At 43.5% G+C, this 288,358-nt stretch overlaps 2 protein-coding genes across 3 annotated transcripts; one reads left to right on the top strand and one right to left on the bottom strand.

Moving 5' to 3' along the window:
• Window positions 1–45,176: 45,176 nt before the first annotated feature.
• Bcar3 (BCAR3 adaptor protein, NSP family member) lies at window positions 45,177–150,834 on the top strand. The gene is made up of 12 exons (XM_038310748.1): window positions 45,177–45,492; window positions 51,346–51,673; window positions 77,496–77,535; window positions 127,463–127,591; window positions 131,103–131,545; window positions 134,150–134,253; window positions 135,283–135,923; window positions 140,922–141,037; window positions 144,211–144,382; window positions 145,630–145,741; window positions 145,926–146,138; window positions 150,203–150,834. The coding sequence occupies exons 2-12, from the start codon at window positions 51,357–51,359 to the stop codon at window positions 150,379–150,381; spliced, it is 2,466 nt and encodes an 821-aa protein (XP_038166676.1). The 5' UTR covers window positions 45,177–45,492; window positions 51,346–51,356; the 3' UTR covers window positions 150,382–150,834.
• Window positions 150,835–158,729: 7,895 nt separating this feature from the next.
• Window positions 158,730–234,310, bottom strand: Fnbp1l (formin binding protein 1 like). Of its 2 annotated transcripts, XM_038311828.1 has the most exons (15): window positions 234,105–234,310; window positions 205,130–205,245; window positions 190,266–190,319; window positions 188,846–188,993; window positions 188,060–188,122; window positions 183,303–183,407; window positions 180,229–180,357; window positions 177,182–177,328; window positions 176,121–176,324; window positions 167,572–167,681; window positions 165,157–165,289; window positions 164,725–164,819; window positions 162,973–163,121; window positions 161,363–161,521; window positions 158,730–160,120 (listed from the first exon to the last, which is right to left on the bottom strand). In XM_038311828.1, the coding sequence occupies exons 1-15, from the start codon at window positions 234,126–234,128 to the stop codon at window positions 160,113–160,115; spliced, it is 1,644 nt and encodes a 547-aa protein (XP_038167756.1). In that variant the 5' UTR covers window positions 234,129–234,310; the 3' UTR covers window positions 158,730–160,112. The 2 variants fall into 2 exon arrangements, with proteins under 2 accessions (XP_038167756.1, XP_038167755.1); XM_038311827.1 differs by having other exon boundaries at window positions 158,730–161,521.
• Window positions 234,311–288,358: the final 54,048 nt, after the last annotated feature.

Consider the following 288,358-nt stretch of genomic DNA (forward strand, 5'->3'; position numbering starts at 1 on the left):
CGGGTTGGTGTTGAAGGATATTCATGTTTTTTTTTTTTTTTTTTTTTCTCAACACACCTCTGGGATTACCCCTGGAACGAGGCTCTGTTGCTTCATTTTTCCTCCTCCAGGCATTTCGAAGTCTTGCAGGGAAGCTCAGAGATCTGCCGGAGCCTCTGTTCAAAACCACTGTTTTATTCTTCAGGCAGTGACCTCGACTGACATCATCCTGACCCCTCCATCTATTTGAATCTCCCATTCTTTTGTCTGGGTAAAAGCTCTCACTCTCAGAGGTCTGACTCCTCTCACTCCCCTCCCACAGTGCCTAGCAAAGAAGGAGGAGCCTATTTGCTAGATTCTGGGGTCGGCAGCATCATTGGCAATCAAAGTTCAGATATACCCCTCTAGTGAATTCCTGCCCTGTACTTCAGCCCCGAACACAAGCTCTTCTGTTCTTCTGCTGCCCTCCGGCCACTGGGACCAGGACTGTGGAGAGGGGACTTATGATATAGAAAGGAATAAGTCACCCTTCCAACAGACCAGCATTTGGTACAGAAGTAAGTTAGTTCTACTATTGTTCTGGCAATATTACTCCCCAGAGACAAAATAACCCCTCACAGAGTGTTATGGTTCTATAGTGGCTGCCCGTGGCTAAAGGTCTGTGAAGGTGACAGAGTCCGAGACTCAGGCCTTATTATCCTCAAGGCTGCCCTGGGACCCCGGTGGGTCAGTGTCAGCTGCCTGATTTCTGAACTTAAAAAGCACATAATTATGGTATTGTTCGACTGCCAAGAATTCTGGGTTAATCTCGGTTTTATTTTGACTGCTACCTAAAATAGCATGTCCCTAAGGACAACAGCAAAAAGCCGGGAAACCTAAACCAGCAGGGCAGGCCTGCCTGAGAGTCAGGCAACCTCCCGCTTGGGGGGCATGGAGCCAGCTCATCCACCTCCCCCACAAGCCTCTTCTTAGCTAGCCACTGGCCCACAGGAGCCCCCACCCTACCACCACCCCAGGACCAGGCTCACCCCAGAGCTTTGGATCTGGCCTGAGCCCACGTAGAGCTGCAAAGATCTAACCCCCAACATACTCTTATCCCCAGCTCCACTCAGGATAGTTCCTGAGATGCTTTGGTGCAAACACGGTAACTAACATCCCCAGTCGAAGTGACTAAGTGAGTACCTGTCCCTGCGTGAGCAAGTAGCAGTCTGTTAGTCCTTGGGGGCCTAGGGCAGGTTCCTTGACTAGTGTCTGACTTGTTCGGAGCTTTACCACTAGTAAGAGGCAGAAATAGAATTCATTTTGAAGGAACCCTTGTACCAGAGGTCGTCTCCTATCCAGGTAGCACATGGTCTCCTGGAGGTGAATAGCAATTGTAAGCAGAAGGTTTCCATTTGTAAGTGCAGCCATCAGAAGAGCGGGCTTCTGAATGGTGCCTTTCATTCCTGCATCACGGGAAGAGACGTGGTGTGAGCATTCTCCTCCATCCTCAGTTCAGGGCATGCATTCAGAAGGTCCACTGTCCCCTCTGGGCCTCTGGGCGCTGTATCTATAAGCTACAAAGAAATGTGACATGGGGTGCCCTTCTGTATGCTGTGAATTGGTTAATAAAGAAGCTGCTTTGGCCTATGGCAGGACAGAATATAACTAGACAGAAAATGCAAACAAAGATACGGGGGGGGGGGGAGGGAGAAAATGGAGTCTGGGAGATGCCAGCAGCTGCCAGAGAAGCAAGATGTGAGGTGACAAGCCACGATGAGCCTTGTGGTAAAATAAAGAATAATAGAAATGGATTCATTTAAGTTGTAAGAGCTAGTTAGTAATAAGTCTGAGCTAATAGGTCAAAGAGTTTGTAATTAATATTAAGCCTCTGAGTGGTTATTCAGGAACTGGCAGGTGGAAGAGAAACCTCCAGTTACAGCCAAGAGCACTGTCAGTGAGAGGCCAATAGCAAATGGTGTGTGTACTCTTCCACAGAGACTCCTTCCACATGTTGTCATGAAGGGGTTTCCAGGTGTGTTAGTGTTCTCTAGAACCACAATCAACAGCACGGACATGGATTACATAAGGAAGAAAGTTAGTAGAATTGCCTTACTGTTGTGCAGACTGAGAAGCCTTAAGACAAGTCATCTGCACATTGGAGACCCGGGGACACTGGAGCTTGGCTCAGGCCAATTCTGAACACTTCAGCATCTGGAAACCCACAGGGTACCTCCTAGCCTAACGCAAAAGGCCTAGGAACCTGGGCTGGGGTGAGGGGCACTGGTGTTAGGTCCTAGAGTTAAAAGGCCAGGGGGCCTGGAGTTGTGAAGTCCAGGGGCCGAAGAAGGGTGTACATCCCTTGTCCCAGAGACAGATGGAGACACAAGCATTTTTGCTTTGTTGTCTCCAGTCCCTGGCTTGGATGGTTCCTGCCCACAAAACACCTTTTCCACCGAACCCATTCAAACTCATTGCCAATCTCCTCTGTGAACACCTTCACACTCAAAAACAGTGTTTTAGCAGATTTCTAGATATTCCTTAAGCCAGTAGAACTGTAATATATTAGCCATACATGGAAGGAAGAGATACTTGTACTAAACCTTAAGGGCGTTGGATGCCTCTGTGTAGACAAGTGGAGACAACCTTCTAGATTAGAATGGAAGACATGAGGAGGCCACAGCTGTGTTCCACCAGGATGTCACTTTTTTTTTTTTTTTAATTGAGATAGGGTCTCTTAATGTAGTCCTAGCTGTCCTGGAACTCACTCTGTAGACCAGACTAGCCTTGAACTCACAGACATTCTCCTGCCTCTGATTCCCAAGTGCTGGGATTAAAGGCATGTGCCACCATGCCAGGCAACGTCATCCTTGAACCTTCTTTTCCTGACCCTCTGAGCAACTGGGCACAGGACTCCAGCCTGCAGGGCATGGCAGGAACTGAGTGACATCCTCTCCCATCACTGCTGATCTCCGCCAGGCTGACCTCACAGCCTTCCCTGCTTCCTTCCGGCTCCACCTAATATCAAGTCAATGTCTCCAGTAGGAGACACCTCTGGAGTCCCGAGGTGCCCAGAGCTACCCCTCCAGTTCCTGCCCGTGGAAGCTGTATAGCAATGCGACCAAGGATCAGCATTATCTCAGCTGCGGTACCCACGGAACTGGCTCAGCTTTGTTCCAGCTGCTCAGAATCTCCAGCTACCCCAGCAGAACAATGTCAGGGCAGGTGGACAGCCTGAGAACACAGGGAAGGTACGGGGCCCAGCTGCTCCAGATTGCTCCTTCTTTCCTCTACAGCTTATTAAGGACAGGGAGAAAGAAGCCAGAGAGTCAGGCTCCTGGCAGCAGAGCAGAGTAGCTTGTCCTACTGGCCTCTTCTTTGGGGAGCAGCTTCTTCGCTCTATAGCCCAGGCTGTCAGGAACTCATCGTGTAACCTAGACTGACTTTGGACTAGTAACAACCATCCTGCCCCAGACTTCTGAGTGTTGGGATTACAGGCACAATCCTTGCCCAGTTTAGCCCCACCTCTTAAGGGGTCTGCCACCTTCCAGGGGACTCAAACCTTTAGCACAGGAACCTTCAAAGTGAAGGTTCTACAGAGGCAGGTGAACTGGAAACACTGTTGCTGTCTTTCTGACTGCTCTGGATCTCTGTGGAAAGCGAAAGGGTACTTTAACCTAATAACCACAGAGTCCATCTTGTGAGCATTTCCGCTGTGGTTAGACCAATAGCCTGTGACAGACATCATATCACTTAAACTTTCTGAGGAACTTGGATGCGGCTATCTTTTCTTTCCTTTTATACTTAAGTAATGTGATGCTCAGAGGTGTAAAGTAGCTTGCCTAAGGTCATGGCTGGGATGTGAAAGAGCAAGGATTCACGTGTCTCCCTTAATCCATGTTTTTCTCCATTTAGTATGGTGTATTTCTCCCTAGCACCATTCCTTATGATGTAGCCTGTGTCTACACAGTATGCTGGCACTCTTTCACCTTGGCACATAAAGACCCTCAGCGTGGGTACCTGGTGTCCTTTTGGGGAGCGTCTGGTCACAGTAACTAAGTAAAAGCCTGCTTCTATCCTCCTTCCTTTGCCACTGGTCCCAGTACAGTTTATTCTCACCGAACACAACTGCCGCAAAATGTCTCTGCATCCTCCAGTTGGACTTTAGCACCTGCCTTAGTAAACAGTCAAGCTGACTGGAGTCTGATTGATCTAGGGACTCCTGCACCTGTATCTGCCTGTCAGAGTCCATTCTGCGTCTATGGTGTGTCCAGCCTCTATGTAAATAAAGCTGACCAGATTATGCCCCGTTACAGGTTTGAATGCGAAATGTCCTCCATGTGTTCATGTGTTTGAACACTTGAATCCCACCTGCTGGTCCTGTTTTGGGGATGTCATGCAACCTTAGGGAGGCAGAGCATAGCAGACACAGTGAATCCTGCGAGAGGCTGGCCTTAAAGTGTATAGCCCCACCCCTACTTTCTTACCTGCCTGTTCCACCCAGCTGTGAGGAAGTACGGAGACTCAGCTACGAGCTCCTACTGCGGGGGGTGGGGGGGTGGGGGGGTGATGCCTGCGGGTCACAGCCATGCCTTCCCCACCATGATGGCTGTACCCTCACACAATCAGTCAAGATAGTCCTTCCTTGAGCTTTTTCTCGTCAGGCGTTTGGTCTCAGCAAGGACAGAAGAAAAGTAACATTGGATGCGCTGTTGGGGGAGAAAAAACAGTGAAGAAGGAAGCCGATGGACAAACTGCAGCCTCCTACCCTTAGGCAGATGATCCCAGGGTGTGCGCTACACACTCTCTCAGAGGGACCACGGACAGTTGAAGCCAGTGTCCCATGGTGGCCACTAGCCCCTACGCCACCTTTATTGTTCCTCCTCTTCCTTGTTTCTCACACGTTGCCTGTCACCGCCTCATTCTCCGGAATCATCCTCCTTAAGAAATCCTGCACTATTTATTTGTGACCAAATCTCCTGAAATCTGCTCTGGGGGATGATTATGTGAACACACGCCGGCAGCAGTGTGCTTGTCGGTCTCACAGGCCAAGCGAATACCTTTTTGAATGTATTCTCTCGAGGGCCTTGAGCAAAAGAAAACTTATGTTTTCAACACAAAATGAGTAGCAGAGCTGGGCCTCATTCCCAGGTCCGCTGGCTTTGGGCCAGCGCTGTTAAATCCTGCTGCTATTTCAACTTTCAGATGTGAGATCTGTGGATTTTTTTTTTTTTTTTAAAAAAACTTCATTTTTTTTTCAAGGGGCAAGGAATACACATCTTGTAAAAGTAGAGAAGCACAAAAGACCTATTTTTGTAATCATTCCCACTACCAAAGGAGCACTTACAAGCCATTGTTTTAAAGGTGTTTTGTTTTTTATACAAAAGCAGAGGGCTGGAGATATGGTCAGCGGTAGAGTGCTTGTCTACCATATCGGCAGCCCTGGGTTCCATTTCCAGCACACACACACACACACACACACGCACACACACACACACACACACACAGAAGTATTGTTTAAGTGACTTAAAAGGCGGGAGAGCTCGCGTCGACCTCATGAAAAGGCCCCAGGCTGCACCTTGCTCTTTAAATCCCTATACTTCTGTTAGCCTACATAGGGCTTTCTCAGGTCCCGCAGGCTGACTTCTCCCGTCCTTCCACTGGAGAAGGATGCTGACATTTTTGGTTCAGAGACAACTCAGTGGGGTTGACAGATGCCACCTATTGCTGCATGTCATCACAAATAGCTACAAGTTGGCTGAATGCTACCCTAGTACATTAACGTCTGTGGCTTGTTCTGACAGAAAGCTACACAGTGTATACGCAAGGCCAAGCTTGCAGCTTTTATCTTGATGAGTTGGAGAGCGGAGGTAATGATTCATCACGCGCGGGTCTGTAGGCTTCTCCCGAAGAGCCGCCATCTGTCCAGGACATGAGGGAAGAAGGGCTGTCGGGTTGATTGCCTTGGACCAGTCAAAACATCTGCGTCCATTTCCATCAAAGCCCTCAACACTTCAGAGGGTCTGATGGAGGCCAGCTCTGAGCTCAGCTCTCTGGCAGTTCATGGAAGTCTGAACTACGAGCTCTGGCAGGAACAAAAACAGGCTGAAGAAGTGGCAGCTAGACAACTTCAGAGTCAGACATCTCCAGTGAGGATTGCAGTCTCATCCCTGACATGCTGAGAGATGGCTAGTTGAATCTTCTCTGAACTCATCTTACCTTTCAAGGGCCCTGCCTGTGACACAGGAGTACATGAAAGTTCTAAAGGTAGGTCTCCACTGCCCTCCCCCCCCCCCCCCAGATACTCGACAGCTAGCAGGGAAAGAGGATCCTTGTACTTTGCAAAACAAAAACATCTCTAAGACATTCACACTTTGAAATTTAAAAGGAAGCAAGGATGGAAGCAGACTCACCATATACCAGTGTCTCACACAGTAGGCTATTGGGGCTTCTTTTAATGTTTTGTTATTCAATAAAGCTCAGGAGTCAAATATTAGGGAATAAACCCCACTGTTCCACAGAACGGCAAAGCAAAGATCACATAACATAATCTTCTCTACTTCTCTGCTCCAAAAGCATCCTTTTTAAATTGATTTTTATTGAGCTCTACATTTTTCTCTGCTCCCTTCCCTGCCTCTCCGCTCCCCTTCAACCCTCTCCCAAGGTCCCCATGCTCCCAATTTACTCAGGAGATCTTGTCTTTTTCTACTTCCCATATAGATTAGATCCATGTATCTCTCTCTTAGGGTCCTCATTGTTGTCTAGGTTCTCTGGGATTGTGATTTGTAGGCTAGTTTTCTTTGCTTTATGTTTAAAAGCCACTTATGAGTGATTACATATGTAATAGCCAAAACCTGGAAACAACCTAAATGCTCCTTAACTGAAGAATGGATAAGGAAAATGTGGTATATTTACACAATGGAGTGCTACACAGCAGAAAAAACTTATGACATCTTGAAATTTGCAGGCAATTAGATGGAGCTAGAAAACATCATTTTAAGTGAGGTAATCCAGACTCAGAAAGACAAAACTCTGCCCCAACCCTAGCTCTGGGGAGTTTCCCTTTTTGGTAGGTTATAACTGATTGAATGGAAAGCATTTGTTAGTTTTACAAGTTAGCTTGGATTAAATGGTCAAACTGATCAATGAACTACCATCTCTTTTAATCAAGAGGTTTCTCCTGTTCAAATCTAATCTTTATCAATCTGGATTGTATCCATAATTTTTCTTCTCTTGTGACAACCAAAGCAAATACTCTTTCCCAAAATAACATATATCCTGGTTTCCATTCTGAGGTCAACACATCCTTGAAGTACACAGGCCAATTTAATTCAGCAGTTTTTTCTATTATCCAATGTCTCTCCACAGCTGTCATTCCTTATTTCATTAGCATTCAAAAGCTTTAAAGTTAATAGAGAGCTATGTAATCTATCTCTTGGGGTCTTTATTACCCCCTCCTGTTTATTAAGCATATCTTTTAAAGTGCAGTTAGATCTTTTTATAATTGCTTGACCTATAGGATTGAGTGGTAAACCTGTAATATGTTTTATGTTGTAATATACAAAAAATTGTTTAATTTTATTAGATACATATACTGGAGCGTTGTCCGTCTTAATTTGTACAGGTATTCCCACGATGGCCATAACTTCTAAAAAAATGTATAATTACAGAATCAGCCTTTTCAGAACTCAAAGCAGTTGCTCATGGAAATCCTGAATATATATGTATGGTATTATACACATACTTTAATTTTACAAATTCTACAAAATGAAACACATCCATTTGCCAAATTGCATTTCTTTGAGTAACTTTTGGGTTACTTCCTGCAGGTAGTAGAGTTTGGTTATACAAAGAACAAATAGGACTTGTTGCCAAGTGATAGAAAAATATTTCTTTAAACCCTTGCTATTAACATGGTGTTTCTAGTGAAATTTTGAGGCTTCTAGCACATTTATTAACAATAGTTGATTGATTTCATTGTATTCTTGTGCAAGGGGACCTGTTAGACATGTATGGGATCTGATATGTGTCATATACAAGAGATGATTGCTATTTTTGATTATTTCTTGTAATTGAATAAGAAACAAAGTTAATTCTGAATCATCTGTAATAAGTTCAGTGGTTTCAATATATAAAACAACTCTGTATATTTACAGACAATAATAACTGTTTTAAGAGGTTCAGGAAAATATAATATCATGAGAATAGCATATAAGTCCAACTTTTGAACAGAAATCGTTAGGGCTTTGAGCCACTTTTCTTAAATTTCCTGACTGATAACCTGCCTTTCCTAATTTATTTGCATCAGTATAGGATACGGGGCCTCCATAAACTGATGTTCCTTGTACCATGTGAGGAACGATTCAATTAGTTCTTTTGTTAAACTGAAGTCTCTTTTTTGGGGATATTTGTTGCAAAAAATTACTGAAAGCTCTTTGCTAATGTTCATTTTCTGCCCATAATGAGGAAATTTTAACATTAGTAAAAGGCATCACAATTTCTGCCAGGTCTATTCCTATTATTGACAAAGTCTCAATTTTCCTTTCATGATTAATCCTAAAACCTTTCTATGTTGGCAGAGGCTGCTCATTCATTCCCAGCCACCCAGACCCAAAATAATCACACAGAAACTATATTAATTGCAATACTGTTTGGCCAATAGCGTAAGTGTATTTCTAGCTCGCTCTTACATCTTAAATTAACCCATTTCTATTAATCTGTGTATCACTATGTGGTTGTGGCCTACCAGTAAGGTTCTGTCTGGCATCTGGCATCTGTCTCCTGTGGCAGCTACATGACTTCTCTTGGACTCTGCCCTATCTATCTATCTATCTATCTATCTATCTATCTATCTATCTATCTATCTCTTCCAGCCTGGCTATATTCTGTTAAGCCATTGGCCAAAAGCAATTTCCTTATTAAGCAATGACAATGAAACACATTCATAGCATACAGAGGGGAATCCCATATCACCCACCACATTTCTACATAGATATTTCATTTTTTACTTTGTTTGTATGGCAAAATACCCATTCTAAAATATTATCTTCTCTCTCTATAAGAATTCTTGTAGTAGAATACATAGAGGGTAAAATAACCAGAATACAATCAAACTCTGGATCCAAATACTCCACATGTGAATCCTGCGATTTCTTTTCTACCAAAGTCAATTCTGTCTTAGCCTCAGCTGATAATTTTCTTGGACTATGTAGGTCTGCTTCACCTTGTAAGGTTTGAAATAAAGTACTTAGTTCTTGAGTTGTTGATCCAGTGTGGGATGCAGCCAGTTAATATCTCCCAGCAAATTTTGAAAATCATTAAGAGTTCATAATTGCAGAGAAACCCTGTCTCGAAAAACCAAAAAAAAAAGAGTTCATAATTGATCTCTCCTGATTTGAAATTTTTGTGGTTCAACGTTTTTGTAAATCTACATTATATTCTAGGTAATTATAGAATATACCCTTTGTACTTTTTCCCCAACAAGGAAAATACTTTCTTTACTTCAAATATTTCTCTAAGGTAACTGCATCAGAAATCAGTTAGTAAGGTATCATCCATATAATGTTAAATTATAGACAGAGGAAACTGTTTAGGGATTATTTCCAATGGCTGTTGTAGAAAATATTGATGTAATGTGTGGCTATTTAACATCCATTATGGAAGAACTTTCCACTGATATCTTTTTAACAGTTGGGGAATTATAAGTAGGCACTGTGAAGGCAAAATTTTCTTTACCCTGTTCTTGTAAAGGAAGAGTAAAAAAGTAGTCTTTTAAATCAATTACAATAATAGACCATCCTTTAGGTAACAGAGAAGGCAAGGGAACTCCAGGGTGTAGAGAGTCCATTGACTGAATCACCTTATTTATGGCCCTTAAATCTGTTAACAGTCTCTATTTTCCAGATTTCTTCTTAATGACAAATATAGGAGAATTCTAAGGACTGGTAAATTCTTCAATATGTTCAGCATTTAGCTGCTCCTGTACCAGCTGTTCTAGTGCCTGTAATTTTTCTGATGTCAAAGACAATATTTTACCCACAGAGGTTTGTCGGTTAACCATTTTAAAAGTAGCTATTGGCACCTTTGAAAGAACAGATATTGTGCCTTGCTTAAGTACAGCCTGAATAGTCATGACTGTTCTTAATACCTTTTAATATTTTTCTCAGAAGCATACTTTAGTTGATGGTTTGTTTCTGAGATTGGAGGAATGGTAACTTGTGATTTTACTGCTATAACAAAATCACATCCCCATAAATTCATTGCTATGTTAGCCACATACAGTTTTAATTTCCCTACCTGTCCTTCTGGCCCTATAAACTTGACCCACCTTGTACTTTGTTTTTACTTGAGATTAATTTCCAATCCCTAGAAGCTGAATATTTACCTCTTAAAGAGGCTAATCTGGATAACAAAATTTTGGTGAAAATTTTGTTACATTCACTCATGTGTCTAGTAAATCTTCAATCACATGCCATTTATTTGTATTTATCTGGAAAACAAAATTTTGGTGAAAATTTTGTTACATCCACTCATGTGTCTAGTAAATCTTCAATCACATGCCATTTATTTGTATTTTTAGCTTTGGTCATTGATAAGTTATAGAAGCTTGCTAAAATCCTTATTTCATGGTCTCTCCTGAAAATTTTCTAGTGAAGCTTTTATGTCATCTAGAGCAGTATGGCTTTTAACAGCAGGCATAAAGTCTTTTAATTGTGGAAGGGTTTCCTCAATTAAAAGGGAACAATTGAAATAAATATGACATTGGGACCTGTGAGAGGCCCCCTAAGACATTTACTGATAACCAAGTGTTCCCTTGTTTGTTCCCTGTTAATCTGTACTCATTAGTCCAGTGCTCGCCTTTGCCACAGCTTCTGCATATTCCAGAACACTGTGGCCTTCTGTTTGGATTATATCTATACAAACTATTGTTTCCAGAAACCCCTTGCTTATAATCCCCTTATGGATGACCTTGTTGACCACAATTAAAACATCTGACATTCTTAAAATTTTTAAAAATCACTTATCCTACCCAAGTATCATCATAAGTGTGATATCCAATATCATTTGTATTTTGGATATATTTATCTATGGGTGATAATCTTGTCTTTAAAAGTCTAATCATATTTTTGCATTCTGAATTAGCATTTTTTTTTTTTTTTTGGTTTTTCGAGACAGTGTTTCTCTGTAGCTTTGGAGCCTGTCCTGGAACTAGCTCTTGTAGACCAGGCTAGTCTCGAACTCACAGAGATCCGCCTGCCTCTGCCTCCCGAGTGCTGGGATTAAAGGCGTGTGCCACCGCCGCCCGGCTCTGAATTAGCATTTTTAAAGCCAAAGATTTCATTAATATTTGCCTAGATACTGCATCTGTTATTATTCTATTTACAACTCAAGTCAATCTTTGTAAAACAAAATCAGTAAAGGCTTCTTTGGGGCTTTGTATAACTTTTTGTAAATGACTCAGTCCTCTTTCCTGACTCTTCAACTCTGTCCCAAGCCTTCAAAGCTGCTATATGGCACAGGGACAAGCTGTGATCATCAAATCTAAACTGTATTTGCCGGTCAGTATACTGGCCCTTTCTAAGTAGCTAGTCTTGGGAAATTTCCATACCTCTGTCTCTACTTCATTGTTCTATGACCCTAGCTTCCTCTCTCCACCTTGTTTTCTGTTGTAACTGAGGACCAGCTTCCAATGTTGCTGTAGCTGTATCTTTCCAATCCTGTGGAATAATTCTGTTCTGAGCTGCCCATGAGTTTAACAACCTGCCTCACAAAAGGGGAATGCATATCATATTAAACAACTGCTTCCTTGCTTCTCTTCAAATCTAATATTTCTGCAGGATCCCAGTTAACTTCTGCATAGCCTTGGGAGTATTGGTCATCTGCTGGTCATTTTTATATGGTAACTGGAAAAATTAAGGTTGGTTTTCTAATAACCTTGGGCTGCTGCTCTGTAATTTCATAATGCAGTGGTGCAGTAGGTCCTGCTTTAGTGAATATTTTTCTTAGTTTCATAGGTCTTTCTAAGGATTGTATCTTATCTGTCAATTTTTCATATTTGACATCAATAGCAAACCAGTTTTTTTAACCAAACTGATAATAATTTTAATCAACATTATGTCAATCCTAGCTAAGTTGATTATACCTTAATTTAATTTTTCCATTTTCAAACCAGTAATTGTGGAACCATACAGAGACCTAACACCCTACATCATAATATTCACCATTCTTAACATGAGAAAGATGTATTGTGTATGTGTGTGTGTATAGTTTTTTGTTTTATTTTGTTTGTTTTTTAAACTTAATTTCCCCTTTAATAATTCCCAAGTGTCTTATCAGATCTGTCAACTAGAGCAGAAGGTGAAGGCAAAGCTGTGGGGAGGGTAGCTGGTTCTGGCACAGGCGGTCAAGTGTCTGTGGGTGCTGACCAGGGAGCTGGATTAGCTCTGATTGGCCCTGATGCGCCAGGCCACATAGGACCAGGACCAGCCTGAGAGGGGAGCAGCCGGAGTTCCAGGAAGGTAGCCTAAGTATTTGTGCCAGGTTGTACTGGGGGGGGGGCGATCTTAGAAGTAGACTCACAGGCAGGAGAAGCCCACCTGTCTAGGACTGAGCTAGCACGCAGCGTGGAAGTGTACTGGCCGCCTGAATGACAGGATTGGAGATGAGGGCTGATTCAAACAACTGTAGAGCCCTCAGGTGGCTGTGACTACACTTTTGAAGACCTAGGATGCACAGTTAGGAGGGATCACAATGAGAAGAAGGCCCTGGTGGGACAAGCCCGCGACCTGTGGTGGCGGGATGGTACAGCTTTAAAAGCAGCAGCGTGATTTCACCCCACCGGGTATTGGGACTTCTTTTTTTTTTTTTTTGGTTTTTCGAGACAGGGTTTCTCTGTGGCTTTAAAGCCTGTCCTGGAACTAGCTCTTGTAGACCAGGCTGGTCTCGAACTCACAGAGATCCGCCTGCCTCTGCCTCCCGAGTGCTGGGATTAAAGGCGTGCGCCACCACCACCCGGCTGGGACTTCTTTTAATGTTTTATTATTCAATAAAGTCTGGAAGTCAAACATTAAAGAGTAAACCTGATTGATACACGGAGTGATGGAGCAAAGATCACTTCACCCTCTTCTCCACCTCTCCACTCAAAAAGCTTGTGCCTCTTTTAAGCCCCTTTTTATTCTCTGTCTCTTCTGAGTTTGCTAGAAACTCTGTGTTTCACTTCTATAATGGCAATTAAGGTAATCAGCAATCTGATTACAGGAAAGACCAGTCAGGCACCCTCTCCACTATTGCTTAGAGTCTTATCTGGGGTCATCCTTGTGGATTCCTGGGAATTTCCCTAGTGCCAGGTTTCTTGCTGGCCCCATAATGGCTCCCTCTATCAAGATATTTTTTTCCTTGTTCTCAGTCTCTGTCCTTCCCCCAACTGGACCATCCCATTCCCTCATGGTCTCCTTCTTCCTCCCCTTCCTCCCCTCCCCCCCTCCTCTCCCACATTCCCAATTTCCTCAGGAGATTTTTGTCTATTTCCCCTTCCTAAGGGGATCTATGTTTGTCCCTCTCAGGGTCCTCCTTGTAACCTAGCTTCTCTGGGGTTGTGGAATATAGGCTGGCCAGAGCTAGTGGGAACCCACAGAAACAGTTGGGAGGGAATCACATTGGTAAAAGTTGTATTTCTAATTTTCAGCCCCTCTTTATCTCCTGTATCTGAAAACTCCCCATGTGCTCAGAAAATATAGATGGGCAAGTGGGTGGGCAGGAGGGTAGATATGTGGAAGGATGGTTGGCTGAGTTTAAAAATAAGCAAAAGAATGATTACATATTTGCACAACAAGACAAAATTTTTCAGTAAACATTTTTGAGGAATAGAAATGAAATAGAAATGTTCGAAGGCTCACTAGAATTTAATTTATGAGGTAGTCATTTCTGCTTTCTCTTTGTAGAAAAGTCCTCAATGCTCTTTTGAGAAAAATAAAAGTATAGCTTAAGGTTATATTTAAGTTTCTGGAATTCTTGCTGTGAACTTTTAAAATCTGCATGTCCAGAAAACTTGAAGTACAAAGCTCTATGGAATTCTAAGCTGCAGGTCAAAGGTCATATTGACTACATACTGATTTTCTCAGCATACACTGATAAAGACCGTCTTGCTGGCGTGCTCTCTTTTTATCTTTATGCTGGAATGAAAGTATTTCATCCTACACATTGCTAAGGAGAGCTGGCTGTCTCTGGAGAGTCTCAATATCCTTGATAGGGCCTGGCATTCTTGGTACCAGTGTTATGATTTGGTGATTGGAAAGCAGAGATCCTGGAAGAATCTTAGACCAGGAATCTGAGCATTATTTGATATGTTTTCCTTATGAAGTTTAATCTTGGGTCAATCAGTGTTCAGGAGAAATAGTTCTATAGCTTTTTCCTGTCGCTGCCCTCCCATGTACTCATTCCTAACCCCATCTCCCATCTTCCTCCTAGTCACAACTGTACTAACAGACCCGGAGCTGTACTTCACAGTGCAGAAGATCAACTCCAAGTACAGCTGTTTGAGCTGGAAATATAGCTCAGTTTGTAGAGTGCTTGCCTGGTATATGCAGAACTCTGGGTTTGACCCCCTTTGCTGCATAAGCTGGGCATGGTGGCACATTCCTGTAATCTCCAAACTTTGGAGGGAGAGGCAGGAAATCAGGAGTTCATTATCAATGTCACCCTAAGCCACATAATGAACTCAAGGCCAGCTTGTCTAGGCTACATTAGCCCAGTCTCATATGACTGTATTCTCTTATGAGACCTTAAACTGAAACCACCCAGTTAAGCTGTTCCCAGATTCTTAACCCAAAGGAACTGTGAGAGAACAGAATTTTTGTTTTAAGTGGTTCTGTTGGGTGATGATTTACTACACAGGAACAGATTACTAACAAAAGGCCATGTACAGATAAACAGGTAGAGGGTATGGAAATGGGGTGGAGTGTTCCATCCAGAAGGAATAGCTAGAGCAAAGATAATCAGAAGGAGGGGGTAGTAGCATGAGAGAACCATGTGCCTGGAGTCCAGAGGACAAACAGTACAACATGAGGCAGAAAGGTCAATGAGGACCAGGTCTGATGGGTGTGGCCTCGTACCTGTTACTAAGAAGTTTGTGTTCAGGAACAAGAACTACAGATAATTAAGGGTTCCACACTGAAAGGAGAAGCTGAGGATGCTCAGCATCTGTCCTGTGAGAAGAGGAGAAGCTGAGGATGCTCAGCATCTGTTCAGTGAGAAGGGGGGAGAGGAGGGCAGAGTCCAGTTCTAGACAGAATCATTCCCTTTTGGCCTTAATCCTAAATTGTAATAGGATAGGGAAACCTCGTAGAAACCAGCTTGGCTGTTCTCACTGAGGCCTGTTCTCCTCCCCTTGGGCACACATCCGGGTGTCTGGGAGTAGCAATGGGTGGAATCAAAAGAGAGAAAGAGTAAGGAAAGCATGAGTAAGAGAAAAAGGTTGAGAGCTGGGGGCTCCTTCAGGAAAGAGGAGCCAGCAGAGAAATAAGATGATGGCTGAAAGAAAGAATGATCCCAGGGGAGGCAGGGGAATGAACCAGGAGCAGGTGTGCCCAGAAGCCTAGAGAGATTGCGACGTGGTCACCTGAAGAACACCGGAGACAGAGAGACAAGGATCTTGGGGACACTAAAGATCTGAAAGCCTGAGAATAAGAATCACAGAACAGCATGTGTGTCTTAGTTGGGGTTTCTATTGCTACAATGAAAGGCCATGACCAAAAACCAAGTTGGAGGGGAAAGCGTTTATTTGGCTTACACTTCAGTATTGCTGCTCATCACTGAAGGAAGTCAGGACAGGAACTCAGACAGGGCAGGAACCTGGAGGCAGAAGCTGATGCAGAGGCCATGGAGGGGAACTGCGTACTGGCCTGCTTCCCACAGCTTGTTCACTCTGCTCTTTTGTTAATCCAGGACCACCGGCCCAAGGATGGCACCCCCCTTGATGACTAATTGAGAAAATGCCTTACAGCTGGTTCTCATGGGGGCATTTCCACAACTAAGCCTTCTTCCTCTGATGACTCTAGCTTGTGTCAAGTTGGTACACAAACCAGCCAGTACGATGTGTTAAGAGTTCAAGGGCACACAGGCCAGAGAGGCAGCCACTAACTGCAACAGAAACACCCTGGGAACCTGCCGAGCCTGCCAGAGAAGCAAGTAGGCCAGTGAAGTAGATCAGCGCCTTGCTCAGCCATCATGGGAGAAGCTTCCTCCTGTAGCAGATAGATACAAACACAGAGATCTTCAGTCAGACAATGTGCACTGGGAGACCTTGGGACACTCAGCCCTAAAGAGGATGTCTCCATTAAATCCCTCCTCTTAGGGTTCAGGAAGAGTGTAAGAGCCAGAAGGGATGAGGCAGGGGACACCAAGGAACAAGGCCCTCTAAACTGCAGGGCCAATGCACACATGAACTCACTGAGACTGAGCAGTATGCCCAGGACTACACGGGTCTGCGCCAGATGAGTCCTAGAGCTGAAAGAAGTGAACGCACCCCACATCCCTAAGCATCCCTAACCCAGAAGCTAGCTCCAGTTGATAGCTCTTGCAAATGAAAATTTCTTCTCCAAAGGAGTCTCACTGGGGAAACTACTCTTAAGGGTAGCCCGCATGTCCAGCAATAGATGGCCAACAGAAAGCAAACCTGACAGACATCATCTTTAGAAGTTCTTTATCCCATATTGTCGCCTCAGGGTTGTTTTCTAATTTTAATTTACATTTATCTATCTATCTTACAGGTTTTCTATATACATTACGGCTTTTGGTTTTTGTATTTTTATGGGATTCCTGAGTGTGAGAACAAGAGTCTCTGCATCTGTATCTGTTTCTTTTGTCTTTCCTTGGCTCTTTTCCTTTTGTTTGTTTTGTCCTACTTTAATTAATTTGGTTTTGTTTTGATCATATTGTATTGTATTAGGGTCCTCTAGAGGAAAAGAACTTATAGAATGAATATACATGGGATTTATTACAATGGCTTACAAGCTTATAGTCCTGTTAGTCCAACAATGGCTGTCTATCAATGGAAGGTCCAAGAATCTAATACTTGTTCAGTCCATGAAACTGGATGTCTTAGTCTTTGGTAGACACCAGAATTCCAAGAGTGTGTTCTAGTGCCAGTGAAGTGTTTTGCCAGAGAGGCCCAGAGTGTGCAGGCAAAAGGTACAGGTTTCTTTCTCCCATGTCCTTTATATAGGCTGCCACCAGAAGGTGTGAACCAGATTAAAGGTGGATTTCCCACCTCAAAAGACCTGGATTAAAAGAGGGTCTTACCGCTTCAAATGATTTAATCAAAAAACAAAACAAAACAAAAAACCCTGGCAGGTGAATTCGGTCACTGGGTTTTAGGTAGTTCCAGATGTAGTCAAGTTAACAGCCAAACAGCCTTCACACTCACTGTGTCTTATTTTGTAATTATCCCTTAGATGTCTGTTTGCTTTCTAAAGAGAGGCAGAAAGTGGGTGGATGTGGATGGGAGGGGAGGTGGGAAGAAACCGAGAGGAGTGAAGGGAGGGGAAACCGTAATCAAAATATATTGTGTGAAAAAAGCCACCCTATTTTCAATACAAGAAAAAAACAGTTCACAGGATGGGTTAGTCATTGCTGTATTTTGGATAAGTATTCCTTGGAGTTCTATATGTTGAGTTTGGTCCTCAGTCAAGGTATGTTGTATGGAGTTCTCAAAGAATTAATGAAAGTATTATAATTTCTATAAAAAGTTGGGTCCCCAGCCGAACACTACTGGAGAGGGTGGCACAGCAGTCAGGACCCTCTGGGGGTTCTTGGGCTCATGGGGATACATTGTTAGGTGAACCGTGACACTCTGGGGCTCTAGCATTTCCTTCTCTTTCCTTTTGCTTCCTGTCCACGGAGAGAGTGACCCTGTTCAGCCTTCTATTTTTATTACAGTGTGCTGCCGCAAGGCTAAAACAATAATGCCAACCAATCCATGGGCCAACATCTTTGATGCCAATATCCAGAATTTATCTCATCTCAGGCATTTGTTGTAGAAGTAGAGAACAATTATTACAGTTATTTTGTTGGAAAATAGAAAGGTTGAAAACAAGAAATAAATTGGGTAAGAATAGTATTGAATACAGAACTGACCAGCAGTCACAGCTCATGGGATTGGATGGACTCAGTGAGCCAGGTCTAAAGCTCCCAAGCCATCACTGAGGCTGCTCTGAGCTCGCAGCCTTAGTGAATTCTCAGTCATGGACAGTGAGCCCTGTGGAGGAATGGAGATATTGGTGGGTAGGATGCTGGGGATGTGTTGGACTTGGAAGAATGTTCAGCAGGGTCTCTGAAGCTCTACAGTGAGTTTTCTAATTACTGTGGGCTAAGACAAAGCCCGCCCTGCCAGCGTTCCAGACGAGAAACTACTGGCTCTAGTGTTCCCTTCTCAGGGGCATCCTTCAAGGTCTCCAAGGGGAGAAGCAAAGAGAGGTGGTAGCAATGCAGCAGGAGGAAGGCTTCTCCAGCTCTAGCTGTGCCAGTATAACTGTGCTTGCCAGAGTTTCCAGGTCCAGGGCCTCCAACAGGTGCAAAGACAGAAGGAAAAGGCCTCTTGTTTAGGGAAAGAGCCTGCTCTGAGTCTACCTTTCTCAACCTTTCTCGGTTCCTATCTTCCCATCTCCCTATCCCAGTAGGAACACATGCATATTGCTTCCTGAATCCGGAGACTCTTAGACTCCTATTAATTATGTTGCTCTAACTTTCTTTTTCTGTTTAAAAAGTATCTAAAGCTAAGCATGTGCCCCCCAAAACATATGCAAAGCAAAAGAAGCACAGCATCACTCATTTGGGGGTTTCATTATAGGAAGATAGTTAATATATGACTCCTTTTCTTAAAACTGCATTGCTTATTTAAAGTAGACGTGTGAGTTAATTACACAACGAACCATCAAGGAAAAAGATCCTACTATCATGTCATAGAAGTGAAGTCCTGGTGACAACAGAGGAGAATCAAGCTGATCTGGTAGATTATCTCTCATCTACAGTCCCATAAATATTACACAATAGGATTTGCATGAGACAACCTTCCCTTTCTCTAGCACAGAGAATAACCCTTTCTTCCTTCTTTCTTTCCTGAAAAGGAACAGAGAGGAGGGTTGACTATTGAACCATTAGTCCTAACTTGATGCCACTAGTTCAAGACATCCACACATGGGATATTTTCTTCCATTTTCTGTGCTATCTCTGACTCTAAGACTAAGCAATTTACAAAGAATAAAGGCTCATCTGTCTCAGAGCTCTGAAGGAGGGAGGTATAAGCCTGATGCCATAATTTCTTGCTGTGTCCTGATAGGGCAGGAGGCATCACGTGATGAGACAGCAAGCGTGGCCAGCACTGGTCTCGCTTCTTCTTAAGAAGTCATCGATGCTATCATAGAAGCCCTGTCCCTCATGAACGTATCTAACACTAATTACTCACATAGATCCCTTATCCAAATACCTTTAGCAAATGAATGTGAGGTTTAACTTCCCAACCCAGTGTCTGGGTGGACACAGTCAAATCATAGCGTGGTGAGCTACCATGAGAGAGATGGCTCCATGTGTGGGAAGCCGCTGGCAAACACCTGTATAGACCACAGTTCCACGCCACTGAAGCTTGAGAGAGCAACTTTAAGAAAGGGTTTAGAACTTAGCATTTGCTCAAAACCACTTCCCGGGCGGGCAGACTCCTTGGTACCACTTCCCTGCTGGGTATGCTTTGAACAGACCACAGACTGGGAGGGACCGGAGGAAAAGAAAGGCAATGTGACAGAAAGCAGAGTGGCCTCTTGAACGCTGGAGGTCACATGGAGGGAACATATGCCCCACTTCACAGTCCTGGGATTACCGCTAGTGCATGCGTGTTACCAAGTGTTCTGTTCTGGCATCTGTACACCCCTTGTTCTTTTCTCTGTGGCATGAACCACACATTCATGAAGAGCAATAACTCTCTCATCTGAGCCCCCCCCCCCTACTTTTCAAACAAAGACTATCAGTTTTTTTTTTTTTTAAAGATAAAAGATGCAATCCATCCTCCTACTAGAAAATTCGTGATCTTTGCTTTTGCAAGCCTGGCTGGAGCTTTAGAAGCAGGTCCTGATAGACATCAACAGAAATGTCTGGATGTTGTCACCCCTGTCATCTCTCAAGGAGAAACAGAGCAGCCACCTACCTCCTGCCTGAGCCTGGGCTGTCCCCTGTAGAGCAAAGGCCACCCCAAACACCGCGATTCTTTGGGACGAAAGAAGCAGCTCCAGTCAATTTGTGTGTTTTAGAGAATGTCATGGTGATCTTTTTTAAAAAAAATACAGTTACCAATGCAGCTTGCGTAGGGCAAATTGCATGGGGGTAGAGCCCTATGGCCCTGACATTTGAGAAGATTGAAGAGGGAAATGAAACCAGTTTCTGTCAGTCCAAAGTTTCCTGAAACCGCCCAGCATCAGAATTTGCTAGAAACATTTAATTTTCTTCCAAAGCTCCTCACATCTACGGGGTGTGATGGGATGCCAGGGAAAGAATTTATGAGCTAACCATGCAGAGAGGGAAAAGATTATGACATCTTTCAAAGGACCCAGCGTGGCTTGGATTACAGGAAAGGCGGACATAAAACAGCAAGTGTTAGAAGAAGCAAAGCAGGCGAAGTCAAAGGAGAGACGTTGGCAACGCCCTGACGTTTTTTCCGGATTCATCCTAATGCCAGTTCTCTGGTACACGCAGGCTCCATCTAACACTGGCCGCATCCATCTGAAATCCAGATGCAGGGTCTGTGGGGTCTTATTTATCTGCAGGTTGGCTCCAGATGCGCTGTGCTAGCTAGCATCTCAGGTGTCCCGTCGTTGCGATTTGGTGCTCTTTCCAGGTTCGGGCTACTTGGAACCTGCAATTGTTTTGCAGAGTTCAGAAGTGATTTGCGAAGCTCTCGGTTCAGGGGTAGCTCTTGCCTCCCTAATCTCTACTCACGCTTTCCGTAAATGAGCATCGAGATGGGAGGCTGATCTCCTTCCTTTATTTCTCTAGCCCCCGGGGTTCCTTTTCCTCCTTGAAGCCTCTGACTCAGTGGCTAGAAGAATGTCACCCCACCCTGCCCTGTCCTGTCTCTGCTGGGAGCTCTGATGACTCCCCCCCTCACTCACCACCTTGCCCAGTCCGTGGCTTCCACATGCTGGGTGGGCTGCTCTGGAGATGGGACATATGTGGGTCAGCTGTTGTTTAGGTAAGGTTCCAGGCTGACTCTGTAGGTGCAGTTGGCTTTTGATTATTCCCAGAGAGCACATAGTGGAACGCATTCACAGGAACATTTAATACTATGAGATTTTTTTTTATGGTAGTGTTTGACTTCGCTATAGCATGTGATGCTGGTCATGGCTTAGCCTCACCAGATTGTGGACCATGGGGGGTCGGGTTGTTATGCTGTTATGACTTTAAAGCGTGATTATTGCATCTGAATTCTACACATCCACTGCCTTTCTGAATAACTTTTTAATTACTTAAATAATATACGCAGACTACAGGGAATTTGGAAAACAGAAACATCCTTTTGGTATATAATAAAAGTTTCCATTTCTATAGATTTCTTTATTTAAAGATTTACTGTGACTCTGTGCATGAATGCACACATGTGTGTGCAAGGGCCCCTGAAGGCCAGGGGGGTTCTGAGTCCTTTGGAGCTGGAGTTAGAGGTGTTTGTGAGTCACCTGCTGTAGGTGCTGACATTTGAACTCCAGCATTCTTAACTGCTGAGCCCCCTCTCCTGTCCCTGGGTGTATTGTCTTTCTTAAATTATATATACTGTACAATTTTAAAAATCACTTTCACTTATAGTAGATCATGAATGTATTTCCATGTTCCTATGAAGATTTTAATGACCAAGTGGAGTTTATATAACCAATTCCCCCGTTATCAGAATTTATTTATCAAACACTGATATATGTCCTTTCTATGCTGCAGACACATATAGATAGCAATTCATTCAGCCCTCACCATAACCTGCCATATAAGTCTTACTACTGTCAGCAGTAATGAGGACACCACGTCACAAAGAGTGTAATAGCTTGTCCCCAGTCATACCCAGCATGGAAAGTGGTAGCTTAGATTCTACCTGTGTGTAGCTCAGATTCTGTGGCTCTACCTCTGTGCCCATACTCCAAGTCCCTGCCCCCTGTTGCGAAGCTGAGGCTTCCCTTACCTGGGGATCGCTTACTGTACACAAGACTTGCCTGGAAAATAAGACGGCGATGACTCACTGGCAGTAAACACATCACATCGTGAGACAACAGGCAATGAAGCAGCTGGGCAGGATGGGTGTCAGGAAGGTGAGTCCAAGAAAGGGCACAGTTTGGAGCCCGAGCTGCTTGATCCCCAGGTTATTCACCCCCCCACCAAGCAGAACAAGAGAGAACCCGGCTTCCCCTGGCAGATGGTGACTTCCTGACACAGAGGTTTTTCTTTTACATTTTACACAGGAGCTGCTGCCTCTGACCCAGCCAGCTGGCGGGACGCCAGGGAGACAGATGATAGGAAGTGGGCTGGCTGGCTGCTCCTTTGCTGAGCCAGCAGGAACTGTAGTGGGGCCTGTGGCGCTGCTCACACAGCCTGTGAGTGACCTTCTGGCACAGAGTCCGGGACTTATGGGAAACCCCCTGACTAATCTGGGGGGACCTGGGAGATACGTGGATCCTTACTCACCTTGGCCTTGAAACTGGGCTGGGGACATGGCCACCTCCCTTCCTATATCCTCTTCCTTTCAGTACTGATGATATGACATCATTGTTGACAGTGATAATGGTTTCCTGACCTCATTAATTCTACCTTAACCACTTTAATTCCCATAACAGTGCCAAGAAATTGAATAGCATTTATTAGCAATTATCCTAAATAGTAAATAAAGGCCACCCCAGAGAGGCTAAATATTCTGACATAAATAGGGAAGGGGGGCCAGGTGTAGTGATACACACTTTAATATAAACACTTGGGAGGCCAATGGAGAAAAATTACAGAAGGTTAAGATCAACTTGGGTCTACATGGTGATATCCTGTCTCAGAAAAAACTAACCAACGAATCAAACAATAGGAAAAAGGGTATTCTGTATGGACACTATTGTGGAGTTCTAACCTGATGTAAGCCTGTACCCAGAGGCAGGCCACCACAGAAGGCAGCTGTGGCCAGAAGGGAAATGATGGTTGACTCTATTTCTACTAGAAGAGATTGAAAGAACCTCCTGGACTTGGTAAGGGAAAACGTTATGGGCTGGAGGGGTTAGAGGTTGAATTGTTGAGACAGGGTTTCATGCAACTCAAACTAGTTTTGGATTTTATGTGCCTAAGGCTGTTTTCAAACTCTTCATCATCCGTCTACCTTCTAAGTGCTGGGATCCCAGGCTTGTGCCACCAAGCCCACCTAGAAGTTATCTTTTATTTAAACAACCAAGTCAGTCGTGTGTAGAGACCGGGAGTAGAGTAGTGTGCAATAACATTCCACTTTTCCTCCCGGGAGCTCTGTCAATTCCATGACCTCATTTCTTCTTTTACAAGAGAACCTGGAACACTCAGACCCTGAATGCAAAGTGAGTGTTGGAGGTGAGCTGGTCGGAGGAGATGTGATCACCCCTACAGTCTTGGTACCTTCCCCGCTAAATACTCAAGAACAAGAGGTGTATGTTCTGAGCAACTCAGGAGGCCCCTTCCATACAGAAACCCTCTCCTCGGGCAGAAACAGCCTTGAGCAGAGCCAGAACCAACTAAAGTCAGACTCCTGAGCAGGGAGACACTTGGCATGACATATAGACATTTAAAGACTGTAAGCCCGGTGCTTTAAATCCTGACAAGGTAAAACCGGATTGAAGTGTTCTCCTGCCATGATCAGAAAGTTGGAGTGCATGCATTCAGTTCTGGGATAACCAACTCTTAGGGGTGTGTGCGGGTGCTTCCATAGAAGACATAAATTGTAGGTAGGTATTGCCTCTGTTAGACAGGTAGTCCCTGGCTGGCACGATTCTCTGTTATCTGTTATTCCCTGGTCAATAGGTGCTTTCAAACACACAGTTACTCCCTGAGCCACACCCAAGACCACACCCCCAGCTGGAGTCCAGTCTGTTTGCTCACTGGCTGTGTAACTTTGGTAAGTCTGTCCTCTGGCTCCGACTGTTCTCATTTACTTGAGAACAGCACCCACCTTGACGATCTTGCTGTCACATGGTAATTATAGCTGTCACCTCCACCTATTACTTTTGACCTCACAGCTGCTGTTGACCCTCTAACCTCAAGGTCACACCGCGACCACCCCAGTGTTTCTGTTCCTCAGCTTTGCCAGACTTTTTCTTACACTTCTCTGGGTAGAGTCCCGATGAGTCTGCCTGCCATCACTCCCACCTGTCTCAGTGAGAGTTCTGTCGCTGTGAAGAGACACCATGACCACGGCAACTCTTATAAAGAGAAGCATTTAGCTCCAGGATAGGTTCTAAAGCTGCAGAGAAACCCTGTCTCGGAAAAAAAAAAAAAAAAACCAAATAAATAAATAAATAAATAAAAGAGAAGCGTTAAACTGGGGCTGGCTCACAGCTTCAGAGGTTTAGTTCACTGTCGTCCTGGCAGGGAGCATGGCGGCATGCAGGCAGTCACGGTGCTGGAGAAGTAGCTGGAAGTTCTCCATCTGGACCCACAGGCAGCAGAAAGAGAGGGAGAGGAGACGCTGGGCCTAGTTTGGGCTTTTGAAAGCTCAAAGCCCACCTCCACTGTTATACTTACTCCCACAAGGCCACACCTCTTACTCCCTCTCATGAAGCACCACACCCTGATAACCAGGCGTGCAAATATTTGAATCTAGGAAGACCGTTCTTATCCAAACCACCACACCCCTTCACCTGGACTCTAGACTCTGCCCATCAGCCACTGATTTCTTCTCATTTTCACACTCCTCCTCAAGGACCCTCCTCAGATAGGCCTGCTGGCCACCCAGTGTGAAGTGGCCCAGTCTCTTTTAATTCTTTGCCATTAGATCTTCAAGGGTTGAAGTATTCTGTGCCCATGCCACCAGCCACTAACCTTGTGGGACTAGTTAGCACTTGGCATGCAGTTGGGGTGAACTTAAGAGCTGCATTCTTGTCTCATTTTAGTAATTTTATTTTAATAACTCAGACTTAAATTTAAGTGAGCTCCCATGGCTGTCATGGCAGACAGCATGGCCACCCCTCTGGTCACGGCCTGACTTTCTGATTCTCATAACACTTAGCATTCTCTGAACTTGCCATGTGTTGAGTACAGTATGTCCACCCTAGCCGAGGAGGAGCTAACAGAAGTGTGTGTACGCATGTATCTGTGTGTGTGTGCGCGCGCGTACGTGGTACATGTGTATATGTGTGTACACGTGTGTGTGCACACGTGCGCATGTGTATGTATGTGTGTTTGTGCATGTGTATGTGTATGTGTGTGGGTCAGGGGTCATCATACCTGGGTTGCTCACAGCTGTGGTCTCCTGGGGCTGGAATAGTGCCTGGGTCTTTGTCAATAAACAAATGAATGCACCCGTAGAAGCACTTAAGAAAATCAAAGTGCACTCCTGCACTGTGTGTTTTCATCTTCCATATGTATAATTAGAAAGCTCACAGAGCAGCTTTGCTTTTTATAATAATAAATCACGCACACACACACACACACACACTTATGCTTGGGTTGTTAAAAGCCAATCATTTCTGAGCATTAGCAATTCTTGGACGGGTGAGATGTCTTTGCAGGTAGCAGCGCTTGCTGCCAAGACTGACTGACAACTAAAGTTTGATTTCCTGGGAACCGCATGGTGGATGCAAAAAGAAAAAAAAAAATCAGCTAGAGCAGTGTTTCTCAGTCTGTGGGTCATGACCCCTTTTGCGAGGTTGGTCGAACAATTCACAGAGAGTCACATATCAGATATTTTCATTACAATTCAAAACAGAAGCAAAATTACAGTTGCAAAGCAGCAATGAAAATAATTGTATGGTTGGAGGTAAGCACAGCGTGAGGGACAGATTTAAGGGTTGCAGCATTAGGATGGTTGAGAACCCCTGGACGAGAGCAAGCTGCCCTCTGAGCTCCCCTTGTGCTGTGCCATGTGAGCATCTCCTTTCTCTACAGGAGTTATCAATTAATTATAAAGGAAATGCCTGCAACTTTTCCTGTTTATGAATGCATTTTCATTTCTTCCCAATAAAATTCCACATTTACAGACTTTACATACAACCCACCTCCCGCCAGAATCTTAAAGGGCTCTGGGCCTAGGCTGGCTGCAGTTCCGTTTCCGGGTAATTTCTACACAGCCCTCCTTCTTACTGAGGCAGCACACCTGAGAGACCAGACCACAGAGAGCAGCCGCCTTTGCTGGTCTCAGCCCGTTTTATCTGCTGCCTAGAGATTACAGCCATGGGCATGGCCAGGGTCAGGTCCTAAGCCTCTGAAGTGTGTGGGTGGCTGCCTTTCAGACTCCCATAATGACATGAGCATTTCTAAAGCAGTATTGTGGAAATTAAGAAGTCTGGTGGCTCTCTGTCCTGTGGGGGTGAAGCAGAGTGTCCTGAATCACAAGTTTTTAGAGGGGGCTTAGTTGTGATCTGCTCTCCTGTCTTAATGATTTGTGCTGGATTCAGGTCTTCTCTGAGAGAGGTCAGTGACCGGAGCAACAGACTCAAGTCAGGACATTCATGGAGCAAGTCATCTCTCTGTGCAGAATCTAAACCTGAGCACAGCGACACCAGGAGCGAGACCTTGCGGCCAGTCGAGCTGCTTGCACTGATCAAATGTAGATGTTGTGTCTGAGAACCTGGATCGGGTTGTTGTGCCCAGCTGTCCTGAAGCTAAGCTGTTAAGTCATTGGTACATCACTGGTGCAGGCCGGTTAAGATTGTTTTTAAGAATCCTTTGTGGAGCCGGACGGTGGTGGCGCACGCCTTTAATCCCAGCACTCGGGAGGCAGAGGCAGGCGGATCTCTGTGAGTTCGAGGCCAGCCTGGTCTACAAGAGCTAGTTCCAGGACAGGCTCTAAAAAAGCTGCAGAGAAACCCTGTCTCGAAAAAAAAAAAAAAAAAAAAAAAAAAAAAGAATCCTTTGTGGTCAGTGTGCTTGAATGTCCTGTCAACACTCCCCTTCCTGTGCACCTACCCCAGCTCCACCTCTAGACCTAGGCTTTTGCCCATTAGATCAAACCAGAGACTGGAATCCTGGAGAGGCTGAAGTAGTTTCGGGGTGTGGCAGCGGCACGGGGGCGGGGACAGGGACGGGGCGGGGGCTTGGCTTTAGGAATTGCCAAGTGTGTAAGGATGGTATGTTAGCTCCTCTAGGTGTGCTATACCTGCAGTTCAAGAGCTACATGCCGCTAAAGATAGCTATGAATATGGCCCAATACAAAATCTAATATAAAACATGAACTCTTTTTATAGCTTGGTTACGGTGTTTTGAGCGTAAACCTTGTAGGCAATGCCATGCTGTGAGTGGATATCCTTGCTAGGATTTCTTCCTTTGGGTGCCAGTGGCATGGTCCCTTCCTAGTTTAGACTGCTTTCCTGGATAAAGTGCCAGACCATTGTGCCAACTCTGATTCTGTCTGTAGACTCACGTGTGGCACATCCATCAACGGCTGGCACCCAGGCCACTGTCTACAGATTTAGTCCAGGTTCAACCCTCTTCCTCGGGTACTTTTGATAAAAAAAAAAAAAAATAAAGGTGGGGTTCTCTAGGATGCCTGGCTGCTCAGAGACACAGGAAATGGCTCCTAAGTGGTGGGCACCTGCTGCCCCACTGGGGAGTCACTTAGAAAATGCTGGCCCCAGGGCAAGCCTGTCTAACAGGGACTCTAGGTGCCATGGCCAAAGACAAAATCATGTTTGCCCATCAGCCCTGGGGCCGGGGCCTGGAAGTCCATGAAGTGGGGAAAGAGAAACCCTGAGTGGCCTTGTGACCCAACACTCTGCCACATTTTCTCACCTGTACCCCCATTCAGTGGCTTTGTGTTGTTTCTACTTTTTGCAAATGCTTTCTTCTTTGTCTACGTCTTTTTCAAAAACAATAATCTGTCTTTGCGAACTTATGTCTTGAGGAAGGAATCTCTGGGGAGGCTTCCATCACTGCCCAGTAGACAGACAAGTGTAGGGTATCCTCAGCATTCTTATCTGGTAGAATAAACCCCAATACCAGGCAGCCATGTAGGCCTCTCCTGCCCTTCCTGAAGGGGTTTGGGGGCTGGAGAGGACCCTGGGTCCCCTGAAGGGAAGCTGAATAAGGGAACTGGGATGGCAGACCCACTAGGCTTCTTCAAAGGCAAGCGGACCATTGCAGGATGCCTGTGCATGCCTGGCATCATTATGTCTTATCTTCAAGGGCTGATTGATATAAGAACTAAGTCCTCATAGGGTCCTCACCTCACAGTTGGGAAACTGAGAAGCAGAGAAAACCAAAGGAAGTGGCTAAGATCAGGCTGTTTGAAGCAGCAGAAGCAGCCCTCGCAGCTCTGGTGGAGCTGCCCCCAGGCTGTGTGATCTTAGTGACCATGCTGTCCACCTTCCCCCGGATACTGTCCTCTGAAGGCTCCCCACCTCTCCGTCCTGCATCAGGGGCAAAGAGACACAGGCACCTCTGGGCAAGCCTCTGCTCTTGCTTGTGTACTTGAGAGTAGTTTCTTCTCCCCAGTCAAGGGACTCAGACCCCTCCCCTGACGTAATGTTTCTTCCTGTGGAATTCTGAGAGATGGTTCCCGACTGTGTCCATTTGTTCAGCACAGGAGAGTCCTGTTGGGGGAAAGATTATCAAAATATTTGCCCTCCTCACGGGGAGTATTGCCGTTGTGGCTGGAGCTCTGTTGGATGTGTGCGGCGCCGCTGTTCCTCCTGGCTTCTGTCTGCATCCGCCCGCTGTGGAAGCGAGGGGCGAAGACTATATTTAACCCATAGGTGGAAGCTATATTTAGCCTCTGAGCCCATTAGGGATGCTCAAGTGCAGCGCAGATGTCTGACACTGTCACATCCAGATAAATACGCATTTAGGAATTGTCTACTTTGAAGTGTTAGATGGGATCAAACTCCAAGTGTGTTCATTAGCATATTCCTGGAGTCTCGGGCACTCTGAGACCCCAAGTACAGGAAAGAGCCCCGAGTCTTGACATTTCTATTGGCTCTGACCTTGACCTAAGCTTGTATCCTAGCCTATGAAATGGGGAGGGGGTGGCAGGAGGGATGAGGTTTGAGTGACAGGGAAGCTTCTAGGAGCCAGGTTGTTTAAGTTCCCTTCGTAAGAGGTGAAAGACCCATAATGGGCTTTACTTTCCATCTTTGCCTATGTGTATATGTACACACATGCACACTGTGGGGGTGTGTGTCCACGTGTGCGCAATGTCTCTAAACTGGTGCTTGGCGATGATACAGCAAGCATTCAGTGAAGATAAGCTGTTATTATGACCCTTCCCACTCCTACATTTTATGGACAGCGGTGCGGATCTTGGCAGTCATTCTCATAGGGATGATGCTTTGTTTGAACAATGGGTTGAGAAATCGGCTGGAGGAAAAAAGGTTCTTCCTGGGATTTAAAAATGGAGAGGAGAAGGCAAGGGTCATATGTATGTCATCTATTCATGGGCATCTTTTGCCCACCCTTCTTGTCCTCCCCTGGTACATCATTAGTGCCGTAACTTCACCTGTGTGGAGGTCCTCTGGGGCAGGGGCAGAGGCAGCTTCCCTGAGATTGGCCTGAAACGATGATCAGAAAGAGGGAAAGATAGCAGGAAGATTGGCTCTCATTACTCAACTCCACAGGTGTTTTCTGATCTTTTTAGCTATTTTGAGTCTCTTTCTCCCCCAAGAAAATATTTTACATATGGCACAGTATGGATAAAAAACAAACAAACCAGAAACCACGTCAGAGCCAGCCAACCGGGGGTTTCAGATGGCGACTCCCTAAGACTCACAAAGTGGACAAGGGCATTTCGTTGCAGCAAAGTGTAGTATCTTCGTCTGCAGAACGGGGATAATGAGACTCCCCAGGGTTGGTGTGGGCTGGAGATCCCACACACAGAGCACAGGACAGGCCTCCCCTCTGTGCTCGTGCCTGCTTTCCTGATGGCCTCTGGACCAAGCCACAAGGCAGGGAGCAAGGATCGATCCTATAGGAGGCTGTTCTCTTTCAGACAAGGCTGTAATCTTCCAAGAGGTTCCAGGCAGGTTAGAACCCATGGGCTGCCATCAGCAGTGGACGCTGCTGAAGAGAAGCTTTAAATTGGAAAGAAACCAATGGAGAAAACGCAACAGACCCTTCTTGCCTGTCGGCAGCCACCAAGTGACTTGGCTAAGGCCTTGGCTAGGGAATGAATGACAGGAGTGGTCACAGGCAGGCTGAGGACGACTTTTCTCCACACAGGTATCTTCACCCTGTTCAGAAATGGGTCGTGAGATTTGGGATGGCTAGGGCCAGTGTTATGAAGTTGCCTTCTTTCCTCTGGTCACAGAAGCCTCAGGGCTGGGGGCAGGTACCAGGAGGGCGTGAAGAGGATAATTTGAGGTGGATAAAATAGTCTATTCAGTATCTCAACAGGCTAATATTATGAGGCACATCTATCTGGTAGAGTCCCCAAGGATCCCAAAGCTCTTGCCACCTGCTGCCAGCTCCTGGTTTCCTCTGGCATTCTCCTCGTTGTTGCCGCCGATATTTTTCTCCATTAAAGTCATGATCATCCCAAATGGCGCCTTTTACAGACTAGAAACGGGGACCCTCTTTTCCTAGCAACTGCCTCTCGCCCTAGCTTGCCAGCTGGGTGCACAGGTTTGGTTTCAGTCCTGGTCAACTCCCTTGGATAGGCACTCATATCCAGGCAACAGTGCTCAGCACTGTTTGGCAACTCGGCTCCCCACTCTGTGCTTTTCTGCACGCTGCTCTTGCACTGCCTCCCCAGAATTCCCTGCTCCTGACTCCAGTGATGCCCTTCCTATCTGCAGGGCCTGTTGTATGGGTTGCAAAGTTAGCTCAACACGGTCAGTTTCCAAGCCCACTCTTGAAGTGGCTGGTCAAAGGGCCTCGGAAGGACCCCACAGAATGTAGTCCAGCGTATTCTTTCTGACCTCAGTCAACTCTCCAAGCCAGGTAAAGATCCACTTGATCTTCTATAGGAAGATTCCAAAGAGAGTCTTCTGCTGACCGAGGGCAGCGTGCCGCTATTGCGGGCAGAGAGTGCATCCTAGACTCACGGAGATGCTGCCGCCCAGCCTAGGCTGTTTGCCTTCCCTTAGAGGAGCTTTTGAGGTGGCTTGTTACCTGCCCCCCACCCCAGAAGCCCCACTCTGACGCCTCAGGATTCCAAACGTAGGTGGCTAAGTAAATTAGTACTCTTTCTCCCACCGCACGGCTCCCTCACTGGTGACCTGGATCCTGGGGTACAGGGTGGTCTGAAAACACGATATTTGTGTGATTCCATCTCTTCCCCTTTGAAATCCACAGTTCCTGTCAGAGTATCTGGACCACCTGTTTAGACGTGAGCGGTTTGAAGCCAAGTTTCTGGTAGCTTTGCCAATAACCAGGAGGGCCACTCCCCCAAGGAGCAAAACTAGAGCTGCCCTGGTTCCTGGGTGGTCCTAATGCTGGGAGAGGCCCGGGAAAGGGAGGTTTGGTGTCAGACACCATCTCCATAGGAGCAAGGAGGAGGCAGCTCTAGACACCCATAGCAACCAGGACTGGGGAGGATGTAATAGCAAAAAAATCCCAGACTCCAGTTCATGCTGAATTTGCCATTAGAAGCTGTCCATGGAAGGTAGTTACAAAACATCTCTGAGGATATACAGAGCCAGGAAAGGAACTGGGGGGTGTGACACCAGCTGAGGGAGGAGGATTGGGAGAAATGGTGGCATCCGTGACACGGACGGGGAGTTTAAGGAGTGATCCAGAGAGGTTTGACTTTCAACCTGTGGGCGGCAAGAAGCACTTGAAGGGCGTTCCATAGCAGAGAGCTGGAAACTGGGCTTGCATTTTAGGAACATTTCTTAGGTGACTAAATGAGAGAGATTGAAAAAGGACAGTGCAGGCAAGAAAGAGACTAGCTGGGAAGCCACGGACGGCGAGGTCAGAGAAGATGAACAGTTGGCCTGGAAGAGAAATAGGAACAAGGAAAGAGGCCCTGATTTTGAGGACAATTGAGGATAAACTCCCAAACTTTAGATGAACAGTGTGTGTGTGTGTGTGTGTGTGTGTGTGTGTCTGTGTGTGTGTGTCTGTGTGTGTCTGTGTGTGTGTTTGTGTGCACGTGTGTGTGAGTGCGTGCATGTGTGTGGGGGCAGTGGAGGCGTGTGCGGAGTGTGTGTGTGGTATGTGTATGTGTGTGTGTGTGTTCTTGCACACAGAGATGGAGAGAAAGCAGGATGTAGGACCATTCCTGGGGTTCCAGCTTGGAACCAGCTTGATGGAGGAACCATCCTAACACGGGGAAATACAGCTAGTTTTGGGTGAGTTGGGCATAAGAAATTTGCTAATTTTGAAGTGTCCAGGACATAGTCAACATCTCAAAAACCGTTTGAACCTAAAGCTCAAATTTTCATTAACACTGCAGACATGTATGCAGTGACCAGAGACAGTGGGCAGAGCTCAGGAACAGATGTGCTCATTTGCAAAATGGTCCCGGAAGGAAGGCCCACAAGGGAAAGCCAGACTGGAAACTCCTGAGCGTCCTGAGGAAACAGTGTCTCAGAGGTCACAAGATCAGGAAGATTCACAGGGAGGAAGTGAGTAGCAGTGTTCAGTGAAGCTGCAAGACCAGGTAGCATGGGTTTGCCCAAATCAACTCGCCAAGAGAAATTCTGCAGAGCCAAGAGCTCTAGCCAGAGGGTTCACAGCGAGTAAAGCAAGGCACTTAGGGTACAGGGAGCCTGGGCAGATGCCTGACTGAGGAGAAGCCATAGACACAGAGAGGAGAGAGAAGAGTTTGATAGGACAAGACATAATTTGGATGCACTAATGTGCAACAGGAATAAGGCCTAGTCCTTTGTGGAGGAGAAGCTTGTGGTGAGGATAACTGAGCTCTTGGGTCTCTTGTAGGTAAAAAGAGGATGAAGAGTTGAAGACTTGCTGGACTCTACAGATAAAGTAGAGTTCAGTCTAGACTGGATATCATGGGCTTGTGGTGGGCTAAGCCTGTAGAATTATGAAGCATCTCCGAAGATTTTAAAGTTCAGGAGAAGATCAAGGATACTGAGGCCATTGGAGAAATATAGTGGAAGGCTCTGGATGGACTCAGACCATGAAAGACTAGTTCATGTCATCAACCCTGAGTTCCAAATGGCCTGAAAAGGAATAAGGAAGCTCAGGGGACTGATAGACTACGGAGATGTCCATGCATACAGGGATAACATGTAGAGGGGAATGGGGTTGTCATGTAGGCAGGAGGAGGCCATTGGAATGTCACGTTGGAGCCAGGTGATAGCAAGGTCCCTGTGGGGCCTGGTGAAGGAGACCAGGTGTAGGTCACTGCAGTTGGGAGTGAGTTCATTCTAAGGCTGGAGCTTTGGCGGCATTGTTACAGGCAGGGAGGCAATGCCTTTGGAGACTATAGGCAGCTCCAAGTGGCTGAGTAGTAGCAGTTGCTACTGGGTAACAATGGGAGATCCATCCAGTGGTCCCCAGTGGCGGGATCTCGTCAAGCGCAGGCTCTCCAGTCGGATCTCTCAGTTTAGATCTCTAGGAGAGGAGCCTGGGAACCTGCATATTTACGTTCTTCCTCATTGGCTTTCACGTTCAGGCAAGTTTGAGAATATTGCTCTGAGGAAGAGGAAAGCCTCTAAGAAAGGAAGATTGGGCCGTGCAGAAGGATGGATGGGGAAGACTGAAAGTGGGGGATGAAGAGAGAACAGAAGAGCCAGGGCTATAGAGGGCGTCCACGCCCAGAAGACTAGCTTTTAGGTTGAGAGCAAGGATGGCAGAAGTTTAAGCACTCTGGGATCACCACTGGGCTCTATCGTGCAGCCCAGGCTCCGATAATGACAGAGCCACCATCCGTCCCTACAGAGCTCTGCTGTGGAAAACCTGCCACCAATTCAGTTGGATGGCATCCTTGTGGGGCAGCTGACTGTGGGCCCCTGAGCAAGTAAGGGTTGAGCTATTTGTGGCTTTGGGCCCTTTGTTCTCTGATGCACTGTCTCGTGTGGAAGCAGGGGAGTTAACGCTTGGTCAAACTCCGTTGCCATTGTTTCTTTGGGAGCCTTGTTTTTCTGTGCCTTCCTGCTCACGGTTCCCATGAACAAACGGCCAGCACCCACTGTCTTCCGTGATTCACGGGGTGTTTCAGGGACCTAGGGCTGGCGGTAGAGTGACAGCTACGTGGAGTGGACAGTCTCCAGTGTGGTGTGAAACCAGCACACCAAGGAAACCCCAGCCGTTCCTTTACTCCCCTATGTACCTTAAATCCTGGAGCTGGAACAACCCGCGTGTGGAGGGGCAGACCTGAGCTGTAGCATCCTTGTCCGATCTGCATCTCACATTGCTGGGACACACAGCTTCTCAGAGCTCCAGCCTTCGTCTAGAAAGCGGAGGTGATAATAGCCAGCTCAAGAGCTGTCTCACGGAGTAGGCAGGCAAAGCACATGGGTTGCCTGTAACCTGTGCTGAAGCAATGACGTGATCATGGAGTTATCATTGCCTAAACTCTGCCCTGGAAGCACAGAATAGATAAGGAGGGGGCCAGACAGGGAGGAAGAGAGGCGAGGGGCCCTGGAGCTGCTGCTGAATTCTAGCCCCGGCGGTAGCACACTTATACAGCATGCCAGTGTCCACAGAGCCCCCTTGCCTGTCCTGTGTTTTGATTCCGTTAGCAGTGCTGTGGCATATTTTTGGATGAAGTAATTCAAGGCCAGAGACCATCCTTCATTCAGGGAGACGCATATAAAAGTGCTTGTGACCTGGATCCTCAGAATAAAGAAACAGAAACTAGAAATTTAATCATCCGGCTCGCAGCCCTCTGTGACTCACGCAGAATGTGTGGGGATTGATTCACTGGCTTCCTCCACTTGTCGCTGAGGAAGTAGGGCGCTCACTCCCTCCGTGTTCATGAACCCGAGACCTACAAGGTCACATGCAGGTCACACAAAGATCAGCCTTCCTGGAAATGCTGACAACTGAGAAGTCTGCCTCCCACACTCACAGGGACAGGCTCTATGACGGGGCCGAGACCAGGGTGGTGGTACCTTGGGACTTAGTCCCCAAGGGCAGAACGAAGGACTTTCCCTCCTGCTGCCTGGGTGATGACGGGGACATTCCTTTGCTGAACAGAACATTGCCGAGCCCTGGCAGTGCCCTTAATACAACTCACCTGGGAGGCTTGCTAACCCGTAGGCTCTCGGGCAGTGCTGCTGGGTTGGGCTGAGGCTTGGCATTTCTGATAGGTTTCTGGGTAGTGGAGGATGAAAGCAAAGGCAGCTGCTCCATTGCTCTTGGGGGAAGAGAAAGGCCAGAGAAGCTCCTCTGTGAGCCACCTATGAACACTGTCTGCGGTGTCTGCCACGGAGCAGGCTCGAGTGGGGTTCTGACCAATAGATGCAGCTTTTCCCCTCAGCCACCGCCACTGCCGGGTCTAAAACTCCTTTGAAAAGTTCCGTTCACAGATATTACCAAGTCTTTCCCAAGCATTGTTCACTTTGTTAACGATCTCTTACTCACTTTTTACATTTATTTATTTATTTATTTATTTAGAGACAGGGTTTCTCTGTGGCTTTGGAGCCTGTCCTAGAACTAGCTGTTGTAGAACAGGCTGGCCTCGAACTCATAGAGATCCTCCTGCCTCTGCCTTCTGAGTGCTGGGATTAAAGGCATGTGCCACCACCATCCGGCCTTTACTTTTATTTTTTTAGTGCTGGAATTAGACCTTGGTAACTGTGTGTAAGAGGCACACATTGAACTGCCGAGCTGTGTCTCCATTCTGCTAGACTCTTTCAAGATTCCCTTTGCCATTCTACATGCTACTCGGGCAGTTTAACCAGACCGTTTAGAGCAAGGGTTTGCACAGAGGGATGGTTCAGGCCACGGAGTAAGGCCGTTGCAGTTTGGAGACCTCTAATCCCAGTTATGTTGTGGCTGGGTACTCAGCCTTTCTGTGCCTGCATTTTCTCAACTTTGAACTGGCTTCATAACTCCTCCTTTGCACCTTTCTGGGTATCTGGAAAGATTCATGAGGTGATACACGATAAGGTTGGAGCTCACTGAGGGTAAACATAGCTGGTGTTCCAGATCTGCTGTCTCCTCCCACAGGGCATCTGATGCTCTGCCCATTAGTGCACACATGCAGAGCAGTGCCTTCCAAGGGGCTCACTCCTTGAATTGGACTGTGTAGTCCAAATGGCCACCACGCAAGAGGAGTGGCCCACACTGACTTGCACACTCATACACACTTGTGATGAGAAGGGAGGCGTTCCTATGAGGAAGAAACCAGATAGGGAAAGATCAAACCGCTAACCTCACCCAGTTGCCAACTTTCTGTCCCAGCTGTATCTGCCCTGGAGTATTGGCACTTACACATGGTGCCACAGGTTAAAACCCATTAATCTTTGAGAATTTCATATATGTAATTCTCAATGTATGCAATTTTCAATGTACACAATGAAAACATATTTAAAGAATGAATTAGGAGACACAGATTGTTCTAATACCCCTTTTATTCACTTGTATTCCGAATGGCTTTTTAAACATTTGTACTAACTTTTCACTGTGGTGTTTTTAAAGCATATTCAGAAAAAAGTGCAACAAACATTTTGCTCAGGAGGACTTTATTTTATTTATGTTTGCGGGTATTTTTTCTGCATGTATGTCTGTGAATTACTTGCACGCCTGGTGCCTGCAGGGACCAGAGGAGAGTATTATTATCCCCTGGAACTAAAGTTACAGGTGGTTGTGAGCCGCTGCATGGGTACTGGGCACTGACCTCGGGTCTGCTGAAAGCGTAGCAAATGCTCTTAAGTGTGAAGCCATCTTTCCAGGTCCTCAGAATGGCTTTAAAACTCATGAAGTATTCGCATTGCTGTCTTAACTAGACTGGCTTTAGATCAAACTCTGAGATGGGATCATTTGACATCTCTGCTTTCTTGGTCATATTCCTTTTACCCAAAGCAGATTTGCAAATGCATCTTTTTAACAATTTCAGACACTGAGTTTGTTGGGGGGAGTGCTTAGTGGCCTGTAACCCCAGGTCTCTGCACACACTTGAATTTCCGCCATGGCAGGATATCAGAGGGAGGGTCACAGGTGTAGACTTTAGTCCACATGTCAGCCACCACAGGGCATGAGGGTGAGTGACAAAGGTGTGGGATGATAGCCGTGTCCTGGGACTGCATCCTGTGTCAGTTACCTCAGAGCCAGATGTACAGCTTCCACACTTTGGTGGGGAAAAAGGGCTGAAAGCTCTGGGACTCCAAGCCCCCAGCATGGTGCTCGTTCCCAGTCATGAAGCCGCCTTCCCAGCTCCTCTTTCCATTTATCCTCGAAGCACCAGGTGCTGTCAGGCTATCCATCAAGAAAATAGTCAACAAAATTAATGTGTCAAACAGGTGATAATTCAACGTAAGCAGAGAAAACGGACATCAAATGCTCACTCGCTAGCATGGGAGATGTCAGCTGTAGTTATCACCAGAGTGTCACAAGGGATGTGACGATTATCACCACTCTGTAGGTGGGGAAACTGAGGAAAAGTGAGGCAGTTGCTAAGAAGGATACAGTTAAGTGTCAGAAACTAGGATTCAAAACCGTGTGTCCGGTTCTGAAAGCAGCGTCATTTGTTTATTTGATCAACTTGAGGCCTTCCAACCTTGCCGCCGTTAAAAGAGCTCAAAGTCCGAGCCAGATGTTCTCAGTTCAAAGTTAAGCTGCTTTGCCTTTGGCTCTGATATCTGGACAGAAACCGTCCTCAGCCCAGAGAAGAGGACAAGGTTAGTTCTGCCTCACCAGAACCGGTGGTGCAGGCTTATAATTCCAGATACTTGGGAGGCTGAGGCAGAAGGATCACAAGTTCAAGGTCTGTTCCAGTTACAGAAAAGAGTTCATGGTCAGGAAGAAAAAAAGAAAAGAGGGCTTGTTCTGTGTTTAAGTCAGAGGTAAAGCACTTGGATAGTTATATGTAAGGCCCTTGGAACAGTAGATAGTAAGTACTATGTACATTATTTTTAATTATAAAGGCAACTGGTGTCCACTGTGGGGAGGAATCAAACGGTTTAGAAAAACATGAAGGAAACAGGAAAGTCCCTTTTGGTCACTCATCAACTTCGCTTTCTCAGACTATCTGATGGAAAGACCTTTCAAACTGTGAATATCTAGATGTATTCTACATGCTCCAACACAAATGCATGCTGACACAGAAATTTGTTTTTAGATTTTAAAAAAGGCATTAAGAAAAGTAAGACAGAATCTTGCTATACTCCCGAGGAGCACTTTGAAGTGCTGGTTCAAGCTAGCATCCTTGCTCTGCCTGCCAGGTAGCTGGAACTACAGGCCTAGAGCCTCAGGTCTAAAAGGGTAATGGGCTTCTGTTTTGTTTCCTTTTTACTCGATACTCCACAGCTGTCTCTCCTCACCGTCCTCTTGACAGCTGCATTCCATGCCATGATATGGATGAGCTGTAATTTAGTCATCGCTGACACCCTGCAAATGAAGTAGCCATAAATTTCTTTACATTTAAACCTTAGCATGTTCAGGTGAGGGGAAAACCTCGGAAGTCTGCTTTGCTCTTGAGAATGGATTCGTACCTCTGCACGAGCCAGCGGTGTTGCTGTCCGTCTGGCTCTCCTGTATTAGGGGAGCTGGTGGCTGCATTTTCTCTAGTTCCCCTCCCTCCCTTCTGTCCTAGTACAAAGCCTCTCATCTCACCACCAACCATCCTGTCTCTCCAGGAGGGGGGGGGGGGCGGGGGATGGGGTGTGTGTCAATACAGGGCTTAACCAGAGCCCCCCCCCATCAAAGTGGCCACCACTAGATACTACGCGCTTTTGTTTCCTCTGATTTTCTGTAGTTAGATGGACATCCACATTTATATTACATGTGTATTTGAAATTCCACCCTCGCCTTCATTTTCATGAGTATCCCCAGTCTCCTCACTGTAGACTCTGAGCCCCACAGTGCAGGGGCCCTCTGCTATAGCACCCCCTCCCACCCTTTTTTTCTCCCTTTGGATCTGCGCTATTTCCAGATAGGAAGTCCTGGTACTGTTGTCGCCTTCCTATCTCCCAGATTAGAAATGCTTCCTGGTGGAATATGAACAATGAATTTGCTTCTCAAGTGCTGTTTCAAATACAAATGCTTACTAGGAGAGAAAAAACAGGAGGGAGGGCTACACCGAGGAGAACGTTGACAGCATTTGGAATTCCATAATTACCCAGAGACACTTTATTTTATTTCCCTTCTAAATGTTAAATTAGTTAAGAAGCAAATTAATGAAAGTAAATGATAGCCTGGTGTGGGGGTGCATGCTTGTAATGCCAACACTCAAGAGGCTGAGGCAGGAAGACCACGTGTTCAGAGCAGCCTGAGCTACATAACTAAACTGTACTGCAAAACAAACAAACAGCAATGTGTGTGTGTGTGTGTGTGTGTGTGTGGAGAGAGAGAGAGAGAGAGAGAGAGAGAGAGAGAGAGAGAGAGAGAGAGAGAGAGAGAGAGAGAGAGAACAGGACACAGACTTTGGCCATGAGGACAAGTCCTGGGGACGCAGGGTCAAACACGGACAAGCAGGTTTAAATGGACCTTGAATAGAAAATGAGCTGCGTTGCTGGGCACATTTCTTTCACCCTCTCGCTATTCAGTCAGGGCCGAGTGAGGCCCATTAAAGCCATAGCCCTCATGCCATGAATTCTCTAGCCAATGTGGCAATGAGCAAACAGCTGTGCTGCCAGCCTCTTGGAAGCAGTCTGACTGCCAGCTTAGTAGACTGGGGATTGCCATGGCATCAAATCCGTGGCAGGAAGTTAGAGGGGAATGTTCTGGAAAATACTGCGGACCTTGCTGCCACTGTCTGTACCAGAGCTGACAGTTCCCTGGGTCACTGTTTTTTTTTTTTTTTTAACTTCTCAGTCACTCTGCAGTTGTTTAAGTTTTCGGTTTGAGCCTCATCGCAGCTGCCTGCATCTCTTGTTCCTTATTTTTTTGGGGGGGGGTGGAGTGGGGTTGGAACTCTGCAAAGCTAGAAACATCAGGGACCATTCTAGCTTAACATGCAGTTTGCCCAGCGCCTCCTGCAGCTGCCAGTCAACACATGATGTCATGGGACGGGACTCAACAAAGTCCTCTGAGGAGCCACAAAATGGAGGATCAGCTCCAGGCTGAGTCCTCCCTGACCAGGCATCCTGCTCAGCCCTGAAGCCATTCCAACGCTGTCCCTTCAGACGTTTGCTGGACCGAGGCAGCTAGGGGCTCCCCTGTCTAAAACCGCAAGTGCAGGCTAGCCCACAGGCTGAAGAAATATGAATCCCACGACTGTTTATGGCGCAACCAATGCAGCGTCCCATTTATTTAGTCTGCAGGGAGCTTTAGGATAGGGCATAAGGATAAACAGCCAAAGGATCTGGATGTCTGGAGTTCATTTATTCATTCAACAGGTGTTGGGTAAGAATTCTAGGCCAGGCCCCTGACTAAGAACAAAACAGAGAGTAACCCAAACATAGACCACACATTCTATAGAGCAATAACTATTAAACAGCAATAACAAAAACAAATGCATGAATAGCAACAGCAACAAATACGGGGACGAGAAGGAAGCTCTGTGCATGGGTGACTGGGGGACCCATGGGAAGAGCAAAGGACGGCTTTCTGCTGAGCAGGTCATCTGAGCCAAATTTGCTACTTAATCTGCTCTTGCATCAGCAACAAGGGAGCGACGCCGCTCCTCCTGACCCACAGAGATGTAGGAGAGCGATCATGGAACAGACTTTGAAAAAACACCCAGCGTTCCTAACACTAAGCCCGTGTCTCCAGGGCCAGAGGCAGCTGTTCCCAGGCTTCTGCATCTGTCATCAAGCTAGGCATTACTCACGTGGACTGAAGACTTTGATCATTTTCCTTCAGCCTGCCAGGCAGCTGGGGTTGGGCAGACCAGGGGTTAGCCTTACTGTCCACCACGCACCTCCCATGTAAGTTGGAGCCACTCATTTCACTCTCATAAAATTCACCTTTTCCGCCATCCCGAGTGGGTCGGGAACAGCGCGAAGCTCCCGGGCTCTCGGGACGGCACCCACGTGTCCTCTCTCCTACACCGGCTGCAGCTGCTATCGCTACAGATCACTGACTCCTGCCAGTTCATTTCTTGGTAATAACTTTGGTCCTTCGCTCCTGTTTCCACAGACTCCAGCCAAGTGAAAGCACTTGTCCTATGATAAGACTCTTGCCACAGCCTTCTTACCAGGGTCCGCCCCTTCCTTGGCTCACTATTCCAAGAGCTTTCAATGTGGGCCCCTAAAAGAGCAGAGCTTTGCCTACATCCCCTCTTTAATAAGTTACGATAGAAAAGAACATTAACAGCTTGCACCATGAAAAGCTAAGCTTCCTAATATGTAAAGATGCCCTAAAAATTGATAGGAAAAGAACCCACAGTTGGATTTTTTAAATGGAAGTGTAGAGCCCTAGAGAGTTCTTTTTAGCAGCTAAGAGCCCTTGTTGCTTTTGCAGAGGACCCGGGTTTGATTCCCAGTACCCACATGGTGGCTTCAATTCTAGTTCCAGGGGATCTAACACCCTCTTCTGACGTCCTGGGGCACCAGGCATGCACATACATAGTGTGCAGATATATATGCAGACAAAACACTCAATACACATCAAGTAAAATAACTATACAAAAGGAAAGATAAACGCAAAGACAGAAAAGCAAAAGACCAGTAAACACTAACTATGTGCAGCCTCATTTCTTATGAGAGAAATGTGAATTAGAATTCATATTTGACTTGATAAGTAGATGAAAACCCCAGAATTATAACATCTCAGGTTGGGCGAAATCAGCCTGACTTTTATAAACTGACATAATTCCTATGGAAAGCAAGTTACCATTATTTATCACAATTTTAAAAAGCATATACTCTTTGAACCAGTGGTTTTTAATTGTGGACATTGTTGTATGGGTACACTTGCCGACTGTATTCATTGTAGTAGTCTTCGTAGCAGATAAGGCTTGGAAACGGGAAAAATGTCCAGGAACTCCAGTGCCGTCTTCTGACCTATCAGGGAACCAGACATGACCACGATACACATACAAACATGCAGACAAAGACCTATCTCCATAAAAGAAATAAATCTTTAAAATGTAACAAACCCACATCTGAGAAAGTTAGGGATTTGCTCAGTGGGTGGAGTTCTCGTCTAGCATGTGCAAGGGCTGCACTCGATTCCTAGCCTTGTACACACCAGGCATGGGGTTGCACGTCTGAAATCCCAGCACTGATTGGAAGACAGGAGCATCATAAAGTGAATTCCAAGACAGCCTGCACTACATGAGACCCTGTCTTGAGAAAAAAGAGTCTGTAGTTGGGAAGTAGGAGGGACTAGTGGGAAGTAGAGGGTTAAAGGAGGAAGGCAACCGTGATTTTTTTTTATATTCATATATGAAAATGTCACAGTGTCATTATTTTGTATAATTAATATGTGGTAATAAGATAAATGAGAATGTGTCCTATTCTCTGAACAATACAACTTACCAAGTATATACATAACATTTGCATTCTATAAACTATGGAGAATTTGGAGCATGCAGGTATTTGTAAATATTATACCATTTTCTATAAGGAACTTGGGCATCTGGGGACTTGGGTATCTGTGGACGTTTTTTCTGGCCTCACATGGGTAATAAGCAACAAGGTGTGCGTGTGTGTGTGTGTGTTACATAGCTTTATTTTATGTGAATATTACCTAACCAAAAGTTAAATTTAAATATTCTCCTTTACTCCATCAAAATGCACTCAAATTCCTATTAGTGTGTAGTAATCTGCACGTCTTCACACCAGATGAAAATGGGAAGCATGTCTTCAATAATAGGTTTCCACAGTGTGAAGAGAAAATTAAACTTGACAAAGAAAGATAAGAGGGCTATGTACAGTCTTACACCATGGTAGCCTATCTTTGGGGACAGCCACTGACACCTGCAGTCAGTTGCCCAGATGAGTGGACAGCTGGCTCTGTTTGTTTGTTTGTTTGTTTTTGGTCAGTTTGCATTAAGCAGTAAACAGTAATCAGAAAACAAAACCAAGGTTCTCTGCTCCAGTGGAGCAGAGACCTGCCCAGACGTGACTGTCACAGTCCAGGCTTGGGAGACTGAAGTGTGACGCCTGGGCTCTTACAAGTGGTTGTTTACGGTCTTGCAGACAAGCCGGAGCTTTTGAATACCGTGTTATACAGCCTTCAGCTGACTTGGCCTCAAAATCGACTGGAACAAACTTAATGTTCTGGAACCAGGTCACCTTTTAAAGGCTACTTCAAAGCAAAAGGAAACCAGCGGCTCTTTCAACAGTGGCGTGGGGACCGGGGGGGAGGGGGGGGGGAGGCATGGTTTGAAAAGGACTTAGTGTGTAGGTAATACATATACCCACACACCTCAAGGCTCTGCTTGCAAAGTTTGACTGCAAGGTAACTTATGTTTGTACTTAATTGGTTAGCATTCCCTGGGCTCCATGGATCCCGATGTTCCTTTCTCAGTCCACATTCAGGGCGTTCTCTTCCACTGTCTCCTCCTCCACTCCTGCCAGAATTCCCACAATGCAATACATTGGTTCACTTGTTGGTGCCGCAGCAGCCGATAGGCTCTTTCCTTTCTTTTTTTCAAAAAGCACAAAGTTCCTCAAGTTTACTAAATTTTTTTAAAAAAATTCTTGAGTCTGTTATTAAAACTGTCTGTGGAACCTTCACTTCAGCCTTTCTTTAGCTGCAGAATCATTTGGCTCATTTTAAAGATTTGTCCTTGGCGAACTCCTGGCTGTGACCACTTATTGCTTTCCTGGTTTCGTCCAGTTGCCCTTCTATGATAGTTTTTGTCAATTTGAACAATCTAGAGTCACCTGGCACGAGGGGGCATCAGCTGAAGAATTACCTCCCTCAGACACGCCTGTGGGCACGCCTGTGGAGTGTTTTCCTGATTAGTGATTGGTGTGGGAGGCCTCAAACCACTGAGGGTGGTGTCACGCCTGGACCAGGGGGGGGGGGTGTCATGGACTGCATAAGAAAACTGAGCACGCCATGGAGAGCAAGCCAGTGAGCTCCGTCCTCCATGGTCTCCTCTTGAATTCCTGCCTTGGCTTCCCTTGAGGATGGACCTGCAACTTGTAAGCCAAATAAACGCTTTTTCTCTCCCAAGTTCCTCTTGGTCGTGGCATTCATCACAGCAACTGAATCGAGCTAGGACGTTGCCTAAATAAAACTACCCTATCTGTTTTGGGTTGAACGTTCTGGTTTTATTCATGTGATCTAAAGGTGTTCTTTATATATTCTGTATACATTTCCTTTATTTGGATGTATGTAATGCTTTTGTTTTGCCTTGATTTGCGTTTTCATTCATGGTATGGGAGCTCGCAATGTTAATTATGTCAACGAGCAGTTTTCCTTTATAGTTAATATTTCATGTATTTAAGGAATCTTTTGGCAAAGTATTTTCTGATAATTTCTCCCTTTTACCTTTTATATTTAGATCTAAAATCTATCAGGATTTGATTTGGGGGTGTGATATGGGGTGGGCATCGTGGCTCCATGACCGATCATTGTTTATTGGACTGTACTGTCCCCCGGTGTACCATATCAATTACTTTTACGTAAGTCAAGCCACCAGATAGTGCAGATGCGTTTCTGGACTCTGGTCCATTGGTCCTTTAGTCGTCTGTGTGTTTCTGTGGCTTTATAAATAGGTTTGAAAACTGCTAGTATGTGTAGCCCCACGAAGCCATATATGTACTGCGGGCACCCTCACCCACTGAACTTTCCATGCTCGCGTGTGGGAGTGATTGATTTGCCTGTTTCCAGGCTTATTCACTGTGGTTACCTCCGTCTTTGTCCCTTCAAAGCTCTTTAAATTGAAAGCCAGCCAGGTGTCTGCAGAGCCGCAGATCTGTTGGGTAATTAAATAACGCCGGCAAGGGGGAGGGCTGGATTAGGCGAGGCTTGCCGGTTGAGTGGGGTTCTCTATAGGAAGAGTTTGATCTACACTTAAAGTCTTGCTTCCCGGGGTAGACAACGGAGAGTCAAAACTTTCAAAGCCGGGGCCGAGGAGAGCCAGACGAGGTCACCGAATGTAAATGTCGCGGGGGTTCGGCCCAGCCCGGCGAATCGGCTGGGCGGGGTGGGGCCGCCAAGCCGCAAATCACCAGTTGAGGGCCAGAGAGCGCGGAGCGAGCTCAGAGCCGCGCTTGCCGCCGCCGGGCCGGGTGGGAGCCGGGCTGGAACCGCCCAGTGCAGCCAGCAGTCGCGCCGGTCTCTCGGCGGACGCCAGCGGACCATGAGCCGCCCGCGCTCCCGGAGCAGCTGCGGGGCGGTACGGGCAGAGCGGCGCTGAGCCGCCCTCCGGGACCCCGAGCGCTGTGCGGGGAGGTGAGTGTGCCCGATGCGGTCGTGCTCAGTATCCCGGGCTCCCTCGGTCGTCCTGGGTCTGCACTGGGAAGTTCTTTAGAGCGAAGTTAGGCTCGGGGAAGGGCGCAGCCCGCGTATTTTCCCCGAGTCCCCTTAGACTTGGCGTAGGAGTGGGGGTGGTCAAAGTGTGTGTATGGGGTGGGTGGTGAGACTTGTGCCCTCGGGGACGTCGAGTCCCGGAGCTCCCGGGAGTGGAGCGCCTGCCTGTGATGTGCTCCCAGCATCTCCACACTTTGGCTCCCGAATGTATCGTCCCGGGCGCTGGCCTCCTGACCCCTCCGGACCCCTTTACAGTCCTGTCCGGTTCTGCCCGAGGCCGGTCTAAGTTGGGGAGCTGAGGTGGCCCAGAGGACTCTGCTGGAAGCCGGAGTCTTTCTCCACTAATCTCTTGGGAAGTTTGCTAAGAAAGTGAAGGAGTCTGCCCTGTAACCGTTGACAACATCTCCCTCCCCTCGCCTTCCCTTTGTTGAGAAAGAATGAATAGTTGGTTGTGTGGCTCCCCTTGAGTCCCGGAGGGGAAGGCAAAGGAGGGAGGGACGGGTCGCAGCCCATCTTCCTTTGCCCGCCAAGTCTACTGCCACTTAAAAAGTTTGATCAGGTGTAGACACTCATTGAGGGCAACTGGCAGCGGCAGCCGGTGCTGTGGGACAGCGAGTCCCAGGACTAAGGTTTAAGAGTTGCTTGAGGCAAGGTGAAAAGGGTTTTGCCTACAGCAGTTAGGCAGGAAAAATAGAGCCTCGAGTTCAGAGATTCTTTTAAACCTTGAGTCTTATCTCCCAAGGTTCCACAGACCTCTCCAAGGCTAGTACATGGGCCCAGGGACGGTCAGTTTGGAAGTATATTGTCTCACTCCGTGTCCCCCCTGGTGGAGAGGAGATCCTGGAGGAGGCTCTACAGGGCCTAATGGGAAGGGTCCCCGGGAAGCCCACCCGCGAGGGTTCCAGGAAGCCGCCTGAGTATAAAGGATCGGTTTACCATGCCAAACGCGCCCTCAGTGCCCAACACCAACTCCCTCACAAGTGCTGTTAAAAACCCTGACTTTTCCAAGATGAGTAACCAAGACTTCAGTTCCTATTGATATAGAAAGAACTGCTTTGTCAGATGGGTGCTAATCTTAAGAACCTTGCCCTGTAAATCCTTCATTGTATTGCTTGAAATACAATCCGTGGAAGAATTATTCATACTTCAGTCATTTGGCTAGACTTCATAAGTTTGCCCTCGATTTGTAAAGCCAAGTGAAAGTTCTAAGTGGAGAAGCCAATCTAATCCGTGGGGTCGCCCCATCTGCCCTTGCTGTCTGGCTTTGCCGAGAAGATAGGGCCACTGATTTGAAGGGCAAACTGTCATGGTAAGGGCAGCTGAGGCAGGGGCATTCCCAGTTTGAAATATAAAAGTTCTTGAGGCCCTTTCCTGGGACTGCCACGTGTGAGTTCAACCTGAAAATATCCCATTTCAGAACCAGAGAAAAATCTAAACAAGCGGGCTGTGTGCCTTTGCCTCCACTTGCAAGATCATCAGGTTTTGCTGTGAGTGGGACCAAGCTCATTAGCTTTTCAAAGCTCGGTGGCTGGCCAGAGTCCGGCAGGCAGGCAGAGAGGCTGTTTGATGTGAGGGTCACTCATGGTCTCTCTATCAAGATGGGGCATCTGACCTTTGTGTGTGTTTCAGAATCTGGCAGTCGAAGGCAGATGGTCAAAGTCTTTGCTGGTGTTTGTTTGAAAGCATGCAGATGGTTCACTTGGTGTCCGTGCCCTTTTGGGTCTCTGTCCTCTTGACTCGGTGTGTTTACGTCTGTTCTAGGCTGAGACATCTCGCTCCTCGCCCTCCCCAGCTGCGGTGGGGACACAGTGACTGAGCTGTGCAGATACAGCCCCGGCCCTGTTTAGAGGAGATGTGTTTTGTTTGTTGTGCACCAAGGACTCCGTTAATACATGGTCGCATTTAATCTTCACAACAATCCATGAAGACAGGGTTGTTGGCACATTGAAGGAATGGCGACTGACTGTTAGTGGTGTAACGTGTCCCAGGCCTCATGGCTACTAAGGCAGAGGCAGGGCAGAGGTTTGATGTAGTAAATTCTGGCTCGGAGACTCAGGTTCTGAATCGTACCATTTTGATTTTCAAAGGCCAAATGGTACTTAAGAGTGTTTAGTGACTAGTGGCATCAACATAGAAATATCTGCAAGTAAAGAATATATGGAAGTCAGATTTAGAACTCTGTGGATCTGCTCTAGCTGCTTAGTCCTTGGCTTTTGCATTGGTTGGCCTGGAATCCTCCCGCTGCCTGGAACTTCCTTCAGATCTTTCCTTGCCTGGTCCCTTATCTTTTTGTCTTGGAGCTCCTGTCTTCAGCTCTTCAGAAAGGCCCTGCCAGACCGTCATATAAAGTTATCTTTCCCTCCAGCCAGCATCTTTTATCATTTCACTCTTGTTTTGTTTTGAATTCTTTGGAGTACTTAACACCTTGGGTATTGCCTGGCTCATTTTCTTGTTTATGTGGTTTGGTTGGACTCCCCACATCTCAATTGAGGCGTCTTGAGAGCAGAGGCTTATTATAGCTCATTCCTGGTGCACTGTAAGCCCTCACAAAAAAAAGAAATGAATGAATGAATGAACATGATTCTTCTGAACTTGGAAAATGAACGTGAACTACCAATGTTTGCTGTTGTTGTTAGCTTCCTCTATAAATTTTAACCTGGCAAGGTCAGGGATCATTTCTATATTGTTTTGTTTTGTCTTGAAGACGGAGCACAGTGTCAGCCATGTTTGAGGCCTTCCACCATTCGATTCTGTCACCCAGGAGGCAGTTTGAGTGAAAGGTACTGCCTGCCAAGGAGGACCCACAATGCCTTGCTTCTCAATCCTGGCTTCAGATTGGGCAATGCTGTGGAACTTTTAAAAAGTGCTGATGTTGGTGTCCTGCCCACAGAGATTCTCATTTTAGAATCTGGTCTGTGGTTGAGCCACACTGCGGATATTCCCTGTAGGATTCTTAGCATGCAGGCAGACTGAGCCCTGGTGTTTGCATCTTTGAACTCATTCTCTGCCTTAGTCCTGATAGGCTTAAGACAGCCATGGTGAGAAGTAGGATGCAATTCATGTTTTGTTGATTAGTCTTGGTAGTGTGGGAGATACTTTTGCATCCGTTGTCGTAGGGTAGGTGACACTATTAAGTGCTCTGGTCTATTCCCTTTGTGTTGATGGTTCCATCCGTTTCCATGTCTAGCGCGTACAGACTCTAACCTCCTTCCATGCTGAACTGTACCCTGGTGCCTCACACACAGCTCCAGTCGGTGCCCTCTGGCCTGGATCCCTTCTGAACCCACTTATGCTGTCGTATCATGCCATCCCCCTGCATGGCCATGGCTTTGCCTTTCTTCCTTCCAACTAGAGACCTTGAGCTTCTAATAATTCTTCCCTCTGTCCTGTCCTTTCTCTTGGCCACTTCCTGAGGTCAGACTCCTGCATTGTTCTTCCTGGTCCTCTGCCATCTGCCCCAGTGACAGCTTGGCTTCCTTTTCCCTTACCAGAATTAACCAGAGTCACCTACCGAGGTGCAGTCTGGATCCCTCCTGTTCAGGCCTTCCCTGGTGCTCACCAGTCAAGTCTAGACACTTTGGCAGAGCCCTTAAGATTCCACTCAAGCACAAGGCCTGCAGGGTACCCAGCGTATGGGGATGATTCATACCTGAATGGGTCTGGCAATACGGTGTCCTCTCAGAAGGCTTTTCCTGATAAGAGTGCTTCTGTCAAAGTTAACTGTTGTTCCTTCCAGCATGAGGGTCGCTGTTTGTGAGTTCTAGGTTGGGGTTCTCTGCCTCTTATAGAGAGTCCTACTTAAATGTTCATTGAATTAAAAATAGGAAAGGAAGATGTTGACAGACTTTGCTATCGGAGGATAAGTTGAGGTGGCGGATCTACTCAAGGGCATCATAGAACCTTCTAGTGCAATCTCAAACTGCAAACCCAACTTGGCTATGCAGAGAAGCCACCTGCCAAGGTCACCGGGGCTAAAATCACTTTTGCTCTTCTTGGCTCACGGGAATAGACATGATCAACAGTGCAGCCTTACACACGAAGACGGTTTGTGTGGTGCTAAGGGTGTGTGCTGTGTCTCGCTCCCCACCCCACCCCACCCCACCAGTTTCTTTAACACGATGCAGGCCTGTCAATGAAGAAGGAAGGTGCTGCTAGTTTGAACAGAGGGAGTTCACAACTGTGGGGTTGGAAATGGGGGTGGGGTGGGGGACTGTTGGTTGGTTTGCGTCACTAGCGGTCAGGTAGAGGGCTAGGGAATTTTGATTTCTTTTTTTAATAACAATGATTAACATTGAGTAAGTGTTGGCACTGTGCCAGGAACTGGCCAGGACTCCCCGCCCTGTTTATCTACATCCCCGTGAGCCAAGCCTTCTCTATGCGGTCTCACACGCAGCAGACAAGCTTCTGAATTATCAAGACTGGCAAAGAGCAGTGGACAGGGTTAGGGATATATCCTTGAGTATATTCTACGCAGCCCCCAGCACTCGTGAACTTTTCCCTGTGGCGTGTAGCGGTGGATTTGTGTGTCTTCGCATACAAAGTGTTTCCTCCGCAAACTCCTTTTGTCCCACTGCCACCTCCATGGGCTCACATAGCGGTTGATGGTGAAGTCAACAGTTCTGTAAGAGCCAGCCCGCAGGGGTACGATAGGGCAATTTTCACTCAAGGCTCTTCCTCTCCCTGACAATGGTGCTGCAAGCTTGGGAATGGGCTATGGAGGTCAGCTGTGCCGCGGTGATGAGCAGACCCTATGATGTCATAGGCATGGAGGATAGCTTACCCAGGGAATGGTTACAGTTTCTTGTAGGGCACCTGTTTGATTTGTATGTTGGCCTTGACAGATCTTGTGTTGGCCTTGACGGGTCTTGTGTTGGCCTTGACAGGTCTTGTATAATTTGACTTAGGTCAAAACCATAGTTTAGTTTGGCGCTCTAGTACCGTCCAAGGCAAGTGACTGCCAGGCATACCTGGGAGCGGTTGTTGGAGCTGGTGCTGTCCTCTCGCTGGTCAGTTTCCTCTGTGTCTGTGCCCTCCCTCCTTTCTCTTCTCTCTCCGCCTTCCCTTTCTCTTCTTCCCCGACTTTACATGCACCTGTTGGCATGGCTTGATCCTGCTAGTGGCTGGCAGGTTCCTGACTCCTCTTGGAAAGAATCCACAGGGTGTTACCACCTGCTGGCTTTCCGGTACAACCGATCATGCTGATGTATGGAAGAAAGAGCCACCCCTGACCCCTGACCCTGCCTTGGTTAACTGGAGTACACTGATTTATTTATAAGCATCGAGTCTTTGCCAGAAAAGCTGCCCTGTCATTGTGGGTAGCACAGTTTGGGTCTGGCACTGTAGATCCCAGCAGCTAAGGAATTCCAGCTAGCTCTGCCTGCCTTACCATTAGCAAGGTGGTGGAAATCAGGGTAGCCATTGTCTAAGAATTTGTCATATTTTTTCCTGGTATTTATTACCGAACCTACCAGTCCTTCCATAACAATCTTTTTTTCTTAATTGCATCCCCACATTTCAGTAATAGAAAGATAGTCCATATGACTCTAATAACTCATCTGTTTGGATTGGTTGCCCATCCAGCTGAATTTCCTACAGAATCCTGAAAGAGCGAGACAATGAACAAACTACCCATGCTTATGATGTTCCCCTAGTAATACCACCAGACATTATTTACCTTTTGATGTTTCTTAATTTTTCTCTAGTTTCTTCAATAAGCTTGAAGTTGATTCTTGTGGATATCTTAGCTTTATCCTCTCCTCTTTTTTCCCTCCTCAGCGTTGAGAATCATGGCTGCGGGAAAATTTGCCAGCCTTCCGAGAAACATGGTTGTGAATCACCAGTTCCCCTTGGCCTCGTCCATGGACCTTCTGAGCAGCAAGTCCCCTCTCGCTGAGCCTCGCACCGATGCGTATCAAGACGTGTCTATACATGGCACTCTTCCGCGGAAGAAGAAAGGCCCTCCTCCCATACGCTCCTGTGACGGTGCCAGTCACATGGGTACCCTTCCCCACTCCAAATCCCCATGGCAGAGTTCACCTCTGACCCGGGACGTCATCCAGGAAAACCCACCGCAAGACTGGAAAGGGGACACCTTCACCTTCAGGTAACTCCTGTCATTTTATGAGTGGAAATTATTTATCTAAAGGGCTTTCTGTTAAATCTATGCAGTGTATGAATCTCTCCTCCCTTTTCTTGCTTCCTTCTTCCTTCCGGTGTTAGAGCATCCGGGGCCTTGTGTACGTGAGGCCAGTGCTCTACTACTGAACTGCATCCCTAACTCAATGAACAATTTAACTTCTCTAAAGCTCTCCCTGCCCCTTAGCTGTTACCAACTGATACAGCCAGTCGTGTTTTGCCTTTCTCCCTGTCTCCCCTCCTCTGCTATCACTGAAGCAAATCTCATTTTCTAATAAACTTCTTTTATCTAAACATGTTTTTGTATGTGCCTGTTAAGGATAAGGATTCAGGTGTAAAGTGTAAACTTAAATATAACAACTTTAAAGGAATCATTTCTTCATATCACCTAATACTTGAGTTTTTTAAAAAAAAATCAAACTTGCTACATTAAGACTCTTGAAAGAAAACACATTAAAAAAATCATAGTATTGGATTAAATGACATCCATTTAATTCTGTAGCAATGCCAAGGCATATGTAAGCTAGGATCCGCACTTCCTTTAGCCGCCAATCTGACAAAATTAAATTCTGTGTGGCTGCATTGCCAGATCAGATCCACGGTATTGTTGGGGAAAGATTGATTTCTCTCTGCTGAGGCCAGGGTTCTGGGTAAGTAAGCATCACAGCTGTGAATGCTGCTTCTCTGGCTGGGTTCCTAGTGCCTAGGCTGTGATTGGCCCCTGCTGGTTAGAGCCAGTTTGGGAACTGTGCTCCTTTTCCTGTAGATCAGCAGCGTGGGATGTTATCAGGTAAAGAACAGGGCGGTGTCTTCCCTCTTCATTCTTGTCCAACCCTGTAGCAAAAAAAAAAAAATACCTCTGATCCAGACTTGTTTTATGGTTCCATCTATAGATTGAATACCTGTGTTCTTTGGAGTATATTGACTTTATACTCCCCAGGGTTTCCATGGGAAAATTCTCCCCAGTCCCACTGAGCACTTAAAGGGTTGGTCCAGCATTGAAGGTAGTCTAGCAGCCAAAGCATTGCAGTAATCAGCGTTTGTCCTCTTGCGTCTGAAGCCACGCCTTCTCTGAATTGCGATCAGATACGAGCAATCAAATAAGACAACTCAAGAGTATACCAAATGCTGTAGAAGAAATAGGTTGACATTCTGGCCTCCAGTGGACATAGGTAGTTATTGCTTTGTATTTGTAAAGGTCATTAAGGAGATGATTTTAGATCTAAGATGACTACTTAATGAAAAAGCTGACCTTGACATATGTAGGCTCTTCCAAAGGCAAGGAGTTGGAGCTCAGAGCAAGTTGGATGTATTCGCAACACCCCAAAATCTGGTGTGGCCTGTCACTGGAGTGGGAAAAGCTGAGAGGTGAGCAGTAGAGATTTTGGGTGGCTGGGGAGCGACAGACAAGACTGAAGCTTCAATTTTAATTTCATAATGTTTATAAGAGGAAAATAGGTGAAGGCCAGGTATTCTCCGTGGGCAGTGTCAGAAGGCCTTGAAGTGTTTTTAATCAGATCAGATGGTAATCCTGGGGAATGGAAAGCCCTGTGGTTTCCTAGCAGAGAGCCTGCAGACAGCCCACTGCTGAGATGAGCAAACACCCCAGGGCATTATTGTTATATATCCCCCCACCATCCAGTAGGCAGGATGAAGAAGATGACTGACAGAAGCAAGCACCAATCAATGTGAGGCTGCAAGATGCAGCTGCAGAACTGGCTGCTATGGTTAGCTAACTGGGAAGCACTTTTTTTTTTTTTTTTTTTTTTTTTTGCCTTATCTCTTCTTGAGCTCGCTATCTGCCATGTACCAGACACAGACGGTTCACAGAGCCACACCTCAAACCCGTGAGGTCCTCCCTGAGCAGATGCCAGCTCACACAGGGGAAAGCTAGAGCCCGGCTGCTGGGGAGGAGGGTAGGGGAGTCACTGCCTGTCTCCAGGAAGTCCTTCATAAACACCCAGGGTCCAAACTGCCAACCTGCCTGGCGTTCAAAGCTTTTTTATTTAAAAACCGACTTGGGCAGACGTCAGAGCACTGTAAAAGATCTTATCAGAGGGTGGACACAAGTCCCGAGTTTGAAGTCCCGGCTGCAGAGGAATTAACAGGTCTTGCCAACTTGGGGTTTGTGTATCGTTTACAGCCCCATTCATTTACGTTCATACCTTCTTTTCCTCACTCACAAAGTCTTATTATTTAACATAAAGACAAGAAGAACCAACTGTACATCCCACACAAATCACGGAGAGTGGGAAGGCCTCGTGGGTTGTGTGCCAAAGGCTCGTAAAGTCTGACCCGTTGAGACTCATTACCAAAGATCATTTTTCAACATTTTTTTTTTACATCTCCCCTTGATTTTTAAGAAGAGTTCAGAATACATATTTTTTTTTCTTCTTTTAAAAGTATTCCAGTCAGATTACGAGTGACCTCTAATCCTTGAAATAAACCGTGCTATGAGGGAAGATTCCATACAAGGGCGGTTAGAGGTGAGGAGCATGAATGAGAACCCGGAGTTCTGGAGAGGGAGGTTCTTATTCAAGTGGCCATGCCTGACTTCATCATGGCCCCAAATCACAAGTCTAGCGATGCTGGCAATTCAGACATGCCAAAGAGCTCTAAAGAGTTTTTTTTTTTTAGGTTTTTTTTTTTTTTTTTTTAACTGAGAATTGAAAGTTTTTAACTAAGAAGGGAGTATGTTGGAGTTGCCAAGGTGCCCAGTTATTATTGTGCTTGTTGCAGCTCCTTTTTGCTGTCATCCTCCGCCTGAGCTATACTTTATCACAGCCGTGTGTCTACGCCGAAACCTAGCACCAACAGGGTCCAGTGCTGTCTCACCTCCAAGTACCGTTGGGAGATAAGGGGACAACTTGTGGCAGATTTGCTGTTTGTACAGCAGACATGCTTAGCTTATTAATCATTGAACTGTAACCGTTATTGTAACTGAAAACGAATTGTACGTCCATCCCGTGGGAGGCCTTGAACAAAGTAGACAACCCCCCCCCTCCGTGACCCAAATGTTTAGTTATTAAACTGACATATCCACATATATCATATCCTCCCTTCTATAAATAAGCCATGGACAAAGAAAGCTATATAATATAAAAGGGCACTATTAATGTTCTTACATGTTATAGCTTTAAAATATCTTAAAGGGCCCGGTGGTGGTGGTGGTAAACACCTTTAATCCCAGCACTCGGAAAGGAGAGGCAGGTGGATCTCTGAGTTTGAAGCCAGCGTGGTCTACAGAGTCAGTTCCAGGACAGCTAGGGATACAGAGAAAAAAAAAAAAAAACCTGTCTCAAAGCCAAAACCAAAAAAACAATGAACTTAAAGGGTCTATCCGTATTCTTATGGGACAACCAAACTTGAATAAGGCATGACAGAAACCCCTCTCCTGCTCTTCCTCCCCATCTTGCTCTTCTTTCTCACCCTCTTCATCCTTTCCTTCCTCCTCCTCCTCCTCCTCTTGACACCACCACCATCATCATTGGGGAAGTGGGGCGGGAGCTTTTGAGGCACCTAAGCCTATATACCCTAGTGGATAACTGAATTTGGTGGAAAGGGTTGATGCTTGTTGGCCATTCCCCACACACTGGCTCCACTGCCTCCAAGAACAATGGCCACAGCTGTTGGCACCCCTAAACAGCTTGAATGGGAGATAGGAGTCTCCCATCTAACACTATAACACCTCAGACATGGGCTCTGGGGAGAATAGAGCCAAAGCGGCCAAGAATCAGAGGGCCATCCTGGAGAAGGGAGTTGGTCTTCTCTTTCGGAGACCATATCTCTTAGCTTTCCCGTTGTCTTGGCCAACCTTGGATATACATGTGCTTTTAAAAAGTGGCCAGAGCCAGAAGCCAGAGAGTTCTTAAGCCTGCGGTTTGATGTCACGGGGAGCCTTTGTTTCATAGGGACAGCCAGGCTTCACTAAGAGGCCGACAGACAGGATTTCCTCTTGACGTTAGCGTCATTTGCCTGGTGTCCCTTTGACTCATTTATCTTCAGGGTTAGATTTGTGTTTGAATCTAGAACCCTCCTCGAGTTGAGAGCAGACCAGTTCCTGCTGGGATGTCTGTGTAGCCAGGATAACTGAGAGATCGGTGCTTGGGCCCTTTTCCTGCCTGTGGGTATGTGGAGGAACACATTCCCGGGAACAGCTGTGAGGGGCTAATTCCTTCCACAACTTGTGCTGTGGGCACATGTGGCAGGACAATGTGGGGTTTCATTAGCTCACAGGAAGTGCTCTGACTGACTCGGCACAAGTGTTGTAACTGTCGTTGGACCGCAGAATCTGTGTAATTACTCCTGGTGAAAAGCCGGCAAGCTTTCCCAGGCAGTAAGAAACCCACCGCATCACCACATCGGATCTTTCGAGAGGGGGAGCTGGAGGATGAAGCCCATGATCCATGCCTACGTTCCTTTGAAAATCATCTCAAAGTCCTGACTCTGGGCTGTTGGTGCTGTTGCCTGGAACAATCTCAAGCAATGGCTTTCTCCTTGATGACACAAGATGTTGTCCCAGCCAGATACGCCAGCAAATCAGCCAGAAGGTCTGCAGGACAAGGAGCCACGTGCAGGTAGTCTATAGTTTATGCCTGTCACATCTGCTGCCACCTGCAAGTTGCAGACCTTCCATCTGCAGAGGAAACCTGGCTTTTGAGTTTTAAAAATGTATTGAGTAGCTGGATAGATGGCATTTAAAAGGCCCCCTTGTTGGGTGGTTAGGGTAACATTGGCTTTTCAATAGCTCTGAGCATAAGATTGCCTCTAGAAAAGGCAAGACACCAGTGGGCTGAGTTTTCCTGCCATTTGGAAGATCCTCCTTGATGTCCCAATGCAGCTGTTGTGGCTGGGCTGCTGGTTTCCCAGAAATTTTCTATGGCCTGGCCCTGGTAGTCCCTGGTGTGCTGAGGCTAGGAGCAGCCGGGTCAGAGGCGAACCTGTTCCCTATCTTACACTGCTTCTGTCTTGAAGGAGACCAGAGGAGCTGCCTGGAGGGCTACCAGCTGCCCCATGGTAGCCCTAAATCTTATCCTGACAAGGAACTGAGGGGCTGGGATCTGTGCATTCCCAGCTGCTTTGGGAGAAAGGAAAGGTTTTCTTTTTTCATTTTTTTCTACCGATTGTAAACCACAACCAAGAAAATGACCAGCAAGTGATACAATGCAGTCCTTGTCTAGCTGAACTTCTTAAGTCCCATCCCCTCCCCCCCCCCCCCCCCCAGGGCAGACCTGCTCTAACTCAGGCATTTTGCAGACTCCCCCATGCTATTTGGAAAGGGCCTTGCTTTAATCTTAGTAGTTTACCTCCCACAGAATCTGCTAAGGCTCACTGTAAATAGACCCGCAGCTATGCCAGCGAATCCGCCAGCCGTCCCAGTCTGGCCAGGATGCACCCTCTGGAGAAGTCATAGTCGCTTTTGTTCATTGGGAAAAAAAGATTGTCTTCCAGGGACCTGGGCTTGATGGCCCTCAGGTCACAGCCATTCTGTTTGTCATCACCCAGTCCTGGAAGCAGACTACCAAGGTCTCTCTTCTTAGGTGCCCCAAGACAAGCGCATGTTGTCCTGTTGAAGCATTGTGCAAGCTGTGGAGGCCTGAGGAACTGTCTAGCCTGTATAATCTACAGTTCCAGACTCATCTGCAAATAGAGATCAGGTTGGGGTGACTCTTACAGTCAAAATAACCCCTAACACAGAGGAGCTAGAGGCCTCAGTTCGGATCCAGGCTCTGCCTCTTAGGCAGAAAATTCTAAATTATAAAATTGGCTTGAAAATAGCCCACCCTAACGAGTGCTGTGATGTTTAACTGGTCCCCAAATAGGAAGGTGTCCCTAACTTTCACTAAGCTAAATCTGGGCCACCTGCTGAGAGTCTGCTTCCAGCAGGTAACCTCTTAGTTCTCACCTGGTCCCCAGTAGTCAATTCCTCAGCTGCTCAACTCTTCTGGGACACGTGACCTTGAGGATCCCGGGAAATTCATGTTGCTGGGACCTTCAAAGCTGCCAGGGATCTTGACACTGATACCAGGCCAGACCTGGTAGCTTCGGGACATTAGCACACTATTTTACTCTTTTCTGGATTACCACATTCTTATGGGGTAGCTCAAAGCAGGTATGGGGGAGGGGCTCAGGCCGGTCGGTTTCCTTCCTTCCTCCCGGAAGGCAGAGCAGGGAGGCTCCTAATCCCCCTGTGTAACCCGAGATCACGTTCTATGCTTGCAGCTACTGCAGGAGAAAGTTTCCCACGTGCTGATGGAGCCTGGCTAGGATTCTATTCTCTAGGTCTGCCCCATGGCAGTGTGCCTCAGCCAGCACGCTCATCCAGGGTGGTATCCACACACCATTGCCTTCATACACTAACCAGAGTCTTGCTGACCCCTAGAGACTGAAGCAGCCCCTGCCCAATTGTTCTGTAATTAATGTTAGTCTGTTGTTTGGTCTTCCATACATTTATTAAGTTGGTTTTATTTGAGGAATTGTGTTAGGTACCAGAGACCAGTGAAGAACTAAATAGAAGTGGCCCCTGTTCTTAGGGAGCACCCAGTTTAGGGGCCCTGGAACAAATGCATTGATAAATACAAAAGGAAGTATCAGGAAGATACCCTCAGAGGACCCTGACTTAGATTGGTGGTGACAGCTTCTCTGGGGGAGGGAACACTTGGAGATTAAAAACTTAAACACAACGTAAAACACGTCACTAGTAGTTTTTATGTTACTATGTATTGAAAGGGTGATATCTTCGAAATGGGTCAATAAAACATATTAAAATGAGCTCTTCCTATTGGTCTGTTCTTGATTATCAGGAGACTTGATCACCTGTGTGATTCTTGGTGCATTTCCATTGGACAGCAAGATGTGCCTGCGTTGGCAGCCACGCTTTGGCACAAAGAGTAATGGCTGTTTTCCCAACTATTAGACCGGCAGCCCCCTTGAGAATGGCTGTCAGCCCCAGAAGGCAGCTCTTCTGTCTTCATATCTGGTTAGGTGGAACTCTTTTTCTGAGTGGTCTCGACAGTCACTAAAATCTTAGCACTTTAATTCTGCCTTTGGTACTTGAGAAGAAGCCTTAGCAAATATGCTTTTAGAAGGGTGTGGGGAAGAGGGAAGGATGGGGGCAGGGTGAATGGGACAGGGCAGGACAGAGGGAGGACAGCTAGATACCAGCTAGACAATGCCTCTGCTGTCATCAAAGGTGCTGTGTTTGGGCTTCCACAGCCTGACGGGTCCCCGATGCCAGGACCGTGTGTGCCTGCCAAGAGACATGCTGGCCTTGATACGGCTTTTCTTGTTCTTACTCTGTTCAGTCTGGATCCCGCCAAGTTAAAATTTCAGCAGTGACCTTTAGCTAAATGCTGCCACTGGGGTTCCACTGGGCACGAGCTAACCCTGGGCCAGGTGGTTTACCAACCAGTACCTGCTTGCTATCAGTCTTGGATTCCCGGGTCAATTCACTGTAGTGGAGGAGACAAGAAACACAGATGGTGCTGTTGGAGTGCGGTGCCTCTTGCTGTTTTCTTTCTTTTGCTTTTTTACTCAGGCATTGCTACATTTTCATAGGAGCTAGACTGACTCAAGGAGGAATCTGCTCTTTGAGAGAGAAAGAAGCAGTTTTAGAAATACGCGCCCCCCCCACTTCACCTCCCTCCCCCCAGGAGGGACGTGTGTCCTCATCTCCAGCCTACGCAGATTCTCAAAGTGGAGAATGATGGTGACCCCGTGGACTCAGGCTCCATATGGGAAACTGTTAGCAAAACTAAAATAAAGCCCTTTGACCCAGAGAGAGGGAAAATAGCCAGGTGGTTCTTCCATTGAAGGATCTGTATAAAAGGTCACTTCCAGCCAGCATAAATCACGCTCCCCTACACACACATGCATGCACACACACACACACACACACACACACGCACGCACACACACGCACACACACGCATACACACACGCACTTCCAGAGCCCCTTCACGTTTTCATTCACAGTATGTTGACCCACCATCAGATGCGAGGCTTTTGTGCCAGGTCCTGGGGATTCGTAGAGAGGCCAGACCTTGTCCTCAGGAGTTCATAGGTCATGGAGAAAGATGCTGCTTTTGAACCATCTGATCTTCCCAGCACGATTATCTCTATCTTTGCATGCCCCTGACTTCCCACCCACCAGATAGCCCTGTGTACCACTCAGTTAATCCCTGACCTCTGACCTTACCACCTGTCCAGGTAACACACGAAAACACGGTGTAGAGGTATTACGTAGGTAATCTTTCCCTCGGGGCCTGCCCCTTCTGTGTTCCCATGGCCGCTATGGCGTCCCAGCCTTGAACCTCGACCACAGGAAAGGTCATGCAGCTAAGGATCCTAGTGGAGGGTGTCACTGGTCTGTGAGAGAGGCAGAGGGCAGAGCAAGCAGGACTGTGCAAAATGCCACGGGTAACAAAAGGGCTTTCACGAGGTATGGCGGAACAGTGAGATCACAGAGAGGAGGACCGTAGAGAAACCAAATTGTTGGACTTCTGCTCGGCTCACTGGAAATAACTGCTCTGATTGGGAAGGGGGTGAATGGGAAATGTGCAGGCAGAATTGTTGGCCTGGAGTGGGTAAGGCCAGGAGAAGAGGCCCAGAGATCACAGAGACTGAGAGAACAGGAGCTGAAGGCATGATAAGCCCTGCCACCATGGGGAATATTGGGCTGACAAACACCACCGGAAAGAATCTACATATAGTTTTTTTTCGTTTTTTTATACAGAAGGCAGGGAGTTAAAACTCATCTACAAAATGTGCTAAGGTTTAGAAACGGTGGGGTGTGTCTCTGGCAGCTGGGGTGAGCCAATGAGTAAGGTGGGAACAGTGGGAAGGGAGAGAGAGGTCGCGTTTTTTGTCGGGTGATTTTCCTCAGGGAGATGGTGGTGTCTGGTCTATGGAATGAAGACTTAGTGTTTGGGGTGACAAGTTGGAGATGTTCACATGTCTCAGGGGACTTCCTTTTCGTAAAGCCAGCAGGGCATTAATGAAAGCAAGCCCTATCTGGTTTCCAATGCTTTCTGTGTATAGTAATGTTAGGAAGGCACCATGCAAACATAGCTATTGGTACCATCTTTAGGGTGAGAGAGTCAGGCTCCATGGTGGCATATGAAGCCTGCAGAAGGCTGTGTCCTCAAGCCCATTTTTATCCATTTAAAAAGTCCAATTAGACGATAATATTGGCATAGCAATCTCCTGGGTGCCCGATGTGAATCTTGGAGACTTAAGAAGGATGTCCCCTGACAAATAAGAGCCATAGAAAAGGATGTCGGATTCTGAAACAACACACCAAATTTAATTAAATCAAGTGTTATAGGGAGAGACAAAGACTTACACTGGATGTCCAAAAACACTAATTACAAAGTAAAAATATGGGATCCAGATTAACTGCTCTCCATGAGAAATATCCTAGGGGTTGGATCGCTGTGGCCTCAGAATGAGTCAGTGCTATGCTATGGTTGTCAGAGAAAATTACTGTGATTTTAGGGGCATCAATTGAAGCTCAATATTCAGACCAAGGGAGGTCGTCACACTTGACTGCGCTGATCACATATGGTGGACGGTTTGAACTCTGACCTAAGAAATGCAGGATGATTCCTTCTCCCCAGAGCTTCATGGCTTTCTGCCGGGAAGGCCTGTTGATTTAGTCTTCATGGAATCCTGGTGTCACGAGATAATTCTGGCATCACGTGTTAACCCTGTGAGCATTAGAAAGTCCTCATGTTGGTCCGGTCCACAGCTGGTGATACGCACGGTGTCATCATCAGCAAACATGTCGAGATACAGAAGAATGTCTCTCTTCTCACTTGTTTTTACAAGCTGATGTGGCAAAGATATCTTCCTAAGTCTGTGTCCAAAGTGTTCTGGTCCTTGTGCCAACAGCTACATACCCTTTAAAGTTAGCAAAGGCGAAGTCAGACCGTATTTCCCAGTACCATTAATATTTCCCAGTATAACTGATCTCAGTATCAGAAAAAAGAAACCTTGTCCATCTGGGCACGGCTAATATTTCCCCTAAGATGTCATTACTTTGCTCACTGGCTCAGTCCTGGGTTTTGTTTCTCTTGTTGAGAGAGTTGCTATCTAGTCCAAGCTGGCCTTGAACTCATGACCCTCCTTCCTCGGCCTCCCAAGTGCTGGGATTACAGGTGCATACCATGCGCAGCACCTGCCTTTCGCAAAACATCTGTTTCTCCTTATTTTCCCTGCCAACAGATGGAAATTGTCCCATGGTGAACCCTATCCTCTGGGTTACCGTCCCGGTTAACTTCCTCCCTGGCATTTCAAGCATGTCCAGAGATTTTCGTGTTCAGCAGGGGCGCCCAGCCTGTCGACATCCCTTCAGAAGCATCTGGTCTGTGGTGTGGGAAGTGAGGCAGCTCTCTGGCCTTGGGGATGGATATTCTATGGCTGACGGAGCTATCTGAGGCTGTCACTGTTCAGTCCCAGATCTGTGGCCCAACAATCTTAATGGTTAGACTCCTCAACCTATGAACGCTCTTCATCTGATATTATCTTCCCCTTGGTGAACCCACTGAGTGCGAGGAAAGAGAAGGTTTCGGGTCCAGGTCTTCTGCACAGCGCAGGCCACACATCTACACACTCATACACACAAACCAACATTTATCGAGCAGCCCTGCCCTAAAGCTGCAAAGATGGCGAGGATATGGAGCCTGTGCTCAGTGTTTCCACAGTCCAGGGAGAGAAACAGGGCACACGGTGTATATTCCAGTTAGTCTTACCCTAAAACTTTAGGATTTGGGGCCGCAGAGACGGCTCACTGGCTTAGAGCACTTGTTGCTCTTCGAGAGGACACAGGTTTGCTTCCCAACATCCACATGGGGGCCCACAGCCGTCTGTGACCCCAATACCAGGGGATCCGATGTTCGCTTCTGACCTCTGTGGGCTCCAGGCTTGCATGTGGCGCACAAACATACATGACGCAAACACTCATACACATGAAATAAATACATCTAAAAGATTAAAAACTTCCTGACTCATAAGAAAGGTGAGCTGAGACGCTACTGATTCTTTGAGCTGTGGCTGTGATGGAGCACAGAAAAGAGTGGTCACATTATGTTTTCTGGGGACAAATGTTAATAAGTTGGAGAATCGAGGCTTGCTGATTCAGAGAATTTGGATTTGTTGGAGTTATAAAGAGATAAGGCTGGCAGCATAGACAGAGACCCTGAACTGCAGATAACTTATTTTTTTTTATTTTTATTTTTTTGTTTTTACGAGACAGGGTTTCCCTGTAGTTTCTAGAGCCTGTCCTCTTGTAGACCAGGCTGGCCTCGAACTCAGAGATCCGCCTGCCTCTGCCTCCCGAGTGCTGGGATTAAAGGCATGCGCCACCACCGCCCGGTTCCGCAGATAACTTCTAATGGAATAGAAAAGAAGATGTCGAACTTTTCTGTACATTAACCTTCTCTAATTAAACATTAGAATTAAATATATAGTGACATGTAATATATGATTCTAATAGAGTGGAGGGAAGATTAGTAGGTTAGAGTCTGCCGCTGTCTCTCCATTCCTCTCTTCCCAGCCAAGATCTGGAGAGGTCAGTAGAGTTTCAGGTGGAGAACAGAGATTCTAAGGTGCTGAAGCCACCAAGTTACCAGTGGGAAGCAAGCTTTGTCTTGGTTGTTGGGTCCCTCTTCCTGGTTTTTGAAGCATGCCCTGGTGCAAGGGTTGGTTAAGAAAATAATTGGTAGATTCCAGGTTTGCAAGGTCAGTCCTTTTGGGAGCCCAGTACTTTAGGTACACAGACTCAGCTACTGGCCACACTTGGTAAATCTTCGTGTACTACGGTTCCACCCGGTGTTCTAGGAATGAGTGAATTTTGGGAACAATGAGCCACCCACAAAGCAAGGATTCTACCTCAGATACCACCTGCTGGCTCCTGCCCTCAGGAAGCTTTAATTCTAAGATTTCATGTAGTACTTGAATATCTAGATCCTTGCCCTACTTCCAAGATCTTTGTAGATTTTCTTTGGCTTCTGTGCAGACAGTAATGTAGTACTTTCCTCATAACCCTGACAAAGGATTTGGCAGAAACACCTAAAGGGGGGAAGGTTATTGGCTCATGGCTGGGGACAGAGGGTTCTGTCTACCAGGATGGGGAAAGCATAACCCAGCATTTGCAGCAGTGGGAACTTGTGGCCCTGGGTTTTCTGCAAAGGCTTGCTGTAACATGGGGGCCTGCTTGTTGGGGTTTATGTCCTGCCCAGTTCCCACAGCTGTTTGGCCCCAAAGAAACTACCCAGAGATCTATATTAATTATAAACTGATTGGCCCATTATCTCAGGCTTCTTATTAACTCTTGTAACTTATATTAACCTATTATCCTTATCTATGCTAGCCACATGGCTCAGTACCTTTTTCAGCAGGGCAGATCACATCCTGCTTCTTCAGTGTCTGAGATAGGACTGCAGAAAGAGTTTCCTTCTTCCCAGAATTCTCCTGTTTTCATTGCCCCGCCTCTACTTCCTGTCTGGTTGTCCCGCCTCTACTTCCTGCCTGGCTATTGGCCAATCAGTGTTTATTTAAAACATGATTGACAGAATACAGACAATTCTCCCACACCAGCTTGCCTCCAGAAGCCTACTTCTGCCAGTCAGGTCCTAGCACCTAAAGGTTCCACAGCTGTTCAGTATGCAAACCATGAGCCTGTGGGGGAACATTTCCCATTCATATCCTGACATCGTCTATGAATTGTGACAGTTTGAGTCTCCCTTTGCCAGCTTCTGCACCTTTATTTTTCTTTGCTTATTTAGCTATATAGTCTAAGGCCTGCAAGACTAGGGTAGACAGAAGCAGTAACTGGGATGTCTTTCCCTTGTTTCCGATTGGTTGATGCCATGATTGACTGATCCTACTAATACTTCTAATGCTTTATAAGTGAGACTGATGCTTGCTGATGGAAACCTTTCATCAAATCTCCGATGCCATGAAATGATGATTTTAAAAAGTATATTCCCAATCAACTGGGTGTCCCGAATTATTTTTCTCTTTCAATACGTGAATGTGGCAAGTTGTATGACTAGAACTTCTCATATTAAATTGACAAAATCCCTGGAGCAAATCTAACTTGATTGTATTTTTCGTGCGCTCTTAGCTTTGGTTTGTCAGTATTTTGTTTAGACCTTTTTGTTTTTTCTTACAATTTGTGAAATTTAGCATATACATTTTCTTTTTCTTTTTCTTTTTCCCTTTCACTGACTTTGCATTGTCTATCAACATCTCAGCATCTTCTTTGTCAAGTCTTCCCGGGGAGTTTTTATACTTTCCAAAGACTAGATCATTTCAGTCTGGCAGAACTGACTATGTACTAAAAGCCATCACATGCAGAGATTTTCTTACTGGGAGGTTGTGAACCACTAATTCTGTGTTTCAGATGGCTGTGGGAGTAAGTGTTCCCTTTCTTCTTGGAGTCTGTTTTAGTACTCTTTTTCTGTTTTGATTTTGTTTGCCCCTACACATCTGTTTGGTTTTCCTAACCACGTGTATAATTATGCTCCATTTCATTCCTGCGGTGTCTTGTGCCCCCTTCACTCTGTCGGGTTCATTCCAGCAGGCTCTGTGAAGAGTCAAGTTTGTCTGTTGTTCTTCATGCTATCATTGTTTACCATTTAATTTCTGCCCAATCTTTATCTCTATTTTGTATTTATTCTGTTGTGTTAATGAAAGCCAAACCCTTAATGGATTCCCAGTCTTTCTTTCCAAAAACAAGCACTTGAGGGCACATACTTCCTTCCAAACATCAGAGTAACTGGGCCCTTCTTGTACCATATTCTGTATTCTGAAATCTGCCTTCTAATTGAGAGTTTAGCTTTGTTCCAGTCTTGTGTTTTATAATATAATGGGTTTATACCCGCCACTTATTCTACAGTTCTATAATAGTTGTGAACTAAAAACAGGTGGATTTTTGCTACTGCTTTTGAATTTTTGAAAGAAATTGTCTAAGGCTGAGCAAGGTAACATCAACCTTTAATCCCAGCATTTGGGAGGAAGAGGCAGGTGGATCTCTGGGAGTTCTAGAGCAGCCAGAGCTACATAGTGAGACCCCGCATCAAAACAAAATAAAACAAACAAGCAAAACTAAATCCCACTCCTGTTCATTTAGGGGGTACTTTCAGACCCCTTTGGATTACACCGTGGAACAACAACAAACAATGCCTGCACTCACTCGTCTTGAGCCTTCAAATACTAACACTGGTCACTTTCCTTTCGACTTTTCTCTCATATTGTCCCATATTTTAGGAGTTCTTATCTGTAAAAAACTTTATTGTATATATATGTGAAAATATATACAATACAAACCCTAGCATATTCACCATTTTAATATTGCATTTGTTTGAGTGCACACATTAAAAACTTAAGAGTTGTCCCTATCGACTGGATAATGTGATGTTTTGATACCTGTAAACAGTGTGGAATAGCTGGATCTGATTAAACGCTAAGGCTGAGGGGATGGCTCAGCGGGTAAGATCCTTGCTGTGCAAGCACTCAGACCTAACACAAATCCTAGCACCTGGGTAAGAAAAGCCAGGTATGGCCGAGTGTTCCTGGACTGCAGCCTTGGGAGGGCAGAGACAGGTGGATTATGGGAGTCCAGGGGCCAGCCTGCCAAGTGCAAACAGAGTTTCAAGTTCAGTGAGAGATCGTGCTAGGAGAATACAGCATAGCACAGTGGAGAAAGATACCAACAGCTTCCACAAGCACTCACACACGCATGTCACGGGCATGCGCATGCACACACACACACACACACACGCACACACACACACACACACACACACACACACACACACACACCATGTTCAGTGTTGCTAACTTTACATTCATCATTGCCTTGCAGTGAAGTTTTAATCCTTTCAGCTTTCTAAAGTACAAAGCAGGCTGCTGTTATCTGCAGTTTCCTCACTGGGCCACCCTGCTCGTCTGAGTGAGTCATTTACTATCTGTTCATCAACCTGGCCCCATCCCTTGCTCCAGCCTCCTCTCCCCAGGCTCAGTGACACGTGAAGGGGTTGTCATATGGAGGGGGAGGAGTACACACAAATGGGTACATACAGGTATGGATGAGCACACAATGACACTGCAGAATGGGGGTGCTGGCTCTGCAGAGTTTGGGGGCATGTGGCGTTATCTCAGTCCGGAATCGTTTGTCTGATTTCTCACATTCTTCTCTGATTTAAAATCATGATCCCAATAGAGATGACTCATTTTGTTGTTGCTGTTACATCCCAAGCAATGTCTGGTGACACTGGTAGCCACTAATTGTGCATTATGAACAACAACTAAAAAAGCAATCCTTGAGATATTTTGTAGACAGGCAGACCTCTGTGAGTTCAAGGCTAGCCTGGTCTACATAGCAAGTTCCAGAGCAACCAAGATCCAAGTGAGACCCTAGCTTAAAGGAAGGAAAGGAAGGAGGGAGAAAGGGAGGGAAGGAGGGAGGGAGGGAGGGAGGGAGGGAGGGAGGGAGGGAGGGAGGGAGAGGAAAAGAGACATTTTGTGATTTAGGACAGAGAGCTTCTCAGTTTGGATTCTAACTACTCGAGAAAAGCAGGGAGGCCTCTCTCAGTGAAATACTGCTTAAGAGGTGTGACTCAAAACCACCACCACTCAGATCAAGTGTCCTTTTGAGAGGAAGGAAAGAATCAATCTGGTTACTAATGAGAGAGTAAATTGTGAGTATATCATTTCCGTGACTTTGACATTCCTGAAGTTGAAACTGGAAAAAGTGGATGCTTTCTAAATGACTTAACTTAAGCAGAGAGTGATGTTATCTACCATTTAATACACTTAAAACTAAAATAACAAGAGTCTAGTTTCACCCTGCTGTCATCTCTATTGACCTTGGGACACCAGCCTGCCCACCCTCCAGGAGGGGCACCAGCCCGCCCACCCACCAGGAGGGCTGTGGTGCCAGCCAGAACTCCCATTTGTAACCAGAGATGCCACATCACGGATCATAGCCTGGGGAGTCATAATTAGCATGAGCCAAAAATATTATTTTTACCCCTGCCCCCTTCACTTAGATTGCCAAGACCCTCTGTTTGTTTTCTAGTGATCTCTCTTGGAGAATATAAATCTGTGATTGGAGACTTCTGGCTGCAGTCTTATGTGAATAATTGGATATTCTATTTCAACTTAGAGGCAGGTCTCTCAGGCCAACTGCTATGGTATCTGATCCATTGGGAAGGGTATTTGCGTAGGAGAACGCTCGCTCCTTTCTGTGAGCTGAGTTCAAGTAGTTGCCTGAGAAGGAGTAGACACAGTCTTCTGTGTCTAAATAGGTATCTCATAAAAGATTGTTTTAATTTCCTTTGAAGTGCTGTTTTTTTTAAAGTATTTGGACAGGGGATTGAACCCAGGGTCTTGTACATATTGTCCCAGGCCCAACCAGCCTGGATTTCTGTCTCTATCCTTCCCCTTCCCGCACCAATCTCTGGCTAGCTAGGAGACTAGTTTAGAGTCTTGATGCTGGATTGACTGCATGAGCTGCTGCACTCCTGTCCCCGTATGGAATGCAGGTGTCTCTGGGTTTATTCGAGGATGTGACCAAGGGGGACTTGGATTGTAGTCCCACTCTGCTCTCAAGATCTTTCAGATGAGGAAAACAGAATAATCAGAGGGCGTGCCAAATCCCCGCCTTGGAAAGTCCTCCAAGCAGCTTGCCAGGATTTCCTTTCCATCCTGCACACAGTGCCTTCCGGTCCATCCATGCGGAGAAGCGTGAGCTGACATGCTCTGTGCTGATGTCTTCCACATGCCAACTCAGAGCCGTGTTGACAAGGGCTCGGGAGACGTGTGCTGATGTCCTGAACACCGAGTGTCTTCTCTCGACTTCACCTGCAGTAGGAGAACCAGGAAAGCGGGAGAGGCAGACAGTTCTGACGTGCTCGTCTTTTGGCCTGTGTCGGCCAGGCATCTGCACAATTGACTCAGCCGCTGCTCTTGAGAGTGGGGGTTGTACACTCTCTGATCCAGGTGCTCTGATCGGTTAGAGGGTCAAACGACTCCTCCTCCTATCTCTCTATTAATCTGGGCATTGCAGGGAGCACCGCTTGCCTTATAGGAGTCTAATTAAATATTATGGTGTCTTTCTTTCTTTCTTTCTTTCTTTCTTTCTTTCTTTCTTTCTTTCTTTCTTTCTTTCTTTCAAGCAGAGTTTCACTGTTGCCTTGGCTAGCCCCAGAACTCCCTATGTAGACGAGGCTGACCTCAAATTCTTAAGAGATCTTGCCTGCCTCTGCCTCCCAGAGTGCTGAAATTCAGGTGTGAATCATCATGCCTGACTCCCTTGAAACAGGGTAGCACAAGCTAAATGAGCACCACCGCCACCCGGCTCCCTACCTCTTGTCTTAACAGAATATTTGCTCTTTCTCGCACAGAGACATTGAGCTGTGAGGTGACAGTCTTGCCAACTCTCTCTTCAAGCCTCTTCTTGATAGGCTAAATATCTTCTGTGTCAATACTTTCTCCCCCTCTGCTCACTCCTGGTTTTGCTGGCTGGCCTTCATAAGCCAGCATTTCATTTATTACTGTTTTATCACTTCTAGCGTATTAGTGAGTATTCCAGACATGTCTGACAAGCGGCTCCTACCGCCCTTTCGTCTGGGGTTGAATCAATCAACGTAGCCTAGGATCCCTCTGGATCCTTGATAATCTCTCTATTTCATGACCTGAATATGGTCATCTAAATCTGATGATCATAAAGTTTCCATCTTCCCCACCATCTCTTGATGTAAGCATGGTTTTTAAAGCTACAGGTTCAAATTTTATCCGTTCACTGTATTGGTTACACTTTATCCTTTACTTACACTATTTGGGGAGAAGACCTAACTAATGTTATCTGATGCATTGCTCAGACTTACACCAGATATGACTTTTGTGTGTCAGGCACTGTTTTAAAAATATTTTGGAAAATTAATTCCATCATTATTTGGTGTTCACATCTCCTATGATCTAGGAGCTATTATTATTCCCACATTATAGGAGACAAAACCAAGACACGGAAAAGATTTTGTTCACGTGGCACATTGGGCCCAGGTTCTCACAGTTCAGAGTTCACGCACAGAACCCCTTAGCATGGGTGCCTGTCCCATGAGCTAGCCCTCCTGGGTCCCCTTCATGCATCCATTGATGACGGTGTAGAAGGAGCGGCGGGGCTGTGTCCCGCCACCCGGCTAGCTTTGCCCAAAATAATTACACGGAAACTGTATTCATTTAAACACTGCCTGGCCCCTGGCCCGTAGCTTCTTATTGGTTGATTCTCATATCTTGCTTTAACCCATATTTAGTAATTTATATAGCACCACGAGGGGTGGCTTACCAGGAGAGATCTTAACCTGCGTCCATCTCAAAGAGGAGAAGCATGGCGACTGCATATGGTGACTGCCTGAAGCGTCTCCCCAATTCTGCTTCCTTTTTCCCACAATTCTGTTCTGTCTACTCCGCCTACCTAATTTTCTGTCTCTTAAAGGGCCAAGGCAGTATCTTTATTAAAAATGAAAGTAACACATAGACACTCCTCCATCATGACGGTGCCGTCAAACCATCATAACAGTGTGACTAGCGTGGCGGCCAGGCAGGGGTGCTTCATCAGGGCCTTTCTAGGTAATCAGGGCTTGCTTTGGTATCGCCCGGATGATGTTGGTTCAGTTTGAAACTAAACTACTTGCTGACTTCCTGTAAGTCATCTTGTCCTAGCAATATCTTGTACTCTCAGTTCCCTTACTGAAGTCCAGATATAATTTAGCTACTGCGTTCCTCAGACCAGCTCAACTGGTGAGCATATCAGAAAGGGAAATACAGTCATGCGCTGTGAATGGAGTTCTGATTATAGATGGAATTTCTGTAATCTAGCATCTGCCCTTCCCACCCTATCTGGGTATAAAATTCCATTCTTTTCCCCCCTTGGAACATTCTTTTCTCCTGTCTCCCGCAATGTGTGTTGGTACTCACTGCGATCCAAACCTAAAACTTCTTTGGAAAAGGGGGTGCTTAACCTGTACTTCCCCTACCAGGTGCTGTGCCTCTGTGGCTCCGGAGCCAGTGCCAGTGTCCCCCGAGAAATGGGATCACCCTGACACTGGGTAGTCTATGCTTTCCCTCAGCCAGGCCTCTTTAATGGAGCAGGGGGAAGGTTGACTGGCCACCTAGAACAGCATGCAGCAGTGGAGTGGACTCGCATGACCGAAGTCAGGCTGGCTAGGGCCAACTTCCTGGAGGAAGGACTCAGAAGGAGGGTTCTCAGGTGAAGCCTGCCTGGGAGGAGCAGCCTTGGCCAGAATAACGCCTGCCTTTCCCAGGAAGGAGACGAAGATGGGTTCCTTAAGTAATTTGGGGTTTCCAAATAGTTGATCCTTAGCTCTGATGCTGAGACACTGGAGACTATTAGGTATAGGCATTATAGCTGCTGGTGGGAAGGAAATTGAAGCAAGCGCTCACTGGTTATGTCAGAGATGAGAGGAAATCACACCTCTAATGTATCTAGCCAACTCATGGGGAATACTTGTCTTTTCCTTTTCTTCTTCTCCCCCACTTGAAGCCGTAGTTGTTAAAGAGTAGCCTTGGGAGTCTCTACATGGAGACTCATGGAAGAACGTCCCTCTTGACTCTTTAGTATGCATCCTCCGCTTGTCACGAGCAGCTTTTAGCAACACATTCAAAGTTATGCTTGAGCACCTTGTCCCCCTTGTAACTCTCAGTAAATCACACTGGACCCTGGATCTCAAAGCCTTAACTTCACTGATGACATTCATAGAGAGTGGCTCTGCATGGCTTCTGCATAGTCTCTACCGAGTCAGAACTGTTCACGCCCTGCTATAGAATGTTCGGGTGACTTGTGCTAGTTTTCACATCTAAAATAGTCTAGGGACATGAAAATACTTCAGGGTCTTGAGTGGATAATTTAAAAAATGACTTCCAAAAATGAATACACTTATTGCACCGGTGGCCTGTGAAGCCAGTGTCTCGGGAGACCTCACCGGTAGCTGAACCTGAAATTTCCTTTGCCCATTTAGTCAGTAAACCACGGCCAAGGATAACAAAGGGCAATCCCTTTGGAAGGTGGATGTCCTTCTGTTTGGAAGTGTGTTGTGGAGTATCCCTCACTGCAGTAGAACTTGGGACTCTGGTGGTAGAGCTGATTTGTGATGGGGATACGTAGGACTAGAGGTACTGACCACATGTGGCCATTGAGCATTTTACTTAACTTGAAATGTCACTGGGACTAGTGACAACCACACTGGACAGCAAGGCTTTCAAAGGAAGTCACTGGAATGTGATGTGGGCCACATCACATTGCACTGGTGTGAGCTCTTGTCTAGTAAACCCAAGATTCTGAGTCCAGTCCCCAGGACCGTAAAAATAGAAATGGCAGAAAGAAAGGGAGGAAAGAGAGGAAAAAGGAAGAGAGAGAAATAATTTACACTGAATTTTAGGGGGCTAAAGAGATGGCTCTCGTAAAGAGCGCTTGCTCCTCTTTCAGAGGACCCGGGTTCAATTCCCAGCATCCACAAGGTAGCTGACAACCACCTGCAACTTCAGTTCCAGTGGATCCAGCACCCTCTTCTGACCTCCGTGGTGCACCTATATACATGCAGGCAAACATTCATACACATAAAATAAAATCTTGAATAAATGAATTTCATCTCCTAAAAGAACACTACATGGTGCTAGCCAAGCAACGGCTGTATTCTTTAAAGACATTTGAGGTTCTTCTAATGCCTGGTTGAAGTGCCAGCTTGTTAGCACAGCATGGGATGCACAGAAGACCTCTCACCTCGCAGCTCCCCGCTTGTGATGCTCTGCTAAGCCTGAGAAGCTGTACTTTGCTCCCTCCATGACTGGCTGATGGCTTGGGTCTTGAGCATCGCGATCCTCCATGATGTTTGCCTTTAGAGACATCGACAGGCTCCATTGCGTGTTGCAGCTGATTGTGTGATGTGTGTCATAGATGATGAATGTCTGTTAAGGTAAAGGAAAGCAGAGCAAGAACAAGTTGGAGGCGGCGAGGGAATGCCGCCACTGGAGCTGTGTTGGATCGGTTAGTAGCAGCAAGGGTTCGAAGGGCAGGGGCTGACGTGTCTGCACCGCTGCGCCAGCCGCTGCCCAGTGAGAGCTGAGGGAGACTGACAGGCACCGTGCAAGTGGAGTCTCCAGAGTCCTGATTGTAGTTTTTAAAAAGTCAGTGTTATTGTATTTATCTAAAGTATGCAGTATGTTATTATGGGATACATACAGATAGTTAAAAGGTTACTATAATAAGGCAAGTTAGCACATCATCATCTCATATAGTTACCTTAAGAGCAGAAAAAAAAAAAACCTCTTCATTCACTGTGAATTCCAAATGCAGTCCAGTTTTGTTATCTGTACACCTGGTGTTACAGCAGAAAAATCTAATTTTTGAGCGCTAAGCTGATGTGTGCACATTTGTGTCTATAGGCATGCACACACACATACACACAAACACATACACCTTTTGGAATGAAAGTTCTTGAAGTGTGATCTTGATCAGGGAGAGCTTCTATAACAGCTAGTCCATTTCACAGTGGTACCAGGATGCGACTGGCCCTTCCTCTCTGTGATGACATTTAAGTGGCAATGGTAGAGGAAATGACTGACACCTCAGGACAGGGACCCTGTAGTCCTCCTCTCTGTGCTGTAACTGTGCTGTAACCATTACATGAGACTGCTTTTTATTTTAAAATGTCTGATGAAAAGGTTAAAAACTTTATTAATAGTATTACTAGGTCTCATTCTTTTAAAAAATATTTACTAGCCGGGCGGTGGTGGTGCACGCCTTTAATCCCAGCACTTGGGAGGCAGAGGCAGGCGGATCTCTGTGAGTTCGAGACCAGCCTGGTCTACAAGAGCTAGTTCCAGGACAGGCTCCAAAGCCACAGAGAAACCCTGTCTCGAAAAACTAAAAACTAAAACTAAAAATATTTACTAGCGCAGGTGCTCGTGTGTGTGTGTGTGTGTGTGTGCGCGCGCGCGCGCGTGCATGTTAGATTATGTGTAGTGTCTTTGGGGGCCAGCAAGGCTGTCAAATACCCTGAAGTCGGGGTTACAGGTGGCTTGTGAGCTGCCCTGTGTGGGTGTTGGAAAACTGTGTCCTCTGGAAAAGAAGCAGCATGGCCACCGTCCCAGCCCCCAGACCTCAGTTCTTAAATAGCTTTTTTCACTCTTACTGTTAGACAGGAAGCAGGTGGCATGTGAGGGACTCTGTCTCTCGCTGAAGATGCTACCTGCAGCCAGCAGAGCCTCAGGGGTGACTGAGGCCCGGCACACCGCCCAGCCATGCTGGTTACACAGCCTCTAATGGTAGAGTTTGAGGTTTAGCCAGAGACCTGGCTGGAATAGTGAAGTGAGTTTTCACGTACATTTCTAGAAAGAGGGAGAAATGCCCTGGCTTTCAAGGGGTAAGAGTATGTTGTGGCCAAGGAAGGAAGAAGGGCACAGATTCTAGACATAGTTCTAAGGAAAATGATGCAATAAAGCCTTGTAGCCTAAAACATTTTATTGTCATAGCACTGCTTAAAAAAAAAAGGTTGAAATCCCAAATCATGACATTATGGTCTTGGTATTTGACAGATATTTTCCTGAAAATTAATGGCACCCAAGCGAAATATTTGATACTGTTAGTTGCCAGTGATTGCGGTGGGGGGAGACAGGAAAAACAAAACCAAAAATTTAATCTTTCAAGTGAAAATTAGGAGTTTTGAAAACGTATATCTTTCACCATGAATTTGACAGTTCCTGGTACTTAATGACCTCCCCAGTGAGGTCAGTGGTAATGTTAACAGACAAATGTAGTGTGTGTGTGTGATGTGTGCGTGTGTGTGTGTGTGCGTGTGTGATGTGTGTGTGTGTGTGTGTGTGTGTGTGTGTGATGTGGTGTGAGTGATGTGTATATGAATGTATGTGTGGGGGTTATGCTGAAATTAGCCAGCGCTTTCCAGTTACTGGTCACATAATCACACACAACAGATAAAGGACAGGCAGTATAAGAGTCAGACACTTGAGTTTTGGCTCCATTCTTGCACCACCAGCTAGCCTGTTGTGAGTTCAAGGCCTGCCTGGGACACAAAGTGAGACTGTTGAAAACACAAAGAGGAGGAGGGAAAGCTGCAGTGATAACTACCATTCGCCGCCATGTTTGATTCTGTTGTCTTTTCTAAAAACAACGGGGTCTCGCTAAGGTGCCCAGGCGCGCTATGATCCTGGGGTCACCTTCCTGACTTTTGGCATCAGAACATATATCTGTAACTATAATACCTGTAATTATAATGATGTAGTTGTAATATTTGTAATTTCTTTTTTAAAGTAGCCTTCTCTTTGCCACTTAACTTATGTGTGCTTCTGGCATTTCGCTCTTGACTTAAAGCAGTGCGTATGACACCGTCCATGGAAGGCAGTAGACTCGAATTCAGCTGAGTCCTACCAAGTCCATGCTAAGATCCATGAAACTAGTCATCCTCACTAAATCTTTACTGTGTCAATGTGCCTATTTAAAATGTCTTATGTAAATATAAATTTGTATTTATTTTATTGTGATGTATGTGTGCGCACGCACGCGCACACACACCACAGTGCACATTCAGAGGCCAGAGGACAGCTCTGTGGTGTTGGTCCTTCCACCTTTTTATGGATTCCTGGCCTTTGACCCAAGGCTTAGGTCTTCAGGCCTGGGCCGCAAGCACCTTTACCCTTTAAGCCATCTTCCCAGTCCTGTAATGGATTTTTCCTTTTCTCTCTGCTTTCCCTTGTTGAAGACAGAGTCTCTCTCCATAGCCCTGGATATCCTGGATGAGCTCTCTCGCTTTGATAAATATTTCAAAGTGTCTCAGTTTTATTTTCTAATATCAATAATTAATAGGTAAACAATATACTAAGACCAAAAGCTTTGGAAGCCGTCAATTTCAACAGTACATACCAGTGTTTTGTTTTGTTTCTGTTTTCTAATCTGTTCTTTAGGGCATGTGTGTGTATGAAGTAAATTTTAAAATGTCCATGGAATAGAAAGACAGAGAAGATGAAAGTCAGCATTATGGTTAGTGAGACCCAGGGTTGGGCCACGGGGCCTGTAAGCTCCAAACATCAAGTGAGTGAGCCCCAAGTTTTAAGAACTTAAATGGGGAAGTGCAAGCAAAATGTTGCTGACCATTTTGGTCACTGGTGGGACAGATATTTCATGGAACCGAGGCTTGGTGACATGACCACATTCCAGAGTATGACACTTTCCAGAGTGAACCCAGCATTGACTTCACAGGGACCTGCAGAAGGAGGTAGTGATGTCACAGCAGGTAGACTTAAGATGCCTGGCAAGGGAACACCCTCCACCCCCTGCCCCCCCACCCTTGCTGCCCCCGCAGACTGTGTTCCTCTGCTGAAAGCGTGGAAGGGTTTTGGTTCATACCCCCCTTCAAAGGGAACATACCCTGTTACTGCAAACTTAGGCGCTGCTCAGATCCTTTGACCCACAAAAGACTCATGTCTGAACCTATCTGCCTGCCCAGCAGTGCCTTGCATACCAGTCTGCCCCTCGCCTGCATGCTCTGAACAGCTCTAAGTCATGAACAGTCGCGGTGGTGTGAGGTGTGCTTATGAGTAGGATCCCACGTCACAACAGGGTCACTGTGCCCTTGACCTGTAGGATGGAACACTCTGGTCCCAAACAGTGACCTTGCCATAGTCATTCATGTCCTCAGCCTCGGCCTCGGCCTCGGCCTCAGCGCTGGGCTCACCCTTCAATGAGTTTCCCTGCCTTCCTACGGTGGCCTTTCTGTCTCTGTGCTAAGAAGCCTGCGTGCTCTTCAGAGACGGGCTACGCAGGCTTTACAGCCTTTCCGTTCTTCATCAGTGATCTTGTATCTGTGCAAACGTGTCGCCCTTTTGAGGTTTAAGTCTATGAAGCCGTTGTCCTTTTCACAATGTCTGCCTCTCTAAAACCACGCGAGCTCAGAAAGCGCTAGATCTGGTGTCTCCCCACTCCTCTCCTGTCTCTCCACATCTGTAGCAAGCCATCCTCCCCAGGACCACCCCTGCTGTCTACTGCTGAGCATCTGGTCAGCCCTGATGGAGGATTCTAGCTGACGCAGAGTGTACACTGGATGGAGTGACTAGAAGATATTTGTCTGAGTCACTGGGGTTTACACAGCGGGTGGGGAGCGTTACTGATAAGAGATGTTCTTGAGGAGCAGGGCTGTGCGCAAGGACCCAGGGGCTGGCCAGCTGCCCGCCTGCCAGGACCTCCATTTCCTTACTGTCCAACGAGCATAGCACAGTAGCCTGCTGTGGTTGGCTGGACCTTAATCTAGATGACATCAATGCTAGAGAGGGCGACATGTTTGAGCATTCGAGGCCGCCCCCCTCACCTTTGCTCCCTTGGTGCTCTGCTTTCAAACTTGAGGCTAGTTTTCAAGGCTTGTGTGTGTTTAGAATCATCACGTATAAAATGCTATCACTTCCTGAGACCTTAATTTGGCTGCAAAGAATGGCACATCTGGACTGAGCTCCTGGTTGTGCTTTCTCTCTCTCTCTCTCTCTCTCTCTCTCACACACACACACACACACACACACACACACACGAGAAGACTCTAGTTTCACCCTTGTATGTTGGGCATACCCTCTGGGATTGGAGGCAGCTCACTAACGTAAATGACGAGAGGGAAATAATGTTGGATACATTTCAGTAAGAATTAGTGTGCATTGCCCTAACTTGTTCTAACTGTCTCGTATCTGTCCCTCTGTTCTCTTTTCAGGGATCCACATCTTCTGGACCCGACTCAGGAATATGTGAAGGTAAGAAAGCGGGGCGTAACTTGTAGTTACGGCTCTGGGTAACATACTCCCCATTCTATCAGTGCTGCCAGATGCTGCCTGCAGTCTAACTTACGTAGAGAGCCGACCATATCACCTGAAACAGCCAGAAGAAATCTGGCTCTCCTGGGCCTTTGGTAATCTTGGTAAGGGTCTCTGTCACCCTGTTAAAGCCTATGATCTTTCCCCCACGTACCTCAGATGTATTTTAAGGTTTGGAGTCATGGGTTTGTTTTTGTTTTGTAAGTTCTGGCTTACACTCAGTAATACCTCCAAAGCGGTCTGGCGTCGGCACCGTATAATCAAACTCATTATTGTGTCCCTGACATATAATATTCACACTGAATAAACAGCTAACAGAGGGTTTTGTGGGTCCAAATCACATTTTGCCACCAAGTGAGGTCATACTGTTCTGTTGTTGAGTGAATTCTTTCTTTGATCTCTTAGTTTTCAGATTTGGGGGATTTGGGCAGGGCGTAGAAGAGGCGTTGTGGCCAAAGCTTTATCTTGAGTAGGGAGGATGAAGGCCCTGGAATCCTAAGAGCTGTCTTTTCCTTTACAACAAGCCCCCCTGCTTTCCTCAGTCACTAAGCAGTTGTAATGGAGTGTGTGGTGATGGAGGTGGGGATTATTTCTTCCCCTTTCAATTTTTCTCTTTTGGGGCGTGTGTGGGGTTTCTTCTCTGTGTAGCCTTGGCCTCCTGGAACTTGCTCTGTAGACCAGGCTGGCCTCCAACTCACAGAGATCCTCTTTCTTCTGCCTTCTGAGTGCTGGGATTAAAGGTGTGTGCCACCACCATCGGCTTCTTCCCTTTCCTTAGTTCTGAGTACTGTGTGAAGGACTGGGACTGTGGCCAGTGTGTGAGCCACAGCCAGCAGGGTCCCCACACCACATTTAGACAGAGGTTTGTGAACCGTGTGTCGGAGCCCCTCCTGTGCACAGCACATCTGTTTGCACGAGGTCGTGCACCGCTGAGCAGCGGTGGTATCCACAGAGCGTGTTTGACTTGGCTGTAGCAGAAGACAGCGTGTGTTAGGGCGATGCGGTTGACACTTTAATGTCACTCCGTTCCACGGTTCAGAGGTTGACTGTCCCCCACCAGAGGCTCAAACCCTCTGTGCTCACCAAGCGTAACCCTGATCCTTGCTCCAGGAACTTGCTCCCCCCTTTTACAAACCTCTAAGCCTCTTTTCCAAGAATCCTGTGACGACTCTGCTACAGATCGGCCAATTTAGGATTGTTCATTTTAGTGCAGAAGCTCTGGCTGCTTTGTGGTTTCACCTACCTACCACCAGCTAGGATTCAAAATTGCTAAATTGAAAATTCCAGAAGTAAGCAGTTCATACGTTTTAAATGTCTGAGTAGCATCTTGATCTTGCTTGTCCTGCTCGTCCTTTTTGTGTGTCCAAACTGTACACTGCCATGTGTCCCTCACACAGTAGCAGACTGGCCGGCCCAGCATTGCGGGGCTTGTGTTCAAGTAACCCTCATTTTACTGATGGGTTCCGAAGCACAGGTGAGCGATGTGACCGCCGCGCTGCGGTGTTAAACGTGAAAGTGTGGACTGACTGTTTCCATGTGGCAGCCCTGCAGGCCACAGAGGCAAAAACATAGGACGGTATCTATAGACTGTGATATCATCTGTGGTTTCAGTCCTGCTGAGGATAAGGGGAAGACTGTTGTATTATCTGAGTTTACTGCAACTCGATCCTGAATGTCTGTCATGCGGAGTTAAACCAAGAAAAGTAGACCAAGAAAAGGTGTAGTGAATGTTGGCGTCTTCCATTTATCCTGGCTTTCCCGGCCTTCTTCTGGCACTGGCAAAGCTGCTAGAGCTGCCCTTGGGAGTCTGGAGGCTGCATTTTCTCCCTTCTCTGATCTGAATCTGGTCAGAGCTTTAAACTGTGTCCGCTGTGGCTGCATCCTTCTCTCTCTCTTTCTTCCTTTGTCCCTCCTCCTCTTCTTCTTCCTCCTCCCTCCCTCCCTCTCTCTCTCTTTCTTTCTCCCTTTGTCCCTCTCCCTCCTCCTCCTCCTCTTCCTCCTCTTCCTCCTTCTCCTCCTCCTCTTCTTCCTCCTCCTCCTCCTCCTTCTTCCCCCCCCCCCTTCTCTGTCTTGAGGAGGCCAGAAGAAAGCATCAGATCCCCTGGGACAGGAAGCACAGATGATTTGAGCCACCATGTGGGTGGGGTGAACCAAACATGAGTCCCCCTAGAAGAGCGGCGAGTGCTCCTAACCCCTGAGCCATCTCTCCAGCCCCCAGCTGTTATTTTCTTTCTCTGCCCTTGGCCTAGAGCAGGGGCTCTCAACCTTCCAAATGCTGCCACCCTTTAATACCGTTCCTCATGTTGTGGTGACCTCCAACCATAAAATTATTTTCGTTGCTACTTCATAACTGTAATTTTGCCATGGTTATGAATTAGAATGTAAATATCTGTGTTTTCTGATGGTCTTAGGCAACCCTTGTGGAAGGGTCATCTGACTCCCAAAGAGGTCGTGACCCGAGGTTGAGAATCACTGGCCTAGAGCAATGGCTGGGGAGAGGGTGGGGCCAGTGTGGACTATTTCATTGCCTCAATGGTCCACAATAACATCAAGAGGGGTCTCTGAGCACAAGGTCCCAAGGGTCCTACCTGTCAGTCTTGGGCCAGTTCTACCATCACAGCACCTCCCTGATGGAAGTGTCCCTCAGAGCTAGGCGGATGGTGTAAAGAGCAGAATCAGGGTCACTGGTGCCTGTGGTGGCTGAAGAGAGACCATGGCAGTTGAGGTGAGGCAAAAGGGAGGTGCAACTTAGCCCCTTGACTTTGAGCTCTTTCTTCTCTATGATCTCCTTGTGCGTTCAATGTCTTCGGGGCATCAAGAAGTAAGAAATTCTACATTGAGTCTGTTGTGCCATGAGGGGTTCTTTCTGATAGATTCACCATTGACCTAATGAACATCAGTCAAGGGGTCAGGTGTTTAAGGATTTAAGGTTCCCCTAGAATAGGAGCGGTCAGCTCAGCTCGGTGGCCAAGCCCCATCTGAACAGAAGTACCTAACTGTGGCAAGACCAAGCATCTCCCCGCTTCCCGGTCATGTAGCTGACCTATGCCTCCCAGGCCTGAGGCTGAAGCTGTCCTCTTAGCTGGCGGCCTGACTGCAGTGTCAGGACAAGACAGTGCTGGAGGAGAGAGAACCCAGACTTCAGCTCTGCCCAGCTTGAGTTCTGTATCCTCACACCTGGGGGTTTGTGTTTGCTGCACATTAATATAGCATGGAAAGGGACCGTTGCTTGGTTACCTAAGTTCTTTGCATATGGAATGGAAGGAAATCACCAGGCTGAGAAGCTTCCAGGGTGGTTGATGGGGTTTCACACTGTCCATGGGGCTGGCCTCCTGCTGCGCCTCCTGCCTAGACCCTAAAGGTTGCATCTGATGTGTGGATAGGACGGGACAATAAATAGCAGATTCCAGATAGCCCCCCCCCGCCACACCCCACAGCGGGGAGGAGGATGGCGTTGGCTTTGCCTTCTTTGCTGATTTTGTCTTTCACCTGTCCTTGGACCATTTTGGGTCTGTTTTCTCCTGTTTCTACTCTTCCTCATTTCATGAATTCGCCCCTCACAGTTTTTTTTTTCCCCTCCTACAATAGCTCAGAAGGCTGTCATCTTGAAGGTCGGGCTTGAGCTGTTTTATATAATCACAGAACCTTTTCTGTAGTCAAATATAACTGCTTCTCACTACATCTCAATGAGACCGGAATGCAGACAGCTCAGTGGCCGCCCCTTCTGCTGCTGCCGACTATGTTGTCACTGACTTGGTTAGGATGGAACAGCTCTGGAATTTTCCTCTGCGTATCTGGCATACCTGACGCTAGATAAAACCAACTTTTCTTTCTTCTTTTTTTTTTTAAATAGAAGTAAGTAACATTCAGAGGTAGTTACCCCGAGCATAGCTGGAGTAGAGTTTTGCACCCACCTCCTTCGTGCCTAATCTTGTCATAAGCACAGTTCCATCCAGACATGTTTACTCTGTGTCCAGTTTCTCAGACATGTCACGGGTGATTGCTTAGAAAATGTGATGCTGAAACCGTTGCTAATAGTTCGGTGTGTTGTCCTTCTAACCGGAACTGAGTCACATGTCCCTTGGCCGCACCGAGGGGTGTTTGTTCCACACCAGAATTTTAACAGTGTGACCTTGCTGGACCCCAGCATCCACTGAATCTATGAAGTGTTGGAGCATGCGAAGGGGACGAACCTACAGATCCAAAATGGCAGGATCTCCATGACACAGGACATGAGGACAACCAAGAAGAACCCAATGCGAACCCATTATCAGTGGTGTAGGAGGCCAGGCCTGGAGGCAGACCAGTGACTCCAGGAAATAAATGCTTGCGAGTAAATAGGAGTGGACTGAAGGGTAACCTTCCACAAGATTCTCCGACTTTTGTTTTGTTTGTTTGTTTTTATTTTGTTGTTTGTTTGGTTTGGTTTTGGGTTTTCTTTTAAGTTTGGTTTTGATTTGGGGCAAGATTGCAAGCGTGGAAGGTGGACTCAGGACAGGGAGATAAATGGGATCGGAATGCACGATGTGAAATCCACAAAGAATCAATAAAAGTTTAAAAAAAAAAAAGAGAGAAACCAGTGTGACCTTGAACTTTCACTTTCTCTATAGGTTCAGTCTTGACTGGGAAGGGCATCTATTCTTCTAATTTTAACATTTTAGTGATCTCTATGTCTATGAGAGACCAGAGAGAGAGACTTTTTTTCTTCTTTTTCTTTTTATATATATATATTTTTTAGCAAGTGGTGGAAGTTCTTACATTGTCACTGTGCCTTGTTTTCGTCATTGTTTGAGATAGACTTTGTAGCTGAGGCTAGCCACAAACTCACTTTGTAGCCCGGGATGGTTAGCTTGAACTTTGTAGTTCCCTTGTCTCAGCCTCCTGAGAGCCTGTGTCATAAACATGTGCCCCCTCCTGCCAGCTACGCTAGCGCTCTTGATTATAAAAGCGCCATGTTGTTTGGGACCACGAGAAACACTTCACGTCGTATTTCAGAGACGGTGATGGATGATGATCACTTACTGGTTCTGTCCCCTATGAAGACAAGAGATTGACACTTATATTTGCGTTATGATCCATTGTGTTGCACTTTTTAAAAAGCCCTAGAGGAGTTATTTCACGTGTGCACATACGTGTGTGAAAATCAGGATAACTTGAAGGAGTCGATTTTCTCCTTCCACTTTTACATGGGTCCCGGGGATGGAACTCGGGCTGTAGGGCTCGGCAGCTGTCGCCTTAGCTGACAGAGCCATCTCGATGGCTCACGTCTGTAACCCTTTGTAAACGTCTGCTTCCACGTTCTTGTCGTTCTTTGAACTGTTTTTCTGGGCCTGCTTTGTTCAGATTCAACAGTTAGGCATCTGCTTTTACTGAGTTCCACAGGCATGTATATTTCCCGTCTATTTTCTTTAGTTCATCTCTTTTTTATAATTAGAATTTTAATTAATAGGTAATCACATCACTTCCTTTCCTGTTCTCTTTCTCACCCTTCCCCCAACTCTCTCTCAAACTGATGGCCTCTTTTTGGTTATTACTGCTAAACACATACGCATAAATCTATAAATATAGCCTTCTGGGTTTGTTTAGCACGGCTTGTTTGTGTATGGTTTCAGGACTGACCACTTGGTATTGGGTAACCAATTAAGGGGCCTCATCCCTGGGAAAGGCTGATTCTCTCTCTCTGAGCAGTTATTGCTATAGCTCTGTGTCTAGTAGGCCTGGGACCGCTGAGATGTCCCCTTCCTCACTGGCGTGTCTATGATATCATGATTGCTTGGATCATGGTTGGGCAGCTATGTTTCTGAGTTATCCTGGACGAGTGTTCCTGTGATTTCTAGGAAACAATCTCCCAGCAAACTTCCTGGTCCTCTGGCTCATCTTCCATCCCCTCTTCCGAGATGTTCCCTGAGCTTTAGCAGCAAGCTCATCTTCCGTATGCTGAAGACTCCCGGGAGCTTCTTCACACGGGTGGTCCACCCTTACTTTAGTGAAATCTATCTTCTGGGCATGTTTTAAAGGTAAGGAGGGATGTGACCGGCAAGGACATGGCTAGGTGATTCTCTTCCAGGAAAAAAAAAAAAGTTTATTATAGATTTTCCATCTTGAAATAAATTGCTTTTAAGAAAGATAAATTAGAAAGCCTGGTGGAGCCGGAAGCATAGGCTGCCTGCATTTTCAAGTTAGGAGCGAAGAGGCAAGTGTCCTCCCGTGAGCGATGTGCACTACACTGTGTGGCCAGCAGACTGAAGGCCTGCTCTCCAGGGAGCACATAAGGAAGTGTTAGGAGAGGGCAGAGCCTTTGTTCCTGGCTCCATTCCTATCGTGAGCCTTGGTGGATTCTGTTGCCCACTTGTGAGCGTTAATAAAGCTTGCAGTTTCCAAGCCTGCATTGCAGGTTAGACGGAAGGTCACAACTTTGGAGCTATTGTGCTGAACAGGGCCCAGGGCCCTTCTACTTCTTCCTCTGGACCCTAGGGGAGTCCTAAGGGGGCTTAGAAAACCATCCTTTGTGGGGTTAATGCTCGTTCCCAGAGGGTCTTCTAAGTCTATAGAAATTAGTCTGCCGGGGGCTCAGATCTCTGTGAGTCCATTTCCCCGCAGTCGGCTTGGGATACCTTAGGTCACCCAGCAGATGAAAAGAGAAATAATTATGCGAATTCCAGCATCAAGAATAAGCAGTGTGGCCATGGGAGGCCTTGGTAGAAGAGGGGGCAGCAGGGCCTCAGCTCCCCTTTTGTGCTCAATATGGCTGCAGCCATGGTCACGGCTAAATAGCTGTCTTTGAGGGGAGTCTTTTCTTCCGGCAGGAAAGCAGGCGAGTCTGGTCTGAATTAGCCAGCTCACAAAGTCATGAAAGGGACTTAGAGAAACAATGGCACGCTGTACATTCCGTGAGATTTTTAACAAGTTATACGAACCAGAGAATGGCCCAACTGGCTGGCTCTGCAGGTTTTTTGCCTGGGTGTGCACATCCACAGAGCCCGTGCTGTCCCCCTGTGGGACCAGATCAAACGGGTGCCCGCGGCCAGTTTGAAACAGTCCAGGCTCCCTCTGGGCCCGCGTTCATCTTCGCCCACTCTGCCCCCAATGCGCGCTTCGTCGCTATTCTTAGGGAGATTAGTGTTACTACAGTTTAGAAAATTGTAGCCGCTGGGTAGGAAGGCAGACGAACAGGGTAGAAAACAGTCCCTCCTCCGGCAGAATCCTATCCTTCAGGCTTACAGAAATATGGCCACCTTAAAAAAAAATCTTATAGCAAGAATTTATGTCCATAGGAAAGTCTCCGTGTATGTGCTTATGTGTGACATTGTTCTCCGGCGACAGAAGCTGGAGACAGCCTGAATATCTGCGTCAGTTGATGGAGACCCATGCAAGGACATACTCTGTGACTAGAGAAAGAGTGGACATAACCCCTAGTGCGCCAAAAGGGCTGTATGCCTCATGGAAAATGTCTCAAAGGCTACCAGCAGGGCTGGAGAGATGGCTCAGTGATTGAGGGCATATGCAGCTTCTTAGAGGGGTCATCTAGTCCCCAGCATCCACGTGGGGGGTGGGGTAAACAACCACCTGTAACTCCCGTTTCAGAGGACCTGACACATGTAGTCTTCCATGGGCTCTGCACTCCCACACAGCCACGTACATACACATAATTAAAAAAAAAAAAAACACGTTTTTAATCTTTAAAAGTCCGTCGGTTAGAACCCTATCTGTAGAGACAGAAAACGAGTTCGTGATTGGCAAGGGAGGAGAGAGGGTATCTTTAAAAGGGGACCTTGGGGGAATGATGGGGGAATGAACAAGTCTTTGATGCTAGAAATAATTACCCAACTGGTCACTTGTCAACGCTCACAGAATTGTACTAAAAAGGCTAACACTTACTGAATGCAAATAAGACTTACTAAGCCTGGCTTTTGAACATGGAAGTGAAAATCTCCTCTTTTAATCTTTGGGGACTGCCCCCTTTCCCCTTGGGGGGGGCAAGTTTCCAGTTTGAGACAGGCTGATTCTGTGGGGACAAACCCCCCATCCCTCCATGCCCCCAGCCATCCCCCACCCCCCACAGGTGGAGAGAGCCCTTACAGATTGGGTTTCACCATAGGGGCTCATTCAGCAGATGCCTTGCCTCTACCATGTATCCACAAGTCAGTCAAGAGGGACCAGGTGAGGGGGAGGTGACATGAAGCCTGCTTACTTAAGAGGGTGACAGTGGGCACGGCCAGGCCAGGTGTTGCTGGAGGCCTTTTAGAGGGGGAATTCGGAGCCATTTTATGCAGCGAGCCAACAGATCCTGGCAAGGCTTGAATGGAACAGGTGAGAAAGAGGAAGCTGGGGGCAGCTCAAGTTCACTTGAGGTCTGGGATCTGGCCAGAGGCCAGGCAGCTTCTTGAGCAGGAAGGGAGTCCCACACAGAGACCTTGCTACCGCCATGGTAAATCAACCCACGAGCATTTGGGGACTGTTTAAAGCCAGGGGTGGGGAAGCTCCTATTCAGGGCCAAATCTGGCCCATCCCCTGTTTTTCATGGGCAAAACATGAACGTTAGCCTGTAAATGTCTTTATTTCCTAATTTAAAAAGAGTGGCAAAATGATACAAAATTTACACACCAGTATATATTTATAAAATTTCATTGGGGGCAGAGCCTGCTCTGTATTACGAATTACCTGCCTTTGTGCAGTCACCGTGTGTGTGTGTGTGTGTGTGTGTGTGTGTGTGTGTGTGGCTGCGGAGCCAGCAGGACTCTTCACAGGAAGGTTTGCTGACCACCCCCACACTCTACCCGCTCCACCCCACCCCCACCTCCCGCCTTAGACAGCTTACCACCTCTCCCTCCCTCCCTCCTTCGCCCTGCCAATGATGTGTTGCAGGCTCCCAGCAGAAAGTTCTGTCGCCTCATGCTGACATGACCATTGTGCAACTTCCTGTCACTGACATCACCCTTATCTGGTGCCTCCTGACCCAGCTGAGTCCTTGTGCAAGGCCTGTGATCTCACACCATCACAAATGCAGTGGTGCTGAGACACCATGCAGCCTTCGGAGGGATGCAGCTCGTGGGGCCGGCAGACACACTGGCTCCCAGCAGCGTACCTCTGCTGCTCGGCTCCATTCCGTCTGCATGCAGCGGTGTGTGGGGACATCCCGGTGCTCGAAGCCTGGTGGCTCTGACTGGGGCTTGTCCAGATGGCCCCTGCAGGTCAGGTGCCACTCTGCTAGGCGAGCCCGAGAGTCCGGTTTGACTGGTGAGTGGAATAAATCAAGTGTGGATTTCCTGGGAATTATATTTCATGTTACAAACTTCAGCCTCAAAGCCGAGACACGGCCCTTCCTGGAGGCTTTCCTAAGTCCACTTAGACCAATGGTCATCAACCTTCCTAATGCTGCGACCCTTTAGTACAGTTCCTCATGTTGTGGTGACCCCCCCCCACCTTAAAATTATTTTTGTTGCTACGTCATAGTTGTGATTTTCCTACTGTTATCAATCATCATGTAAATATCTGTGTTGTCAGATGGTCTTTCGGTGACCCTGTGAAAGAACCATTCCATCTACGGGGTCGCGACCCACAGGTTGAGAACTGCTGACTTAGACCCTGAGAAAGAGAAGTCACTGAAAAACTGATGAGCAGACATGAACCAGAAATGTGGCTTCTTTTAGATTCAGCTCCGTGACTGGACCTAAAATCCTAGGGAGCCTGTCTGCTTCTCACCTCGTGTCCTGCCATGTCCCTGAGTCCCTAAGCCCCATCCTCCTGTCCTTCCTGCTTCCTTGGCCTGTAAGGTTCTGAGGCAGAACAGCTGAGTGGCTTGAAGCCGATACTATGATTTTATTGTGGGTCACACTGTGTCCACAGGTAATATATATTGGAAATGTAACTTCTAGTATCTGGACATGTGACCTTATTTACAGACAGTTTTGCAGCTATAAGCAAGTCAGGAGAAGATCCTCCATAAAGAGACAGATTGGAATTCTAACCTCGGTATTTGTGAGTGACACCTTATTTGGAAATAGTCTCTTTTTGTGGATCAAATGACCAAATTAAGATGACATGGTACAGGCTGGAGAGATGGTTCAGTCGGTAAAGCGCTCACTACATAAGCGTGAAGGCCCAAGTTTGGATTCTCAGCAGGCACTCGAAGAGGTGGAAGCAGGCTAATCCCTGGAGCTCACTGGCCAGCTGGCTTAACCAAATAGTAAGCTCCAGGTTCAGTGAGAATCCCTGCCTCAAAAACACCGCGGAGTGCTGCCTGGTAGGGGCGGATGGTGATCAAGGAGATGGTGTCCCGGGGAAGTTCCTCCGTTGTATTTGGGATTCGCTTGCCCCTGTGACCTCCTCAGATGCAGAACAGCACACTTTGTGGTAGTGAGGGCCCGAATGCCTCGTGCTGTTCCCTGGGGGTGCAAAGAATGTGGGGGGCTGGCTTCAGTTAGGAGCCGACAGTGCTCTTTGAGCAAGCACCATTCTTGTGTTCCCCTGGAATGTGTGTGGCCTTGCTGATCTCTGGAAACCTCAAAAGAATACTGTGTACCCAAAGCTGGCTTTGACTTCAGCATGTAGCTGAGGCTAGCCTCAGACTCAGCTCCGGAGTGCTTGCATCCCCACACCCAGCTTTATTTTAAAGCCGCCGAGTCTGTGCGCGGGTTGGTCATGGCGATGCTGGTAAACATGCGTGCCAAACTGGTTCTCGGCATTCACAGAACTTCTCAGGAGCCAGGTTTCCTCGACCATGAATGAAGGAATCCGAGGGTTGAGTGAGTTCATACATGGAAAGTTCTTGCACAGAACCTGGGGTGTGCTTGGTACCCATAGCACACGGTAGCAGCTGCTGTTCCAGTTCCCTGGGCACAGGGCTCATCCCTGACTCAGGCCTTCCCCCACCCCTGACAGTAACCTCGAGGGTCACCCTTGGATCTCCCTCTGAGCGCTTCTTTAATGTTGCATGCTTTCAACAACAGCCCAGCTGGGAAGCTAGGGGACTCTGCTTGTTCTCTTAATACCTAGCTGGTGCCCGAGTGACACCCAACTGAATACAAGGAGTGTCTGAATGGAGATTGAAACAGGGTCTCACCATGTAGCCCAGGCTACCCAAATCCGTCATCCTTCTGCCTGGGTTTTCTCATGTGCTGGGATTTCAATGTGTGCCCCCAATCCCGGCGTTCCAAAGATCTTTGTTTCCCAAATGCAACTACAACTTATGTCTGTAAGAATTCTCAGAATTTCTTCCATGTCTCTATTTCAGGATCTTTGGGAGGTTCCTAAATGTAACCTGGTCTGACTTCTCTGGCTAACCTGTCACACAGGGTGGAAACAGGAGTCCCTTCTTTTTTTAGGAAGAGGTGTCCTAAGTTTTTAGAGATGTAGTTCTGGCATCCTCTGTGGCTTAGATCTGTCTACTTAGCAGATCTTGTTCTCACAATACCATAGAGTAGTTGATACTTTAGAGGATTTTAGCCCTGGAGTTGTTTGCTGTTAAACTCTGCCCTCTAGTGGCCACGACGTGTTACAGCAATGCAGCGTTTGGCTATAGCTCTGTTTCTAAACATTATGGGAGTTTTAATATGAAATATAACAACATAGCACGTTATAGCTCAACTTCAAAAAGAAGAACTGTATTTAGACTACATAAAGAAGCAAGGTGTTTATGTTGGCTTCATGTACGGCAAGGTGAAGTTCTAAAGGCCTTTTGTTATTAGAGTGTTGTCGGGCCTTGTGTGGGTGGAGACGATTGGGTTTGGCCTGAAGTTTTACCCACATCAGAGTTCCCTTGGAAGGACTTGCATTGATATTGTAAGTAACACTGACACTTTGTCAGGAAGGATGCTTGTCTTAGTAAGGCAGCAAACAGCTGTCAGGACTTTAAGGACTGTTGGGGAAGTCTGAGCCCTTGGGGACAGTGTGTGTTCAGGCTGAAGGAGCAGGAGAGGGTAGCAGGGACTTAGGGAAGCCATGGTTACCCCTATAGTCCCTGGAAGGGAAAACTGAGGGAGCAGTGTTCTTGGGAGATTCTGAAAAGACTACATGTTGAGAGAACAAGACTGGGTTTTCAAGAGTTTTCTTTATTTATCATCAGAATAAAATATCATCAAATAATTCTTTGCGACTTGCTTTGTTGGTTATACATTATTCTGTGTTAAACACATGAGCCCATCTCCTCCTTTCCCTCCTCCCGAGGGACAGGAAAGTGTCCCGAATCTATCTGAAGCCCAACGTGCGCCATATCCTGTAACTTTTTGAGGTCACAACTAGGAGTTTCCAACCATGCAGCTTGTTTCATGAACAAAATCATTGCATAAATTTTCTTCATCCCATGAATATAGAGTATATTTGGAGCATAAGTTATCTTCGTGTTTAGATCTGGATTGCACTCCCAAGATCTCTCTCTCTCTCTCTCTCTCTCTCTCTCTCTCTCTCTCTCTCTCTCTCTCTGTCTCTCTCTCCCTCTCCATATGTATTTTTGTCTCTCTGTGTGTGTATATACAGATTTCTTTTTAAATCTGAAATCTGAGCCAGGCTGTGGTAGCTCAGGCCTTTAATCCCAGCACTCGGGAGGCAGAGGCAGGCAGATCTCTGTGAGTTTGAGGCCAGCCTGGTTTAACAAGAGTTAGTTCCAGGACAGGCACCAAAGCTACAGAGAAACCCTGTCTCAGGGGGGAAATATCTGAAGTCTGAAACATTCAAGTATTTCAAATAACAGATACCCAACCTGAATTTCTTTATAAGAAAATGTCCTAGTGACATTTGGTTTTTTCCAATCAGCTCTGGTTTAAAACAGCTTTGGAGTTAGAACATAGTCATTTCATGGTTTGTGTTATTTACTGTGCCACTACTGCGAGCCACAGTCTAAGGGCTAAGGATACAGCACCCTGGGCCTTCTGTTCTGGAGGTGGGAGAAGGGGGCGATAAAAAGAAAGACAACCAGGTCAATTCTGCTAGACTGAGGTTGTGCTAAGGGGGAAAAGGCTCACCAGGGATGGGGCTCAGAGATGTTAGGGTAAAGGAGTTTGGGCCAAGAATTTGCCTTTAGAGTGGGTGGGCCAATCAGCGGTGTTGTCTAAGGGTGAAATGAAGTAGCTAGGATTTCTGTGAAGGCGGCTGCCTCTTCTGTAGAGGATAACAGGGAGGCCATCGGAGCTGCCCAGGGCAGTGAGGTAAGCTGCTTTGGGGGTTGAAGCGAGGGTGGTAGCGGCTGGGCAGGCTGTACAGGATCTGCACGTCAGAATGAGACTGGAAGTCATCTGCGGTTCACTTTGGATTCCTCATGGCTCGTAGACAGATAGGGAAGGAGGAGGAGGAGGAGCGCAGTTGGGGAGCCGTGCAAGTATTTGGGTAACGGGTGGGAGTTTGGAGCCGCTCCATAGCAGGAGGGGAGGTGGGGAAGAAGGGGATTGGATGAAATACGAAGGTGGAGCTGGATTTCCTGGCGGACCGGATATGAGGTGGGAGGAGGGAGGGGTCAGGAGCAACGCTGGAAGAGTCGACAACTGAGAAGAATTGCGGTATATTCCCCCAAGAATTCTGATAAGATAAAAACCCAGAGGCCGGAGAGATGGACCAGTGGCTAAGAGCACTCGCTCTCCCAGAAGCCCTGGGCTCTGTTCCCAGAATCCACACCTGACTGTAACTGTGGAGAAAAATTCCTAAGCTCTGGTTTCAAGACTTTTTCCCAATGTTAAAAATGGTTGAGAATCCTTTTAAAAATCCTTCCGTTATAACTAGGGAAATTAAAACGGAGAAATTATTTACATATGTGTGTGTGACATGCATGCATATGATATGCATATCCTTGTGCTTGGGGTACACATCTCTGCTGGGGTGTGTGTGTGTGTGTGTGTGTGTGCGTGCATTTGTGGGTACTTGGGATTAATGATGATTGTTTTCCTAGATTTCTCTACACCTTATATGTTGAGGTAAGGTCTCTTGGTGAACCATTTTGGCTAGCCTAGATAGCCAGCTTGCTCCAGGGAATACAGGCGGGCTGCCAGGTATACGCAGCTGTTGCATGAGTTCTGGGATTAACCTCGGAGGCATCTCCCCAGCCAAGAGTGGGGGATATTTTAAATGTTTATTTTATTGTATTTAATGCCACTTTGTGTTCATTTAGTGTATTCATTTAAAACGAACAATAAGCCTATTATGCATAAAGATAGAATGCATATGTTGGGAAAGATAGTCTTTTCTCAAAACACGTTTAGTGGTAAGAACGGCCTTGTTTCATATTTTTGCAGGTCTCTTTTGTGTCTGGCCTAATAGAGCACAGCTCTCTGTGTGCCTGCTTCGGCCTTCAGTTTATTAGGCCCTGGTTGGATGCTGAAGCAGCCAGCCTCACAAAGCTGTGTGGTTCAGAAGGGCAGGAACCCTTTAGTGAGTAACCGTTTAAGATAATTACAGCTCTCCTCTGGTTCTAATCTAGACCTTGGCGGTTGCCTCACCTGGGAAGTTAGCTGCTGTGTAGACTCTGAAGTGAAGCCTCTTTGAGCTCTTCAGCTCTGTTCCTTTCCGGTCCCTCTGTCTGTCTTGCTGTTTGAGTGAGTGGCGCTGTCATGCACTGGCTGTTTGAAGAACACTGGTTCATGGAGTCAGGTAGATCTTTTGAGCGTTTCCATATCTCATTTTATCCTGTCAGAACGCGCTAGTTGATGTCACCACCAATCTTCCCAGACAAGCTGTGACATTGTGGACAAGGTATGAGCTTCTTGGTGGTGACTGTCAGTTCTTCAAAACCCCAGTTTTTGCTTGATGGCTGAGATCTTTGTTTGGGTAACAAATGCTATTGGTTGTTTTCCTTGAAGGAACAGCCCACTTTGTTCATCCCCACCCCACCCCCAGAAAATGTCTGCCAATTAAATACTCAAGCAAGGGGCTGGAGAGATGGCTCAGAGATTAAGAGCACTGGCTGCTCTTCCAGAGGTCCTGAGTTCAATTCCCAGCAACCACATGGTGGCTCACAACCATCTATAATGAGAGCTGGTGCCCTCTTCTGGCCTGCAGACATATGTGCAGACAGAACACTGTGTACATAAACAAACATAAATATTTTTATAAGTATCTTTAAAATGTAACAATAGTAAATACTCAAGTGAGAACAATCGTGGTTTCTACGTTGTCTTTGTTAGCTGGAGAATGGTGCCCCATGATGGAGCAGCTCTTCAGTGAGTGAGGTGGGCCAAGGTGTGCGTGCAGCCACTGTGCCTGGATAGGTAACCCAAGCGAGGCCATACGCTGCCCATAAGCCCTGCGCTGGCCCTCAGTAAGCCAAGTGGTTCTCATAGTGTCATCTACCCCAGCTTAGGTCAGAACTGCCTCAGTTTCCTTACATGCTGTGGGCCTGGGGTGGTCAGGAGTGGAGCCTGCGGTACAGCTGGTGGCTCTGCCTTGCATCTTCTCAAGGAAGGTGCATGTCACTCAGTGTCCCATTTGGCCCGGTGTAAGAGGAGAAGAAGGGCTCAGTATTATTACGAAAAGAAGTTTTAAGCTCTTGGACCCCTTGGAAGGTCCCCCAGTACTAGGGGGTATCCTAGCATCGAAGAGCTGTAGAAATACTAAGAACGCGAATAGCCCTTTGCTGTTTGTCCAGACCCACTTCTACCACCCAACTCAGCCTTCCCTAACAGTCACACTTATATTTAAGGACTGATTATTAATATAGAAAAGACATTAGATCTGTATTTAAAAATAAGAAAAATGAGAATATATACCAGAAATAAGGGCTCTAGGCTATTGGTGAGTTCCTTACAATGGGTTAAGCTATATGAGTCCTCTATAGCTTCTAACTGTTGAACATAACTGAATCATTAATCACTATATACTGTAGAGAGCTGGGCCAGAAACAGTTGCTGTTCTGTAATTACTTTATAGTAAAGCTACGAAAACCCAAATTTAGTCGAGGCCAAGGCCTGATCACAACAAAGATGCCGTTCTTGGAGTAAAAGTGCGGGCAAGGGATAAGTTCGTTTAGGGGGCCGGATTTACTTGGGAAAACTGGAAGCACACACACTCCTCATCCTTCAGTTTTTATCAGTTGCCCAAGCACTTGCTCACTCTGTGCCCGCAGTGTGGATAAGCTGGCCGGCCTCCATCCCCTCCTCTCTGTGAATGAGATAAGGATGTGTCAGACCCTGGGAATGAGAACGTAACTGCTTGGCCCTCTGAGGCAATTTCCCAGCTCTCTCCAGATGGCATCTAATTGTTTCTTGAATGACCTCAGTGTCCGGGCTGCAGGAACCTGGTCCGAGAGGCCACTCCACATATTTATTAGCTTGTGGATGAGAACTCGCTACATAAAGCCTCCATTCACCCTCTCCAAAGAGCTTTCTGTGCAGAAGCAGCGCCGAAGCTGATGGACGGCTTCCTGTGCCCCAGGCTCCATCTGGACTCTGGTTTTTCCCAGGCCCAGGTGGCTGTGTGAGGAGAGGGGTCTTGTGTGCTCAGCTGAGTCCACCCTGCGAGGACTCTCCGCCATGCTGTGTTCTCGTGGTCTTTATAAAGAAGCCTAGACCTGAGTCAAGCCAAGCTGGTGAGAGCTGGGAATTAATGCATTCTGCCTCACCTCTGCCCAGTTTGGGATCCCAGCTTGTTTGCAGACTAAGGAACCAAGATGATTATTTGAGTTAAAGTGAGAATCAGCTCCGCCATAGTTCATTCCTGTTGAGATAAAATACCCTGACAAAAAGCAGCTTAGGAGAGGAAGGTTTGATTTGGCTTATAATTTCCACTATTTCCAGGAAATTGAGGCAGCTGGTCACAACACATCCAAGAGCAGAGAGAGAATAAATGCACACGTGTTTGCGTGGCGCGTGCTCTCTCTCTCTCCTCTTTATACAACCCAGAACCTACACCCAAGGAGTTGGACTGTCCACAGTTGGCTGAGCCTCCCTCTTAATTAGGATAATCCCTACAAGGATAGAGGGATGGCTCAGCTGTAAACAAGGCTTGCTGCTCATAGCGGAGGACCTGGGTTCAGTTCCCAGCACTCACATGGCAGGCTCATAACAGTGTTACTCCAGTTCCAGGGGATCCTTCACCATCTTTGGACTGCCAAGAGCACTACATGCATGTGGTACACATACATACATGCAGGCAGAACACTCATACACATAAAATAAAAATAGATAGAAATTTTAAAAAAGGATGAAAGAATCCCCCACAGACAAGCCCTCAGAACAACCCAGGGTAGCCCAAACCTCATCAGGACTTTCTTCCCAGGTGAATTTAGATAGTGTCAAGTTGGCAGTTAGCAATAACTGTCACGAGTCCTAATCCAGAGGATGGCAAGGCTGGCTCATCAGTGTGTGTGTGGTGGGGGCGGGGCATTTGACTGCAGTATAGCACGTCATTCCTCATGCCTGTACAGGTAACTATTTGGGGAGCAGAGGATGGGGTCCCCACATTTTTTACATCTAAGATGAGAAAGACCATGTCCCTAGAAGTCCATGTGCACAACACTTGGGCGCTCTTCTCCCAAGGGGACTGCAGACTGAGACTCTAACAGTGCTTGTGTGTCCTCGGCCACTATTATATTTAGACATTGTGCTGGGCATCGTGGTGATGAGCGTCACCTATGAGTAAGAGATGGTGTCTAACTAGGCATGTCAGTCATTTTAATAGCTGAACCTGGAGCACAGGATGGAACCTGGAGCACTGCACTGGGAGGAAGAAGCGCCACAGCAAGGGAGAAGGAATTCCTAAAAAGGCCACCTAGACTGACAACCAGGGTTCCAAGTCCTCTAAGTCCGTCCACCTACAGACTGACTACAGAACGAATCTGAGGATTGTTTGGGTGAGTGTGGAGATGGCGTAAATTCCACATCTTTACGTTTTTGTCTGGGGTATGACCACCAGAGGGGTGCCTGGCTTCCGGAAGGAAATGACTCTCCAACACCTCTGAGGTTTTGCAAATAACCAAGCATCCTTTAAGAACTGTCCTCTAGGAGTTTAAGATAGTAGATCGTGCCAGTGTCTGCATGGAAGCAACAAGACATTGATTCATGGCTTCTCTAGCCCAGGAGGGTCCTGGGTATGGAGAAGAGGTCACGCCCATACTCACTGACACAGAACATCCCAGCTCCAGGAATCTCCTTCCCTACAGGCAAATCATGTCTTCTCTATCCCAGAAAAGCCAGGACAACTCAGCTCTTCTGTGTAAGTCCCTGGAACAGACTGAGGAGCTCATTTCCACCTGCTGCTGACGCATGGGTGAAGAGCCCTGTTATTAACGAGAGAAAATCATACACATGGCTTCATGCAACGTCAGTTGATGTCGGCTTCTCTCTTAGCATGTCTCCAATGTGGAGCTGGCTGCACATCATTGCGGTGGAGCCCAGTATGCTGCATTAACATCCACTTTGAACCTAAGCTAGGCTTCGCCGTTATTGTTGATGTGTTAAGGGAACATTTTAGGAGAACAAGTTTGAAGGACACAGATGAAGGTCGCACCATACCTTCAGCCCTACTCCCAAGCCTGCTGAAGGGTCCTGTTAATCAAGTCTGATTCTCACTCTGATAAGTGATCCTGTAAAGCTAGCTGATGTCATAAAGTAGTAAACTTCCTACTGGAAAGGGTTTGGGTTTGGAACAGCCTGGGTCACTGCTTCTTCTGGAAAGGAGAACGCCCCAGGGATGCTTCCTCCTGCGTTTGCTTCTCTGCTGTGGAAGTGTTTTCTTAGATCAGCTTCATGCACGACCGCCCAGTGGAAGCTTCTGGTGCCAAAGATTCTTCTTCGAAGGAAAGGGATCTTCTTCCTCAATGCCAGTTTGGAAAAATCCCAGGGCAGCCCTCTGACTGGGTCTCAGGTTGGTCATATGTTCACTTTTGGACAACTTAGTGTCCAATATTCTGAGTGGTTTACACATCCATCGCACAGGTAAAATACACGTGCTATCCAGTAAAGCTTTGGGCTATGGGAAGCAGTTTCAAAATTAGATTGTTAGGTCCACTTTTAGTATGAGGTGTGCTTCGAGTCCATCCGTCACGGACAAGCAGGAAACCCACCCCTCTGGCACTGCCACCTGCTTGACCCCGAACGCTGAATGTTTGAAGGTTACAGGAAGCCTGCTAAGTGATTAGGTCCACATCAGAAAAAGGGGCAGACTCAGCTCCAAGTTATTTAGTCCCAGCCAATGGGAGAAAAGGACAGGAAGTTCTCATAGCCAGGGAACTTTTTTAAATGTGCTGTCTTATGCCATGCCGGCACACCAGCCAGCCCCGCCACCTCTCCGCCGTATCTCCCTTCCTGAAGAATTACGTATTAAAGTCTGCTTCCTTTCGACTAGCTTCTGGAATTTGTTATGATCTTATTTCCAATGCTACCATCTGCTATTTACACATTTCTCCATAATTGTTGAGGATCATAGTAGGCTATTTTTCTAATTCTCTATGTCTAGTTAGGCTACACATATAATGTGTTGACACGCGCTGCTAAACTTTGCAGAAATACCTCTCCCGACCCTTTTCCGTTTTATCCTTTTAAGCCCTGCATGATGCTTTCTGTAGTTTCATTCTCTCCAGGTTTATTTATGGGCTGTGACCCCTTGCCTCCGTTTCATGGCAGCCGCTGTTACAGAGGGCGGAGAGGTGGGACCTTGTGAGAGCTTGTTATCTGGTATGTGGCTTTGGAAAGGTTCCCACGTCTATTATCACAAATGACCCAGCCCTAAGACACAGTGTTCCAGAGACTTACCCAGGTCAGCTCCTGCGGCTCACTCCTGAACCTCTCCCTTCCTCCACCTAGCTCTCCCACCTGTTTGTGAAGAAACACTTAAGGCCTGCAGGGACCGAGTGGGGGTTGGGGGTATTGTGTTAGCCTTTGAACACTGGCAGAAACAATCCATTGTCCCCACCCTAGGCATCAGGTAAAGAAAATATTGACCTTCTAGATGTCACTTCTGAAGACGTCATTGTGCTTGGCGGCAATCAAGGAAGTGAAGACATTGGCTGCAGATCAATTCAGTGGCCCGCAGAGAACCCTGGGATTTGGCCTTTCCCCGCCAAGGGCACTGGTGGTATCTCTGCACACAGAGGCACTCCTGGTCTTGACTCAGTACCTGAGGTTCTGCTGCCTCCTGGTCCTGAGAGTCTGATCTCAGCATCCTTAATCCATGCCCTGCTCTGTCCTGTCAGTTGTATGTTGTCTAACCTCCCTGATGTGATGACGAACCCTCAGCCCATGTGGCAGGACTGCCCGGCATTGGATGAAGGGAGGTCTGCTCTCTGGATGGGCTTTAGATAAGGCAGTGTGGGCACCAGGCACGATAGGATTCTATTAGCGCATCAGCTAGAGAGGGTTCTGGCTTGCTTTCCTTCTTCATTCTGAGAGCTGCTGGTTGGTGCCCACAGAATGCTGATAATGATGTTGATCTCCTAGTGTGTTCAGTGAGACACTGGTAGAATTTTCTGTGGAAACACTGTTGGGGACCTCACTTGGAAATAAGGTAGAAAGATGTCGGGGGCTGCTGTGGCCTTGCTAGATGAGCCCTGTAGGGGTGTAACTGCTGCAGGGTTGCTGGCGTCCTACTTGTGTATATCCTACGTTTACTGGAATACACGGCAAGGGCCTCCTCCAAAGGAGGGCAAGGGAAAGCTACTTCTCAGTCATGCTGCTTGCTGCTTGCCTGGTTCCTGCTCTTACCGATCACAGCCCTACCAAGCCAAACTGTGTCCATGGTAACCAGATAGGTGTCTCTAGATCCTCAGTCGTGTTCTTGACCATGAGGGTATTTAATTCACTTCCTTCCTACTAACTATTGAAAGTCATTCTGAATCTCAGGCTGGTGAGACTCAGCAGGTAAAGGCACCTGTCATCAGGCCTGATGTCTGAGCCCTGAGACTCACAGGATGAAGGAGAGAAGGGATTCCTACACGCATGCGTGCACATGCACGTATAAACACACACACACTAAATAATGGATTTATTTATCCACAAAATAAATGGATAACTAAACAAATAAAAAATAGAATTACTTTTTCTAGTGAGAAAACAATCAGCGAGGACTTCTAGGTCACCTAAGCGTTTTGAGTGTTGAGTATAAGAGTAACCCATTTCTCCAGTGAGAGAATTATCACCACACAGCAGTGTGTATGGCTCACAGAAGTCATACTTCACCCCGAAGTTAAGAACTCCTAATCTGGACTGATTCTAAGAACTATTTTGGCGGAATGCAGGACTGACTATTACAACATTCAGATGATAATACCCAGAATGTTTCTGACGTGACATGACCAAAGGCCATTTTCCTACTGAAACTCACCGAGAAGGGATTCCTTAGACTGTTTTCTGTCATGGTTGGAATGGGTGGGGCTAACCCTGATGACTCCTCTCACCTGGTGCCTGCTTGCCCTGGACTCTGGCAATCCTGCCTTTTTCTCATTCCTTGGTAGACGGTTGGTCCACTCAGCACTTGGGAGCCTTCCTAGGTGGGGGTGGAGTGGGATGGCTTGGGAAGAATGAACTATATTCTGACAGTGAATGGCTTAAAGGGAAGAGGGGGTCAGAGGATAGCTTCCTGGGGATACAGACAGGCAGTATTAGGGACAAGGAGGTGAGAGCCTTCATGGGGCTAGATCTGGCATGACCCTAGAAAGAGCTGGCATCAGTGTTATAAACCAGGGAAGTATGAAGAAATCAGACACTGTGGAGATGGTGCTCAGGGGACTCTAAGCCAAAGTCAAAGATCTGTTGTCATGGCAACAGCCACCCAGCATGGGAGCGTCGGGGGAGTGAGATTGGCAGGACAGCAGGTCAGAACATAGACCAAAGTCCAATTCTGCAGCCAGAGTGCTATACAAGCAATGAAGTGGGGTGAGGGCGGCCACCCATAGCCCATGGGAATTGCCCACAGGTGCTCAGTCAGATTGGCTGGGAACAGGGATGGGCATGGAGTCAGACAGCGTGGATATGTTTCCTGCCTGTTTACATAAACAGCTCCTCAGATGCCGAAGACACAGGAGACACTTGCCCGAGCAAGTGAGAGAAAAACCTTTGTGTAATTTTGATTTCCAGGTTTTAAAATAGAGGACTAAAACAGACTTTTAAGGCTAAGCATGCTTGCCCATCTTCTCATTAATCTCAGTTTTCAAAGGGTCCTAAGCACCAACTGCAGTTGGTCAGTGGCTTGAATCATCGTCCACCTTCTCTGAGGACACGGGTCTAGCATATATTGCCTAGCATATAAGAGTGGGTGGTAGGGGGGTTTCTTGTGCCCTCCTTCAAGGCTGACCCTGCCTTCCATGTGTTGGGGGACAGGCTAAAGCCTGTTATTTGAAGCCTTTGGATATTTGGTAAGTTGGGAAGCAGCCTGAAGTTTTGAGAGGTTAAGTACTTTCCCAAGGTCACTCAACTGGCTGTTGGTGCAGCGTTCTCCCACCCCCGCCCTTCCTCTAGTCTGGAGTGTGCTCAGAGCCACTTTAGAGCCCTGTGGATGTCTGTCTAGCAGCTCAGTTTTGGAAGGTGCCAGTCTGCAGAAGGGCTTGTAAGATGGGAAAAAGCTCATCTGCTCCTGGTGAGGGTGGGGCGCTTCCTGGAGGCTCTCCTGCACAGAGGGGCCCCTGTGCCATTTCTGTAGTCATTACCTGCTGGCTGCTTAATGTTGTTCACACTTACTAAAAGTAGGAGGCAAGGAAAAGGCAATGTGTACAGCAGAGAAAACCCAGAAGTCGAGATGACAGAAACAAACTTTGCTCGGGTGTGATGTCTGCATAGTTAGTGTGGAATGGGAGGCAGCCTGGCCAAGTCGGTGGTGAACCACCTTAGATGGGTTAGATTCCCAGGAGTTTACAGGGGATATATAGGAGCCCTCTGAAATGTTCTGGCAAGCATCATGAATCTGTGCCTCTTGCCCTGGGAAGATGGTCCATGACTTTCTTCTAAAAGTTACCCAAGACCACTGGGTAGCCTGAGTCTGCTGTTTGAGTTGAAATTACTATATTCTATACCACTGCTTCTTCTTCCTCCTCCTCTTCCTTCTTATCCTCTTCCTCTTCCTCCTCCTCCTCCCTTCTTGACAGGATCTTACGTATCCCAGACTGACCACCAGCTCATTGTATCATTAAAGATGACCTTGGACTTCTTATCCTCTTGCTTCATCTCTTACGTTGAGAATATAGGAGTGCACCCCCACATCCATGTACACAGTGCCGGAGTGTGGAATCCAGTCTTCATTTGTGCTAAGCAAGTGCTTTGCCAGCTGAATTACAGCCTCAGCCTGTGCGTGTATCGTCCTCATTTTCCCTTAATGCCACAGTATAGAGAAGCATTTCTGAGACGATACCAGGAGATAATAGGTAGTTGTGATGCACAGATCTATGAAGTAGAATTATACAAGATACAGCAAGAAAGAAAACCCAAGACTGCCTATTGCTTCACGTTATTCAGTTATGCAATTTTAATAGCTATTTAGAGAATCATAAAGTTGTTGGGGGAGGGGCGGGGACTTGGAGTCCAACAGAAAGAAATCTATTTGTGGAGACTGTACTTAGTCTCCTTGTGTCGGGGCAGATCGATACTGTTTCCTGAAAGAGGCCATTTAACAGCCATCTCCCTTCATCCCCCTTGAGGAATCGGGGGAAACTGTTAACCTGAGATCAGAAGCCCATCAGAGAGTGTCTGTCATACTGGAGAGCCTGCTTCTGGGGGCTCTGTGTCCACCGGGGCACAGCAGGTGCTTATGGACCCTGAGCAGCAGAAATCTCGACAGCATTGCCTGCCCTCTGCCCACCGAGTCCAGCTTGCATTCTTGTTTGGAGCAAGAACTGGTTCTCATTCATAGAGGGGCATGTGCTGGACTGTCAACAGCTTTACTGCTCTGTCTGACCTGAAGAAAAGTTGGCCTCTCCTCCAGTCTCATCATTCCACGATGGTCTCTGAGACGAATTCTGTCCCATCAGGCCCTGCAGCTAATCGCACCGGACTCCTTCTGCCTTACAGACGCTCATCAACTTAGGACAGGGTGGCATCCTAAGGAGCCAACCAGAAGCTGAAACTATTCTAACATGAAGGTGAACTTAATATACCTGACCTACCAGGCATCCCAGCTTTGCCCAGCCTGCCCTGGATATTCAGAGCAGTTAGCCTCCAGCATAGCGAAGTACTCGAATACGAAGACTCTATAAGAACATGTCCAGTGTCTCATGTCACTGGCTGACTATGACTTTGGAAGGGAAATGGAGAGTGGATGCTGCCTTTGTTTACTTTGGGATAGTCGACCAAAGACCAGCAGAGCCAAGTTCAAATCCTGTAACTCCACTTTCAATGGCAAAGAACTTAGCTGTCTCTTCCATTCATGCCCTGTGGAGTGCAATTCCCTTCTCTCTCGGGCTAGTGAACCCCCTTTCTATAACTCTTCTTGGCAGTTCTAGCAGTATCTTGGGGTCTCCAAGGCATTCCAGTCATCACCTGCACACAATGACCTCTCCTGTCCTGCATGCAGTGACTCCTTAGCCACGCGCCTGGCTTCAGTGGGTTTTCTTGACTGCCACGGAAGATGCTATGACCCCTGTCCTGCACCTTTCTTGATTCGAAATCCAGAGTCAGGTGGCCAAAGCTCCAGGGGAAGCGGGAGACCACTGTGTTTTTTTCAGAACTGGGCAGCCGCAGAGCAGGCATCGTGGGAAGCCGAGCACGGATAAACTCCCCTCTCCTCCTGCTGCTGCTGCTTTGCTGGCTTTTGCCATGCAGCTCTTCGGGGAGGTGAGACTGTGGAGTGTCACCTTGCAAGGCCCAGCTACCTTTCCCGCTTTTCAGGGACACCAGAGGTTGAGAACACCAGGGGTTCTTTGGCCTTATCCCATGGCTCATTTAAGATGCCTTTGTTCACCAAAAGTTAGTCACTAGGACTCGGTGGGAAGAAAGCAAACCCAACCACAATAAGGCAGAAAGGATCAGTGCCACGTGTGGGAGGGAGGCAGGGGAGAACGGCAGTGTTTTGTGGCAGGAGGGGAGATCACGGTCACCTTGAGAAACTCAGCTATTTTGAACACCATGACTGATGTTCATCCCAATAGCTAATCTGAAACTGCTCACTCTGGGCAGGGGTACGCTGGGTCTTGCAGCCCTGGGCAGTGCCTTCCAGGGCATGGATGGCCAGCAGTGAACCACAGGACGGCTTGGAAGAGACCCAGAGTTGCTCCAGGGAAGCTGGATGTCTTGATTCTGAGGTGGGGAAGGCATGGAGGCTGTAGATGGTATATTTCCCCTGGTGTCCTGACTAGGGAAAGATGGAGAGATAGCGGCCTCCATGTCCTCTCAGAGAAGAGTTCCTGTCATTCTGGGGAGCCTGCGTCTACTTGGGGTGGTACTGAAAAGGTACTTTGAAAAGGGACTCCATTACACTCGCTCATTCCTTGGAGCCAATGGCTGCTGCCAACAGGAAGCATGTGTCTGCCGAGTGTGGCTGGGAGGGCCACTCCAGTTCCATGGTTACCGAGTAGGGCAGGTCGGTTAGGAGGGCTACTCAAGGGGAGCATGCCATTGAGGGCAGTTCTTTTGTGTGTTTTCTGGGTATTGGGGGTGCCCCTTTGCCAGCTGAACCCTCCGTTTTGCATGGGGTAGAGGCAGTATTTGAGCTGAGTCCACATGACTGCCTGGCCTGACCTCTCACCTACCAGGCGTTTTCCTTGGTCCAGAGAAAGAAGCCTCTTGGGTGGCCTGAAGAGGGTGGTACCCAGGACCTGTCCCAGAGTTCTGCCCGCTGGTCCCTTTCTTCCCCTGGGGTTTTATTAGAGGCTCCCTTTCCATCCACAGAAAGGCATGGTGTTTAGAAAATCCTAAACCTGAGTTGGTTTTAAGTCTCATTTACCACAATATCAGTGAGAACCACTTTCCCCAGATCTCACCGTTTCCGTGTGGCTACACGAATGACAGCTTTAAATTACACAGCATTCTACAATCTTTTATTTTGGGTTCCATGCGATCAGTTAACTAGGTCCTACAGCCCCAAACTGGAGCCTCTGGTCCTTTGTTCTCTGCAAACGGTACAATCATTCCAGTCCTCTGTTTCTCTGCAGCCAGAATAGAAGAATCACTGTGAGGGGAATGTGGGGGAGCTGATCAGCGTGGATTGTCTGGGCAGTGACGGGCACTTTGAGAGCTCATGCAATTATTACCTTTAGTTGCAAGAACCCAATATTTTAGTGTCTCTTTGGCCATCTGAGAAGAAAATTAAGACTTGAGAGTTGCTTCAGAAATTTGTGTGTGTGTGTGTATATGTATATGACCATGTGTGTGTGTATGTGTGTGTGAGTGTGTGTGCGTGAACATACGTGTGCGTGCATATGTGTGTGTGTGTGTGTGTAAAACAAAGGCAAAATGTGTTCAGGAAACAGTTACCTAATAAGATTAGCCTGTTCTTGCTGGAGCAGTTGTTGGCCATTTCTTAAATAGGGAAATCCTCTGGTGACAGAGCAGTGACTCTGTAGTGACCTGAAGCCACTGTTCTGTTTTTACCTGACCCTGGAGCACCAGATTTCATAATTCTATGTACTTTATGCCCACATTGTTTGCATATTTGCTTCCAAGAATGTATTTCCAGGGCTGGCAAGATGGTTGAGTAAAGGTACGTGCCATGCAAGCCTAGTGTCATAGGTTCCAGCCCCAGGATCCACTTAAAGCTGGGAAAAGAGAGAAACCTTCACAGAGTTGTCCTCTGAGCTGTTTATATACACCCCCCCCCCACCCACAACACCAGAGAAACACAGTAATAGATGTCTTTGAAGAACACATTCTCTCTTGCTGGAGATGCGGGCCGGAATTCCAAGGCTCTTGCTGACTGATCTTAGCAAGTTTTGCGCAGGAGAGAAGATGCTCCTTTTCCTGAGCCCAGCCCCTTGTGAAGACGTTTGTAGCCTGAAAGAGCTTCTTGTTTCCTGCCAAGGGACTAACAGCGGTAGCAGCTGGGCCCCTACTGTGGTGGCTCTTACCCTGGCAGTGAAGCTGCTCCTAGTGCGCCCATCTGACAGAAATGATAGCAAATAGAAAATGCTGCCTTCCAGATGCAAGATATGGACCCTGAAGGACCATGTTGACTCACCACCTGGACAAACTCTGGGCTCAGCCATCTCAGAAGCCGGCTCGGTTCCCCCAAACATGTGATGTTTTAGGTAGGCTTCCCAGGATAGCCAAGCCAATCTCTAGCAGAGCAACCGTGAGAGCGGGACCTTGTGCAAGAGAAGTAGAACCAGCTTCCCTGACGCTTCCTGAGTCTAGAGAGCCTTCAGATCCCTGAGCCCATGTCGGACAGAGCCTCAGCCTCTTCTAGAGGGTATGGGGCCTGTGGCTCTCCATTCTCCCTGATCAAATATAGAAGTTGCTCACTGGGCCCTGGACAAACAATTCCCTATTTTTATAGGCAGTCCTGACCTAGGCCAAAGGCCAAAACCTCCGAGGATTTGCCGCTAATCCCGCCGGATAGTTCTCATACCTCTCTCATGCCTCATCCGGTGTTGTTCCTTGCTGGAATGAATAGGTTCTGTCTCTCCCGTGTTACATGTTTCAGCCCGGGTGAGGTTTTAGGAAGCTTCAGGACACACTCCGCTTTCAAAAGGGGCTGGAACCACTGAAAGCTAATATGTGGAAAGATGGGAACGAAGAGCTAGGGAACCAAAACCTGGGTTTGATTTCGAAACAAAACAAACAAGCGGACAGAAAACATGGCATAGCAGAAGCACGGGGTGTCCACTCTAACTGGGAAGAAGGAGGGAATCTATTGCTGCCCCTCAAGGTGGCTGGGGCTCTCGCTAGCTCTTTTCGTAGAGTCTTCTAGGAAGACCTTCCCTGGCAGTGCTGAATGCATCGCTTGTGTGCAGGAGGAAGGTTAGGCAGGGTAGGCAATTAAGTAAAGATGGGTAATTAAGGCAAAGGACTTAAAGGGAATGAGGGGAGGAGAGCAAACAGCTGGGTCAGAAGGGAGTACCTCAGCCCCTATCCTCGGCCTGCTGCACAACCAGGTGGGAAGGGCACGGGCCCTTCAGGGTGTTTGCTGACAGACTTGCTAATTAAACACCAAAAGGCAATTGTGTTTTGCTAATAATGATGACTGTGCCAGTGTTATCAGCTGCAAACGGCCTGCCAGGAGCATCCTAATGAAAAACAAACAGCCCTGGAGGTGGGCATGGAGACCCGGAACCTGCCTGGCTTCTCAGAGCTTCTAAGATTCCTCTCAGGGAAAGGCACGAGCTGATCACTTGTGGGCCACCTTTCCTCAAAGGAACCTCTGTCTCATCCCAGGATGGTGTGATCTGTACAACTTGCCCTGCTTCTGAAAAAGCCCTAAGTGCTGGGGTGAGAAACAAACAAAGCCACTAGGAGCAGATTGCTGTGGTGTGTTCCAGCCCTGGGACGGAAGGGAAGGCTGCCCCGAGGGGGGGGCGGGTATAACGATTTCTGCCTGGCCTCTGAATTAGGGGACAGCTAAAAGCTCAGGCACAGGCCCTCTTCTAAGAGGGGTTAGAATTTCATCAAGTCTGGTCACATGAGAATTTCTGGCACCGTGTGCATGGCAGGCTGGACACAAGCCGGCCAGAATTGAGCGAGTGGATCGTATTGGCTTCGCCGGAGGGGGGAGAAGTCACAGACTGGCCTGGGAGAAGGAGCCGACTCACTCCCTTGGCTTCTGGCTGTGGGCAGGAGCCGCAGAGCCGGACTGGGGAGCCACCATCCAAGGCCCCCTTCCTTTTGACTTGAATGAAGGCGTGTGGTGTCTGGACTGAAGATGCCTAAAGAATGCAGCGCTCTCCACGCCTTCTCGGCAGCCCTGTGCTGCTTCTATCACCGCAAATCATTCTTTGGAGTCAAGGTAGGTGTGGCTTGGAGTTGTGCGCATCTCTAAATCTTTTTGGGGCCCCAAGACACTGGGTTTCTAGAGGGCACTAGGGGGAGTTTGCAGTTTGCAAAAGCCATTTGGTCCAGTGGATCTTCCTGAGGCCCTAGCTGTTTTCCTCTCCAAGAAAGTCAAATCAGGCTGTAGAGAAAGGGGGGGGGGGGGGGCTCCTTGTCCGTGTTTGGGACAAAACTCTGTTGTTTGCAACACTTTCAGGCTCCCTGGGTTGAAATTGTATGCCAGCGTAACCAAATATGACAAAGCTGTTTTTTGTTCCCTTCTTTCTCTTTGGCTGTCTCTTTCCCGATGTTCAGAACGAGCGCGAGGTGGGTGAGTCCCTTGGTCTGTTTAACCTCATGGCTCATTATACGCCCACAATGTATATAATGGACAGAAACCACAAATTATTTTCTTTCGAGTTGCAGCCAGCTCCCAGAACATCTCAGGGTTCAGAAATGTGTTTCTCTTTATCGTCTGCATTTTAACCTTGGTGACGAGACCCCAGTGCCGGTGGCTTTTGCATGGCATGTCAATTAGACTGTGTGGGGGACTTGGCTAATTGAAACCAAGGTCTGTGCTCCGTGTCGCCCGCCCATGTTGGACTCAGGACTAACGCGAACACAGGCTTTCTCTAGTCTTGAGATTTGTCAGCCTCAAACAGACTCCCACCAGCACCAGAATAACTGCAGACCTCAAGTGTCCCTGGGAAATAGGAGGCTGAGCGCTCTCAAGGAATCCTTCCCACCCCAAAGCAGAGCTGCCTCTCAAGGGACCGAGAAGCCACTGTGGGGCTATAACACTCTTGTTTCTTTCTTGCTACACAAAAGCTAAACCTTGGGAAAGTGACCTGTTGCAGGGAGAAAGACCCAGCTATAGAAAAGTACACAGTGGATGGGAAGAGAGGAGGCGCCCTCTGCTTCTCCTGTCTGGTCAGGGTTTCCCCGCAGCTACAATGCACGTTCATTTCTGTGCCTCTCTGTCAAGAACTTGTGAGGAGAGCGCTGAGGTGAGGGTTGAAAGTGTTCCCCCTTGACTTACAACAGAGCTCCTATGTTATCCCAGAGCCCAGCAGGGCGCTATGGTTTTCAAACCTAAATATGGATTGTTCTGGAATGGGGTAGATGATGTCATGCCATCAACAGTATTTTTGAGTTGTCAAAGATAGACTGGGCGGTCCCAAAGGGACTCATGCATGTCAAGGATTGGCAGTTAGCTCTCCCTCGAATAGAAGCCCATCCACGAGCCAATTGCTGTTAGTTCAGATGAGCTCAGCATCCTCAGTATATGAGGAATCAGCTCACAAATGCCTGGGTCTCAGTGGTGAGCTGTTTGGATGTCCCAAGGCCCGCCCAGAAGCAGCGACATACTGGGTTAACTTGGGCCATCTGTCCTTCTGTTTATTCTTTCTTGGCCTCCCGTCATGGGATCCTGGTGGATGCCTCTTGGTAGAACTGATTTCCTTTCTGCCCAGGTTTCCCATCCCACCCAGCTATGTTGAAGATTTTGTGCCATGAAGAAAGGCTCTGAGGCACTCACTCACACATCACTGTTGCTCCCTGCCTGGACCCTCCAGATGAGCTTCCCTGTTTGGTTTTGCTTAACTGGTTACCTGGGCAGGAAAACTGCTCATACTTACTTCTTTGTGGTGCCAGTGTTGCCTCAACGATAACAGAGAATCATTTTATTGACTCCCACTTTAATTAGGGGTTCAGGTCGTGCTGCCCGTAATTAGCTTCCGTTGCAATTAGAATTTCGAAATTAAATTGGGATTGATTGCCTGATAACAAGGCAGAAACGCTGCTCCAGTTTGGCCACACTCGCTGCTTCCCTTGGCGTGAATGTCTCCTACCCCAAAATAACACTGTGGTAGCCATGGTAACTTTCCGTTTGGTCTAATCCATATCATCTCAGGAGAAAGCAGGGTGTTATTAATAGCGTTGGTTGTATGGGAAGAAAACTAAAAATATGAGAGTTCCTTGGTTGCCCAATCGCACCATTGCACTCTGGGAATAAGATCTTATTTGCACAGGCCTTGCAGGATTTAAGATGCAGTTAGCAGCCTCGTGGACTTGTACACAAAGACCCTGGGAAGGAGTGATGTGGGAGGCAGAAGCAGAGAGAACGATCAGCGCTGAACGTACACTGCTGGCCCTCCCCAAGGGAAGGAGAAAGAGATGGTCCAGCAAGGCCGAGCATCTCAACTCAGATATCCCAAAGCGGCTCACAGGGGGCACCCATTTTGGGGAAGGGAATCTCCAGTCTGAATGAAAAAGGAAGTCTTTTGCGTAAGCCCATCCAATGGGCGGAAGCTGGTAACAAAGAAATACCAGCCCCACAATACCAACGATGCAACACATGCATGCATGCACACACACAGTATCCTCCTTGAAATCTTTTCTAAAAACAAAGGCTCAAACTGCTCTTCCTCAACTGCAATGCAACATTGGATGTAACCCTGTCCATGTCCATGTGCAAAACACTTTTTAGGTGGCTGGGCCTGGGAATGGGGGTAAAGTGATAAATGGCAGTTGAGGTGTAATTCCTGACTTCAAAGGACTCGCCCCAAGAATGCTTAGAGCGTGGTGTCACTCATTACTTTCAGCAGGCTTCCCAAGGTCTTAATTTTTCATGGGTTGTTTCCCCAGAATAAGTTCTGTGAACTGGGCAGGGTGATAGTTTGCCTTTCCAATAGAGGAGAGGCCACACCTCAGAAATAGCCTGTCCACCATCAGTCTGTGGGGCACCAGGAATGGGAGCCAGATGTCCCAGCCTTGAACCTAATAGTCCTTCTACAATGCCATATTAGGATACTTGACATCTGAACCAAGATGCTGTCATGTATATTAATACTTGATTTTGCATTGCAGTTGAGAAAGAGCAGTTTGAGCCTTTGTTTTTAGAAAAGATTTCAAGGAGGATACTGTGTGTGTGCATGCATGCATGTGTGCAGGCATATAAGTGTTTAGGGGGATAATTCTTCAAAACACTATTTTTAGTGACTCAGGATTTAGATGGATGAAGGCATCTAAGTGGGGAAGGCATTCCAGTCTGGGTGAGCAGCGGGTTCCATGGCTCCAAGGTGTAAGTGGCATTAGCAGAAGCACCGAGGCCAGGCCTGGTCAGAGCCGAAAGCTCATGGAAAGGCTCAGTTCATAGCATGGCGGAGAAACGCAAGGAGAGTGAAGAAGAATGCTCTCTTCAGCCTTGCCCTGCCAGGAGTTCATGACAATAGAGGCAGGTTTCACCCTGCTCACATCCTTAGTTCAGGATGGAGTTGTTGATCATGGTACCGTTGTGCTCTGGCCTTTGCCAGCTGCTTTGGCCCTAAGCAGTTAGGACCCTGTCTTGACTCAGAGGAAGGTTTGGGTCCCTTTGGAGAGATGCGCTGCAGTGCTGGACAGGTGTTTATTGACAGGCTGAAAGGAAGCCTCTTTTGTCAGAAATTTGGTAGAAGGCACCTTGGCTCCCCAGAGGAGGGTGCCTGGTTGTAGTCTGTGCTGGAGCATGGAGCAACAGTGGAGGACTCCCTGGGAAGACAGGCCTCTGCAAAGTCTACAAGACTGAGCAGAAGTATCCTGAGAGAGAAAATGACAATCCGGGTTGAGGGAGGAGGATCCACAAAAGCCTAAACATAACAACCAGGTGTGAGCAGGGGGCCAGCCAGTGGCAGATTGCACGCTGTATACTTTAAGAAGCTGCAGAAGCACTTTGGTTAGGAAGGAACAGAAGTCTTCATTTTAGAGGCTGGCAATGGAATCCCATTACTTCTGGCCCCTTTTGTCTCTGATGATAGATGTTTTTACTTATGGATAATAGAGAGAGGGAGGGAGGAAGGGAGGGAGGGAGGGAGGGAGGGAGGGAGGGAGGGAGGGAGGGAGGGAGGGCTGATTCTGAAACTCACCGCTGTACCCAGTATTTGGTCAAAAGGAAAAGCAGTATGATTGTATTGGAGAAATCTAAGAGACAGAAACTACCATGCAAAGGCCGAAATGCTGCCTGCCCAAAACAGCATCCACAGAAAGGTGGGATACAGAGATTATGTGGATGAATGGACCAGAAAGGCTTGGTTAAGAACAGGCCATTAAGTCCAGTCCAACGGTCTGGTCCAGAAACTGCCATAGTTGTGAGGAATTGCAAGTGCAGACTTTTCCCACACTAGGACTGAGCCATCTTTGCAGGTGTTCATCACTACCATTATGGTGAAAGGATCCTGAATTGTGCTAGGGTGCTTCATTTGGATTAACATTCTCTTGTCCCTTCCCCCCGGTGGGGGGGGGGGGGGGGAGATTCGGAGCCTATTGAATCCACATTGCAGCTCAGGATATCACATTGGTCATCTGTGGAGTGTCAGGTCCCCGGCACTGGGTTCATGTGAAACCGCCTTCCTCCTGTGAAGAGAGTGTGGGGGAGTGGCGGTCCCACTCATTCTCCCTGCAGCTGATCCTTTGGTCTGAGTTACCTGCATAGCCCGAGGAAAAGTGACATTCTGGCGGTGACAGTGGCCCCGTTGCCTTTGTACTGGTGCAGATACATCATTCGTACAAACTGCCAACGGCGGGGGAAAGAAAAGCCACGACGAAGAATCTTCCCAAGTGACTCAGCCCCTCCTCCCGGTGGGCGCTTGTTGCTCATTCATGCTACCAGACCTTAAACTAAAAAGGGCAGCATACTTCTCTGTAAAAAAGAGCTCTTTAAGTGCATTCCATTGGCGTCTGGGAGCTGTGGGGATCTGGCATCAGTATCAGGACATGACTGATAGAGGCTGTGGTCCCAGTGTTCCCCAACTAGCCTTAGGGTTTAGGTCCCAGCCAAGGGCTTCTTTTTGCTAGAGAAACTAGAGGGGAATCGGGGACAGGGTTGGGACCCTGGGAATATCTGTCTGGGGATTAGCACCCGCTGAACTGCAAAGTTGGGCTGTATTAAACACTGTGATGATACCAGAGAGGTTGAAGAGGGTGTGTGTGTGTGTGTGTGTGTGTGTGTGTGTGTGTGTGCTGAGAAAGAACAATCTAGAACTTTCAGTGGAAGTGGAGAAAACTAAGGTTAGAAGAACAGTAGAGAGGCCTCTCTGCCGTGGCCAGGGTTAGAGGTCATCAGGACATAGCAGAGCCCCAGGCTCTGAGGTTAAAGCATTGCCGAGGATGACCCAATGCATTTTAACTGACAAGTAATTTGAATGTTCTGGTTAGAGAGGAAAGAAGTGTGTCATAGGGTTAGATGCCACGGCGGCATCTCTGTGGTCAGATATCATAGCCCCAGGAGCTATTGTTGCTCTGGCTCTGGTCACGAGAATGTGCCAACTTACTGTCTAGCTCATGAAACCCATAATCAGTATGTTAATTTTTGTGACTAAGAACTTGCCCTGGTTTCTGCTGTACATACGTGCACACTTTTATAAAGATGGTTACCCATAAAGGCATGACTGCCCCAAATCCTAGCTTCTCACTACGGGACTTGAGGAAGCATTAGAAGGCTCACCTGTCCCTCCCAGTTCCACTCATCCCCTGCATCTAGACCTAGAGTGTACGAGGGGGACCAGGTTGGGTTCCCGCCTGGAAGGAGCCTCTCCATGGCTGCTGGGGCGTGGCTTCACAGCCAGGTCTCTCCATACCTGTGGCAGATAGAAAGGAAGGAAGAAGGAAGGCAGACAGACAGCCCAACACAGCTTATTGTGACACCCTTGAGGTTTTTAATGCCAGCCCTGGCCAGAGAACTTCCCAGAAGAGGTAACAGTGGGTGCGTGTGTGGGGAGCAGAAAGAAACCATCATTCTAGAGCTCTGAGTGAAAAGGAGATCAGATGGAGGAGGGTGTGGGAAAAGTGGGGGGGGGGGCGCACAGGCGTATGTGCTGGGAAGAGGAAGGACATGCCCCACTGAACAGCTGGGTTGAGGAATGGGGTGAAGGTTTGCTGGTTGCTCTGAGTGTAGGCTGAGTGTGTGGAACAGAAACAGCATCTCTCCCAACACAGGCCCCTCCAGGCTCCTTTCGGTACTGTGTCACTGGTCAGCCCCTTTGCCAGGGACCTATACAAGTCAAACCCAGTGGGTGCTGTCTAACTGATTGATTGGAAAGCCCCTGCTGCACTTGACCTTGGCAGTACTTCTTCCAGAAACTTCTCTTCCAACCTCCAGGAGACTGCACCCTCCTTGATCTCCTGGCTCCTTCTTAGCCAGTCCCACACTTGGGGTTCTTTCTAGTTTGCCTCTTCAAAACCAATATCCCCAGCTTTCTCTTCATACTGTATCCCATTTCTGAGGTGGAAGTTGAGCAAGGTTCTTCTAATTCTTGGAGGATCCCATGTTGAGTCAACCTATCTCCACAGTGCCCCACAGCCTGGTGAACAACCCCATTCAGATACACGGCAGCACACTGGACTCTGCTTTCTTCCGCTCTTGTGTTTCTATATTGGCTGTTGGTGACTCACACATCCTTTCAGGACACTTAAACATCTTTCCCTATTCACTTTCCACATGTAATCAATTGCCAAGGTTTTGCAGCAGCACCTAAACATAGCTCTCGTTGGTTTCTTCCCTTCTGTTTCCACCACCACCGTGTTAATTCAGGCCTCATTATCTCTTGCCAGATTTCCTCACTAGCTTCCCAACTGGCCTCCTGAGCCTTCAGAGAACGTTGACATTTCTAGAGGAGGCGGTGTGTTCCCATATTTGAACAGATCTAAGTGCTAGGTTCTACAGGGTCCTATCTTGTTTGGCTCAAAAATCTCTGCAGCTTCAACATATTCCTGGTTCTGGTCAGGTGGGCCTTCTGGCTGCCAGATGCACAGTTCCCCCTCCAGACTGTGAGCAGGCCTATTCTGAGGCTGCGTGAGCTGGTGGAAATGGGCACCTAGAAACAAAAGAAACAGAAATGCAGGATTCCATCTCTGGGAGCTGAATCAAGAATATCTGACCTGTCATCTTGGATGACATACTAGCCTCATAAACTTTGAGATGCTTCTAGAAGCCCTCAGGGGCCCGTAAGTGTTCTGTACAGGCTAAGTGTGCCCAGTCATATTATCTATAGATATTCTGGATGACTTTAATCATCCTAAGTGTCGGGGAACCCTTATTTCATTAAGTCTGATCAAATCGTGAAACACAAGGCCCCAATCACACTTACTCTTGTGACGTACAAAAACTTGTTGTTAGTCTCCAGGCACATTGTGGACTCTGTGCCATCTTAGTGGCATTGTGTGGAGTGTCTTGTCCAAGGGAAAATTCCAGTTCTCCATTTCCTTTCACAACAGCTAGTGTGGTGTTCTGTTTTTAACATAGCTAGTAACCAAGATTTGTGGGTGTCAAGTGGCCTGAGCTCCTCTGGGAAACAGAGACCGTTGAAGTGACCAGTGAGTTATATATTGAAAGTCTGATGCTGTCTGGTGACTAGCATTTGGCTTTACTGAAGCCTACTATGCACTCAGCACTGACATATAATGTTCTATCCCAGATCAGAGTTCTAAGGTAGTTGTTCGTCATGGTTCTATTTTGGAGAGAGAATTTGAAAGTTGTTTGTCCCATACCCCACACTAGAAGACTCTCGGCATCTCTCCCTTTTCCTCCCTGTGTGTTGGCACATCTAATTACATCTCCCAGTGCCTTTCCACTGTGATACATTCCATTGATTCATCAAAACTCCATCCATTCAAGATGAATTAAGAAAAGGATGGTGTTAGAATTAAGTTGATTTTGATTTTCTGACATTCCGTATTGAAGGGCAAATAGGACATCTATTTTGGTTAAAAGCTATGCTCCAACTCATTTATAATTTACAGTAAGATGTTGAATCGATGAGGTTAAATTGCCAGTGATCAAAAATTCTGGCTCAGATCTTATACGGTGAGTTCTGATCGTCTGGTCTTCAAACCCGCTCGCCATGGCCCACCTCAACCCCAGTCTGTGGTTTTCACTCCCTGCAGACCTTTACTGAACACTGCTATTTCTGAATGCAAATCTCACTGAACAGTGAGTGATGTCTTATTTATACTGTCTCTTTTGGCACACATGTCAACCCTGTATGAGAGGAGAGCATTCTGGGAGTCTCTGGAGGGCACGGTGAAAGGGACCAAAAATGATTTCGAGGGCGTTTCGTAGGCCAAACTAGTACTCAGATTTTATTTCAAGCCCATCATGTTATCAGCCCATTACATGATTAAGTGCAACCAAGCAACCTTTGGCCATGGCTGTAGCACTGTGGTTTTCTCCATGGGGATCAGAATGCAGGGCTGCCTCACCAAGTGGTTCCGGTGCCGACCCCACTTCCGGCTGCTCCAGAAATCATCATCTAAATTTGATGCAGATAGAAGGTCCCTGCCCTGCTGGAGCAGAGCAGTATGTTAACAAACGGCCTTTTGGGAGAAAAAAAAAAAACTCTTCGTTTTATTGGTTAACAGACTAAGGTGAGACACCACTACCTTGGAACTGAGCTCTGAGTGGCCCAGGGTAAATAACACTTTGTCAAAAGGAAGCCACTCGTTTGGCACCCCTTTAGGGGCCAAGGTGGAAGGAGATCTTAGAACAGATGAATTCAGCGAGCAGCTTTCCCAGTGCATAGAAGAAATAAGCTGTGTTTGTCTCCTTTGCTGCGTTTTCCAAAGCGTAGCTGCCCCAGTCTTCAATCTAAAATCAGTCTCCTTCAGTTTAAGGGAAAAAAAGGGGGGGGGGGGCTTTCAGTCCCTTGATGTTTCATCAAAATAAAACTGAGCAGCGATAGCAATAGCTTCCTGATCCTGCAGGGTGGGAACGCATAGAGGAGACCTTGCCCAGAGGATGTGCGTGGATGAAAGGCAGAGCAGTCTAGCATCAAAGGCAGCCGTGGGCTCCGATCAGAGTGACTCTAATGTAATTAGTTTGGATGTAGGATTAAGTTCCTCCTTGCAGGGTGCTCTACTTCAAAACGCCAATCCACAAAAATTGCAATTAAATTAGTCTCTTTAGTCCGCACACGGGAGCGGGAAAATTTTAATGAGTGTTTCTGGGTATCTTGACAAGCAGAGAGCTCTGTAGAGAGCCTCTTCTTGGTTCTTATTCGTGGTGACGGAGCCTCTTTGATAAGGGTTTGATAAGTTTGGGTAATGAATAATCTCTTGGACTTGGGCTCTCTGGGGGTTTTGCCGGCTTTCCTGTCTGCAAGAGCATCCGATGGTCCTTGTAATCACTGTTCATCTGCGAAAGGGAAAATCACGTACAGCAGGGAAACGAAGCATCTTCATTTAACTGAAAATTGCAAATCAGTTTTTAATGGTACTGGAGTGGGAATCTGCTCTGCGGGGTGATAAATTGCCTCGGTTGAATTAGAAAATGGGGAAATGGATGGTGAGAGCCTGTCTTCAGAATCTGTCCAAGATGATGAGGTTCTCGAGGATTCGAAAGAGCAAGTGATGTTGTCCAGGTGCTTAAATGTCAGCAGCACATCAATGAAAATAGGTCACTGAAACTTGTTGAGAGTTTTCAGGGTGTCTTTCCAACTGATCCCTTTCTCAGAAGGGGCCAGAAACCTCCGCCTCATAAAACCGAGACTCCTGGGCATCTGCAGCACCGCCGGCCATTTCCCAAATGCCTTGCAGTGACCACGTGATAGAAGGCGTGAAGTCCTTCTACCGCGCCATTTGTGCCCCCTCTCAAATCCGAGGAGGGAGAGGACAGGTCCAGCAGGTACACTCTGGGGCCTTGGTTTAGGTGAAGGCAGTTGGGTCAAGATTATCAAGCTGATTTAAAGTGACCTCCTGTTCATTTCTGCAGGCTCACAGCCAGCAGGGCAAAGTGCATGCGTTAGGGAGCACAGCAGAGGTATAGAGGGAGAATTGGAAAGAATGGATCAAAAATATGGGCCTAGGGAAGGTCAGAGGTACTCATCACTAAGTGTCTGGCACCTAGAGGGTGACAGGGCCACAGGGATATGCTCATAGGGTGCCCTTGGTGACTTATAATTAGGCACCCTTTCCTTAAGGCCCTTCATTGCCATCTGACCGGCAATGGTTGCAATCAGTAGGCAACTCTACCCTGGCCCCATGACGTGCTTCAGTGCCATGTCACTGCACTGCCCACATCTGGAGTCATAGACCAACTACCATGTGCCCATGGGGCTAGAAGAGGCAGGGATGCTTTGGGGCTTTCTGTAGTAAACAGTGATATAAAACGTTAATTTGTTTTTTTCCCCTCTTTGGATTTTTCCTTTACAAAGTTAATTGTTGATTTAAGTAAAAGCTTTGGCATTGATCACCATTGTGAACACGGGAAACTTCTAGTCCATAGAGTGGCCTGCACACCTGTTCTAAAAGTAGGCGAGGTGACTTCATAGCTGCCATGAATTATCTTTGTATTTTTATCTCTTTATGGGGGTGAGGTAGGTGTGCACATGCCATGGTACATAAATGGGGGTTAGAGAACAGCTTGGGGGTATGCATTCTCCCCTTCTACCATGTCAGTCAAACTCAAGTCAGGGTTAGGGATAACTTTCTCCTCTGAGCCCTGTTGGAGCTCCCTTGCTAAGTTATAATAAAATGTTTGACGTAAGCCTCAAAGGCAGCTGGCATCCACAAGAGGTGAAATAAACCGATATGCTCTCACAAATACAGTCACAAATACTGTCTCATTCTCTCTGTCCTTCTTCAGCTTGGTACGTCCAAGGGCTCATACTAATTAAAAGTCGCTGGTTCTGAAATCTGTAGAGAACAGGATCTCTTTGGGCTGTGGGTAGAGCTAACGGTTAGGAAATTAGTTGAGATGTATTTGTTTGGGGGAGTTTATGATCCATTCAGGCAGGGTTTCGATTGTAAAATACCATCTGGGTCCTTAAAAGTCATTTATGGGGCTGGAGAGACTGCTTAGCTGTCAGAAGCTAGGCTCGCAACGAAGTCATTGATGTGTATACTTTGGAATTTGGCTTTCAACTTAGCCAGACTGAAATTCAACAAAAGATGGGGTTCTAAAGAGCTGGGTTTCTGGGTTCTACAAGGAACATGGTGTTTAGGTGGGGTTCCTGCAGGATGATTGCAAAGGCTGTGCATTTCCGAGTGATCTGTGGGTCGGCTATCCAAGACACACGTCTGGGGAGGGGTAACTGTTTCCTGGATGTTTAAGACATGTATCAGGGATAGCGACGTTCTTTCTCATGTAAGAGCTCAGAGAATCTGAGAGGGGGGGGGGGTCTGTCTTCTTGAATCCCTGCACCACCCCAGCTTGGGTGGTCCAGCACAACATCCACCGTGCTGCACAAGTCCCACCTGAGCCCTGGGGAGGACAGATTTCACTTAGAAATCAGACCAGCTTTACACGATGAGCTAGGACTGCAGTCAGGCTTGTAAATTCGTGAGCATAATTTCTGGGTAAGATTGCTTTAAAAACCTGGCCCATGGAGTTGTTTAGTATAACTCGATAAGAGGCCTGCACTGTTGTTGACGACTCCCTTACTCTAATAGGCTGTTCCAAGACTGAAGAAAGGAAGCTTTGTGTGAGATCCCGGATGGCATTCTGGGTGTTGTGGCCTGATACTCCAAAGTAGACCAGAAAAGCCCAGCCGCCTGCCTGCTTGTGTGTTCTCCGGTCTTCTCCCCTCCTCCCTTCTCTCCCTCCCCTTTTCCATGCATGTAGTAGTTCTTTTCCTTCATCTTTGTTTCTAGTAATTTAATTTCCAGTCTTAATCATAAAATGAATTAATGACCAGAAATTTATCTTATTTGTGAAAATTCAGTAAGATTTTCTGTTTTTTCCCTCAACTAAATGTTCAAGGCCCTGAAGAAGGCACAATCTCAGTACACATCCCAACACTTTCTTGCACTCTTGTGTGAGGCTCTGCCGTCTTCATGTCTGTGGCCTCACAAGTCACCTGGGGCCAACTGTATATATGTATTAAAGTTGAAATTTCAAGTCGGGTGCTTATCATGGAGGATGGTTTCTTATAAGGGACCAGCTTCATCTGCATAGACAGACTATTCACTGACTATTCCAGGTCCCAGGAATTGCTGGCTCTGAACCATTAGAACTAATTTCTCAGAGGCCAGAGAGATGGCTCAGTGGGTAAAGGTGCTTGCTGCCAAGTCTAACAACTTGAGTTTGATCCCCAGAACCCACATGGTAGAGACCATGTTATCCTCTGACCCCCTCCCCCACACCATCAGTCAATCAAACAATCAGTGTAATTGAAAAATATTTTAATAATTTCTTAAAGGGCTAAAACTTCTTGATGGCTTTTATTCATAGGTCATGTTCTAATTTTTTGGTTAAAAAAAAAACCTTTCATGTCTGTTGCTAAGAGTCATCTTCGAAAGAAGTTTCTCATTGCACATTGGTCCGAGTGTCTGCCTGTGCCACTTGCAGATCTGGGTTCTTGTATTAGGTCATCCTCTGAGGTGAGATTTCTCACCCCTGGGTGCCAGGAAAAAAAATTCATGTGCCTAAGGTCACTTGTCTTTGACCTGCCTGCGAACTCTCTTCTCCACAGTCCTGACAGAAAGGCTACCAAGTGGAAGGGAAGGCAAGCAGATGAGCGCGGTGCCTGTCTCCATCAGAAAGCGCCTGTTGGGGTGCAGCTGTGTGTGAGGGGCTGGGCTAGGCTCTAGGACCCAAAAGCGAATGAGGCCCGAGGCCCGGCTGGCTGTCTTCCATGAGGATTAATGTCCTGTGGGCCTTTCTTAGAGTGGGCTTCTCCACCTTAGAAAAACGTAAGCTACAAGCCCTTCCTACACCTGTCTAGCCCCCCTCTGGCTGCCCTCCTCCTGGACTCCAGCCGAGATGCACAGCCAGCAACTCCCCAGGTGTCAGTCTGTCTTTCTATCCACACTACTAAGACACAAAAAGGGGGCATAAGGGACAGTGTATTTGGGGAGTCACAGAACAGGGTTCCATGCATGAGAATGCAATAGTAAGTTATTTAGGGGGCCTATATTGGGTTTTATCCATAGGTGACTATGAACCCTTGGAGACATGTCCAATATTTCCCCAGGCCTCAACAACCTCGAGACCCAAATAAGAGCCTGAAAATTTTATGCAGATTTGTGGGCTCTTAGACCCCCACGTGGTTGCTGAAGCCCATCTTCCCTATCATTTAGTCCTCTGTCAGTATCCTCGGTATTCATGACCCTTCCGTGAGCTGGGTCTCCTGGCAAGTTCAGAGCTGATCCCAGCAAATTAACAGGTTCAGCGTACAGCAAGGCTGCGGTTTGGCTTGTGGGACTGTAGGAGGATGGGAGGGGACAGGATGGGGTCTGGGCCCTTGGCCCTCGTGGATGCAAGCCCAAGGGGTTGCTTTGTATTCGAAGTCCATTAGGGGTGAGACTGAAAGGATCTCATGTCTGCCTCAGCCTGGTGCAGCTGTGACAAAAAGTCGTTTGATCTGCGTTGTGTCATTGTGGGTGGCAGGTTGTAGGACTGAAGTCAGGAGATGGGGACACCATAGGCTGTGGCTACTACAGGTGCTTCAGAACAAGAACTGAATTCAAGTCGGAAGCAAATCAGGGATTGTTTTGCCTTAACGAAAGGTAGTTCTGAGGGTCATCTGGGTAATGAGGTCAGAGATGCCAGTGGCCAGCCAGGAGTGGGTTTACCCAGATGGACCTCGGAGCCTGCCGCTCACTGTCAGTGCTGGAAATGGAGACTTGAACGTGCAGCACACATTTCATATGACTGCACTGGCCTTGTGCCTCCCAGCCTTCTGCCACTGCAGGAGATTTGATCGGCTCTAAAGCGCCTTTGTGTACTTGGACCTTCCCAGGGAGAGGTTCTTTCTTTCTTTTCTCTTTCTTTCTTTCTTTCTTTCTTTCTCTTTCTTTCTTTCTTTCTTTCTTTCTCTTTTTCTTTCTTTTCCTTCCTTCCTCCTTCCTTCCCTCCCTCCTTCCCCCCCCCCTCTCTCCCCCCTCCCTCCCTCCCCCCTTTCTTTTTGTTATTTGTTTGTAATGGCATTATCCATGGGATAAAGAGCTGACCCTCAACCTCCAGTGCCAGGTTCCCTGCGTCTGGACCCTGTCTTTCTTAATTAGAACTGCGTTGGTCACAGTGAGACCCAGCTAGTACTGGCTAAGACACAGGGGACTTTTACTGTCTGCTATAAGGGTTTGTGCTTAGGGACTTGCAGGTCACAGGGATACCAGTCATCTCGTCTCCCTTTTGAGCACTGATTCCATCCTCTCTGCCACATTGGTCCTTCATAAAAAGTGTGGAGGTGAAGTAACTACCGGGCTCCAAGTCTCATGGCATTTTCACCAGCGTGAAATAGGCTATCTTCTTCCAGAGTGGACAAGGGGCCCTCTCCCAGGCAACCAGTGATGGCCAGAATGACTCCATACCACAAGCCTGGAGTGGGGGTGGAGCTGTCCTTGGGGAGGTGGGGTTGGAGGGTAGAGGTGGAGACACAGGTGTAGATCACACACATTGCTACACCCTTGCGGGTTTCAGTTCTTTGTGTCCCAACCCTAAACCTCTAGGCCACCATGTAACGCTACTCATTGTCTCCCAGAGCTGGGATGCCCGGCATCTCCCTCCCGTTCTCTTCCAGTTTTGTCCTCGAGCCGCAGTTCTTATAGGCTGGCCCTCCCTTTCACCCCACCCAGTGCTCTGTGGAAACTGTCTTGAGAACAGCTCCAGGCCACAGTGTTTCTCATTTGGACACAGGAGAAACCCAAAGACAAAGAACTGGAGGAGCTCACCCAGGCTGCAGAGCGGGGGAGAGGCGGGGATCGTATGGCATGGCGGTTGGTCTGTCCCAGAGCGTGGTGTTGGACTGTTGTGTGTGTGTGCACACGTGCGTGCGTGTGCGGTCTTCCCAGAGAATGTCCCCCTCTGGAGCCTCCATCCCCTGCTCCTAGTCCCATGCTTGATCAGGTTCCCAAGTAGTCCTGCCACAGGGGTGTCCCTGCCAGTTCCTGGTGATTTGTACAATGTAAAATCCTATGGGAATTGATACTTTCCTTATAGCCAGGGATAGTCTTAAGCAAATATTAATTATAATGCAGATGCTGTCTTTCTCTGAGTCTCCTGTCTCCTTCACAGGAATGAGTGGCTGGAGCATCCTCTGGGGGTTTCTGGCAGAGGCCTCCGGCCCTCCCTCAGCTGCTGGCTGAGGAACTCACTTTGCCTGCATGTTCAGACCCGTTCTTGGGTTTGATTTGAAATGTAGGCTCCGGGTCTCATGCAGGAGACCCAGGGCTCAACTCTTCCCAGGCTGGATTAGCTTTTTCTTCCTTGGAGAGCTGCTGAGACATGGGTTTCCACAGTCACGGAGGATCCCAGCACATCCTTGGAGCTGGCTCTGAGCCTCCAAAATCTGTTTTGCAACATTTCCTGGGCCCTGGCTATTCCGGCTCACCAAGACCAGACTTGTAAGGTGTGGGGGCTACAGAAGCGCTCTTTGTACCGTTAGAGTGAGAGGCATGGTTTCCCCAGCCACGCTCAGCCAGTTAGTATCAGTTCTGGCTGAGGAACTGGGCTACGGCAAACTGGCCATGAGTTCTGTCGAGAGGGTTGAAGAAGCTTGAGGCAGGACCCTTTCCCTAACTGCTTCCTTCCCAGACTCCAGCCTTTCTGAACCTCCTGCATCAGACCCCGGTATGAAGTCTGCTTATTTTCCCAGATAATGACATCTGGATGTCATTATCACAACAGCTAGCATTAGTGCTGATTCCTCTGCCAGAGTGTCTTCCAAGTCCTTACAGATACCCACTCATTTGGTCCCTACTAACATTATGTGGCATATTATCCCCACTTAGCAGTCAGGGAACCAAAGGCTCTACGAAGAATTAATGTCCCTTGTCCAAGACCACACAGCTGCTCAATATTACTGTGGCCTCTGGATTGAGGTGGCCAACTGGCCCAAGTTCTTGAATGCTGTAACATCTGTTAACATCAGGATTACTAAGACACCAGTGGTAGAGCCATGTGTGATGGTGTATGCCCATAATCCCAGCACTTGGAAGGCAGAGGCAAGAGGTACAGGCCTTCAAAGCCACCCTTAGCTACACAGTGAGTTTAAGACTAGCCTGGACCACATTAATCTTGTCTTAAAGGGTAATAACAAAATGCTAGTGATTCAGATTCCCCATAAAAGACATCCATCTATAGTGATTTATGAATTTTCTAACCAGTCTTCAATCTAGCCGGACAACTGTGGATCTCACTCATTCTGTCCATGTGTTCCCACATCAGCTTTCTGCATCTTAGCTCAGACACCAGCGGTGCTGATGGTGGGACTTGGGTGCTAATTTATGCACGGGTCTGGGGTAGAGGGTAACCTTGACACAGGAGTTAAGAACTCCACTTAAAATCAGGCAGGCCGTGGAGTAGATGATACAGGTCCCGCCTGCCTCTGTCCTATAGGATTGTGGATGGTTTTAGCTCCTGGAATGAAGTCAGAGGTCTTGTGGGCAGAATGCCCTTGATCCAGAGAAAGCTTCCTTTCTTCAGATGGTTGAGCCCTACATAGCTGTGGTTGGTGCCCATGAGAGTCAGAGCCTATATGAGAATCAGGCCACCATCCCCTTCTCCCTCCAGACAAGATGGGGAGGAGTACCCTGAGGTGTTGTTCTCCAGACATGGCGTGGCTGCTGCACACATGAAGGACACGGCATGGTTGCTAACACATGAACCCACAGTGGCTATAGTTAACAAGGCAAGACCTGCACAAAATTAAACATGAAGGGCCAGCTGTGGTGAACACACCTTTAATCCCAGAACTCAGGAAGCAGAGGAAGGCGGATCTTTGAGTTCAAGGCCAGCCTGGTCTACAGAGTGGGTTCTGGGATATCCAGGGCTGCACAGAGAAAACCTATCACACACACACAGACACACACACACACTCCAGAACAGAGGAAGGAGGGACTCTCAAGGCCTTATCCCTAGCTGAGGAACCATTGACAGTTGGTGGCTGCCGAGGGAGAGTCTCTTTTCTTTGTGAGTATGGCCACTGGCAGGTTCCTCGGGCTCCAGGGGATGACCCAGTACTCATGGGCGGGCACGAAGGACTCAGTGAGTAAACAGATAAGTAAAAAGGAGGACATGAAGTTGGCGGGGAAACCTAAATGTGATAGCAGGGTCCTGGGGAGACTTGGAGGGGGACAGTGAAGGGTGGAAGTGACCAAGATACATTGTGCTGCATACACATGAGAATGTCAAAGAACATGTAAAAATAGAATATTTTAGAAGACTGTGAGAAATAGGGAAATCAGACGTGCCTTCTAGAATGAAATTCAGATCTGGTGGCTAGATAGGAGTCCGAGCCTGGGGAGAAAATTGCACGCTTGCAGTGCAGTCATCTTGTGAGCAAGAACTGGCTCTTGCATTTTCTCGCTGTTGCTTTCTGTCCGGCAGCAAGAGAGCACACATCTCTGGGAGCAGAGTTCGAGGCTAGCCTGGGCTACCCAAGTGCTGTCTCCAACAACAAGTTGCATTAATTAATTAATATATACAATTAAACAGTAAGTGAATGCTTTAGAAGGTACCCACTCCCTCCAAAAGTCACCACCTACTCATGCGGTGGCCCAGAGCGGTGATCCTGGGACATCCCTTCTTCGTCTGAGAGCAATTACACAGGTTCCCTACAGCAGTGTACGTCCCAGTTTTAAAGTCTGGTCTCTACCTCAGTTATTAGGGAGAGTTCATATCAACACTCTCCTTTTCTCTCCTCTCTGGTGCCCCGTTGCCTCCCCATCTCCTGGAGCATGCTATTACAGCCTGTTTGTGTGCATGGAAGCTGAGAGCAGTAATTAGGGACTTTCCTCTAAGGAGTCAGGACAAAAGTCACAGGAGCGCCAGTTGAATTTATACTTTGGGTAGCAAGTAAGAGTTCAGTGTGCTTTCTGGGAAAACTTGCATTGTAGCCAATGCCTAGAAGGGTGGGGAGGCGGACAGTGGTCTGGATGTCGGGGCCCCGGTGAGGAGAACCCAGCAGTGATCAGGGGAATAGCTTTTTGGGTGTGAGCAAATAAAATCTCCAAGATTATAGCAGAGATGACTCTACATGTTTACATCTTCTGAGTTGTCTCAGCTCAAACCTGGAAGCGAGCCCAGGGCCTTGCGTGAGACTGCCTGTCTGGGTGACTGAAGAGCGATTGGGTTCACACTAGGGGTTAGGCTTCAGTTCAGCCACCTTGAGGGGGAACCCCCAAACCATAGGCTTCATGAGGCTTCACAGTAAAAACTGGGGACCAGTTGTCCTCAAGTTGGTGTATGGGGCCTGTGGGTATCAGTGCTCCAGCTCTGTTCCAGTCTTCTGTGCTGTTGTTCCTAGCTATGGCTTCCCCCTCATGGTCTAGGCTATTGTTGGGGTGTCGACTCTCATGCATCACCCCAGAGGTCCCTTTAGCTCTGTGACTCCATTGTCTTTGGCTCGGCCTCAGTGCAGCATCTTACAACGAGGAATGTTATGTTGGTATGAATGGTGGCGCCCACAGGTGAAATAAAACCGCCGACAACTAGAAGAAGAGAAAAATCCCCACCGCAGAAGCCTCATCCTGGGATCTTTGTTCCTGCAGCTTTACTGAGCTCTTGAGGTGCTCAGGCCCTGCCTGAGGCTCTGCTCTGGGGAAAAGGTTGACAGAGTTCCTTTCCCATGAAACTTAGCGTCCAGCAGGAGCTAAAACAGATAATAGACGACCATTGGTTGACAGGCTGCCTTCTATACATGAATCTTCAGATGTAGCTTTGCATAATTAATGCCAAGAGCTGCCAGTGCCAAACACTGCTGTGTGAAGCCCATAAGTGTCCTAGACAGCCAGCCTTGCTCATCTTTGATATAAATTCCATTCATCAAAAGTCCCTCACCAGGCCTCGTGGCTCACACCTCTAAGCCCAGCAAAAGCACCGCTGTGATATAGAGATCATCCAGATTATGTAGTGAGTTCTAGGCCAGCCTGGGTTACAGTGTGAGACCCAAACAAAGCGAATGAACAGAACCACCTTTGAATGCCTGTCCCACGGACCTGGGGGAGGAGGAGGATGAGGGAGAAGAGGAGACGTGAAGGTCCACCCGAAAATTCACCCGCATCTCTCTAGCCAGCACCACGAAGGCTGCACGCAGTAAATCCTAAATCTGATTTTGTGTTGCTTGGTGGGGGGGATGTTTGGGGGACTCTTGCCTTGTTAAGCAGCGTATGAGGAATAATTCTGTGGTTCTTTGGGCATCTGGAGAGCAATGGGACCTGGCCTTTCCCTTCCTATATAATCTCGAGGAGTGGTCCCGAAACCAAGAAGGGAGTCACATTTACTGTGCTTGCATAAGCAGGAGTGATTCTAAACCCAACCCGTCAGCAGCGTCACCGCCTACAACTCTGCAGCCATTGCTGCACGATGCTCAAGCTATATGGGGTGAAGGACCAGTTTTTCACTTAACAACAATAACAAAATAGTCTTCGTTCTCGGTGTCTTAGCTAAGGTTTCTAATGCTGTGATCAGACACCATGACTGAGGTGACCTGCAGAGGAAAGGGCTTACTTCAGCTTACACTTCCAGGTGACAGTCCCTCACCGAGGGAAGTCGAGGCAGGGACTCAAACAGGGCAGGAGCCTGGAGGCAGGAGCTGATGCCGAGGCCAAAGAGGGGTGCTGCTTGCTGGCGTGCTCATCATGGCTTGCTCATCCTGCTTTCTTGTAAAACCCAGGACCACCAGCCCTGAGAAGGCACCACCCACAATAGACTAATCACATCAATCACCAATTAAGGAAATCCCCTACAGGCTTGCCTATAGCCCAGTCTGATGGAGGCATGTATTTTCAGCTGGAGTTCCCTTCTCTCAGATGACTATAGCTTATGTCAAGCTGATTAAAAAACAAAACAAAACAACTATAAAACCAAATCCTTCCCCCCCCCCCAAAAGAAAATAACCAGCACTCTGGGTAGAGTGGTTTATACCTGTAATCTCAGCACTCGAGAGGCTGAGGCAGGAGGGTTATTAATTCAAGCCCAGACAAGGCTACTGAGACAGCTTGTCTCAAAGGGGACTGGGGAGATGGCTTAGTGGGTAAAGCTCTCGTCATGCAGGCATGAGGACCAGAGTTTGAATTCTCAGAACTTCACAAAAACAGGTTGGGTATGGCAACCAGATCAGAGGGTAGAGACTGGGAATCCCTAGAGCCAGACTAACCAAAGCACTTTGATTCTGAGTTCAGCCAGAGACCCTGCCTCAATATATATAAGGTGGAGCTCAATCACGGAAGACGCTCAGTATCAACCTCAGGAACCTACATGCACATCCTCATGTAAACTCAAGCACTCAGATACACGGGACATAAGCAGGACAGTCATCTATAACTCAAGGGCTGGGAAGGTGGCGCAGCTCTTAAGAGTTCCCAGCACCCACATTGTGGGGTTCACAGCCATCTGTAACTCCAGTTCCAGAGGATCTGACGCCCTCTTCTGACCTCCAGTCATGTGATACAGACAAAAATACAGCCGAAACACCCATACAAATACAATTAAAGCAAATAGAAGCTTTTAAAGAAGAAATTTTTAAAAATCATTTGAACAGTTATATGTAACTCAGACATCTATTACTAGATTGAAGGGTAAAACTGCTCCCTCTACTTAAAAACCTTTTATAAGTTAACTTAATTCTTGAACTGTAGGCAACTACAGCAAAAAACAAAAATAAAAAGGAAGGAAAGAAAACAAAGCAAAGCAAACCAGAGCCTTTGCTACCAGCCTCAAGAACTGTGCTTTGGGCTATCCTGGCCCTGGGGCCCAGGGTCAAAGGCCACTGGGGAACTGCTGTCCTTCCCAGCTCCTTGTTAGGGCAGTTATAAAAGAGAATGAGGAAGCTCCCACAGGAAGACAGCAGCCTGGTTGGGCTGTGTCCCTCCGTCCCTCACACCTCTCGCTTGGCTACTTGCTTTGCGAGCAGACGATTTCCCTACCAGAGCTCCATGCACAGGTGAAGACTTTTATTTTCTCTCTGCAGCTGCAGCTGGGGGAGCAAAAGGGCACAGCACATTGTAATCCACCTCCAGGTCCCTTCTTGAAGGCAGCTTTGGGTCTACGCCAGCTTACTTGGCAAAGCAGTGGGCCAGCGAGGTGGTGGCCACGTCTGGCTGGCTATGGCCTGGCCTGGACCAGGGAAGGTGAGGTCACTGTGGACTCTGTGTTGCAGTTCTCCAAAGAGAGGCACATCATGGACAGGACCCCCGAGAGGCTGAAAAAGGAACTAGAAGAGGAGCTGCTGCTGAGCAGCGAGGACCTGCGCAGCCACGCCTGGTACCACGGCCGCATCCCACGACAGGTATGTGCTCTGCTCTCCTTAGGCAATGTCATACTGATGATGCTGTTGCGTCCAGTCCACAGATCATAAAACTCTAGTACATATAGTGACTCGGCTTAGGCCTGGCTCTAGAGAGACCTCGGGAAGAGCCAACAGTGGGACTCTAAATTTCCAGTTACAGAGGAAAGGCCAGCGCTCCTGGGATCTACATACATGTGGGCAGGAGGCTGCAGCAGCAGTACCGGCTGCCGGAAGTAGGTGGAAGGCTAGGGTTCAGTGGCTAGAGCTTCCTACAACTTGGACCCTTTTTGTGAAGGTAGTGACTTACCTCAGTAGATGACCAGACAGGTGGCACAGACTGAAAAAGTCACCTCTGCTCCAGTTGGGTCAGCAAGTGTCCATTGTTTCTGATTCTTCTCTCCTGGGTCCTGTGACCCAAGGATTGGGAGGAAGAGGGATCATCCCAGGGACCATAGCTCCATGGCCCAGGATGTCTTTCATGTGGTTGTCATCAATAATTTTTTAAGTATATGAATTGAAAAATAGACTTAAGTTTGCATAATTGAAGTGTACAGTTACCCATGGTTTTTTTTTTTTTTTTTTTTTTTGGTTTGGTTTTTCGAGACAAGGTTTCTCTGTGGCTTTGGAGCCTGTCCTGGAACTAGCTCTTGTAGACCAGGCTGGTCTCGAACTCACAGAGATCCGCCTGCCTCTGCCTCCCGAGTGCTGGGATTAAAGGCGTGCGCCACCGCCGCCCGGCTTACCCATGAGTTTTTATTATAAGTATAATCTGGCCAATCATTAGCCAGGGACAACAGAACAGGAAATGAATGTCCAAGTCTACACTGGTGACATGTAAATATTGTCTTTGGTGTAACAGATTTCACCTTTTAAAATTGTTACGTTTATTCATTTATTTTGTGTGTGTGTGTGTGTGTGTGGAGTGTGCCGCAGCACACATATGGAGATCAGAAGACAGCTTGCGGGAATTCTCTCTCTCTTCCCACCATGTGAGTTCCAGGGATCTGAACTCAAGTCATGAGACTTGGCAGCAAGTACCTTTACCTGCTAAGCCATCTTGCCAGCCCCAAATTTATTTATTTATTTATTTATTTATTTATTTATTTATTTATTTATTTATTCTAGATAGGATCTCTGTGTAGCCCTGGCTGTCCTAGAACTCACTCTGTAGACAAGACTTGGCCTTGAACTCACAGAGATCCACCTGCCTCTGCCTCCCGAGTGCTGGGTTTAAAGGTGTGCGCCACCCCTGCCCAGTTTAGTCCCAAATTTCTTAACACTATCAAAGAAATAATTCTTATTCTGATCTTGACATTTTTGTGTGCATGTATGTGCATAATCTTAAAACTGATTGTAGAGGGGGCTGAAGAGATGGTTTAGTGGTTAAGATCACTGACCGCTCTTCCAGAGGACCTGGGTTCAATTCCCAGCAACCACATGGCTGTTCACAGCGGTTTGTAACTCCAGTTCCAGGGGACCTGACACCCATGGCAAAACACCAATGCACATAAAATAAAAATAAATAAAAATTTAAAAATTGATTGTAGGAAATTCAGATAAGAAAATAGAAAATTCAACTCTTATCCCTAATTGTCTCCCCTGGAAATAGGCTTTATGAATATTTTGGAGTATATCTCCCCAGACCTCCTCTATCAAGTACGGGATCTTCCTGCTTTCCTTGGCCCACTTCCTTCACTTAATGATGTGGCCTGGGAATTGACTCTGGCTGTAAAACATCCTCCTGCCCCAGTGCACGTGAGTGTATGCCCATCACACACCTGCATCACAACATATTGGGTACTTAGAGCGTTTCTAGCAGTCTGAGCAGCATCCTGTAAGATAACTACCATGTTCAGACCTATAATTCTTCCTACTGGCTCGATTCCGGGAAATGGAATTTCTATGTGAAAATATATTTTAAGGCAAAGATGCAATTTCAAAGTAACCATGGTAGCATACTATTCTGAGCTAGCAGAAGTATAGCATCACTTGGATGCTAGAATATCCTAGAAAAAAAAAATGCCATCGCTGCTGTCCTTCTTAGTGTGCCAGGAGGATGAACTCTCAGCAGTAATGTGTCATCCTGGACTGGTAACTGAAACCCCTTAGCCATGATAACAGTATGCCAGCGTTCTATCCCTTTGACACTTTCAGCCCCTCTATACGCAATAGCATTATCTATATCTCATAGATGATGTAACTGAGTCACAAAGAGCTTATGTAGTTTGTCTAGTGACACATGCAGGACAGAATGTACACCTTGGTGGTCAGGCTCTGAAATGACTGACACAGTATAGGTCTCTGTTGTAAATATCACCATTATAGTGGGTACCTATTTGAGGGTATCCATGGTGTTACAGGCATTGTACTGGTGTTTTACATATTTTATATACGCAAATGTATTATCTTTACAATAACTTTGTGAGATGAGGGAGCCTCAAGTGACTTTTTTTCTAGCCTCCTAGCAAGTCCAGAACTCACCATGTCGTCCCGGGGCTCACCCTGCTGTGCAGATGGGAATCTTAGGAGGACGTCTAGGGACCAAAACAGCCTCCTGCTCTTCCTCCCTTCCTGCTTAGAAGGAGAATCAGACCCACAGGGCACACACTTGCCTTTCTTCCTGCTGTTTTACATTCTTCAGTCTGCGTTAATGTCATGTTCTTGTGACATCTTCCTGACGACTCTCATTTAAAAGATAACCTTCCCAAGCACCCTGTCTCCCTTCCGAAGTTTTCTTTTCCTTCACAACATCTGACGTATACCAGTGGCTGTCTGTCCTGAGATGGGAGTGGCTACAGCACATAGAAAGTCCCTGGAGAAGTTCACTTAGTCACTACTGTGTCCCCTAAGCCTGCAGGCAGTAGCGCTGGGCATGCAGAGGATGGGCAATAAATAGTTTGGGTGTTATATTTGAGAGAGAGAGGGCTGACCTCTAGCATATTATGTGTCCTGGGCTGGCCTCAAGCTGACAATCCTGTTTTAGTGTCCTAAGCACTGGGCTTACAGTTGTGCATGGCCTTACCCAGCTAGTAAATACCTCTGGAGTGTGACATTTAACAAACTAGAGATCTGACCGCAGAGGGATTGCTAGGGGATGGCTCAGCAGATAAAATAGTCATCTCAGAACACAAGAATCAATCTTCAAATCCACATAAAAAGGGGGGAGGAAGGGAAGGGAAAGAGATAGAGAGGAATAGAGAGAGAAAGAGACAGACAGAGAAGAAAAAAAAGAGAAAAAGCCAGGTGTGGTAACACAGGCAGTGGGGAGGTAGAGAGAGGCAGATTCCTGGCTTGCTGGCCTAGTGAGACTACTTGGAGAGTTCCACGCCAGTGGGAGGCCCTGCCTCAATAAAAAGGTGGGTTGTGTCTATGGCTTGACACCCAAGGTCTCTGCATGGATGCACACACATGTGTGCACACACACACACACACACACAAAGTCTGACTTCTGCTAAACTCTTGAGAGAACAGGTTTGCCTTTCCTGCTCCTCACCCACAGCTCTGTCTACAGGTATCTGAAAGCCTGGTACAGCGAGATGGTGACTTCCTGGTTCGCGACTCGCTCTCTAGCCCGGGAAACTTTGTCCTGACCTGTCAGTGGAAGAACCTCGCTCAGCACTTTAAGATCAGCCGGACTGTTCTGAGGCTCAGCGAGGCCTACAGCCGCGTGCAGTACCAGTTTGAGATGGAGAGCTTTGACTCCATCCCTGGGCTGGTGCGCTGCTACGTGGGCAACCGGCGGCCCATCTCCCAGCAGAGCGGTGCCATCATCTTCCAACCCATCAACAGGACAGTGCCCCTCTGGTGTCTGGAGGAGCGTTACGGTACCTCACCAGGCTGCGGCCGGGAGGGCAGCTTTACTGACGGAAGGCCAGATGTGGCTAAGAGACTGAGCCTCACCACCACTGGCAGCATCCAGGCTCGGGAAAGCTTGCCCCGGGGAAACCTGCTCAGGTAGGTCTGAGGGGTGCTGGGGGCCCAGGAGTTGAGGATATTGCTACCCTCAGTGTGAGTGGGGAGTGTTTCAAGGTGTGCGTGATTAGTTCCCAGTTAAAGTGCACGAAAAGCCAATGGTGGGACCCAGTGTGTAATGCATGCCTATAACCTCAGGGCTTTGAGGCTGAAGTGGGGAGATTGCCCCAAGTTCAAGGCCTTCCTAGATTACAGAATGAGACCCCGTTTCAAAAACTAAAACAGCAACAAAAGTCACAGGGGCTGAGCAGGGGGAGGCTGGCCTGAAGGTATGGGGATGTTTGGGGGACACTGCAAAAAAGAGGGGGAGACAGTCAAGGGCCAGAGGAGCCGGGAGGATTAATGGCTCAGTCTAGAACAGAGGGGCTATGTAAGTAAGGAAGGGGTGGCGTAGGGGTAATGGTGGAGGCGTTTGGCAGACTAAGGTGTTACAAAAGCTTGGTATGTTGAACAAATCCTAAGCTAAAACCGGGCAGCACTAGGCACAGACCGAGGAGAGAGACTAAATGAAGCAAGCAAGTCGGAGAGGGTTTCAGGAGGGGCCCAGGCTGAAAGAGAAAATGAGGGAAAGAAGCTAGGCTTCTGGGGTCTTGGGGGTTGGGGGGAGACAGAAGACCGCCTAGGCAATACAGCAGTGACCCTGATGTGTCTTGGAGGAAAAAGTCATTTTATCTGAGGAGGGACCGCGGCCGTGCTGGCGTCAGCATCCAGCAGGGGTCAGTGTTGAGGACTCGGACTCAGAACTGAGAGCCCAGAAAAGGGTTGGCTTGGAGAGGGAACTGAAGGACTGAGGTGTGTGTGTGTGGTGGTGGTGGGGGGGGTGTACCCTGTGCCACTGGGAATGAAGAGAAACTCAGAGAACAGGACAGGAAAGGGCTGAGAGGTGAGCTCTATGTCTGTATAGCTCTGGCTTCCAGAGTTGAGAATCCTTCACAGATAACTGCCAGAGTGGGAGACAAGATGAGATGTAGACTGACCCACCCCACCCCCCCGCATTATGCAGCAGCCTCGCCCCCACTCCTGGTTTCTGAGCTCCCATGTTTAAGTGAACGTGTCCGTTCTCCTCTCTGCTCTTTTCTGTCTGGGCCAGGCGAAAATGTAAACTATAATTTCTTTACGGCAAAAAAAAAAAAAAAAAAAAAACCAACGCCTCATGAAATCCAGGACTATGTGAGTAACAGAAATTACAGCTATGCTCTCTGGTTCGCATTAGTCAGCATCTGACTCAGGACCTGTGGCTCCTGGCTGGCTCCATGTGGCTTGCTGTGCAACCCCAGACAGAGACCTTAACTTCTCTGGGACTCCCTTTCTCCGTCGGGAAGCCTGGAACTTGCATGGGTCTAAACGGTGAAGGAAACGGAAAGTGTTTACTTACAGTAAGCGCTAACGTTCCTGGTATCTGCCGGGGGAGGCAAAAGTCAGACTTGGGCGTAAGCAAGGAGGCCAAGGATGATATGAGAGATGCTGTTCTGATTGTTCTCTGGAATGTAGAGGCTCTGCTACAGCTTCCCACGGGCAGCAGCCCACACACTCCAGGTGGAGGAAGGGCGACCACAACATGACCAGTGGCCTTAATGAACTTGTCACCCCCTACCCTGCTGCCCTTCAGCGACTTCCCCACGTCAGCTTTGGCCCGCTGCCGCCGGCTATGACGTTGGGCATGCTCCTTGGCTGGCAGCCTCAGGCTCTTGGGCAAAGGTGTGCCTTCGCGGGCAGATTACATTCCACTCGTCCAGCTGTTCTGGGCCCCTGGAATCTGGTGGGTTGATCGTTGATCACAGTGGACGTGGCTCAAGTATCATTTCTCAGGAGCCACTTCCTTTTGGAATTTGCCCTGTCTTGACTTACTTATCTTTGAGAGGTTGCTGGAAGTTTTTTTTTTTTGTTTTGTTTCCTAAAGGTAGGGAAGATCTGGTTTGTGTGAGATGGAGGTGGGGGAATCGGTTCACTGCAGCCTGGCTGGTCCTGTGTCTCTCTTCCCCTGTTGAGAGCATCCAGGTTCCTGGTAAAAGTGTTCCAAGCTCTCCCAGCTGCCACTTTGCTTCTAGCTTTGCAGTTGGAGGTCACCTATGGGTGCTTCAGGCAGAGTCAGGAAGATAGGTGCGTGCAACCGCCCCCTGGGATCTGCAGATTATTGGGGTGGGGTGGGGTGGGGAGGAGGGAGTGCTGATCTGTGCATAGACATGGAGTGACCTCCAGCTTCCGTCCAGCTGACACTGACCCATGGTGGAAAAGTCATGAGAATCATCTTAAGCCTTTTTTAAAGTACACACTCCCATTCATCAGATTCCTCCTCATCCCCCAGAGGGCCGCGACCCATGCACCCTGCTCTGTTCAACAGGATGGAAGGCTTGAGGAGGCCTCCGACGACCCAGCTGCCTTGGCCCTGGGGATTCGGCACGCCCCGTCAGTTTCTCCTCCTTGTGGCTTTTTTTTTTTTTTTTTTTTTTTTTTTTTTTTTTTTTTGCTGTGAAGGTTTATGCGCCGCACTCATTCTGGAAGATTTCTTTCCTTAAATTTCCGTGACGTTGCCTACAGAAGGCTTTACTACTTAATGACCCGTCTGTGCCTGGTCTTTGGCTTCAGGAATAAAGAGAAGAGTGGCAGCCAGCCTGCCTGCCTGGATCACGTGCAGGACAGGAGGGCCTTAGCCCTCAAAGCCCACCAGTCGGAGAGCCACCTGCCCATAGGTAGGTGTGGGGGAGCCTCAGGGATGAGGGTGGGAGTGTGGCCCTGGTTGCAGCTGGGCTTTTCCTGCCGGAACAAGCCCCAGGCTTTGAGGACTCCATACCTGCAGCCTAGAGGGGAGGTTAGCAGAGCTGCTTGGTTGTGGTCCCTGAACTCAATGCTCTATCATCATTGAAGCATTTAACTCCCATAACCAGCCTTCAAAGCGGGCAGTTGTCCTCTGAGAATGTATTAAGGAGGGTCACCTAGCATCTGCACCCAGGTTTTGTACATTTCAAGCCCTTTTGATAAGTGGTGGGCATCATGACAGAAAAGTGCACCCCTTTAGTGTTCCCCCATCCCCTACCCTGTGTAGCAGTGGCTCCGTTGATCCTGGGGCTGCTAATGAAGAGTTGTTCACCCAGGTACACATTGCCACTTCTCTGTGCTCTTTCCATGATGGAGGAGGGGGTGGGGTGGGACCTAGGAAAGGCAAAGCATTCGGTGTTAGTGGGATGGTTTTTCATTTCTTTTATATAGTTAACCTCCCATGGGACCACAGAGTGATTTTTTCCTAGTGCCCCTTTGTAAGCTGCTTCTGTGCGACTTAGCGTGTCTGTCTACCATCCCCGCGTCTCTTGCTCTCCCAGTGAATGCTGACTGAGATCAACCAGACTTCGAGAGTGACTCAGAGCCCTTAAGGCTCTGTGGCTGGAGACTTCTGTTCCTTAGTGCAAGATTGTGTTATTCACTGCCCAAGACATGTTTTCCTGTTCTGACTGTCCCAACCTGCTGTGACCATAAAATGGTGTTACAGCCCAGCCCCTGGAGTTTAGAATTTCTCCCGAGAGTGAGGTGGAGCCAGCAGAACCTTCACAGTGTTCTGGACTGCAATAGAGCAGACCTGCTGGGAGAAAGCCCACCAGTGTTTTCTTTTGTGGCTGAGAGGAGAACCCAAGGGCACGGAGTGAAAGCTGGGAACTGCCACTCCCACTCTGCTCTCTGTTCTCCAGACAACTGAGCTTTCTCTGCCCTTCTTTTTTCCTCCGCAGGCTGCAAGCTGCCCCCTCAGTCTCCAGGTATGGACACAAGCCCTTGCCCCAGCTCTCCTGTGTTCAGGACTGGCAGCGAGCCCACCCTGAGCCCGGCACTGGTCCGACGATTCTCTTCAGACACTAGGGGAGGAGGGGAGGCCCTGCGGGGATCAGACAGTCAGCTGTGCCCCAAGCCACCCCCAAAGCCCTGCAAGGTGCCCTTCCTCAAGGTTCCCCCGTCTCCATCTGCCTGGCTCAACTCCGAGGCCAACTATTGTGAACTGAACCCTGCTTTTGCTGTGGGCTGTGACAGGGGAGCCAAGCTTGCCCCACACGAGGAGCTGCTGACAGCCAAACAGAATGGGACATCAGGCCCCCGGAACTCTGGCATCAACTACTTGATCCTCGATGGGGATGACCAAGCGAGACCTTGGGATCCTCTGGCGGCACAGATGGACGAGGTTCAGGAGGACAAGACGATGTTTGTGCCACCTCTCATGGAAACCGTGTCGTCATTCAGACCCAATGACTTTGAGTCCAAGCTCCTTCCTCCGGAGAACAAGCCCCTGGAAACCGCCATGCTGAAGCGTGCAAAAGAAGTGTTCACCAACAACGACGCCAGGGTCATTGCGCAGCACATGCTGAGCATGGACTGCAAGGTTAGTGTTCTAGGGATGGCCCCTTCCCACAGCGGAGGGAGGGCTGGTAAGGGACCTGCCTGACTCCGCCTCATCGGCTAGGTACTTTGTCATAGGGAAAAGCCAGAGAGTAACGCAGGTGTGGAGATTTACTTACAGGGTGGGAACCACCAGCAGGACAACCTTTGCCCAGCAGGAAGCTGGTAAACTTCACCTTGGACAGAGGGGAAGGCAGGCCCGCCCCTGACCCCATCTGCTGATAACTAGATTTGTCCGTTCCCTCCCCCACCCCCCACTTGCTTGGTTAAAAATTCCCCTCAGGCCAGTCAGAACTGAATAGCTGGGGTTCGAGGAGTACAGCTGAAAGCCTGGTTTTGGGAGTTGCAGGACCCTGGCTATTTTATTCTATACTTACCTATGTGCCATATTTATTTTATTATTGACACGATCTCTAGGATAATCATCTTCAACTGGATTTTTTTTACAAGAATTCTTTAAGTTAGAAAAATTGTAAAATGAAGATTAGAAGAAAAGATAAAAAAATCATACAAAATCCAGTTTCCTTCCTAGGCCTGAGAGATGGCTCAGCAGGTTTGCTGCCTGCTAAGACATGACCTGAATACAGTCCAGAATCTACATGGTGGAAAGAGAGGACCAACTCCTGCAAGTTGACTTCTGAGCTACACAAACAGCATGGCATATATACATACATACACTTGTATACACACACAGAGAGAGAGAGAGAGAGAGAGAGAGAGAGAGAGAGAGAGAGATCTCAAACTCAGGCTGGAGAGATAACCCAGTGGGAAGAGCACTGGCTACTCTTCCAGAGGACCCTAATTTGATTCCCAGCACCCACATAGCAGCTCATAACATATTTAACTCCATGTCCACAGGTCTTACTCTCTCTTCTGGTGTCTGGGCACGAGTCGCACATGTACTGTGCAGACATACATGCGGGCAAAACACCCATACACATAAAATAAAATTAAAAACTCGTTTAAAAAGTCCAGGTTCCTCAATGGCGGCCACTGACAGCACCGGGCATGTGGCGTGCCAGGCCTTCCGGCTCTGCTGATAACACTGCTAATCACATACAGACACGATCTCAAGCGTGTGGCTCTCATTGCACAGCCACACATTTCATCTTCTTCATTTCTTATAGCGGCATTTGCTTCAGGAGCAGTGACCTGTGTCCATAAGCTCTCAGTCTCTCCTCGACAGTGGGCATCTGGGGCTTAACCCACCTTTTCTGTATACAGTAATTGACACTTGGGCATTTGAGTGACAGCTAAGGCCTCAGTGAAATTTGACGTCCGATTTCATTCAGTTCAGAGAAGGCCATGAGTTTCAAAGGTTAGGATTTGTTCAAGAGCTGGATTCTCCTTCCTGTGTCAGGAATCATGGCTGAAAATCTAATGTCCTAGCAATGTCCCAGGGAGTTCTGGAGCTGATAAAGGGCTCCCAAAAATAACTATAATATAAATAATCCACTAAATAACTGCTGGCTCTCCTGGGTAGAAAAAGCCCTTGTCCTGAATCCAGGACAGGAAAGGTAACTAGTGCCCATAGTTGAGGGGCTCATCCATGCTGGTAGAGGAAGGAGCGGGTGTCCCTGCTAAGCAAGGCCTGACAGAAGAGCTGAGAAACAGGACTGGTGTCAAAGAACAGGACTTGTTGACTTCATTAGCTGGGCATCGTTGGGCAGACACACAGGTGGGTAGATAATTTGCCATATTGGATCTTTGTCTTAGTGTCTTGTGGCAAGAGGATTGAGAATTTCTGTTCCAACAAGTCAGCCATGTGGGCCCTGGGTCATGACAGTAGGACAGAGGTGAATGAAATTCCCATCTAGTGTGAGCCTGCCTGCTTACCTCCGGCCCCCAGGAGGGAGCTCTTTGTGTACACGGGGTTCTGTATTTACAGAACAGCTCTTGTCCTGGGGGTAGTCAGCCCGTGAGTGTCTATGAGGGCTTGAATGTCTAGGAGGAAAAGGGGAGATGCCTGCCCACGCTCCACAAGTCTGGAACCTTCCCACTGCTTTGGACAGCCTTGAAGGGAGAGCCTAAGTCTGATGTCACCAGACAAGTATGCAGTCCTCCTCTCCTGCCCTGTGCACTTTGTCCTTCTGATGGGCCTCCTCCCTTGTCTGTCTTCAGGCTTCCTGGGAGTCCCCAGCAAGCAAGGAGAAACCAGCTTAGACTGTTCACCCTAGCCTCACGGGCAAAGCTGCGGTCAGCCCTCCCTGTATTTCCCTCCGCCACCCATGCCTTGCTTTCCCCCTCTTCCCCAGAACTACCAGGCACAGCCAGTGCTTCCAAGAGGAAAACTGTTTCCCACCCCAAATGTAGCAGCAATGAGCTTGGGCCACCCAGGAGCGCATCTGGGTCCCATGTGCCCATTCCCACCCCAGCACGTTGTTCGGGCACAGCTGCTTATTAAGGGCATGGGGACAGTGGGTGGTTCTGAGCACATCGGTGGCCAGCACCCCAACTCCTGGGCCCCTCCCACCTGCAGATGGGTGCTGCTTCTTTCCTCACTCACCCTGGGGAAGCACAGCCACTCCTCCACCTACTGTCTTTGAACGTGGACGTGAAATCCAGTCGTTAGCTGTGTGACCCTCGTTCTCCATTTGTGGAGTGGGGTACCACTACCCAGGTGGTCAGTGAAGAAGCCCCGCCCACGTTGCAGGGCCAGAGCAAGCACTAGGCGTTGGTCAGTGTTCCATATTCGGCCTTGACTGAGCACTTGCTGTCACCTCTATCCAGGACGGACCTTCTGCCCGGTGGGAAGGGGTTAAGAGGGAAAGAGGGATACAAGAGCTTGGTCTACAGCAGGGCTGGGAAGTGCTCTGTGCAGGGGTGGTGGACGTCCTAGGCCAGAGCCATCAGGACCAGCTGAGACGGATTCAGAAGGCTGAAGAGTTGGCAAGGTGAATGCAGACAGTGTCCTGCAGGTGGCTACGAGGCGCGTGTGCCAGGATTTCTGTCAAAAGCCATGGGGAGAGAGCTTGGTCTAAATAGACTTCATTTCTGGATCCAAGAAGGGGGGTGGGTTGGGAAGGGCCTGACTGCCTTTCCTGGTGTGTGTAAGTTTCTTCTTCTGGGCTCATACAGGATCTTGCTGTTAGAGCACTTTACAGTCAAGTTAGGAAAACAAACCTATGAGTATGTGGGTGCAAGTCTGAGTCCTCTGTGCCGTGGACAGCGGAGCCAGCATGGCTAGTGATTGGCCTGGCAGTGTGACTGCACTTTAAGCCTCTTAGTAGCCGAGAAGAGGGCCAGGCCAGGTACCCTCCAGGGTTCCTGCACACTGCACTGGCCTCGAAGCAGTGGAGTGCGGAGAAATGCGTCCAGGGGCTTCACTAAGTGGTGACAAGAAGGACTTAGAGGGCCGAAGGGAGACTTCTGCATCCTGCCCTGCTAAGGCAGGGTCAGCCCACAGTAAACACCGCCTCCTCCCTCCGCTATAATCTAATCCCCAGAGGATTTTACCTAGGCCTGCACGTGAGCTCCACATCCCCTAGTCCTCCAGCGTGGGCCTGGAAAGCATGTGTAGCCCGGGAAAGGGACCTGCTGATGGCCGACTTAAGTCAGAAGGGAGATGTCTCGCTCTTCAAATGGAACCCCAGAATTCCTGCTACTGCTTCTAGAAGAAAACTGCCAGTGGCGAGCCCTTCGGCCTCGTTACGTAGAAGGTGTGGGTCACAGAGCACCCCACAGAGGCACTGCGCGTGCCTGGAGTGATCACGATAGAGGCCTGTCCACCAGATGAAGCACGAGAACCATCCTGTGCCAGCGACGCGTCCAGACTTGGTTAGGCCTCCGAATCCCAGGGTCACACTGCAGTATGTCACCGAGCTCTAGTGGCCCCAATTTAGGGACATGCTGAGTCCACTGTCACACTTCAGCACGATGTGTATTAACTAGGAACGGCCAGGTCTAGTATCCAATTCCATCAGACCGTTGGTTACACACATCAGAAACGAGCTGGTAAAAAACACACTGTAAGAAACAGAAAGAGCAAATGTAATCAATGAAGAAAAAAGAAAAGGATTGGGTTGGGATGAGAGCTGGCTTGGACAAAGCCAAGATTTCCTTTCAGGGAAACCTCTCTGAAGGAGACGTGGGTGTGAGGGTTTCAAATCACCACATATGTTTGTAATGGTTTCCAGCCTTAAGGTGCACTTACTGCACCCAGGAGAGGCGTAATTAAGGGCAATAGCAGCCAGCTGTGGCTGTTAAGTGAGACCATGAATGGCAAAGCCCAGAGCAGAGGGGAGCTTGGAGTGCACTCTGCTTTTCCACTGAAGAGACTGGTAGGCTCCACATTCGCGCAGCCTTGCTATTGGCAGCAAAATGTCTCTCCAAGATCCAGCCTGTGTCAGCCCAGGGCTCGAATGAATGATTAATTCCCTGGCTGGGCATGAACGCATGCCAGATCTGCAGGTTGTAGAGACCTTTGGGAGTTCCCTCAGCACTTTGCCCACTAAGCGAGGGAACTGTGTGTGTGTGTGTGTTCATGTGTGAGGCAGTACACATGGGAGGAAACACTTGCACATGTCAGTGTGTGAGGTCAGAGGACAACCTCACGTCTCCTGAGGAGCTAGCCACCTTGTTATTTGAGAGACAGTCTCTTACATGGACCTGGGGCTTGCAAATTAGGTTAGGCTGACTGGCTGGTGAGCCCCAGGGATCCACCTTTCTCTTCCTCCTGAGTGCTGAAGATTGAGCCCATTCCACCCTGCTCGGCTTTTTATAGGGGTGGTAGTAGTCAAACTCAGTTCTCAGGCATGTAGTAGCTAACAAACACTTTACGGACCAAGCTATTTTATCAGTCCCTCTCCCAGCTTTATATCTTATTCTGTATATTAAGATTGTGCTGTCACTCAAAGAAATATAAGCGCATTCTGTCCAGAGCCACAGAATTTCCGTGGACCGTATCTCTTTCCTCATGCTAAATTAACGCTGGGGCCAACCCACTTCCTGATCTAGCGAATTTCTACTTGGCTCCTGACAGGTTGCTAGGATACTGGAAGTCTCTGAAGACATGAAGAGGAGCATGGGTGTGAGCTCAGGACTGGAACTCATTACCTTGCCTCATGGACGCCAGCTGCGCCTGGACATTATAGAAAGGTGAGCACGCCATCTCCGTATCTCCCACATTTTCAGCTCCTTGCACAGGGTGCAGAGGGAAAGAGGAGTCGCATCAGCCTGTCCTGGAGTCATGTTACTCCAGGGTCCGCATGGCTCTTCTCAAGCCTGAGCTATAGAATACCTGATGAGCAGACAGTGCAGCAGGAGTCTGGGGCATCGCTCTGTCTGTCCCGGCGCCGTTTCTGTGGGTGGCAGGAGGATGGCTTTGAAGCTGTGGCATGGCTGCAGCTGGGAGACTACACCTGCTGTGTTCTACCTCTCATGAGCATCTCTGGCTCTGAAACTTAAGAGCTCTTGATGAACTAGGCAAGACTGGGGAAGACTGAGGAGAGTGGGTTCTGACCTCTTTCTGTAAGGGGACAGGAGGACTATGGATCCCAGGGCTCAGAAACAAAACCATGCTGCCATTTTTCAGAAACACTACAACCCCAGGGTAGTTTCCTTTCTAGTTGCTGTACTAAATCACCCCGACAAATACACCCTAAGAAAGGGTTTATTTAAGTTCACAGTCTCTCCGGTGGGGAAGTGGAGACAGCAGGAGCTTGTGTCCACAGTCAGGAAGCAAACAATGAGTGCAAGCTGCTGCTACTGGGGGACACTGCCACCCACAGTGACGTCTTCCTACCTCAGCTGTAACCCCCCCAGAGGCCCATCTACCAGTCCAGCCCATTTGAGATTCTCTCAAATTGACAGTACTGACCACCACATCAGGTGTCTATTAAAACGCACACATGGCCTATAATCTCAGTACCTGGGAGGCTGAGGCAGGAGGATCAAGGCCAGCCCAAGTTACATAATAAAGACTTTTCTCAAACAAACAAAAAAATTGAAACAAAACAGAAACATGCCCCTGAACATGGAATGCTTAGAGATGAGACATGATTTTAAGAAACAAAAGACTAAATTTTTGTATGACCACAAAAGCAGGCCATACAGACAGACAGACACACACACACACACACACACACACACGCACACACGCACGCACGCGCACACACATGCACACACCCACGGTTGTGCAAACTGTTTCCCAGTAGCCGTGACTAACTGCTATGGCTTCCATGATATTCTTGGGCAGGGCCCTGACCAGTTGAGTGTTCTGTGGTGCAGGAGTGCGCACTGACACTGACTGTTCTGGCCACTGTACATGGGTGGCAGATGCAAATAAGAGATGAAGAAAATTTTTAGCTGTTCAGTATCTAAGTGTAAATATCCACATGTGCTGGCAGCTGTCGGCCTCAAGGAAGTAAAGGCTTTATTCACGTAACCTTACAAAGATGAGCCTGGGACTGCACATCTGTGATCCCAGCACTGTCATCTAGAGAGAGGGTTTTGAGGGAATGAGGCAGAGGCTTTGGGGATGCCTTTGGTCTCACAGCAGGTGGGGGGATAAGAATGGGGGAGTAGGAGCAGGATCGATGGGTTAGAAACCTCCAGTTTTGTTCAGGCAGGCTCGTGGTGAAGGCTTTGGGGAATTACTTGTCGCACTTCTGAGCTGCCTGCTTTTCCTGACCAGACTCCTTCCTCAATTCCCACCTCCTCTTCCTCCTCATGACCAGCAGCACATCTCGCTTCTCCAGTGTTGTCGTCTGGGTGGAGTGGTCACTCTCACTTCCTTGTTCCTAGTGGATAGCTGCAGTCTGAGATCTCCAGAGATTTCTTCTTTTTCCTAGCACTGAGAATTGTGCCGGAGCCTCAGCCACGACCAGCAATTGCTGGTCTCTCGTCAACATCCCTCTATGCTATGTGCCTAGAATCTTGCACCCTAATTTGTTTTCCTATTCGTCTCTGACTGTGGGATCTACCCACAGAGCCAGGGGGACAGTTTGATTAGCAATGATGTATTAACTAAACAAGGACCAAGGTCAAAGGAATCCTGGACTACCCAATGACTATTCTCTTGATCTTGAATCAAATCTAAAAGCTACCCTTATTTCTGGTGGGGCATCCTTCTGATAACACATTGAGTAACCTCTAGCTGCCAGCCATTGACATGTAAGCCACAGACTGAGTCATACAAAACACACACATCCTTCTGGTAACATGTGAGTACCTCTAGCTGCAGACCACTGACAGGTGAGCTGCAGACCGCTCTCTCTCTCTCTCTCTCTCTCTCTCTCTCTCTCTCTCTCTCTCTCTCTCTCTCTCTCTCTCTCTCTCTCTCTCACACACACACACACACACACACGTAAAGACACTTGGAGCCAGCAGAGCTCATTACTTAACAAGCAAGGCATTTGGGGGAATTGGGAAGGCTGAGCATGAGCTGAGTCCCTGCCATTCTCTGCCAAGTGTGAGAGACCACTGACCTAGGCACAGCAGGAACACAGAAAGAAGCCTCAGTCCCAGTTGTGAGCTTTCAGGACAGTGTGACTCTGGAATTTCAGGGGCACATGGCACCTCCAGCAACTGCATAGTAGCCTAGAGAATTAAGACTATTTTGACCCAGTGCAGTAAATTCCTGGATTTAGATTTATAGAGGGAAAGAAAGAGGTCACTGTCTGAGCTTCCTGCCATGGACTGACCCTGTTCATAGGGTCCCATTGTCATGTCCAGAAAAGTCACCCTGTTTCCTGCCCTAAGTCTCTGAGTTTGACCCATGTAGTCTGGGGGAGGGCAGGGTACTGTTTTATTAGGATCTGACCTTATAGCAAATGCCTGTCCTCCAGCCGTTGTCCACCACTCCGGTCACTCTGTGGCGTCTGAACTGGGGTCACAGAACACCCTTCTTGTCCCCTCTCTCCTCCTCTCGTTCTAATATCCATGTCATCTTCCTGGATCACGTATATTGCCGCTCCCTGCTTCTGACTTCCACTCTCCTCACTAAGAGGCAGTCCCAGTCTTCCTCAGGGGTAGCATCCTGTCTGTTGGGGGACCTGGTATCTCCTTAGGCCTCTCATGGTAGTAAAGGGAGCCTTGTAGCCACATCACTTCTGAGGTCCTCTTCATGCTTCCATTTGCGGAGTTGACCTGGACATGTTCAAGAGCATCTTACTTCCTGAATCCATCCTCTGCCTGGTGTGGGATGGCTTAAGATCAGCTTTTCAAACTGGCTCCTAGCCAGGGGCACACAACCCTGTTTCTGGAGGATTAGGGCCATTTTCTCCTCATCTTGTTGACCTGAGCCTGACCCTTGGTCTTCTTCCACTTAGACACAACACCATGGCCATTGGCATCGCTGTGGACATTCTGGGCTGCACGGGTACTTTGGAGAACAGAGCAGGTACCCTCAATAAGATCATCCAGGTGGCGGTGCAGCTGAAAGACACCATGGGAGACCTCTATTCTTTCTCAGCCATCATGAAAGCCCTAGAGATGCCTCAGGTGAGATGCTGGCTTTGTGCTGCTGCCCACACAAGTGTGCATTCAATGCTATGTAGAGTTCTGTTCATCTACACCATGTATGGCTGACTGCTCTAGCCAGTCTCTAAAGATAACTGAATTTTAGTGAAAGCTGCCTTGGTTAGAGGCAGCCAAGAGTATTGTCTCCAGTATTTTGGCTCTGTAAAAGCACTGGTAAGTGCTGACAGCCCACATCTCATCTTCGATGTGCAATACTAAGAATTAGCCTTACTAATAAGCAATATTCCTGAAGAACCGTTTAGGACAAGACAACAGGCTGGAGTGTGTGGCATGTCAGAGGCTATATCCACTTGGGTCATCAGGAATGTGATGTTTGGGTAATGACTTGGGGAAACCAAGGCATTTAAGAAACTTATACCAGAGAATCCCTAAACCAGCAGGTCTCAACTGATCAGATATCCTGTATATCAGATATTTACATTACAATAGTAAAATTGCAGTTATGAAGTAGCAATGAAAATATTTTTACTGTTGCGAGTCACAAAATGAGGAACTGTACTAAGGGTCAAAGCCCTAGGAAGGTTGAGAACCACTGTCCTACACTGATGGTCTCAAAGTATCTTCCTCAGGTTCCTTAAGACGGATGCCATGTAGCTCCCTGGAGGATATCTCGGGTCTGACCTCTGACTTTGTCTGCATGGACAGATGTTGGATGTTTTCAGAAAGAATCAAACAGAATGGGCCTCCTAGAGGGAAGTGAGATCTGTTGTCTCCCCTTGTATGAGTGCTTGGAGAACTTTGAGTAGAGTTGAGTCCTGCAAGCCAGGTCAGACCAGCAGCATCAACCTGCTGGGTCTTTATCTGGGCTGTTTCCTAGACACAAGTTAGTTCTGAAATCCTGCCAGGTGTTCACAAACATCCATCCCTGCCACTGAGGGACACAGCTGCAGTCACATAATTTCCCTCATTAAAAAGAGTGACCGAACAAATTAAGTGCCCACTAGAAGTTTCTTGGAACTACATGGCAGGAGAGAACCCACTCTCACCCACAATGAGATAGCTACTTTTTCAAAGCGTGTACAGACACACACATGCAAGCTTAACTTGTGGGATGGGCCATCAGAACCATGCAGAACAGTCATGTTTTTCTCTCAATGCACAACCGCTTCTGATACTGTCCCGCACATCTATTACCTATTTCAAAATCGAAGCAGAAAGGCAATTTTTAAAAAGAGGCTTTCTGAAACAATAACCTTTCCTCCTTCCAGATCACACGATTAGAAAAAACATGGACCGCTCTGCGGCACCACTACACCCAAACAGCCATCCTCTATGAGAAGCAGCTGAAGCCCTTCAGCAAAGTCCTGCACGAAGGCAAAGGTGAGCACGGCAGGGCAGAGTGAGTGCCAGGCACATAGAACGCTGCCATCAGGCTCCCCAGTTATATAATCACATGATGGCACTGCATGTACAGACCTGCAGCTGCTACATGAAACACAGTCAGCTGGTTTGTAATTAACTGTCAACAAAACATAATGTGGAACTTCCCCTCCTTGTTCCTCAGAGTCCACACATGTCCTGCCAGGCAGTGTCTCAGTCCCACTGCTGATGCCTCTTGTGACATTAATGGAACGCCAGACTGTCACTTTTGAAGGAATGGACATGTGGGAGAAAAATGACGAAAGCTGTGAAATTATGCTGAACCACTTGGCAACAGCCAGGTTCATGGCTGAGGCTTCCGAGAGCTACAGGATGAATGCTGAGAGGATCCTGGCAGGTAGGAACCTGTTTCTGGAATCCTCTCTCTGTGGGGATTAGAATGAAGGAATAAGAGAAGGGGCATGGATGCCCTCAGCTAGAAAAATGACCATCATTGCTCATTACTCCCTATTTCAATATAAGAGCACACAAATACAAAATGGGTGTCATTGTGTGTGCATGTTCAGGCCAGAGGTCAACCTCAGATGTCTTTCTTCAGGCTCCGTACACCCCTTTTTTGTGTCAGCATTTCTTACTGGCCTGGAAGTCCCAGGGGGCCTTCTATCACTGTCTCCCCTGCATGGGGATTAGAGGTACATACTACACCTGGCTTTAAAAAAATATTCTTAATTGCATGTGTCTGTATGCAGGGGTGTATATAGCACGAGTGAAGGTGCACAGGGAGTTCAGAGGTGTCATCCCTGAGCTAGTTACAGGTCACCTGACATAGCGCTAGGAGACAAACTCAGGTCCTCTACAACAGTCGCGCACATTCAGAATCACTGAGCCATCCAGTTGACCATGGCCAACCTTTTCTTTTTGAGAATTTCATGAGTAATGTATTTATGTAATTTCTACCACTTACCTTCACTTTCTGTCCCCCTATGAAGACCACTTCAATTATTGTTACACACACACACCTACATCTATATCATCTGACGAGTCCACTTTGTGTTGTTCATATGTCCATGTGTTTAGGGGTGACCAACTGGGATTGGATAACATATCAGGGAGTTTGCCCCTTGAGGGGACCGGTTCTTCTCTCAGTAGCCATTAATTACCTATAGCACTTCGTCTAGGGGTAGAGCCTTGTAAAATGTCTCCCATCCACTTTGAGATGTCAGCTGGTGTTGCCACTGGACAGTCTAGGTAGAGGACCTATTTTTTGAGAGTTCATGAGTAAGACAGTACCTCATAGCCTTTACCTTGGTCCTTCTTCCTTGATGTTCCCTGAGCCTTAGGTGCAGAGATCGGGTTGTAGATTATCAACCGGGAGATGGGCCGTCCACAGTAAATTTTTCTCTGCACTTTGACCACTTGGAGATTTCTGCCGCTGGTCACCATCTACTGCAGAGAGCAGATGCTCTCTGTGGGGCGCGAGCTACACCTGTCTGTGGGTGTAGGCATAGATAAGTAGAATGCACTTGGGAATTATAGTGGTTTAGGAAAGTGATAGTAGTATGTTCTCCCCTGACCTCATCAGCCACAAGTAGTTGGCTAGGTTTACAGTACCAGACATGAATTCCCTTCTACTGAGTGGGTTTTAAATCCAATTAGATGCTCTTGGTAACCTCCAAAGATATAAGAGCCACTTCTGAAGCCTTGCTGTGATAGCCACAGTTGTGGCTCACAGGTCTTACAGCCGAGTAGGGTTATTGGTTGTGTATCTCCCTTGGCAACGTGCATAGCAACTGCAGGTGCTGAGAGCCGTTCCTCAGGGTGGAGGCTTCCAGTCACTCGATTCCTCAAGGTCCTGTGTCTAAAGTATGTGGTATCTTCAGCAATAGGGTTTTACCTTCAAGTTCTGAGAGTTCAAGTTACCTTCAAGTTCAGAGGAGTTCCCCATGCCTGGCGCTGGGGCTTCTGTTAGATTGGGGAAGCATTACCACCCCCAGTGGCATAACTTCATTTAAATTACGCACATACACTAACGTAAGTAAACAAACATGTTTCTCTATAGCTTTTTCATTCTTAGTGTCTTTTAACTGGGAATGCGGTGGGAGAAGGGATAGAGCCCCCCTTCCCCTTCACAGCACCTGTGTCCTACTGTCTGCTCTCTAGACCTCTCCACACAACCCACCATAGTCTATTTTCATGAGAATATTATTTCTTAGATTTGTCTATCTACTTGTAAAATTCATTATTTCACTTTCTTTACAGTTGAAGTGTTTTGAAGTCATAGTATATATACACACACATATACAGTGTTCCACAGAATAAGTGTATATACGCCCCGAATAGTGTTCCGTAGAATCACGGTGTATATACACCCCTGAATAGTGTTCCGTAGAATCACAGTGTATATACACCCCCGAATAGTGTTCCGTAGAATCACGGTGTATATACACCCCCGAATAGTGTTCCGTAGAATCACAGTGTATATACACCCTGAATAGTGTTCCGTAGAATCACGGTGTATATACACCCTGAATAGTGTTCCGTAGAATCACAGTGTATATATACCACATTTCATTATCCATTCATCAGCCAAAGGACACTTAGGTTATTTCCATTTCCTAGCTACTGTGAGCATGGCTGAACAAGTATCTGTGTAATAGGATGTCAAGTACTTTGGGCATACGCCAGGGAGTGGTATAGCTGGATCATACGGAAGATCGATTTTTAGCTTTTTGCGAATTCTTCACACTAATTTCCATAGTGGCTGCACCAATTTACAATTCCACCAACACTGAATGTGTTTCCCTTTCCCTGCATCCTTGCAAGCATTTTTTTTTTTTAATCTTAGCCATTCTGACTAGGGTAATGGGTAATGAAATCTCTAAAGTAGTTTTAATTTGCATTTTCCTAGTTGCTAAGGATAGTGAACTAACACTTTAAAGGTATTTCTTAGCCATTTTTATTTCTTCTTTTGAGAACTCCATGGCACATTTTTAAATTGGGTCATTTGTCTCCTTGTCTGTTTTTGAGTTCTTTGTATATTCTGGATATTAATCCTGCCAGAGCTCTTTCTTATGTGTTATAAAGTGCGCTGTGGACATTGCACTCAGGCCTCTACTCACAGCAAGCGGCTTTCTGATTGAGCCATCTTCCCGTGTGTCATTATCTTCTGATTCATCCCCAAACTATGGCCTGCAACTCCAGATGACTTAGGGGCCCCACACTTCTTTTCTTCTGTGCTCCATCAAGGGATAGAATAAATAAAAGGCAGCAGCAAGAAGAATGTGCACCATTACCACCTGGGAAGGCAGTAGCCACTGCAAGGTGTTTTATCCACACTTCATTGTCTGTGTGCCTCTTCCTTCCTAGTTATCCCTGCTCCAAGTGCCCCAGAACACACCCTGGGACGTGTGTAAACTCAACTTTCTCCTGGAGCTCTGGAGACTGATAAACATTCGTCACCGCTGCGGTGTGCGCTGCACAAGCTAAGTGGTGGCCCTCAAGGGGCTGAGGCATGCAGACAGGTGTGTCAGCACACAGTGCCAAGTGCAGAGCTAGCCATGAACACTCAGGAAACGTGGTTTGCTCAGAAGGGCAGTATGTGGGAACAACACACGGAAGAAAAGAAATCCCACTGTTTGTGACACAGGGTCTCATAGATCCCCAAATGGCCTCAAATTTAGTACCTTCCCAAGGATGACCTTGAACTTCTTGATCCTTCTGCTTCCACCTCCCAAATGCTAGGATTACAGTTATATATGAGCCACCAATCCTGATTTATGCAGTGCCGGAATCTTCATATATTATGAGTGAATATAAAACTGAAGAGTTTATGACTAGTTCTTTCAAAGTAAAAACATGCTTACCGTATGACCGCCTTGAGAAATGAATGTTCACACAGGCTTGTTCATGTTGACATTACTCACAGTACATCAGTGAATGGGTATGTCCGCATAAATGCCTATTAATCAGCAATTAAACAGAATGTGTTATCGCTAACACGCCACACACAGAACAATTTGAAAACCATTCATACAAAGTTGAAGAACCCTGACAGTGCATAATATATCACGATTCCTTTTTTAATCAAACCTCTAAAGACGCAGAGCACGTCAGTGGTTCTCTAGGACAAGGGCTGAAACAGAGGTTGACTACCTGGAAGTACTAGGGACTTTCTAAGCTGAAGAAAGTATCCTAAAACGGTAAGTTTTCTAACATCAAACTTTACAGCTAAAATAGTTGAATAACATGGCAAGTAAAGTTGTTACAAATGCAGACAAGATGCCAGCCAACATTCCTCACATGGGACACAGGCTTGTGAATTCTTTGAAGCTTGTCAAATGAGGAGGTCCTACATTTTTCTAGAGGAGAAAGCTCATTTAATTCTACTGTAAAACAGGACAGCTTTCACTCACTCTCAAACCTCTGAGGCGGAACCACACTTACCTGCTTTATTTTGATTAGATTTTCAGCCGGATGAAGAAATGAGTGAGATCCTGAAGACTGAATTTCAGATGCGATTGCTGTGGGGCAGCAAGGGTGCCGAAGTCAACCAGATGGAGAGATACGAGAAGTTCAACCAGATTTTAACAGCCCTTTCACGGAAACTGGAACCTCCTTCTGTAAAGCAGGCTGAGCTCTGAGAACCACCCAGGAGACCTTGGGGCATTACCTGAAGCTTTTCCAGACCTGCTGGGAATGCTTATCATCTTATAAAGTAATAATGTGCAAATCTAAAAAGATACAAGCTTTTAATATCCACAGGATATTAAATGTATAAACTGCACAGAGCATACTTATTTATATGAATTGTTTAAAATTACTACTGATTTTTAAATGAATGGTAATTTATTATTAAGATAACTATTGCTAATGTTGATCAGCAAATTTAAGAAGACATAGCTATGTTGCTGGTTGTTTAATAATCATGGTATTTGACCATCTTAGTTTTAATTCCATGTCATATAAATGTAAATAGAGGCATTTAAAAGAAAAGCATGAAGCATTGCAGAAGGTATCAGTTATATGATATTCTTTTGAATATGAAACTGTAAATAGTCATGAGTGGAAATATATGTTTTTGCAAAATGATTGTATCCTGTCTCTTTAGTATTGACTCACCTTAGCATGATAATTCTAACTCCTGGATTCTAAGAAGCTTTCTTCCCTATTCCCATATTAAACCAAAAGTGGTTTGCAAATCTAAGGGTTCTACTGCAAAGACAGAATGTGAGCCAAAGTGAAATCCTACTTCCAAAGTCCTAGGTTCAAACTCAAAGGAAAGTGCTAGCTAACAGCTGGACTGGGCACCAGATGTCAGCTGCCATTCTATTTCTTTATTCTTAATTTTCGAGACAGGTTTCTCTGTGTAACTTTGGAGCCTGTCCTGGAACTCGCTCTGTAGACCAGGCTTGCCTCAAACTCATAGAGATCTGCCTGCCTCTGCCTCCAGAGTGCTGGGCTTAAAGGTGTGCGCCACCACCACCTGGCCTCGCAATTCTATTTCATGACACAATTGATTACCACACTAGCTCCCCTGGAAAGCACTCCACACACACTTGGAGCAATGCTTTCCAATTCATAGTTCCTTGGGTAACCCTTAGCCCCTTTATGTTAGTTACTTTGTGTTGTGCCCAAAATCAAGTTGAGAAAGGGTTTATAGTTTGGCTTATGGTTCTAGAGGGACAGAGAACATCATGGTGGCAGGAAGCCCCAATCTTTTTCATCAGCACACAGAGCAAGAACAGGAAGAAGGGTGAGGCTATAAATACAGCCCACACCCCAGTGATGTATTTCCTCCAGCAAGACCTTTGTGATCTTCTCAAATACATGAGTGTTTAAGGGACATTCCCACCACATCATGCCAACAAACTCAAGACTCTCCATGTGAAGGCAAACCCTAACATTTTTAGAATATATAGTATTTGCTATACTCTGAATCAACTATAATATACAGAAAAAGCATATGAACTAATCATTTCCTCTAGAAGATACGCAGGCTCATTTTCTAGGTTTCAGACTTCCCCCAAAGAATGTCTAATATTTATATAGTCTCTATTTTTCCATTGTAAAAATTTTGTAATACAAGATTTTAAAGTCTTCTGTAATCAACTATCTAACACTTACCTATTTGTTTTCCTGTCTTTTTTTGCTTGAGACAGGGCCTCAGCATGTAGTCTTGGCTGTCCTGGAACTCACCATGTAGACCAGGCTAGCTTTGAATTTACAAGAGATTCACTTGTCTCTGCCGCCAAGTGCTGGGATTAAAGGCCTGTGCCACCACGCCTGGCCTGTTTTCCTCTAAGTATTTTAACCAAACCAAGTTTTCTTCCCGATATTAAATAGACTTGGAGGACCGACTGCCTGGTTATAGATACTACACTCTAACTTGGCCATCTTAAGTACATAGTCCTGGTTTGCTTCTTCTTGTGATAAAACAAAGGGGTTGGAAAGGGTTTGTTACCACTTACAGGTTAGTCTGTCAGTAAAGCAAACCAGGGCAGGAACTCAATGCAGAACCTGCAGGCTAGAACCTGGAGCAGAAGCCACGATGGAATGATGCTCACTGCCTGCTTCTTGCTTCTGTGTTCTTACACAACTCAGGACCACCTGTCTGAGGTGGTCCACCTACAGTGGGTTGATCTGCCCACCGTAGTGAACTTGAACTGCCTCCAGGAAGCAGGGATCTACTTATTAGATAGGGTTGAGGAGAACATTTACCAGAAAAAAAAAAAAAAAAAAAAAAAAAGAGGACAAAAACTGGTTACCAGATATATTCTGGCTCTCCAGAGAGAGAACCAAGATATTTATATAGCGATGGGGAGGTTAGGAAGGGAACTGACTTACTTGATTATGGAGACCAGAAGTCCCACGCCAGGCCATCTGCACACTGGAGATCCTGGAGGGCTGTAGCCTCGCTCAGTTAAACTCCAAATGCCTCAGAATCAGGAAAACCAAGGGTGTAATTTTCAGTGCAGAGAAAATGCCCAGGACCCTGGGAGTCTATGCTACCAGTAGTGGAGTTCAAAGGCCAAAGGAGGAGTCAGTAAGTTCAAGGGCAGGAAAAGCATCCACTGTTCTGTGTTTATGTTCTGTGTAGGTTGGCGCCCAACTAGCGCCCATCTACACTGAGGGTAGCTTTTTCCCACAAGCTCACATGCCAGGCTCTGGAAACACCCCAGACATGCCTAGTAATAGGACTTTCCCTCTAGTGTTCTAGCGGTTCCTTAACCCAGGCAAATTGACACCTTAACCGCAACACCACAAAATATGCCTGTCTTCACATACAACTCGAGGAAGAAAAACTGTACCTTTCAGTGGGGTTCTGCAGCCATTGTTCTCCCATACAGGTCTTGCAGCAGAACTTTAAAAACCAAGATATTGATTGGTTGTGATCCCAGGTTGGTATATCCTACTTAACAGATTATACATGTTTGTTTTGTTAGATAGAAAAACTCACTAGGGAGCACCTTAAGAAGACAGAATACTCTTTTTACTTTAGATAACTAAAAATTCTAAGATTTTATTTTGTGTGTGTGGGTGGTGGTGGGGGTGGTTTGTGCACTTGAATGTATGCCCAAGGACAGCAGAAAGGAGCGTCTGATCCCCTGGAGCTAAAGTTATAGGTAGTTGTGAGTTATAGGTAGATGAGGGCTCGAAGAAACCAACTGAAGTCCTCTACAACAGCGGTTCATGATCCTAACAGCTAAGCTATCTTTCCAACCCAACTAAAGAGTTTTCCTACAGTAGATAAAAGAAAAAATAGTAGTTATGAACAAGTGTAGTTGATATGAACTAAAATGGACCTCATCAAAAGAATAAGTGGGAAAGAACCAACACAGAACTGAAGATTGGTATGACAGGCACCCTCTGAGAAGGTCACAATGTTCCCTGTCCTCTGCTACTAACAGTCATGTACTGTTCCACTCACACTATGCCAGGGTTGGTAACTGTGCTCACAAGCAGAGGACAGACGTTATGTCACACCTGACATTAGGGCACAAACCTAGGTCTCCATCATGGCTCTTTGCTCTCCTGGACCACTCTCCTGGCAGCATCCCAGGAGAGAGGTCCACACAGTAAACCTATGGTCAGAGATCAGCAACGAACTGGACCCTATCAACAACCTAAGAACCTTTAGTTCCCGGCAAGCCTTCAGATAAATGCTACCCGTGAGAATGTCCGAGTCAAAACTAGGTATCTATGTTTACTATCTAGTGGTGTGCTACACAAACAAATGACACAATTAGCATCTTCAATACATTAAGCACTCCCATGAAAGACAACCAACCAAAGGGAAAGAAAGGTCAAAGATAAAAATGGGCTTTCCATAGAAAGGGAAACACGGTATACATGTAAACATGCCCCACAAGAGTAAGAGAAATCCAAGCTACAACGAACCTTGACATCTTTTGAACTGACAGAAGAGAATGCCTGACTCACAAGAGTGACAGGATGTAGAACAAGTGATCCTCACACAGAAATTATTAGAGTGTAAAACTACATACAGTAACCTTGGAGGTTAAATGTGGCACTATTTTTAAAACAAAATTAATTTATCACTGTCTTAGTTACTGTTGCTGTGAAGAGACACTACGACCAAAGCAACTTATAAAAGAAAGCATGTAACTGGGGGCTTGCTTACAGTTTCAGAGGGTTAGTTCCCGACCATCACAGTCAGAAGCATGGTGAGAGGCAAGCAGGAATAATGCTTAGAGCAGTGGCTGAGAGCTCATATCTGGTCCATAAGTTGTAGGCAGAGAGAGACTAGGCCTGGTGTGGACTTTTAAAACCTCAAAGCTCATCCCCAGTGCCACATCTCCCAATCCTCCCCTATGAGTTCACCAACTAAGGACCAAGCATACAAATACACGAGCCTATGGAGACCATTCTCGTTCAAACCCCCACAAACATAAATTAGGTGTTCCACTTCTAGGTGTGGATTTCAGAGAAACTTCTTTGCTGGTTAAAAAAAAAAAAAAAAACACGTGAATATTCTCAAGCAACATTTGTTTCGACTAGAACGTTTAGGAAATACCAAAAATGTCCACCAAAATGATGGGTAAATTTTACTATACACAGTAAAATGAACTATGTGTATGTGTATGTATGTGGATAATCTCGCAATAAACCTTGGGTGAAAATCAGTAACAAGAGCTAATATATCCATAATACACAAATACATATATAATCCAATGTCCAAACCAAACAAAATGAGTTGTTTTACTTCTCCAATAAACTACACAATAAAACTGCGAAAAGATAAAAGTACTCCAAACTGCCAGTAGCGTACAGATCCTGTTTCTCTAGTGGGTAGTAGACTCCTGTTTCTAACAGCCAGTGTAAGGCATGGCCCTCCCGTGACTCCACAGAGGGAACTGCATTTCCCAGTCACTTCGTCCTCTGAATTCAGTCATGAATGTACTAATGTGCTTCTGTCCCTGAAGAGGAGCCACGCAGCAATGCCTCCAGAGCCCGTCTCTGTGCTGACTCAATGGCCAGAGCGTAGCAGAGTAGACAAAGGGAACAACGGATGGAGACTGCTGAGCCGCTTGAGTCTTGTTCTCATTCCACACCCAGACTGCACTTGAAGCCAGTGGGCTGTCAGACAGCTGCTCTGCCGCAGGAAAAATGCCAGAGGGAAAGGAGGCTGAAGAGTAACAGGCTGGGCAAATCTACTAGGGTTTCCTCTAGTTCTGAGTCACAGCCACTTGGTCTTCTCAGCGGGTCAGCAGAGGGAGACAGATAATATTCTGGAGACCAAACAAGCAGAGCTCTGGGCTCTGTCATTCAAAGAGCTCCTTTCTAAGTAGATATGAGTTCCTTTCCTCATACTTACATGGACAAGGTAGGTGGGCCCTCCCTCCACTGCACAGATTAAGTTCCCAAATAAGGCAAAGATTTTAAGACCATGCTAAGGGTGGACTACTGCATTGTCAAGGGGCCTGCAACCTAACTTGATATCCAGCGTTTTGGAACTTCTCTGTGGGGTGAACAGAGTAGGGCCCTCCCACTCAAGGGTTTATGATACCAGTGTAGCTCAACATGTGAAGAAAACCATAGTAAACTTGAGCTTTGTGTCCAGTGCTCACACCAGAAGGGCTGAGTGACCAACGCTTCAGTTTATGACTTTTCTGGTTACTCCTCCCACTGAGCAGCAGTATGAGCGTCAACATTTAACACTTCACTACAGCTATGCATGAGCGCACGAACATCGCCTCCACTCACACGGAGCTTCTCTACAGAATCATCTGTTCAGGATACCAAAATACAATGAACCATTTCAGAAAACCAAAACTCAGATTCAAGATAATGTTTCTACAGAGAAGAGGTGGTAATGGTGTTGAATTGCATGACAAATGCTTCTTCAGTGTGGTCCTTAGAAACTCTCTTCAGGGTTGACATTCTGGGTTGCCAAATCGGCTTGTTACAAAAGCTCCCATTTGTAGTCTACTGCATCTCACAAAAATGAGGACTCTTGTCACAGTGGTGCTGAAATCAGAACAGTACGTATGTCTTAGACTTCTTCATCTGTACCAGACAATGAGGCCTTAATTTCATAAGAACGTAAGTCAGTTTCCTATTAAATTTCTCCTGAAAGCTGGTCATATGTAGTACCTTTAAGGATCGTTCTCAAACATTCCAGAAAGTACTCTCCAAAATTTATGATTGCCCATTCCCCAGTCTCTTGGTGCCTTTCTACTTTCTATGACCTCTATAACTGCAGACAGTGATTGTCAGCTCGACTACATCTGGAACACTAAAATCTAAGCAGCCGGGCACAGCGGTGAAGGGTTTTCTTGACTGGACCATGTGATCTGGGAAGACTCACCCTAAATCTGTATTATTTAAGGTTGGAAGGCCCAACCAAAATCTGGGCCACACCTGGTGGCAACCAAATAAAGAGGACATAAAATGAAGCTTTTGATCTTTGCCTGCGTGCCCTCATGCTCACTGGCAAGTTGCTCTCTCCCGAGGCTGAGACATCCCTTCACTGGTACTAGAGCTTACCACTTGAGGGTCCCAACAGAGACAAGAGGACTGCTGAGACAGTTGCTGAAAAACTATTGGATTCTTGGCCTCTCTACTGAGATATCCATTGCTGGACTAGCCAGATCACAAACTATAAAGCCACTCTAATGAGCCAAGCAATGGTGGTGCACGTCTTTAATCCCAGCACTCAGGAAGCAGAGGCAGGTGGATCTCTGTGAGTTCGAGACTCGTTTGGTCTACAAGACCAAATAGGACAGTTCCAGGACAGCTAGAACTGTTACACAGAGAAACCTTGTCTTGAAAAACAAAAAACAAACAATAGTCACTCTAATAAATCACCTTGTAATAAGTATTATAGATCAGTTCTATTCCTCTAGAGAACTCCAGCACTGTGACATCCTTCTAAAGAGGCTGGGCTCCTTTCTTTCCAGATAGTTAGAAGCCTTTTTTATTGTCTTGGATGCCCCACACACACATCCTAAGGAAAACATACACAAACAACTTCTGTTCATCTGAAGCTGTTATGTTTGAAGTTTTGCGTCGACTCCCAAATTTTGCACTGATCTTTCAATTTTCATCTTCTTAAAACTCCCAGCCTCTCACTGCTCAGAATCTCTACTGAAGCTTTATTCCCTTTGGGCTGCTAAAAACCTGCAGTAATGGTTGAGCACTTGCCTTTTTAAGAGATGACTCTTCTGAAATTAGACTTCCTGAAAGTTACCAATAATGTGTCACTAGCTGCAGCAAATATTCTCTTTCCATGCATTTTCTTTTCCCACGAAGCATGGATGCTTTGCAACTAGTCAGGAAGGAAATTCTGGCCAATGTGCAGTGGCCAGATCAGACTGTGTGGTCCAGGGACAGCTCTTACAGATGCAGTGAAGAAGATGGGGACAAAGGAAGTCTGTGCCACATGGCTACTGCTGAGTAAAAATAAACTGAAATTATTACACTTGACTTAAATTCACTCTAATTAAACATGTATTCTTTCTTTTAGCAAAGCTTGGAAGAAACTAAAACCCAGAATAAAGTACCTATAATGGCTTCTCCCAAAGACTGTCTCACTTTAGGAACTTAGCATCTACTGAGTTATCTAAACGCTATCACACTTAATGGAAGTATCGCAACTCTTTGGTTTAAACACCAGTAAAAGATAAATACACATCTTAACTGACCATGAAAAGATTGTTTTATTCCATGAAAATATTCTCAACAGAGAACACTATCATAAACAAGGCATTTTACCATTAAGAAATCAATATGTGCACAAAGTGAAATTACCGCAAAATTAAGAGATTTCTTTTAGACAGTTCACATGTTCAAAGTTTAAGAATGATTTAACTGGGTAAGCACAAGTGTCTTTTCAAATGGTATAACCATATGTAGGTTGCACTATTCCACAGGAAGGAACTTGACTCCTATGGAAGCAAACCCAAGCTTTAAAAAACACACAGTAGCTTGAAAGGAACAGTCTTTTCAAAAAAGCTTTGAACTTTGCCCTCTGTGATTGTTAGTCAGAAAAACATAAGCACTTCAGACTTCGTACAGAAGACAAACACAGATCACATTTCCTTCTCCTTGCTAACTTCTGAAACAAAAATAGCACTACTTTTTAAAACTACTTAATGTAGTCTGTCAGTATAGAATAATGTCACATTCTATAAATAACCCTGTAACGAGATTTAATATCTAAAACTGTATAGTTTACTAGCCTCAAAGGTAATACACTATATGTCAGCTGCATAACAGTGGTGTACTTGATCTTATGAAGGCATTAATGTTCACACAATTGTCATTCAGCTTTAGTATAACTGGTAGTATGATTCCAATAGCACTGGAAAAAATTATTAAAGCAGTCACACAGTTTCTAAAATATTGCTTGAAATTCAATAATACACAGAACATTTCACATTATCTTTCTCCCCTCAAAACAGTAAGGAACCAAATTAATGGAGCTTCAGTGGTACAAATACCCCTCCCACCCCACCCATGTCCCTGTTACAAGACCACTAAGAAATTAGTTAAGATACAAGTCATTAACAGAATCACAAATGCGAGGCAGGACAACATGAGCAATGAGAGCACTAACGACAATTGTATTTACAAGTATAAACATACAGAAATTTCCATTTTACAAGTAAAAGTGCACATAGATCATTACAAAGTTTCACTAAATTTTATCTGGTTCAAACAAAAGCATCACTTGGAAACAGACTATCATTGTAATAACCAAATGAGATCGTCATCACCCCGTTAAAAGACAATAGGGGAAGGTCCATCAGACTTGTCATAAATAACTGATGAGAGTAAAATGGACTTGGACAGGTCTTTAGTTGGATGCATGAATTTGAAGATGCACCGCTGCACATGGTAGAGCTCTAGAAGCCACCTACCGAGGCTACATCACAGCTGCGGCGATGCCACAGAGTTGGAGGAGGAGCACTGAGCTGGCACATAAAGCCCTTTGTGGGATACTGTAGTGGTAGTGTTGGCAATCAACAGATTTAGGCACTCGAGTTTAAGGCAGCATTTGAATGGAAGCAGCTGACTTTTGACAACAGTCCTTTCGGTGGTGCGTATCCTCTGTGTTTATTATGCCAGGACTTCAGTGCTGACTAGATTCTTCCCAGACTGAGGTGCTGAAGATGTGTCACATTTCACAGAGTTCTTTAAATGGGCTGTAGGCTAGAGCAGAGATGTTTTCTTTTTCTTATCATAAATACTTCAGGTTCACAGACTATGTCTTCATAATGCCAAAACTGGAATGTTTGCAGTGGGGAAGTTTTAGCAGCATACACAAATACTAATATGGAAACATTAGTGCGGAGATGTTTGACAAAGTGATTTGCACTACAAACGCAGAACGAAACAAAGGCTTTGACAAGAACAAGGGATTACAAAGACATGCCTGAAAAGTCTAAGCCCAGATAACTCTAGACATGCAACAGGATGTTAAGCAAGCACGGAGGTGGCTCAGGCAGACACTGACAAATGGCAAGGGTTCTAACAGACGACGGGTCTAAAAGCCAATTAAAACAGAGCTGGATGAAGACAGTCCTATTGGGACAGCCCAAAGTAAGACAAACTTTAAGACAGCTCTGCATTCTTTCTGATTTGGTATCAGTAAAATAAATGAAAAAAGAGGTTAGCCATTGCTGGCTTTTTTTTTCTTCCATGTGAACTAGGAATTTAAGGACTGGTACTATAATGAATTTTTTAATGTATGGAAATGCTAATGAAGTTAGTAAAAAAAATCTGCATGCATTCATGCAACTTGCTTCTCTCACTTTCTCTTTGAGCCTGACAACTCTAATACCCTCCCCCCAAAAGCAGCTGCATGTAACCTCCTTCAACATCTTGCCCATTTCCTCAGAAACCCTCTTCAGGAACCTGCAGTCCAGGAGGAAAAAGAAAAAAACAATTACTGAAGACCTTTGGTAAGACCAAAAGGGGTATTCAGTTTAAAGTGTCCATCCCAAATGTTCCTAAAAGTATCTTATACTCAGCTACTAAAAACACCAGCCAGCTTTGAAACATAAAATAAGCAAAGGCCAGTGTTACTGCTTCTTCCTTTTCCTTCCCCACTCAATCAACTGGGGTATGGCCACATGACTGTACAACTCTTGACTGGACAATGATTCCAACAGATGCTTCTGGTGATACACTGGGAAAAAGGTATCTACTCTGACAGTCAATAATCCCGCTAAAATGAAGCCCTCAATGGTAGTACAGAGGCCTTCTTTTATTTTAGTAGAAAAAATGTTTCTCCTCTAAGAGTCACCATTGCCAGCACTTTCCTCCATTCCAGACTGTCCTCTATCTTCACTGAATTAGATTCAATTCCTCCTACGAGTTAACTGCCAAATGCTAAATGAGCACTAATGCAATACTAAAAGACAATTTCAAGTGAAAAGTACAAGTTTAAGATTAACTTGGAATGAACTTTGTACATCATTAAAAATTACCATAAGCCTGAAAATATTTTCAGGCCTCAATGCTGTCTTATTTGCACACAAGCTCCACCAGGTTATTTATCCTGGGATGCTGTGATGAGTTCATATTAAACAGACTATATGCCAGGGATTCTCTTTCTTTCTTTAGGAAACCAAGTTAAGACTAGCAAGGACAATGACTGTTATTTTACCCAATTATCCAACTATTACTTTTCTTCTTAGAACCTGAAGCTATAAATTCAAGCTCCCAGGTCGAGACGTTCCTGGAAATCGGCTTCCTGCAGTTCAGAGCAGGCTTTTATTTCAGTTCAACAGTCACTGTTGCCTCTGAAGTGAAGGGGTCAGGGAACATTCTACCTATGATTCTTGCCTAATAATCAAATCTATTATTTATAAGGCAGAAAAGCACACATCCTTTACACACACTTAGGCAGGACAGAAAGCAAAAGGCATCAATTAAGCTTCCACACCAACATCACTGAACAGTAAGGCGTCAAAGAGAGTTTCTTGTGGCAATATTCACATCTCTCTGATCAGGCCTGCACTCAGTTCACATAGTGAACAATATAGATCAGGATGCCCTTGACTTTTTGGTTTTTCTGACCTGTGGAATGTGTTGTCATTTTATGTTATACATGGCACAAAGACGCCTGGTTAGTTTAGATATAAGTTACTGCACCTTTACTGTTTTTCTCTAGAGTTACATCTATGTATGTCGTGGGAACGTAGCCTTCTTCGCCATTCTGTCTCCGGGCTCTTGTCCACCCATCACCTTTGTCCTCCTCAATTATGTACAGAACTTCGCCTTCTTTCATGGCCAGAGTACCTTCATTATGTCCTAGGCGAAAGTTTTCAAAGCACAAGTGGAATTAAAGCACTGTGATAATTCTTAATAAAAATTATAAATACAATATTAATACAAACTACTACTAAATTTCATTGTACCTAGATGCAAGAACCCACTGACTGCCACAAGCAGCATCCTTCCTGTAATGTTTTCTAGTTTACTCAACATAATTATACATATTCTCTGTGAACTACATAATAAGCCCATAAGGCTGGTTGTAATCACCTGCTGTATAATGGGTTGGTAACTGACCACAGCAGCACTATGTGATTTCATAGGGTAGTCTAATCATTATTTCACAATTCTAATTCTTTCCCCAAATCTGAGCAGTGCCTACCCAAAGACTTCATGAAGTATGGATAAGAAAAAAGTAGGGCTGTGAGCAGGAAAGGAAGAACATATACAGAGGGGCTCCTCAGAGCAAGCCGGCTAGCCAGATCAGCCATACCATGAGCTCTGGGTTCTACTGAAAGACTCTTGAGTAAAGGGAAAGAAAAACGAAGGATGACTCCTAACACCAGTCTCAGGCCTCCACATGTACTCACTAGCGCCCAGGTACATATATGTACCCACATATGTGTATACTAGACCTATACATGAAAATGGAAAACCTATTATATTTGTGCTTGTGTGCATGTGTGTGAGTAAGCATGTGCTACGGCCCAAGTGTGGCGATCAGAGGACAACTTCAGGCATCAATTCTCTTCTACCACATGGGATCTCAGGAACAAACTTGGGTTGTCAGGCTCAGAGGCAAGAGCCTTTACCCAGTAGGAGATCTCCCCATCCCTTTAAATGTAAAACCTACACAAGGAGAAAGGTGTCAAATTGTAGAACATTTCATAACTGTTGATGAAGATGCTATTTTGCTCTTCTGTTAGTTAAAGAAGAGAACTATAAAGTCTGCAGAGAGGGTCACAACACCCCCCTCCCCATGAGCCTACTCTTCAGCCATCGTAGAAAGCACAGTAGTCAGAAACTACAATTTTCTTTGCTACTCTCATCTGAAGGGGGAAGCCTGCAGAATCAGGACACAATGATAGCACTCAGTCATGCCTTATACCTGGCTCTTGATATTATTTAGCTGCAATGAAGAGCATGAAGAGTCATTTACTTCCTGGTTTGGGCTATATGTTCAAGCTATTTCAGCATATGTAAGATCTAGGATCTGGGGGAAATTCTCTATTACCTAGAGTTGATAGGTGATCACCTGTTTTAGTATTCTAGCAACATGTATGACTTTCTTTCAATTCAGCTATGGGTGTGGAGGTAGGGGGTAATACTACATTTATATCATAGTTAAAACAAAACTATGCAATAAATGAACCAGGAATGTAATTTTCTGATACTATATCATTTAGCTAAGCATAGTAAAATAAATGGTGACATATTTTGTTTGAGGAACCAATTTTATCAAATATTATATATTAAGAACATCATACCATCAAAAGGATAGATAGCTTTGCAGTGTCCAATAGCAGGCAAGGGATCATCATCTTCAAATTCATCATCAAATTCACTGTGGTGGCCATGCTGTTGCGGTGGCCCACGGACTTCTTGGTTTGCATCGTCGGTGTAACTTCCCTCAGGACTAAAACCCATGAAAGTATCTCTGATCAAGTATTACATCATGACAAGTCTTTGTGTATTATTTATAAGCTGATCTCAGGAGAAATTAGGTACCAATGACATACTTTCATATTGAGCCCTATTTTCAGACATTAACTATGTAAATTGCTTGTAGTAATATAAAATGATTCTTCATTTAATTTCCTAAAGTAAGCACTTAAAAAGTTACAATGTTCTAGAGCAATGCTCAGTCAACACACCCCACTGGTACAGGATCTAAAGGTAAAACAGAACAATGTGGTAGACACCAGGCTTCTAAAATCAGAAACAGTCCTTAGCAGATTCACCCAGGTCTCCATTCAGTTCACAGCACATGAGATACCATGAACACAGCATGTGCACAGAGGTGAGCACTATCATACAAAAGTGCTCTGCCCAGGACTGCCAACAGAAGCTCACTTCCTTTTCTCCTTAAACCTGGAGGAAAACTACAAGCTTAAAATAAAAAATCATTTGGAGCCTTAAAACAGACCCAGTACAGGAAGAGGGACAGCCAAGAGATAGGATAAACAAAACAAAAACAAACAAAATCAAGTCCTAAGAATATTATCTAAGCTTTTCCTTATTTAATGAAGAGCACTTTTCCTCTAACACAGTGTAAAAAACTCAATCTGCTACTTAAAACCAAAATACTCCAAATTCAAATTATGTAATTTCCAATTGATTAAAGGAAATTAGTAATTCAGAAAATCCAAAAGAATGGATAACACATGCATGCAGTAGATTTAGCAGCACTGCTAGATAAGTCAGAAAATCTCATTTTAAAATCACACATAACAGAAAAACTAAACTCATTTAGCCTGGGTTTTTAGCCTAATAACAAAAACCAGTTATCTGCAGGTATTTCTCAACAGACTCCAGAGCTCTTCTCTTGCAGTGACAGGAGTGGACAGGGGGCACTCATACCTGTGAAACGCACACTGTGATCAGGTAGTTCCCTATTAGCTGCCTTACACCATTTTCCTTTGCCAGCAACAAGTGGGTATTTTAACTTCCACTTTGTGTTTTTAGGAAACTGAGATTAAGGAAATATGAATAAAGAACTTGCTCGAATTATGTTGTAATTAGTAAACCAATATCTGATATTAAGCCTCTCAAATTTTCTCAAAGATGAAACCGAGTTTTCTGATTTTTTAATGATAGGAAAAAACAAACACATTACACTAAGGAAGGTATGTCATAAGCAGGACCATGGAGACCTTGCAAAAGCTAAGTTGAAAACTGTCCAAGCTAAGACACAGCTCCTTTTCTTCTTCACCAAACTCTAAGCAATTTGATAGCATTTTTCCCCCATCATAAGCTAACCAAGTCCATAAAAACCTCTCCCATCCCTGAGGTTCCTAGGCCTGTTAGTTTGTGTTGTTATTTTTATTCTTACATGCTCAGGGATGTAGTAAACTAGAATTGAACAAGATGAAATTTCTAATTTTCCTACAACCATTACTTAAGGTACAAAATAGTTCCAAAAGACTGAAGTTATTTAACCAAACTTACTAATGGAGCAAAAAGTGATAAAAATTAAATGAATAATGAAATTAAAAATAAAAACAAAAACAAACCCCGACCTTTCTCTGCCCTGTGTCACAAGATGATTTATGTCACTACTATGTCTTCTGTCTCCTCTTCCACCTGTTTTGCCTTCAACTTCAGAAAGCCATGCCTTCAGAGAGAAAAAAAGACAAAATACCTGACAGTTCAGTAAGTCTGAAACTCCTAAGGCACCCTAAATTTAAATGTACTTTCAGACTTTATGATTCTCAGAGAATTAATTTTAGAGTTGATTTTTTTATAAAAAATATATTTTATATGAAGATTCAAATAACAAAATCAATAAGCTGCTAATTTGATAATTATATGTCATAATTATATCTCGAGTCATAAATTCTAAATTAAACATAAATATTGGTATATAAGTCTAGCAAAACACAATCACAATAAAGCTTATAAAATACTTAAAAATATACTTTTATTTCAGACTGCTGAGTTAACATATGTACCTCATTTTTGTGGATTTCCATTCGTAAGCGGTCAATGTTATTCATGGTCTCTGCTAATTTAGGCTGCAAACTTCCTGGATCCCCCATTTGTGGATTTTTCTCATACACATCCTTCATTTTGTTGAGTGCTTCTCTGAGAAACAAAAGGAAACCACAAGATTAAACATTCACTTACGTGTTTCTTTGGGGACTAAAGTTTACCTCAACCTTAAAAAGTCACATTTCTAAGTTTAGAGAAATGTATCCTAATAATAAAATTCACATAAGGCTGTCTGTATATGACTATGTATACATAATGAGTAATTTAAGGAAGACTCTTTTAAAACATGAGTGTGCTTGACTGATTACATTTAAAAGACTTCTAATATAAAAAACATTTCTCGGGTCTTATGTAACTTACGCATATATGGGCTTAATAAACTGCCAGTGGAATATTTTACACTGTTCTTACACATATTGTTTCCCAGATCAAATTCATTAGGTTGCTTTATTTTGAAACAGGGTGTTACTAGGTGGCCCAGGCTGGCCTTAAACTCTTGATCTTCCGATGTGCTAGGATTACAGATGTGTGACACCATGCTTGGTTCTTAATCAATCTCATTCTATTTGCACAGAGCATCATCATTCCAGCAGCATTCCTTATCTCATTTCCACAGCACCGCTGTCCTCCCACTCACCTGTGCTAGAAATAGCAATGCCATCTTTAACTGTGCCCCCTTCAGCTCCCTGCCAATTTCTTAGCCTACCTCCTCTTCTCTAGTCCCATTACCCTAGACTATGTCCAATCAATGTCTGACACGAGCACCTGACACTGTTGACTAATACTCCTTAATACTCTTTTCCTTCTTGACCTAATCATTCTATTTTCCATTTTTCTTCCTCGCCTCTCCTTTCTTAATAATCATTCATTGGTTCCTTCTTTTGTTCAACTTTTAAATGTCTGTTACATAAAATGACAAGCAGTGTCTTCTCATCTCATCCTACACTCCTCTCTAGACTGCTTCTTCTTCAGATGATTCTCCAATGTTTGTCTCCAGTTTCTCGTCAGTTCTAAGTGTCTATTTCCAAACTCAACTAGACACTTTCCATGTGGATTTTTCACGAAACATAAGCAAAACGACTACTTTCAATTCAAAATTTATTTTTCTTGCTTTTCAATTCAGTATCTACAAGTTAGTTCCCTAACAAGTCTCCTTGTCTTCTTTCCTAATCTTTCATCTACTCATCTACATAAGGTTCAGTCTTTTGTGGGACAGCTGTTAGTGTCCTAGTGCCCACTCAAAACTTCTGGAGACCCCACCCCCATTACCAACAGAATGCTACAAGACAGTACCCTTAAGACTTTTCCTAACCCATCCTATACTTCTCCCTTGTTCTAGTACAACAGTTTACATAATTTCCAACCAATTTCCACCTTTCCACTTATACAGTAAGAACAAACTCAGATAGCTATTTTGAAGGATTTAATAACATCATACTCCATGAAAGATGTTTGATGAGTAGTGTATATAATCCCTCAATCAACTGTTCTGAACTCAATTGATAATTTAAACAATATGTAAGAGGTGGTTAGTGCTGACAAAACTACTCTTGACAATGAATTAGCATGTTTTGGGTTTCTGTTTTATTTTTACAAATTTGTAGAAGGAACTCCAGCAGCAACTAACAAAAAAATCTGCAATTAAAAATATTCTATTTGATTTTTGCCTAAATAATATGTAAGTCATAAAGTTTTCTAGTTTAGGTAGTATGTTGTTTTTTTTTTTTTCTTTTTCCTTTAAAAAAAAACATTTCAGGGGGCTGGAGAGATAACTCGGAAGATCACTGACTACTCTTCTGGAGAAACCAAGTTCTATTACCAGCACCCACATGGAGGTTCACAACCATTGTAACTCCAGTTCCAGAGGTCTTCTGGCCTCCACAGGCACCAGGCATGCAAGTTGTACACACACACCCACACCCACACCCACACACACACACACACAGAGAGAGAGAGAGAGAGAGAGAGAGAGAGAGAGAGAGAGAGAAAAAGAGAGAGAGAAACAGAGAGAGAGAAACAGAGAGAGAGAAACAGAGAGAGAGAAACAGAGAGAAACAGAGAGAGAAACAGAGAGAGAGAGAGAGAGAGAGAGAGAGAGAGAGAGAGAGAGAGAGAGAATACTCATACATATAAGATAAAAATAAACTTTTAAAAAAAATTTTAAGAAGTGTTTCAATTGGGACATATGACTTTTGAGGGAGGGAAGGGGGATGACTGAATTCAGGTATTCATGAACGCTAGGCAAGTACTCTTACCACTGAACTATACCCCCAGGCCAGAATAAATGATTTAGAAATATTCTATGTATCATGTATACACATCATTCATATGAGACCCCAAAAGGAAGAACAATGAGGGGCTTAACGGAACACTACTTTTGGTCTGACTCTTTCTGCAGCCCTCGGTTAAGTTCATCGATGCGCTGCTGTAACTTCTTACGCCTCTGCTCTGGTGGCAAATGACTGAAATCTTCTAGTGCTGGGCCCTGAAAAGAGAGTCTAAGTCACTATTAAAGACATCTTTAGATATTTTATTTTTAACTTTACCTTTTTATAAAATAAGAATACTAACTTTAATTTTCAATTAGCCTCAATCTTTAAAAAGAATTTACATAGCTATTAGTAAAAAGAAAAGAGCTTAAATTTCAATACTTATAAAACATGAAAATAGGCAGAAGTAAAAACAAACTCACCAAATACAGGTGAGTAATAACTGTATCACACTATTTCAAGTCTTGGGAGAGTTAAACACATGAGGCTTCTTACAGCAACAACAGAATGGGAACACATAACACTTCTCATTTACATTATCTTATTACTGTGTATGTTCTCGTACATAGATAGACCTTAAGGAACAAAATCCACTGTCATGATATTCTGAATACCATGAATGTGCAAAATAAAAATATAAAGTTTGTAACTGAGCAAGATAAACTTACCGCTTAAAGACAACTGATTTAATATATATTTCAATACTGCAGATGGTTTATGAATGATTACATTTATTAGATCATTCTTTGGAAACAAAATATTTCTGATCATTAAAAAATTAAAGGTATAATCTACTGATTGGAAATTATATTCATAACTTGGAATACACTTCCAATCTTTTTGCAGAACCAAATTACATACCACAGCTGTTTCTAAAAGATATAATCCCATTTCCCTCTCTCTCTATTTTGTTGAGACAAGTCTCTTAACTATAGTCTGTTGCTCCTGCCTCAGTCTCTTAAGTGCTACCATTACAAGCATGTGACACCATGCCTAGCCTTGACACAATTCTTTAAGGTTTCTTGGTTAGAAAGGCTTCAAATGCTTCTGAATCTAGATTAATGAAGTGCAGGTATATAGGAGAAGATTTTCTATTAATGATGTCTTTTTTTCTGAAGTCTAGGCCTCACTGTGTAGCCCTGCCCTGAATTCCCAGGCCTTCTGTCTTAGCCTCCTGGTATTGGCTAAGAGTGTGTCACCACACTTGGTTCAATTTTCCTCTTAAATGTTAACCATTATTACTTCAGCTATATTATTAGACATTATAACAGAACCATTATCAACTACTGCATCCATTTAATATAACATGTATTAACATATTACATTCCAAAAATTAACACCTATTTTTCACCTCAAATGGTTGAATATGAATATTGTTCAATTTTTTAAAGAGCTGATGAGACAAGGTTTTAAAATAAAATGTATTCTTGCTCTCTGGGCTCCTAGTACCTTTAACATATGCTTAATGGCTTGATTTCACTATGTACAAGGACACTTTATTTACCTTTAAATTATTATATTTTATGATTTTATGTGTATGGATGTTTGCCTGCATCAGTGTCTGTACATACAGCTCATTCCTGCAGAGGCCAGAAGAGGGCATCAGATCCTCTCGAACTGGAGCTCCAGACCATTGTGAGCTACCATGTGACCACGTGAGTGCTAGGAATAGAACCTGGGTCTTCTCTAAAAACAGCTCTTAACCAATAAGCCAACTCTCCATGCCTGTATCATTTACTTTTAAACAAAAGGAAATTCACTTACAAGAAAAGCCATGACCAAATGTTACAGTTAATTAACAAGAACCTCTGAGAATATTTACTCAGTGGCCTCACTATGGGCATTCAACAAGCATGATGACTAAAAGCGGGGCCCCTGTCTAAGTGGCTTGTGTTTTGTATCAGGCATTGTGGCAATGTCAATCAGTCAAATCTAAAGTAAATAATGGAATAAGAAAATTTTCTATATAAAGTCCCTTTATATTTATTAGCTAATGTTCAATGTAATTTGTTATGTTAATTCTAATTTGGGGTCCAGGGATTACACTATCATGCAACAGCACAAAGAAAACCTTCTAATTTATATTTGAAAAATGTTTCTCAAAAGCTTGAACATTATTTAAGGAAATAAAGAAATATAATGTTTTAATAATAGGTATCAAGGCACTTGCATTCCTAATATCCCATTTCAAGATTATAACCCTTCTTACATAAGTGCACAAAGCAAATCCATTCCATTTACCAATGTCTTCAAAAAAAAAAAAAAGCAAGGCATTTACCAACTCCTCTTACTACCAAGGAACTTATAAAAGTCTCAACTACAAATGTCTAAAACAGTAATTTGCTTCCTAAACCTGTGTGCATAGTTTTCTATGCAAGCGCCCAATAATTTGAGGATTAGGTCTTCATAATGTAAACTCAATTTGTGTGCATAAATGTATATAGAAACACCTCAAACACTGAGGAATGGGGACACACACTCACACACACTCACACACAAAAACAATTACCTGTGCTTCAGAACAAAGCACTGAATACATAATGAAATTAACAAAACTTTTTTCTCTATTAGACAAACCTAATAATTCTTATGATAAACAAGTTTGTATGACCTTTTAAAAAAAGTCTATTTAAAAAGAAAAATATTTTTTCTAAATTTTACTACTGTATAACTTTTGCTCCATCATGTAAATAAAAAATTTATTAAAAATTTTTAAATTCTCTTAAACATGACACAGATTCTATCCAATAACATTTGAGAACTTGATGGGCTGATGACAGTTAACCACATTACTGTCTAATCTAGGACACCCAAAAGTTACTGGCATATGCTGGACTATGGTTAAATTATAAAAAGAAAAAACATACAAGTTGAAAATGTGGGATGTACATTAACACTTGTTCTGAATTAAATAAAACAATGTTTTGAGATTATTTAATGTTGGCACAGTATATAGATCAGCACACAGGGCTTACCATCTTCACCGACCACTGAATAGTTCAATGGAAAACAGAAAGAAATGGTAAATTATTCACATGAAATCATAATACAGAAGATATTTTTTACCTATATTTTTTTTACTATATTAAAATAAGTACACTTTACAATCCAGACAATTCTGCCAGAAACAAAAACAAAAACAAAAAGCTTTAAGCACATTTGGGAAAGCAAATTACTTGCACAGAAAAAAAAAAAGAAAAAGAAAGGAAAGCACACACTGATAATGGGCAGATATTTTCTAAATTTAACTAAAACTCAAAAGTAAATCATTCTGCCAGTAATCATATATTCTCTTTCAAAGAGAATTTTATGAAGGCATTTACTCATGTCATTCATTTTCAGAAGCAATTTGAAATACACTGAATCAAAAAGATCTAATGTCAGCCATTTAAAAGGAAATCTATGGAAAGTTTAAAACCCAGAATGTCCTTCCCAATGCACTAGAGAAAGCAACATTTCCTTTAGTTTCTTTAGCTTCATACTTCAAACACTACTGTGGATTTAAATGTAATCAAAGTTTGGTAAAGGTAATGTTCTTAAGGTGCTATTTCTAAAAATAAAATTAACAATTTTATTTTTAATGATTTTTTAAATTAAAAATCATTTTAATTAAAATGATTATTTTTAATGATTTACCCTGTACCAAATTCTCTCTATATACTTATTAGACACAAAGATATAGCTTAGGTGTTGCTTTGAAAATAGATTTTCTATTTTTAAAGTTTCATTCTGAAATCAGTGTGCCTGAAAAACAGCACTAAACCCGTAACATCAATTTTAGCAAACTGCATATGAACAGAGTCTGAAGAGATCAACTACAGATGCTCTTATAGAATCAAAATATCATAAACCATTTTGACAATAGGATAGGATTCTGCAATGGCACAAAATGTATCACACATTGAGTACACACACAAGCGCGCTCACACACACAGTGGCCTAGATGATGTATCAAGCTTTACAAGTCTTCACACTCATCACATTCAGCTAGTCTTAAAATGTCTTCATTTTGGAGGCCTGGAGGCACAAGTCAGTGACAGGCTATTTGCCTCACACGTGCAAGGCCACGGGTTCAATCCCTAGTACCCCTCATAAAAAAAAAGGTATTTTCTGTTTTCTAAATCATGTTGTTTTAAGGAAAGGCAAAATATATATCACAAAATTTCACATAAATTGAAAGATATTTAATAAATATCTAGCAAAAATATCTACCCCTTATCTCTGATGAGTTGGCCATGTATATTAATGATTATGACAAAAAGATGATATTTGCTATCCATTGTCTTTCTAAACTAAGCTTAACATTCTTTAGACTGTCAGTAGTTTAAAGAAGAAAAATTTCTTTTGCTATGACAAAATTCAATGAGAAAAACAGACAGATAAGGAAGATATTCACAGTATTCTTTAAACACTAAAAAATTGTACGACAAAGAATAAATTAGTCAAATGAGTGGCTTAACTTTTATACTAATTTTTACTACTGAGTGATAATTATTTTCTAATTTATATTTTAATCTTTTAAAGAAAACAGGATAATTATAGCTAAACTAACAAATGTTTCTATTTTAGCTTATCTAGTTTTACTAACAAGCAGAACAATTTATAGTTCATTGAAAACTAAAGTTCTCTGTAAAAACAGCACAAATATAATCTGTTTTAAAGTGTTACATGTTCATGCAAAAATACCAGAGTTTCACATAGAAATAGTTTACAAATTAGAAAATTTCATACAATCACTACATCTTAAGGTACTATAGAATACAGGAGTACTAACATTAAGTAAAGGAATAACTAGGTGTGTTTCACCTTAAAACAGGTCAAAACCCATGGAACTATATTCTGAATATATAAAAGCTTGAAAGAGTAACTCTGAAACTCTGTTAAGATTATGAATAATTAAACACAAACATGAATTCCTATTATAAGCTAAGTAATTCTGTTACTTTAAGAAGGGATGACTATGAAAACAAAAGAAAGTTTAAAAATGTTTGTTTGTGTATTAAGCAAATTTGGGTGTATTTCTGAGTCACTGAGGCACAGAGCTTGACGTCACAGAGGCCAATTATAGAACCTTATACCTTAGAGCAGATCCAGTGGCACCACTGCCAAACTCAAAAACATTGTTCTGATGTAACAGTTTCCAAATCCTTGACTATGAGACTGAATACACCAGTTTTTCTTTAAAAGTGAGTATATACACCAACACTGTAAATTAACTGGGCTGAAATCCCTGAAAAATCCATGTAAAAATATTAGTTTATTAAGGTATACTTTCCTCGTGGAATTCGTAAGTGGAAAAATAATATCGCTATTGCTAGTGTTAATTCTGAAATATTATCTAGTAAACTTCCAAAGATCAATCAAAATATAAAAATGTATCAATCCCAAGACAAATACTGTCTTCCCTGCTCTGCCCTCTAATCCTCCAGTTGGGTTCACCTGTCCTAGTTTCTACTTTGAACACTGCATTCTTCAGTGTTCCAAAATTATAAAAACAATTTATGACTGTTTAAATTAGAGCAATATATGAAAATAAAACTAATAATAATGAACAAGCTAACAATTTGTAAGTGCTGCAGTTTTAAGACTCTAGCTGCGAACTGCTCAGTAAGAGTGTCACACATTTAGGTTCTCCTCCAGGCCTCACAGTTCTAACTGCTTTAATTTTTCCATATAGTTAAATTTACTTCATGTTATCTATGAGAAGCAACTTAGGAATTCTACCTCATAACTATGGCAAGAGGAATCCCAAGTATAATCTCTCAAGCAAGCATAAACTTTCCAAACTGATAGCCAGGATGCTTGTCCATGAAACACAGACTTCTCTGTGGCTTTCTAAAGGTCACAATTGCCTCTGCTAGCCACATTCAGTTAGCTAAGTTGAGGGGGAGAAAAGGGAGTTGAAGGGGCAAGTTACACTACATTACTGCCATCAGCGAAGCTTGTCACATTATCTTAATAGTTAGATAAAATGTGATCTTGCCCTGAAAAAATATATTTTGTTCTTCAGGTAGCTAAATGTACTTTAATTTTGGGAAAGCTAAAGGAAGGAGAAAGAGCACATTATTACTATATTACTGTTAATAACTGGATGGTATATACGGTATCACAACTGTGTCTTTCAAATGGCTGAAATCCTATAAATTAACCTAAATTATAGCTATATAATTAAAAGTGCTAAAAACATAAAAACAAAAAGTTATGGGCTGGGGAGTAAATTATGCTTCATATACATAAAGACCTAGGCTCAATCTTCAGAACCAAGAAAAAGAAAAATTAGCTTTACTAATAATGGAGTGTCATTATTTATTAGTAGTGTTAACAGTCATTGCTAAGAGACAGTTTAAAACTGTATTTGAATTTTACTAGTCTATACATTTTCATTTGTAAAGTACTTTTAGGAATAGATGTCTAAGGTTGATCAATTAAAAAAGAGTAAAGGAAAAACTCAATAAAATGGAGTTTTTGTTGCTGTTGTTCAAGAAAACAAACTCCATATGAACATTACTAATAATAATTAAATATTTTAAAGGGTTTATAATTTAATAATTATCTTCTAATATATTAATTATATATATAACACTTTGTATTTAATGTACTTATTATCTTTTTTCTTTCTTTTTTTTTTTTTTTGCTTTTGGAGATATCATTTCTCTGAACAACCAAGACTGATCTAACTCCATAAGTAAACAAGTTTGGCCTCAAATTCTATCCTCTTGCCTCAGTCTTCTAGGTGCTGGAATTACAAGGGTGTGTTCCACCACCACATTGACTTTTAGTTTTTGTTTATTATTAGGGTATTAGAAATTTTATGAACCTCAAAGTAAGTAGGGCAATTTAAATCACACTTGACATTTTACTGTCAACAAAACAAGACTATAAAATTGGCAGGTGAAGTCAGCATTAATTATATTATAATTACAAGAGCAACTCCAGTGACAAATTACTGAAAGTCTCAAAAATGTAAATACATTACAAGACAATGGTGGACATATGATTTCACATAAACAAAAAAAGCTAAAATATGATCGTACCCAGCACCCTCTTTATAATACCATGTTTTATGGTTGAACATTTCAAATGCTATAAAGAGGAGTTGTTTTGTAGTTGAGGGCAGCTATACTTAATTCTGTGGGGACTATGTATTTACAGGAGAGAGCCTTATAATGAGGGTGGAGAGTATTGAAAAAGCCACACTACACACACAATTAGGCCATCATGCATTTCAACCCATTTTTAAACTTACCCCTCTTTTGAGGCTTCTGAAAGAAGGAATTCTGGGCTTCCCTGTTTTTATTTCATTCATACAATAATGCACGGGCTCAATGGAGAATGTGAGAAACTGGGACCCATTAGGAGTACTGGATGTGAATAAACTAGTAGGGGTTAAGGGTGGGGACTGTGGCTAATATGGAAATAAAGAAAGGAATCAATAAGCCAAGTGTGAATAGCTTTTTCCTAAATGAAAATTCTATTTCTGGCAACATATTTTTCACAAAATACACTTCAAATAAAGTTTTCTAAGAAAAAAGAGAATAAACATAATTTTGCCAAAGCTATCTTTTAAAAATCAGTTACTTTTACACAATATGACTTCATGTTTTTTAAACAAGCTAATAGATTAAAAATATAGAGTAAACAAATTATGTAAGAACAGTAAAACTTAGATTAAAAAAAATCTGGATTCTAGCATATTAGCACCATAATGGATTCCTGTAAGAGTTATATTTAACTTGTAGTTGTCAAGAGATAAAGGCAGCAGCTATAGTTAAAGTTATCACACAAAATACTTCTAAAACTGTACCTAATTACCATAAATAGTCAAAAAGCTTCCCATCATATCAAAGCTCTCCTCTCAGGCTGCCTCTTCTTAAGTGTTGGTATCTGTAACTTCTAAGCTGCTCTAGCTACGCTGCTTTGGCCAAAGCAGGTCTCACTGTTCATCTTGACTGGATAGCTTTATTAAAAGCATGGGTAAAACCCGAGTTACCTATAACTGTGTTTTAAAGATACTTACAAATAGGAAATTTGAGTTAAACTGTATATACCTTCATATGCCAATATCAAAGCAATGAATTAAGTGCACTTTAAGAAGTACGACATATCAGACTGGAGGACCACAGAGAGAGGAAGCACTCATCTACTCCGTTTGCTCATGTGTTGAGCTATGTTTAGTTTCCTGAAATTAACAGCACATCAAGAAGCTAACACTAAGATTCTCTTAGCAACTAGAGGTTCTTAAAAGCTGAAGCTAATCAAGCTCTTCTCATTAAAATCATACATGGATAATAAAAATTATAGCAGTATGAGCTATAGCATCTAACTTGACATATCAGTGAGTTTAATCACTCATTCCAATTAAGAATTTCCATTATTATAGTAAGCAGTGATAGTAAAACGTTGCCTTAGAATTCTGACAGAAACTCTATGCAAAGGCATTACAAAAACATGTAATTTTACTAGATATTAAAACTTAGTTCTTCCACATTATTAATTGCTAACATTAAGGTACAAGACTGTTTTCTAATTAGTAAAAGATTAATTGACTCATTCTGGCTGAATGAAAATTTATCTACCCAACGTCTTTTTTTTTTTTTAACACTTTACTGACTAAGTAAGAGTCTGATCAGCACATGGGGATTCTGGGTTTTTACCTTTGGCTTCTTCCCGAAGAGCCACAGTTTGCCCTTGGCCTTCCCTACTGTGGACTTGGCATCCATCTTGCCACCCTCCTGCTTGGATGCACTGATAGTTCCATCAGAAATGGTTCTGTAAATGTGCTGACTGTAGTCTTCAAATGGAAAGTCTCCTGGAGGTTCAAAGCCAGACTTGAAGGAGTCTACTACCATTTGAGAATCCTATAAACAAGAAACATTTTAAAACCATTTATGTGACCACAGTACATTAGCTTTCAAACCTTTTTTTTATGATGGTTTAAAGAGTTCTACAGTAATCATCAAAGGTTTAAAGAAAACTAATCTCTCCCTACTGTAAAAAGCATTCACTATATTATTCCCAATTTTAAAAAAGAAACTACAAAATAAACTAAAAAGCCCTTTCCTTTCTAAATTTAGGGATTCAATTAGTTACAGGTAGGCTCATTAGTACTGACTGAATGATTTTCTATGAAGACTAAAGTACAGAGCACGTATCTGACATTCCTCCAAAATTCCTCCAAAACTAGCTCTTTTTTCTGTCCATCCCCTTGGAATGTCAGTGTCCGCCTGCCCATGCTTCTTAATGACTCAATTAGCTCTACTGAGAAATAAGCAAATCAGGACTAGGCTATACTGCTAAGTCCTCGAGAACAGGACTGTGCTGTCCTGGTCTCCTGAAGCCCTCTTCCTCCTCCGATGGTCACTATTCCATTTGCCTTTGTTTCCTGCTCAGCTCAAGCACTAACACCTGCATTGAAGGCAACTGACAGCTCTAGATTGATCTAACCACATCCTTCTGTTAACTTTCACGAGAACAACAGTACAATATAAACACAGTTCACAGGTTATACTCTCGGATTAGAACTAAAAAACTGAAAAGGACAGGGATGCAAAGTTTCTTTTAAAGAATCCGAATTTTATAGTTCAACTCACTGTAGGAATAATGAAGAGCCAGGTATTCCCTGGGTTGTTTAGTTCCTAAGTCTGGGAGCCACTTCAGCTCCAACTGCAGAACCACCCCACAACCCATGCATTAGTTCAGACAGTGCCGTACTTACTCTTCTCTCGTCGACGGACTTCGCTGCAAGGACCATCCCTTCCAGACACTTGGAGATGATAGGAACAACTTTACGCTCCGAGTCTGCAAATCCCCTGTAACATTCACTGAGCTTAATCGTCCTCCGTTCATCCATTTCCTGTAGTTGCTAATAATCCAGAATTCAAACAAGGAAGGGAAATTAATTTTCTAGTCTAAAGGAGAACAATTAATGACCTCCCCAAAAAGATTTCTTCCCTATACACTTTTATTTTTAGCATCATTCAATTGTTCTATATAAACTTAATAATATTTGCAATCTGAGGTCTGATAAATAACAGGAGAACAAAACAGGCTTTTAATACTGATATTCGAGATTGTTCAAAACATTTCTCAGCTAGCAAGCAGGTATCTGCGTTACAGCTCTCCTACCCTTTCCTCTTCAATGAGGGAACTTTTATGTTTTCAGGAAATGCTCTATTTGAAAACCAAATTCTAGCACTAATTTTTTAAAGCAGTATGCCATAACACCCAAGTCTGAGAAGTACTCCTTAAACTGGTTCCCAGTACTAGCTGGGTGAAGTGTCCGTGATGGTGGCACAAACAGGTCCAGACCTCACTATAACTGGCAGCTCAGAGCTGGGGACAAGGAGGAGAACAGAAAGTCACTCCACCAAGGCAGCACATGCCTAAAATCCTCCCAAGTCCAAACGCACAACAGGAAATATGCCGAGGCAGGGGAGTGAGTTCAGTAAGTCATCTCTGCACACTTGCTCTCTGATAGCACTGGTCTTTCTCCTCACCATCTCAAACTCTATTGCACATCACGTTTTTGCTGTTTCAAAGGTTTGGGGTATAATCTGAAACCTATGGGGAATTGTTATTTTTAAAGATTATAAAATGGCAAGACTGCTCTAAGCAAGTTCCACAAAGGCCTCCAAACACAAAGGGTACTTTACTTCTAAGCTAAAGTTGCTGCAGAATATGAAAGCGTGGCTAGTTAATCCTATCCCAGTGAGGAGTCACAGGTCTGCTGCTCTGGATTCAATGACCAGAATCTGCTACCCACTGCTGTACAAGTGAAATGAAGTCTCACTGGGTGACACTCTTTCCCCAGAATCTCTGCCCTCATTCAGATTCCCTAATTCCCTTTCTTCTAATTTCTCTTCTTTCTAGAAAAAAACAGCATTAAAATTCTAGATTCACTATTTGCTATAGCTATAATTAAGGGTTGGCACATGGAGCTAATAAGCCTTACAATGATGCCCTAGCAGATCAGCAAGGCAGAGAGACAGAAATGTCAGGTCAGCAAAAATGTTAGAAGACTTACTGCTGCCACCCACACTAATGCCAATGATTCTAGGGTGGTGAACACATCCAACCTCAGTTAATTCCCTTTACACAGTGGAAGCACTTCTACTGAACTATATTTTAAAAACTGTCATTAGCTTTGTGAGTTATATATAACATTAATAATAAATACACAGAAAATTCTGTGGTTTAAAAATAAGGATATCTCCTTATTGCCTGTCTTAGCAACTAGTGAATTTAGAAATATTCTGATTTCTAAGGTTTAAGTTTTGGGACTGGAGTTGTAGCATAGTGGTAAAACACTTTCTTAGATTGTGTAAAATACTAAGTTTTATTTCCAAACTAGAAAAAAAAAATGGAAAGCCAGAATGGCACACCAATGTGGACTATGTCCACATAAAACCTGAGAGAGTTTAAAAGGAAATTCTAGACACAAAAGAACAGAGTTAAGCACTACTTCCTGGCAGCCGCATTTTCATTTTTTATTTTTTAATTTTTTTTTGGATGAGCTCTATTTGCTGGCAACCAAGCAGGGGCAATGAGGCTCCTTTAAGAGAGGTCTTCTAAACTGGGAGTGGTGGCACTCACCTTTAATCCCAGCACTCAGGAGGTAGAGGCAGGCGGATCTCTATGAGTTGGAGGCAAGCCTGATAGTCAAGAGCTAGCTCCAGGTCAGGCATCAAAGCTAGAAAAACCCTGTCTTGAAAAACAAAACAAAAAAACAAAAACAAAAAAAAAAAGGAAAAGAAAAGAAAGAAAAGAGAGGTCTTCTTGGTTCAGCATTAGGTGAAAAGTGGCTGAGAGCATGCCTGCTGCTCAGCACCCTGGCCTGGGAAAAGAGGGCTGCTAAGCATGCACAGATGCACAGACAGGAGAGCATGGTGGATTCCCATTGCCATACACAGAGATATTTCCAGGCCGTGCAGTACGCTGCATGGCAGACTTAGCTTATATGCTATACAGTGTTTCCCAGAGTTGAAGTGGTGAGGATGGCTCCTGCCCAGCAGTCCCATGGCCAGCAGTAAACTACGGCCACCATATTAAAATCCTGAGAGAGGCGGAGCCAGCATCCACGGCCCAATGAGACCAAGCTGCTTAGCATTTTAAAAGTGATCCTGGTCAAAAAACTATTAAAGATACACAATAAAGACAGATTCAAATAAAAAAGACCTCTGAATGGGTCACAGCACTGAATAAATGTATGTAGGCTTGGGAGAGAAAAAAAAGGATATAGACAGTTATAAAAGGAAATAAATGGTTATAAAAAATAAAGTCTTTAAAGAGAGACTACAGACAGTGATAGATTAAAAGAGTACAGAAAAGTAAGCCACGTAAAGATGGAAAATATGCAGAGAGTCTGGATTATGCATATTATTGTGCTTTATTTAAATTTTTTGACTGCAGAGAGACACTTGATTCTGGGAACTGATATAGATATAAATATTGTAACTGTAATTCTTGCTTGATACCTGTTTTGTTATATGTAATTTTACTGTGTTAAAGTTAAAACCTTCCTTTTTATTTGAACAGAAAAGGGGAAATGGTGTGGGAAGTCCTTCTGCCTATGTATTGCTTTTATTGGTTAATGAATAAAGCTGTTTCAGCCAATGGCTTAGCAGAATAGGGCAGGACAGGAATATCAAGCAGATAAATGTAGAGAGAGAGGAGGCAGAGTCAATGAGAAGCCAAGTAGACAGCCAGGGAGGATGCACAGTAAACCCTGTCTCAAAAATACTCTTTGAACTCAACTAAACTTACCTTGTAAATCTGAGGAATCACCACATAAAAATGCTTGTGCTGTTCTCCATTAAAGTTTTGCAGCTGTGCAGCATACTCGTTCTTATTCTCATCAGCCATATGCGTACGAAGGTTCAACTGCTGCTTGGCCTACAGGCAAAATTGGTCCAAATGATTATCAAGAACAAATTAATTTTCCTGAAAATTATACCAAAGCTAGATTTTTGTCAATAGATAAGCCAACAGCTAAAGAAAATGCTTTCTGATCTTATATGGTTTTCTTATCACAATAATCCCTCTGTCTCTATTATAGTTGTCCTCCTCTTTGCAGTAACTGAAAGTCTCTGCTTAACAAAATTCACACAGAAGATAATGACATTATGCCTTGAAAAATTACATGTATAAACAGAAGAGAAGAAAAACAAATACCTCCAGGAATACTTCTGACTATTAAAAAAGTAGTGAAATATTTCTTTACTCCATTAGAATATGAAACTACATAACAAATATAATAATGATTAAAATGTGTTTGAATAATGTAAAATTGAATGTTTCCATCTCTATAAATCCATAGGTACTTATTTAAAATAGTTCTGCATTCAATTTTTTGTAGAAAACCAAAGAAAATTATATTCACTAACAAGAATATAAATAAAGCTGTTAGTTCTAATGCACTATGAGCAAAAAATTTTCCTAACTGGTCTAAAAAAAAAAAGGAAACAAAGTAAGAACTGGCTGCCCAGATGCAGCACTGCACACCAGTAGTCTCACGTACATACAAAGCTGAGAAGAGAGGATCATCAGAGTCCATAGCAACCCGGGCACAACATAGCAAGAAGAGAGGAAGAGAAAAGGGGGAGGATGGGAAGGTGTGTGTGTGTGTCCACTTTTTCAATGTTCAAGGAACAAAACATTTAACAGGCTATGTATTACAAAGCACACTGGGGCTATACGTCACTATTTTTTTCTTGTTTTTTTTTTGCTAAGGATTGAAATTAAGGGTCTTACCCTTATTAGATGAGTGCATTGATCCTCAAACCCCAGCCCTATCCCTAACTCTTCTGATTCTAATTTCCAAAGATGCAGTTATTTACCTAACATTAGTCCATAACTAACTCAGAAATAAACTGACTATGGAAGCAAGGTAACCAAGATCTTATATAAGCCCATAAAACCCTATTTAACCTACGGCATATTATTAAAAGATTACTGCAAATAAGTACCATGTAAACAATACTACAAACAGAAGTATTTCTATAGGAAAAAACTGAAACAAAACGAAGTTCCAACCTGGAACCCTAAGTGTTATTTATACAATCCCCTTTCTCTTTCTACCACAAACCACATTGGGACAAAGATTCCAAACGTCCTAGCCTTAAGCCCTCATGACCTGTTGGAATACTACCCCACCAGCTGCAAGTCCCATGAGCTATGGTGGAGGTTTCAGCAGGGTTCACAAGGGAATATGGCTACAAACTAAAACAGTTAAGTTTTTTAATAATAGACTTCAAATAATTGAACATTACACCATGAACACCAAAGTTCTGAGAAAGTTTAGGCAAGTTAACTAGCACATAGATGCTTAGCTACTGTGCAAAGCTAAACTCTGTAAACAAAATGAAGGTGTTAAATGAAGAGTCCATCAAACAAGTAACTTTACATTCCCAGGACATAAATTTCAATAACCATTATTTGATGATGAATCAAAGGAGTGTTTAAAGAGTGGGTGTTAACCTTCAAGAAGCATCCCACATGCAAAATAGTGCCTTTGGTAGTTGCTGTTACTCACAGTACTGTCAAGTAACACACTGATCAATTATAGGTACAGCATAATGTTGTGAAGGCAATTATACTAGACAATCAAAATTAGGACATAAAAAATTTAATAGGATCAAAGCTAATCATGAATAAAGATGTCCATACAAATTTAAAATACAGCTTAAGTTATGAGAAACACATCCTCATATCAACTTACACATGAAAAGACAAGGATTCCAGATAATCATTAACTCTATGGGAGTCAGTTCAAACAATGTGACACTCAGGTCATATGAACAAGAACTTAGTACTCAGACAAGAGAGGCAATCAAAATCAGAACTGATCTGACCAAATACTATTACATTCAGAAAATGACCCAAGTGGGACATTAAAAACTTAAAGGGAAGTCAAAGAAAGTAACATGATAAAGGTAATTCAAGCTATTTCTTATATGGAATAGTAGAAGAAATCTGTTTATCTAGAAATAGAGAATATCTAATAAGCTAAACTATATACAAAACTATTATGAAAAATGTATTTGACTTTTTTTTATAATTCAGAACTGTGAAACACAGATGCATAAAGCCTGTATAAGGAAAATTAAAGTTGGAATGGAGGGGGGCAACCAACTGAGCTCTAGCAAATGACAAAGAAGAAATACTGTGGGGCTGGAGAGATGGCTCAGAGGTTAAGAGCATTGCCTGCTCTTCCAAAGGTCCTGAGTTCAATTCCCAGCAACCACATGGTGGCTCACAACCATCTGTAATGAGGTCTGGTGCCCTCTTCTGGCCAGCAGGAATACACACTGACAGAATATTGTATACATAATAAATAAATAAATATAAAAAAAAAAAAAAGAAGAAATACTGTTACAAGGCCAATGCTACCAGCAACTTATGCTACAGAACAGCTAGCTCAGAATCAGAGACAAGACTTTATTAAGTGACTAAGCAACATTGTGACAACTCAAGGCCTAGCTTCCGCAAAGCTGCTGAGGAGTCCTGTTCAATCACACCCAATCTGCATACTTGAGAGATATGTCTTGGTCTTTCTATCTAATTTTGGAGTAGGGAACAGTCTTAGTAGCTACTGTTTCTCCTGAGCACTCTGAAAGCAGCTAAGATATTTTATTATCAAGTTTTCTTCTCAGATCAATATATACCATTTTCAAGTAAGCAAAATTTGCATATTTTATATTTAGACAGAACACTGATACAAAAGTTGTGCCTTCTTTTCATGTGTGTAGTATCTGCACCTCAAAGCAGGATTGCTGACTGCATGCAGTGAATACACACCAGAAAACAATCTAGTTTTAAAAGCAGTTTGAACATCTTACCTTTTCAACATCTGCCTTGGTTGCATTAGTATCATTATCCAATCTTTCATAACTCTGTTGTGCTTTCTCTGCTTCTCTACATTCTCTTTCAAATTTCTTTTTGCTCTGTAAAGAAAATGGAAATAACATATCCTTTGAATAGTAGCTTAAATGTTACCAGTGTGTGCTAAGTAAAAATGAACTGAACACTCTAAGTAAAATTGTTCTAAGTTGGAAAATTAAATCTATTATTATAACTAATTTATATTGGTTATGGTATTTGTGTCTTAAATTATCAGATATTGATTTTTGACAATAAAGAAAAAACCAGGCATGATTAATACTCAATGTAGACCTAATTCTCTGTCCAAAAAGGGGGGAAAATTTTTATTATAAACAAATCTTCATTGGTTAGTTTTGGTGTTTGCTTCCACGTTTTCTAGTAGGACCCCAACACAATTAAGATGCAGAACTATCCCTTCAAAAGGGTTTTATGTTGCTTCTATTATTATGTGACAGGAGTATTATCAGCACAGATACAAACTTACTTGTTTTTGTGTTGGATTTTTCCTTTAATAAACAAAAGCGGGGTTTTACTATGTAGTTCAAGTTGGCCAAGATTTCACTTGTGTAGTCCAACTTGTCCTTGAGCATTCAATCCTCCTGCCTCAGACTTCAGGGTGTTAGGATGCCTAGCTAGGTGCCACCATACCCAACTTTAATTTAAACTACTATGACTTTAAAAATGCTATTTATGAGTGCTCAGCAGTTGAGCACTTGCAGCTCTTGTAGAGGAGGCTGACATAATCATCAGTAACTCCAGTTCCAGGGAGCTGACACCCTTTTCTGGCACGAGGCACACACATGGTGTACAAAAAAACATGCAGAAAAACATTCATACACATAAAAATAATGAAAAGTTTAAAAGCTATTTATGACAAAAGCATGATACTTAAATGTACACACACAAGTTTGATTTTATTTTCAATATACACTTATTTCTAATTCAACCTAAGTCTCCCCACACTGTTTAAATCTCTCCACAGTAAATTCTAACATTAGGAATTCTATTAATTTTGTTTTCTCTGTTCAGTTTCTCCTTTGGGTTTCTAATCTGCTTGCATCTGAACTCATACCAGCTAACCCAATGCATAGCCATTCTCTTGGGGTTTCTCTTTCCTATAATCCCAAGGACACCTCGCACCTCTTATCTGGATCACATTTAGCAGTAGCTTTCTAGAATGTTTGTAAAATACCATTTTTGAGATTAGAAATGTTTGTATTGTTACCACCCCACCCCACCCCCATTCTGAAGCTTTCTGAACCCAAGCTACTGTGACGGCCTTTCCCACCACTTTTAACAGAGTTTGGCTGAGTATAGTCGGAAACAATTTCTTTCAGAAATTTAAAAGTACTACTTTACTATTTTCTGTGGGGTTTTGTTTTGTCTGGTTTGTTTGTTTGTTTTATCAAGACAGGGTTTCTCTGTATAGTATCTTTGGCTGTCCTGGAACTCACTTTGTAAAACAAGCTAGCCTCAAACTCACAGAGATCCTGCTTCTGTCTCCCGAATGCTGAGATGTAAGGCTTGTGCAACCACTGCTGGCTGATTTTCTGGTTTCTATATACACAGACCAGGATATGCCCAGTCCTATTTGTATTCCTGATTATTTTAAAAGACACGCTTATTTTATCTACTGCATCATTTTGTTGCCGTGACTAAATGTGTTTCTCAGGAAATTCATGTCTTTGAATTTTTTTCCTGGATTTACTTATGACCATCTTTCTTTTATATCTGGCATGCTTATTATTTTGAAAAAGAAACTGCTAAATAAAATCTTCTAATTTTACTATGTTGCTTTATAGTTTTAACCTATGTTCCTTTGCTTTACTTTACTTCAATGTTCTTTCTAGTGAATTTTTCTTTTCTCCTATGAACTTTTGTTCCTTATACCCACTGTTTTAACTAGTAACCATATTTTAGTAACTGTCCTTATTTCCAAAGATATAATATTTCCTCTGTTCCACAGAGAAGATTAATACCAGTTTTGAGTTTTTAAGCTTTTTACCTTTCATAGTTGCTGTTTTTTTCTACCTCTTTTTTCTTTTGTTTTTCGAGACAGGGTTTGTTTCTCTTTGCAGCCCTGTCTGTCCTGGAACTCTTTCAGTAGACCAGGCTGGCTTCAACCTCACAAAGATCCGCCTGCCTCTGCCTCCCAAGTGCTGAGATTAAAGGTATGCGCCACCATGCCCAGCACTGCTGTTTCTTCTAAGTTGCTTTTTTCCTATATAATTAGTGTGGTCTCTGTCTGGGGAATCTTTAGCTGTGTGTTCTTATTTTAAATGCCCATTAAAAACTCTATAGGTGGGGTTGGTTGAGCCTGGTCTTTCCCTCTAGAATGAAACAGACAGGTAGTTTCCTTGGAAAAACCCTGTGTGATTCCCCTCCACCCCCACCCCACCCCTCTTCTAAGTCCTTGCCTGGAAAATGCTTTGCTATCAGTGTTCTGAGAATTACCCCCAAAAAGAAAGCAGAAGATTTGAATATTTTTATTTACCCAATCCCATTGTGGAGCCAGTGACTATGGATTAATAAATCTGATACAAATTAAGGTTACTTACAAATAAGTATTTTATATTAGGTATCTTATTTGTGGAAAAACATTTACTTTTCCTGTAATAGTAAAGTACAAAAAAGAATACAAATGAATTAAAAATAATCCTTTCCCAGTATGAAAACCATGTCTAGTCCCTATTCTTCCTTAGCAAAACCTGCCTCTCAATACAGAGGCTGTAAATAGCTGTGGTGTGCTGTCCCACTCTCCTCACAGGCTCATCAAAGGTACCTAGGGGGAATCTGCAGGGGGTTTCTGGAAGTTTTATGTCCTTGATAAAAAAGGATAGTGAGAAAAGAAATGTTCCTTTTTTCCTGCCTCTGGGTGCCACTAAAACGAGAACTGATTCAATCCCTGACCATAAGGCACAAAGTTGTAGAATAAGAACCAGCACAGTCCATGTGGCAAAGCAAGCACAGATGACATGTAGCCCTGTGACGCCGCTGCGCCACTGCACCACTGACCCCGGGAGCTGTCTCTGTAGCCTCCTGACTGATAGGCCCAGCACCTGACAACCCTTCAAGATCCCTTTCACAGCCTAGTTTCCTCTGCCCTCAATTTAAAAGCCATTGTTCATCCTGAGAGTAATAACTATCTTCCAACTTTTCAATTTTCTTATTTCCCCCAGTTCTTTTATAGCTCCTTTCAATTTTATCAAACATATTAGAAATTCTGTAATTTTGTTTTGACTTTAAAAAAAGGACAAAAAATTAGGAAATAGGATCCTATGCTTATTTCTACACATTAAACATAAATTAGATGTCAGTCTCTTTCACTGACTGCAGGTTCCACCAAAGATAAAAATCATGTTAGTTTTACTTTTGAACATATTAGGACAAGTACAAGTAAAGGGTTGACTAGGATTGAATTTACTTTTCATAATGTTATTAATGACTTAAAAATATATATATTTTAAATACCTTATTTTTGTAATGGTTCTTTCTTAAGACCTTTGCAACTTTTTCTTAATAACTGCCAATTGTTCTAAAGGCAAGTCAGCAAACTATCAACAGAGTTATGTCAACAGTCATTTCTAGAGGAACCAGTATCTCCTTTGTATAGGAGTATGTTATTCTGTGCAAATGAAAATACAGACACTCACACACTAATTAGATGGCAGAAAATAAGGATGCCACTGACAGTAATTTAAAATTTAATAAATAAAAATCCTCCCTTAAAGTCTTGGTGAAACCAATTACAAAGAAAACGCAAACAGACTATTAATGTACCTATAAACTCTAAATCAGCACTGGAGATTAAAAACATTGACAGTTAAATATAGTTAACTAAAATTAGTTTAAAAAATTAAATATTCAAAACCTTGAATATACATTTTAATAGGAAAATATAATATATGCATGAGCTTTCAAAAATGCCAAAGATCTGCACAGCATGAAGAGAAAACAGTGCACCCTGTACACCCTTGTAAACTTTCAGCTGCAAAGTTCTTATTCTTAAGGAATACGGTATCTACTATAAAAATGCTAACAAAGAGACACTCATTGGCAACCTGAATGTTTGAAGACTGCTTTATACTACAAAGTCTTTAAATCTAGCATTTCCAGTAAAGAAGATTAGTGGCTATACTGACATCTTGTTTATGTTTAACAAATATTTAAGAAAATCCACATTATCAAGGACCTTAGGGGAATTTTAAGTAGATAGTATGTTTTCTAACTCTGTCCTATCAAGTTCTTTTTCTAGCTAGATGCTTACAGAATTGTAGGACTACTGAGCTGGAAGAAACACTTCCTGAAGGTAACCCTTACTTTTTAGCATTCATATGCTAAAAAGGAGGTCAAGAGAAATATAGTGTTAAAAAGGTTCAAGAACCACAATCTTGGTTCTCTCCATTTGGAGGCAAATGGTCTCCCAGGAAATCTGTTTCCCACTACTCCAAATCCCTCTCCATATTGGATAAGTTTCTCTACCATACACTATGATATAAAGACTAGAGAATTCGTCTAAGAATTTACATAGGGAAAAAGGAAAAGAAAATGAGCTCATCTCCTTCATTTATATTTCTTGTTTATTATACAAAACAAATGGCAGATTATGAACAATACACTAGAAATATTAGACTCAGAGGTAAAGTATAACTGGGTTTAGGAGAAAATCAGTCTTTATGTTTTCTGATTAACCATGAAAAATACTGTGACTCACATTATCCATCTGTTTCCAACACATGTCAAGGTACTGTTGAGCTTTTCGTCCTTCTTGGAGATGCTGAAGATTAAAACCGCCAACAAACAAAAATAATTACACTAGTAAGTAAAAGGCCCTTCACTTTATTCTTTTTCAAGGTGACACAATACATTCATGTATAGTTATGCATCTTTAACTAGAGTTAGAAAGAGAATAAAACAAACTTCTTTAAACTACATCTTATAGATTACAGGCATATTTAAGAAAATAATGATTGTCTTCAATAGGGATTTTCCATAAAACATCAGTTAACAAGTAATATATCTTTTAGGTCTACTGGTCAAATGATATTCTGTCTGGACAATACAAAACAGCCATAGAAAATATCAAATACAATGAATGCAAATTAAACTTTATGGACACTGAAATCCAAATTTCATAAAACTTTACATGACAAATATTTAGTTTCTAATTCTTTCTTCAGTCATCTACATATGTAAAGTATCCTAGCTTGTGGGACCTAGGAAACAAATATATGTGATGTGCTATATTTGGTCTGTGGGTTGTATGTTGACAAACCCTGCTCTTAAATTCAAACAGATCATAAACTGGTAAGCTTATCTCAGTTTTTCTCTTTTACTGAAAAATATTTCACAGTATATTCTGATCTCACAATTTATAAGTAAAAGAAATTTAGTAATATAGAAAACAAGTTTTATTGAATATATATTTCTAAAAAGAAAAATATTTGTCTGAAACTATTTTATAAGACTGTTATAATTATATAAAAATTACAAAGATTACCATTTTTCTTTCAGTTTTCAGATCATGGGCATATCTCATTAATTCGCCATACACTCTGTGTGCCATTTCTTCCGCAACCACCTCTCGCTGTCCTGCATAGTCGTTTAACTCGTTAAGGATGTTAAAAAAGGCAATACACGAAGTAAACCTGAAGAAACATTTAAAACAGTAAGTAAGATTTATTTTTGCTTCCATTACACTTTTTTGGTGAGAGATTTTTGGTGTCTAAAGCAAGTTTTAATACACTCAACCTAAATTCCAGCTACTGGTTCTACATTAACTACATGGAAAGAATCCTGTATTAAGCTTAAGTTGTACATGTTTAAGTATCTTTAAGTAGCCTTTAATTTTTAAAGGGATATTTGGGGATCAAAATATAATAAGAATACTACCTGCAGGCTCTTTTGACACAGTGGAACCTCTTAAGTTGCCAACTGACTGGCCTGAGCTTGGGAATCACTGGGGTGGATTCCTAGGCTTGGCAGCTGAACCTGTTGCAGAGATGATGTGCTTGTTCTCGAGGACAGAACCTGCCAATCACACCACTCAAATGCATCTTGATGGCTGATCTACAGAACAACTTTGCTATCAGCTCTGGATACAGCTGCCTGTATGCCCGCCCACATCCTGAATGAAGGTGTACCATTATGACTGGCACCAAAGCGGGATAAAGGGGGCAAAAATAAGGGTAAAAATGTGTGTGAGGGGAAGGAGAGAAACAAAGAAAATTACTGTGTTAAAAAAACGTATATATCTACTTGGAACACACCAAGGAATATTCTCTTAAACTGACAGATCATACAGGGATCCCTTAAGAATGCTAAGAACCAATACATATACAAAAGCTGTTGAGCCTAACCTCATTTGGTTTCTGTAGTCTCTAACCAACTGCATAGTCAAGTTTAATATTTCCCAAACACCCAAAATAAATTTCTAACTTTTTATTCAGGATTTAAAAATTATTCCCCATATTTCATTACTTTCCATTATCCTTTTAAAGCAACCAGCCAAGCAGTTTTCACTACCTGCAAGGCAATACTCTTAGAAAGCTAATGGCAACTACACAATAAACGCCACAATGAAGTATGGGAAAATACTCCTTTCTTCTAGACACGAAACAACTCAAGTAAAATCCTGGTCTAAATCTTACTTGGAAATCCTCCTTTCAATTATTCTTAAAAAAATAAAATAAAAAACAAGAAACAAAAAACAACCCAAAACCAAAAAAAAAATTAACAAAAACACTAAGTTCATTAAAGCACCCATCCTCAAAAGATAAAAAGCAGTCCATGTGATGTTTTTATTAAAGCAAATTTAAAGAAAAACTTCATGAGCTAATCACAGTATATTTTACAAAGTAATAAAGTGTATATATGTTCTGAATATTTTTAACATGCAGTAACTAACAGCTTAGATTTACCTTGGCTCTTCATCTTTGGATGAGCGTTTGGGACAGTACTTCTTAACCAAATTTCTACAGGAAGAAAAGTTGTAATTTTATAAACAACACTTTTGAAATAAAAATATTCTATAGTTTCCAATTTCATAAAATACTATTGTATATAAAACAGAGAACAGCAACATGATAATCAGCAAACATTAAGATAACATGATCATTACTTACATTTTGTTCTTAGAATATTAACACTACATCTGTTTATGGTATTGTATTTAATTAGATTATGCTGTTAACTAAGAGGAACAATACAAAAATAATATTCAGTATATGAGTTATAGAATGAAGACACATTCCAGGGGAATACCATCCCACTTTTGTTTAACAAATCATAATTTTAATATTAACTAAAGCCAATATATAAACAGACACTAAGGGGATGAAAGAACAGTTGGACACCATTCTCTATCTTGCTACTCTTCTATGAAAATCATCGTGTAACTCAAGGCCCCGCCCTCCGCCCCCACCCCTCGCCCTGCCCCGCCAAGGTGCAGGGAAGCCTTCATGCAAAAGAAGTACTTGACCAAAATCCCACTTTCCCAGTTTACTGATTCCACAAATAATTATATGCTACATACTAGCTGCTGTGTAAGCTACCAAGAGCATCAAAAATGAAAGTGTACCCGTGTGCAAGAGATATTCTCTTCAAAGAAGACAAGTAGATACCAGTAATTACAAAGTACAGCATGGTAAATGCTGTGATAAAGATAGAGGGTGCGATGACAAAAAAGAAAAGCTACCACATGTGATTTTTATCAAAATATGAATGTAAGAAATTACTACACAATACCGTAGTCATTTTAGTTTCATTTCTGTTACTGTGACAAAATACCCTGAAAAAAATTACTTAGTGGAAAGGGTTTATTCTGTTACAATTCCAAGTTACAGTCTTTCATTGTGGGGAAATCAAGTCAGGAACCTGAAGCAGCTAGACAGTCACAATCAAGAACAGAGACTGTGAATACGCTCATCTCATCTCAACTATACAGTCCAGGACCCAAACTCAAGAAGTGCTGCCACCCACTATGGTTAGGCCTTCTTGCCTAAATTAATGTAATCACGACAACTTCTCACAGACATGCCCACAGGCCAACCAATCTAAATAACCTCTCATTGAGACTCACTGCCCAGGTAATTCTAGATTGTGTAAAGTTGACAAGTTAACCATCACCATATCTTTTACACACACACACACACACACACACACACAATTTCTAAACAACTATACAGAAACACAGACAAACACTTTAACAGGTAAGATCACTGATCCAGACTTATAAAATACAGATATTTCTAAGTAATATCACATGAAGAGACTAGGTAGCTCTTAAAAGAGCTTTCTGAAAAGAATAAAGGCTGAAATTTCCAATTTGCTAACTATACCTAAAGAGGTAAAAAGGAATTAGGAAACTGGAAAGCCTTGGGGAGAATTCTAACAGAAAGTACAATGAGCAAGGTACAGGAAGCAAGCAAAGAAATTCATGAGGAACTCTAAGTGGGCTCTACCTTGCTAGCCCACCAAAAATGAACCAGACAATGACGAGCACTGAGGTAGAAAGGATAAATAAGGAACACATGGAAAACCTCCTAAGTTATATTAATAAACACTAACTACTCTTAACCAGTGGTTAAGTACCAGAAACGTAGCCCAAACTCACTGTAGTACCTTGATATGGGATTTCCCCTCTGTATGCTGTGAACGAATACCACTGGTTAATAAAGGAACTGCTTTGAGCCCATAGCAGAGCAGGGCAGAAAGAGCTAGGCAGGGAAAACTAAATGGAAGGCTAGGAGAAATAAGGGCGGAATCAGAGAGATGCCATGTATCCCTGCCGGAGACAGACACCAAAACTTTAGCTGGTAAGCCACAGCCACGTGGTGATATACAGATTAATAAAAATGGGCTAAATTAATATATAATAGAGCTAATAGGCCAAGCAGTGATTTAAATTTGGTTTCTGTGTGATTATTTCGGGTCTAAGCTAGCTGGGCGGCCGTGAAAAACAAGCCACCTTCCTCCAACAGTACCTAATTTCACAATTCACCTAAATACCAGCAAAGATATTAAGAGCCTCTCATCATTTCAGGTATCAGAATGGCAGGGAAAAAGAGTAATAACTATCAAACTAGTAATTGTGCAAAACGTACAGTCATTCTGAAAGAGAACCCAAAAAGGGAAGGTATGAGGAAGAGATGACACAAACCTAGGAGTTAAGTAGAATAAGCAAATCCAGAGAGACAAAAATAGATAGCAGTTGCCCAAACCAGGAAAAGGAGGAAATTACTGGGGATGGGAACAAAGTTTATTTTTCTGATGATAAAAATGTCCTAAAAGTATAGGGCTCTTGAGATGGCTAAATCCTGAAGTGCTTCTCTGAAGCCTGAGGACCAGAGTTCCATCTCAAGCTCTCACATAGAAAAATCTGTGTGCACCAAGGCACACCAGCAATCCCACTGCTAGGGAGGTAGACACTATTAGATGGCTGAAGCTTTCAACAGACCTTACTAATTTACTACGCGCTTCTCTGTGTAACTAGATCAACAAATAATTCAGTCACATGACCCATAATCCTTTCTTTGCTTAACCCAGTCTAAACTGAGCTTCCAACACTTAAAATGAATCTAACAGGTTAACTTCCAAAGTTATTACATAGCTGAAACATATCAGAATAGCACTAATCTGAAATCTAATTACTGAAGAAAGAACAGATAAGAAGACAGGAAGATGACCTCAGATACTATACACAAGTCACAATGGACTCAATTCAAACAAATTCTGCTACTGGAAAAACTATAGCAAAGTCCACAGTGCTGGCATTTTCCACCAAATTAAAATAACCATTGTAGCAAAATATAAGCTCTAGAAAAACACATCAACATTTTTTATGAATACTAATGTCTAGTGTCCTTGGTCAGTGAGTTCCCATAAGCCACCAAACATTACAGACTATTTCCACTGATTCTCTTGGTTATCCTCTATAACTTGATGGCAAGACCGTATTGCTGAAGACACCACATACTTAATTTAAAAACATGGTAAAATCAGGCTGATATGCACCTGGAAGCTTCATCCCTATTAGCTAGCTTTCGCAGTAGATGCTATGCAAGCTACTGGGGAAAAAAGAATCATCAAGGATAACCAGTTACAAGCCATGCAAACTTCAATAATGACTGACTTGGCACTATAAGCCCACTGGTACAATAACGGCATGAACACCATGGGAGTAACCTAACTTCTGACTGGATTTAAGCCCCATTCCATAAGATGAAACTAAAACCTGGTACCATCATCTAGCTAAGAACCTATTGCTAGACAGTTCATAGGCCTCAGGAAGAACCTACTATTATGTTGCTAAACAAACACAGTATTAAACAACTCCTAATGATTTATTGCTATACTTATAATCAACTACATCTCTTAACTCTCATCTGATAGATAGTAATTATCAGAAAGACCCTGAACTGGTCAAGTAATAGAAAATAGATCAAGAATGCTCAGCCTTTAAGAGGGAACATACAGACTACATACATCATATTCATACACTCACAGCTAAGGCAACTGATAAGGAAAAACAGTGCCTTCTGAGCAAAGAAAAAGCTGCACATATAAATGTACAGTGGTTGGGACAGCATTTACAAAACTCGTGCAAGCCGAAGTCAGAACAAATCCTAGCAGAAAGGGGAATTAGGCATACAATTTTACTGCTAGTTGTGGAGTGACTGGCAATTGCTGGCTTTTGAGAGAAGGAAAGACAGTTTATTCAAAAGACAGTTTATTAAATTATTAGCTCCTAGCAGTAAGTCAACAATACTTGGTGGATAGCACACATCCGTGAAATTGGGCAGCACAAATTGATCTTATAGGATTTAAGAGGGAAAAAGAAAGGCACAGAGCTGTGTGGATAGGAAGCAGGAGGTAGATCTGGGAAGTTTCTGAAAGGGTGAATATGAAACTCTCAACTAAATTTTTGAAATAAAAAATTATCCACATAATTAATACATGATTCCACTATTGTTTCTGAATATGCAAAAAACCAACCTGAAAGTCCTAAAGAGATTATTTGAACTACCACATCCAAAGCAAACTTTTTCACAATAATCAAGGGAAAAAACAATCCAAATTCTCAACAAGTAAGCAAATAAACAAAATAATAGCATTCATCCTAAAAAGGAAGAAGATGGAGACATGTTATAGCTCAAGTAGCAACAACATCTCCTTCCTGGCCGGACAAGTGCCAGCACCTCCTCCAAGCAGCCTCTGGCAGTCAGCAAGTCACTGCTCCTCAGTAACCACGTAAGAATCAAAGCCAGGGATGAAAACTGAAAACATGACAGAAGAGATGCAAAAGCACTTGGTAGGGTGTGCTAGTCAGGTGCTGAAGAAATGGAATGTAGAAAAAAGATAATGCAGCCCACATCAAGGAGTTGGACAAACACAGCCTACTTAGCACTGAATCATGAGGGGGTGAAACTTTGCTATATGTAACACATGAAACCAAACACTTCATCTACTTCTACCTAAATCAAGTGGCCACAGTTCAGTTCAAATTTAATTAAAAGTAAGGTCTGTGCCACTCCACAGTCCATCCAAAAATAACTACAGCCTAAATTCTAAATATCAGAGACTGAACTCTTCAGCCTAGCTGAACACTACATTCAGAATCATGTTTTGTACAGTGCATTCTCTATACTAGTTGATGGTTATTAACTAATTTAAAAGCTTCTATTTCTATTTCTTTTCTAGTCCATACTTCTGTGCCTCATTTTCCTTTAATCTATATTTTGAAAGAAAAAAGGAAAAAGGAAAGAAAGTATGTTGGAGATTTTTTAAAGTATTACAACATGAATGCTGTTAACATACAGATGCTACATGTATCACTAAGAACATTATAAATGAAATAAACTAGACACAAAGTGGCAAATATGTCTATAAGGTGCAAAGAGTATACAAATTCATAGAAATACAAATAGGAAAGTGATGTGGGATGTCCTGCTGTATAGGTGATGTTTTGATTTAACAGAGTAAAGCCAGGCAGGAAATCTGAACAGAGATATAAGGACTGAGTGAGTAGGCAGAGTCAGAGAGACACCATGTAGCTGCTAAAGGAGACAGATGTCAAAACCTTACCTAGTAAGCCACACCTTGTGGCAATATATATATTAAGAAAAAAGGGCTCATTTATGATGTAAGCTCTAACTAGAAATATGCATGAACCATTGGCCAAACAGTGTTGGAATTAATATAGTTTGTGTGATTATTCAGGTCTAGGAAAAGCTAAAGTACAGCCTCCGTTTACAAAATGACACCCACAGTCTGGGGCATGGATACATGTAACACCTTTAAAAAAAAAAAAAGCTTAAAAAAAAAGAGGGCTTCTAGACCCACAAATACAGGGGTCAAGCACAGCTTCTTAGTAGCCACATTTTCGCCCCTCAGGCTGTTTGCTGGCAGTGAGCAGAGGCAAGACTCCTTTAAGAGAAGGCTTTCTGACTCAGCCTTAGCAGGAAAATGTGCATGGCTTCTTTAAGAGACAGATCCTGGTTTGTGCTAGCAGCATGAACGGCTCTGACTTTTTGGAAAGGTCCTGCACTTAAATGGGGTTTGTGAGCAGAGTGCTGCTAGTTGCTTAATGGCAACAAAGACCGCAGTGTTCCTGGAGCTGGGTGGTGAGCACACCTCCATCATGTTGGTCAAGGCAAAGGCAACAGGCAGAGACATAGAGTTAGTCCTGGCTATGTTCACTTAGCATTTAGAGAAAAAAAATGTGCTCCTGGTCAGAAAATGATTATAGATAAGCAATAAAGACAGATTCAGATGAAAAAGATCTGTGAATGGATCACAATATTGGATAAATATAAGTAGGCTTGGGAGAGAAAAGAAAATGAGTATAGAAAGTTACAAAAAGAAGTAATTTTAAAAGTAAAACAAAGACTTTAAAGAGACAGTAAAAGTTAATACAAGAGTACACACAGTCAGATTAAAGGAGTAAAGAAAAATAAACCAGGTAAAGATGGAAAATACACAGAGAGCCTTGATTATATATATTGTGTTTTCTTTTAATTTTTTGACTGAAGAAAGAAATCTGATTTGGGGATCTGTCAAGTTAAACCAACATAAAGGTATCTTGCCTTCAAAATTTAAGTTTAAGGATATGTTACTTTGGAAAAGAGTTTCTGCTTTTGTTTCCACAGATGAAGAGAACCTATTGATTGATTCCTTCCAGGCTAATGTGGTTTGATGGAACAATACTCCCAAAAGTTCTCTATGAACCCTAAAAATACTTAGCCCAGCAAACAGCAGGAAGCAATTTGGAGAAAACACCCAAATTCCCAAAATGATTATTTATAAATGTTTATTTCCATTTAAAGAGGGATATGATATAGAAATGAATACTTTGTATTGGTATGGATATTGGTCTATTGATACAAATTTAAGGTCGATTTTGTTACACTGTGTATATGTATTTCTGCTCTAGTTTAAGGTATGATGTTTATACAGTTCATTTAAAAATGTAATGTATAATAAATTACAGATTAATACATAGTAATTTATAATAGTCAAACCTGTAGTCATGTTAGTTAGGTTTTCTAGATGTACAGAGATATATTTCAGATGAATAGGTATTCTTGAAATCTTTCAAAGACCAACAGAATATAGCATTTAAAATGTTTTAAGAATTTAAATTATTGCCGGGCGGTGGTGGCGCACGCCTTTAATCCCAGCACTTGGGAGGCAGAGGCAGGTGGATCTCTGTGAGTTCAAGACCAGCCTGGTCTACAAGAGCTAGCTCTAGGACAGGCCCTAAAGCTGCAGAGAAACCCTGTCTCGAAAAACCAAAAAAAAAAAAAAAAATTTAAATTATCTTGACAGTGAGGCATGTCTGCTTCTGGCAGCACCAATTACTTCAGAGAGGCTGATGGGCATTGAAGAAATGTGTCTTCTATGTGACCAGGCTAGCCATTTGGACAAGAAATTGTTCTTGCTTGGACTGTTTGATGGTATGCTGTATAAACTGGACATGCAGGAACCACAGAAAAATATTGTTAAACTTGTCTAAAGAAAGTTCCTGCTTCATGAAAAAGTCTGCCAGACATTCTGCAGGATACAGAAGAAAGTGACTGACAAACTGACAGTAGAGGTAAAACAGTCTTTCAAATTTCCTGCTTCATGGAAAAGTCTGTCAGATACTATGGGCCCTTGGGCTGAATGGATACCCCAAGATTACAGAAGAACTTTGGGTGACTGTCAGGCAGCAAGATGTCTGTCAATTCTCGAGTTTTGGAAGTTGCTTACAATGCACTTCCTGTTAACTAAGGTAATATTATATCCTTCTGGAGTCTTTGAAGAGTTGAAGACAGTCACAGTTTTCCTTAGTTATGATAACAGATAAATTAGATGTAAAACTTTAGACTCACAAAGAAATATTGTCACTGTGATTCTTGCTTGATACCTGTTTTGTTATAAGTAATTTTACTATGTTAAAGTTAAAACCTTCCTTTTCACTTAAACAGAAAAAGGGAGATGATATGGGATGTCCTTCTATATATGAGTTGCTTCTATTGGTTAATGAATAAAGCTATTTTGGCTGATAGCCGGGCAGAATATAGCCAGGCTGGAAGAGATATATATAGAGAGAGAGTAGTCAGAGTCAGGGAGATGCCATGTAGCTGCTGAAGGAGAAAGAAACTTACTGGTAAGCCACAGCCTCGTGGTGATATATACATTAATAGAAATGGGTTAATCTATGGTGTAAGAGCTAGCTAAAAATATGTCCGAGTAATTAGCCAAACAGTGTTGTGATTAATATAGTTTCTGTGGAATTATTCAGGTCTGGGAAGCTGGGAAACAAATACGCAGTCTCCATTTACAAAGAAAAGTATTTCTAGGGGTTAAAGGAGGTTGAACTGATGAGCTATTATTTAATGGGTAGAGTATTTCTATTCTTAATGATGAAGAGTTATGGAGATGGATGATGGTGATAGCTATACAACCATGTGAATTATTAATATCAATAAACTATATCTTTTAAAGAGTTAACATGGTAAATTTTATTACTTTGCTTCAATTTTTAAAGCTAAAAAATAGGCTATGATCCTACTCATTACTATATAATACTAGAATATCTGAATATAATGCACTTTCAGTTTCAACATTTATACATTTATACCCATACTAGTGACAGATGCTGAGTAGACAGGTAATAAAAAGAAATTCGAAGCTTTAAATATTGATAACTGAAAAACCCAGGAAAAGAAAAAAAAAAGCTCCAAGATATGAGCTCCAAGATGGTCTTCTCATATCTTTTATACACCAGCCCCTAGTTTCCCTTTATTTTCAACATGTCAAGAATATACTACACATAAAGATGAATGTGACCTATACATGTTAGTATATCAATTTCATATATACTCAAAGAATGTTAGCAATGTATCATTACTGTTGTGTGATAAGCATAACAATGAGGCTTTTTAGGAAACTGTAGATTTTAGAAGAATATTTTTCAAGTATGTTTAAAATAGAAAAGAAAAAACTTATCTGTTCAATTTAGACCGAGAACAAACTGACACCACAGACCTACGTATTATGTTTTTCAGATAAATTCTGCTAAGAAATTTGACCTTTTTCTTTTAAATTTTAGATTCAAAAGACCAACCAAATGGGAGCTACCAGACTCAGTGCTTCAGTGCCTATCTAACAGACATGAGGCCCTGAGTTGATTCCCAAAAATGGGTGAAAGGCTGAATAAAGTATACATAATACACTGGTATTATGAACAACTAAACGTTTAATGCTTAAACAATGAGGTCCTTAAAGAGTGAGAATTCCACCATGAAGACATTCAACCCAACAGGTTTGAACTTATTTTCTTTCTTAAAAAGTTTTATCCTTTACATATTAAGCTCTGTTTAGATCAATATAATCTAAGAAAATGCTTTCATATAATAGTCAGGAATATGCCTTGCATTTCTTGGGGAAGTAGTTATGTCTAACTTACCAGAAAAGTGACAGTTTATTAAATCATCCCACAAAAATTTAAGGCAGAAGTCTACTGTAAGGCATACCTCTTAAGCGCTAGAAATACAATGGTTATAGAAATCATCAAACTGTTGAGAACATTAAATGGGACAGCAGTTTAATCATACTAATAATAATCTAGTTATAATCAAACTAGCTTAGTAGCCTGTTAATAACTAAACAGCCATCTACTTAGGTATAACAGAAAGAAGAAAGATTAAATAGAGCTCCAAAGCATGCAAAAATATGCAAGAATGGGATCAGAAAGCAATGAAAAAAAAAAAAAACCACAGCAAACAAAAGCCAGCTATACTAATGATAGCCAAGTGAGGTCCAACTATATTATACATAAACATGCAGTTACATAATACTGAAGAAAAGTTCTCCAAGTATTGTACTTTTTTCTTCTGATAAAGCATCAAGAGAAAATAGTTAATAGAACTGAGGAGAATATTAGGGGGAAATCAGGGAAAACTAAAGTAATATACCATCTGTAATTTATAACAGGTTACAGAAACAAATTAAACAGTATCTACTCAAATCTTAAAAGCACTCTCAAAATGAGGTTAAATACTTCAAGTAACAGAGGCACCCCAAGTCTGTCCCTCAGACAATCGGGCTTTTTAAATAAATGCTGCCGGTTTTTAAGATGCTTCATTAATGAGAAAACATTTTCTTAATGGAAGAACCTCTAAACTATTAGCTCCCACCCCCTTTTTTAACCTTAACTTTATGGAAAAATATACAGCCAAAACTAACTTTATAAACTATATAACTTCTTTGTTCCCTTTGAGACAGGGTCTCACTGTGCAACCCTGGAAGGCCTAGGACTTATAATGCTTCACTTCCTCTCTCCTCGAGGTGCCATCATCCTAGGATATCTAATTTATATTTTCACCAAATTTCTACAATTGTTACTATGCTATATTTACATGGATCAGGTAGTTGGAAAGGGTACGTTACTCTGTTTGGGGATAAGTTACTAATGGATGCAGCAGGCTTTATAGACATAAGATGTAGTATTCATTGACTATGGGGTAGGGACCCACAATCAGCAGCAACAGATAAATACAACTAGTTCTGCCTTAACTTTTCTATCTTCATTTCCAATCCTGAAATTTCAATTATTTGTAAAGGAAAACGTGTTACAGCATGGAAAATAGTGCTGACATATTAAATGTTACAGTAAGAATTAAGTAAATATACTTTTAAAAATTGCTTATTCTTGTTCTTGCCAAGCACTGTTCAAGGAAATAGGAAGAAACAGAACAGAAAGAACAAACCCCTTCATTTATGGATTTTATATTTCAGTGCAGAGTTCATACTCTAGAAAGAGAAATTATTTAGTAATAAAGTTATTCAGTGATTAAATTCAGGTAGAGATATGTACTGAGGTAAAGTGAGTGGCAAGAGACTAACAATAACTGTGTTTCCATCAGATCAATTCTATCCAGGCAATATAGATATAGCTGGGTATAGTAACACATACCGGTAATCCCCCTGGGTCACATAGCAAAACCTTGTTTAGAAAGAAAGGGATAAAGCCTACAAGGCAATAAAGCAGTCACAAGTTAAAGAACAGCAGACCAAAAAAGAAAAAAATAATAAAATTAATCTTTACTTTCAGAAAGTCAGTATAAAAATGGGTTCCCTGGGTTCTCAGTTTAAAATGAGTGACAAATTAATGGCAAATTCTGATAAAGGAATGGAAAATATGTAAGCTTACCCTAGAAACAGGCTAACGTAAACCAATAAGCTTAAAACATGTACATGATACCAAACTCCAGTACAGGTAGAAAGCAGTACAAAGGTCATAAGAATTTAAGTTGGATGGAAATAATATTTATTCATTCATTCATTCAATGTATACTTACTCAGCTAAATTATCCAACTTGGCATGGGAATACAAATGCACATAATAAAGTCTCTGATTAAAAAGGAAGTCAAAGAGATTTCTGTTCTAAAAGAAAACTAGCTTACAGGCTCCCTGCCTTCCAGAATAGTTTGCTCCCAGTAACCCACACTATCCATTTGGGTGTTCTAATGTGGATGCTGGAGGATATAATTTTACACAGCCACATTTCTGTGATAGAATATAATACTGTAATTATTTTTACTAGAAGAGAAAATAATATATACTTATTGTACATATACAACTTCTCTTTTTTACTTAGAAATCTTAATTAAGCCCTGCCATCAACATACACAAGTTTATCAAAATAACAATTGGACTAGAGATCAACTTAGTGGCAAAGTGTCTGCATAGCAAGCATAAAGCACTGCATTTGACACACACACACACAGCCTGATTTCAGTTGGTTGTCTCTGTAAATACAAAACAGTAAACTAGTACCCTGTTACCACCATTTTGCATCATTCATTTTCTATACTTGTACCAACCCCCCAAATAAATCAATAGCCAACACCAAAATACAGTTAAACTTAAACTATCAAAACCCATGAACAGATGGGCAAGGTGGTATACTCTGTTAATCCCAATACTCCAGAACCAGCGGTGAGCAGATCCCTGAGCTGGAGGCCAGCCAAGTCTACACAGTGAGTTCCAGGACAGCCAGGGTCACATTGAGACCCTGTCACAAAAAAATAAAAAAGAACACAGAAAAGAATTTAAAATAGGAATAATGGGAGGTGGGCACAGAATGCCTTGGTATCAAAGTCTTATGTTTAGTCTTGCAATGCAGTTAAACTGGAGCAGGCCTGATGATATAAGACTGAAACCCAGCATTTAGGAAGCTCAGGTGGGAAGGATGCTGAGTTGGACAAGGTGGCTAAATATCAAGACTATGCTCCCAGCCCCCACCAGGGAAAAGAAGGGGGATATTTAACAACCTGAATACAGTTATTACAAAGGAACGGAGAGTACCTCAGTAAGCAGCATTCTCCTCCTAAACATGAAATCAACTTCTGTAACAAAACTAGGAGGAGGTAGCTAAATGAAGAGGAAATAAACAGGACAAGTTTCTTCCCTTTTTGAACAAAAAACTTATTACAAACAGCACCTGACAATTCAATCATTTACCAGCCATTCATCCAAAGCAGCTAATCTCCACACAGAAAGAAGGAAGGAGTAGCCTGCTTCAAATTAAACATGCCTCCTCCCAAATCTTCTTTACTTAAACACATCATCTAACAAAATAACCCCGCTACTGAGAGCCACCCTGGAAATGTGACAAATTCCCTGAGTGTGTGGCAGTCCTTTCAAGGCAAACCCTCACACCAAATAGACATGACAAATCTAGTCTATAGTGCTTAAGTTTTATCTTATATATTATCAGTTTTTCATTTTGCAATTTGTAACAGAACTCTTTCCAAGTACACCATCACTTTGCTTAGAGTTTTAAATTATCAATCTAGAACACAGTCACTGGAAATAATGTAACACAAAGGTGCACAGTAAAAACACCCTTCCTTGTCCACAAGAGCAACAACAGGCACTCCTGGAACCCTCGAGCTCTTCAGAATACAAATTTCACAAATTTTTACCTAATTATACATACAAATTCAAAAAAGCAAATAAGATCTACTATTGAGTTCTACAACCTGCTTTTTGTACTGATGAACTGAATACAGTCTTTAAGTTTAAATAAGCTGGTTCTTTAAACTGGTTATAAACAAAGGTATTTTTTCATCATTCATATGTTGGTAGGTATTTCTAGAAGAGAATTCTATTTTTCCTGCAATGAATAATTTTGTGTAGACATGTTTGTGTGTTCTCTATAAACTAGTTTAGAAATTAAAATGGTGTTTTAAGAGATATTCATTATAGTGAGAAAACTTGTCAAATGCCCTATCCATTCTCATTTTGTTTTTATATTGGAACACAGTGGCAATATTCCTGGGGCCTTCAGTAATTAGGTTCTGTTTGTTCCTATGTTTCATCTGGTTTGTGTTTTTAACCTTTTATCATTTGTCATTTTACGTTATGTTTTCACTTCACTTGTATTGGAAACTTGAAATCATAAGTTTTTATTTGTTAGAATTGAAAACAAATTCAAAATTAGATGAGAGAGCTGAAGAGTCCAGAGGTTAAGAGCACCAGCTGTTCTTCAGAAAGCAAGCTCCAGCTCCCAGCACCAACACAGACAGCACTGATAGCTGTGTGTAATCTCAGTTCCATATCTAACGCCCTCTTCTGGCTTCCATGGGCACCAGGCGCACACATGGTGCACAGATATAAATGTATGCCAAAAACCCATAAACATAATAAAATAAGTATGATTTTAATAATTAGATGGTAGACATTTAATTTGCACATGACCAAACTTCATGTTACCCTCTCAGACGTCCGTCATGTTTAAGAATCCCAGACCATAATTATGATCAGATAAGGTATCATCACTGTTATCAGTAAAATACTAACAGGCTCCCTTTTTGTATTTTTATATGAAAAGAGCCTTAAGAAAAACCAGAAGGGAATAGATCAGGAAACCGGGACGATGTCAATGTTTTCATAAATAGCATAATAATTTAAAAAAAAAACAAAAAAAAGAGTTTTGCTAAACATTCACTTATTATACTAGACCTCTGTCATCCCATACCCATAGTGAGTTGACTACAAGAATATAAGTGACTTATCCCTAATATCTCCTCTTCTTTCTGGGTCTACTACCTTTAGCTATCTCTCTTCTACCATTAACTATATTCTGTTATCATCATTTCAATAAATTATACAAAATAGGCATATTACCTAAGCCAAGTCAAAATGACAAAAGATCTTATTAGAAGAACTAGAAAAAAGAAGGTGGAAGAATGGTGGCACACGCCTTTAAACCCAGCACTTAGGAAGCAGAAACAGACAGGTCTCTGTGAGCTGGAGGATAGCCAGAGCTACAAAGTGAAATTCTGTCTTGATAAACATCAAAACAAACAAGAGGTGGTAGAGAGACTTCTATTCTTCCTTTGGCCTCCCTCTGCCTGCCCCCCACCTCTCCTCTCTAAGGTAACAGAGACGAGTGCCTGGCTAGGATGCAGAGTGCAATGGAAGCCTAGAGGCAAGCAGTAGAAAGGAGGGTGCTGAGAGGAACTTACACACAAAAGGAACAAGGAAAAGTAGAACTATAACAAGCAGCAGCTTACTTTGCCCCCGAGTGGAAATATGCCCCATTTCTCAACCATGTGCGCCTATGTAAATTGGAATGTTGTCCTCTGAAGCACCCTAACTCCTAGCTAAACCGTTTATAGATTGGTCTTCAAATTTCAAGCGTTACTTTTATCAAGTTCCAGCAAGACTACCAGAAAAACTGTGGTAAACAATGATAACTGTGCTATCTGAACAAATAAGATTAGTTCCACCAAATTTAAGATTTAAAAACGCCCCTTTAAATATTCTGACAATAAATATCTTAACATAGAAGCTCAGTTCAGTACAAACTCTGTTTCCAAGACCTGGAGATTCTCAAGTCAGAAAGCTGCTCAAACAGTAGCTATGGGGAAGAGTGCGAGCGGAAAGCCCTGAATACTCAGGCCTTGTTTGCTTCCTCGCCAAACCATTTCATTCTGAGGCTTGAAGGTAGAGAGGCACTAAAGACGACGCAGGCTCTGGCTGCCTGGACAGGGTTTCCCTTTGCTGAGATTTAATGATTTTAAATGCCTTTCTGCAATTAAAGTTGATTTTACTCAATATTCTCCAAGGGTACAAGGCAATGATTTAACTAAACTATTAGTTCTCTAATTCAAACCAATTTGGATAAAAAGAAACAAGGTTTAATCTGTACGATATTATTTTTTATTAATATTAAGCTGCTTAAACATGTAACTTCATTTGTACAAAGTGAAAAATAAGTTAACTTACCTCAACTGTTTCGCATAATTCTGTTCAATTTCAATCCTCTCTTTAACAAACTTGGCGTATCTTTCCAAGAAGTCAATTCCCCATTGCGTATGCTTGTCTAAGCTATCGAACTGATCCTGGAAAAGGAAAGCAAGAACAGGCTGAACAGGTTGAAATTGTATCCACAAGTATTTCAACCACTTTCCGATATTTGTACAGAGAAATAAGTATAAGTATAAAAGGAAACCCCTGGCTCCGCCCACCTTTCCCTAAATCAGAAGGACAAATGCTAGGACCACCTTTGGTCTGCAATTGTAGCTCTTCCTGGATTATCCTTTGCAGATTTTTATACATGAATAATAAAAACCCAGAGACAGATATTGGGTTCAACCTGAAGATCAGAAAAGCAAAGCAGCTAGCAACTGGCTCTTACCTCTACCTCAGACCAAAATGGGCGTGATCCTGTCTCCAGGAATCCTGAAGACCCCCACTCCACTGAGTTCCTGTCTCTTCCCCTTTACATTCCTCTTTCCGCCCGGACAGACATATGGCTCGTGTCTCCACCTCCCTAGTGGTGGGATTAAAGATATGTGATCCCAAGTGCTGGGGTCACCTCTGTGTGAGCTCTATTTCTGTTTTAGACAGAGTCAATCTTGTGTAGCCCAGGGTGAACTCACAAGATCCATCCGCCTGTCTCCTTAGTGCTGGGATTAAAGGTGTGTGCCACCACTCCCTGGCCTGTATGGCTGACTAGTATGACTGCTTTCTGCCCTCTGATCTTCAGGCAAGCTTTATTTATTAAAATACAATAATATACCACTGTATATTTGTCTTGCCGAGTCTCCATAACCACAGAAGCCAATTATTTTAAAGCAATCTCTCTAGAGTGTACTTATCACTCAAGCACGGAGTGCTAGCGTTGGGCTTCCAATCTCTAAGACTGTAATAATGGCACACACCCTGTGTCTAGAACTAGGAGGAGGAAACTGTAAAGACAGGCTCAGAAAACCAAAGAAATGGAGCAGCCAAAGGAGAGAGAGATTGTCCTTTGGGAGGATAAAGCCATCAGGCTAGAGGAATGACAGACAAGCTCACCACTTGCTCCTAACTTCTGAAGGGAAGACGTCTCACACCTTGACTTCTGTCACTTTCTATGAGCCTGAGCGCACAGAAAATATAGTCCCCACTGCTTTCCTTTGCTGCACTTTTCTGATCCATCTTATTCTCACTACCAGGAGTCTTGTGTTCCCAGTTCCTAATTGCCTGTGCAGTCCAGGTCCTGTCAGTAGTAGAATTTCACCCATCATCATAGGAAAAGGCAAAGTTAGTAACACAAAAAAAAAAAAAAAAAGAAGAAAAACAAACAACAACCCTTTCTTTGTAAACATATATGTATGTGTCCTGTTGGCTCTTTCTCTGGAGAACACTGAGGAAAACTTTACAGACTTTGAAATAAACAGAACTTGTCAGTCGTTGTTTTGGCCTGAGCTCCTCTACTAGCTCCCAACAGACCAAACCAAAATGGATTTGCTCGAGCTGAAGGTCCCTGCCCACCACGCCCAAACCAAGTTACCCATCTGGCCTGAGAAGTCAGGAGAGGGAGAAACCGAGACAAATAGTAATAACCAAGCCCCTAAGCATGCCAGTTTTAACCTGCACAAGTGCTTCAGCAACTCCGACAAGGAAAGTAACATTTAAACCTTCAAATTGCCTTTGCTCTGTTCTGCTTTCTCAGCCCTTCTCTGTCTGCAGGACCAGCACGCTCCTTGTGTTTTATGGAATCAAGTGTTGCCCTGTAAATCAGGTCAATTATAATCTTTTAACTTTTTAATTTTGTCTTTTGACAGATTTGCTGCCAATAAGTGATACAGTATTTGTAGATGACATAGATAATAGATGCAGTCCCAACCATTCATCTTCAAAATGCTTTCTTCATAATTCAGAGTTCTTTGAAAAAGCAACTAATCACTAACCATTAAAAGTTCCCTTTATCTTCTGAAGATACAAAAATTATCAAAATTACATATTATGTGAGCCTATAACTGACAACCACTTATTTAAAAAGGGTAACATCTTGACAGCACCCAAGTGATAAACAGTGAATTTATGAGAAACAGATTTTCAAGGGTCCCTCCCAATTCTTCTCGGGAACACTGTAAACAGTTCGCCTTCCATATACTATGAAAGTATTATTTCTGTAAGATTAACTATAATAACAATATAGCTCCGTGTTCTATGGACTCCCCTCATTTATTTTCTCTTTACCTGTAAATTACAAAGTGAATAAATTTCAACCTTATTCCACCTTCCCTTTTAGAATCCCAGTCAAGCACAGGGCTAGTGACAGAATGGAAACACTCCAGTCAACACACCGCTTTACTGGTGGTTAACTTAGTTTTCTTCAAGAAACACTGTTTTTTTTTTTGTCAAAGACATTTATTACTGAGAACAAATGCTCAACACATCTTTTAATGGCTCACAAAAAAGTGGTTCTAAATATATGTGCATATTGAAACAGAACCTAACAGACATTATAAGCTGAGAAATATTAGCTATATCTGTAATTACATTAAATATATAATTATATATAATACAATATCATATATTGTATTAATATATAACTTTAATCAAACTACCCGATCAGCTGCATAACAACACTGTGGTGCATTTTACTATTGTTGTTGAAAATAAAAACTAAAAATGAAACATTCCTTTCAGGGCAGCTACTTCGGAGACAGAGGCAGAAGAACAACTTAGGTCCAGGAATTTTTGAGGTGTTCTCTTTTTTTTTTTTTTTTTTTTTTTTTTTTTTTTTTTTTTTGGTTTCTCGAGACAGGGTTTCTCTGTGGCTTTGGAGCCTGTCCTGGAACTAGCTCTTGTAGACCAGGCTGGCCTCGAACTCACAGAGATCTGTCTGCCTCTATCTCCCGAGTGCTGGGATTAAAGGCATGCACCACCACCGCCCGGCTTTAGAGGTGTTTTCTATGCAGCTTCTAAAGTACTTGGCTTGTTGCTAATGAGGTGACTTGGAGCTGGAGGTAGTTTAAAGGGATCTTGTTAAGACGAGGTTGAAACTTTCAGCATTCTTAGGTGAAGAGGGGCTAGGTACTGATTTCAATAACCAATGATTTAATCAATGGTGCTTATGTCTTGGAACAACCATAAAAAACTTAAACAATACATTTAGAGAGCCATGTGCTACTGGGACCAAGGGTTTCACTTGCACTGAGACTCTCCAAACCTCATCTTTATGTGCCTTTTCATATGGCTGTTTACCTGCATGTATCATCATCAAGTAATATTTAAGTGTTCTGAGTTTTGTGAGCCATTACAGTAAATTACGAAACTTGAGAAGATCATAGAAACATCAGACTAATGTCAATTCGTTCAAAAGTTCTAGAGGCCCATGAAGCACCTAAGGTAGGGTTAGTCCTACAGTGGTAAACCCTTAAACTTATGAGGTCTTTTCTTCATTAAAAAAAAAAAAAAAACTAGGTTTTTTTCTCAAAATACAGTAAGATGACAAACATTATCTTGGCATTTCTTAATGTCTACCTATGCTCAATGTATTAAATTTAACCTAATACCTCTTTAAATCCAAGACACCAGTGTCAATTCATGTTTTATACACTAGTAGAGTTTTAGATAATATGAAGAATTCTAGAGTTTTCTGCTCTGCTCAGTGGATCATCTTGTATGTTCTTTTCTTAAGATTCTTGCTTTAAATAATGAACTATATTGTCTGCTTGGTATTAAGTCCTGATTCCCCTGCTGAAATGTTACTGAATTTTTCCAGCACTCAGCAAGCTGACAAGGGAGAATCAACTATGACTGAGGCCAGCCTAGGCTACACAGTGAATTCAAACCCAGTCCAGGTACATATGCTGAGACCTTGTCTCAACAATAAACAAACCTGCTTTTAAAGTACATGCTATTTTTACAGCCAAAGGCATTCATGCTGTAGATTCACCATGTAGAGTCTTGGGCTTTTATATATGACCATTAGCTTCCCCCTCGGCCATGCTGCCCCTGAACCTGCCTGATCTCACTTAATCTCAGACACATGAAAGTTTTAAAACTCAACTAATCAGACTAGTGAGACAACAGACAAATTTCATTAATGGCTAAATTACAACCTTTAAAATCTTTTCTTTTTTTTTTGGTTTTTCGAGACAGGGTTTCTCTGCAGCTTTTTTAGAGCCTGTCCTGGAACTAGCTCTTGTAGACCAGGCTGGCCTCGAACTCACAGAGATCCTCCTGCCTCTGCCTCCCGAGTGCTGGGATTAAAGGCGTGCGCCACCACCGCCCGGCAAAATCTTTTAAAATATAATTCTCTTTTACAAGGTTTTACAGTTTGTAAGGTTTATTTTATACATTTTTTTTTTGGTTTTGTCTTGGTTTGTTTTTTCTCAAAATAGGGTTTCTCTGTGTATCCCTGGCTGGCCTCTTAACTTAGAGATCCCCCTGGCTTCTATCTCCTGTGCTAATATTAAAGATGTGCGCCACTGCCCCCGGCTATTTTTGCTATTGTTAATTAGGGTGTGTATGTGTGTGAATAAAGGTGCCCAGAGGGTCTGGATGCATCAAATCCCCCTAAACTGAAGTTACAGGCAGCTGTAAGCCTCCCCATACATGCTGAGAACAGAAAGTACTCTTAACTACTGAGTCATCTCTCTAACCCACATTTATTATTTTTTGACAAAAATCTTATAAATATAATATATATAATTCTAATTAGTTATTTTTAATGCAGAGTCACATATAGCTCTAGTAAGTCTCAAACTTACTATGTAGTCGAGGATGATTCTGAATTTCTAATCCTATTTTCACCTCAAGAGTGCAGAGACTGCAGGTGTTGTCATCATGCCCATGACCATAGCTGCATGCATGCTAAGCAAGTACCTACCAGCTATATTCTTAACCATACATCTTTTAATCATTAATGTAAACACTCAGAATTAGTACTGGAGAGTTACACCTGAAGACTAAAGGAAGATCAAAAGTTCAAGACCAGCTCCATAGTGAGTTCAAGATTTGCCTGGACTAAACAGCAAGACTCTGTTTCAAAAAAACAAAACAATCAAAATAGAAACAAAAGTACTAGACGACTAACAAGCAGAAAAATTAAAAGTGCAATAATTACATTAAATATATTTTTTTACTAAGGTTTTACTGTATTTTAAAGTAAACAGGTACCAAATAAATGTCACCTTTATTAAACAGAACAAAAATCAGTCTGAAACGTAACATGGAGGTCAGCAAAGTCAGGCTGGTTCTAAGTGAGACAGACTTTGCATAATGACTGTTGGAAACAAGAATAAGATCAGAGTTGGGAGGAAAAACAGTTAAGAACAAGTCTTAAGATAGAAACATTCTACTATGCTATAACCATATTTTATAGGTTTTCTTCTACCTCAAACAGTAAATCTACAAGTTGAAAAATCATTTTTAGAAAGTTAATATATTTAAAATGCAAAAGAAATTCTTTACTTTTAGGTTAAATTTTGCACAATTCACTAAGTAGTAACATCTTAGGCTTCAAACAGACACATTAACTGCAATATATTTAAAAATAAAACGTATAATCCTAGAACTCGGGAAGATAATACAGAACAATTACACGGAGTTCAAAGCCAGCCTCAAGTATAGGGAATAGCAGGCCACCAAACAACAGTATACTTGAAAAACTAAAATATTTCGTAAATACATGCTCATTTTAAATTCTTGAATTTTACTAATTATTTTACTTGAATCACTGTTAAGAAGAACCAAAGAACACACTGGTTGGCTGACTGAAAGATGTTGGAAACTGGATCTCACAATCCACCTGCCTCGGCATTCCCATAGTTGGATAAATGTGCCCTACCAAATCCAGCTCACAGGTCAATTTTGCGCAAACAAAAGAGTATCAATTATGAAGTTGGTCTAGTTATTCTAAAACCAAAAAGATTAGATCAGAGAATATTATTTGCTGTTACATAACAGTCTTCAATCAGTTTAGTTTTTTATAATTTATATACTTATGGAACTCAAAAACAAACGCTAAATCCAGAAGAGATGACAAAATGAACTTCCTCTGAAACTGTGGCACGTGAAAAGCTCTTAACTGCTGGTGGAATCACTCTTTTTGTATAGTGCTTTAGAATTTACAAAGCTTTGCATGCATTACTACATGTCTCTAACAGTCTTTTCAAATATGGCATTTTACAAATGTGGACAGCACGTTTCTGAAATTGAGAAATTCACCCAGTATTTTCACTCTAAGTCTCATTTTCTTTCTATTATAAGACATAATTATTTGCTTAAGGTTAATAAGTAAATTTATTAGGACATAGTGGCCCCAGACATCTCATTCTGATATAAGATCACACAGCTTCCTACTCTAACCTAGGGTGAAGGACAGAGACAATCTAAAAAATGTGATTACTAAAACCACTCTGAAAACATCTGAAAAATGAAATTTATGCCCTGACAAAGCTGAAGTACACATGAGCAGCCTGAATATGGCAGTTCTGTTGACCTTGTCCATATTGGGTTTCGTGGTCTAAGTAGATGAGGACGACTAACCAGGTCCCTTCCTCCTGAAAACATCTACAAGTTAGAAATAAGAATAAGAATATTGGGCTGGTATGCTGGCTCTGCATATAAAGGTGCTTTGGCACCAAACCTGACCACCTGAGTTTGATCCCCAGAACCCATATGATGGAAGGAGAGAACTGACTCCAGCAAGTGGTCCTGACTTCCTTCGGAAGCTGTGGCATTCTCATGCCCACTCACAAACACACACACACACGTAAAGAAATAACAAAAACTGAAAATACTGTATCATCAAAGCAGGTAACTTAGCATCACTCCCTTGTTCTTGCTCTCTCTAGCATGTCTTCTCATTCCAGATTACTAGTTGAGTCTAATTTCTTTGTTCCTGCCTTAATCTTTCTCTCTTCCTTTCAAAGGCATTCATTCATACCACAGCTTCCATGAAATGAATCCCATTAGTGGTGTGCCCTAAACTAATCTTTTGTCATATTAAATTCAAGACAGCTTTTCTGCTTCTTTTAGGCATTTCTTTTTAATTTTGTAAAATATTTTAAGTTAGCTTATTTACCTCAGAATAAGAAAAATATTCTAAGAGCTAGCTAGAATCAGCATCAGAATTAAATGTTCCATACTATGCAGTGTAACTCAAATGTTTGTTACTCCCAATAATCTACTATAATATGTGCTAGCTCATAAATATATCTATTCAAACTATTTTCATCCAGATACTTTAAATCTAATTCAGCATAAACTATTACAAAACATTATAAATTTTTTCAAGTCACTTTTAAATATGCAATTCTTGTTTTTATAATTACTTTGATCCAGCCTTGCATCCAAATGAAGTCCCAATAAAGTGCTCTGGTAAAGTACCAAGGGACACCGCCTTTTAAAGAAGACTTTTTTTTAACTGAAAAGTTGAATAATGACTCTGCTGTCCTAGTTTAGACTTACTTTATGGCTCTGATTTGGCTGCCAGAGTTTCTCCAGCACTTCTGAATACCAAACCACTACACGAAAGACATTTAAAAGACTTAACACGGCTGACTTTTCTCCTCTAGTTCCTATGGGCTACAGAAAGATTTTCTGTTTGCTTTTGTCACATAAAACTAAGAAATCAATTATGCCGCAGAGTCAATTAATAACAGCTACACACACAAAAAAAAAGCTAAACAATAATGTACTTTTGTCTAACAACTTAATTATTCTGATGCTTCCTTAGGTAGAACTACAAGCTGTATATATGGACAACTCACGCATCTTTAAACTTAAGTTTTTCAACTCAATTCTCAATTAAGCTCACAATGACTTCAGTTTTGATACAAACTATCCTTACCACAATTTCCTTTGTAGCTTCTCTTTCTAACACTGACTACACCTCTACCTACCTCAGATACCCATTCTTATGGCTATTTCCATTGTAGTTAACAATCCTACAACATGACCTCCCCACACACACACCTACATGGAAATTCAAGCATCTCATTCAGATGGCTTGTTCTGTTTCCCCTCAAAACCCTAGTCCTGCAATTGTATGACCCTACAGAGACTAGTACTAACATATTACTATCTTTTCTTCCCCTTTCTTCATTTTATCTTTACACATGTCGGTTCCATAAATCATCATTATAATCACTTCTCGCAAATATTGCCCACTGTCCTTGCCACTGTCAAATTTTAACACTGATCTTATATTCAGCTTTTAATCAACCTTTCCTCAAGCTACTGTAGAAAGGTAAAGATAAACAATCACATTGACTGGTCAAACTTTGAAATTTCTGTCTACTAAACTAAGGGGTCTTTAATGCTACCTCAGTCGAGCCCATTCACTATCCCATTATCCTAGCCAACTATCTCATACCTTATTCTCTTAACCCACTTCCCACCCATTCCACTCAGAGTCAACAACTTTACTTCCTATTTCACTAAAAAAGAGAACAATCAAAGACTTCTATTCTGAAATGAGATACAAAAATGGGAAGTTAGCAAAATTAACACACACTGTGAAGATTACCTATAGAGACACGAGATTCCTTTTATTTACAGATATTTTAGCAATAAATATGCTTAAAGGCTAAGTACACACGTATGCGCGCACACACACACATGAATTTCACAAGAAACTAATTTACTGTAAAAAAAAGTTTTAGCCTCTTATGTAATCTTCTGTGACCCAGAAATCTTATCCAATGCACCTCCAAAGACATTCTGTAATTTCACTTATCAAAGGTGGGAGGAAATGGCTCTTGCATTAGCAGCCTTTTGAAATGTAGCTCGAAAGCAACCAAAACAGGTATGGCTACTGCCAAAACATTTTAAGATTCAGTCTCTTGTGAATCCCACACCCACATTGGGGGTGTCTTATCCTTTCCCTGAATGCTTCTCTTTTTAATATTCCTTCCCCCTTAAACACATGTTAATCTCTCCTCCTAATAAACTCCACTCTTTTCATACTGGCTCACCCCAAAATTCTTTCTTTCAGCAAAGTCAAGAACCCTAGCTTCATCTGATCAGAGGTCTCTGCAAAGAATTCCTCCGACTGGTGCTGGCTGTAGCATGGAGCTGTGTCTAGCCTACCTGGCAAAGTTCTACACTGATGAGAGAGACCATGTTTCACACAAAAGGTGGAAAAACTTGAGGAGTGATACTTGAGATTGTCCGCTGACCATCACATGCACATACATGTGTATCCACACACAAAATAAAATGTATGAGTGTGATCCCCACTCCCCTCTCAAAAAAAAAATCGTACTGTGCTGTAAATTAGCATCCCCAGGACACATTTCCCCCTATTTCTTTACTGAAAAATTTCATCTCTCCCCTGAAGGTAACACTTTATAGATGCTAATCCTTTCTGTTTTCCTGAACATAAACAAGGCAGTATAAAGACTGTATCAAGTTATTAAGTGGTAGACAGCTCAATGGGTGGGCAGCACATACAGCATGGGTATCTGAGACAAAGGAATGCTTACAACTATTGTCCTACAGGTCAGCACACTACTCAATTTACAGATAGTTTATTTCTGGAGTTTTCCCATTTAATATCTCAGCTCTTGGCTGACTGTGGGTAAGTGAAATTGCAGAAAATAAAACCACAGATAATAAGAGACTACTGAATCATCTCCCTGGAGCTGACATTTTATCCTGAGCCCACAGAACATAATCAGCGCAGAGAAGCCAAGAGCAGAACTGGTCTTTATGTGTATGCTTTGTATTTTTAACATGGAAATTCTCCACAATGGTGTCAGCTTCCTTCTGCAGGTTCCTCTTTGATTTCTTGGCATTCTCTGTTGGGTTCATTTTCTTTTTCACTCTGGCCTGACTTTCCCTTTTCCCTTTCCAAACCAGATTCTTAATCTCCTTGGTAAGTGCAAGTATAAAATCTAATCACAGGCATTTAATGGCTAAAAAAGACTTTAAATATTAGTGTTTGTGGATAAAGAAACTGAAGCATAAAAACTATTTGCCTATGGTAACAGAGCTAAGTAATACAAACTGAATCAAAGATCCATGAGTCTTAATTTCCCGTTTTCTCGCTTCAACTCAGTCCACTTACTTAAATAAATACTCTTAAGCTACATTTATTATTTAGAAATCAAATAGGCTTCCTGGTGCTAATCTAATCTGAAGGGATACTTAGCTGTTAGTATATTCTTGGGAATAATTCCAAGGAGTGACCTCATGCTACTCTTACCATGTAATTATGGTTAAATGCTGAGGTAATTTAGTTCTACCCATTTATGTTGCTGTAATTTGAAAGAAGCAGAGTTGACCCAGACAATACTTGATGCCTTATTTTCATTATTATTAGAAAATCTTAACATTTACAATTAAGAAATTATCATTAATGAATTATATCATAGAGGATACATATGCAAGTATTTACATCTATCTGATGAATTAGGTAGCTGGTTAGAAGTTATCAAAATAGGCTGACCCTCCCATCCACACCCAATTCCATCCCACCCCCCGAGACTTCCAATTGGCTTTGGAAAGCGAGGACAAGGTGGTACTCCGGCTTTGCTAACACTTATGAGAAGCTCTCTCCTTCTGGTTAAGAACGGCCATTACCGTTCTTATGACATTTCTGTGACAAAATGCCTGACAAGAGTAATTTAAGGAAGGGTCTGGCTCCAAGGCAGAGAGTATAATCCATTACACAAGGGAAGCCACTGACTGTGGCAGAAACATGAGGCATCTGGCCACTTAAATCTCCTGTCAGGAAGCAGAGAAATGAAAACTAATGCTCCTCTCCCTTTCTCCTTCCCGTTAAATTGGGAACCCAAACAACAGCGTGGCGCTGTCTACATTACAGCAGCTGGTCAAACCTTTAGGGAAACACCTTGTAGCAGCGGTGTTTCCATGGCAATTTTAAATACTATGAACTTGACAAGTAATAATCACATTTGTTTTATAATTTATTTTTCTTTAATTATCTTAACCTAGTCACTCCATTACATGATTTTTGATATAAAGAATGGGACCTTAGTTCTACCTCTGGCCTGAGTAAAAACATAATTCTCTAATATGCTCAAAAGATTATTCTCAAATTACAAAAATACACTATTGTTCCCTCCTGCAGAAGTTAATTCATATGAGCCTGTCAAACACCTAAAGAGGAAACTGCCCTCAGAAAAACTGTCTATTCCAGAAGCTTAAAACACACACACACACACACACACCCCTACACCTGAAGACATACTGAGAAGAGCAACTATCCCCTTAATGACATTGGAACTTATAAACAGACGTCCCTCCCTTGATCTAGCTGCTAACAGACCTGCACTGCTCAACATGCAACTGACCCAAACCACAAGCTGCTTGCCTTGCCTGATATGCTGACCATTCTTCTCAATCTCTTGCTCTGTCCCTCCACGGCCATGCAGTTGCCTGTGGTTCTTCATTGCTAAAGCTACCTACTTTCTCAACCTCTGACTTGAAATTTAAATGATCGACACAGATCTCCAGTTTGCCTGTCAGGTTTTGTTGGTTTGTCTCCCCTCCCCCCTAAAATCAATAAGCTGTCCTCAAGTATCCTTCTAGGTCGACTTCCAGTTTTTTTTAAGCTATCAGACTAAGAGTTCAATTCCCAGCAACCACATGGTGGCTCACAACCATCTGTAATGAGATCTGGTGCCCTCTTCTGGGGTGTAGGTACGCATGCAGGCATAACACTGTACATAATAAATAATTTAAAAAAAAAAACATGATATTGTGTTCCCTAAAACATCTTCATGACCCCAAAAAGAAATATAATGCATGTTTTAGTCAACATTTCCCTCTCCTTTCCTTTTTTACTAAAGACTTATTTTTACTTTATGTCTATGGGTGCTTTGCCTACACGTGTGTCTGTACAAGACATGCATGCAGTGCCTAAGGAACCCAGAAGAAAGTGTCAGATCTCCTGGACTTGGAGTTAAAGACAACTGTAAGCTGTCATATAAAGCTGGGAATCCTCTAAAGAAGCAGCAAATGTTCTTAATCTCCAAGCCTTCTCTCCAGCCCTATTTCCCTTTTCTTACAGGACTTAACTTGATTGCAGTAACAGCTGAAAGCATCAAGTCAATAAATTCTCTTGCACAGTAACAAACTACGCATTCCTGATTCCACCATGACAGTCTTCTGAAAAACTAGAATCCTTTTTTCTTTTCTCCCCACTTGAAACACAAGTGCACTTAACAGTCATTCAAAAGTTCTTGCTTGAAGCAGCCCAATAAAGAAAAGGTGCAATAGGCTTCAACTCTATGCAAAAAAGAAGTATGCGTTTAGGGACAAGGAACTCTACCAGGCCCTGAACAAATGGGGAGGATCTTGTATCTCACAAAAGCCCAGATTATTTTCTATCAAAAATGGGGTATCTCCAGGCATGGTGGTACACACCTTTAATTCCAACATTTGAGAGGCAGAAGTAGGCAAGTCCCTGAGTTTGAACCCAGTCTGGACTACATAGAGAGACAAAACAAATCCACCACTATCTAGCTTATAACCTGGTCGGTAGCTACTGTTAGTGCTGTGAGCTTTTATTCCAATTGTATGGGGGGGGGGGGGGGGGTAACTGATTTTTCTATATTAATCAGAAAATTTTAAATAAAGCTGGTAAGCTTATTATGTGGAAACTTGCACAAGAGATTTAATAAATTGCTTTCTTAAGATTAGGAGGCTTTAAGATTAAAGGGCTGTGAGAGTGCCCAATTTGTAGAACTCCTAAAGCCAATGGCTAGAAAACGGAGATACCTAAAGGGAAGTACATGCTAATGCATGAAGTGTGGAGAAACTTGGTTACCAGCCCGTGGCATTATTTTGGGAGGTTATAGAAACTTTAGGAGGTAGGGCACAGCCAGAGGAAGTACACCTCTTTGAGACATGCCCCTCTCTGATGTTTTATCCGGCCTCTGGTCCTTTCTTTCTCTTTGCATCCTGATCACTGTGGAATAAACAGCAGTGATGCTCTACCCAACTGCATAGGATGAGCAACCTTGGGCCAAATTCTCTGAAAACATGAGCCAAAGCAAGTCTTTTTTCCCTTGTTTCGGTCAGATATTAACTATGCTGACAACAACAACAACAAAAAAAAACCTAGTACACAGGGATATAGTAATTTGTTCTTTAAACACATGACTTAAAAGGATGCATATAATAATCAAGGAAATTCCTCTTTCTCATGAAAGTCCTCACTTAACTTTTGCTTTGCTCATTTTCATTTGGTAAGTTAGATTCTATTTTTCATTAGGAAAACTAAATCTATAGATAATTCCCACTACTATGATTTGGACTTTAAATAGTTCCAAACACCCATATGCTGAAGACTTGGTTCCCAGCATCTAACACTAACAGGAAGTGGTAGAACCTTTAAGAAGAGATGTCTCATAGGAAGTTGGGAGCAAATGCCCTTGAAGGGAATATTGGGACCCTAGCTCCTTCCTTTTTATTCTGTTCATTTTTGCTTCCGGACCACCTGAGGTTAGCAGCCTTACTCTATCAGCATTCTCTACCACGATGCACTAACTCACTAGCTGGCCAGACGTCAACCAACTCTGTGCTGAAACCTCTAAACTTCCAGGTACTTGTCACTACTGTGGAAGGCTAATGTACATTCCTTTCTATGGTTAGCTATCAACTTATAATACTCTGCATTATTTTTACCTGGCTCCTAAGCTCAATTCTTTCAAGGCTGGGAGATCGCTGAGTGGACAAAGTACTTACTCTACAAGCATGAGGACCCAAGTTCAGATTCCCACCAAGCATGTAAAGCCAGGTATTATGAGTGCATCTCTAATGCCAGTGTTGGGGAACAGGCTTTTGGGGCTCACTGGTGGCCAGCCAAGCCAAAAAGAATGAGCTCTGGGTTCAGTGAGACCCCATCTCAAAAAATTAAGATAGAGAGCAAATAGAGGAAGGTACTTGACAGCGACTACTAGTCTCCACACAAGCATGCACCACAAACACACATAAGAACAAAACATCCCTGTTGTAGGAAAGCCACTTGTTTGTTTCCCAGCCATCCAGACTCCCGAAATAACCACACAGAAACTGTATTATTTAAATCACTACTTAGCCAAACACTTCAGCGTAATGCTAGCTAGCTTTTATATCTAGAATTAACTCATTTCCAGTATTTTATATTAGACCATGAGGCTCGTGGCCTACCAGCAAGGTCCAGCGCATCTATCTCCAGCAGTAGCTCCATGGCTTCTTTGACTCCTCCTCCTTTCTCCTAGCATTCAGTTTAGTTTTCCCTGTCTACCTCTCTCTATTCTGCTCTGTGCAGGCCCAAGGCAGTTTCTTTATTACCCAATGGTATTCACAGCATGAGGGGAATCCCACATCACATCCCCACTTAATCCTTTTTAGATTGTTCACTAGATCTCTTGTCCTTTTTTCTTCTCCAGTACATTGCTTCAGAGAGTATTCCCTCTCCTGCACTATTATCTTATCTCTAGAACTTTCTCATTCATAAACAGACCTGTAACATCTTCCATGTTACAGCCAGTAAACTCCTTTCTCTCCTAGCCCCATTTTTCTGCCCCCTTTATTAGCAACTTTCTCCAATGAGTCATCTTTCTTTTTAAACCTTGCATTTACTTTTTTCTTACTCCCAAATGCTTTCATGGTGGTTTGAATGAGGATGCCCCCCATCGGCCTATATGTTTCAAAACTAGATGGAACTATCTGTGAAGCCTTGGGAGGCATGGCCCTCATAGGAGCTATGTCACTGGAGGTAAGCTTTGAGGGTTCAAAAGATTGATATCATTCCCACCTCTTGCTTGTGGTCTGAGATATGAGCTAAGGCATTGCGGCAAGAACAGTTGGGACATCATACACTTGACCACTTTGGAACTATAAAACCATTTTTTGCATCCTGTAGCAAGATTAATAAAATCCTAGAGACAGAAACTGGGGTTCAACCTGAAGGTCAGAAAAGCAAAACAGTCAGCCAGCCACTGGTTCTTACCTTTACCTCAGTCTGAAATGGCGATCTCAGAATGAGACTGACTGAGAGCTGTCTCCTCCCATTTTACAATCCCCTCTAGTTCTGGGATTAAAGATGTATACCATTATCTCCTGGTTTCTACGGCAAACTAGTGTGGCTACTGGGATTAAAGGTGTGTATCAACACTGCCTGGTCTGTAAGGCTGATCAGGACTGCTGTTTTGCTCACCAGTCTTCAGGCAAGCTTTGTTTATTAAAATACAAATGAAATATTACTAAAGTATCTCCCACTTATCCCTAACTGAATCTACCCTCCTCGAGACAAGGTTCCTCTGTTTAACAGTCCTGACTGTCCTGGAACTCACTTTGTAGACCAGGCTGCTGAAAATATTCTTAATTCACACCATTTGCTAATTCCAAACCAAAGAGAACTAGTGTATTTCCTAAAAATTCTCAAAAATAAAGATGCACTCTGACTATATATGTGTTTGTAACAGCCTGGTGCCACACAGTAAAGGATATTCCAAGAACTCCCAGGGCTTAGGTAGGAGGTCACAAGTTCAAGACTAGCCTAGACAACTTAGTAGGAAACTGTCAAAACTTTTAAAAAGGTAAAAAGAGACTGGAGATGTAGCTCAGTGGTAGAGTGTTTGTCTAGCATTGACAAGAACATGGGTTCAACTCCCAGTACCAGAAAAAGAAAGTTTGTTTCTGACAATGAAATAATTAGGTGGTATTTATACTTATAATGGTATTTAGAATTACAGAAAGAATTAAAATTGATTAAAGAAACAGATGAGGCAGAATATTAAAATTATTAACATTTTATTTCAAAGACAAAAATGTTATAACTGTAAAATATATTAAGGCAGGATATGCTTACAGTAGCATATCTAAGATAGAAATAGGGATTTTTTTCAAATTTAACCAAAGAATTTATTCTCTGTTCATCTACCTTTGTTACTAAGAGTAAACTCTTCTGTTTTAGAGTAAGTGGTGTCTTCTTTTTAATCCACTCACATTTAGAGCACGCTTCCTTCAACTCTCCTAACTGGGGAGCAGTAACAGCTCTGTACTATAACATGGTTTGTACATTTAAAGGCTTAGTAAGAACTAGAAGAACTTTACAGTATTGGGTGCACCAAGAAGACTGGAGGGTGAAAACAGCCTGTTAGTATACAGACAACATCTTCTACTATGTACGTAAGATTGAAGCTTTTATTCCAACAGGTAATTCAGCAGCACACATTCCTTATAAATAGCAAATACTGAGGCAGCACACATTTATAAGCAAGTCACTGATTTAATTTTCCATCTACTCACAGCATACACTCACTTTGTACTATAGCCATCTATTCTCTGCATCTTCCTTGACATCATTTACTCTTAAGAAACAACCATCATTTGGGATTCTGCAGGACTATCTTATTTCTCAATGTCATTCATTCTATTGATCCTTGAAGCCAAATTTCACATTTTCTAGCTCAATCATTTCAAAGTTCAAAAGCAATCGTGTAAGACAATATAGCAGTTAAGAGCACTGATTTTGGGGCTAGGGAGACAATGTGTACAGGGCATCAACTGATCTCCATACCCATACAAGAAAAGCTGGGCAAACATGGCCACCTGCCTCTGTCACAGATGATAAAAGTAGAGAACTCACAGGATGCAGGCGGGAAGACACACCCAATGTCGGACTCAGGCTTCCACACACTACCACAGGAACTTAAGGTAAACTTTGGCATATTTAAAAGTTAACTGAAGTGAACAGATCATACTTTTCCCAAAGCTTTTACAAAGGTCTGAAGGTGTAGCCTTTTGTTAGTGTGCTGAGGCCCAGTCTCCTCCCCTGGCTGACCTCTCTCAGCAGTGTCTGCTCTGCACCGTCTGTCTTTCTAGAACCACTCTCCACCTGCACCTCTCTAGACCCCAACAGACCGCATCAGTGGATTCTCTTGTTTTCTATCTCTTCCTTGAGCTCAGGGTATGGGAGGGACAAACAGGATAAAAGTGAAGCCAAGGTTTTTATTTCTTTGGCACTCTGCCTATCGGGAACCTGCAAGTTTCCTATGTTCCTTTACTGAAAGTCACAGATCCTATCAGGTACAACTCAGTCAAAACTATATTGGGGCCTGGCAACCATTTCCTTCTCTTACCTTTAAGGCCTAAGCAGTAATAGTTCCACTCTGTTACCATGACAACTATACTGGCAAAGTACTACTGGTACTTTTTCCTTTATTGTTAAGTCTCTTAGAGAGGACTAATATATAGTGGGCAGTGTTATCACTGCCATCTTTACAATAAACTGACCAAGACCAAATTTATCCTCTTTAATTGACTTTAGTATGCTGTCAGAGTTCTCCAAAGGCCTTCAAACCTCTAGCTTCATTCATTTTACTTTTCTATCAATACTAGTTATTTTCCTGATACACACTACCACAGGAATTTAAGATAAACTTTCACGTATTTAAAAGTTAACTGAGGTGAACAGATAACTTTATCCCAAAGTTTTAACAAATGGGCTGAAGGTGTAGTCTTTTTGTTAAGTGTCCCTGAGGCCCTGGGTTCCAGTCACAGCACTGGGAGGAAAAAAGAAACAGGGAACAGGTACAGAAAAAGATGCTCAGAGGTTAAGAGGGATGGTTCAGTGATTAAGAGCCCTGGCTGCTCTTCTAGAGGACCCAAGTTTGATTCTTGGCATCCACACAGTGGCTCACAACCTCTATAACTCCAGTTCCAGGGGTCTGATGGCCTCTATGGGCACTGCATGCATATGGTACCCATAATACATACATGTAAAACATCTACACACATAAAATATAAATAAATAAAAAATTTAAAAGATGCTCAACAACATTTGCCACCTGATAAACACAAATCCAATTCACAATGAAGTACTGCTTTATACACACTATGGAGGCTACGGCTATAATTAAAAAAGCAGGTGAAGGGCTGGAGAGAAGGCTCAGAAGAATGCATACTGCTCTTCCAGAGGACTCTAGTTTCAGTTCACAGCATCCACACTGAACAGCTCACAACTAGCAACTCCAACTCTGACATCCTCTCTGACCTCTGTGGGCACCTGTACTCCTATATACAGATACAGATTATTAAAAATAACAATAATCTTAAACTACAACCATTTGAAAAAAAAAAGCAGATGAAGGCCAGTGAGATGAGTCATCAGGTAAGGGCACTTGCCACTAAGCCTAATGATCTGAGTTCAATCCCCAGAACTCACATGGTGAAAGGAGAGAACCAACTGACCTCTGTGTCTCCTCCCCTCCTGAAAAAAATTAGTATAAAAAAAATTAAGGTAGCCGGGCGGTGGTGGCGCACGCCTTTAATCCCAGCACTCGGGAGGCAGAGGCAGGCGGATCTCTGTGAGTTCGAGACCAGCCTGGTCTACAAGAGCTAGTTCCAGGACAGGCTCCAAAGCCACAGAGAAACCCTGTCTCGAAAAACCAAAAAAAAAAAAAAAAAAAAAAATTAAGGTAGACGAAATAGAAAACAGTAGAGACGACCCAAATGTTCAAGAATGGATTAATAAAATGTGCACATGTATACAATGGAATATTATTTAATTAAAAAGAATAAAACACTTACTGATAAAGGTTACAACGTGGATAACCTTTGAAATCATTATGCTGACTGAAACATGACCCATCAGCAGTAACTACATATTCTGTGACTGTTTATATGAAATGTCCATAATAGATAAATCTACAAAACAAGCTGAATGTTTTCCTAAGGCTGTAGGTAGCAGAAGAGGAGAAAAGACAGAACTAACTTTTAATGAATATCAACTTTACTTCTGGCATGAAAAAAAAAAGCATAGTAAACAGACCACTGATAAGGAAGGCAATAAACAGATAAAGCACATGGAGTTTGTGAGGGAGTAAAAGAGAGGGAGGAAAGGAAGAAGGGAAAAAGGAGGGAGGAAGGGAAAGGAAAGCAGGGAGGGAAGGGGTATATCCAGTGCATATACACACACGTCTTATACACACATGTATTCATGTCTAAGTGTAGGGGCTACAGGTTAACAGCGGGTGTGCAGACTGAAGAATTTAAATTAAGAATAGAATTGAGGGCTAGAGATGGCTCAGTGGTTAAGAACACTTGTTGCTCTGCAGACAACCCAGCACCTATAGGTGACTCACCATCTGTAACTCCAGTCCCAGGGCATCTGATGCTCTCTTCTGACCTCTGCAAGCACCAGGTACACACATACATACAAATAAAACACTCATACACATGAAATAATTAAATATATCTAAAACAACAACAGAATTGACGCACAGTTCTGGTGCCTGCTGAAACTGTTCTCTGCTTCCAAGACTGCCCCTCATGCTGTATCATCAAATGGTCAAGTCCTTCTTAAGGGCTCCAACCCCACTCTTGGACTCATGGCCTAATCACCTCCTAAAGATCCCACCTCTAAATACTATTGTGTTAAGAGACTTGTTTCTTTCAACTAGAATTTGGGGGAGGGAAACAACCATCCAACTATATTTTGGCTATTATAAATAACACTGCAATAAACACAGAATACATTCATCTCTTCAAATGTTCTCATCATATGCTTTACCCAAGAGTGAGACTTTTGGATCATATAAAGTCTAGTTCAAAAATTTTTAGGAACTTCCATACTCTTCCCACCAAAAGTATACAAGAGTTCTCTTTTCTTACATGTTCACCAACACTTATTTTTCACCATTTGCTAAAAACCATTTTTAATGAGATATGAGGTAGTATCTCACAGTGATTTCAATCTGCATTCTCCTTAGGGGTAGTGACACTGAATATTTTTCCATATACGTGTTTGTCTTTTGAGTAATGTTTATTCAGGTCTGCACGCACTTGTGTCAGAAGACGATCTCAAGTGGGGTTCTTGCCTTCTACTTTCAGACAGGGTCTCTGTTTCTCACTACTGCACACATCACATTCTCTGCCTCGTGTACATCCAGGGACTCTCCTCTCCGCATAAGAGCACCTAGACTTTACACGCTTTACAAGATAAGATTCAAACTCAAATCCTCAGTGCACACTTCGCTCCTTGAGCTATTTCCACAGACCCATTTGCCTGTTCCTAAGATCAGGTTATAATTATCTTGACACTATATTCCTTATCAGATACATCTTACAAAAAATAATCCCCATTCCAGACATTCTTTTGCTATGTAAATGCTTTTCAGTTTAATGTAACCCTGTTTGTGTCTATTTTTTTCCTTTGCTACCAACACTTGTGGGGATATATTGGAAAAAAAATCTTTGTCAAGAGCGATGTCATAAAGCTGTCTTTTTTTTTTCTTCTAGTAGTTTTATAGTTTCAGGTCTTCCATTTAGGTCTTTAATCCATTTGGTTTTGTTGTTTTTAGGGTTATTGGGTTTTTTTGGGGGGAGGGGAGTAGCGATTATAGTATGAAGTTAAGAGTCTAGTGAGGTTTTCTAAAAAAAAAAAAAAAAGCAAAACAAAAAACTATCTTTGATCTAGACCAGCAGTACTCAACTCCTTTGGAAGTCAAATGACCCTTTCACAGGGGTTACCTAAGAGCATCAGAAAACAGATATTTATACTGCAATTCATAACAGTAGCAAAATTACAATTATGAAGCAGTAAGAATAATTTTATGGTTGGAGATCACCACAACTATATTAAAGGATCACAGCATTAGGAAGGTTGAGAACACTGATCTAGACAATGAAGTGTTCGAAATATCCTCCAAGATACAGACCGACAATTAAAGAAGTGCATTCAGAACTGGGGAAGTAGCTCGGTTGGTAGAACACTGACCTAGAATAAAAAATCCTAGCTTTAGTCAACAACACTCTACAAACCAAGTGTAGTGGTGGATGGCATAATCGGGAAATAGAGGGCAGGGGGATCGACATCAAGGCCAATCTTTGCTGTGTAGCAAGTTTGAAGCCAGCCTAAGTTACATGAGATCTTGTATCCAAAATAAAAATAAAAGAACATTCAGAAAACAAAATATACAATAAATCAGCTCTTAAATATTAAGGTCAAACTAGCTCATGTAGATCAATATCACTATTCCACAGGATAGTCTAGATTAAAATCTGGATAAAAAGCATTTCAATAAACTAAAACAACAAAGACAAGTCAAAGTATTGTGGTTTAAATGTGAACCGTCCCACATGGGCTCATGTATTTGAAAACCCGGTCCCCAGGTGGCTGTACTGTTCTGAGAAGTAGTGGGAACCATGAGTGGTGTCCAGCTGGAGGAATGGGTCACTCAGAGGCAGATCTGGAGGGATTATACTCCCCCTCATTTCCAGGGAACTGTTTACTGAGTCAGAGACATAAAACAAACGATATATACCATAATCTTCCAGCACCACTGACAAGAGCTGCCTCAGCCACTATGTCCTCCCTCCCATGGACTGGAAGCTATGAATCAGCCAAAACCCTTAAATTGATTCTGCTGTGTACTTTTGTCAGAGGACAAAGAAAATTCACTAAAAACAAAATAGTACGAAGTTACAAGGCCATAAGTAAAACAGAAATGAACATTCAGAATGAATGAAGGCCTAACCTCTGCTCTAAGAAGTTTGATAATTTTGAAACATTAGATCTTTGTTTTAATAAAATAACGAGATAGGAGACGAGAAAGCAAATCCAACAACCACACCAAGTGAATTCCAAAACCTTAAACTTGGTTTAAAGTGGTCCCAGACTGGTAGTGACCTAAACACAACAAAGAAAATCAAAGTCCTATATGTGTAACTAACCAAAGATGGACAGTTCTCATACATCTCGTGTCAAGATGGACGAGAACACAGGAGGATATGCTATGTGAAATTATATGAATTATATAAAAATATGAAATTATATGAATATGAAATTATATGAAAATTAATACTTTGTTTTCCCAATTTATTAAGTCAACTCATATTGACCATCCTACAGGTTAACACCAATCAATTAGAAGAACAAGGAACAAAAAACTGGGTGCTCAGAGTACTACCATTTAGAATCTGAACAGTCCAGAGGTACGCTATTAAAGATAATCAATTGTACTCAATTAGGAAACAAGACTCCCAGATCTAAATAAATGGAGAACATTTTCATATGAAAAGATACAGCTGGTTTTATTTCCAAGTTATGAAAAGGATTCTAAGGCTAAAACAGATATAACAGGGAGACCTCAGAATCCATAGGGGACTTAATTCAGTACTACCCACAGAAAGAACAATCTATGAATGCCTAAGTTCCTTCTACAACATAGAACCATATCTGGTACAACCTGAGCACACAACCTGAAAATTTTCTCATACTTTAAAACATCTCTAGATTACTAATGAAAACTAATACAACAGAAATGCTATGCAAACAGCTGTTACACTACATGGTTTAGGGAATAATAAAATGAGGAGAGTTTTGAGGTAGTAGTTTTTAGTGCTCTATACAGACACAATCTTTTTTAAACATTTTCAAACCACAGATGGCTGACTATATTGACGCAGAACCCAGGGAAGGCCAACAAATTACACAACCAGGGCATTAAAACTACCTTAGTATCCAAAGCTTAATTTAATTACAAAGTTACAGCAACCCATTGAATTCCTTCAAGTCAAGAAGTATATGAGTGCTTACTATACAACAGCAGCTGCTTGTCTAGAAAAAAGAAAACAAAATAGGTACAACCCTAAATAAAATAAAATTCTAATGTGCTAGAAATGGGGATACCTGACAATGAATGTGTGCTTTTTAAATTACGATAAGCATGTAACAGATTTTCACGCCCAGAGCTATAAATCAAAGCCAAGCTACTAGGCAAATCTCTCTGCCATGGAGCCACATCTCCAGCCCCCTCATCAGGTATTTTAAAGACTGCTGATTAGTGTTCTCTCAAGAAATTAAAGAGAAGTCAAGCAGAACAGTGAACACCTATAATTCCAGCACCTGGGAGCTGGAGGACTTAGAATTCAAGTAAGCCTCAGCTACAACAGAGAATTTGAGGTTATTTTGGGTACAAGATCATGTCTCAAACAAACAAAACATAAGGAAAATTGCTCCTAAACCCTACATGTTAATATTAATTTGGATTCAGGGGGATATTTTATATAAACCCTTTCTCACTGTGCCTTTCTCAACAGCTCTTCATACAAATCCTAAATGCTGAATGCCACATTAACAAAGCAATCATACATCATCTTATGATGCCTAATAGCATCCCTTTATACTATAAAGGTTTCAACAAACTAGTCAGTAAAAATTATGCAAAAGCAATCACAAATTTTACCATAATGTTATTTTAGGAACAAAAGAAAATGTTGAAAAGCATGAATGACAATATTAAAATGATGTGTAGGCCCAATAGACTGTTTTCAAAGCACAATTTGCAACATAAAACATTTATCCTTCTATCACTAAAGAGTGGTGTCTCATTCATAAACAAGTTTATTACTTACACACACACACACACTTAGTTCATAAATCAGCTCACAAAACTCTTAATAGAGCAAAGTAGAGTAGCACAATCAAAATTATTGCCTTTTCCTATTGAAGAGTCTTACCTCCAGAAACAGCTCTGGTAACTAAAGTAATATGGAAGTACAAATACTAAATGGCAGATGAGGGGAGAGAGGAAGGGGTAATAGCATTAACAAGTTGTGGTCACAGTACATATTAAAAAGTTACAGCTGGTTTCAGAATCAGTAACATACTAATAAACTGAAGAAACCAAATTCTTTAAATACTTTCTTGGGAGTGATGAAGTAGATGCAGTTTTTATCTTCTAAAACCTAAAGAAAGGGCTGGAGATATGTTCAGCAGTTAAGAGCACTGGCTGCCTTTCCAGAAGACCAATGTTCAGTTCCTAGATATGGTAGCTCACAACCATTTTTTTAAACTCTTATAACTCCAGTTTAAGGGAGTTCAATACCTTCTTCTGGTCTCCAACAGCACACAGGCACACACATGGTGCACAGACATACACGCAAGCAAAACAGTCACACATATAAAATAAAAATAAATCAAAAATTTCAGTAAATAAAGCCTAAAGCAATGTCTCTTCCTTTCACCAAAGAATTGGGGATGAAGTGATCCCTTTTAATAAGGCAAACTAAGATTTCCTTCTGTGGATTTTTAAATGCTCCAAAAATTGGGCTAGTTATATGCTAATGTAGAGTTGCACATACACAGACACACAAATACCAAGTTCCTGAATCAAGCAGTCAGCCCAACCAACCTCTGTGCCTGGTCCCTGTCTACAACTCACCACTTTCACCTATCTTACATTTACACTATAATCAGGTCAGGCCAGGAAACATTTATTCGAGTTCCTACCAATGTGAGGCTCTGTGCCAAGAAGCATGTTGATAACTTTACATGTTGAAGAAACAGTAATGAAGCACTCAATCAAAGAACAATGAATAAGATGTGATCTCTGCCCTTTAGAACTTGAGAATTCACACATGAGAATTCTTTCCTCAAGATTCTAAAATCTAGGCAAAATGCCACAATCTTTCTAAAGTTTTCCTGACAATGACCAGAGTAATAATGTTTTTCTTAATAGTTTTAACCTTCAGCTGTTACTGTCTACTCATTTTAGTGTTACTACTAAAGTCTTAAGTCAGGGCTGGAGAGATGGCTCAGTGGTTAAGAGCACTGTCTCTTCCAAAGGACCCAGGTTCAATTCCCAGCACCTAAACAGTGTTCCAGGGACTCCACTGCCCTCTTGTGGCCTCCAAGGACCCCAGGCACATATCCCAGTGCATAGCCATATGTGTAGACAAACGCGCGCGCGCACATTCTTAAGTCATATAAGCTACTAGAGACTCCTTTTTCTGTCTAATTGATTCTTTTAGTATATGTCCACAAAGCTTAGATTACTGTAAAGCCAGAAGAACACAAAATTAAATCTGACCCAACATCAGTCTTTCCCATATCTTTTCAGGAGGTTACTATATATGGACTGGACTGAAATATAGGGCAGCTCAGTTTTATTTATTGAGGCATGGTCTCTTGCTGAATCTGGGGCTGGCCAATTCTGGCTAGTCTAGCTAGCCATCTTTCTCCAGGGTCCTACCACTGCCCTGAATACTGGGATTTCAGGATGTCTGACTTTTGCAAGGGTTCTTTGAGATCAGAACTTCAGTCCTCACACTTGGAACCAACAAGTGCTTTACCCAGTAAGTAATCTTCCCAGGCCCAGGTAGTAAAATTTTGATAAATGACATAAATGGAGTATAATCCAGTCTATTTGTCATATATAAATGCTAATCTGTACTTTGTGAAATCACTGATTCATATTTAGAAATGATCATCTATTCTTGTATGGCAAATTCAACAAACTAATGAGTATCCAAGATGTCCCTATGTATCATGCATACTAGAAAAAACAATGCAGGCTGTGACCCTAGTCACTACCTCACTTAAACACTCATTTAAAACTAGAAGTTTCTTAAAGCACAGCTCAAATACACTGATGTGTAAGGCTTTAAAAACTACACAACCGAAGCCTGACACGATCTCTTAGCAAGTTACTGTTAGTTCTGCAACCCGGTGCTACAAATATTCTACAGAATACTTTTATGAGACTTTAAGCAGCCTTAAAACAAGCAAGCTATGGTAGTGTGCACGTGTATTCCCAGCATGCTGGAGCTTGCAGCAAAAGGATCAGGAACTCAAGGCCAGTCTGGGCTGTATAGAGAAACCCTGTGAAAGAAGGAAGAATTAAAGGTGTAAAAGAAAAAGTAGGACTGTGGAGATGGCAGGGTTGATAAAGTGGCCTTGCAAGTATAAAGACTGAACCCAATGCCCAGAACCAGGTTAAATAAAGGTAAATAAATAAATAAAACTGCCAAGGAGTAGTCCCAATGCTGAGGAACCAGAAACAAGTGAGCTCCTAGAGCTCCCTGGCCACCAGGCTCACCTAATCTGTGAGCTCAAAGTCAAGGAGAAATCCTGTTACAAAAACAAGATGAATGTCTCCTCAAAAACACCCAAGTTTGAGCTCTGTCTTCCACACGCATGCATACCCACATATGTAAACACACACACACACACACACACACACAAAGGACAGCAAGAGCCACCATTTATGTAACAAACCCAAATTTGAGAATGTAATTACATATCAAATTTGTATGTAACAATGAGTTTTTTAAAATTAAGCCTTTGTGACAGTAACGCAATTCCAAAGATGAAATGTGACAACTACTTTCTATATTTAAATTTTGATGAAAAATTTCCCCAAATCAAATTCTCAATGACAATAACCATTATAGGTGTTTATACCATCCTTGTTCAACACTGTAACAGGGACTGGAGACACGGCTCAACAGTTAAAAGCACATACTGCTTCTCCATTATCACAAGCACCTGGAACTCCAGCTTCAAAGAATGAGACCTCCTCTTCTGGCCTCCCTAGGCGCAAAGCGCACACACACAAATATTTTTTTAAAAAATGAAAACAAAGTCCAATAAAGTTTTATGTTCAGTCCATTCCTAATGACAATCCTTTATACCAAGTTCTATTTATTTAAGGTTTGGGGACTAAACTGATAATAGCGGAGTCTACATTATTAATTTATAATAAATGTTCCCCTCAAGTCCTCAAACTACCAAAAATGCTTACTCAAGTTTAATGGAAAAATTAATAGTATTTTTCTAAAATTTCCCAGTTCTATTTAAAATATTTTTAATTTGAACCTAAATTCCCATCACTGTTTATCTTTTCAAATTACTAAGAAATTATCTAAATGTTAATGCAAATAAATTAGAATATATATTGGAGGACTAGAATTATTTCCGAATGTAGCATATTCTTAACTTTTAAAATAACGTTGATCCTGGTAAGGCAGCTCACACCTGTAATCCCAGTACTCTCAGGCTAAGGAAGGGGGTCACCACCATTTCTGGGCTAGCATGGGCTACAAACACAAACAATCACCCTTTAAATTTAGTTTTACCTAGAACTGTTTTTTTTCTTAAAACTTTCACTGTAGTAGAACACAAAAAGAATTTCTTTAAATTTGATATTCTTTTATGGTTTTCCTATAGGTACTTTTTTTTGTTTTTCGAGACAGGGTTTCCCTGTAGTTTCTAGAGCCTGTCCTAGAACTAGCTCTTGTAGACCAGGCTAGTCTGTTACCGTCTAATTACTCTGTGCTTGGGTCATCCGAATCCGCTAAATGAATGAATGAATGAATAAATCTATGTATCTTCTAATTATAAAGATGGAAACTAAGTGGCTGGAGAGATGGCGCTATGGATAACAGCACTTGCTGGCCTTGCAGGGGACTGAGTTTGGTTCCCAGCATCCACACTGAGCCTCTGTCTGTAACTAGAGCTCCACTGGATCTGATGCCATCTTGTGGCTTCTTTGCCATATATATCCACAGTATGACACAAATGAATTCATGGTTTATTAAAAAAAAAAATAAGGGGCTGGAGATACAGTTTGATGGTAATGTGTTTGGCTAGCATGTGTGAGGTCTTGGGTCCAATCGCCATCGCCAAATAGATAAATAATAAATTCTGAAAATGGAAAATAAAAACTATACTTATTTTCATTCACCGATGACACTGCAATCCATCATAAAATGTACAAGTAAAGGGAGGAAAGCTTTAATTCCAGCAATCAGGAGGCAGAGGCAGGTGGATCTCTGGGTTCAAGGGCAGCGCTGGTCTATATAGCGAGTTCCAGGCCAGTCATGGCTACAGTAAGACTGTCTCAAACAAACATACAAGCAAATGGGAAAGGAACGATAATGCCTGAAAAAAAATCTAACTGATGTTACACAGTTCATCTCCAAATGATGCTTTCCATTATTAGAACAATTAATGCAATCTAAGAATCAGAACGGAGAGGTTCCTGGGGTATTCCGTCTTGGAGTGGTGTGTCTGCAGACTGGACAAACACTTGTACAGTGTTAAGAAGAAAGATTCCTGGGGCTGGGGGAAGTAGGTCCCTAGATGGGCTTTTAAGTGTCACTTCTAACATTCCCAATGTACAACACGTGGAAAATGAGAAAACATTCAGTCTTCCAATTAAACGATCTGCTTCGAATCCCAGCGAGGGCACACACTCAAAACTTGTTCCTCCTCCCCCCTACGCCCCCACCTCTCTCAAACGGAGCTTTCCCGAGATTTTCGCAAACAAAGGCACGGAAAATATGCACAGGTGGGATAAAAAGGGGAGTGGCGGAGGCCAGGCTGCGCTCGAGACAGCGCCCCCAAGCCGCCAATCTTCCGGGCCGCACCTGGGAAATCACTGCCCTGCACACCTCCACCCTCAGGTGGCGGCGTCCCGAGCGAATTCCCCGACCTCTTACTCTCCCGCCCTCACCTTGCTCAGGCGCTGGGCATTGTCTGGAACCTCCCGCGCCCAAGGCAGGCACGGAGGAAAGACAAAAAGAGAGAGAGAGAAGTAAAGAACGAGCGGGAGGGACATCAAGCCACCGGCCAGCCGCACGCTCCTTTCGGGCAAGCTGCGCGTCCCTGCCTCGATCCCTCTACCAAATTCCGGTCACACACAAAAAAGCAAGAGCCGCCAGCCCGAAGAGGCTGCAGCCGGCGCTGGCCGGCGCGGAGTGGCGGGCGCCCTGGGTCCCGAGCACGGAGGCAGCGAGAGGGAGAGGAAAATGGGCGTGTGGGTTGGGCCTGGCTGGCCCGAGGCCGGGCTCGGAACAAAGCCGCCCGGCTCCCCCTACCTGGAGCTGGGGCGTCGCCCGGGCGCGCGGCGCGGGGAGAGCGAGCGGCGCTCCTTCGGGACAATGGTCCCCTCCCCCGCCGTCGGGCGCCGGGTACAAAGGCGCGGAGCGGGACCGGCCGCCCGCCCGCCCGCCCGTCCGCAAAGTCAGGCGGAGGCGGGCGAGGGGACGGCGGCGGCCGTCGAGGGCTACGGCCAGTAACCCTTCGGCGGGCGCACGGGCAGCCGCCTCCCCGCCGAGGTGGGGGGGGGGACTCTCGGGCACAAAGAGGAGCGGGACCCCCGCGCCGCCGCCACCCCGGGCTCCCGCCGCCGCCGACGGCGCGCGCCTCCCCGCTCGCCTCACTCACCCACAGCTCGGTGCCCCAGCTCATGGCGGAACCTGAGGCGACTGGCGCCGGCAGGCTAGCTCCCCGCTGTCCGCTCGCTCGTCCCGACTTTCCCCTCTTTAGGCTCGGGCCGGCGAGGCTCTGCCGCGGAAGGTGCCGCCCGCCACCACCGGGTTCCCCAGTGAGTGAGAAAGAGCCACGACTAGAGCGAGCCGCCGCCGCGTCCCCGCCTCCCGGCCGCGGGAGGGAGGGAGGGAGGGAAGGAGGGGGCCGGGGCCGAGGGGAGGCGGGCCAGCGGGGAGGGGGCGGGCCGCGGTGCACGCTGGGATCGGGGCGGGCCCGCACTCGCGCGCGCGGGGGCCTGCGGGGTCTCCTGCCAGCCCTCTGCCCGCGGCTCCCGGCCCCTCCGCGGCGTCTCGTGCCGCCTCTGTCGCCGAAGCCACGCTCAGACCCCCGCTCCAAGATGGAGAGGAGAGGAGGGCGCCCGCTGCCCCCTGCCTGGCTCTGAGACCCCCCACTCAAGCGAGGCGACCCCACACGTCAGCGTTCCCCGCCGACCACTGACAAAGAAACCTCGTCCAGACGTTCGAGCAGAGGGGCGTTTATATGTGTGTGTGTGTGTGTGTGTGCTTGTGTGTGTTTAGGTAAAAATCTTTCTCGTTAAGGGACTTCTCATTACAGGCTTTGATGCCTCAGCCTGGGGTCCTTGGGAATCACAAAAATGTGTAGAGGTCAAACGTTCATAAAGCATTTTGGATTTTCTTTCGGGGAAAATCTTTTTTTTTTTTCCTTTTTTAAAGAAACAAACGATCCCGTAATCACCTGGGGAAGTTGCCATGGTGAAAGGAGAGGCTTGGTGTAAAGCGAACCGGCTGACACCTGCTGGAGGTGAACCACTGTGCTTGCTCGGATTCTGGCTTGGTGAGCTCTCCGGGAGCCGGTGTCACCCCTCACTGTGCCAAACACCCTGTTCAGAAACCGAGGCAGCTCTTGCCTCTGATAGGAATCTGGGATGCGGACCAGCACTTCCTTTTTCTCTCTGCTGAGTTATTTCCCAGCCTGCCTCCACTGGCAGTCAGCAAATTTGGCTGGTGCTACTAAATTACCGAGTACAGTATGCTCAGTAACTCCCTAACATATGCTTTAGTATTAATTGCTCGTTGCTTAAAACACACACACACACACATATACACACACAATCTATAACTAGTAGCGTACTCCTTAGTAGTGAGTCACGACTGACTACCGAATGTTTCAGGGTCCCCGCAACAGGCTTCGTGTCAGCATTGAAACTCCTCCCCTCCAGGACCTGTACAGGTGTCCTAGCTTCTTCCGCCCCAGCCTTCCTGTTTGCCCAGTTCTGCTCCGCCGCCGCCGCCGCCGCCGCCACCGCCACCACCACCACCTGAGATCCAGGCAAACAGCCAGAGCTCTCCAGGCAGCGCAGCCACCGCTCACCAGATTCTCTGCTGTCCTTTTCTGAGGTAGACTGAGCGGAGGAACACTCTCTTCTAATTAGGCTAAGGCTGGTTTTTAAATGCTTTTGGAGAGTCTCTGAAGTCCGGTGTAAGTCATCACCCCGGTAATCTTAAAGCCTCCCGAGCGACTAAGGCGAGACTCTTGGAGTTCCAGGCTAACCTGTGCTGGGGTGGGGCTGGGGGTGAGAAGAGACTGTCTTCCAAACACTGACTAAGCAATACTTACTTTCCAGTCTTTTTCTGTATTTCTCTAGTTCAAACAGAATTCTTTCAAGCTCTGTCTCCCAACAGTGCTAATCTCCTCTGCTCTCACTCTCTAGATAGCATGAGTTTATGTAGCAATCAGAGGTTACACTAATTAGCAGTGGAAAGGACTTTCTAAGTGACTGTCTCCTGTTGCAGCGCTAAGATGTATCGTACCGAAGTTCAGCCCTGTGAGTTAAAATGTAGGGACAGTAATGCAAACAAAAATTACACCTCCAAGAGGCAGAGGCAGTTGGGGCGCTGATTTCAAGGTCAACTTGGTCTACACAGGGAATTCAGGAAGCCAGGGCTGGCATGGACCCTGTCCCAAACAAAACAAAATAAAGTAAGTTATTAGTCATATTAAAACTATACTGACTACACAATTCTCTAATAAGGCAAATGCTGAGCCATTTTTCATCTCCCAAAACTTGCGAACATGACTATAGGACCCATCCGTGACAAGCTCAATAGAGTCTTGGTAGTTTACCCTAAGGCAAGACCTGGTTCCAAAAAGGACCCCAAACTGAGACCACCCAGGAAAACACCATCTAAAGGAAATTCCTGTTGTTTCAACCATTGTAGATAGGATCACCTGCCAACACACCCATTACTTTTCACCACAATACCCCTAGACAAATGTCCACCAATGAGGGGTTCTGAACCTTAGAAATTCCTCACCCCCACCTTTCCTACTATAAAAACCCAACCCCAACTGAGCTCAGGGCTCTCTGATCAGTCCAATTCCTTGGACACAGGGAGAGTTCAAGTTTGCAAACTTGTATAAGAATAAAGGCTCTTTGCTTTTACATACAGGACTCGGTCTCCTAGTTGGTCTTGGGGGGCACTCCGTGATCGAGGCATAACAATGACTCCACCATTAAAACAACTCATTTTCTTACAAATGGAAGTAGATCTTTGAGTTGGAGCCGTGGGCAAGGCACTTGCCCAGCATGTGAGAAGTTGTAGGATTCCATCCTTATTTCTGAAAAAGACATAAAAAAAATCTAGAGATTTGTCTATACTTGACTACACCTGGAATTAACCAAACCCCAAGCAGCTGGGTACACCTGTGTGGAATTTTTCCTACTTATAACATTTGAAGTGGGAAAACCCACCTTTCTTACGGTAGGAAGATCCACCTTAACTCTGGGCCACGACTTCTATCACATATTCGTTTTAACCACTGCATCCTGGTCTGCTGTGTTCAGCATCTGGGATTTGACCTCCATCACCACAAAAAAGAAAAAGAAGTTCTTACAACAGAGGAATAAATATGTCTAGTGTTATATATTGTTTTTAAAAAATGATAGAATTCAAAACATACCCTACCCTATATCCATATAGGGCCATGCATGTACGGGACAAACCCTGAGGCAGAAGTGCCTAATGGCCCCGGGGATCTTAAAAGGACCCCCTACGTGACCCACGTGTGGCATGGTTTCATCATCTGTGTATAATGTAGCTGCGTGAGCCCCTGCACACATACATGAGCTCCGTCATTTGTGTATGATGTAGCCCCATCATCCCCCGTGAGCATGTGCGGGGCAGCCTTTAAAAGCTAGATGCTCCACCTTCAGCCCTCAGTACCCCCCTCCACATACCTTCCCCCCCCCCCCCCACGCCGACATCACCAGGCTTATACAAACAACCCCTATAAACTGCTAAGCGGGTTTGTTGCATGTTCTGTTTTTTCTTCTCATTCACAGCAGGTAATTTCATTGTGAATGCTTACATTACTACAAAAAGTCACAATTTTTTGCAACCCTTTGGTTCCTTTTTATATTATTGTTTTTATTGAGCTATATATTTTTCTCTGCTCCCCTTCCATCTATTCCCTCCCCTTCTACCCTCTCCCAAGGCACCCATCTCCCAATTTACTCAGGAGATGTTGTCTTTTTCTACTTCTTATGTAGATTAGATTCATGCATGTCTCTCTAAGGGTCCTCTTTATTGTCTAGGTCCTCTGGGATTGTGAATTGCAGGCTTTTTTATTATTTTACTTTGTTTTATTTATTTTTGCTTTATGTCTAAAAGTCACTTATGAATGAGTGCATATGATATTTGTCTTTCTGGGTCTGGATTATCTCAATATGATGTTTTCTAGATCCATTCATGCTCTTTCACAATTTTAAATTTTTAAATTTCACACCGTATCCTTTCTTTTTTAAAAACACGGTCTCATATAGTTCAGGATGACCTCCAACAGGCTGCCTCGAACTCCTGGTCCTGCTGCCTCTACGTAGGAAGGACTGATAGGCCACTGTAGTTTGATACACGGTTTCTTTCCTGCTATGAAAAACTCTTTGATAGAGAGCATTTTTATTGCAGGCTTGCACTCCTGGTTCTCCTGGCTCTCTAGAGGGCAGATATGCCAATACCTTGATACACTGTTTCTTTCCCTCTATGGAAAACACTTCTATAGAGGGTGTTGTTTTTCCTTCAGGCTTCTGTCCCAACTCCAGTCCTTAATAAACCAAGTGATATACTTTTCCTTTTATCACATATTAATTCAAACACAAGCCCCTTTTATAATTTCTTTTCCCACTGAGTAGGCTTTTAAAGTTTTTATTTTCAATTGATGCAAAATAACTATTCTCTTATAATTTCATTATGTCCTTAACATTTATCTCAGACCCTTTTCAGGTTCTATTTCCCCAAGTGAATTGTGGCTTCTTTAATAGTCAGGCTGTAAAGCACAGTTGTTCACTGTTGCATTGTGAATGTGTATTAATTCACACACCAAGCTCCAAACCCTTGGCTGCAAGGAAGAAACAAAGCCTCGTTCAACTTACTATCTGGAGTATAGGAAGCTTCTCTTGGCATGTGTGTACCAGTGTCCTCTCTGTGATTACCAACCATGCGCAATTTCTACCACCCAAAGTATAGACAGCACAAGTAGCAATTAACTTTCTCTCATTAGAAATATCTTAACGTTTTCATTAAGGCTGTGTTTTAGAGATGAAAACTTTAAAATGTGCATGGTGGGACACACCTGTAAGTTCCCCACTCAGAAAGTAGAAGCAGGACCATCAGAAGTTCAAGGCCATCCTCGGCTACCTAAGAGTTTGAGGGCAGTCTGGGCTACTGGAGATCCTGTTTCAACAAGTGAAGAAAACCTACAGAGGCAGTATCCACAAATAAAATGATTAGCTAAGTCAGTAGGGCCAGAAGATCAAGCTAAACGTGATTAGGAAGAATGGCAAAAGCTATCTTAACCTTCAAATGAAGCCCGCACAAGGAAAAGAACGCTACTGGCCCCTTAATCCCATGCCAGCCAAGGAAGGAACGGCAGTAACTAGTTAATAGTCATCATTCCTTTCTGTGCTGTTGAGAACTGGAAGAAACCCAAACTTCAAGGGCACAGTTTAAGGTGGCTCCCCAGAGAAAACAGAAAAACAGGAAGAAAGCGAGCAAGGTACACAGAAGAACTAGTCTGTGCCCTCGGGGAATTCCACTCTCCATTATTAATTAATACAGTTAAAACTGTCTCCTGTAATAGTTCTAATGAAACTTTGCAAGAAGAAAAAAATGTATCTGCTGAGTATGGTGACGCACACCTGCAATCTCAGCACTCAAGAGGCAGAGGCAAGAGGATCATCGCAAGTTCAAGGCCAGCCCGTTCTACACAGCAAGTTCCAGGGTAGCCAAAGTGATATAGGAAGACCTTATCTCCAACAAAGAAAAGAGCTCTACAATCAAATGAGTTAGGTGTGAAGAAGTGACTTGCTTTTACACATATTTGGTGAGTTGTCTTTCGTTTTTGTACAATTTTAAAAGCAATTCAATACGGGACTGGAGAGATGACTTAAGAGCACTAGCTGCTCTTGCGGGCGCCCTGGGCTCAGTTCCCAGCACCCACATGACATCTTATAGCACCTATAAGTCTAGTTCCAAGAGACCAGATGTCTTCTGGCATCTATGGGCACCAGGCATGTACACACTTACATGCAAACAAAATATTAATGCACATAAAACAAAATAAATAACTTTTAGAGAATTTAAAAGTTAAATATTTAGCCAAGTTCTCTTAAAAGCAACAGAATAAATGTTACAGCTTTCTTTGGATATTTATTTTAGTTTCTTTTTTAAAAAAAAATTTATTTATTTATTATGTATACAATACTCTGTCTGTGTGTATGTCTGCAGGCCAGAAGAGGGCACCAGACCTCATTACAGATGGTTGTGAGCCACCATGTGGTTGCTGGGAATTGAACTCAGGACCTTTGGAAGAGCAGGCAATGCTCTTAACCACTGAGCCATCTCTCCAGCCCCCTTTATTTTAGTTTCTTAAACTAGTTTAAAACTGTTACAAGTCGCCTGTGGGCATACACACAGACAGAATATTGTATACATAATAAATAAATATTTTAAAAAAACTGTTACAAGTTGGGGCTGGAGAGATGGCTCAGAGGTTAAGAGCATTGCCTGCTCTTCCAAAGGTCCTGAGTTCAATTCCCAGCAACTACATGGTGGCTCACAACCATCTGTAATGGGGTCTGGTGCCCTCTTCTGGCCTTCAGGCATACACACAGACAGAATATTGTATACATAATAAATAAATAAATAAATACCGTTACAAGTTGAATGATTATTTTAAAAATTTATAACATGTAATATGTATGAGTGCATGTATGATTATGCACTGTGTGAAGCACCTGGTACCTTTAGAGGCCAGAAGAGAGCATCCAATCGCCTGAAACTGGAGTCATAGGCAGTGTGAGCGTCTATGTGGGTGCTGGGAACTGAACTAGGGACCTCTATAAGATCAGTAGAGCCACTGAGCCTTCTCCTCAGCCCTCCACTAGTTAAGTAATTAAACTATCCCTATGGTTTTTCCTACTTGATGGTTTGTTTGAAGCTTATCTGTGTTGACAGATTTTAAGATATGAATATTAACTAATAAAAACAACCCATAGTTCTCTGTGTTATTTTTAGGAAACCTGGTTAGAGTTTGATGTGGTGGCATCCACCTGCAATCCCAGCCTGTGAGAGGTAGAGGCAGGAGGATCAGGGTTCAAGGTCATGCTAAGCTACATAGCTTAAAGCCAGCCGGGGCTACACAAGACCCTATCTCAAAACAACACTATTACACTAGGGTTTATTTTCTTTCTTTCTTCTTTTACTTTGTTGTGACATAAGGTCTCACTCTGTGGCCCAGGGTGACCTGGACTGCTCTAAACTCTTGGCTCCAAACTCATGTATCAGCCTTTGAGTGCTGGAATTACAGGCATGAACAATGATACCTGTCTTAGAATTAAGTTTCTAATACGGGAATGTTGAAGAACATATTCAAACAATAGCATTCAGGTCCCCTAAATTATGTTCCCCTTACATAGAAAATAAAATCACTCTGCCTCAATAGGCCCCAAAGTCTGAATTAATTCCAGCATCAACTCCAAAGTCCTTAATTAGCGTCATCTAAATCAGACATGAGACTCAAGGTTTGATTTGCCTTTTCCCTCCAGTTGCTAGAGATCAAATTCAAGGCCTTATGCCAGTGGTTTTCAGCCTTCAGAATGCTTCCAGACTTTAATGCAGGTCTTCATGTTGTGGTAATCCTCAACCATAAAATTTCTTCCATTACTACTGTTATGAATCATAATGTAGGTATCTGTGTTTTCCAATGGTCTTAGGTGACTGTAACACAACGGCTGCTCTATGCATTACGGTATGGTTTGCGAGCCAGGCAAGGGGCTGGAGATTGAAACACACACACACACACACACACACACACACACACACAGGTCACTCTTGAAACAAGAACACCAAGAGTGCCCCCTTGAATCAAGAATACCAACTTGAATCAAGAACACCAACTTTATTGTGTCCCAGGGCAGTTTATATAGGGTCTTCTTGACTTATGGCCATGCCCCAACTCTCAGCTGCAAGCCCACCAGAAACCACTCCACTGTCTTGTGCTCAGAGCAGCTGCAAACACAGGAAAACAAGTTGTTTGCTCAAAGCAGCTGCAAGCGTAGGAAAACAAGTTGTTTACAAGAAATTCATGGTCTGGGAGTTCACAGTCCCCAACAGGTGACCCCTGTAAAAAGGTTGTTTGACTCCTCCAAAGGGGTCATGACCAAGAGGTTGAGAACCACTGTCTTATGCCTTATTAGACAAGCATTCTGCCTTTGAGCTGTATCCAGCTGTTGGCTGTTTTTGTTTTTAAGGTTTATTCTTATGTTTTTACTTAAGTATATTGACAGGGAAGTGTGTGTGCACTGCTTCTGCAGGGTGAGCTGCCCATCCTGGGTGCTGGGAATAGAACTCAGGTCCTCCCCAGGAGAGTAAATGATCTAACCCCTGAGCTGTTAGCATTTTTTTAGGTGAAAACTCATTATATAGCCCAGGCTAGTCTCAAACTCGCAGTCTTTCTGCTTCTGCCTTCTAAACACTGGGGTAACAGATGTGACCTATCCTAACTGTATGATTTAGTGAGTCACCAAGTTCAGGCTGTGTGATTTATTTTGAGGCAGATTCTCCTCCAACTGTGAGCATATGAAATCAAAACATGATATGTGATTCTAAAATAAACTAGTGGGCTAAGTACAAGACAGACACGCTCCTTCCAAAACGGGGGAACAGGCAGGAAAGAGAATAACAGGCTCTAACCTATTCTAAAGCCCAACATGGAAGACAGCAATACATCTCCTACATTTTTATTGTATTCATTATTAATGTGTGTATGTGTGTTTGATATGTGTGGGTACACATGCCATAGCATGCATGTAAAAGTCATAGACAACTTCATGTGGTCGGTTCTCTCCTTCCGTCTTTACTCGGGCTCCAAGGATCAAACTCAGGTCATCAGGTTTGTGCAGCAAGCACCTTTGCCCACTGAACCATCTAATTGATCTTTCAATAAGTCTTAAAGCTGGGAAAAAAAAAAAACCCTTTTGATTCCATGATCCTCTCTCTGATTACACAGGATGGGCTGCTGCCAAGGACTTTGCTCCTCTGTTCCAGCTCAGGCCTGCCTGTTCAACAATCTCATGGGGTAGTTTCCTTACCTATGGTTTCCCAGGCTGGTGTTTTACACTGGTGGCCTGCTGCCAGCATTCTTTCCCTGGGGAAATGTAAACAAACGCCTACTTTTCCTTATAAAACCCCAATGACAAGACAGACCAATGTATGATTCCACCAAAGCCCAACTTGTGAACCCTTGAGTTTATTGGGCTTACTAACAGAGTGTGAAGAGGAGTGACCACTTACAGAACGAGTGACCCCCAAAGCAGCCTCACCGAGTGATGGCTTTCACATAGCTGCACAGATAGACGTCTCCCCTCCACGCTCCTTCCCCGACCCCCACTGCCCATCCACAGTCTGTGTGCCCTGACTCTCCTGAGCTCACTAGGCCATGTATAATCAGGGCAGAGTTGCATACAAATGTCTAGGAGCACAGGAGGGAGCTCTCGGACTCTCAGGTGAGGGTCCAGTGACTCCCCTCGTCCCTCCCTCTCTTCCAAGGGAAATCAACCGTCAAGTCCTATCTCAGGGGTCTCTTGTGAGGAATCACAGTTATTGGGGTGACAACAAGGGGTGGTATGCTCAGGACCAAATTCTGCAGCATGATTATTTGTTCCCTATTCCATTAGACAGTGTTATTCTGAGGACTTTGAGCGGGTGGTCTACCTCTGTGCTGCATCACTACCTGGAAATCTAGGCTGTCTGTGACATGCTTTGAATTCTAAGTGGATGCCATCCCAGAATCACAGCTCTTACAGTAGGAAGGTCTGCGGAGTTAGCCCCACATGGACACTGCCAAAGCTCACTTCTGTATCCCTTAGAATGGCAGCAAAGGCCTCTACCAGAGCCTGCATGAGCCATAGCTGGGGAAGCCAAGGAGAACTTCCTCGGGAATGCATTGGACAAGAGTCCTAAGATGGCCCTAGCTCACCCCAACCCCACAAACCGTTCTTCCCCACTGATACTCTGGACCTGGAATACGGGGAACGGGCCTAGTGACCTCTGAAATGCTTAAGGTCAGTCTCAGTAGAACCTGGCTTCTTTCTACCCATTGAATGGTTACTTGGCCACTTTGTCTTCGAAATAAATTCTTTAAATGGTAGTATGATTTGAATGACTCATCACAATTCATTCTGAAATTTAATCCCCATTGTATTAAAGTGATGAAAACTTTATTCAATTGCTGTATTTGACGGCGGCATCTCTGGAAGTAATTGGGGTCGAATGCGATTACAAAGACAGAAACACACACACACACTGTTCCCATGATTGTATTAGTGACTTTATAAGAAGAAAGGGTAGATTGGATTAAGGCCTTTGCTACCAAGTCGTTGACCTGTCTTCAAGCCCCAGGACTCACATAGTAGAAGCAGAAGAAAAAGACTCCTACAAGTTGTCCTTTACCTTCACTTGAATTCTCACTACATGGAGATGCACACACACACACACACACACACACACACACACACACGTACCAGGTTTTTTCTTTTGGAACCATCAGCTTCTAAATCATAAAAAGAGACTTTTTATTAGTTATGAATGTTCGACCGAGCTTTGGCTGTTTTCTGGCTAGCTCTTTTAACTTGTTTTGTTTTGTTTTGTTTTGTTTTTTCGAGACAGGGTTTCCCTGTAATTTCTAGAGCCTGTCCTGGAACTAGCTCTTGTAGACCAGGCTGGCCTCGAACTCAGAGATCCGCCTGCCTCTGCCTCCCGAGTGCTGGGATTAAAGGCGTGCGCCACAACCGCCTGGCCTTAGCTCTTTTAACTTAAATTAACTTGTTTCTCTGTAGTTTACCTTTTGCCTTGGGAATTTTTTTCTTTCCTTCTGTATATCTTACTTTCACTACTTCTTGCTTCTTGTTAGCAGTTTCCTGGCTTCTGGCCCCAGGTATCCCCCAGCCCTCCTTGTTCTCTTATCTCTCTCTTTAGTCTAGATTTCTCCTCCTATTTATTCTCTCTGCCTGCCAGTCCCACCTATCCTTTCTCTGCTTAGCTATTGGCCGTTCCGTTCTTTATTAGACCAATCAGGTGACTTAGGTAGGCAAAAATGACAAATGCAACACATGTTTACATAGTTGAACCAACGCAGTACAAACAAATGTAACACATCCTTCCATTGTTAAACAAGTACAACAGAAACAAGTGTAACACACCTTTACACAGTTAAAATAATATTCCACAGCATAAACAAATACAGCCCAGCTTTGCCTAGTTAAGATAATATCCCACAACACACATAAATAAGTGTAATTTTAAAAAGAAAAAGACGAGAATCCAAGTAAAACTTACTCTGTCTTGCCACATGATGCCCTGGATGGCCTTGGGACTCTGAGGAGAGTCAACCGGAGCAGGAAGGGCCTCTGAAGATGTGGCTGCTCCATCCTGAACTTCCCAGCTACCAGAGCAGGAAACCAAACAAACTTTGTGATTTAATCTGTGGTATTCAGTTACAGCAACAGAAAACGAAGTAAGACACTTGGCCAAGTTAAGAGCATTCCAAATATTTCTGCTCTGCTTTCCTTTCAGCTTTCAATGCCTTCCATTGAGTGGAGCACTGAATCCCACCTTGCTCGTGCCAGGCAAATGCTGATCCACTGCTTAGCTCCAGCTCTAGTGCTATAGGGTGCCCCATGCTTTTCTGAGATAGTGTCTGATGGCCTCAGATTGGCCTTGGGCTCAGAGCTTCCTGCCCCTTCCTCATTCTCCTCTCTAAATTGCTGAAATTATGTCTGTGTGCCATACCTGGCTATATAAATCCTGTCTTTAAACCATTTCTTTTCTCTCTCTCTCTCTCTCTCTCTCTCTCTCTCTCTCTCTCTCTCTCTCTCTCTCTCTCTCTCTCTCTCTCTGCTGTGGTGGTTAAATGTAGCCATGCAGCCTCTTCAGTATTTTGTTCCTTAGCGATGTCTTCTGTTGGATGCTCTAGTTTATTGCTCTTGAATTCTACTTTCCTGGAGTCCCGAAAATAAATGTAGTTCTACCATGTTCTTTCTAACTGTGTAACAAGATTCATCTTAAATTTGTTTTTTTTTTAAAAAAAAAATCATTTTCTTATTTGTGTGGATGAGTGTTTTGCCTGTGTATGTCTGCCACTACTACTGGGTATATACCCAAGATGACCAGAAAAGAGATAGGACAGAGTTCTGGTCTTCAAGTCCCATTCTTATCCCCAGCTTTCACCCTGAGAAAGTGCAGGTGGTCACTGCCCTTTTCCCTAGTAAACTTCTCATAATTTTATGGGCAGTTGAGCCCTTAAGGAGGTTCATGCGTCTAATTATTGAACTGTGGGTGAAGAGAGCTTCTAAGAAAGCTTCCACCTATTCCATAAAGAACACCTTCCCAACCACCCTGAGAGTGGAGAAGGGGAGGAGAGATGGCAGACCAGGACTTGACACTCAACTCAGTCCACCCCCACTCTGGAGAGGGCACCTACTCTCCACGCTTGCTTCCTCATCTCTTCAAATACATCGTGATTATTTGCTTGCTCTGCCTGTGACTTGGCATGATTTCTCTTCTTTAGGGAGCACAGGTCCTAGACAGCTGCCCTGGTTGGGGTCAGAGAGAATGCAGATGGAGGTGTCTCTCATCTACGATTTATATGCCCTCTAGTTCAGACCCAACTAAGGTTTTTGGCTGGGGCTCAAACCTAGGACCTTGTCCACTGCAGGCAACATTCTAGCATTGAATTATACCTCCAGCCCTTTTAAACTAAGATTCTAATTCTTATTTCAAAACAAATGTAGCTCAAGACTTAGATATTTCTGAAGGAGTTTGTCATTGTATGTTATCTGGGTCATTTCTAAAACAAACTATTGGTTGAAGTAATCTGTAAGATTCTCAAATTTAGCAGCTAAAAATACAGAACTACCGTTTAAATTCCAAGTTCACAAACTAAAAGTATTGCATAGAATGCTTACACGATTATGCTCCAATTAATGATGGGGACACATTTTGAGAAATGCCTCATTAGGCAGTTGCATCAAAGTACATTTATTTGAACTAAGACGGTGATTTTACTAGCTGAAATCATATGGGACCATACAACGTGTCCTCTCCAGCAACACTGTCATGTGGCATTGACCAGACTAGGAAATCACTTTCTTATCTGAAATTCAAATTTAATAGAGAATCCCGTATTTATCTGGAAGCATCAAATATTCATGCTTTAAACCCCAAGGTCAATGGCTTTTGAATAGACTTATCTACACTGTGGATTTCAGAGATTTAATGAATCAGTAACATTGTCTATAAATGATGCTTGTTTGTTGTTTGAGACAGGGTTTCTTTTGCATTACCTGCACTATATAGTCAAAGATGACCTTAAACTCCTGATTATCTCATGCCTACCTCCCAAGGAGTAGAATCACAGACCTGCACCAACAAGTCCGGCTTATAAAATATTTTTAATAGATATGTCTGTAGTGCTTCTCCTGGGGAGAGGAGGGAGGGCTTTATTAGTGACTCTTAATAAAAGAGTTTGCTCTGACAAGGTTTAAAACAGTAGGTAGAGGATGCTTTCCCTTCTGTCTGAGAGAGGAAGGAGCATGGATGTGGTGGCTCATACCTGTGATCCCAGCACTTGGGAAGCCGAAGTAGTATGACTGTCCTCAGTTCAGAGACAGCCTACTGTCCATAGTGAGTTCGAGCCCAGCCTGGACTACAAGAGTGAGACCCTGTCTCAAAAACAAAACAAAAAAAAAAAAAACAAAAGAAAAGAAAAAGAAAAAAAGAGAGAAGTAAATGTGATCAAAATGGGGCCTTTCCAGCCCAGAATACAGAATACTTGCGAAAGGACTCACAGGAAGGAGACCAGAGGAACTGAGAGATGAGAAGAGCAAGGTCCTCCAGGCCACTGTTACCCTTTTGTGCTATTTGATTTTCTCACAAGGCACATGCTTTATTTCTTTAAAAGAGTTTGCAGCTACAGAATCACAGTAACAAACCCTAGCAGTACCCAGGCCCTCTCCTGGGCCTAGGCAGTCAGAAGTTCTAATGCTATAGCGTGTTGTAATTTGACACAAAGAACTCACACCTCCTCTCAGTGGCCTTGACCCAAACAATCAAAGAACACAAACGCAGACATCTCTCACGAAATACACACTGTCCTTTAAATATCTCTGAAAAGAGTCAAAAAGAAGAATGAGTCTCTTCACGTGAGCCAGAGAGTTCTGTTTTCACTCTTACGCGGTGAGCAGTGAGCCGCCGAAGCACTCAACCCTCAGTTTTGGGTAAGACCGGAAGCTCTGAGGGCAGCAGTTTCAGGCTCAGGACAGCAGACCTGTAATTAATGACCTTGGCCACCAGATCCTGACTAGAGGCAATTAAGCCTTTATTTATGCCCCTAATAAGCAATCTGCTTTTTCCTTGCTTGCACTGGGCAGGGCCAAGAATAACAACAGCCGGACGTCCTGCCACTCCTGGAAACTTCCCGTGTGTTCTGGCATCGTAGGAATCTGCCCAGCCTGCTTCAAGGTGACACGCCACCTGCTCATAACTGACCTCACTGACCGAGCAAATGCCAGTAGACAGTCAAAGATTTCTTGATGGGAAACTGTGCCGCCAGCTAGGATGGCGGCAGCCCGGAGATCACAGCAGAAGCGGTGCCTCTTTATGGGCACCTCTGCCCATCTCAGCAAAACTGGCAGCCAGGAAGTTCTTTGAAGGCAAACATGCAATCTGATGGAAAAACAACATAAAACAAAACAAAGAGCCAAACGGAGAAGAAGGAGGAGGAGGAGGAGGAGGAGGAGGAGGAGGAGGAGGAGGAGGAGGAGGAGGAGGAGGAGGAGGAGAAGAAGGAGAAGGAGAAGGAGAAGGAGAAGGAGAAGAAGAAGAAGAAGAAGAAGAAGAAGAAGAAGAAGAAGAAGAAGAAGAAGAAGAAGAAGAAGAAGAAGAAGAAGCGTTTATGAGGCCTGGAGTGTCAACTCAGCGGTTGAGAGCACTTGCTGCTCTTGCAGAGGACCTGGGTTCCTTCCCATGCTCACACCAGGCAGCTCACAACCACCCATAACTCCCAATGTCCCAGCAGCTTTCCGACCCCCACAGGCAACTTCACTCACACACAGAAACCCACCACCGCACCCAGACACACGTACATGTAGCTAAAAATAAACAATTTTAATGCATATAGTTTTTTTAAAAAAATCTGTTTATTCCTTTTCTCAGTGTTCTGTTTCTGTCTGATGTATCCAGAAGAAAGAAATACCACAAGTTATACAATACCATGCAGTTGATTATATTCATAAAGCCAGCCGGGGCACTTCTAGGAACTCTGGCTCTAGAGATATGTTGTTTCTTTTGATACTATTCCTGGGGTTGCTCAATCTCTAAACTGGGCAATTTCTGTAAATATTTCATGTGTTCTTTGGGAGGTAGAGGTCTGAGTCTCCCATACTGGTCCTGGTAATTATAGAGAGTCCTTAAGATAGTTTTGAGGGTTTGTTTGGCTTGCCTGGATTTGTTTTAGGTGTCTGTGCGTTAGATGGGGTTTGTTATATGGTACAGGCTGATTCAGAATCTTCCCAGCCCAGTTTCGTGAATTCTGGGATTCTGATGCCATCTACCACACCAGACAAGTTGTGAGTGTGTGTGTGTGTGTGTGTGTGTGTGTGTGTGTTGCCTACATGTAGTCTGTTCACCATGGGTGTGCCTGGAGTCTATCAAGGCCAGAAGAGGGAGTCAGATTCCCTGGAACTGGAATTACAGCCACTGTGAGCTGTGAGCTGCCACGTGGCTGCTGGGAACAAAACATAACCCTCTGCAAGAGCAGCAATGGCCCTAACTGCGGAGGCATCTCTACACTCTACAATCCCCTAAGGAGATATTTTTAATAAAAAGATAAACTGTAGAATTGTGATTTTACCCGTGTGTGTGTGTGCACATGTGTGCCTGTGTGAACATGTGTGTGCTGATGTTGAGTCCAGAGGCTTACACCAGGTGTCTTCCCCTACCACTCTCCACCTTATCTTTTAAATTAATTAATGTATGTGTATGAGTGTGTTCTGTGTGCATGCATGTCTGTGCACCAATGTGCGTCCCTGGTGCCCTCAGAGACTACAGTGCATGAGGGAGGAAGATCACAAGCTATAGACCAGTTTAGGCTAGGTGTCAAGTTCAAGGCCAGCCTGGGCTATCTAATGAGATGTTTTCACCAAAGCAATCAATAAACAGAATTCAGAAAGATCAGGGCAATTGTGGCTCCACCACGCCGAGCAATAAACCAACACAGGTGAATGGATTTGTTAGTTACACATTGAACAGTACACAAAAGACGGCAAATGTAAAGTATAGAGAAAAGCCATTGAACTATAACTCCCAAGCTTTTAACATAAAATGTCATTTCTGAGATGGTGTCTAGTTATGTAGCCCAGGATGGCCTTGCCTCCCTCCCACGCATTGAGATTACAGGCACGTACCTCCAAGCCTTGCCCTCATTTTTTCTGTTGTTACCTTCCTAAATATTTAAACTTGCAGAAAAATAATACAGTGTATCAAAGCAATACATTTCATGTATTCCAGCACATCCAGTACTCTACCAAGGTTTGGATAGGGTGGAAGTCCATACGATAAAACCATTCTGAGAAAATACACACACAGCCAAGACTCTCAAGAAATAGGAAGCGCATTGCCCTGCCTCGAAGGAAATTAAGTTACAAAGTACAGAAATCATTTTAGATTACAATACCTCTTGTTTAAAATCACACAATTAGGCTTTTAAGTTTTACTCGTGATTGTGGAGTGTGTGGAGGTTGTAAACCACGGCGCCATTGTGGAAGTCAAAGCCTCACCACGGAGCTGGTTCTTACCTTCCTTCCACCATGCTGGTACCAGAGGCTGAACTCAGATCCTCGAGCAACAAGCACCTTTACCCCCTGAGTCATGTCCCTGGCCCACAATTAGATGTTTGTCACTACAAATATAGGGTCAGCAACAGACGGCTCCTGAGCCAAAGATACCTGCTACCACATCTGATAACCTGAGTCCAATCCCCAGAACCCATGTGGTAGAAGGTGAAAACCCAGGTGAGACACAGGAAGGTGAAAACTGACACCTGCCAGCTGTCCTTGGTATTTCACGCTGTGGCATGGGTATGCCCACACAACAACACACAATAAATAAATAAGATTTAAACTATTGATCTTACTATTAAACGTGTGGAAAGGGGACTCTTGTTTATTGGCTTTCACCCGTTCCCGCCATAAGGAGAGAGGGAGTGAAAGCATCTGGCTTTACTGTGTCTATGTTCTAATAAGTTAATATGTTGGTATTTCCTAATCTAGGTAACATCTTCAAAGGCTTGAGTCAGGGCAGTCACAAAGACATATTAATCTATTCTTTGAGGATGGTAATTAGCTCTGCAGGTATGCAGGGTAAGTTCTAAGCCTTCATAATCTTCCTGACTTCAAACAAATTGTTTATCCTCAGTTTGAATTCCTTTAAGGGGAAAAAAGGGAGCCTTAGACCTCTCAGACAATTCAATACATCGTGGCTCGTGATGAAATTATTCCTTGTCGTTACCAGGCATGATCAGAGTTTAGCTTCCCAACTTATAACAAATGTGTTCTAGTCATATGGCGGCTTGGGCACCCTTGTTCTCACACCTGCCGTGTCCTTGGGCTGCAGCGTGGTGGCCTGGACATGCCTGTTTTCACACCTGCTGTGTTTCAGGGCTGCCATGTAATTTCCTATGTACACCTGTTTGCAGGCTGGCCATTTCCATATTGCCACCGTGTGACAGCTCGAGCACGCCTGCTTGCTGGCTTTCTGCGTCCTACAGCACCTGCCATGTTCTAGGCCCACTAAGTAATGGCATAGTCACAATGCCTATTGTCAGCTTAGACTCACCTGTTGGAGCACACACCACCTCCCAGGGCCACCGCACGTCAGTGGGAGTGCGCTTATTCCCATGCCTGCAGCGTTCCAGCGACACCATGTGTGGCCACAGGCGCCTTTGGTCACCAGCCTCCTGAGTTACAGCATTGTGTTGTAAAAGTCTAGGTGAGCTCCGCACTCACACGTGAGCCACATATCGGCTACATTGTGTTGCGGTGCACCTGGCAGCCATGTTCCAGGCCTGCAAAGGGTGGGAGTGGGTTTAGCGGCAAGTTGTGTCCCGGCATCTCCAGGTGGGTGCCAGTCTCACACTCTTTCCGTGTCCCCAATATCTCCATGTGGTGGCCTGGGCATTTCTGTTCACAAGTTTGCTGTGTCCCAATGCTGCCACCTGGTGACATACTCCTATTCACAGTCTGTTGTGTCCCAGTGCTGCCACCTGGTGGCCTGTGCATGTATGTTCACTTGCCTGTTGTGTTCCAGCACTGCCATCTGGTGGCCTGTTTACATATCCGTTTACACACTTGCCGTGCCACAAAACCACCATGTGGTGACCTGGACATGCATGTTTGAATGCCTGCTGTGTTCCAGTGCTATCACTAGGCTGCCTGGGCACACCTGTTCACATGCATTCTGTGTCCTAATGCTGCCACATGCTCTCCTAGGCTCACTTGTTAGCATGCATGCTGGGTTCCAGTCCCAGGACCAACGTGTGTGTGTGTGTGTGTGTGTGTGTGTGTGTGTGTGTGTGTTGGGTAGGGTATGTCTGTATTCAGACTTGCCATATCCTTGTGCTACAACTTGGTGGTGTGGAGATGCCCTGTTAAGCCTGCCACATCCCAGTACCCACCACTTCATGGCCTGGGACTATGTTTGCATGTCTGCTGTGTTACTATGCCAGCAGTGCAATGGCCTGGGCAAGCATGTTGCATGACTGCTGTGTCCCAATGCTACTACATTGTGGCTTAGGTGACCCATTTGGTTGCCTGCTGTGACCTAGGGCCACCAAACAATGCCTGTTCTTACATATGCCACATCCCAGTGCAAACTCTTGGAGGCCTGAGCATGCCTATTGGCAGAGAAGGTGTTTCTCAGTGCCGCTGTATTTGGGTGCAGAATCCCTAGTTTGCACATCTGCCGTGTCCAAGTACCATGCCGTGGCAGAATAGCCCCGGAGCTCAGATGTATGCCATGTGCATGGCTGTGTGGTGTCCTGGGCCCCGCCTACGCTCATGGAAGTCAAATCTCAGTGCTGCCACCATGGTAGCACTGGTTCTGCTGTTCACATGGCATCCGTGTTTGAGCATTGCCATGTGGGAGGTGTGCTCACCTGCTATACTCCAGCTGTGTCCCTGTTGCCTCCATGGGGTGGTCGTGGCATGCCTATCTGCTGGCCCGCCATGTCCAATGCTGCAATATGACTGTCTGGGCATGCCTGTCGCATGGCTGCCATGCTCCAATGCCGCCGTGCCATGCCCTATGCAGGCCTTTTTCAGGCTTTTGATGCCCCAGGGCTGCCTCTCAGTGGCCTTGACTCACCTGCTGCCACACTTGCTGTTTTCAAGTGCCAATCCATGTTGCCCCAGGCACGCTTGTTCTCATGCCTGCCGTGTCCCAGGTGCCACCACGTGTTTGCACAGGCACCTTGTTCTCATGCCTGCCATGTCCCAGGTGCCACCACGTGTTTGCACAGGCACGCTTGTTCTCATGCGTGCCGTGACCCAGGTGCCACCACGTGTTTGCACAGGCACCTTTGTTCACATGCTTGCCGTGACCCAGTGCTGCGCTGTGGCAGTCTGGATTCAGCCAGTTGTACGCAAGTCAAGTCCCAGCTCTGCCCTGTTCATATAACAGCCATTTTCCATGGCCACAATATGGGGGAGAGGGTTCATCTGTTGGGAGGCAAGTTGTGTCCCCGGACCCCCACGTGGTGGCTAAGCTCGTCCTATTTGAACTCCTGCTCTGTCCCTTCAGTCCCATGTGATGGCCTAGGCTTGCCTGCTTGTTGAGTTCCTTTGCTACCATGTAGTAGCCTGGGCAAGCCTGTCAAATACCTGCTATGTCATAGCGCTGCTGTGTGGCAGCTCAGACACACCTGTTGCATGCTTCCCATGTCCCATTGCTGCCAGGTCATAGCCTGGGCAGGCCTGTTGTTCCCTTGGTGTGCCCTGGGGCTGCCAACTGACAGCAGGCAGGTCAGTTTGCCCACATGCCGTGGCCCAGCACCACTACATTTTTGCCTGTGCATGCTTCATACGTATGTTGTGGGCCTGTGCCAACATGCTGCAGCCCGGGCTCACTGATTCACAAATGTGCTGTGTCCCAGCATTGCCACGTGGTGGCACAGGCTTGCCCTTTCACACAAGAGCTGTGAGCTATGCCACGAAATAACCGGCCTGGGCAAGCCTGTTCATACACCTGTTTAGTTCCAGGGCTGCCAGGAAGTGGCCTGAGCGTTTCCATTCTTAAGCCTGCCAACTCTTAGCCCTACAGTGTGGTTGCCTGGGCACCACTGCCAAGTGCCGGCACTGCCACACTGTGGTGTGGGCACACCTATTTGCATGCCTGTCATGTGCCAGCACCACCCCAAGGCAGCATGGGAATGCATGTGTGGATGCCTGCTGAGTCCCAGCGCCATCCTGTGGCCATCCATGACGGCCTGTTCCCACACCTGCCAGTCCCAGCACTGCTAGGTAGAGGTCTGGACATGTCTGTTTGCATGCCTGCCATGTTTCCACGCCATGATATGGTGGCCTGGGCAATCCTGTCACATGCCTGCCAATCATAGTGCCACCATGTGGCAGTGTGGGCATGCCTGTCACATGCATGCTGTATCCCAATACTGCCATGCTGCAGCTCTGGTCAGGCCTGTTCAGTTGCCTACTGTGTCTTAGGGCCATCAAGTGATGGGCAAGGATTCAGCACAGAATTCTACCAGATTTTCAAAACATGTTTAATACCAAATATTCTTCAAATTATTGCATAAGACAGAGACAGACGGAACATTGCCCAATTCTTTTTAAAAGGCCACAATTACCCTGATACCAAAATTACTACATAAATACACAACCAAAGAAGAGAATTCCAGACCTATTTCCCTTATGAACAGAGAAGCAAGAATTCCCAGTAAAATAACTGCAAAAAAAAAAAAAAACATATCAAGAAGATCACCGTAGGCTTTATCCTAGAGATATAGTGATGGTTTAACATACAGAAATTGAGAAATGTAACTCACTATATAATCAGGATGAAAGACAAAAATTACACGATCATCTCAATAAATGTAAAAAGGGTTTTTGACAAAATCCAACCCCCCCTTCATAATAAAAGTTCTGGCTAGACTAGGAATACAAGGGGCATGCCTCAACATAACAAAGACGATTTATAGCAACCTCACAGCCAACATCAATCTAAATGTAGATTTAATTAAAATCAACTTCACTAATGCAAGACAAGTCTGTCCACTCTCTTCATACCTAATCAATATAGTACTTGAAATCTTAGCTAGAGCAATAAAGACAACTGAAAGACATCAAGGGGATACACATAGAAAGAAGTCAAAGTATCTTTATTCGCAGATGATATGAGCATATTATTAAATGACCCTAAAGACTCCACCAGGAAACTTGTACAACTGATAAACAATTCAGCCAAGCAGCGGGACACTAAACACAAAAATCAGTAGCATTTCTATATAGAAATGACAGATGGAGAAAGAAATCAAGGAAACAACACCTTTTACCATAGCTTAAAAAATATCCTGGGGTAATTTTAACCAAGCAAGTGAAAGATGTTACGGTGGTTTGAATAAGAATGGTCTCCTAAGTTCATTTACTGAATGCTTGGTCATTAGGGAGAGGCAATACTTGAGAGGGATTGGGGGTGTGGCCTTGTTGGGGTAGGTGTGGCCTTGTTGGGGGAAGCAACTCACTGGGGGTATGTTCTGAGGTTTCAAAAGCTGTAGCCAGGCTCAGTGTCTTCTCCTGCTGCCCTCTGACCTTGATGTAGAACTCTCTGCTACCACGTCGGTCTGTGTGCAGCCACACTCCCTGCCATGGTGTCTCAGCCATAGAACACCGAGATAGACCAACATGATAAAAAATTTTAGGACATTGAAGAAAGAAATTGAAGATGATATCAGACAATAGAAAGCTGCACCATGATGATGGATAAGCAGGATTAATATATAGCAAAAATGCCCATTCTACCAAAAGCAATCTATAGTTTAACACTACTCCTTAAACTATAGCCTGTTTGTTTCTCCCCATAAGCTCATTCCTTATTTACACCATATTGCCACTAGGTGGCAGAGGAGTGTTTCATTTTGAGAAATGGATGCCTCGGCAAAAATAATAGTGTGAATTCCTGTGCTTACTTCATAAATTAGACTGAGCTGGACCCAGTATCAACAGCATAGCACAATTGATAACATTAATATTAGAAAATTTAAATCATCTCTCTCTTCTATATACCTATGGACTTTTGAATGCATGTGTACCGTAGCTTCAAAAACCCTTGTTCTTTTATTGATTGCCAAGTATGAGAATCCATAATAGCACCTCAGAGACTTTACAAAGTCAAGAGTATTATTTTCTCTACAGTTCAAAGTCTTATTTTTCCATTCTCATTTTCTCCAAAGTGTATAGAAGCTGTATTACTTGGGATAAGACTTTCATCTCATTAAGGAATGTATTTATGATTGTATGATTGTCTTTAAAATTCCTGGTTTGAGCTGGGCGGTGGTGGTGCATGCCTTTAATCCCAGCACTTAGGAGGCAGAGGCAAGTGGATCTCTTGAGTTCGAGGCCAGCCTGGTCTACAAAAGCTAGTTCCAGGACAGGCTCTAGAAACTACAGGGAAATGAAAAAAAAAAAAAAAAAAAAAAAAAAAAAATTCCTGGTTTGAGTCTCATATAGTGCATACTGATAGCTATACTACACTAACAGGCATTCTTTGGGACTGTCTACTACTTTTAACTGTAAATGAGTGCTGAGACCAAAATAATTTTAGAAGTATGGCTCAGAATTATAAAGTATCTCTAATTAAACATGTTTCTTTTTCTGTCTTTTCTGGAGACAAAGGACTCAGAATTTATCTCTGAACTTCATTCTGTCACAGCCTTGGTATTGACGGTGCAAATCAGACTCTTAAGAAAAGTTTGTTAAAAAATAAAGCATTGCTGAGGAATATTAGAATAAAAAGGATTAGGAGACTCTCAATACAGTTTTAAAGGGTACTTATTAAAATCACATATCCAAATACTTTTGAAGAGATTCGTTTATGTGTATGTCTGTGTGAGTGTGTGCCACATGTGTGGGTACCCCCAAAGCCCAGAGGAGGGTCCGTGCTCCTGCAGGTAGAGCTACAGGTGCCACGAGCCACGTGGATACTGCAACCCAAACTCTGGTCCTTTGGTAAAGCAACAAGAACTCCTAACCACTGAGCTCTCTCTTCATCCTCAGGTAAATTTAAGTGTGATTTTAGAGAATTTTCACCATCTTCTCATTATGCTTATGGAAAGATACTTTTAACACTATGTAGAATTTATCTTCCTCACTATCGTTTGAAACTGTCAAGTGATGGACTTAAAACGCCCCTAACTTTCCTCTTAGCACCCAGCTCTATTAGAAGCCCTGCAGGCAATACATCTTCGTGTCTAGCCATCCGCCAATTGGCTCCTGCTCTAAATTTCTGTCTTAAAACAGAGGAGCACTGGGCTGGCTGTGACTTTTTTTTTAACTTTGATACAAATTTTATAGTTTATGTAAGTCTATTTTTAGCATGGTGTATCTTATTCTGAATACCTTTATTTCCTTTGGAAACCATGAGGTCCTTTATAGAAAATGTGTGTGTCGGTACAGAGGTTGGAACCGGGGTCTGGGGGTACGGCTGTTTTAGGCCTGACTGGGCTTTTGTTTGGAGGAATGTGGACTTTGGAATTTAGGATTAGAAAAGCAGTTGAACACTTTCAGTGGAGCTTATGGGCCGTCCTAGTAGGAACACAGAAGACGGTAGTGCTGAGGGGGACTTTAACTGTGGGGCCTGGCTTAAGACGTTCCAGAGGAGATCAATATTAATATGTGGGCTAGAGTCTGTTCTTATGATATTTTGCTGAAGAATGTAGCTACTCTCTCCTCTTGTCCAAAAAGTCTACCTGAGAGTTTTGAATTGAAGAGTTTTGGATTAATTGCACTGGCAAAGGCAACATCAAAACAGCCTAGTGTTGACTCCGCTGCACGGTTATTAGTGTTTATTGTTATGCAGATCTACAATGAAAAGGACCAAGCTGAGCAAGGAAAATTACGATGTGTAGCTAAGGAGAACTGGGCCACCATGAAGGGGAATGGAGTTAGTCCCCGTGTTCCAGGAGATAAACAGATTAAAGAAAACCCTGCTGTTGACTGGAACAAAGGGAGTGGTGACCTTGGGGCAAGACCCTACCCAGTGAAGCTTACAATTTGTGAAAAGGAATTAAAGAAAAAATTTAGGGTCAGGTGTGGTGTTAGGCACCTTTAATTCCTGAACTCCAGAAGCAGAGGCTGGTGGATCTCTGAGTTCAAGGCCAAGTTCCAAAACAGTCAAGATTTTGGCAGTGAAGATAGCTATCAAAAACATAAAACTGGTGAAGATATAATTGAACAAGGGGGCCATGTCCCTAGCAGGCAGAGAAATGTGGCAGCTTTGAGCACATGGTTCTAGCTTTAGAGTCAAGGATAGAAGAAAGGGGTTACAGAATCTCCCTCCACAAATAAGGGAAGCTGCTGAGGCTGGGTGTGTGTCAGGGGTGTCCCTATATGAAGTCCAGAAAGGCCATTGTGTGAAGCTGTAAAGTTAAAACCTGGATTGCCCTGGAGACCCCACGATGTTGGTGATGTCAGAGCCTTGGGATACTGCCGAGGAAAGCTGCTAACAGGGAGTGGAGGCAGCTCAAGAGGAAGACAGGTCGTAGTCAACAAAGCTGAAAGGAAGTGGAAATCTGAAGAGTGTCTTGGGAGGCAGAAGCCAGCAGATCTCTGTGAGTTCAAGGCAGCCTTGTCTACAGAGTCAGTTCCAGGGCAGCCAAAAATACACAGAGAAACCCTGTCTCAGAAAACCAAAAATTAAAAATAAAGAGAAAAAAAATAGAGTTTAAAATAAAGCCATGGAAAATACAGAGAGCCTGGATATTGTATGTTATGTTATTGTGTTGTCTTTGAATTTTTTGAATGCTGATGAAGGAGCAACAGTTGCTAAAAGACATTTGATTATAAATGCTGCTGAATTAATCCAACATATATATTTTGAAAATGCCTTGACTTCAAAATTTAAGTCAAAAGATATATTCCTTTGGAGAAGAGGTTTTGCTTTTATTTCCACAGGAAATAAGAAGCTGTGGACTCATTCTGGGTTAAGAAAAATCATGTTTGATTAAAGAAGACCCCCTGAAAAATCTCCGATAGGAGCAAATGGCCCAGATAATCCAATGTTTCAGAAAAACCTCTGTTGGAGTTTCCTGAGTTCTACATCCATAACAGTTTTAAGACAGCTGGCTGAGATAATCAAGCCTTACACAATACTCCAGTCAGGACTTGATTATAATTCTAAATTTTCTTTAGGTCTGCATAAGATTATCAGCACCCCCAATCAGCAGGAAGTAGCCTGGAAAACTGCACCCACATTCTCAAAAAATGGATTATGGATATTTACCTTTGTTTAGAGTGTTGGCTACAAGTTGTTATGGATAATGGTCAGAAAAAAACTAAACAAAGGAGATTTGATTCAGAGTTCTTGTTTTGAAAAAAAGGGGGGAAATGCTGTGGGACAATGGTCTTGTACCCTGTAAAGATTTGTCACTTGTATTGTTTTAATAAAACGCTGATTGGTCAATAGCCAGGCAGGGTGACCAGGCAGAAAGTAGAGGCGGGGCAACAAGAACAGGAGAATGCTGGGAAGAAAAATAGACTGAGTCTGTAGTCATCACCCAGACACAGAGGAAGTAAGATGAGAATGCCTCGCTGATAAAAGGTACCAAGCCACGTGGCTGACACAGACAAGAATTATGGGTTAATGTAGGATGTAAGAGTTAATAAGAAGCCTGAGCTAATAGGCCAACCAGTTTATGATTAATGTAGACCTCTGTATGATTCTTTGGGACTGAATAGCTACAGGACCAAGCAGAACAGAAACCTCTGTCAACACTAAACCCCTGAACTGTAAGCCAGCTCCAGTTAAGTGTTTTCTTTTATAAGAATTGTCATGGTCATGGTGTCTTGATGGAGGAGAGTTATCTGTCTATGTTACTTTCATTGGTTAATTAATAAAGAAAACTGCCTTGGCCCTTTAAGAGAACAGAAAATTAGGTAGGCGGAGTAGACAGAACAGAATGCTGGGTCGCAGGAGTGGGGAGACGCTTCAGGCATTCACCATAGTGAGTCTCCATGCTTCTCCTCTCCGAGATGGACGCAGGTTAAGATCTCTCCTGGTAAGCCACACCTCGTGGTGCTATACAGATTACTAAATATGGGTTAAAGGAAGATGTGAGAATTAGCCAATAAGAGGCTGAAACTATGGGCCAGGCAGTGTTTTAAAAGAATACAGTTTCCGTATAATTATTTTGGGTAAAGCTAGCCGGGTGGCGGGACACAGCCCTGCTGTTCCTTCTACAGTGTCTTATTACAATAACAAAACCCTAAGTAAATTTCTAAACACATCCATATATCTACCAACACTTAACTTCAAAAGCAAACTTAGACCCTTGTCTAGTTCTCTCTCTCTTTTTTTTAAAGATTTATTTATTTATTATGTATACAACATTCCTTCCATGTATGCTTGCATACCAGAAGAGGGCACCAGATCTCATTACAGATGGCTGTGAGCCACCATGTGGTTGCTGGGAATTGAACTCAGGACCTCTGGAAGAGCAGTCAGTGCTCTTAACCTCTGAGCCATCTCTCCAGCCCCTCTAGTTCTCTTTTTTAAACTATTTCTTTATTGATTCTTTGAGAATTTCACATCACCCGATCCCACTCATTTCCTAGCCCTTCCATGTCTGCCCTCCACCCTTTCAACCTTCCCCCAAGAGAAAATAAGAAAATTAAATTTAAATAAAAAAATAGAAAACAGAAACAAAAAAATAACATAAAAAATCTTGCCGGCCCCTCTGGACAACAACCCTCTCCTCTGTTAACTGCAGCCTTCTTCCACGCCCCCTCGCAGTTGTCTGCAGTAAGAGTTGCCACTGCGATCGGCGGGATTTCCTACCTTTCCATCACATACTCTTGCCTTGTGCTGCTGTGAGCTGTAGTGTGTCAACCACAGGACACCCTTTTGCTGAAATGGCTTTGCTTGCAAATGTCATTGCAAAGAGTCATTGGTCTGATTCAAGGTCTCTGGTTTTATACAACATCAAAACTGGACCCTCACTGAGACATCTCTAGGCTATCCTACTGTTGCCCTGAGTCATAGAGATTCTGGGGTTATGGTTCTACCAGTTCTTCCCCTCCGTGCCACTGGGGCCAGCTCTCCCACATCGTTGATGCCACTGGGGCCAGCTCTTCCACGCACCCACTGCTTGTGGTGGCTACCCTTGTCTATTTCTATGTGCAACAAAACATACTGGCCTAGAAATAGCTAACATGTTGTTATTCTTATTTCTAAACTTGTGAGGCTTTTGTTGTTGCTTTTAAGTCATTAGACACAATTATTGCTCTCAAAGAAAAGCAAACTCCTTCCACCAATAGACTGGTATTAAAATGGCCAGGGGAACTCAAGAACCCTTTCAATACCTACTTCTTTTTTGTCTGGGTCTGAAAAAAAAATAAAGCTATATCTGATTTCTTTTAGTTATACATGGAAAGCAAAGAACTTGTGTTGGCAGGAGAGAGACTTGAGACATTCATCAGTCACATTTTTTCTTCAATTAATCTACTTTCCTTTTTGATTTTCATATAACAATAATTCTGTAATTGTAATACCATTCCAGGATATGCACATTCCCCCTAGAGCTTGGGGGAAATAAGATAAGAGAGTAGTAGGCTAAGGCTGGATAGTTCTCATCTCTAGAATTCTTTACAAAGTGTCCTAATGCGGGGCAGTTAACATGAACTGATCACCAACCCCTCCCAACACTCCGCTTCACAGCTTCTCCCACCTTTAGGAGCCAGCTGGAGCTATGGGATCTTAGCAGCTGTCTATCACACACAAGGTCAGCAGTAGTCTATCACACTCAAGGGGGATTTTCTAACGTTTGTCATTAAACTACAAAGAAGAGGGAGCGTTCAAGAAATGAGAATACTCAGTTCTTTGTCCCTGGCTATTTCCCTGAACTCTGTGGGCATTCCAAGTGAAATACATATATTTAAAGATCCAAAGTTAACGTCCAGTTGACCCATTATATTGTGAAAGCTTTCCACTGATATCAAAGCCTTAAAGAGACCAAACAAACAAACAAAACAAAAGCCACTATAGACCCATATCCCCGATGAGCGTAGGTGCAAGAAAGTCTCGGAAAACTCCTCCAAACCAAAGTTCAGAACACATTTAGAAGATCATACACTGTGAGAGGGTCAATTTTACTTCAGGTATTAGCCAATGTACACAAATCTACAAATGTGATGGACAACGTGGCTTTAAGGACAAAAATATTGTGATCATATCAATGGGTGAGAAAATATTGTGATCATATCAATGGGTGAGAAAATATTGTGATCATATCAATGGGTGAGAAAATATTGTGATCATATCAATGGGTGAGAAAATATTGTGATCATATCAATGGGTGAGAAAATATTGTGATCATATCAATGGGTGAGAAAATATTGTGATCATATCAATGGGTGAGAAAAAGTCAGTGACAAAAGTTCACTGTCCATTCTTGGTCAAGGTCCTGAAGAAATTAGGAGTAGATTAAACATAATCTCAACGTAATAAAATCTCTATATATGGCAGATCTACAGCCAACGTTACACTAAGTAGTATAAAACTGAAAATGTTTCAGTGGAAGGCTAGAAAGCCAGTCATTTAAAACATTCAAGCAACGACAGATAAAATAACAAGAAAGTACAAATGGGCTGGAGAGATGGCTCTAGGTTAAGAGCACTCCCTGCTCTTCCAAAGGTCTAAAATATCCCAAAGGTTCGATTCCCAGCAACCATCTGTAATGAGTCTGGTGCCTTTTGCCCTTATCAACTTAGATTGTGAAACCCAATATGAACAAGTTCAACAGAACCACCATGTTCAGGCTGCCCATGCATGCTTCAGCATTGCCAGGGCATATATTTTAATTTTTTCAATTCACAAATAGAATTGGTGATATGTATAGTATATCATTAAAAGACCAAATCTATTAGTCCTTGGGTACAACAGAGGGAGAAGTTCAAGATAAAGACATAAAAAAATATATTCAATAAAATCATAGTGGAAAATTTCCAAAATCTAATCAGAAGAAGTGGCTTTCCAGCTATGGAAAGCATTTAGACCAGCAAACAGACACGAACAGGAAATAACATTGTCAGGTGAGAACACAGGAAAACACCTTAAAATATAAACACAGGTAAGGGTTTTCTGATTGGACGATGAGACCAAGAATTAACAGACGGGACTGCATAAATTAAAACTTCTTCTATATGGCAAATGAAACAATTAATTGTTTTAAGGGACAGTCTATAGAATGGGAGAAATTATTAGTTGGCTGCACACCACATGTAAGGTTAATATTTAGAATATAGAAGGAGATCAGAAGCATAAATACAAAGAAAGCAAGCAATACGATCATCAATCAAGTCAGTTAATAAAATGAGCAGAAAGTTCACAAAAGTGGATGAACAGTGCCAACATGGAAAGGTTTTTCTTTTGGCAGCCTTAACCATACATATGGAAACTACTCTGTGGTTCTGCTATCTCACCTCAGCCAGAAGAGCTGTCCTGAAACAACAACAACACAAATAACAAATCCTGGCGTAGATGTACGGAAGAGGAATCCTTATGCTGTTACTAGAAATGTGAACTATTGAATTTCAGTGTGACAACTGCTCAAAAAGCTAAAATTAGAATGCTCATGTGACCAAAATCTACTGCTTGTAGCGTTTACCCGAGGAACACTAAGTGAGCATACCCCAGAGATACTGTAGTAGTTAGGATAAGAAATATCCCGGTAGCCTCATGTCTTTGAACACTTGGTCCCTAGCTGCTGATGCTGGTTATTTTATAAGTTGCTTCTGGTCATGGTAATCTCTCACAGCAACAGAAGGTAACTGGCACAGAAGTTGGCACGGGGCATATGGTGTCTCTGTGAAGAACTTCTTTGTGTTGTTTTTTAGAATGATGTGAAGACTTTGGAATTTTGAACCAGAAAGGCAATTGAATGCTATAAGCCGAGATTAACAGGCCGTTTTAGGAGGACCCTGCCATAAAGGCAGCAAGATGTACTAAGTTGCTGTTTGCTGCTGGACTAGAACACACTGACAAAACCAGCTTGGGGAGGAAAGGGTTGATGTGGTTTGTGCTCGCACATCACAGCCCGTCATTAAGGGAGATTAGGGCAGGAACCCAAGCAAGAGCCTGGAGGTAGGTACTGAATCAGAAGCCCCGAGGAGTGCTTCTTACTGGCTTGCTTCTCATAGCTGCTCAATTTGCTTTATGCATTCCAGGACCACCTGCCTGGGGATGGCATTACCCACAGTGAGATAGGCCCTCCCGGATCAACCGTCAGTAAAGAAAAGATCCCACTGACTTGGCCAACAGTCAGTCTGATAGAGGCAATGCCTTCACTGTGTTACCTCTCTTCAGATGACTGAGGCTCGTGCCAAGCTAACAAATGGAGCAGGTTCTTTCCGACTGCCAGACCCAAAAATCACGACAAAGAGATTTAGTATTAATTATGAAAGCTCAGCCTTAGCTTAGGCTTGTTTCTAACTAACTTTTATAACTTGAATGATCCCATGTCTATTAATCTATGTGTTGCCATGTGAATTGTGGTTTTTTTTTTTTTTTTTAAATCTCTTCCTCCTGCTTGTTCTGCTTCCTCTGCATCTGGCTGGTAACTCTATGTTTCTTTTCCCCCAGGACCTCTCTGTCTCCAGAAGTCCTGCCTAAATTCGTCTTGCCTAGCTGTTAGCCATTCACCTCTTTATTAAACCAATCACAGTGACACACCTTCATACAGTGTAATGGAATATTCTGCAACAAACAAACAAACAAACAAACAAAACAACCGGCACAGTTGATCCCTTGTCAACTTGACACACAATAACCATATTCTTTCTTTCTTGCTAATTCCCAAGGTCTCACATTAATGTTTCAACATAAAACAGTGTAACTTTAAAAGCCCCTAATTCTTTTAAAAATTCAAACACTTTGGAGGTTTGAAAATTCACTTTTAAATATGCAACATTTCTTTGCAAGTTCAAAGCCTTTCAACTGTGAGCCTCTATAAAATAAAACATACATTAAACAATTTCTTCAAAAAGGAGGAACCAGGGAACAGTTGCAATCGGATCAAAGCAAAACCAAAGTTTAGCACTACAAATAGCTCTGCGTGCAGCATCTGGAGCTCACACTCTTCGGGGATCCACAGGGCTTAGGTGCCCCCCTTCCTGGCTCTGCCGTTCATAGCACATGCAACTTCTTGTAGGCTCTGGCTGGTTCCACCGTAGGCCTGCCGCTGTCCTCGGTAGGAGACATGGTCCTAGCGTTGCCAGTATGCTGGGGTCTCCACTGCAACTGAGATGAGTCACAACAATACCCCATGCGTGATGCCAACTTCTGTCTTAGTTTATCAACACCAACTTAAGTAGGGAAGGGTTGGTTTGACTTACACTCTGATATCACTGTCAAGCACTGATAGTTCTTATTCAGGTCTACAATGCAGGACAGAAAGAAATACAAGGTGTAAAGTTTGGAGGAAAAATGAGCACTAGGAAACCTAAGGCTCTAGCCAAGGCATATGCTGAAAGAAAGGTTGTTGAAGAGATTGGTACTGTGAGGAGGGCCTTCTGCTCTGTGCTGGAGATGTAACCCCGGGCACACCCTGCCCAGATCAGTTTCCAGCTAGTGAAAGGAGAAAGCACAAGTTGCTTCAACCCACAAAAGCTGTAGATAATCTGGTCAGTGGGGGAAAGGGTCCATCCCTAGCTAGAAGCCAATAATGGCAGTGCCATCCATGTGGTACTGGCTTAGCAGTCGTGAAAGATGCAAGAGTCAGGGGGTCATGGATTTTTCCTCTGTAGTTTCAGGGACCTATTTAAGTTTCTTTTTTAAAAAAAAAACAAGTAAACAAACAAAAATAAACAAAACTAGAAAAACAGTGAGCTATATTTTTAAACTAATTTTACTGCTTCTAGATTTTCCTCAGTGTCTATTTTTTATAGTTTCTATTCCATCCATTTTATAACACAGTGACTCAAACACTAAGCAAGCTTTTAATCTAACCTAACAAGCAGATGAAATGAGTGCAAGATACTTTGATGTTAGTACATAAAAAAAACCAAAGCGATGTCAAATCATCTCTGAAGAACCTTAGAATTAAATATATTAAGCATGCTTTAATCTAAGGGTCTCATTATTATATCTGGCATCACAAATTGTTATTAAAGCAGGTAGCAAAAGGCAAAGGCCAGGAGGTGATTAGTAATAAAGAACTAATTGATCAGAATTGATTGGAAGATATGTATTTTTAGTTGGTGATTTTAGGAAATAGTTGACTTCCCCAAGTGCCTTTGCAAGGTCTGCATGGCATTAATAATTCATAGTCAGTGCTGAGAAATCTTAATAAGCAAATGCCTGTCAGGTGTAATTGATTCCCAGTTTCCCCAGTTTCATCTCTTCTGTATCAAAGTTCTTAAGAAGCAGCTGCACCTTCCCCTGAACCTCTGACAGGCCGGTTAACTCCTTAGAATGTCAGTGACCGTGGAGAGTTAGAAGTCTAGAACCCAACTTGGGCTATCTCTTGTTTTTGGTTTTTTTTTTTTGTTTTTTTTTTTTTTTTTTTTTTTTTGGTTTTTCGAGACAGGGTTTCTCTGTGGCTTTGGAGCCTGTCCTGGAACTAGCTCTTGTAAACCAGGCTGGTCTCGAACTCACAGAGATCCGCCTGCCTCTGGCTCCCGAGTGCTGGGATTAAAGGCGTGCGCCACCATTGCCCGGCTATCTCTTGGTTTTTTGAGACAGAGTTTCTCCGTAGCTTCGGAGCCCATCCTGGAACTAGCTCTTGCAGACCAGACTGGCCTTGAACTCACAGAGATCTGCTGGCCTCTGCCTCCCGAGTGCTGGGATTAAAGGCGTGCGCCACCACTGCTGGGCTCGTCTTTTGCCCTCTTAAGGGCCCTTTATTGCATTTCAATGTGTATGAGCTAACATCTTTGTGACCATCAGGGTAGATCTCCTGGGAGGCAAAAACACTTAGTCCCCAACAATCACCAGGCTAAGCGTCACACTGTCCGACGCCTATAGCAGAGATTTTCCCACTTCGCTTTAACCTGACTCCCTAACGTTTCTATAAATATATTTGAAAAGTGTCTTGATTTATAATTTTCTTGTTCTATTACTATAAGAACGTTAGGAAACTTCTTCCGCGTTGGCATATGAATCTGGACGAAAACGAAATCTGTGTTCTTGGGCCATGCTCACTAATATTTGTCTGTAGAATAAATTACTTCTTATCCTCTGTGAGGTAAGGATTGGATCTTTTGTGCCAACAGCAATGAGCCCGATGTGCAACCTGAGAACGATCCGCTTTTCACCAGAGTAGTAACCTGGATAGAAGGGGGAAGCCAGCATGGACAGCCCCACCCTCACCCCCCCCTCCCCACCGTCCCCCAGTCTGTGCCACCTGGTGTTATCTCCTTCGGAGGATTGTGGTGAGCTAAAGATCCACTTGTTTGTTCTGAACTGAGAGTTTAAGAATTTCATTTGATAGATGCTTTTTTGTTTCTTTTTTGCTTTCTAAGTGTTTGGTTTAAGGAATCTATTTTGTTTGCTGGCTTTGGAAGTGTTTTGTTTTCTAGCATTCAGTTTGGTTTTTGTTTGCTTACAGACCTCTGAAGGCATTTTGGTTTGTAAAGCTTGCTGCAGCTCTCCCCTCTCTACTGCCAAGAACTTTTCTTTCATATATCTAAGCAGAATGTTTGGGGGAAAAGATATTTGGGTATTTAGTATTCCAACTGGTTTTACGTCTGTTTATTTAGTATGTTAATTCAACCTGCAGGCTGAAAAAAAAAAATGAAAATCCAGCTAAGTTAACTTAGATATCCCTCTATAGAGAACACTATTATTTCTAAATTGTTTTTTTGATGCATTTAACTAAAAAGTTCTCAGCAGTAAATTTTTTTAAGTCAAAACTGTGTCACCTGCTTTAATTGGAATATAAAATCATCTAAAAAAGAAGTGGTAAAATTAGTAATTTATAAAACCAAATGGCTGTAAAAATTATATGTGAGTTGAAAGGAGATATTAAAGGAAAATAAGATTTTTTTTAATTTTAGAGGTTATAGCAGAACTAAAGATAAATTCTGAGAACAAACTCTTACTCTGATCTCTTTCTCTGACCTGTTAGGACAAATTTGCATCAAAGAACAAGATTATAATTGCCACTAATAAAGTTGAGAGAAAAAAAAAGATCTCATGCTGTATTAAAATTCCCACTTATAAAGGCCACTTTTCCTTGTGAAATCTCTACCTGCTGTTGGATAACATGTTTGTGTTAAATTTAACATGGTCCCTTGTTCTCTGCATGTTGATCAGTTGTGGGTTTCTGTCTGCTGCAAAGAAAAGATGCTTTGACAAAGGGTGAGGGCTACACTTACCTGTGGTCACATGTTGCTAGATATTTGATTATACTATGTAAAGATATGTCACTGTGATTGGTTTAATAAAAAGCTAAGCAGCCAATGGCTAGGCAGGAGATACAGGTGGAACTTTCAGGCAGAGAGAACTCTGGGAAGAAGAAAAGGGGAGTTGCCAGCCAGACTCAGAGGAAGCAGAACATGTAGGAGGAGAGGTAAAAGCCACAAGCCATGTGGCAGTAGTGTGGAAGTCCTTCTGTCTATGTGTTGCTCTTATTGGTTAATGAGTAAAGAAGCTGTCTTGGCCTGTGATAGGGCAAAAGAACAGAGCTGGGCGGGGAAAACTAAAGTGAGTGCTGGGAGAAAGGAGGTGGAGTCAGAGAGACACATGGAGCCGCTGCTAGTCAGACATGCTAAAACTTTGCTGGTAAGTCACAGGCACATGGTGATATATAGCTTAATAAAATGGGTTAAATTAAGATGTAAGAGTTAACCAATAAGAAGCTAGAACTAATTGGCCAAGCAGTGATTTAATTAATGCAGTTTCTGTGTTATTATTTCAGGACTGGGCAGCTGGGAATGAACAAGTGGCTTACTATAGTCATAAGGGTAAATATTTAGAATGCAGTCAGAATTACACTGTAGTAAAGTGGTGATAGTTCTTTTCTATGACTCAAGAACTCACTAGCCCTAAGTTGCTTGCTAGGTTTCTCTTCTGTTCAGTGGGCCTTACATCTAATTAGAGAGCTGTTGGTTACCACTAAGATATGAATGCCACTATTGCACCTTTAGGGATATTGTGCCACTCTGGTCATTGTTGTAGTTCATAGGCATTAAGCTGGTTAGGATTATTGTTTGCTTCCATTCCCGAGTTTCTATGAGCAAATGAAATATGATTAGGTCAAAAGGTAGCATGCAGATCGGAGGAAATCTTTACTAGCTATGTGTCAGAAAGAAGATTAATATTTACTATATTAAAAAACCCCACAAAACTAAATTCCAAGAAGCTTAGCAATTGAATCAATAAATGGATTAATGAAATGAACAAACATTTCTCAGGATATTAAATATGAATAGCCAATAAACATATGAAAATATTAACATCCTTAGCCATTAGGGAAATATGGACTAAACATACATTCAGATTCCAACTCATCCCAGTCAGAATGACCATTATAGGAAACCAAATAACAAATTCTGGCAAGCACATGTGGAAAATAGAATTTGTAAACTCCTGGTGGACCTGTAAATTTGTCTAGTCACTATGGAAATCTTTCTGGAGGTTTCTCCAAAAGCTAAAATTAGAAGTACAATGTAATACAGCGGTGCCACTTCTGGATATATATCCAGAGAATTCTAAGACAACGTGTTTATTGAAGTATTATTCATAAATTATAGAAAAAACCTAGATGTTTACCAAAATATGAATGAAGAAAAAAAATATATATATACACACAATGGAGCTTTATTCAGCCATAAAGAAGAATTAAATTATGCCATTTGTTGGAAAATGGATGCAATTTAAGATTATCATATTAGGTGAAATAAGCCAGACTTTAAAAGGCAAATGTTGCACGTTCTCCTTCATTTGTGATGTTGGATTGCTGTATAGCTTCATCAGCTGTATATATGCATGCATGTGCATATGAGTCTCTCTCTCTCTCTGTCTCTCTCTCTCTCTGTCTGTCTGTCTGTCTGTCTGTCTGTCTGTCTGTCTCTGTCTCTATTATTTAGTTCAGTTCCTTAACAGCATCACAGGGGACTGACAGACATTCTACTTTTCGGTAACACATTCTTCAGAGTGTGGATCTGTCCTCAGGAAAACTTTCCTGCATCATAACTGAAATATATAGTATAATGTTGTCTCTTTTTCTGTGTCTCTAATTATGAAGAATTTCTCCCCAAGCATCCCAGTAGATTCCGCTCCATGGCTCCTTCATCAGAAATACATTATACATACTGCTGGTAGGGAGAATGAGATTACCATGATTTTATTAGGAAAACACATGGCCTTCTGAAACTGGCTAAATCATCCAAACAAAAATTGATGTTCTGTTGGAAAGTTGGAAGAAAGGAGATGTGGTGGTTTTTATCCAGCAGTAATGCAAACTTGGTACTGCTACAGGGATTAACGCCTAGCAAGTGACTTCCACTAAAAGGTACCCCATCATTTCCCAGGGTTGAGGTGTAAAATTAATTTCTGAAAGGAGATTTCATTGGGAGAGTCTGAAAACCCAGTCTGAATATTTGCAGCTTGTGGCTATGAAACAGCAGGAATACGATCATAGAGGTTGAGGCACAGGTCACCCCTAGAGAGAAACTTGAAGAGGTTGGGAAATTTAAACCCTTTACCTGTTAGGAGAACAGTAATCATCTTGTGACCCAGGCTGATGGAATTTGAAGTTTCACCTAGAATGCAACCATCTCTCTCATGAAAACATCAGTTCCAAGTAATATAATTGCCAGCCAGAGGAGAATCTGCGTCCCTGTTTTGTCCTTTTGTGAGCTTAGTCTAAACATACGCCTTTCACATATCTCCTTGGCTTCGCATTCCTTGTATGTTTGCTACATTGTTGGCTTGCTTTCTGCAAAGGTCCCTACTCTTTGTAATTTCCACGTTTCACTCTTGCTGCTGCCAACAGCTGTCGTTACAGTTGGAGGAACTAAAGAATGGAAGATATTGTAAGCAAATGGACAGTCTGTGTTCTACCAACAGGACCGGCTGATTCTCCTTGAAGCTGGTTAATGGTTGTGGCCAAAGGGGCTGAGCGAGGTTTTCCAATTTCTCAAGAGAAATCTGGAGACTTAGATGATCACAATAGTGCACAGAATACTAGGGGTTGATTTGACAAGTATGTGCACTTTATGAGACACACACCTTGATTTGTGTACTGTAAAAAGTTAATACAGTTTACTTCAAGGGAAAGAATCTAAAGTAGAGCAAAGCTAAAAATTTTTAAGGACTGAGATATGGCATAAGAGCAATAGCTTGTAGCTATCATTGGTGCTGTGTCTCATAACTTGGTATCAACTTGCAGACAGAAGGATGACTTTGGGATGGAGAAGACATTGGGTTACCACGGTAACTGAGAAGTTTGTCTATTTTGCCCCTTCTACTCTTTAGAGTCCATCTTCAGTATCTTCAGCAAAAAAGACAGAAAGCCTGACAAAGAAAGCAGAGCTGGCTGAAGGCAGAAAAGTCAGAGAATTTCTATTTCCTTGTTGCAACTATTCCCCAAGTAATAAAACAGAACCTATTCTAATTATAAGTCTGGAAAGCTATTCTAAATTTTCTAAATGTAACAGAAAGCATCCCAGGCACATCTTCTTGGTGTGGTTTAAGATTCTAGGGGTAGAGACAGATCCTTGTTAATAAATATCAGGGCCTGATGTTCCAGAGACGTTATTTATCTTGCCTTTCTGTTAACTTTTGTTTCTTTTCAAGTGAGTGATTTAGGATGAGATTGGACCTTTGTGGGATTCACAAGAAATAATTTGAAGTATTTTGCTGCTAAAATTATAGTGGGGCTATTTTTTGTTCATGTTTTAAGGACAGATTTAAACACTCGAACCTTTAAAAAGTTGTTATTGGAGCAGGAAAGAACAGGCCCTTAAGTATGTCCAAATATACATTGTGTGAGAATCTGTGAGAAATCACAACCTGGATAGGTTGCAATTAAACATAAATAAACAAGAACACAGAATAACCTAATTAATGTAAATATATATAATATAATGTAAAAATATGCAACGATAGCTTAAATACTTTTGGTTTCTAAGCAGAAAGAACAGAATCAGCCGTACTAAAGGCCATCATTACTTCAACCTAACGGGATTGTAACAAAATCACATCAGTTAAAGAGGTAAGCAGTGGTGAGAAGCAGAAAACAGCGATGTTTTGTGGCCACATTGGAAAGAAGAACAAATAAAGTGGTCTAGTGCCCCCATCTGTCTTCAGGGTACTGGCGTGAGGCTTATATGTAGAGACAGGGCAAGTGGCATGCATAATTTAGCAGTCATTGCCAAAGACTCACGCTCCCAACACTGACTCGTCATCGTCTCTACCTCCGTCTTTCAGAGTGATCATTAAAGATGACTCGTTGAGTCCTAAGTGTGCTCACCATTGTCAATACCCAGGACACCAGTCCTCTCGATAGACAAAGACGACCACTCCTATTCTAAGACCGTCCTTACACTTAGGAAAAGTTGTCTTCATCTGGGAGGAGAGCTATTCCTGGGAGAGTTTGCTTTTCTTGGAGTTCAAAGGGTCCTAGGAGGAAAGGCTGATGGTCACCTACAGCTGTGATCCCAGTCAAACCGCCGACCCAGCATGAAGGCTGAGATGCTGGAGTTTCATCTTAAGCCACCTTCGGTGCAAATGAAGCCAATGCTCCTTAGCAAATGCGGCTTATAACTGCCTCCTCCAATAGTGTGTTATTACTGTATCCATGCTGTGCATATTCTGATGTCTTACCCCTGTCTAGCTATAACTCATTATTCAGTGGTCACCTTTCCCTGTCTCCCTCACCCCCGCTGCACGCTCTCCACAGACCTAACTACTGTTCTGCTCTCAACTTCAATGAGACCCAGCTGTTTTGATTCTATAGAGGAACCAAGTCTTGTATGCCTTGTCGTTCTGTGCCTGGCTTATTCACTTAATGTGATATCATCTGGAGTCACTTGTCACAAATGATAGGATTTCATTATTTTCATGACAATATTTGATTGTGTGTGTGTGTGGTTTGTGTGTGTATACACTATTTTCTTTACTCTTTAAAGAAAAGATAATTACTAGTTGTTATCCTCTTGGGTTGTTTTGCTTTTTATGACTCTTTTTGGATAGTGCACTGATGAACAGGAACTCTTTTGCAGTATTCTTCCTGGAGAGACATAACAAATATCTGCTCATAGGGCACTACGAACAGACAAAGGAACAACTGTACTGAAGTCAACCTCAGTAAACTCAAGGGAAGCCTGATGAATAATTGTTCTCCTTTAGAAAAGAGTAGAAGACTTGGGGGTAGGGGAGAAACGGTGTACAGAATATTTCCAGAAAATACATGGTGCAGAGACCGAGGTAGCTCTTGGCTCTCCCTATTCCATCTCCCTCCAACTGGGTCTCCGAAACTCTGAAGCTGCTTGCAGGGGACTGTTACTTCTTGGCCTGTCTATTTCCCTATTAGATTTGCCTGGTCCAAGCCCCATGATACCAGAAACTTTTTAGCTAACATACATACTACATAGACCTAGTGACTGTCCAATCATTGCACGTGGCTCAGTGACCCCTAGCCCTGCCTGCCACCTGACAGGAATATTCCAGTTGCTCATATCCAGGCTTCAGACCTAGGGACCGGTCCACACTACTAGGAAGATTTGTTCAAATCTCTTTGATCAAACCACTGATGGTACCAGACTGTAGCAGAGAGAAACAGCAGAGCAAGGGTGGAAAATTTAGCTGAAAATACCAGACAAACAGAGGAAATAAAGATTCCAACATTGCTATGAGTTAGTCCCATCCCAAACATTATAAATACCTCCACTGAAAGAGGAAAGCTGGCTTGAACAACAGAGAAGGAAAAACTCAGCCAACAAACCTACTCCAGGTGCATAAATCACAATGAAGAAAAACAATATCAAATGTCAAAATACCAGGCCACCTCTGAAAACTACAAACACTGCAGCAAACATCTAGTGAAAATTACCTGGGAGAAGTCTCAGAGAAAGAACTCGAAAGAATCCTTATAAGTAGAGTCAAACCACTCGAAGGAGATGAGGAGATGGGTGAAACAAGAAAGTAAACCCAAGACAAGAAAATGGAGTTTGAATATTTCAAGAAAACCCAAACTTAAATGAAACTGGAAACGAGAGACTCAACAAGACAATTTAAAACCTCAGTGAAAGCCTCACTAACAGATGGACTATGTAAAAAAAAAAATGGAGAATCAGGGATGGGAGACAAAGTAGAGGAACTGAATCATTTAGTAAAGATCCGTGAGAAAATATATACATATTTCACACCCACCCCAAAACCCCACAGACACCCCACCCCATGTATGTATGTATGTATGCATGTATGTATGTATGTATGCACTATGTATGCATGTATGTATGAATAGAACTTGGAAGAATTTTGGGACACCATGAAATGACCCAATCTTGGAATTATGGATATAGGACCCAACCTTGGAATTAAGAATATAGCAGAAGAAAATCATACTGAAGGCATAGGAATCCTCAATCAAACATTACCCAGACCAGAGAAAGAGATGGGCCATCCAGCTCTAAGATCCACATGTGGAAGAATAAAACCAGACACTATCTCCACTCTGCACAAGATCAAATCCAAATGGATTTAAGTTCTCATTCAAAACCTGAAATTCTAGAACTGCTATAAGAAAAAGCAGACAGCCCACAGAAACATACAAAAAACACAGGAAAAGACTTTCTGACTAGGATTCCATTCATTCAGGAGCTAAGCATATAAGTCATACTGAAAATCAGCTACATTGTTACCTTTGAGTTTCTAGAAATTGAGGCATTTTTAATTTCTTATAAAATAACATAAAAGCACATTTAAAAAATTATAATGAATATTTCTTCAGTGTCCTTTTCTTTCCCTGTGTGTTGGGGCTTAAACACACTGACGTAGGTGGTGGGGTGAAACTGCCACAGTTTAAGCCTTAAGCAGTTCAAGAATAAGATGTTTTTAAACCAATAATTCTCATTTTTTATTTTCCAGTGTATCTTTTCTGTAAAATGCACCTATAAAGTGATACAAAAATGGTTACTTTTAATAATATGACTTCCTCCCAACCATCCAAAGAGCATTTGCTACATGCCATTTCATTTGAGTCTTTGGATGTATCAGAGAACATGACCTTTATCTCCTTTTCTGGGTAAGGAGGTTGTTGTGTAAGTCTTTATAGGACAGAACAACTGTAGTCTTATTCTTTCCCATTGCTTTTCAGGATAAAAGAGTTTCAGGCCGATGCATGTCTCAAAAATAGCGGATAACTTCTAGGATCATACACTGGGATGTAGGGCTGTGGAGCAGAAAGTAGGAGGAAGTTCAAAGACTTAAGTTACAAGTATAGGTCAGGAGCAGAAGCATTTCAAGATATAATTTTCATACAATGGACAATATGCTAATAAGAAAAACACTACTATTACATCTTATCAAGGGCATAGGAGGAAAGACAGAGCATTGCAGATGCACATGGTGCCTCCGGGTGTTCTCTGTTATGCTGGGGAATATTAGTTCAAGATATATTATGCGATGGGATTGTCTTTCTGTATGTTGGGAATATGTGTTGCTCTGATTGGTTGATAAATGAAGCTGCTCTGACTTATGGCAAGGCAGGATAGATCCAGGTGGGAAATTCAAGCAGAGAAATAGTGAGAAGAACGGTGGAGTCGAGAGATGCCAGTCAGCCACCGTGGAGGCAAGACCTGTAGAAAATGAGGTAACAATGACTTACAGAGAGTTGTGGGTCACTGGTTCTCTGGGAAATCAGCAAGTATTCTTGCTGCTGAGCCATCTCTCCAGTCCCCAGTTCTTGGATATTTTTCTTAAATGTCAAAATCTGTTGTCTAATAATAACATTTTTAAAATTCCAAATTAATATATTAAAGTTTGGTGAGAGTAAATAAGTGATCGAAAGTCCTCCAATAAAGAACAAAAACTATAGAAAATTTCTTTTCACTTTATGAATAAGAAACTCTAATTGCTCAAGTTAAAGAATGACAGGAGTTGAAAAGCTCTAATAAAATTCAAGACTCAAAGACGAGGGTGAAAACCTATGAGCTCAGAGACTTAGAACAGCAACTGGCTAACTTTCATTCTGGCATTCTGAAGGCCACTCCCTGCCACAACGCCCCAAATAGAAAAAAAAAAATGAAAAAAACCCATGCTAAGCTCCTCCCTACTACTTTCTGTCAACCAGTCCCTAAACCTGCCTCTCTGAGTCCAGGTTAATTTTATTTAATTAATGCAAATGTAACACATCTTTGCTCAGTTACAATAATATTTCACAACATTCCCCCCTTTTGTCTAAAAAGAGAGATTTTTAACTAACTTCAACATAGTAAGACTATATACACCAAGAACAATTACCAAGTAAGGATTTCATTTAAAATATCCAGTCTATCTGTATTTAGCAAATTCAAAGAAAATACTTCATTATCAATCCTATCTTGGCGCATTCAAAGTTTTGTACCTAATTTATCAAAAGCAAGGAAAACTGTAACTATAACTTGTAATGATATTTTGCTTGTAATATGACAAATAAAGCTTGTCTGAAGATCAGAGTGCAGAGCTAAGCCACTAGTTATCCATAGAGGCCAGGCAGTGCTGGCACAAACCTTTAATTCCAGCACTCATGAGACAGAGGCAGCTGAATCTTTTTGAGTTAATAGTTGTCTTTTTAACCTATGTTCCTATATCCCTTTAAATGACGGCAAACATCCATAAACATAGAATGACCAAAAACCACCCACCCCCACCTCTTGGGAATTTGAGTATTGTGTTCTCTAGATTGCTTCCTGTTGTCTGTGGGCAAAGGCATCTTTAGGAAACCTGAGAAAATCGAGATAATGGTCAAGTCCTGGGAAGATCAGTTGTAACATATGTTGTCCAGTCTCTGTGCAATGGGCAAGAGCAAGGCTTATCTATAGTCCTGATTAGAATAGTCTGTGAGGCTGGACCATCTCATCCATTAGCTTTTAGCTGTTCTGGATACAGAACTCTGAGGAAACTGTAACAGAGGCCACTCTGAGAGGCTGGATCACCTGGCCCACCCGTTATGTCTGGTCCCCTTGCTCTGAAAACACAAACTTTCAAAGGTAACACACATATCTATATTAATATATGTATGGAATGTGTAGTCTACATAGGACTGCCAAAGACAATTTTCTTGTTTTATGTTTGAGCAGGTAAAATATATTCCATCTGTCTTATATCTATTCCAAGTTTATTTCTTTATTTCTGTAACCAGGATTTTCAGGGGGTCTTCTCTGATCAAACCTGATCTTTATTAATTTGGAAGCAATGTATAGCCTTTTGTTCTCACAGGAAACCTCTTTTCCGAAGCAATACATTATTTGACTTTCACTTTAAAGTTAAGGCATCCTTAAAATATCTAGACTGCTTTAATCTAGCAGGCCCTGTTAGAATCCCATGTCTCTCAGCAGCTGTTGTTTGCCTATTAGCAATTGAAAAATTCAAAGACAACACAATACCCCAGGATCTGGACTCCCTGTGTATTTCCCATCTCTACATGGCTTATTCTGTTTATATCACTTTTCTTCTCTTTTTAAAGACTTTATTATTTTTAAACTCTATTTTTTTCTTTCTTTGTTAAGACTATGCACATTTTTAAAACATACTGTGACCTGTTTAGGGGTTCTTCCCATCTGGATCTGTCTGTATTGCATATCTCTAGCCTTTTTTGTTTGAATGAACAAAATCTTAAACTGCCAAGTGACTGCTGGGTCTGCTGGCTCTGTGCCCTCCTCATTCCCTGAAAGCTGAGCTTTATGCCCCAAACCTGGGGAGAGCTGCCTTCAGCTGGGAACCGCTCTAAGAAGCTGGTGCCCTGTGCAGTGGCAGGCATTTCACTCAGCTTTTTGTTCTACTTAGTGCACTGGGTGCTTAAGGGCCTGCTTCATGGCAGAAACTTAAAGGAACCGTGCCCCCTTTGTTTCCCCTCAGCCTTTTCAGGCCCTGTGAGGGAAATATGGGCTCCACATTGGAATACCAAAATGCACCAGGGTTTTTATTTTTCTTTTGGGCCATCGACCAGCCCCCAAATCATGACACAGAGACTTATTATTAGTTTTGAATGCTTGACCTAGCTTATACATGTTTCTGGATAGCTCTTTTAACTTAAATTAATTTGTTTCTCTTTATCTACCTTTGCCTCAGGGCTTATTACCGTTCTTACTTTTGTGTATTTTACTTTCACTGCTTCTCTATGGCTGTCTGGCGTCTGCCTGGCTTCTTGCCTGCGGTGTTCCCTTGTTCTTCCTCTCTAGCCTAGATTTCTCCTCCTATCTTTTTCTCTCTGCTTGCTATCCCTGCCCATCCTTCTCTCTGCCTCGCTATTTGTCACTCAGCTCTTTATTAGACCAATCAGGTGCCTTAGGCGGGCAAGGGGAAACAAAAGCAGCAGGTCTTTACATCCTTAAACAAAATGCAGCATAAACAAAAGTAACACAGTTCACATAGTTAAAGTAATATTATGCAGCATAAACAAATGTAACATCTTTGCCTGGTTAAAATAATCCACAACAAACAAGGAAGGAGAAGGGAGATAAATAAAAAGAAGAATTAAATTTCTTTCTCATACATTGTGTCCTGAACATCAAAATCTAAAAAAAAAATAAGGTTTAATTTGAATCATGTGTATGAGTGTGTGTCTCTATGGGGGTTTGTGGGTGCAATACATTTTAAATATATTATCTGTAAAAAATATTAAAAGTAAATAACTTCAGCCGGGCGGCGGTGGCACACGCCTTTAATCCCAGCACTCGGGAGGCAGAGGCAGGCGGATCTCTGTGAGTTCGAGACCAGCCTGGTCCACAAGAGCTAGTTCCAGGACAGGCTCCAAAGCTACAGAGAAACCCTGTCTCGAAAAACCAAAAAAAAAAAAAAAAAAAAAAAAAAGTAAATAACTTCTATTGCTGTTAACTAACCACATTATTTTATATCCCTGGCTAATCAATCTCTAAATTAAAATTTTCTCACAGGATTAGTAAAATGAGAAGATTGATTCCTCCCTCTCTTTCTCTCTCCCACTTTTTTCTTTTTTTTTTTTTTTTTTTTGTGATGGGTGCCACATTCTTCAGTCCTTGGATGAAAGGGACAGTACTTCCTTTCTCATGAAATCAAAGCTCCCCGAGTGTTTGCACTAAGCTGGTCAGGATGTTCGTGCGTTTCCAACACAGCAGTTATATCAGTCCTTCCAGCTGCTGCCCAGGCCAGCCCTCCTCGGGACACTCAGCTGATCAGCGCATCTCAACACCAAAAGCTGCCTTGTCTCTCAGTACTAAGAATTCTGCCTCTCCAGAAACTCATGCCTTCTCCTCCGACAGAGGTGGTGTGGAAAGACTGCCAACCCTTGCCGATTAGAGCCTGTTCTAGTCTATGGCTTGATCTTCTTAATTCCGGATGTAAGTTTGAGCTCTATATTCTTGACAGAACAAACAGCTGAAATTCTCACGGTGTTAAAAAAAAAGCTGTGTCTATTAAATTTTAGCTTTATTCACAGAAGACAAAAATTCCACAGAATTAAAAATGGGCAAATTATATTGAGAAATAAGAGTCATTGAACCAGTTGGTTACTTAGGACTGGTTATTTTTTAATATTGCAGTATGTGTGTGGTAAAGTATTATATTGTAGCTTACTGTTCTTCACGGTCTAGAAAAATATAACTGAATTACTTTGATATATTCCTAAATTCCATGGGTAACTTTTCAGCAAAACCAAAATAACCCCACAAACAAACAGACAAATAAAACCAAAAAAAAAAAAACAACGCCACAATAGAATAAGCTATAAAAACAGTAATGTCAATATATTGACAAAATTCTCTAGCATGAGCCTGATCAAACAAGGTTGTGAAACACTTTTCTCTAAGGAAGCGCAAAAGGATGTTTACATTCTTAAATTTTCTTCTCATCTCAATCCAAGTCTGAAGACTGTAAGAGTTAAAGGCGAACTGCATCTCATCCAGGGAAACCTCCAGTGTAGAATTAAAAAAAAAAAAACCCACTGAGAGCAAAAGAAAGTCATCTAGTGAGAATGTGGGAAGCTGGGGGCAAAGAGGATGTAAAGCAACAGCATCCAGAAGGAGAATGAGTCCACATGACTCCCCACCTTCTCATCTGCTATGTATTTCCAGCTCCAACTCAAGGGTGATGCATGCAGGCAATGGCTCTTAGCCAGGACTATCATCAGGAACATTCAGAGCCATTTCATCACCCAGAGCCACTATGCCACACTAGACAAGACTCTCTGCAAGTGTGACATGGGAATGGGTCTTAAAAAAATAAGAACTTCCTCCAGTTATTCTGAAGCACGCTTGTGTTGCAATCCCGACTTCCAGTAAGACTCGCTACCCAAACACAACTGGCACATTTGTGGCCATCCTTGTGTGGTTTCATACACAAATCAATAACTGCAGGCTCTCGATATGTCAAACAAAGTGGGCAAGCTACTTCTAAATCTTTCTCCCAGGCATATGCAGTTGAGACCCTGGCTCGCAAAGATTCCTGAGAATAATAACTAACTCTGGTCTCTGGCCCAGAGTGATAAATCCTGTCCTGGTGTTCCAAAATTGCAAACATCAATCTCAAACACTCTGTATCATTTCAGAACCAAGCTGTGTGGACCTACATATGCTGCAAAGAATGTTCTTCCCTTCTTGGACCCCTGGGCCATTTAACAGGTAGATCTGTGCTCTTAAATTCTTCTTGTAGCACCGTTCTCTAGCAAGAATAGACTATGTGCTACTTTATAACTGTAATTTTGCTACTGTTATAAATCACAGTGTAAATATTCATGTTTTCTATGGTCTTAGGAAACCCTGTGAAAAGGTTGTTTGACTGCCCAGTTGAGAACGTCCAGGTTGAGAGCCGTAAGGTTGAGAGCTGTCAGGTTGAGAACCATCAGGTTGAGAACCACCAGGTTGAGAACCTCCAGGTTCTCAACATCCAGGAAGTATGGGACACTATATGAAAGTCCAAACCTACAAATAGTAGCCACAGAAGAAGAAACCAAGTCAAAGGCTTCAATTTAATCCCCATGAGCTCGTAAAAGATACCAAAAGGAATAGAGATGTCAGAGAGCACACAAAGCCATGGAAGCAAAGCCACTTACTACTAAATGAAAATAGGAATCAGGCAGAAATCAAGAAGGAAATTTAAAACTTAAAAAAATTGAATGAAGGGGCTGGAGAGACGGCTCAGCGGTTAAGAGCATTGCCTGCTCTTCCAAAGGTCCTGAGTTCAATTCCCAGCAACCACATGGTGGCTCACAACCATCTGAAATGAGATCTGGTGCCCTCTTCTGGCCTGCAGGTAGACACACAGACAGAATATTGTATACATAATAAATAAATATTTTTAAAAAATTGAATGAAGATGAAAGACAACATACCAAAATGTCTAGGACACAGTGAAGGTTTACAGTTCAAAGGGTTTGTTCCTATACAAAAACAAAACTAAGCAAACCCTGGTGAGTGCTCATATTTTTAGCAGCAAAACAATTGAAAGGTTTGGAGAAACAACATTGAAAAAGAGTAGGTAATAAAACCTAATCAAATTCAGAACTGTAACTGACGAAACAGAAACAATAAAGAAAAACAATAGAAAAGATCAATGAAACAAATTTAGATCTTTGAAAAAGTTAACAAAATTGACAAACCTTAAACTTAAGTCAACGCAAAGAAAGACAGAAAAGATTCAAATTAGCAAAATTGGAGCAAAGGGAGAGATCACAACAGACACTGAGGAAATTTAGAAAATCATAAGGCTATAACTTAAAAATCTGTATCCAACCAAACTGGAAAACCTAAAATAAATGGATGAGTTTCTTGGTATATGTGCTTTAACAAAGTTATATCAAGATTAAATAATAATCTAAGCAAGCCCTTAACCTTCAGTGAAATAGAAGCATTAATTTAAAATCTCACAACTGAAAAAAGTCCAGAGTCTGAGGGATGCATCAAAGAATTCTGCCAAAACTTTAGAGAGGAACTTATTCAATCCTTCTAAAATTATTCCGTTAAACAAAAACTGAAGGAACATTTCCTATATTTTTTATAAAGCCACTATTATCCTGATGCTAAAAATCACATGACTCACCTGAAAAAAAGAACGTTATAGACTAATATCTCTCATAAACATAGATACAAAAATTCTCAATAGAATACTTGCAAATTGAATTGAAGAGCACATCAAAAAGATTATCTGCCATGACCAAGTTCATTTCATTTTAGAGATGCAAGGATGGTTCAACATACAAAAATCAATAAACACAACCCATCACATAAACAGACTAAAAGACAGGAGCCACTTGATCATCTCGCTCAATGCAAAAAAGGCGTTTGGCAAAATTCAGCACCTCTTCATGATAAAAACCCCTGGAAGAGACCAGGGATATGAGGGATATATCTATCACAATATAATAAAGGCCATTTACAGGAAGCTCATGTCCAACGTTATTATAAATCAGTGGTTCTCAACATGTGGGTTATGACCCCTTTGACAAACCTCTATCTCCAAAAATATTTATATTACAATTCATGGCAGAAGCAAAATTATGGTTATGAAGTAGCAACGAAAATAATTTTATGCTTGGGGGTCACCACAACATGAGCAAATCTATTAAAGAGTCATAGCATTAGGAAGGTTGAGAACCAATGTTCTGAATGAAGAAAAACTCAAAGCGCTTCCACTAAAATCAGGAGCAAGACAAGCATGTCTACTCTCTGCGTACTTGTTCAATATAGTACTTGAAATCTTAGCTAAAGCCACGAAACAATTGGAGGAGATCACTGAAAATAGACACTTGCACATCCATGTTCATTGCTGCTCTACTTATAATAGCCAGAAACTGGAAAATTTAAAATGAAGATTGCCACATACATTCACATGTAGATAAACGACACCATCTCCCAAACACAAATGCCTGTGTTCTATTCTTTCCTTGTTCCTTTTTCTCTGAATTTTAAATTACTGCTGCCTCATCCCATTGAAAAGAATTATTGGTTAAATAACCCACCCAACATTTACCCCTGGAGTTTCCACAGACATGGGAACAACACCACTTCCTCTTTGATCTGTAATAGATAAATATCTCTGTTAATAAATGAAGCATAAATTTACTGTTATTTTAAAGTTTCAAAATTAACGAATGAGAGAATCAGTGATATTTGATAATTCTCCACGACGTTAGCACCTACAGTTTGAATCTCAAAGATTTTATCTGTAAATTGAGGATACAATGCTGAATTCATTGGATATCATGAAGAAAGAGAAATGCATAAATTACAACCGTTATACTCTGCTGGACACATAGTCGTTATCTTCTTCGCTTGACAAGCTTCAATTACATCACAACCTTGGAAATCAAAATGAAAGCATATCTTCAGGCAAAAGGATCATGAGGATATTTCACATAGCGATGCAAGGTCCTAATAAGCTTGTTTAAAATGTCATATAATTGGCGATCATTGTTTATCTACCCCTTAGACGTCCAAGGATATATTTGGTTTTATTATGAATTCCAATTCTTGAAAACCTTGGAGGAAAGTCTTCAGTAATGGAGGATGTCAAATACAAGCCCTGTTTTGCTTATTTATACTAAATAGTTTCTAATCCTAGCCCACGATGCTGCACAAGATTTATTTGTAGAGCCTCCAGCCAGAGCTAGAGTTCCTCAAGACCTAAGTGTACATAAACTCCCTCCAGCGCATTGCTCTGGGTCAGTTCTGATGTGACTTTGATTTCAGCATGGTTGTCCACTTAGGTTTAGAAAAATACATACTTCTGCATCATGTTTTCCAGCGACGGCTCTGTCATTTAAAAAGCATATCATTGAAAATTAAAATTCAGCTGGGTGAGGAGGCACATATCTTTAATCCCAGCACTCAGGAGGCAGAGGCAGGCAGATCTTTGTGAGTTCAAGGCCAGCCTGGTCTACAGCGTGAATGCCAGGACAGTCAGGGTTACACAGAGAACCCTGTCTCAAAAGCAAACAAACCAAAACCAAAACCAAACCAAACAAAAAGCAAAAGAGAAAAAAGAAAAAATTAAAGCTTCACTTATAGATTAAATTGCTACACAGATTATAAATTAGATCTTGAAGATATGCTCCCTACATCTTAACTATTTCAGAAACGTGTGATTTCCTGAGTTCTTCACATGAACTCAACAGGTTTTGAACATTCAAGCTTGTCCTACAGATTAACACAAATCACACTCAAAGTTACACGTTTTCATTGCCCAACTTATTATTTTCACACAGTAGGAAATGAGGCTGTCTCTTATGTACACCTGTCTCTTCGAGATTACTGCCCTGTGATGATTTTAGACATTTGTCTAACTGTGTTCTCACTGAAAGACAATACTAGCTGAAAGAAAACTGGTTTTAATAAAACACAAAGGGAATCCCAAATGTTTAAAATTTCTGCTCCAAGTCTTCAGGATTTTGTCAGTCAATTTTGGAACATTAGCAAAACATAAAAACAAAAGCATATTTGAAGGGAACAATCGTATAATTCGTTTTGATAGTGTTTTAGTAGTGAATTCATAAAATTGTCTTCCAGTTGAGACATTATTATATAAAATTTCAGGAAGTGAAAAAACCACTTCCTTCAGAAATTTTAGCTGCAGGCTTAGTGATAAAGACATATTATCTTATCTTGGGATGCTCAGCTTTTCTGTAAAATCATATAACCAAAACACATGGAAAATAATTATACTATTTAAAATTCTTTCATAGATATCATTTTAAGAATTAAGTTAAAAACTTCATTGAACCGAGCTGTTTAAATTACTGTAGGAAGAAACCTATTGTCATTCTTTACTATTTTTTGTTGACATTTTGCTGACCCAGAAATAGGACATTTTACCAAAAGACACAATAAGGAAAGTGTTTTTCATTTCAGAATAAAACTAATATACTGTAGGTAGTATTCTTCTCAATCAATTTCACCCTTTTAAATATATAATTGCATTATAGCCTGAATGGGGTAAACCAGAGAATTTTCACAGAACTTGGGAATGAGGGTCAGAAATATTAAAACCAGCTTAAGAATTGAACAAGAAACAAGAGTCAAAACACGAGATACAATGGAGGATTTGACTCCACTGGACTTAATAACCATGCGCTGTGTGCTGGCAACGAGAGGCAAATCCAAAAGATGAACAAGTTCAAGGGGATGGAGTGGGAGCTCATGGAAATTCCAGGGAAGGCGGGGCATGAAATCACCTCCAATACCGACCTCATCAGATGGGGGTCACGGATGGTTTCAGTTCATACCGTGTTCTCCACTCAGCGCCTGTTTTCTAAGTTCTTTTCCAAACCAGTCAACTGAGAAGGCCGTTCTTCTTATTTCAGTGAAGTCCAGCAATGCGGCCACTCTAAAAATCTGGGAACATTCCAACTAATGTCTGATAATCAAGAATGGATGTGAGGAGCTACATGTTACTTCCAGACCAAACCCAGCATTTTCTGTCCTTCCCCTCACCACTTTATGAAGTTGGCAGAGATGAGATGCTACGTGATCTCGTGTGTGTGTGTGTGTGTGTGTGTGTTTATGGTGAGGTCGCTTTTGTTTGTTTCTGTAGAAATGGCTGGAAATATGTAAACATGTACTCATTTACACTTAATGAAAAGACGCAAACACACCAACTGAGTTGGAGTAAAGATTAGCTGACTTCTCAAGCTGCCTAAAACTCGTGCAGGACAGAGGTACTTGAAGGTTCGTTCCATCATGGAAAGCTCAGGTCAGGATTAGTAGCACATACACGTACACGCGTGCTCACACACACGTGAACAGAAATTGTGTCTTCGCCATCCTCGGCACCTTCTAGCCTGGGGTTCGGTTTTGTTTCAGCACAGATTTTGAGCTCCGGCCTGCATAGACACATAGGCAGCCCCCTAAATAGTCTTTTGGCTAACAGCGAGCAGATTCCAGTTCTCTGAGGATTAACGACTCACTTTATTTCTCTTGGAAGGCTTGGCCGTAACTAGAGCCCAACATTTTGTTTATCTTCCACTGTTTATCTTCCAAGAAACACACTCAAATTCATTCACCATGACAAAGTGCCTGCTATGGAAATATGCTTTAATATTCTGAGGGCTTTTTGATAGGAGAGGGATTATATCTAATTTTGAGAGTGTTTTAATCCTTCCTAGAGGTGGACAAAATGTAAGGTTCTTAGAGATTTTAAATATGCTTATCTTTGTTGAAGTGGTGTTTCTAAGCATGCTGTACTATATAAAGTTTAGCAGATCTATGCTTATGGCAATTGGATTATGGAGACCTATAAATTTTAACAAATTCTTTTGATCTGCTATGACACCATTTTTTTTGGGGGGGGGGGACAACTGCTAAAAATTAAGAAGAGAAAAGCTTGCGTTCTTGGTCAAGTCACAGTGTGGGTTCTAATTCATTACCAGATTCCATGACGGGAACAAACAAACGCATTGATGAAGTGGTTACAACCCACAAATTCTACCAAAATTTATCATTCGTGGGTGCATTGTTTTCAATTCTCACTATTAACTAAGAAAAAAAGCAATAAAGATGGTGAGATGTAACTGAATGGAGGCTCACTCAACAACACCCCTCCACACACACCTATCAATCCCTTTGGTCCTACGTGCACACTCTGTATTGGAACTAGTTAGAGCGATGCACTGGGGTGGGAGAGGGGAAGATAATAAGTCATTTTCAGTTTCCTCTCTAAATTTTTTTTTATGACAGTAGGAAATAAAGGAACTCAGCAATTTTATTATTTGTCTCCATGACTGGGTTTTAGCAGTTAAACACAAAAAAAACATCAAACGTGATGTACTATAATTCAAAATACATGCTAGAAGACTAAGTACGTCAATGAGAATTAATACATATATAGTCTTAGCCTTCCTTCGACCAACATTTTATTTATTAATACTCAACACTTATTGATCATATACTGTATGTCAGAGTTTCATATTTTAAGTGTGAGGACTATTATCTCACACTCCCTTTCCAAAAAAATACTACTGGATAAATGGGGATTGTTGGTGTGAGCCAATTATTCGCCTTGGGGATATGAGAGGAAGAAAGTCTAAAAAGGAACTTGGCAAAGACCAGAGTTCTGATGGTAAATGTTAAATAACTGGATTTCCATGGTTATTTTCTAACACAAATTTAAGTGGCTGGTTATCATGGTGCCAGATCTCAATCTATCAGTTCTACCAGGTTGACGTTTCTCCCGTGGAGCTGGAAAGTGGCATGTTCTGACCCCCTGTGAGGCCATGCTAGCAATTACTGTTAGTGACCACGCTCTGACAGCTTCCCAGATACTCTAGAGACCCACTCATAACCACATAGCCAGACAAACTGGGAAACAGCGGGGGTCTGGAGACTGACTTGCTGTGTCCTGTAAATGTACCAATGTGTCCCCTTTACTTTGTCTCCTTTCACCTTTGGAACTTAGAGCACTTGAATTATATTCATTTTCATATTCTCACACATTAATATTTATTCTTTCTCTCCCTTTTTCCTCCCTTCCCTTCTTCCTCCCCCTCTCTACGTATTCCCCTGATACATTAAGTTTCTGACCTTTGATTACGCTTTGAGAGCCTAGCAATGACTTCATCTTACTTCAACTAAGTGTTTTACAACCTTAGAATGGTATATGTTCACTCCATACCTAACAAATAAGCTATCTCCAAGTGACAGCCACTTGCAAAGGAAAAACTAGTTTTCTCCAGGGGAGTCTCATTGGGTATACAAATCAGACTTAAGCAGCAGACCCCATGTTTAGCAGTAGATGGCCAACACAAAACAAATTAATAAGATTTTTGGAAGCTTTTTAAAAAAACCTACTGGTTTTTTGCTTGTATATTATGGTTTCTCATTTGGTGATTTTTATGAATCTGTGTGTGTGTGTGTGTGTGTGTGTGTGTGTGTGTGTGTGTGTTTGCGTGTGTATGTGTTTCTTGTGCTTTTTTTTCTTTCTGTTTTTATTTTGTCTGTTTTTTATTTTTGTCTCTTTTGTTTTCTAAGGAGAGAAAAAAGAAGGTGTGAAGTTGGGTGAACGGAGAAGTGTGGAGGGCCTGGGAGGAGATGAGGAAGGGGAAACCGTGGTCAGAATACATTGCTTGAGAAAAAATGTATTTTTAATAAAATGATGTAGGTGATACTCAGGGATGGGAAACAGAATGAAGTTCCTGCTTCATCAAAAATATCCTTAATGAAAACTTGTAATTGTTAATCGAGA

Source organism: Arvicola amphibius, chromosome 14 (assembly GCF_903992535.2).
Source record: "Arvicola amphibius chromosome 14, mArvAmp1.2, whole genome shotgun sequence".
Taxonomy (NCBI): domain Eukaryota; kingdom Metazoa; phylum Chordata; class Mammalia; order Rodentia; family Cricetidae; genus Arvicola; species Arvicola amphibius.

Excerpts from the sequence above, each read along its gene's own strand:
- Bcar3 (XM_038310748.1), top strand. The coding sequence starts at position 51,357 with ATGGCTGCGGGAAAATTTGCCAGCCTTCCGAGAAACATGGTTGTGAAT. Across the intron at positions 131,546-134,149 it reads CCCCGGGGAAACCTGCTCAG|GAATAAAGAGAAGAGTGGCA; the intron begins GTAGGTCTGAGG and ends CTTTGGCTTCAG. Across the intron at positions 141,038-144,210 it reads CGCCTGGACATTATAGAAAG|ACACAACACCATGGCCATTG; the intron begins GTGAGCACGCCA and ends TCTTCCACTTAG.
- Fnbp1l (XM_038311827.1), bottom strand. The coding sequence starts at position 234,128 with ATGAGCTGGGGCACCGAGCTGTGG. Across the intron at positions 165,290-167,571 it reads CAGAAAGAGTCAGACCAAAA|AGAAGCACTCAACAAAATGA; the intron begins GTAGTGTTCCGT and ends TTTGTTTCTCAG. Across the intron at positions 163,122-164,724 it reads GTGACACAGGGCAGAGAAAG|TCCTGAGGGAAGTTACACCG; the intron begins GTCGGGGTTTGT and ends CATGGGTTTTAG.